At 43.8% G+C, this 284370-nt stretch overlaps 2 protein-coding genes and 1 pseudogene across 7 annotated transcripts; 2 read left to right on the forward strand and 1 right to left on the reverse strand.

The window, feature by feature from the left end:
- Positions 1-13304: 13304 nt before the first annotated feature.
- Positions 13305-14597, forward strand: LOC101024380 (annotated as a pseudogene). The gene has a single exon (XR_159828.5). The product of XR_159828.5 is annotated as a ubiquitin-like protein 7 pseudogene (transcript).
- A 20170-nt stretch (positions 14598-34767) lies between these two features.
- CCDC185 (coiled-coil domain containing 185) lies at positions 34768-36826 on the reverse strand. Its single transcript, XM_003893069.3, has one exon. The coding sequence runs from the start codon at positions 36760-36762 to the stop codon at positions 34891-34893; it is 1872 nt and encodes a 623-aa protein (XP_003893118.1). The 5' UTR covers positions 36763-36826; the 3' UTR covers positions 34768-34890.
- Positions 36827-60195: 23369 nt separating this feature from the next.
- On the forward strand, positions 60196-208000 carry SUSD4 (sushi domain containing 4). 5 transcript variants are annotated; one of them, XM_017949225.3, is made up of 10 exons: positions 60244-60391; positions 60510-60730; positions 60988-61173; positions 133441-133653; positions 160608-160781; positions 164495-164683; positions 199491-199688; positions 201146-201290; positions 205201-205583; positions 206611-208000. In XM_017949225.3, the coding sequence occupies exons 3-10, from the start codon at positions 61023-61025 to the stop codon at positions 206637-206639; spliced, it is 1482 nt and encodes a 493-aa protein (XP_017804714.2). In that variant the 5' UTR covers positions 60244-60391; positions 60510-60730; positions 60988-61022; the 3' UTR covers positions 206640-208000. The 5 variants fall into 5 exon arrangements, with proteins under 5 accessions (XP_009185034.3, XP_003893120.4, XP_017804715.2 ...); XM_017949224.3 differs by having other exon boundaries at positions 60245-60391; positions 60510-60601; XM_009186770.4 differs by lacking the exon at positions 60510-60730 and having other exon boundaries at positions 60196-60391.
- The last annotated feature ends 76370 nt before the right edge of the window (positions 208001-284370 follow it).

A 284370-nucleotide genomic window follows, 5' to 3' on the forward strand; every position in this document is an offset into this window, starting at 1 on the left:
ATTTTCTCTCTTCATCATCACCAAGTCCTGTCATTAAAATGTCATTTCTTCAAATTGTCATTCTTCTGTGGGTTGGAAGAAAAAGCACTACTTTAAGAGGCTGGCATAAAGCCCTTCTCAGGGAGAGAACAGTATTGTTTAGAAGTTCAATTTAAGGGTATGTCTGGGATACTCTGGGCACACTGCCTATGGGTAACCCTGCTCCACAAGAAGCAGTAAAAAAATAAATAAATTAAATTAATTAATTAATTAAAATTATTATTATTATTTTTAAAGGGGTGTGTCTGGTTGGAAAACAAGGCCCTCCGGGTACGGCTGGAGTAGGCTGGGGAGTGAAAGTCCTGAGAGGTGAGACAGCTGAAAGGAGGGGGCCTTATTCCCCAGTCCCCACTTCTCTTATTCCTCTATTTAAAAAAAAAAAAAAAAAAAAAAGAAGAAGAAAAGAAATTCCCAAATTTGGGCACAGAATTTCCCAGAAGAAAGACGGCAAATCCCAGTCCCCTTTGCAACTAAAGATGAATTTTTACCCCAGTTGTAGCCGGTGGTAGACATGTGGAAGTGGCCAAGGCAACTTCTGGATATGTTCCACTTGAGTCAGAGAGAAGAAACCAGCTCCAAGAAATAGGCCAGGTGCAGTGGCTCACGCCTGTAATCCCAGCACTTTGGGAAGCCAAGATGGGAAGATCACTTGAGGTCAGAATTTGAGAACAGCCTGGACAACATGGTGAAACCAAAAAATACAAAAAAAAAACACCTTAGCTAAGTGTGGTGGTGTGCACCTGTGATCCCAGCTACTTGGGAGGCTGAGGTGGGAGAATTACTTGAACCCAGGAGGCAGAGGTTGCAGTGAACAAAGACTGTGCCACTGCACTCCAGCCTGGGTGACGGAATGAGACTCCATCACAAACAAACAAACAAACAAACAAACAAACAAACAAGAAGTGAGACAGAGTGAGAGCATGAGTTCAAACAAACGGCATGAGAAATGGCTGTGCACACATAAGCCTTTGCAATCATAGAGATGCCAAGGAGGCCGTAGGGCTTCCTAGGGGATACAGGAGGGTTGAATGTATTTTTACTAAATCCCAAATGTGACTCCATTGCACGTTTGCATTAGAGTTAGATTTTTCCAGTTTCCATTCCCATGACTACCACTTCATGTCTAGATTAAGACAGAGTTTCCAAGCTTGTCTTTCTATTGTCTCTCTCTGCTGCAGTCCCTCTTGAATAAAGGCCAGATTTGCCTTTCTACAACACTAATGCAATCACAAACACGAATTCATCTGCTCAGGAGTCTAAATCCTTTCTGTTGCCTACAGGGCAAAATCCAGAGTCTTTACACTTGAAACCCCCCTTTCCTTGCCAAGTCCTCCCCCCACCCCACCATCCAACCACCTCCTTTAATGCAACCTCCTTTCTTCCAGCTATTTAGGCCGAAAATGCTGGAGTCTTCCTTGAGTGCTTTCTTTCTCTTACATCCCAGGCTGTATCCTAGGCAACTGTCAACCTGTTGAGACCATCTTAAAAACATGCTCAGCCTCCCCTACTTCTCAACTTCATAGCCACCCTGCTGGTCCTGCCATCATGTTCATTTACCTGGGTACTTAGATTCTCTCCTGACCTGACTTCCTGCTGCCTCCCTAGTGGCAGCCCAGTAGCCAGAGAGAGACTGCTGAAGCTCTCCTCATGTCACTCAGAGTAAAAGGCAAAAAAAGTCCTTTCTTTTTATTTTATTATTATTGTTATTATTTGAGATGGAGTCTCATTCTGTCACCCAGGCTGGAGTGCAGTGGTGTGACCTTGGCTCACTGCAACCTCTGCCTCCTGGGTTCAAGTGATTCTCCTGCCTCAGCCTCCCAAGTAGCCGGGATTACAGGCGTGCACCACCACGCCTGGCTAATTTCTGGATTTTTATTAGAGACAGGGTTTCACCAATTGGCCAGACTGGTCTTAAACTTCTGACCTTATGAGATCTGCCCCCCTCAGCCTCCCAAAGTGCTGGGATTATGGGAGTGAGCCACAGCACCCAGACAGAAAGTCCTTTCAGTGGCCTATCAGGCCATATACAGTGTCTCCCCATTACCTCATCAACTTGATCAACCAGTCTCTTCTTGCTTCTGAAGATATGCAGATTTAGCTCCTACCTCAGGGCCTTTGCCCTTGCTAGTTCATCTGCCTGGATCATTCCTCCTTTGGGTCTTCAGATAGCACACTCTGTCAACTCCTTCAAATCTTTGCTCAAATGCCACTTTCTCAGTTGGCCTGAGAAATATAACCATTATATTTCTCATGTAACCATAAATATTTCTATACATATAAACATCATATATATATGATAAAAGGTTGCCCTTTCATCTTCCTTGCTTTTTTCTCCTCCATAGCACTTATCAGGTTCTGAATAATGTACAGTTTACTTATTATTTTATTTATTACATGTCTCTGCCCACCAGAATATATGCTCCATTACATTTTGGTATAGTGGACAGAGAGGTTTGTCCATCTTGTCTCCTGCTGTGTTCTCAGGCCCCAGCTCAGTGCCTGCACATAGTAGATGCTCACTCGTATTAGCCAGGGCTCTCCAGAGAAACACAGCCAACAGGATATATATAGCTATCTATAAGAGTAGATACATTATGGGAATTGGCTCACATGATTATGGAAGTCAAATGCCATTTGCAAACTGAAGGCCCAGGAAAACCAGTGGTGTAATTGAGTCTGAGGACAAAGGCCTGAGAACCAGGGAAGGGAAGGGGTGTGGATGGGGTTGCTGGCATATATCCTGGAGTCCAAATGCCCCAGAACCAAGAGCTTTGATGTCTGGGGGCAGGAGAAGGTAGATGTCCCAGCTCAAGGACAGGGAGACACAATTTGCCCTTCCTCCACTATTTGCTCTATTCAGGCCCTCAATGGATGGGATGGTGCCCATTCACACTGGGGAAGGCAATCTCCTTTACAGGGCCCACTGGTTCTCTCCCAGAAAGACCTAGAAATAATGTCTATCATCTGTCTGAGCATCCCTTAGGCCAGTCAAGTTGACACACAAAAGTAACCATTCTATCACTCTTAGCTGCTGAATGGACTTTATTCACCTCCTCTGGTCACCCCATCCCTCTGGCCCAGTGTGTCACTCTCAGCTGGCCCCGCCTAGCCTGTGCAGGTCTGCATCAGTTCCTCACCCTCCTGGGGTCCTCATTCCTTCCATTAGCATTCATACCTCCTCCATGCCTCCCTCTCAACACATTTCATCCCACAGTGACTTCTCCCTCCTTTGGGTTCCTTTGCACTTGTAATGTTTTGGACAAACCTGGTGACTTGGCTTGATCCCATCACATGGGGCAGGAACTAGCCAAGTGTAAAATTTCTCAGAGAGGAATTGCTTCTAATTTTTTTTTCCCTAAAACTTGTGATTTGAGCAAAAAGAGAGGAAGAGGAAAATGGCATGTGGCCATTGCAAAGAGATGGCAATTCAGATGGACAAACCCAAAGGACATTCTCTGTAACACAGAGGACAAGGGTGTGAAGTTTACAAGATCCAGCTCCAGGAAACAAGTGGCAATCATGCCTGCTGAAGCCGCAACACACGGTTGTTTGGAGAGACCCAGAACCAGCACACTGGGAAGTCTTAAAGGAAAGAGTGAAAGTGGCCCAAGCTGGCATCTGGTAGGGGCATTGGCATCTTGGCTTTCCAGGGTCAAGTTATAAACTGTCACTGAGATGTTCTCCCAGTCCTCAGAGTTTATATACAGTGTCCATACTTGGTGTTTGCACTAAGGATTATAGAGTGTCACTTGTGGATGAAATTTATTCATATAACAATATGTTAGAGCATTTGGAAGGAATGCCATGTTTGGAAGAACAGTGCCTAGTTAACCTGCAAAAATATTCCAGGGGAGCCCTATCCCTTAGAAAGGAAGTCCCTCTCAGGGGTGGATGGCAGCCCATTAGTTATGCACAAAGAGTCAGGGCCACATACCATAGCATTGATTTTTTTCTCATTATTTCACATATATTAGTCATTTCAAGGAAGCTGATAAATCTGTGAAGGGCCAGGATCATGTCAGGCTATACATGCTATACTTTCTCCTCCAAAATTCTTAGTTCTGAGCACATGGTAGGTTCTGGATAATTTTTGGATTGATGAACTATAAATTAAAGGCAAATGTCTTCCTATTTCTATGTGAGGGCTTAATAAGTACAGATCTAATATCTAGCTGTTTTCTGAGAATCCAGCATTGGCACTATTTTATATTATCCTGTCCCCATTTACAGGGTGCCCCATGTAAAGTGAGAAAATAGATTCTGAAAAGGATTGAGGGGACTGGGAATTATTCCAAGAGAGACTGTTAATCAACTCATGGCACAGAATCAGAGAAGGATATTTTGGGCTGCAGAGGGCAAGCTCATGCAAAGCACAGTCACAGCCCTGGCAATTTCAGGCCCATTTGGATGAGTCAAGAGTGGGCTATGACAAGTCATTTCCAGGATTCTGTCCACCCACCTACCACCAGAATGCACCAGAGGCCTCGGCAACACCAGCTACCCTCTCTCAGCCCATTTCTGCTTACAGAGAGGGGTCCTTTGGAGAAAGACCAACTCTGCCCCACTTTCTGGGATCCATCATCTCCGGGACAGTGGCGTTTACAACTGTTCTCCTCCTCCCTCCCAGCAAAGGCCCAGAGTAAATCATATCTCCCAGGGACTTTGTAGCACTTGTTGGTATGAGTTGTGGGGCTCTGCAAGGACCCCTTTGTTCCATCAGCCTAGCATCCAATCCTGGAGTAATATAAGGTGGCCCAGCTATTGGGGGGCATTGGGAGGATATAAAGGGGGATTTGAGAACTCACTTTAAGCACCTCTCAGGACTGCTGAGAACCTTCTCTGCTTCCAACCAATCATATCAGTTCTGGAGGCTTGCATAAAACATTTCACCCCAGGACCAAGCAAATGCATTGTATTAGGTGATCTCCAATATCCCTTAATATCCCTTCCAGCTCCTGGAAGCTATGGTTCTAAATTCAGGGCTTAGCTAGCAGATGATGAAGGCCCTTTATTTATTTTCCTTTGCTGCCTGCATTTGGTATTTCACCTTGTTCCTGATCTCTTCTGCCTTATGGGACTAAGGGTAAGGAAAAACTCAAATCCATCATTTTTGCAGTTTGTTGGCAGCTCTAATTCACCAGTTTTGTAGTTTGTTTGCACCTGCTAGAAAAAGGTTTGCTGGGGAGGGGTGATGGAACTTGCTATGGTTTGAATGTATCTCCCAAAGTTCATGTGTTGGGAACTTAATCCTCAATGCAACAGTGTTGGGAGGTGGGACTTAATAAGAGGTGATTAGGTCATGAGGGCACAGCCCTCATGAATGGATGTTGTTATTGATGGAGTAGGTTAGTTATCAAGAGACTGGGCTTATTATAAGAACAAGTTCAACTCCGTCCTGCTCCCTTGCTCTCACACTGTCTTGCCCTTTCACCTTCTGCCACACAATGATGCACCACAAAGGTCCTCATGGGATGCTGTGCCATGCTCTTGGACTTCCCAGCCTCCAGAATCATAAGCCAAATCAATTTCTATTGCTTATAAATTACCCAGTCTCTGGTATTCTGTTACAGCGACACAAAACAGCTAAGATACAACCACAGCCTGGTAGAGGAGACAACAATGCGATGGAATAAATACAGATAAAGTTTCTTAGAAGCAAAGACAGAAAATGACAAACTGCTCAGGAAAGGGAGAGAAGACTTTGAAAAGTAATGTACTGGCATTGGCACTGGGTGTTAAGGAAAGCTTAGGAGTTGCCCAGCCCTTTATCTTTCCATCTGCCAAGAAACCACTGTTCCATTTACCAAGAAACACCCCTTTCAGCAGTTCCTGTGACTGGGTCTTCTCATCCTTTAAACTCATATTTCACATGTCACTTCCTCAAACCCAAGTGTCCATTGACAAACACTGGATGTTTTAAAATGTGGTATAAACATACAACGGAATATTGTTCTGCCTTAAAAAGGAAGGGAATTCTGACGCATGCTACAACATGGATGAACACTGAGGATGTTATGCTAAGTGAAGGAAGCCAGTGACAAAAAGACAAACACTGTGTAATTCCACTTATATGAGATATCTAAAGAAGTCAAATTCATAGAGAAAAAAAGTAGAATTGTGGTTTCAGAGTCTGGAAGGAAGGGGGAATGGGGAGTTAATATTTATTGATTTTCAGTTACTGATTTTCGGTTTGGGATGATAAAAAAGTTCTGGAAATGAATGGTGGTGATGGTTGCTCAATAAAGTGAGGGTACTTAATGGCACTGAGCTGTATGCTTAAAAATGGTTACAGTGATACATTTTATGTTATGTATACTTTGCAATAATAAAAAATGTTTAATTATAGCAGAAAAATACAAATTATTTTCTCAGAGAGGCTTTCCCTGGCCATCTAATTTAAAGAATTCACCCCACCGCAGTTCCTTATTTACTCTTTCTTTGTTCTATTTATTTCCTTCCTGTCATTCACCACAATCTTGTACTTGTTTCCTTATAAGCTTCATAAAGACAGTGACCTTGTCTGTTTTGTTCATTACTGCATCATTCTTACCTGTGCTTGGAGGATAGTAGATACTTAAGAACTGTTTATTGAAGGAAAGATTGAAAATTCTATAAAATGCAAAGTGCAATAGATACATCAAAATTGTTATTCATTGCACATGGCCTTTCTCTATCTGGAAGGATTCCATGTAGTGAGAACAGTTCAAGACCAAGGAAATCCAAATGCAGATCACCTTGTTGCTAAAGGCAGCAACAATTTGACTTGGAGCACCTTTTGAGATTGACTAATACAAGGCTGAAGCTAAGCCAAGAAGTGGATTGATGAAGCTTCAACAGGGCATGTCTCCTTGAGGCTGTTTTTGGCTGCAAGAACAGAAACTTCAGCTCAGAGTGGTTTGGACAAGAAACACAGTGTATTTTCTCACATTAAAAAAAAAAAAAAAAGAAAGCCTTGAGGTAGGGCTTCAGGGATTAGCTAACTCAGTGTCTTAGTATGCCAGCAAGGCTCCAGTTTCTTTTCTTTCTTCTGCTCTGCCCTCTTCCACAGGTGAGCTTTATTCTTAGGTCAAGATAACTGCCCTAGTTCCATTGTCACACCCAGACACGATGACGCACTATTTCTGCGGAAGAAGAGAAACTGTCCTTCCTTGTGTCTTTTTGTGGGCAAGTGAAGGGATTTTTCACATAAGCCCCACAGATTTCCCATGATGTGTCTTTGACCAGAGATGCAAGCCCTGGTCATGCCTAAACCAGACACAGTCAAGGGGAATGGGACCACTATGATTGGCTAAGACTCGTATGGACCTTTGGGATTGGGGATGTGCCTTCCACAAAGGACATGGCGAGCTGAAGAGGGGAGATAAATTTTATCCTTGGATAAAATTTGGCATCTTAGGAAGAAGGGAATACCTGTTGAGAAGGCAGACAGTAGCATCTACAGCAGGGTGAAATCGGGGGTTTGGATCCGTGCCGCAATATCCACCCTGCCATGGAAGCTTGGATCATTCGAGATGGGACTGACTGTGGAGCACTATAGCAGACCTTAGACCCTTGCTTATTCCCCACCATCCACCTTAGCTTACCTTGCCTGGGGTCGAACTGACTGCAAAGGGTGGAATAAAGCTATGTATCCCTAGGAACTTGCTATTAAGCCATGAAAGGACAAGGAGGACCCTTAAATGCATATTTCGAAGTGAAATAAGCTAATCCGAAAAGGCTACATACTGCATAATTTCAACTCTATGACATTCTGGAAAAGGCAAATTGATCTGATTGATCAGCTTTCAAAAAGATCAGCAGTTGCCAGGGGTTGGAAGGCAGAGGAGGGAGTGGTGCAGATGAGGCAGGAAATTCGGCAGGCCTTGGAGGCCATGGTGATGGGACGTCAGGGAGGGCTTTAAGCAGGAGCACGACATGACCTAATCTCTGCTGTCAACAGATCACTCACACTGCTGTGGGGAGGATGTGCTATGGAGTGGGAAGGTGGGTGGCAGGAGTGGAGGCAAGCAGGGTAGGAAGACCGCTGGAGTCAACTAGCCCAGAGACAGCAGGGGCTTGGTTTAGGGTTTTGACTGTGGAGATGGAGAGAGGTATTTGGACAAAAGGCCTACTTTGGAAATAAAGCCCAAAAGCCTTGCCAAACTATCTAAATGTGCATGAGGGAGGAAAGAGGCAAATGAAGGATGACTTCTAGGTTTTTGGCCCAAGCAATGATGATGTCACTGACTGGGTGGGAAATATGGGGAGAAGGAAGGACCTATTTCAGTGAGGAGGGAAAAACCAAGGCTTATGTTTTGGACATGTAAAGAGATCTGGGTGGATCAGCCCTCTAATTGGAGATGTGAGGAGGTGCTTTTGTGGAGTCTGGAACACAGAACTGTAGATCTGAATCTGAGCAGTTTATGGATGGGTTTTAAATCTGGAGGAAATCACTTAGGGAAAGACTGCATAAGGAGATGTGAACTTACTAGCTGTGTGAGTTGAGCATGTTATTTAGCTTCTCAAAATGAGCTTGATTTTGAACTTGTCTACAGCAAGCTTTTTACTACCTATCTTGCAAAGTTTTTATAAGAATTAAATTAGATAATGTGTATGAAAGATACTAGCACAAGGCTCAGCTCATGGTAGATTCTAAGGAAATATTATTTTTAAAAACTCTGAGTATCCTCCATCTCATTTTTTTGGAAATAAAAGTATCATATGAGCCATTAAAAATCAGATCTACACAGAGTGTCCAGGATTTGACCTTTTTGTTCTCTGATTCACCAACTTTCAAAATATTATTCTGGGCCAGTTTTGTAGCATGTGCCCTCAGGGATGGATAAAGAAGGATTTATATCATATTTCTCTGCTAAGAGAGCCCAAGTTTCCTTAGATAGATGTGTGGGCAGGTGGGGTAGGGTTGGGTGGTGGTAGAATGGGGAAGGCATGGAAAAGGAAGTAAAAGGATTTTAAAAAAAGCATATTAGGCAGCATATAATGGAACAGGAATGAAAAAACTCAAGATTTCAAACCTTAGTCCTTAGGAGAATGGTGTCATTGGGCCAGAAATAGAAACATCGAATGTGGGGTTCGTTTGGGAAGAAGAGAGAAATGACATGAGCTCAGTTTTGGCCAGGCTGAATGTGAGATCCAGACAGAGCTGCCTAGAGGAAAGGTCAGGCCCACAGCTAAAAATAAGGAGTTTATGTAGCTCAAGAGAGAGACTGGACCAAGAGCTAGAGATCTAAGGATCCCCTCATGGAAGAGATGTTTGGAGCCTTGAGATTGGATGAGGTCATTGATGAAAAGTCCATGAAGACAGCCTTTTCTAAGATGGCTCTTTCATTTCTATTTCATATTTCATGTGGTTATTTATACTTGACTTCCCTGTTTAATGGTAAACTTAGTTGCTCCTCCATTCTCTCAAAGGAGGCTTGATAAATTGCTTTACCTCTCTTAGCTTCAGTACCCTTGACTCTAAAATGAAACGAATAACACCTTCTGCATAGGATTAAATGAGATTGTCTATTAGGGTGGTTAACACAGTGATGGGCACACAATAAGTACTCAATGAATATTAAATATTGTCTTGATTTTATTTATTTGATTCACCAGTAACTAAGCAGGCTCAGAGAAAATGCATGGACATGGAACACTTGGCCCCTAACATGAAGTGGAAAAAGGAGCCTGTTCTTCCTGGGATCCAGCCTCCGGGAGACCACGTTGCAGGGTCTTCCCACTGCCCACGCTCTGTCACTGGGATTGGAGGCTGTCTCCGCCCCCCACCTTCAGGAGATACCCAAGCTGAATCAGACCATTGTCACTTACTCACCACTAGTCTGTGCTCTCAGAGAGAGGGTTGAATAAAAGTTTAATTAGATTTCTCAGAGTTTCCTAATGCCAGCAAGAGAGCCCTCAGGGTGTCTGATGAGTCAGTAGCTTCAGGCTACTTCTGAATTATTTTTAGGGCCATAACAAGTCAGCTCCTAAGGCCTGAGTCTCTGGCTCAGCCATCACTGAACAGGCTTAGAGACAGGAGCACATGGTTGTTGACTTTCTGATTTCTCCCTCTCAGAAGCCAAGACTATCCTATGGGGTGACTGGGCAGGGGTGTATAGGGCATGTGTTCTGTTAGAAATGCAGCCGCTCCTCGCCACCATTCCCCATCATCACCAATTTCTTCCTAAGCTATTTTGAAACAACCAGAAAAGGCTTAGAACTGGCTCAAATTCAGGTCACATGGTGATGTGGCTTACAAAGGTCTCAGAAGCCAGCAGTGTTCTCATGTCCAAGAAGACCAGACTTGGCCATTGCTTGAAAAGTAGCAAACATTCCCAGCCCCCAAACCTGGTTTGGAAATACATATACATGTCTTTAGATAACTCAAAGAATAGCCCAGATTATTTTTTTAAATTTAGTTTTGACATAAATTTTCAGTTTATAGAGAAGTTACAAAAATAGTAGAAAATATTTTACTCAAATGCCTCAAATGCTAACATTTTACTACATTTGTCTTATCCTTTTCCCTCTCACCATATCTATTGATTATTGATGTAATGACTGATAAGATTGCTGTAATGTTATTTTCCAATCTATAGACTTTATTCAAATTTCACCAATTTTTTCTGATAATTTCCTTTATAGCAAAAGAAAGCCTGGACTATGTATTCAATTGTTACATCTCTTTAGTCTTCTTTAATATGGAACTGTTCTTGAGTCTCTCTTCATATCAATGATGTTGACTTTTCTTCATAGTACTAGCCAGTTATTTTGTAGAATGTCCCTTAATTAGGGTTTGTCCAATGTTTCCTTGGATTGCATTTGGGTTGTGTGCTTTGGGTGGCAATGCTGTAGAAGTGGTGTTGAGTTCCTCTCAGTGCGGCTTATCAGGAGGCACCTGCTGAACCCTTGTCTCATTACTAGTAATGTGAATTTTGATCCTTTGGTTAAGGTGTGAGGACTAAGCTCTGATTTCTTATCTTGCCCAAATTCCTCTCTAAGGGATCTAGGGAGTCATGCCCTGCAAACCATGGATTCTCATCAGATGGGTTTTATTTGACCCTGTATATTGTGACTTGCTTTTCAATCTGACTCTGGCATAACATTATGAGACAAGGAAGAAAATATTTAACTCCAAAATATATCTCCTTGCCATGCCTTGAAATTGCCCTGCAAAGCCTCTTGTGGGAAAAATCCACATTCTATAGAGAATCCCCTCCACCCTTTGTTTTCCTTCCTTTCCTTCCTGATTCAGGAGATAATCAACTAAGAGCCAGGCACCCTTTTAGGTCTGAAAAGAAACATTTTACAACCTGCTCTCTCTGTCTCTGGAGTCTGCTGAGATATTCCTCTGCACAGTAAAACTTGGTTGCCACAATTCTTTATCTTAACCTGAACATTCTTTTCCATTAATCCCAGGTCTTCAGATAAACTCAACCGATTGTCAACCAGAAAATGTTTAAATTTACCAATAGCCTGGAAGCCCCCGGCTTTGAGTTGTCCCGCCTTTCTGAACCAAGCCAATGTATTTCTTAAATGTATTTGATTGATGTCTCATGCCTCCCTAAAATATGTAAAACCAAGCTGGACCCTGACCACCTTGGGCACATGTTCTCAGGACCTCCTGAGGATCATGTCACGGGCCATAGTAACTCATATTTGGCTCAGAATAAATCTCTTCAGATATTTTACAGAGTTCGACTCTTTTCATTGACAGGTAGTATCAGCCAAGTTTCTCCACGGTAATATTACTTTCTAAAATAATTATGTGATTTTACTTTGCAAAGTTACTTTATAATTAATAAGCATCTTGTGGGAAGGTACTGTGAGATTACATATGTGTTCCTTCAAATTTTACTCACTAGTTTTAGCATCCATTGATGGTTCCGGCCTGAATGTATGATAATGATGATGGTTGTCAAATGCTGGGTTTTTTTTTATATCATTCCTTTTACATCTATTTGTTGACTTTCTACTGTAAGGAAAAGCTATCTTGTTTATTCTTTTATTTATTTATGAATTTATTCCCTCATATTTAAAAAACAAAACTGTCAGCATAAAATTAGTCCTGGTGTGAGCATTTTTCCTTGATCCCTCAGTGAGAGTAAACTTGTCAAGGCCTGTCTGGTGAGCTGGTGGGCTGGTGAGAGGAGTCATTTTGCAAGATGTGAATTGCACTGGTGCCCTGAGTGTGGCTGAGGGAAATTTGAGTCGGGTTTCTGGACCAGGGGCAGGGTTGAGACGGCAGCAGGCAAAGGCTGAAGACACTGTCTGGCATGAAAGACTAGGAGTCTAAGAATATGATCAGCAGGCATGTGTGTCCCTATGACAAAGCAGGACTCACTGTGGGGGACAGCAATGTTCATTATACGTATTCTGGAAACACAGCACCTTGTACTGTAGAACATCTGAAACCAGTGGCTGTGGTAGTGCAGGGGAAGAGTGGCATTGGGGGCTCACTCCAGCCATGCCAGCCACTCTTACTTTCAGGAGAATGGGAGTAGGAGAGAGGCAGAACATGGCCCACATGTCAATCATGATGGCTGCACCCACTATCCAGTTCATGAAAACGGGGGCCTCCTCTGCGTACTTTCAGGGGCAACTTTGCAGGAGCCTAAGATCCTATGTGAGCAGGCTGAGACCAAAGCCAATTAAAGTTGAGGGGTATTTCATGCTAGAGGCTGGAGACACCATGGGACATAAATTCTGATCCATACTGTGCTTTGACCTGGCAAACAGTCCTTGAAAATTTTAACTAATCAAAATAGAGGCAGGGCTTGGGCTTGATTCAGAGCATGGTGCCAAGTTGGTAAGTGGCTCCATCTGCCAGCCTCCCATGCTTGTCAACACAATTTGGTTGTGTCCCGCTCATTCATGGGTCCTTCCTTGGATTTTGCATGGCACAGCAACAATCCTTCTCCTGCAGTACTACATATACCCCAAAGGAAGCAATTCTGAGCTAAGCACTTGCATAGAGTGACAAATGCACAAAAAGACTTGTGTCAAAGAAAATACCCAAGGAAGAGAGCATGAGGCTATATGGTTGCATGAGAAAAGCAGCTTCACCAAATCTACCAATTAGCTCCCCAGGGAATTATTTCATCCCATCCTTCATTTAATTGAAGACCCGAACATTATTATCTCTGGCATGTGAAGAAGGCATCCAAAATAAAATTAACAATAGTATTAATTTATCATTGATTCAAACGTAACTTGAGCTCCCTAAATTACAGTTTCATTGTATTTGGGCATCACATCAAATCAAGCCCAGTGCACCTGTCTTTAAGAATGAAGAGATATGGCAGTGCGGCCGGGTTCCTTCCGTGGGACGGGGAGAAAGAGAGAGCGCGAAAGAGAGAGGATGTCTCTCTCAGACTGGCACCTGGCGGTGAAGCTGGCTGACCAGCCACTTGCTCCAAAGTCTATTCTTCGGTTGCCAGAGACAGAACTGGGAGAATACTCACTCGGGGGCTATAGTATTTCATTTCTGAAGCAGCTTATTGCTGGCAAACTCCAGGAGTCTGTTCCAGACCCTGAGCTGATTGATCTGATCTACTGTGGTCGGAAGCTAAAAGATGACCAGACACTTGACTTCTATGGCATTCAACCTGGGTCCACTGTCCATGTTCTGCGAAAGTCCTGGCCCGAACCTGATCAGAAACCAGAACCTGTGGACAAAGTGGCTGCCATGAGAGAGTTCCGGGTGCTGCACACTGCCCTGCACAGCAGCTCCTTTTACAGGGAAGCGGTCTTTAAGATGCTCAGCAATAAGGAATCTCTGGATCAGATCATTGTGGCCACCCCAGGCCTCAGCAGTGACCCCATTGCTCTTGGGGTTCTCCAGGACAAGGACCTCTTCTCTGTCTTCGCTGATCCCAATATGCTTGATACGTTGGTGCCTGCTCACCCAGCCCTCGTCAATGCCATTGTCCTGGTTCTTCACTCAGTAGCAGGCAGTGCCCCGATGCCAGGGACTGACTCCTCTTCCCGGAGCATGCCCTCCAGCTCATACCGGGATATGACAGGTGGCTTCCTGTTTGAAGGGCTCTCGGATGATGAGGACGACTTTCACCCAAACACCAGGTCCACACCCTCTAGCAGTACCCCCAGCTCCCGCCCAGCCTCCCTGGGGTACAGTGGAGCTGCTGGGCCCCGGCCCATCACCCAGAGTGAGCTGGCCACCGCCCTGGCCCTGGCCAGCACTCCAGAGAGCAGCTCTCACACACCGACTCCTGGCACCCAGTCAGGGACACCCATCACCAGTGATCTCTTCAGCCAAGCCCTACAGCATACCCTTCAGGCCTCTGGGCAGCACAGCCTTCAGAGCCAGTGGCAGCCCCAGCTATAGCAGCTATGTGACATGGGCATCCAGGACAATGAGCTGAGACTGCGGGCCCTGCAGGCCAGTGGTGGGGACATCCAGGCAGCCCTGGAGCTCATCTTTGCTGGAGGAGCCCCATGAACTCCCTGCTTCCCCTAAACCCCCAGCAAGTTTCAGAGGCTGCTGCCCATGCGAGGCACTCATGAAGGTGCCTCCATCTCTCCCTCCCCTAATATACCTGCCTGATGGTCAACTCTCAAAAAAAAAAAAAAAAAAAAAAAAAAAAAAAGAATGAAGAGATATGATGTTCGGAAGCCTTAATTTGAAATGCTGGGTGCATTTTTCATTGTTTATGCTTTAGCCATTTTTGCCTGGAAGTTGCTAGTGGTACAGTGTTTTATATAATGTAGTCTTTACGTCAAGCTTTCGAAAACATGCCAAGATTTACAAAGCAGGATAGCCATGCTCTCAAATGTTACTTCTAAAGTTATTTTCTTGACACTTTGAGATAAGCTAAAACTGCACTCCTGTAGCAGGGCTGGATGGTGTCCCAGTATCTCAGACACTTGTCTGGCCACCTAGAGTGTACCAGAGGTGGTTCCCTCTTTACAGGTCAGCGATGGGCACAGTGAGCTGACCTGTTGCCCCTGGAAGTTGCATGTGCAAGGGCCTCCCAGGCCCCCTCATGCAGAAGTCATCCCACCTGGATCGGGGAGTCACGTGGAGCTCACCAAACAGCTGTCAGAGAGCCCTGGCCTGGCCAGCAGGGCCCTTCTCACAGAGCTGTAACATTTCAATTTCAGTAAATTGTACTGGCAGCCAGCACGGGAGCAGATGCTCTGCGATGAGGGTTCAGGAAGAACAAACAGTACCTGCCGTCAAAGGATGGATAACCTACTCGGGATTCAACCAATATTGAGGAAAACATGGTGGCGAGTGAACAGAGCCCGGGACTGGAATCACTGGATTTGTGTTGGGCTCTGAAATCCTGTCACTTAGGGCAGTCTGCCTGACCTCTTGGTACTTCCGTGTCTTCCTCGTAACTGGAAAACAGCAGTTCTTACCTGGTAGTTTCTTGTGAAGATTAGTGAGAGAATGGAGACACACTGCTGGCATGGTGTCTAGAGCAAAGTAAACAGAGCTCAGTAAACAGTAGCTGCTTTAAGTGCCTCCTGAGTACTGGACGCTTTCACCTCTGTGATGTTCCATCAGCCCTATGATTAGGCCCCATTTACAGAGATGGCATCGCAAGGCCAGAGAGCTGAGGCGCTTGCTGGTGGTTGGTGGTTCATCAGCGGCACAGCTGCGCTGGACTCTAGCCCTTCTGACTCCAGGCTCAATGCTCTCCTTGTCCTGACAGAATTGGCCCTTGTAATGTCAAGATCATTGATTGAGAAGAAATACTCCAGCATCTTCGAAGCAAACACAACACTAATAACAATGATCTCTTACCTTTGTATAACCCGTTTAACTTTCCGGAGCACCTTCACATCTGTTATCTTCGATCCCATCTGTTTCAAAGCATATTCTTTTTTGTTCAATGTGCAAAAATTACTTCTACCGGGACTTTTTCTGCTGCAAAGCTCTGGATGCACTAAAGTGTGTCAGGATTAATGTTCTGGATGGTGTCTTCTTCAGCCTGGGCAGGGAATAGGATGCCTTTTCTTCGGGGTTGATGAGGCGCTGTTTCTATTTTGGGCTTTGGGTGGCTGTCCTACCCAGTGCACCTCGCTGGAAGCTCCTTTCTTGCTTTATTTCCTGAACTACAGGAGCATTTCCTACTTTCCACACTACTTAAATTCATGTAGGGGTGAAGCAGAAGTCACGTTGGTAGGAGGCTTGGACTAATTGCTCATTCCTATGTCCCTTGTGTGTGTGTCCACATGCACCTGTGTGTATATTGGTTGTGCTCTCCAGTTGCCCTGTCTAATGAGGAAGGCTCAGTGAGCACTGATCACTAAAGTCTGGCTGATGATGTTTCTCAGGGCTCCCTTCCAAGAGCCCAAATGTTGATCCTCCTCGTGTTGCCTCTTTATCTCCTTTGCTTGGGGCTGCTCCCATTAATGTAGATTATATCAAACAGGTTCATTATATTTCTTCTCTTTGAGCAAGGTTATTTTTCAAACACTAAGCACAAATAATTATTCAGGAAACACTTTGCAGAAACGTTGGAGGAAAACGCTACAATCCAAAATCTATTTTGGAAGCTTTTAGAAAAAAACAGGAAATCTGACAGGGGTTGGGGGAAGCAGGTGCTACATTCTTTTCATGATAAATGCCTGTGTCCCCAGTGGGCAGGGGTGAGGGTGGGGTCAGGAGGCTATCTGACTAGTCCCTAATGGACTGAGAAGGCATTTCACAACCTCTTTCAGCTCCAAACCAAAATGCCCTAGACTCAAGCACCTCTTACTATAAAGATAAGAATGAAAGGTCACATGTGCTGGTTCTCAGATTTGCAGGAAACAGAGCAAAGTCAGCAGTTAACTTAACGTCTCTGGAGGCCTCTGCCCCTCCCCGTGCTGAACTTACCATTTGGCACTAGTGCATGTGACTTTGGCAGGAGTTTCAATGACAAGACAATATCAGTGCATGCTGAACAAGCCATGTATGGGGTGTGGAGTGTTCCCAAAACATCTTTGGAGGGGAGGCCGAGGCGGGCGGATCACAAGGTCAGGAGATCGAGACCACAGTGAAACCCCGTCTCTACTAAAAATACAAAAAATTAGCCGGGCGCGGTGGTGGGCGCCTGTAGTCCCAGCTACTCAGGAGGCTGAGGCAGGAGAATGGCGTGAACCCGGGAGGCGGAGCTTGCAGTGAGCCGAGATCGCGCCACTGCACTCCAGTCTGGGCGACAGCGCGAGACTCCGTCTCAAAAAAAAAAAAAAAAAAAAAAAAAAAAAAAAAAAAAAAAAAAAAAAATATATTGAAATGTAAAGCCATCTGCTGAGTTATTCTTTATTTGTTACCTTTGTTTTCTACTCACAAGTCACTAGATTTTTTTTTTTTTTTTTTTTTTTTTTTGAGAGAGGGTTTCATTCTGTTGCCCAGGTTGGAAAGTAATGGTGTGATCATATCTCACTGCAGCCTGAACCTCCCTGGCTCAGGTGATCCTCCCAACTCAGCCTCCTGAGTAGCCAAGACTACAGGCACACACCACCATACCCAGCTAATTTTTGTATTTTTTGTAGAGACGGGGTTTTGCTGTGTTGGCCAAGCTGGTCTCAAATTCCTGAGCTCAAGTGATCTACCCACCTTGGCTTCCCAAAGCACTGAGATTATAGGTGTGAGCCACCGTTCATGGCTACAAGTCTCTAGATTCTTAATGGAGAGGAACTTGAGGAATAATAAAACTGATAACAACAATAGCTGCCATTTTTCAGAACTTTCTGGGCCGAATGTTTCACATATGTTATCTCATTCACTTCATACCAATCCAGTGAGCTGAGCAGCATTACTACGTTCATTTTCTAGTTGAGAAAACCTACGTTCATTTTCTAGTTGAGAAAACTGAGTCCCCCAATGGTAATGTCCCTTGTAAAAAGTCGGTCAATTGGTAAACAGCAGAGCTAATATTTAAACCAAACACTGCTTGACTCCAAATTCCATACTTACTGCACACCACATTCCTGTGCCACTTCTGTCCACTAGTCCCTCATCCAAGAGTAACCACTAACCTGATTTCCATGCAGAGATTAGTTATGATTGAATATGGTTGTCAACCATCCTCTTTGCTGTATAGAATTTCAGTATGTGACTATGTCTCAATTTATTTATCCATTCTACCATTGATGGACATTGAATGGTTTCCAGTTCTTGGCTATCACAAAAAGTGCTCTTATGAATATAACATATAAACTTTTAAAATTGTGGATAAAATCACATCATCCATGTAGAAATCATATCATCTGTGAATGAGGTTTTAAGGGTTTTTCTCCTTTCCAAACCTTATACCTTTTATTTCCTCCCTCCCTCCCTCTCTCTCTCCTTCCTTCCTTCCTTCCTTCCTTCCTTCCTTCCTTCCTTCCTTCCTTCCTTCCTTCCTTCCTTCCTTCCTTCCTTTCCTTTCCTTTCCTTTCCTTTCCTTCCCTTCCCTCCTTCTTTCCTTCCTTCCTTCCTTCCCTCTCTCTCTCTCTCCCTCCCTCCCTCCCTTCCTTCCTTTCTCCCTTTCTCTTTTTTTTTTTTTTTTCTGACAGTCTTGCTCTCTCATCCAGGCTGGAGTGCCGTGATGGAATCTCAGCTCACTGCAACCTCCGTATCCCAGGTTCAAGTGATTCTCCTGCCTCAGCCTCCTGAATACCTGGGACTACAGGTGCATGCCAGCAAGCCCTGGTACTTTTTTTGTATTTTTAGTAAAGAGGGGGTGTTTCACCTTTTTGTCCAGTCTAGTCTCGAAGCCCTAGCCTCAAGTGATCCACCCACCTGGGCCTCCCAAAGTGCTGGGATCACAGGCGTGAGCCACTGCACCTGGCCTCCTTTCTTTCTTCTTCCTGATTTTAAAAGCCTTCCCTGTTTTATAATTAAAAATAATGTTTACTGTAGGTTTTTGGTAGATTCCCTTTATCAGATTAAGGAAATCTCTTTTTAATCTGAGCTAGTTAATTAAAAATAAATGAATAGATATTTTGAATTTTGTCAGATGTGTTTTCTCCATCTATTGAAAAACAATATTGTTTCATTCTTTTAAGATGCTAATGTGGTGAATGATAATTATAGTTTTCCTGAAGTTAAGCATTATATTCTTGGAATAAACCCAGCTTAGTCCTGATGTACAGTATTTTTTTTCATAAACTACAGGATGCATTTTGCATTTTGCTGATATTTGTGTAGGATTATTGCCTGTATATTCATGAATGAAGTTTTCCTATCACTTTCTTTGCTGGATTTTTTGAGTTTTTGTATCAAAACTCAATATACAGTGCACTCATATAAAAAGTTGCGGAGCATTCTTTTTCTTTTTTTTTTTAACTTTTTTAGCGGGTAGGGGACAGGTTCTGGCTCTGTCGCCCAGGCTGGAGTGCAGTGGGAGCAATCTCGGCTCATTGCAACCTATGCTGCCTGGGCCCAAGCAATCCTCCCACCTCAGCCTTCTGAGTAGCTAAGATTACAGGTGCCTACCATTACGCCTGGCTAAGTTTTGTATTTTTTGTAAAGACAGAGTCTCACTATGTTGCCCAGGCTGGTCTCAAGTTCCTGAGCTCAAGCAATCCACTTGTCTCGTCCTCCCAAAGTGCTGGGATTACAGGTGTGAGCCACTGTATTCTCAAAGAGTTTGCATAAGATTAGATGATATACTCTGTGAATGGTTGGTAGAACTTACCTGTAAAATCATCTGTGCCCAGTGATTCTCTTTGTGGGAGAATTAGACAATCAATTCACTTGTTTTAATGGTTATGAGCTATTTGGACTTCAAAATTTTTTTTTGAGTTGGTTATTTTTAAATGAATGTGTGTTTCTTCTAAGCTTCTGCTTCTTTATGCATTTTTTGGGATATAGTTTTTAATAGTACACTATTATCTTTATAGTCTCTGCTGGATCTCTCTGTATATCCCTCTTTTTATTTTTAACATTGTGAATCTCTTTTTTCTCCTTCCTTCCTTCCTTTTTTCTCTTTCTTCCTTCCTTCCTTTCTCTCTCGCTCTCTTTCTTTTCTTTCTCTCCCTCTTTCTTCCTTCCTTCCTTCCCTCCCTCCCTTTCCTCCCTCCCTCCCTCCCTCTCTCTCTCTCTTTCTTTCTTTCTTTTTCTTTCTTTCCTTCCTTCCTTCCTTCCTTCCTTCCTTCCTTCCTTCCTTCCTTCCTTCCTTCCTTCCTTCCTTCCTTCCTTCCTTCCTTCTTTATTTCTTTCTTTCCTTCTCTTGACAAGGCCTCACTCTGTCACCCAGGCTGGAATGCAGTGGGGCAAACATGGCTCACTGCAGCCACGACCTCACAAGCTCAAACAATCCTCCTGCTTCAGCCTTTTGTGTAGCTGAGATTACAGCCATGAGCCACCACACACGACTAATTTAAAAAAAAAATCTTTTTTTCAACTTTAAGTTCAGGGGTACATGTGCAAGATGTGCAGGTTTGTTACATAGGTAAACATGTGCCCAAACTCGTTTTGAACTCCTGGGCTCAAGCAGTCTGCCCACCTCAGCCTCCCAAAGTGCTGAGACTATAGGCATAAGACACCATGCCCAGCTACAAGCCACTAGATTCTTAATAGAGAACACCATGAAGAATAATATTGATAACACTGATTAAAAACCATAGCTGTCTAACAATCCTGTTAGAAGTTTAGTCATTTTATTTGTGTTTCCAAAGAACCAATTTTTGGTTTTGTTAATCATCTCTGTCATACCTTTGCTTTCTATTTTATGAATGCCTGTATTTATAGTTATCTTTCTTTTACTTTCTTGTATGTATTCTGTTGTTCTTTTTCTAATTTCTTAAGTCGGTTGCTTAGCTCGTTAATTTTTAGCTTTTCTTCTCTTATGTTAATAAGCATTTGAGTCTCTACATTTCTCTTGTATTAACTTTTTCGCTGCATGCTGTAAGCCTTGGTATATGGTATTTTTATTATTGTCCTGTTCTAAATACTTTAAAATTTCTATTAATGATGTTTTAATCCACAGAGCATTTTAAAATGAGATTTTAAAATTCTAAGCTTATGTTTTTGAGTTCCAATTTAACTGCATTGTCGTTAGATAACTATATCTATAGGATATTGAATATTTGAAAATCTTGATAGTTCTCTTATGGCCTATCCCATGGTCAATTTTTGTAAATATTTCATTTATTTTTTATTTTTTATGTTTGAGATGGAGTTTTGCTCTTTTTGCCCAGGCTGGAGTGCAATGGTGCAATCTCGGCTCACTGCAAACTCTGCCTCCCGGGTTCAAGCGATTCTCCTGCCTCAGCCTCCCGAGTAGCTGGGATTACAGGCATGTGCCACCATGCCTGGCTAATTTTGTATTTTTAGTAGAGACGGGGTTTCTCCATGTTGGTCAGGCTAGTCTTGAACTCGCGACCTCAGGTGATCCACCCACCTCAGCCTCCCAAAGTACTGGGATTACAGGCGTAAGCCACCACACCCGGCAAATATTTCATTGTTATATGGACTTTACATATGTCCAATAAACCGAGCTTGCTGATTTTTTATATTTTGACTTTTTTGTTTATCAATAAATAAAAGAGGTGTTTTTGAACATCTCTCAGTCTGATGATGAGTTTAATTCCTCTATGTGTTCTATTGATTTTGCTTTACATATATGTAAGATTTTCTAGAATTGCTTCATCTTCCAGATCAATCATTTTGTTATTATACAATGGTCCTCTCTGTCTATATAATGCTTTCTCTATTAAAGTCTTTATTCCCTGACAGCAGAAAGCTTTCTTTTGGTTATATTTGTTTCATGTATATTTTACTTCCAACATTTCCTTTTCCTTATGTTTAAATGTGTCCCTTGTGAATAGCATAACTGAATTTTAAAAATATCTAGTGTGACAATATTGGTCTATTATGTGATGAATTTAGTCTTTTTCATTCATTGTGGTGACTGATGCATCTGTATTTCTTTGTCTATTTGTTACTTTTTGCATCTTATTTATTCCATTTTTACTATGCCTATTTTCCTTTTCTTGACTATTAAAACTTTGAATTTTGATTGCTTTCTTATTTCATTTTTTCTTCTACTTGTCTGGAAGTTATACCATATTCTATTTCTGTTATTTTGTGGTTTCCCTCGAAATTTTACCATGCAAATCTACTAAACTCTAACATTAGAATCTCAACCCTCCTATCAAACCATTTAATAATTTCATTTTCTTTTTTTTATTTCAACTGCTTTAGGGGTACAAGAGGTTTTTGGTTACATGGATGAATTGTATAGTAGTGCCGTCTGGGGTTTTAGTGTGCCTGTCACTCAAGTAGTGTACATTGTACTTAGTGAGTAATTTTTTATCTCTCATGCCTCACCCACCCTCCTCACTTTTGAGTCTCCTGTGTCCATAATACCATTCTGAACGCCTCTGCATACCCATAGCTTAGCTCCCACTTATATGTGAGTAGAGGCCACTCAACCTTATTTCTTCTCCCAACTTTCATTCTATTGTTTGTATTTTGATTTTGTCCTTTAAACATTTTTATTTCCATAAATTAGATGTGGAAATTAGATGTCATTTTTATAGACAATGTTCGTTAGTATGTATGTGTGTATGTATGTATGTATTTATTTATTTATTTTGCAGGATCATTTTTCTTCTTTCCAGAGTGCATTTTACAAATGTTTCTTTGGTTTGGGTCTGCTAGTAGTAAATTCTGTTTCTGTTTCTCTGAAAATGTTTTTATTTTACTCTCATGAGTGAAGATATTTTTGCTGGGTGGATAATTCTAGGATGTTATTTTCTCTTGGCACTTAGAAGGTATTATTTCACTGTCTCTTGGCTTTGATTTTTGCTGTTGAGAAAGTTGCTGTCAGTCTAACTGTCATTCCTTTGTAGGTGATACATTTTCTTTTTAAAATGCCTTTAAGAGATTCTGTTTGTTTTTGGTGTTCAGCATGCTACTTTCAATGTGCCTACAGTTGGATTTACTGTCTTTGTATTTTCTGGAGACTGTCATGATGCTTACTGTGTCAATGTACTCATTTTTCATCAGTTCTAGAAAGAAATCTTTTAATTTGTTCTCTCTCCCATTTTCTCTATTCCTTCCTCCTGGACCCTGATTTGCTGTTGAAACTTCTTATTTTATCTTCTGCATCTCTTAACATCTCTTTCACATTTTATATATTGTTTCTCTGTGCTGTATTCTGGGAAATTTCTATGGACCTATCTTCAAGTTCTCTAATTCTCTCTTCAGCTGTGTTTAGTATGTTATTTACTGCCACCCTTTGCGGTTTTTGAAATAGCAAAAAAAAAAAAAAAACTATATTTTTTATTTCCAAGAGTTATATTTCTTTTTCAAATATGAATAGTCATATATGCCATTTCCTTCTGCTTGCCCATTTTTATGAATATATTTTTTCTTAAACAATTTATATGTGGTTTTTCTCTCTTCTGATTCTGATAATTCTAATATTTAAAGTCTGCATGGGTTTTAATTTTTTATTTCTGTTGATTATCACACATTACAATTTGTTTATTTGTGTGAATGATCTTTGTGAACTCATATTTGACTCATCTTAATCTGTGGAAAACTTGAGAGCTTAAATTGAGGATGCTTGCCTCAAGAGTGGATTTGTGTTGCTTCTGTCAGGAGCCAGAGACACAATTACCCTGGACAAATGTCATCTCCTTTCAGGGTCTCTAGTCTGAACTGGGAATCTCAGAGTGAGCTTACCCTTTTTGCTATATTGTTGTTTGTCCTCAGAGAAGGAATTCTGCCTTTATGTGTACAGACTCTGTATGTGTGTGTGTGTGTGTGTGTGTGTGTGTGTGTGTGTGTGTGAAGTCCCTGTGGAGATTTCCCTTACTTTCAAAATCCTAGCAATGCCAATAAATTGTATTTTAGGAAGCAGATAGCTGTTTGAAAGCAGGAGGGCCCTCAAGAGAGCGAATCCCTCACACTGTGGGAAGTAGAGGTTTGGGCCTGTTTTTGCATTAAATGGAGAGGGAGTATGAAAATCCAAGGAAACATGGAAACATTTCATTGCCATTAAAGCCACCCCAAATAAATGTTAGTTATTGTTTGTGGCACATAGTTTCCTACATCTCATCTTGTGATTGTTCTCATGTTCTCTTGTGGGTACAAAGCTGTCCAATAACACTCTTGCCAATTCTACCCCATTCTGGTAACAGTCCCCATGACCCAATTTGCACACTAGACCAAGTATAATGCTATATGTTATAATACTATAATGGACACAGGTACAAGGGAAGGGCTTGTGACCAAAGCTTGCCCCATTCAAGTCTTCTTCTGGAATTCTCCATATCAGAGGCAAAGAAGTCTGTCTTCTTGCATTGCAAATGGGATGCACGTAAGCCTGAGGCTTTTGGTGGCCATCTTCCATGCCACATGGAGAGTGTCCATCTTTAGCCTTGATTAACACATGGGTCTATTTCTGAGCTGAGACTGTAAGGAAGATATTTTAAGAATGATTATAAAGAAGGAGGGTTAGTCACTGACAGTACATACATTCAGAGGGCTACAGGAAGGCTCCCTTACTGTGCAACAACTGGGACCTAAACCTTCTGCCCCTTTGCCACCTTCAAGTCAGTAAAAGAGACATGACTTTTAGCAAGTGCCATCACCCACACAATGCAAGTGACAATTAGGCCAATGCAGAAAATAAGACTTAGAACCTTTTGGAGTGGCTCCCTCTTTTTTGAGAATTAGCTCACTTCTACTTAAACCACAAAAATATAAACTTGCCAGTGAATCTGACTTCCTCGTTCCTTTGAGTTAGAACATCTGCAACATCAAAGTGAAACAATAACTCCTTCTGAAGCACAGGAAAATTAGTTGGAAACAGAACTATTCTGGTTTCAAGTGCTATTAGAAGGGAAATGGGTCTAGTTATAACTAGACATAGAATTGGAAAATACCCAGAACTTTTTGACTTCTGAAAAAGGCAAGATCAATTGGCAAGTGTTTGATGTTTCAAAAATAATTTTTAAAAGCCTATTATTGAAAGACTCTTGGATTATGTCAGATATACAAAAAGGAGAAGAATGCAGCTCCAGATAATTTTAATGACATTCCAGACCTAGGAAGGAAGGATTAATGCCTGAGAACACTCAGTTGGGTCAGCATTTCCCCCCAACCAATGTAGAATTGCTGCTATAGGATTAGGATGGAGGGAGAACATTAACAAAGGCTGTTCCAATGTAGATTAATTCAGTTATACAGTCAGGGGAGAAGCACCTACATCCCCTAATGTCACAAGTAACTTCTTTTTGTTATTTTTTGTCATTTTATTTATTTATTTTTTTGAGAGAGAGTCTTGCTCTGTGACCCAGGCTGGAGTGCAGTGGTGCGATCTCGGCTCACCACAACCTCTGCCTCCTGGGTTCAAGCAATTCTACTGCCTCAGTCCCCTGAGTAGCTGGGATTACAGGCATGTGCCACCATGCCCAGCTAATTCAAGTAACTTCTTTAAAAATTCTGAGGTCTGTAAGTTTAAATGCAACCCAGATAACTGTCAGTCTTGAAATTTCTACCATAAAAAACATGTATATTTTAATATTTGACAAGAGTTAGGTTAATTTGCCATTCATTTCTCCCAAATTCTGAGTGCACTTGCAATTCAGATTTTTTAAAATAAAAATTTGTGTCCGGCACTAGACTCAAGAAAAAATTACATAATAAAAACCAACATGGAATTCTTATCACGTGTTAGGCACTGTTCTAAATTCCTTACATGTGTTAATTCGTTTAATCATCACAACCCTGTGAGTTATATACAGCACTTTCTGCCCTTTAGCTGGAAAAAGAAACTGATGCATGGATGGGTTAAGAACCTTGCCCAAAGTGACTGATTAGTTAAGGAATGAATCTTGGATTTTAACATGAGCAGTGTGGCTTCAGAGCTTGTGTTTTAACTATTGTGTCCTACTTCCTTTTAATTGTTGAAAGGCCACATAATGTATGAAGACTGCAATGGGAGTCAGGAAAACCTGAGGTTCAAATTCCAGCTCTGTCATTTACTAGCAGGAACATATCAGAAATCTTGCTCAACCTCACTGCTAAGCCTTAGTTCCTTATCTGTGAAATACTGTAGTATGTATGTCACAGAGAGGTTATGAAATTAAAGGAGATAAATGAATGTAAAAGAGCCTAGTATGTGTCAAGTGCCTGGCATATAGGAGACCTTTGATAAGGTTTGGCTATTAGAGGGTAGGATGTTTTGATCTCGTAGCTTTGATCTGATATGTACTTAAATACAAATGTTTAAGTCAGAAAACCAAGGCTATTACATTTTTATTGAGCATTGATAGAGTATTTTTCAACCACAAATCCCTTTAAGCCAATTCAATTCTGTGATCAGTTTTTTTAATGGTATAGTCTCTGCTTCCAATTTTTTAATTTTTGTTTTCAATTTACAAAGACTTCTTTGGGTTAAGATCAATTGCACTTCTTTATTAGTGTTTTTGGCAATATCAAATGTGACCCATTATAGCCTCTGTCATTGTGGGCTTTCCTTTGTGGCAATTATTTCTTCCAGGTTCAACTTTCCCAGGTTGAATTCCACATATGAAAGTGTTATAAAAACTTTGGTTCCATCATTCAATTTTAGTGTATCACAAATGTTACTATTTGCAGTTTTAGCCATCACTGAGTTTACTTTGTGCTAATAAATTTCTACCAAACCTAGTTTTTCTGGTGTCAACTTTTGAGGTTGTTATTGTTGACAACAAAATGTTATTTCTTTCTGCCATTTTCCCCCAGCAGTATACAATGTGCAGTTTTAGTAATGTCAGTTTTATTTGGTTTTCATAAACTTTTTATTTTGAGATAATTATGGTTTCACATGCAGTTTTAGGAAATAATACAGAGATCCTACATGCCTGTTAACCTGGTTTCTCCCAATGATAGCATCTTGTAAACTACAGTACAATATCACATCTAAGATATTGACATTGATAAAGTCAAGATACAAAACATTTCCAACACCAGAAGGATCCCTCATGTTTTGATTTTATAACCACACCCACTTTCCTCCATTTCCACTCACTTACAATCCCTGAAACCCACTAATCTGTTCTCTGCAATTTTGTTATTTCAATAATGCTATATAACTAGAATCACACATTATGTAACTTTTTGGGATTGACTTTTTTTCTTTTCCTCAGCATAATTCTCTGGAGATTTATCTAAGCTATTGGATGAATCAGTATTTGGGCCCAGGTGGGATGGCTCACGCCTCTAATCCCAGCACTTTAGGAGGCCGAGGTGGGCAGATCACCTGAGGTCAGGAGTTCCAGACCAGCCTGGCAAACATGGCAAAACCCCATCTCTACTAAAAATACAAAAATTAGCCTGGCATGGTGGTGGGAGTCTGTAATCCCAGCTACTTGGGAGGCTGAGGCAGGAGAATTGCTTGAACCTGGGAGGCAGAGGTTGCAGTGAGCCGAGCCCGCACCATTGCACTCCAGCCTTGGCAACAAGAGCGAAACTCTGTCTAAAAAAAAAAAAAAAAAAAGTTGTTTTCTTTTTATTGCTGAGTGGTATTCCATGGTCTGGATGTACTACAGTTTGTTTAACCTTCAGCAATTGAAGGACACCTAGGTTAACCCTGTTTTTGGCTATTACAAATAAAGCTGTTATATATATTTACGTACAGGTTTTTGTGAGAATGTAAGTCTTAATTTCTCTGGGATAAATGCTCACGAGTCCTATCACTGGGTTGTATGATAGTTAAATCTTTAGTTTTCGAAGAAACTGCTACACTGTTTCCCAGAGTGGCTGTACCACTTTACATTCCCATCAGCAATGTATGAGTGATCCAGTTTCTCTGCATTCTTGTCAGCAATTGGTGTTGTCACTATTTCTTATTTTAGCCATTCTGACAGGTGAATAGTGATATTACACCGTGGTTTTAATTTGCATTTTCCCACACTGCAGCTTGTCATTTTATCCTTTTAACAGAGTCTTTCACGGAGTAAACATTTTTAATTCTGATAAAGTCCGATTTATCAGGTTTTTTTAATTGATTGACCTTTCCGTGTCAAGTTTAAGAATTTTTTGCCTAACCTTGGATCCTGAAGATGTTCTCATATTTTTTTCTAAAAGTTTTGTGGTACTACAATTTACATTTAAGTCCATGATCTATTTTGAGTTCATTTTTGTATAAGATGTGAGACTTCCCCTGTGCTTCACCCCACCTCAGAGATATCCACTTGTTCCAGCATCATTTGTTGAACAGGTTATCTCTCTCCATCAAATTGCTTTTGCATCTTTGTTGAAAATTAATCAGACATATTTACATGGATCTATTTCTGGTTTCTCTTTTATGTTCCTCTGCTGTATGTGTCCCTTTACCAGTACCACACAGTCTTGATTATGGTAGCTATAGAAAAAGTCATAAAATTCCTCCCACTTTTCTTTTTCAAAATTGTTTTAACTATTCTAGTTCCTTTGCTTTTCCAGATATATTTTAGAAGAATCTTCTATATTTATAAAAATCTGGCTGGGATTTTGATAGAAATTGCAATAAATCTGTGTGTTAGTTTGGGGGGAATTGACATGTTTATTATGTTGATCTTCTATATGTAGTCTTCTGATCTACGAACAGTGTGTTTCTCCATTTATTAAGGTCTTTTATTTCTTTCAGCAGCATTTTATCATTTTCAGCAGACAAGACTTATATATATATATATATATATATTTTAGGTTTACATCTAGGTATTTCTTTTTTTTAGTGATTGTAAATGGTATTGTATTTTAAAATTTTGACAACATATGTTCATTGATAATATATACAAATACTATTGATTTTTTAAATGTTGATCTTGTATCTTTCTACCTTGCTGAACTCATTCTTTCTAGAAGGTTTATGTAGATGCCTTACCATTTTCTACATAAGCCATCCTATTATTTGCAAATGGGGTAGTTTTATTTCTTTCTTATTAATATGTATGGGTTTTATTTGCTTTTCTTGCCTTCCAGCCCTGTGTTGAACAAGAGTGGTGAGTATCAAAGTTGTTGCCTTATTTATAATTTTTTGGGGAAATCATTCAGGCTTTCACTATTAGGTATGATGTTTGCTGCAGGTTTTTGTTTTGTTTTCTTTTTCTTTTCTTTTCTTTTTTTCTTTTGTAGATACTCTTTATCAAGCTGAGAAAGTTTCCTTGTATTCTTACTTTTCTGAAAGTATTATCCATGAATCGGTGCTGAGTTTTATCATATGCTTTTTCTGCATCAATTGATATGTTCATGTGATTTTTCTTTTTTAGCTTGTTAATATCGTGGCTTATTAATATGATGATTGATTTTAGAATATTGAATTTGGAATCTAAATTGAATTCTTGGAATCAACTCCACTTGATTGTGGCACATAATTCTTTTTGTATATTGTTGAATGCAATTTGCTAATGTTTTACTAGGGATTTCATGTTTATATTCACGAAGGACATTAATTTGTAGTTTTTGTTTATTTCATCCATTCTTTGCCTGGCTTGGAATTAGGGTAATACTAGCTTCCTGAAATGAATTGGAAAGTGCCCTTGGGCTAGAGATTTTTGGAGGGAGTTTTTAAATTGTGAATTTAATTTTATTAATAGTTATGGGAATATTCAATGATCTATTTCATATTGGGTGAGTTGTGGTAATTTGTGTTTGGTCCATTCACATAAGTTGTCAAATTTATGTGTGTAAAGTTGTTCATAGTATTTCCTTATTATCCTTTTGATGTCTGCAGGGTCGGTAGTGATATACCTGTTTCGCTCATTGTATTGGTAATTTGTGTCATCCTTTTTTTCTTCATCAGTTTTTCTAGAAGGTTGTCAATTTTATTGAACTTTTCAAAGAACCAGATTTTTGTTTCACCAGTTTTCTCTATTGTTTTTTATTTTTGCTTTGTTTTCTGCTCTTTATTATTTTCTTTCTTCTGCTTGCCTTGGGTTTATTTTGCTCAAGGTTCTTAAGTGGAAGCCTAGATGATTGCTTTGAGACTTTTCCTCTTTTCTAAAGTATGCACTTAATGCTATAAATTTCCCTCACAACACTGCTTTACTTGTGTCTCACGAATTTGACATTTTATTTTTCATTCGGTTCAATGTGAATTTTTTATTTTCCTTGAGACTTCCAGTTTGATTTGTGGATTATTTAGAAGTGTTTAATTTCCAAGCACTAGATGTTTTCTTCTTTTGTTATTTATTTATAATTTTGATTCTATTGTGATTGGAGAACACATTTTGTATGATTTCAGTTTTTAAAAATGTGTTGAGCTTGTTTCATGCCCCAGGATACGTTCTATCTTTGTATATGCTCCATGGCCTGGGAAAAAAATGCATTTTCTACTGTTGTTTGAGTCTTCTGTAAATGTTGATTAGATCTTGTTAGTTGATAGTGGTTTGTATTCTTCTGCATCCTTGCTGATTTTCTGCTTATCGAAATCTTCAGCTATAATTGTGGACTTATCTATTTGTATTTCCAGTTCTATTAGTTATTTTTTCTTTTATTGATTTAATTTTTTTTGAGATGGGGTCTCACTCTGCCACCCAGGCTGGATTGCAGTGGCATGATCTTGCCTCATTTTGCGATCTCTGCCTCTCAGACTCAAGTGATCCTCCCACGTCAGCCTCCTGAGTAGCTGGAACCACAGGCACATGCCAGCATGCCCAGGTACAGTTCTATTAGTTTTTGCTTCACATGTTTTGTAGCTCTGTTGTTTGATACATGTCTAGAATTGCTGTGTCTTCTTGCTGGATTGACCCTATTATACATTTATAATGTTCCTCTCTGTTTCTGGTAATTTTCTTTGCTTTGAATTATACTTTATTTAATTTTAATATAATCACTCTTTTGCAAATATTCTCTCAGTTTATGGCTTATTTTCTCACTCTCTTGATCAATAATTTCTTTGTCTTTAGTTTTAGAAGTTTATGTTTTATCTTATGGATATCTATGGGTTTATCCTTTTAGAGTTTCATACTTTATCACATTTGAAAAGTTTTCAGCCATTGTTTCCTTGAGTACTTTTCCAGTCTTCTCCTTATTGTACCTTTCTCCTGGATTCCCATACCATGAATGTTAGATCTTTTGTTATAGTCACATAGGCCCATAAGATTCTACTCATTATTTTCCCCAATAAATTTTGTTTCTCTGTTTGGATAACTTTTATTGTTCTGTCTTCCAGTTCATGGATTCTCTCCTTTTTTCCTTTATTCAGTTGTTGAGTCCATCCACTGAGCTTTTGATTTTTGTTATTGTATTTGCCAGTTCTAAAATTTTCATTTCGTTCTTGTTTATACTTCTTTTTTATTTGCTGAGACTTTCTATCTATTTGCAGAAATTTTCTTTTTTGTTTGTTTCAATGTGTTCACAATTGCTCGTTGAGACATTTTTATTATGGTGGCTTTAAATTATTTTTAAGTAAGTCTAACATTTGTTCTCATGTTAGCATCTATTGATTATCTTTTCATTCAGTTTGAGATATCCTTGGTTCTTGGTATAAAGTGTGATTCTCAGTGGAAACCTAGACATTTTGAGTATTATAAGACTAGGACTTATTTAAACCTTCTGTTTTATCTGGCTTCCTTTGACACCACTCCAGAAGAGAAAGGGGGCCACTGCCTTATTGCTACAGGTTGGGACAGAAATCCAGGCCCCTACTCAACTTCCATTGTCACCTGAGGGGTGTGTGTGTGCACTTTTATTACTGCTGGTGAGGGTGGGAGTCCTGGCTTCCCTTCAGGCCTCTACTGATACCTCCCTGGCTGGGAGGTGTAGGAATACCTCATTACTTCTTCCTATGTGGCCTTTACAGGGTGGCAGGGGTTGGGGGCCAAAAAAGGGGTATTCAACCTTGTTCCTGCTGGATGCTGATAGAAGTCCTAATTCCACTCATCTTCCTTTGACACCATCTAGTGTGGAGGTGGGGAGAGATGCCTGAGGAGGCAGTGGTTGAAAGTCTGGGCTCCCCTGTGGTCTCTGCTGGCATTGCTAGGGCAGGAAGAGGGAGCTCCTTGTTTCAGTTTGTGAGGGTAAAAGTCTAGGTTCCTCCCTCAGTCTTTGCTGGCATGGGTAAGGGTGGAGTTTGTTGGAGTAAAGTGGTTATTGTCTGAATTATTTTTCTTGTTAGACTGCCCTTTGTTGGTCCTTTGACTGGAAAGAGCTGATTTGTGTTGGGGCTTTTTTGTCTGCACTTGGTGTCTTGGGGTTATTCCTTTTTTTGGCTCCTGGTCTGGGATATATGAGGCAAAAAAAAAAAAAAAAAAAAAAAAAAAAAAAAAACCCAGGAAATTTACCACTGTGTGGCTCCTTGGGTCCTGAGGTCCCTAGCTGGTCTGTCATCTCTCCACCTTTCAGTGTTCTCACGTTTGTTTTATATATGATGTTGAGGGCTTTTGGTTGTACTTAAGGGAAAAAAAAGAAAAAGTAAGTCTACTCCATTTCTGTTAAATTCATTTTGTATAGATTAGTTCTACCAGTAATATTCAGAATGAATTGGAAAAAATACAAGTCTGTATTTATTTCTTGGAGCAAAAAGCAAAGAACATTCGGGAAAAACGCATGGGTTATGGAGGTGAAGTCAAAACATCCTGTTTTATGGCCTTTATTTTGACTATGTATTGACCACCATGTTGAGTACAGTATAAAGAAGTCTAAGACAATGATCCTGGCTTCAAGTAGCATGTAGGTTAGTTAGGAAGCCAAGATGTGGATTGCAAAATAGGTATGCCATACAAGCAGTAACTACTAAGTACTCCATGGGCCATGCAGTTTGTCAGTGAAGAGTGATGTCAAGATGGCGCAGCCAGGGAAGAGACAGAATGTGAACTAAGCGGAGAAAACCCAGGCATGGATATGGTGGAAGGGGGCACCAAAGTAGGGAGAATGGGACTGACAAACGTGCAAGGTCAGGGTTATTAACCAAAAAACCCCACAGCATTTAACTATAGGGTATGTATCAGGTTCTGGGCACTGTGCTGAACACCTTACGTGGAGTAGTTTTTATCGTCCTTTGCAACCTGCCTTTGAAGTGCGAACTATTTTCCATTTTACAAACAAGAAAACAGGCTCAAAAAGGTAACTTCTCCAGCTTCATACAACTGTATCAAGAAGAAGAGCTAGGATTCATAACGAAGTCTGTCTGAAATGTCTTAAGCATTACTCTTGAATACTTGGGTTGCACATGGCATTTGGCTTGAACAGAGGATTAACTTGGGCAAGGGTAAGAGAATAAGGTTGGAAACTGAGGGAAGATATGTGAGCCCTTCCATTTTGAGCAAGGCGGCTGTCCCTGAACATTTTTGAGGAGAAGAATAAGGGTCCTACCGTAGGCCTCTTTGGGGATACCAGGCAGAAGGGACTGGGGCAAGGGAAGAAAATGGAATGGGGAAGAGGGCCTGGTTTCCATGATAAGAGCCAAGAAAGTGGACCTCAAACTGACCTTTGCACAAAATCCTTTGTCAGGTTACCTTTAATGTTGTTTTAGAATTACTAATAAGATATAAATCTCCCAATGGAGCTTATTCTATTTCTCTCTCTCTAATACAAATGTGACACTAGGGGCTTTTTAAAGAAAACATTTAGAGAGTTCAATAAAGACTCTGAGATATGATGGGTTAATTTCTATTTAACTTTTGGCTCCTTATTTTTAAAATGTCATATTACTGAGTCATGCTTAGTCATTGACTCAGGGCCTGGTTAGGTTAATTAGACACAATGTGGGTAGACAGAATGACATCACATACCTCCTTCAAAAGAGACAGAGGAGAAATAGAGGAGAAGAGAAGGATTCCAATAGAATTTTATTCTGTAAGACTGGATAGGACTGACCAAGAAAAGAAGCAGACCAAATAGATTCCAATGAGATCTTAGATAATGCATTAGTCTGCTTTCATGCTGCTGATAAACACATACCCAAGAGTGGGTAATTTATACAGAAAAAGAGATTTAATGGACTCATTCCATGTGGCTAGGGAGGCCTTACAATCATGGTGGAAGGTGAAAGACAAGAGAGAATGAGAATCAAGTGAAAAGAGTTTCCCCTATTGAAACAATCAGATCTCTTTAGACTTATTCACTACCATGAGAACAGTATGGGGGAAACCCCCACCCCCATGATTCAATTATCTCCCAAGGCCTCTCCTACAACACGTGGGAATTATGGGAGCTATATAGCTCAAGATGAGATTTGAGTGGGGACACAGCCAAACTATATCAGATGGTGTGGCTGTGGTGGAACAGTCAAGAAATAGTGCTGATGCAATTATAAATACTTCCTATCAATACAGGGAGGGAAGGCCAAAGAAGTTCACAATCAGATAAGAACTATAGAGTGCCGTTTTCAAAAATGTTTCACAGAACATCAATTCCATGAAATTATCTGAGGAAAAAAAGGGGTGAGGGGCATTAAACATTAAGTTTCTTTACTGCATGTCTTTAAAATTTTAAAGTGCATTATGAACTCCCAAGAGAGGATATAGTATGCAGGGTTCCCAAATCTACTCGTTCACAGGAATCCTCCCACTTCACTCTTTTTAAAATTTCTTTTTGTCTTGGAGATTTCTTATGATGCGTACTTTATACTTCACCCTTTCATAAGTTCTGGGACAGGAAAAGACTTAAGACATGTCACAGAACTGTATCCCTAACTATAGATTTTTCTCTGGTGTCTCCAAAATGTGCCTGTTGTGTGTTTCTCAGATTACTTGAGAGCTAAATGAATATTTTGTATTCAAGTCGAAATTCACAAAGCCAAGTCATTTTCATAGAAATTCCCAAAATTTTCTCCCCGACCCTCTAAACTATCCAAGTGAATCAATAAACCAGTTCATGAGAGCTATTTTTTGCAGCTATTTTATATGCTTTTTTAAAATCAATGTTCAATTATAATCAGATTACAAAAGGAATCACATTGCCACATCTCCTTCTGGCTGGCGCTGTAAGCCAGGCGTCCTTGGTTCTCAGTAATCCCTGTTCTGCTGACAGGCACGGAGCTGGGCCTCTAGTACTATCTGATCAAGGGAGCTGTTGGGAGGCGCTCTCTCCTCTCTCCTGGAGGCCTGAGGGAGCTTCTGGAACTCCTGGAAGTTTGGGTCTTTCCCTTGGGTAATGTGCCGCACCCTCTGCTCCTTTTTCTTAATGGCCTCCTTGATGCCCTCAATGTGGCACTTTTCCTCCTTCTCGGCTTTCAGTTTCAGGATGTGGTGGTTTTTCTCCCTCAGGTGGTTGAGCTCCCGGAGGTGCTGCACCTTGTCCCTAGTGGTCTTGTGCACGTGATTCCTGGCCTGTCGGATCTTCTCATCTGCCAGCTCCACCAGAATCCTTTTGCGCATCTTCCTCTGCTCCTCTGACTCCCCTGCACGCCACCTGGCCTGCTGCAACTGCTCTTCCTCCTTCTGGGCCTTCTCCCTCAGCTCGCGGTGCCGCTCCTTCATCAGGCCCTGGTGTATCTCTTGGGACCGCTGGAAACTTTGTTCCAGGGACAGCTGCCTAAGGAGCTCCTCAGCCTTGGCCTGGCAGTCCATGAGGACCTTCCGGGCCTGGTAATTGATGAGAGAGCTCAGGTTGGTGTCCTGGACCTTCTTCTGTCCCTCCACGGCATGCAGATGCCTCTTGCGACAGGCCTCCACCAGCCTCCTCTGTAGCTGCAGGGTGTGTTGCTCCCGGAGGTTCCGTTGCATCTTCTCCTGCTCCCGCAGGCGCCGCACCTGGCAGTGCTTTCGGTGCTCTGACTGGGCGCGCGCCTTCTCCAGTTTCTCCTGGCGCGGGCTCTCCTGGTCCTCAGTTTGTTCCTTCCACCGGCTTTCCCCCGGGGTCGCGTTCTTCCTCTGGCTGTCCCGCCGCCGGCAGCGCTGCTCAGGGCTTTGGAGGGTCTTGCGCTGCTCCTTCTCCTGCCACTGCTCCTGGCTCTGCTGCAGCAGCAGCCGGCGTTCCCGCTCCAAGGTCATCTGGACCTTCTGATCCGAGCGCTTCAACTCCTCCCAGGCCTCAGCCGCCTGCTGCTGCAGCTCCCGCATCCTCTGGGCCTTCTTGAGACGGGTCAACACGAGGGCCACAATCTGCTGGTCCTGGGAGGACACCACTGCCTCTTCCAGCTTGCTCTTCAGGACCTGGGTGTGGGGGCTCCGCATCTCTTTGCTAGAGGCCGAGGGCTGGGAGTCCCGGCTTGCTAATGACTCAACCTGGTCGCTGCTGTCTCTCTTCTGGGCGCACACGCAGGCTGAGTGCCTCCTGAACTTTTGGGAGGGCACAGAAGACCGCTCCGAGGGAACTGAGGAAGCGGACCAGCGACCTAGATGTCTGCCGAGCGGCACTGCCCACTGGTCTCCACCCTGTGCCTTTTCTACCCTGAATGTGCCACTCAGGGGAGTGCCAGCTCCTCCGGAGTAAGGCGGGGGCGAGTCTCCCTGGGCCAGTGGGTAATGCGGGCAGGGCTGCGGCCGCTGGGGTGGCAGCTGGGTCTGCGGCTGCCAAGCCGGACGGGGCTTGGTTCCTGTCTCTCCCCAGGCATCTTCCAGGCGCCTGCTGCGGAGCCCGTGCTTCCTGGAGCGGTCCAGGGGCCTGCGGACCACATCGCTCAGGCTTCGGCTGCCCCGCGGTGAGTCTGAGCACCCGCGCCTGCGAGGCCGCGGCGTGAACGAACAGTGCGGGTGCAGCCAGCACGCCCCAGCTTCGCTCTCCGCACCCGGAGTCTCGGCCCGGGAGCACGCGGGGGAGTCGGCTCCGGACCTCTGCCCGCCCAGCCGCTGCGTGGACTCTCGCTCTCCGCCGGGCCGCGGGGGTTCCCAGAGGTCCCGGTAGGGCGGCTGGGAGAAGTGGCTGAAGCCTGCCATCCCTCCCTCTGGGCACGCGCAGAGTCTGCGCAAGGGGTCTGAGACCTCCAGAGGACGCTGCAGACACCCGCCCCGCCCCCCGGTCCCGAAGTCGGGGTCGCCTGTGACGCTCCGGCCACTTCACAATGCGCCTGGCAGCTGGGTCCCCGCAGTCTTCAGCCCTTGCCCGGCGCCGCCCACCCCAGTTTTGCTAGCACTCGGAGCACCTGGAATGGGAGGGACAGGAGGATGGAGATGGGGGTGGTGGGGGTCGGGTGGGGGAGAAAGGGGTTGCAGGTTGGAGGAGGGAATATGTGGGAAATCAGGATGACATTTAAAGATGAGGGTGCATAGTGTCCCCCCACCAGTGTTTCAGGGAGAAATTTGAACTCGCATTTGCATACAAACAGCAGGATTTTAAGAGAGCCCGGGTGAAGGCGTCACCCTCAGAATAAAAAGGGTGGGGAGAAGGGCCAAGGTGCAGTTTCAGGGAGGAGATACCCTCAGCTGCAGAATCACCGTCCTGCACGTGTGTACCTTTGCAACGTGGTCAAATAGAGCGGCTGTGGACGCACATTAATATGCGACACCATCCATTTGCCGTTTTAAATTAGCAAGCCCAAAGCATGCTTTAATGTTAACTTTTAAAGATTTTTAGAAAAGGAAGACGACGACTCTATTTTCTAATATGGTAATTACTGCTTTTGTCAAAATATGAATGCTGCGTGCACATTTCTGAAATAGCATCAGTGAACACCATGTTGAAATCACATTTTTCCCCCTTTTCCTCGAATTTTGTGGGATTCTTGTTCCTTGTTGAGGCACCCTTGGCTAATGGGAAAAGCACTGGATCTGGTAGAGAAAAAGAATTTGAATCTCCTCTGCCACTCTTCACTCATGGGCTCTTGGGCAAATCCCTTAAGTTTCCACGACCTCCAGTTCCAGCAAGATGGAGTGGGAAGCCGGGCGTCATCTTACCAGCATTGCAGGACTGTTGTGAGGGTCAGACGAAATGATGCATCCAGAGGTTGGCACCAGAATACATTCAATAAATATCATTTTGGTGCCATGCTAAGCGTCAGTTAAAAGTTTTAAGAATTGGGTTGGGTGGTGGTTCATGCCTGTAATCCTAGCATGTGGGGAAGGCAAGGCAGGAGGATCCCTTGAGCCCAGGACTTAGACCAGTCTGGGCAACATAGAGAGACTCTGCCTCTATATAAACATTTTAAAAATTAGCTAAACATGTGTGTGCATTTGTAGTCCCAGCTATTCCGGAGGCTGAGGTGGAAGGATTGCTTGAGTCCAGGAATTTGAGGCTGCAGTGAGCCATGATTATGTCACTGCACCCCAGTCTGAGCAACAGAGTGAGACTTTGTCTCAAAAACAAAGTGTTAAGACTTAAAGTAATATATGAATTTACAAATATTTCTGCAGATTTCTAGCTTAAGGAAATAATGCAATTAATGTAATCTTAAAATAGTTTAAGTGAAGGATAGAGTGCTAGAAAGGGGTGACTCCAAGCTCTGTCATGTTCACATCATACTGTGGATCCTGGCTAAGTCACTTCCCATCTCTGAGGTTGCTATGGTCTGAAGGTTTGTGTTTCCCCCAAATTCTTAGTTAAAATTCTAACCCTTAAGGTGATGGTATTAGGAGGTGGGACCTTTGGGAGGTGATTAGGTCATACAGGTGGAGCCCTCATCAGTGGGATTAGTGCCCTTATAAAAGGAGTCCCAGAGAACTCCCTCATCCCTTCTGTCATGTGAGGACACAGTGAAAAGATGGCCTTCTCTGAACCAGGGAGAGGATCCTCACCAGACACCAAATCTGATGTCTTGATCTTGGGCTTCTTAGCCTTCAAAATGGTGAGAAATAAATTTCATTCATTTATATGACACCAAATCTGCGGTATTTTGTTAATAGCATCCGGAAGAGACTAAGGCAGGGTTGCAATGAGGAAACAGTTCTGGATAGCATTCTCCAAGTATGACCATTCCTTAAAGAAGAAAAATGAGTATTTATCCACACCAATCCTCTTCATTCACGTCTCCTTGAAGCATCACAGCAACCCCAGCTAGGAAGGACCAATAGCCTTGACAATATTTTCCACTGGACAAATCTCAGACTTGGCCATATTAACTGATTTCCCCAGAGTCACTTGGTCAATGGCAGGAGTTTTGACTTCAGATTTACTTCTCTTTCCATGATAGCGTGCTACCTGCCTCTTGGGGAATGCACTATAAATTGAGCCATGCTTTTAGGAAAATTATGATCTGATATACAGCAGAAGGTCATGGACACCATGTCCTTGAAGCCATGTGGTAGCAGCCTTAACTACAGTGGAAGGAGCCACTCTGACTGATTAGGATCTCACCAGCATGTCTATAGCTGGGGATAAGAAGTTTTCTACCCTAGATTTTATTGGCACCATTTGTATCCTGTTAAATAAATTATTTTATGTGAATATAGCCCTTACTAGATGGTAATTTCAAAAGTAAACCAAATTTGAATGGAATCATTTAACTTTTGAAGTTAGGAAATATTTTTACATGTATTGAGTTATGCTGATAGCTGAGTGTCATATCCTTCTGTTGAAGCTTTGTAAAACATTTTGCAGGGACAGGTGTGGCTCTGGTCAATACCCAGGCTACTCCCACAGAACAGTGTTATGTGGGTGAAAGTATACCCACCTGAAAACCAGGAGACCTGCCACCAGCCAGTTCTGCTACCAGCTGAGTCACCTGAGCAGTCATTTCACCTATGTCTTGGTTTCCCCATCCCTGTAAAGTCTCTTTCAGTCCCAAATGCAGCTGGAGAAAGGGTCCAATCTAGTAAATGCTTCAGCCTTTGTTCTGTAAAGCAAAAATGAGTTAATCCATGAAAAACGCTTACAGCAGTGTCTGTCTGCATGTGGTAGCTGCCTTATAAATATTAGCCATTAGAATAATCATTATCATTATGCCAAGAGCACTAAAACCATGGCAGTGTAGAGCTGAATTTAAAGACTTAGTTTGGGATGGAGCCAGAATGAGAACCCAAGGGCTCAGATTTCCAGTTTGGGGCTCTTTGACTTCTTGCTTCCTCTGAAGGTTCTCAGGATTCCTCAGGGAACTGTGTATGGCTCACTCACCTCTGCTGACACTGGAATAAAGGACAGAGTCTTCACTGCATAATGTCACACAAATTTATTGATAATCTGGGCCAGCATTAAAAAGATGATATTGCTAAGAGAAACAGTTCTAGGTAGCAGATGTTGTAAGTGGTTAAATAGTTCACCTCAACAGAATTCCCAGGGGAGAGTGGGGGTGTGCTCTGTCCGAATTGTTTATAAGAGAGGGCTCCATACGGATGATACTGGAGTGAAACCTGGAAGGACAACTAGGATTGTCGAGACAGGGATGAGCAGGAAGACACCAGGCCGAGGAAGCTGCTTGGGCTGCAGTGTGGAGCCTCAAGTGCCTGGCACATTGGGGTCATGTGTGATTTGTGTAGCAGGGGCATGGGGAGTGTGCGCGAGTGAAGTGGCAGGTGATAAAGCCAGAAAGGTGGGCTGGGGCAGATTCTGTAGGGCCTGCTATGCCAAGCCAGGAAGCATAGATGTCCTCCCACTGGGCTGCAGCATCCCAGCTGTGTCCAGAAGCGCTCCAGGATTCCCCCAGAGCTGCATTGGGCCCAGAGGGGCAGGGCTGGAGGACTTTAGGGCAGGCTCTGAGGCCTCTGTCCTTGCTTTACCCAGGGCAGCTTAGACTTTATCTGTTTTATATCTTGGGGCTCCTTGTAACACTTCACTGAAAAAATTTGGGGTTCTCCTATTCAATCCTTTTTTATGAGAGTTGAAATCCACTGTGTAGATCACAGCAAGGAGTTAAGAAAAGTCTTGAAACCAGGAAAGTAACCCAATGGGATCTAGATTTTAGAAAGTTCATCCTGGCAGCAGCGTGCATGATCAATTAGTAGGCTGGTTCAGCAGTCTGGGTGGGCAAAAAGGAAACGTAAACCAGGGCAATAGCCATGGGACAAGAAAGGATGGATTGGAGAAACAGGTCAGAGTTTGAGGGTTCCCGGCATTGGGATGCTTTGATATGGAGAAGGAGAGTTTCTAAACCAAGTGGTAGTGATAGCAGATCTCCAGTCTAGGTGATCTTGAAGACAACAATCTTGGAAATTTGGTAAAAGAAGTTGTAATAACAAGTGAACCCCACACAGAACAGCAAATAGAATGTCTGGAGTAAACCACCAAAACTTGAAAGAGAAACCTTTTCCTTTGAGGGGCCTGGTGGGGAAGCTCCAAGCCTTGGCACATTGTCACAAAGCCAAGAAAATCTTCCTCACCTGCATCTGTAGCATCTTAAGGAGACCCCTCAGAGGATCCTAGGCTGGAAGCTATAGTCAGCTCCTTCCTGGGGTAGATGAAAGAGATGTTTTGCAAATGCTACACTGCCAAGCATTCCCTTGATACTAAGAAAAATCATTTTTATTTGGCAGAAAAAAAAATCCTCAATGTATTTCGCTGGATGCCTTAGAATGGGAGCCTTCTGCCAAATGAAGACCTGGGCCTCCTAATTTGTTGGAGACTTAGAAAACATGGCAAAATGTGCTCTGACCCCACAATTCAAATTCATCTGTGGAATTGAAATGTGTTCCATGCCCTTCCTCAGAACAGATTGTTAGTTGTTGTGGTGACTTCAAATTTGATCTCTTAGCAGAGCGTCTAATTCTTGGATGGGTCAAATGGGAGAAAAAAGCTGTAGCTACTCTGTCTAATATGGCAGCCCATACTCACACATGGGATGTGCCCTTGAGCATGAATAATTTGAATTGATGTGTGCTGTAAGTATAAAATACACACTGGATCTCAAAAGCAGTATGAAAAAATGTAAAATATCTCAATACTTATTTTATATTGGTTACATGTTGAGATGATAGTATTTTGAACCCTAGACTAGATTAAATGTATTATTGAAATTAATTTCATATTTCTCGTTACTTATATTAAAGGGGCTACTAATAAAAATTGCACAGGTGCATATGCAATAGATATCACAGTATATGTCCTTTGGACAGAGCTGCTGTAGATTAATTGAGGTTCCCCAATATTCATGTAGTAAGCAAAAGCTATTAACATTTAGGTAATTTTTATTCTATATAAATGTATTGCTGGCCGGGCGCGGTGGCTCAAGCCTGTAATCCCAGCACTTTGGGAGGCCGAGATGGGCGGATCACGAGGTCAGGAGATCGAGACCATCCTGGCTAACACGGTGAAACCCCGTCTCTACTAAAAATACAAAAAAAACCTAGCCGGGCGAGGTGGCAGGCGCCTGTAGTCCCAGCTACTCGGGAGGCTGAGGCAGGAGAATGGCGTGAACCCGGGAGGCGGAGCTTGCAGTGAGCTGAGATCCGGCCACTGTACTCCAGCCTGGGCGGCAGAGCAAGACTCCGTCACAAAAAAAAAAAAAAAAAAAAAAAAATAAATAAATAAATAAATAAATGTATTGCTTTGAAACCACCTTTACTAACAGGATAATATTTATGTGGAAAGTTTTTTTTTCCTTAATGGCTGGATGATAGGGTAAATTATTAATTTCCTTTTTGTTTTGTTTTTGAGACAGTCTCACAGTGGCGCAATCTCAGCCCACTGCAACCTCCGCCTCCCGGGTTCAAGTGATTCTCCTGCCTCAGCCTCCCAAGAAGCTGGGACTATAGGCGTGCACCACCATGCCCAGGTAATTTTTGTATTTTTAGTAGAGATGGGTTTTCATCATGTTGGCCAGGCTGGTCTCGAACTCCTGACCTCGTGTGATCTGCCCACCTTGACCTTCCAAAGTGCTGGGATTATAGGCATGAGCCACCGTGTCTGGCCCGTTTTCTTTATCTCTCTCTCTCTCCCCCTCCTTTTTTTTTCAGACAGAGTCTCACTCTGTCACCAGGTGGGAGTGCAGTGGTGTGATCTCAGCTCACTGCAGCTTCGACCTCCCAGACTCAAGTGATCCTCCCACCTCAACCTCTTGAGTAGCTAGGACTACAGGCATGCAGCACCATGCCCGGCTAATTGTTGTATTTTTTGTAGAGATGGGGTTTCACCATGTTGTCCAGGCTGCTCTCAAACTCCCAGGCTCAAGTGATCCACCTGCCTCAGCCTCCCAAAGTGCTTGGATTACAAGCATGAGCTACCGCACCCAGCAATTATTAATTTTCAAAAATCAATTTTGCAGTACAATTTCACAGGATTTCTGTTATTTTATGCCCCACCTCCACTTTTTCCTCACTACACAGGAAAACATTCCCCTAAGTAACAGTATCTGAGAATACACTACAGGACCTCTCTCTACATGAGCCTACGAGATACGGACTCGTTAAAAATATCAGACCCGCAAAACTGTAAAAACAAAACAAAAAAAAGTATGCAAACACCCAGGGCAAGAAATGAAAAACTCATGCTAATGTAGTGCTAAGAGTGAAAATTGTAGCCTATAAACTTCTTTTTTAAAAAAAGAAAATAGTGGGATAAGGGCCTTGAAATAGGAAAGTTGTTACCATGGAAACAATCACTTACCCACAATGCAAATATTCCATGTGTATGAGAGGTTATATGTATAAAAATGATGGCAGATACATATTGAGCGGGTGTTAGAGCACTGCTCAAAGTGCTTTATGTGCAAACCCTACCACAACTATGCGAAGTAGGAACTGTTCTTTCTGAGCCAACTGTTCTTTCTAAGAGAGAACTGCTCAAGATCACGAAATTAGTCGGCAGTGGAGTCGGGATCGGATCCCTTACCCCAACCTCACACCGGATGGCCTTCTGTGCTAGGACTGCAGAATTATAGCCAGAGAAAATCACATGTAGCCTGGAGAGCAGAAGAGTATTCTAAATACTTCTAGTTTTGCTGCATCTTAGGATTTTAATATTTTTCACATTTGTAACCTTCATGCAATTAAAAGCAGGAGATGATAATTAACCAAATCTTATGAAGAAGGGAAGAACTCGAAATAAGTATGCTTAGAGTTGACAGTGAGTTCAATTCCACAGGGAGATAACAGGACTGAGCTACAGTTACTGGATCACTTAACACTGACACAGAAACACAAAACGGTGTGATAAAGTTGCTAATTTTTGAAATGTTATTACAAATAGTTTGTAGTGTTAAAACATAGGAAGACATTGACCCAGTGGAAACTTGAGGAAAGAGTCTCACTTAATAACGTATCCAATTTGGAGTTCTTTAATCCTCAGCATCACATAGGCATTACATTGAATAATTTCATTTTTTATTTTAAAGAATGTGTTTTGTTGAAACTTTAAAAAAAATGTGTGAGGGTTTTAAAGTTTCATTTTAAAAAAATTTTTCTGTTTTTGCTAAAATTGAGCATGAAGTTTTCAACCTTAAATGAAATTTGTTTTTCCGAAAGCTAGAAGTAAGGGAAGATAGCACTGCAATAGAAGTTTGGTGATGGATGGTTTGCTGTGATTGCTGACTGTGCATGTATTGTAATATGCCGTGCATTGTGAATCCTTGGCTGACGTTAGGTAAGGCAGGGCACCCTCCACCCACTTAAATTCCAACCTCTGCATCGACCAGTTTTATTATACTATGAAAGAATTTTCAGTGGGCAACTCATAGTGTTCTTTTCACTCAAAGCCACCCACACATGGGGCTGGAGTAGAATTCAGCAACTGTGGGTGGCCCTGTCTGTGCATTCAGGAACCACTTCTGTCCACAGGAACCTTTTGAAAGCACCTTCAGCCACCTACCTGGGTCTCTGCTCGGCCATACCTCTGGGGAGAGTCATTAACTGTTCTCCCCTTTGCATGGAATGAGGTTCCTTCTTGAAGTCTTGGTTCAGGGGAAGCCATCCCTGATCAGATTAAATCCTCTACTATACACTCTCACAGCTCCTTTAGAGTAGCAGCTTCTCGCCTTGGTGGGTGTGTTCATTGCAGGCCTACACTTGAGAGTTCTGTGAAGATTTGATTAACCAAGTCATCCTCCAGTAAGTTCCACGAGAGAAAGGATCTCACCTGCTTTTTTCACCCCCACCCAGGAACTTGATAAATATTTGTCGAATGAATGAAATAAATGATTGACTGCACTAAAAATTCACAGTCGCTCACGCCTGTAATCCCAGCACTTTGGGAGGCCAAGGCAGGTGGATCACGAGGTCAGGAGATTGAGACCATCTTGGCTAACACGGTGAAACCCTGTCTCTACTAAAAATACAAAAAATTAGCCGGGTGTGGTGGCACATGCCTGTAGTCCCAGGTACTCTGGAGGCTGAGGTAGGAGAATCGCTTGAACCCAGGAGGCAGAGGTTGCAGTGAGCCAAGATTGCACCACTGTACTCCAGCCTGGGTGACAGAGTGAGACTCTGCCTCAAAAAAAAAAAAAAAAAAAAAAAAAATCAGTGTCTAAACGTTGGGTGCGGTGGCTCACACCTGTAATCCTAGCACTTTGGGAGGCTGAGGTGGGAGGATCACTTGAGGTCAGGAGTTCGAGACCAGCTTGGCCAACATGCTGAAACCCCACCTCTACTAAAAATACAAAAATTACCTGGGGGCATGGTGGCAGGCACCTGTAATCCCAGCTCTTCGGGAGGCTGAGGCAGGAGAGTTGCTTGAACCCGGGAGGCAGAGGTTGCAGTGAGCAGAGATTGCACCACTGCACTCCAGCCTAAGTGACAGAATGAGACTCTGTCTCAAAAAAAAAAAAAAAAAAAAGAAAAAATAAATAAAAATTCCCAGTGTCTAACACTGCTAAGCCAGTCAGTGGTAGGTATCAGTGCCTCTATTTGTATATGTGCACCTAGTGCAGGGATGATTTCTAATCTTTTCTATCTGACTCAAGCCCCTGACCACACCTTTGCCCACTCACTCTTTGCTCCTGTTCTCAGCCCCTACATTTTAAACAAGTTCAAGGTCATAAAAGCAAACTTCCTCAACTTCCCCTTCCGCTGGGTCTTCATCCATTGTCTCCTTCTTTCTGACACAGGGTGGAAATTGACCCTGTCTCTTGCCAAAGCCCATTCCCCCTGCTCTGATTCTGTCCCTCTATCTTCCCTAGGCCCTTGCTGGCTCCTGCATCCCCTATTTTGACTCCTCTTCCTTCTTTTCTCTCTCTCCTTACAACTATGCTCAGGTGACTTCCATCTCCCATGACCCTTATAGTTTAGCTCTACGGCAGCGCCGTCCAACAGAACTTTCTGAGATAAGGGAAATGCTCTGCATCTGTGCTATCCAATATGGAGCCCACAGGAAGTTGCTGAGCACATGAAATATGGCTGACATGACTGAGGAAACATACTTTTAATTTTATTTGATTCTAACTTATTAAAATTAAAAGAGGCACATGTGGCTGGTGCCCTCCATATTGGACAGCAGAGTTCTAAAATGTGAACTCTGAAGTCATATTGCTTAGATTAAAATAAATTATAGTTTTGATCTCTGAATCATATGACCTTGGGCAACTTACTTAAGTTCTTTAAGTATTCAACTTTTTCATCTAAAGTTGTGATAGTAGTACTGAAGTATAGGGTTGTCATGAATGAGATAATTCGTATCATTACATTTAACAAATAGTGTATACTCCTAGCATAAACACTCAAAATGTGCTTCTTGTACTTGTCATCATCATCATCATCATCTTTGTTATTCAGACATGTTCACATTGTTTTTTCAAACTTCAGCTCAAGATGCATTAACAATCAACAACATCAATTTAGTGGACTTTGCCTAGCATTTTTTAAAAAGACATACTTTATAATACAATAAGAAATATGAGTGCTTCTCATGTAGTAGACATAGATATGAAGTTATGAAATGTTTGTTTCTATCTATGGGTGAACTATGTACCAGGTGTTGAAGTAAAATATATTTCTTACCATAGGTTGCATTTTCTAAAAATGTTATGTTTCTCTAGAAGTGTTGTTTTAGAGTTTAAAAGGTCAAGACTATGTTCTAGAGGCCAAATCCAGTCGTCTCTTCTCAGTCTCATCTTGATTTCTTGGTCCTATTTGGCACTGAGGTCCATCTTCCATTCGACTGAATTTCTTTCCTTCCTTGACTTACTTTGCTTACTTTTTCTTCTCTCCACCCAGTGTTTCTCCAGGGGTCACTTGGGTTCTTTTTTTTAAAAAGGAGTCTCACTTTGTTGCCCAGACTGGAGTGCAGTGGTTGGATTATGACTTACTGTAGCCTTGACCTCCCAGGCTCAAGCAATCCTCCTGCCTCAGCCTCCTGAGTAGCTTGGACTACAGGCACATGCCAATATGCCCAGCTAACTTTTAAAATGTTTGTAGAGACAGGGTCTCACTGTTTCCCAGGTTGGCCTCAAACTCCTGAGCTCAAGCCATCCTACTACCTTGGCCTCACAATCACCTGCTGGGATTACAGGCGTGAGCCACAGCACCCGGACCTCCAAGAACCATTGGTATCAAAATCAGTCTAGAGGTGTAAGAACATGTTTATTATTCAAGGTGGGCCTCCTGATTGTATCTCCTGTCACCCTTGTGACCTCTCCTCCCACACTGAATTCAACTCATCTATGTAAACAATAGGATTTTGCAGACATGACAAGTGTGACTTATGAGGCTTTGTCGTAAAAGATCTTGTGGTCTCTGCCTTACTTTCATGGATCACTTGCTCCTGGGGAGCCAGATGCCATGTTATGAGGACACTCATCTTCATTCAGATCCTTTACCCAAGTTAAGTCTTTAGATCACTGCAGCCCAGCCGACAACTTGACTGCAACCTCGCCAGAGGCCTAGGGCCTGGAGCCAGATTCCTGATTTATAGAAACCATGAGATCAAAAATGTTTCCTTGTTTTTTAAGATGCTGAATTTGGGGCTCAATAGAAAAGGAAGCAGGCATGTGCTTTAAGTTGCATGTCCCTAGACCCCATTCCAGGCCTACTGAATCTGGTTCCCCTGAGACAGCCTCAGGATGGCCTCACAGTCTGCATTAACATTTCTGGGTACTTTTTCTACTCTCTACAGTTTGAGACCCACTGCCCTTTTTTTGTTTTCACTGACTGTTCTCCCTCCCTCACTCCCTCCATTTCTTCTTTCTCCTATAGCACAGGTCCCAAAAGTTCTCTCCAGGGCCTCCTCCCTTTTCATCGTGCACTCCTTATGCAAGTGCATCTATTCTGTGGCTTTAGCCGACAGCCTTGGAGCAGCTCAGGGACCTGCTTCTCTTCCTTGGAGCCCTCTACAAAGTTCATGAGACTGAGTTTCCAACCGCTTACTGGGTATCTCCATATGGACTTTTTTCTGGCGACTCAAACCCAACATTTCCAACACTGAATTCATAACCATCCTCACAAAATCTCCCTTTTTGTTTGTATTCCCTGCTTTTGTTAGCAGGTTTATAGATCAGTCTCTTAAACTCTACGTCTTGATGTCATCTTTGCATTATCTTTTTCCCTCACCCTCAATACGCAGGGGTCCCTGAGATCTTACCATTGCCCCTCTTCAGAACCTCCCTTGGCTGCTGCTATTGCTCTTGTTCATACCTCATTATCCCTTACCTGGATGGTTGGTAAGCTTCTTCACTGTCTCCTTGTCCTATTCTTTTCCCATCCAGACTTCATGCTTCCTAAAAAACTAGTATCTGGTTCAACTGATCATGATACTTCCTCACTCAAAATCCTTTGATGCAGTCTATCATCAATGGGCATTTGGGTTAATTCCATGTTGCTATTGTGAATAGTGCTGCAATGAACATACGCGTGCATGTATCTTTGTAATAGAATGATTTATATTGCTTTGGGTTTACACCCAGTAATGAGATTGCTAGGTCAAATGGTATTTCTGGTTCTAGATCTTTGAGGAATCACCACACCATCTTCCACAATGGTTGAACTAATAGCATTCCTATTTATCTACAGCCTCACCAGCATCTATGTGATACATATACATCATGGAATACTATGTGGCTATAAAGAGGAACAAGATCATGTCCTTTGCAGTGGCATGGATGGAGCTGGAAGCCATTATCCTCAGCAAACTAACACAGGAATGAAAACCAAACACCACATGTTCTCACTTACACATGGGAGCTGAACAATGAGAACACATGGACACAGGGAAGGGAACAACACACACTGGGGCCTGTCAGGGGTGGGGTGCTGGGGAAGGGAGAGCATTAGGAAAAATAGCTAATGTATGCTGGGCTTAATAACTAGGTGATGGGTTGATAGGTGCAGCAAACTTGCCTATGTACCCTGGAACTTAAAAAAAATCACTTGATGGCTTCCCACTGTCTTTTGATAAAGTTCAATTTTTTGTGTGTGACCCCAATAAGACGTTCCATCTGTATTTCTAACAACCACCTTGCAATCCACCCCTAAACACACATGCTCCCTAGGCACAAAGGGTTGTCCACAATGTCCCAGGCATGCCTTGAAGTTTTCCAGATTTTTCTCATACTGTTATGATAACTATATAATTAAAATTCTCCCTTGAGAATAAAAAATCATGATATAAAGCCCAATGCAAAATTTACTTGCAACGCAATCTACAATGGTAGATGTAGTCTGCTCCTGTGCCCTTCCATCCCAGCCCCCAAACCAGGCTGGGAGAAGGCAGGGTAGGGGTGTGGAAGCAAATCCCATCCGGCTTCTGGCTACTTTGCTGCCTTCTGATATTGTTTGGTTCTGTGTCCCCACCCAAATCTCATCTTGAATTGTTGCTCCCATAATCCCCAAGTGTCATCGGAGGGACCCAGTGAGAGATAATTGAATCATGGAGGCGGGTTTTCCCATGCTTTTTTCATGATAGAAAATAAGTCTTGGCCAGGTGCGGTGGCTCACGTCTGTAATTCCAGCACTTTGGGAGGCTGAGGCGGGCAGATCACCTGAGGTTAGGAGTTTGAGACCAGCCTGGCCAATCTGGTGAAATCCCGCCTCTACTAAAAATATAAAAATTAGCCAGGTGTGGTGGTGGGCGCCTGTAATCCCCCTACTCAGGAGGCTGAGGCAGGAGAAAGGAGAATCGCTTGAATCTGGGAGGCGGAGGTTGCAGTGAGCCAAGATCACACCATTGCACTCCAGCCTGGGCGACAAGAGCAAAATTCTGTCTCAAAAACAAAAATGAAAAGAAAAAGAAAATAAGTCTCATGAGACCTTGTGGTTTTATAAAGGGCAGTTCCCCTGCACACGCCCTCTTGCCTGCCTCCATGTAAGACATGCCTTGCTCTTCCTTTGCCTTCCACCATGATTGTGAGGCCTCCCCAGTCATGTGGAACTGTAAGTCCATTAAACATATTTTTCTTTATAAATTACCCAGTCTTGGGTATTTCTTCATAGCAGTATGAAAATGGACTAGTATACCTTCAGATAATGGAAATTTAAAAAGCCCATTCAGCATCCTATGAGTCTTCATTTGCTTTGTCTACACTGGTTACGCTTTTGTGAAAAGACAAATTCATTCATTCATTGAGCCAATGAGCATTTATTAACCCTGTCCTAGCCATAGTGGTAGATATAAAGATTAAGATCCAGTCCTTGTTCTTTTTCAGCTTGGATACACCTTCTAGATAGTAGCAGTTGCCAAAGGAAAGATGCTAAAATATCAGAGAACTTCACAGGTTAAAAAAATCACTTCTGGATTGGAGATGTAGGGAGTGGAGATAAATTATTGCCTATCTCTCTCCACTTGTATATAAGCTCCAGGAAGACAGGAATCTTTGCTTTGTTTAGTTGTATATTTCTAGCATGCAAAGCAGTGCCTGGCACATAGTAGAACTCAATACATATTTGTTGAATGAATAGGTGCCTGAATTTAAAAAATGTATATAAAAGAAACATAGGCCTGGGTTTATGACTATGAGCTCTAAGGCTGAGATGATGTCTATTTGCATTTTTATGGATTTGCATTATGTTCAGCATATTTTAGGCACTCAATAAATTCTGGATGAAAGTCGAGTAAGTGATTTCATAGCTGAGGTTTGTTTTCTTCTCACCCCTTTTCTTGGTGTCATTAAGTATTAACCCTCCTGAAGAAAATGTCCATGACAGTGGTTTTAAAGGTAAGAGTCTTTAAGAAACCAAAAAAAAAAAAAAGAAAAAAAAAAAAAAAGGGGGCAGTATGGTAGAAAATGAAGGCAGTGTGATAGAAAATGAGATGAAAGAAAAAGGTCAGGAAAATAACATTTTAAAATGTAATTAACTACTGAAAGTATTTTTGAAAGCACTGATTTACCTTTACCTGGTAGTCAACTGAAATGGAAAACATGACAATAGGTGGTGATGATGTTGAACCATCTCATTAGCAATATTTGTTTAATTTAATCCAAGAACGAAATATTGCTATACAGAGTCCAAAGCTTAAAGTTATTGGAAGCATTTTATCCAACTCAGAATTAAATAAAAAGGTGAAAGGCCCAGAGAATATTTCTGTTGTTGTTTTTTTACCCCAGTGATATAAATTTAACTAGCTGAAATCATATTCTAAGTATCAGACATTTACACCGACTCTGAAGTGGCAGTTACCTTTGCATATTGAAATTACTTGGGGCTTGTTTAATGAGAAGCTTATCCATTAAGAACCCCACTGGATACAGAATTAATTGCTGGGGAAAGCATCCAAAGCAAGAGAACATCATAGTCCTTGCCCTAAAGGAGCTTACCATGTAAGCAGGTGAAACAAATATGAACAAAGCAAGAAAAAAAAAGCAAATAAATTATGGGTGTAGATTAATTTACAGCCCTTTGGTAGAGTCAGCTAGTTGCCCATTGAAATCTGAACTTCCTTTCAACCTTAGGAACAGTTGTCCCTGAGACTACACTTCCCAGGTCATTTTGCACTTACGTGAGACCATGTGACTAGTTGGCCATGTGACCTCATTATGGTCAATGGAATGAGGGCAGAATAGATGTGGGCCACTTTGGGGCCTGGCCCATATATGCCTTATCCTTTCTCCCCATGGGCTGATGTAAGAAAAATAATTACATGCATATAATAATACATTATATATAATGGTATGTATTATATCTAATTATATAAATATTTATGTATAATATATATTTGTATTATATAAGGTACAATATATATTTATATTATATAATATATAATACATTATATATCGCATGTTATATAATATATAATTATGTAAAATATATAATTTTAATTTTATGTAACATTATATAATATATAACATACAAAATTGTATATTGTTATATGTTAATTATATATTTTATATTAATTATAATTAATTGATCATACAATTTTATAATTATATATAATTAAACATATTATGTTGCATATTATAGAATAGGTAGTTATATAATATACATAATTATATATTATGCAATATATTACATATTATATAATAGATAATTATATATAGTGTAATATATGTAACACATATATAAATATGTATACTGTAATATAGATAACATATATTATATGTACACATATATATTTATATATTATATAAATATAATATTGTCTTGACCCAAGTTTTGAGGCCCTGGCTTAAGGCTGGTCAGTTCTGCTTCTTGATTAGCTGATTGAGTCCACAACCCCAATCACTCAACCAATTCCCTTTTTGGGCACTCATATGGGGCCACTGCCCTGGTTGCCCTGAGTACCAGACAACCAGAGGTAACCACTATGCTCCACAGCCCGCTGAAATTACTCAAATTACTCAAATCGGACAGTTCACAGGCAGTCCACAAAACCTATATAACCCCATTCCACTTGCCGTACATAAACAGGCCCAAACAGTCCTGGTGCAATCTCTGTGTGGCCCTGTGTGGCAGTCTTTTCTTGTTTGGAGCTGTAAGTAACAAAGAATTCTACCTTTCATCTATCCAAATGCCACTGTGGTGTGTCCAGCCATCTTTAAATCTTATAAAACAGCTGAAATGGCAAAGACCAGAAACTCTTGGAAACCATGTGTTGACTGGAACAAAGTTGCTTTCTGCCTGGGTTCCTGAAGGACTGCTGTGCCCCAGCTCCACTCATCCTCAACTCTCCAATTTGTGCCCCTCCCTCATCACCCTGGACTGTCCTATGAGAGAGAAAGAAACTTCTATTACATTGGAGTCATTACATGTTTTGCCTCATCTGTTATGGCAGTTTAACCCACCCTAATTATCACAGGAAACCAGCCAACTCGCAGCTAAGGATATAGTGTGGGATGAGGAAACTTCCAGGGAGGGACGGGGGGGCTCTTATCCCACCTCCTATGAGGAGGGGAAGCTCTGGAGGGGAGCTCAAGGTTGCTCTTTAACAAAATGGCAAACGAGTTTAGCAGTTAACATTATTGCACATCCCTCCCTTCTTCATCCAAGGGAAAGCCTTCAGTCAAAGAACCCCTTATGAGACAGATCTTATTATTTCTATTTTTCATGGTATTCTCAAAGTTAACTCCATCTCATTAAGCCCCAAGTTCATTCCCACTTTCTAACCGCTTTGTTTATCTTTTTTCTCGCATCCTGTGAATTTCAAATTAGTTCCTAATTACCCTAGTATTACATAATCTCCTCACCACCCCCGAAATAATAAAAGTCATAGCAATAAAACTAAAGTATTTTTGACCACCCTTCCCAAACAATTCAATCTGCTCACGCTAACCTGGATGTAACCCCACTGCGGTGAATCATTTCAGACTTTTTTCTTTTGTGTTCATATAAATCCATAGAAAATCTATGGTATTGCCTTTCCATAAATTGTATCTTGCTGTACATTGTGTTCTACAATTTGCTTCTTTTGCTCAGCAACAATGTTTCACAGAGCTCTCCTGTTCTTAGGTGGAAATCTAATTTATTCCTAATGGCTACATAGTGTTCCTTAGTATGACTAGACCACAATTTATTTAGTCATTCCATCATTCAGCTTATTTCCAATTTTCCACTTTTAGAAAAACATCTGCAGTGAATATCTTTGGATCTACTTTCCTGAGCACTTACTATGTGCTAGGTGCTCTTCAGGAATAATGCCATTCCCCTTAATGGTTGTGTGAAGTAAGTACTGGCACCATCTCTGTTTAGTAGACGAAGTATCCAAGTGAATGCATCAGGGTTTCTTTAGGGGTAGATGCTGAACAGTGCAATTGCAGGATCCCTTTCTCGTCTTTTTTTTCTTTCTTTTTTTTTTTTTTTGAGATGGAGTCTCACCCTTTTGCCAGGCTGGAGTGCAGTGGTGCGATCTCGGCTCACTGCAACCTCTGCCTCCTGGGTTCAAGCAATTCTCCTGCCTCAGCTTCCCGGGTAGCTGGGACTACAGGCGTGTGCTGCCACGCCCAGCTAATTTTTGTATTTTTAGTAGAGATGGGGTTTCACTATGTTGGCCAGGATGGTCTTGATCTCTTGACCTTGTGATCCACCCGCCTTGGCCTCCCAAAGTGCTGGGATTACAGGCGTGAGCCACTGTGCCCAGCCTCCCCTCCTTGCTAGTGGTGGCCTGTTCTAAAAGTGCCTGGGATTTGTTTTAATTAGGTATGTTAAGACACACAGACATAGAAATGACTGTCATGAAGGAAAAAGTTTTTAGAGTCAGAGGTGCCTAGAGGCAGGGGTATGGCACACCATGCAGGGCCACGTGGGGAAGCACCAGGTAGGTCTAGAGGCAGAAGGAGTGAGAGTGTGGTGGGGAACATGGACAAGAGCCTTTATTGTACTTTCACGGGAAGGAATAGGTGAGGCAGTGTAAACAGATTTAAGATGGGCTAGTTTGAATGGCTTCAGCGGACTAGTTTGAATGGCTTCAGCGGACTCTGGGGCATAGGGGCTGTGCCTAGTTGTCTGGTACCTGGACCTGGGGTGATAAGGGCCAGAGAATAGTGGTCCTGAGTGTGACAGCTCACAGAGGAGGGTGGGAGGGGGTGTAGTCTACCATCTCTAGGAATTGTCTAGTTCTGGGAAGGGCAGCCCCTTGAGGGTCACCAAGGTCCCAAATGTCAAAGCATCAAAATACAGAAAATAAAAGACGTGGTCAATACACAGAAATTTATAATCCTACCAGCAGAATATTGGAGCTCCCATTTCCCTGCATTATCACCAAACACCTGATATTATCAAACATAGTATTTGTAATCCATCTGATGGGTGAAAACAGTGTCTCTTGTCTTAATTGGCATTCCCCAATTAATTAATGATATTGAGCACCTTTCACATATCTATGGGCCAATGGGCAATAGTCCCTTTCTGGTTCACCTCTCCAGTTTCTTCCCACCCCTCTATGGTCTTCTCCCTTGGTCTGCAGACACAAGCTACACTTTTCTGTATGGCTTTCTAATACAGTCCGAGTGCTTCTCAGAAGTTTTATCTCTTGGCATTTTCCAACTTGCATTCTAAATTCTAACCTTGGTCTCTGTCCCCAACCCTTCCCTCCTGACCTTTGCACAAGCTATTCCTTCTGCTTAGAAAACTCACTGTATATCCTTTCCCCTTCATTTCTGACACACGCACACACACACAGACACCCTCATATGACATATGAGGTCACCTCCAGGACCCCTTTCCTACCACCTTCTCTTATGTACTTTCCAATTACAGCAATTACCCCATGACTGTATGACTGCAGGTTTGTCTTTCAACTCTCCCCATAGATTATAAACTTGTTAAAAGTAAGGATTGTGTTTTTGTTTTTGTATTCTCCATACCTGGCACAATGACTGAAATATGCTCAGTACACAGTAAGTGCACTTCGAATGGAAGGAAGAATGGATGGGAGTGTGACTGAATGAGCTTATTTATCCTGTTCCACACTCCAGCCCCTGAAGCTTGTCTCCTTGCTGAGTGTGTAGTCTCTCCAAGGCAGAGACAATGGGTGAATCAGATACTTTGAAAATTCTAGATTTACACCCAAACACAGCATTTGGTACCATGCCAGGCTCATGTTCTGGTATGTTCTGGGCTCATTAAAGGGTTTGTGGTTGATTGTGTGTATTCCTGGGTGTGCAGGATTGAGGAAAGCCAGAAGAGAAGAACAACTGGCTCCAGTTTGGTTTTCAATGTCAGTAAGAGATTGGTGCGAATGATTTATTTTCCTTTGAATAGTGATTAAGAAAAATAAGTCACCATCTCTATCTTCATACATAAGGTGCCATAGACTGCCAGTTTCCCATGTCCCCTCCAATCCATTCTCTTCTTTCTGGTCTCCAGGCTGTCCAATAAAGACTACATTTCCCAACTTCCCTTGCAGCTAGGTAAGGCCATGTGACTAGGTTCTCAGTAATGATATGTGAGAGAACTAATTTGTGTAACTTCTTCCTCATTTGCCTGAAAGAAAATTGTTACCTTATACTTTTCTTTTCTTTCTCTCCATACCACCCCCCAACGGCTTTCCTTTGGGCCAGACCCCAGAAATGCCAACGATCCAGCTTCAATGATGCAAATGAAGACCTCAGGGAACAACAGAGTAATGAGAGAAGGAACCTAGGTCCCTGAATGACTCTGGAGCAGATATGCCCCGGACATTTTACCATGCCCCGTACCTCCAACGGTAAGAAATTTACATATTTGAGAAATAAACTTCCATTTAATTTACTATATATTTGGAACACTTTGTTACAACTTAGCCCATACTGTAACCTACATTTTTCTTCTACCTCTTCCCAAATGTATTATTCTGCTTAGCGCTTAACACCATCTAGCATAGAAAATGTTTTCCTTCTTTTCTTCTCATCTGTCTTCCTTAACTAGAATAGTTCCTGGAAGGCAGGGTTTTTTTCAATTAGCAATAATCACCTCAGATAAACTTCATTGTATATGATACTGCTACTGCACAAAGCTGAAGGCAGGGGTTTTTGTCTTTGTTCACTGTTGAACTCCCAGCATCTAGAAGAGTGTCCAGTTCATAGTTAAGTGCTCAACTCTATATATAGAGTGAACTATTACTGGCCACCAAAAGTGAAATCATAATATATACCACGAGGAAAGAAGAGTGAAAACAGTGGGGAACTTCATGCATGGAGGGTAGACGGAAGGCATGTAATCAGACGAGGGGCACAGTCTCTAAGAAAAAAAGCCCCTGGTGCTCTCCTGTCTTTGGGAGGAGGACTCTGAGGTTTTGCTTTAGTTCCTGTCCCCAGTGGTATTGGTTTTGGAGTTGAGAGAGGAAGAGAGATAAAGTCAGGTTTCCGTACCTGCTCCCACTTAATAGGAAGTAAACCATATTCTCTTCTACATTCCATCTACCCTCATTTCCTTCCTCTTCTTCAGAAAAATATATAACAAAATAAATTCAAGATGACTCCTTTTGTAAACTCCCTTAGGTAGAAGGTATTCATAGAAATAGCTGTGGAATGGCAGAAAAACTATTAGGAAGAAGTTGAACTTTTTTTTTTTTTTTTTTTTGAGACGGAGTCTTTGCTTTGTCACCCAGGCTGGAGTGCAGTGACCCGATCTCAGCTCACTACAAGCTCCGCCTCCTGGGTTCATGCCATTCTCCTGCCTCAGCCTCTTGAGTAGCTGGGACTACAGGCGCCCGCTACCATGCCCGGCTAATTTTTTTGTATTTTTAGTAGAGACGGGGTTTCACCGTGTTAGGCAGGATGGTCTCAATCTCCTGACCTTGTGATCCGCCCTTGGCCTCCCAAAGTGCTGGGATTACAGGCGTAAGCCACCACGCCCGGCCTGAACTGTCTTAACTTCAAATCTGAGGCTTTCATTGGCTGGATGGTCTCCAAAAAAATGGATTGACCTCCTTTGTCTTCACCATCCTCACCCATGATGAGTATGTTTCTGTTTTATATTTTACACTTTAAAAAATATACTGTATTTTTGTTGTGGGATGTTACAGGCTCAATTGTGTCCCCCCCAAAATTTATAGGTTGAATCCCTAACCCCCAGTACTTCAGAGCATGAATATATTTGGAGACAGGGTCTTTAAAAGGGCAATGAAGTTAGAATGGGGTCGTTAGGGTGTTCCCTAATCGAATATGACTGGTGTCTTTATAAAAAGAGGCGAAGAGGACACAGACACAACAGAGGAAAGACCATGTGATCACACAGGGAGAAGATGGTAATCTGCAAGCAATGTACAGGGACCTCAGAAGGAACAACCCCTGCCGGCACCTTGATCTTGGACCTCCAGCCTCCAGGACTGTGAGAAAATAAATGTCTGTTGTTTACGCCACCCAGTCTGTGGTATTTTGTTTTGGCAGCCCTACAAAAATAATACATGGGATAATGTAGAAAATGATTAATAATAATAACATATGTAATAATAATAACAACAATATGTTATGCTGTAGTTGCCCTCCAAATGCTTGTCTTCTTCAGTTGAATTAATAGAAGCAAGTTGTTTAAAATACAGAAAGCAACACTACTGGCCTGTACTGGTCAGAACCCACAGAACGAAAGTAGGGCCTCTTTCTGGAAACAAACTTTGATTGTTGGGGATGGATGATCATTGAGAAACTGGGTTAGAGAAAGGCCACAGGCTGGTGAAAAGTCTGGGAACTGCTGCACTGAAGGAAATGGCTATGTGTGACCCAGAGAAGAGAAGACTCAAGGGAACATGAAGCCATTTCCAAAGCCATGAGATGCTCTCCTAAGAAAGAGGAATTCTATTTAGCTGCGTGGGCCCACAGGGGAGAGCCAGAATCAGTGGGTAAAGGTTTCAGGGAAGTAGATTTCAGTTCAATATAAGAAAGACTTTTCTAAGAGACCTGCTGGCAAATATAAACAGGCTACCTTGATAAGTATTCAATGAGGCTGAATGATCACTTATTAGAAATGTCAGAGAGGAGACTCAAGCATAGATCCCATGTTTGGATCAGATAAACTTGAATGTTCCTTTCAGTCCCAACATTCTCTGTAAAAATAGATTGTACTCCAGCCAAAGAACAGATTTCAACAGCACTTGGATATACCTCTTACAATTGTTAAGAACATGTGCATGGTCAACAAATATTTCTGACCGTCATTGATCTGGTGGATATTTAAAAAGATTTAGAAAGTTTACTAAGAAAGAAAAATGGAATAAATATTCAAACTGTAGAGGACAGTCACAGGACCTTGGGAAGGTGGAAGGTCCCCTACTAATATTTTGGGGTCCCAAAGTACAAGCTGTAGCAAAGCTGGACTTGTGCTAGTCAAAATCTTGTTTATTTTGTGTAAAGCTGCCATCTCAAGTTCACACACACGCAAAAACAAAAAAACAAAATAACGGAGCTTAACTTATCTACTAAAAGCTAATCTATCCTGAAAGAATGTGTTAAAATCACTCCCAGTAAGAGTTGACACAGTAAAAGCTGTAATTTCCCAACTACCATCAGTATGTGAGATTTTGGGAAAGTCGACAGAAGCAAGGGATGATTTGGTAGCTGTATCAGGCACATAGTTTTCATATCCATAAATTGCTACAGAGTCATGGAGTGTCACTGGTTCTAAAGTGCGGCGGGTGGACGCCACCTCATTACCTGACACCTCTTAATCAATGCGGCTGGAATGCGGGCTTCCCTGTCTTGAAACCGACCGCGGGCGGTCAGAGCCGGCAGGGAGTGAGAGCTGCAACCACTGCGGGCTGAGCTCCGACAAAAGAATCGGCGCAGAGAGAGGGGACCGACCAGGCCAACTCTCTCCACTTGGGGCTGGGAGGGCAATTACCACCGACCCCTTGGCTTCCGATCTAAGACCCCGGAAGCCTCCCCTCCTCCAGATACCCAACCTGCGTGTCACCGATCACCCGCCACCCCCGCCTCCCCGCCCAGGGGAGCGCCTCCCAGGCCGAGGCTCCGAGGGGCCCGCGCATCTCCAAGACCGGACAGGGGTCCTCACTCACAACGCCTGCGGCTGGCAGAGGGAAAATACCAAGGGTGCGGGGGAGGGAGAGAGTGTCTCTTAGCTGCCTCAGGTCGTCCTTCGGTCTCCCCGGGGACGCGCAGAGCCTCGGCGGAGGTGGGAGCGGGGAGGGGTTAAAGCGGGAAATTAAGAGACTTGAGCAACTGGCAGTGCTCAACTTAACCGAGTCCGTGGCGAGCGTTCTGGGGATGGGAGCGGCCGGCTGCGCACTCGTCCCGGGTCTGGAGCCACCGCCGCGGCGCCAGTTCTAGGGCGGAGCGCTCTCCTGCGCCGCGCCGCGGGCTGGGGGCACCAGAGGCAGCGCGGAGGCCGGGGCGGGCACCTGACCTGGCGCGCAGCCTGGGCAGGGGCCGCAGTCCAGCGCCGGGGAAGGGGCGACCCAACTGCGTGCTTGTGCGAGAGCGGCAGCCGGCGCCTCGCGCCCCGACAGGTGCAGGCGCGCGGGCTTCCTATTGGTCGCGGCGGCTGGCCCCTTACCCGTCCCCGCCCTCGCCGGTCGCCGGCCCAGCCGCGGCGCCGGCTGGGTTGGCAGTGGCGCGTGCTCGCGCGCCCGCGCACCCTTCGCCCCGTCCCCGCCCCCCACCTCACCCCGTCCCCGCCCCCTCCCTCTCTCCGCGCCGCCGCCGCAGCGCGCTCGCGAGTTCAGGTAGCGGGCGCGCGGGCGCCTCCGCGGGGGCGCGCGGCCGGGCTCCCGTCCTCCCCCCGCACCCGCCCGCTCGGGGGCGCCTGGGGAGGGAGCGCGCGGGCGGGGGAGCTGGAGCCGGGCGCCGCCGCCGCCGAAGCTTCCGTCTCGTTCGCTAGCGCAGCGGCGGCAGCAGAGGTCGCGCACAGATGCGGGTTAGACTGGCGGGGGGAGGAGGCGGAGGAGGGAAGGAAGCTGCATGCATGAGACCCACAGGTAAGACCGAAAGCCCCGGAAGGGGCTTCCGTCCCGGGGAGGCGCTCGCAGGCCGGGGAGGGGGAGTTGGTGCCTGGTGCTGCTCCCCAAGGGAGAAATTCTTTTTTTTTTTTGACAGCGCATTGAAATCTCAGTGGGGACTGGGGCAGTAGGATCCATCCCAATCCCGAGGAAAACCAGAGAAGTAGCTGGGGGAGACGGTGCCACGTTGTGAGATTCCCAGAGTGCAATGTATAGGCCCAGGGAAAAGTGTCCTCTCGGCCCCGAGACGCGGGGAGGCTTTAGACTTTCCTGTGGTGGGCACAGCTGCTGAATCCCGGGGACCGGCGCGGAGCCAATGTGCGCTAACCCCTGCCCTCCCTCCTGTCCTCCATCCCCCAGCACGCGCAGCATCCCACGGCGGCTGTTACTCAGTGCACCCGGCTCGGGGGAAGGCGGGGGACCTCGCCGTGGGAAAGGGGGCGGGGGCCGCGCGGGGGAGGAACCAGGATGGAGCCTGGGAAGCCGAGGCGCCGGGTCCCAGAGCGGAGGAGGGAGAGCGTGGCCTCCGAGCCCGGACAGACTGGCTTATTGTGGTGTTCCGCTTCTGGTTGCAGACCCTTGCAAGCTGGATGCCCTCTCTGGATGAAAGATGTATCATGGAATGAACCCGAGCATTGGAGATGGATTTCTAGAGCAGCAGCAGCAGCAGCAGCAGCAACCTCAGTCCCCCCAGAGACTCTTGGCCGTGATCCTGTGGTTTCAGCTGGCGCTGTGCTTCGGCCCTGCACAGCTAACGGGCGGTGAGTGACCCAGCTGTGTTGGGAGGGCCTAGGGATGGCCCAGAGGGGAGAGAGAGCCTAGCTGCCAGGACAGCCTTGCACCCCTCCCCCATACACCCAGACTTCAGGAAGATCTGACAACGCGAGGGTGCCTGCGTCCCAGCCTATGGCCGTCCTTCTCCGAAACCGCTGGAGTTCCCTGAAAATTCCCCTGTGGAGCCCGCACAGATTCACACACCCACATTCTGTCTGGAGCTTCCCACCAGCCTCCGGGCCTGGCTTCTCCCAAGGAAAGACAATAAAGCCTGGCCCATTATTACCACTTTGGCCAAGAAAGGGGGGGCGGGGGAGTGATGTATTTGTGGACCTCTGACCCTTGTCAATGCCTTCAGCAGATAGAAGTCAGATTTCAGCCTCTGGATTTAAGCAAGAGTTGTAAGAACCACCTTTGAGAATGTGAAGGGTCTGGAAACATGGTCAGACTGGCTGAGGGGCAGGTTTATTTGAAAGTTAACTTTCCCTTTCCCTGCGTGTGCAGCGTGTCTGTGTATGTTGGGGGCGGGGAGGAGATGCAGAGGTGTTCTTTCAGGTGTGCCTCTGACAGTTTGCTTTGCTCATCGAGGTCTGATTTCGGGGAATAAAGTGAATCGCTCTTCTATGGAGTAGAAGTTAGCTGAAATAAAATTGATAGCCTCAGCCTCCATGGGCGGCTAATCTATAACGTATTTGGTTCTGGGGGAGGGGTATCTTTTGATTGTGGTAGAGGAAGACAGATGGAGTTCCTGTCTGAATTTCAGAGCCTAGTCTCCCTGCCTCCACTGCTCCTTGCTGTCCGTCATTACTGTCCATTGCAAACGTTCTCTAGAGCTTGTTGATATGGACGTTAGAAGGAGCTGAGATACTGTTAATATATAAATAAATTATAATTGGTTGAAAAGCAAGTATTGATAGCTATAAATAAACCATTTTAGCGTTTTAAAATATTGCTGTTTCAGAGAATTCGAAGGTGAAAATGGAAAAAAAAATGAGTGAAAAGTTAGTAAAAGTGGAGGAGAGGTGTAACACGTTGGGCTTTAACACAGAGTGATCAATGACCCAGGCATTCCAACTTAGACTTCTGAAAGATGCCCAGAGTATAAAGGTGTTTATTGCAATATGCATATGTATCAAAATTAGTGAAAAAACTCTTGCTTTGGGTGGACATTGGTTTTTATTTTTATTTTTGTATATTTGTTTTAAGAAGGAATAACTTTTTGGGTGCTTGTAGTTTTTATAGAGATTTCTCTGAGGTAGGCTTCCTCTTCATGGAGGAAAAGGTCAAGTGTGAGGCCAGGCCTGCACCTGTGTGGCCTGCCAGGGCTCTGGTCACAGCCTCTGATCTGCCATGGACACCAGCTCTGCTTCACAGATGAGTGGGAATAGAGGGGCAGAACAGTATTTGGTGAATCTGGATCATTTCCTCCCCTCCTCTCTGCTTTTGCCTCCCAGTTCTAGCTTTCATTCTCTCAAACCAGGTCCACGTGATTTTCCATCTTCTTGGTCCATTTATCTTCTGCAGATGACAGACTAGTGAATCAAGGTTCATTTACATTTGTCTTGACTACTGTTATTGGATGGGTGAGGTCTGAGCACAGCCGAGATTTGTTTTGTGCTCTTGGTTCTGCTTGGTCGTGTTTACAGAGCATCCTCCTCAACATTTCAGAGCTCAGTGTATGTCATGGCCACCTCGGTCTTATGACAGTTACCTCTAAGGTTCCTATAGCATGTCTTTTTTCCCTGCCTTCCTCGGGGGAGGGGGGGATCATGCCAGGCAAAAATATCCAGAGCCTTGGAGAAGAGGATAGGCGTAAGGGTTTCCTGTCACCTGTCAGTCTCAGAGCTCTTTCTTTTTAGGCACTCATACGCTGCAGGAAGCTAGCCATCAGCTTCGTTTCACTTTGAACTCCTTCAGGCTGAGAGTGTGATTTCTGGAAGAATATTTATCACTTCACAGTTCTTCTATGAATAAACCTTTTGGGCAGGCAAGGGTGGTGGGGGATGTCCTATGGAGTTCACTATACAGAGATTTTTTTTCCTTAGGAAAGAAATGCACATGGAGGCTCCAGTAAGGCAATAAAAGGAAATACACCTTAGCTCTAGACCTGTGCTTCTAAAACTTTAATGTGCATACAGATCACCTGGGATCTTGTTAAAAGGCAGATTCTGATTCATTTGGTCTGGAGTGGGGCCTGAGATTCTGCATTTCTAATAAGCTCCCAGGTGAAGCAGTTACCGCTGATCCAAGGACCACACTTTGATTAGCAATGCTTGAGACCAAGGCATTCCTTAAAATAAGTTGCTTCTAGTCCAGACTTTCTGCCATCATTCTCGATTACTAAATGCAAATGGCCTGTGAGGAGCAGAAGTCTCACCCACTATCTAATCTTCAGGTGATACACAGAGCTGAAAGTCAGCCCTCAGAGAGTGCTTTTTTTCGTACACAAAATGGTATATATTTAATAGACACTGTTCTGAAATGTGGATTTTCATTTTTGATTGCTTTCAATGGAAAAGGCACACCACAATGGCAAGATATAATCGTCTCAGCTAGGAGGAAAAAAAACCATGTGCCCAGTACAAGTATTGAAGAAAAAGCCTGAGCTAGAAAGGCAGACATTGAGAAAATGATTAGACAAAGAAAAGTAGGAAGAAGAACTCCGTCAAAAATGAAATGCTTTGTCTTAGAATGCCAGAGCTCCAATTCAGTTCTTTGAACCCTAGGGAAACTTTTATAAGCCTGACTTGTCCTGAGATGATGTTTGGGTGGCTCTCTGCAGGTTGTCTTTTGTCATTAAGGAAGAGGGCCCTCTTTTGGGGCCACTGAGACCAAATGCTGTGCAAGAACTCATATTAGGTTGGTGGGGACATATAGGACCCTGCCGTGCGTGGAATCTGCATGGAGCATGGTTTCAGCCGTTTCTCTCCTTTCTGCCCCAGTACACTTGACCAGAGATCTGCTGGGCCTTGAAGGATGCCCAGAGTACCCCTCACCCCCAGGCTTCAAGGAAGAGAGCCAAGAGTTTGTTCAACAAGTGACTCCTTTAAGGTGAATTCTTTAGCACGTTTCTATATTATAAATAACTCAATACTTTAGCTATATTTCTATATTATAAATAACTTTCTATATTATAAATAACTTAAATAACTTTAGCACATTTCTATATAATAAATAACTCAATCAGGCTCTGCCACTTGATAGCTTTGGGGTCTCAGGACTTGGGAGCCTTAGCTTCCTCATCTATAAAATGAGGATGATGGTGCCTAATTTATGGGGTTGGTGTGAAGGATGGGAAACATGTAGGCACTTAGTAAATATAAGTAATAGTAGGGAGGAGGGGGCTGAGACAATGCCATAATTTTGGAGACCTTTGCTTTATTCATTCAATAAACATTGAGTGCCTATCCCCTGTCCTGAGCCAAGCACTATTGCATAAATGTTATTTTTACCTACAACTCTCTCTTACTCATTTTTTCCCTAAGTGAGCAAATTTTCTCCAATTTCTCTCTATCCCCAACTTTTAAATGCCATAACCTCTCTCCTATTTCCTTAGTCAGTAAGTTCTTCCCTTACCTGGGTTTCCATTGCACTAGCTGCAACCCTCTATAATAATATTGTCTCGTATACTAGACCACAAGCCCACTGAGGGCAAGAACCGCGACTTTATTCATTTTTGTGTCTCAGTCACCCAGCACAACATCTGACACATAGATGTTCAGCTAATTTTGATTGAGAGCAAGAAAAAAGACTCCCAAATTACTGCCATACCATTTAGAAAATAATTACCATGAGTGAGTTACTTTTTACAAAAGTGCAAAAGTTTCATGATAGCTGGGGCCACATCCAATTAATGGTAGTCTGTGAGGTTGGAAGGAAAATCAGGAAACGCTCTAGAGAAGAGGTGGCACTTAGAATAGGATGGTGGGGAGGCAGGATGCATCTCAGGTGGAGGGATAGCTCATGCAAAGGTGTGGAGGTGGTTATGTGATTGGACTCTTCAGGGAGCAGAAAATAGTCTTTTAATCTAGAATATACTATACCTGCAAGGAATCAGTAGGGTAGAAGGAAAAATAGGTTAGAACCTTATTGTAAAAGTCCTAGAAGCTCCAAGGGGGCTTCTGAAAGTCACAGCAGGCAGTGGGGAACCCACTGAAGGGTGGAGAGCAGGAGCAAAATATCATCTGAGCTTGGCTTGTCTTCCTTTCTCTGTTTCTAGGTCTCTGACTCATGCAAACCCCCGGTCTAGCTGCCCTTTCTGCATACCCAAGTCATGGTCCTAGTGCAGCTAAATTGAGCTCCTGGAACCCTCATTTGGTTCATGTCACTTTAGTGCTGTGCTGTGTGCCAGCAGGTAGAAACAGATGCTTTCTGACTGACTTACTGATTTGTAGGTGTTAAGTCCCTTGGTTTTATTGAGAAACATTTTCTTACATGGTAGACTGAAAGCTTTTCATTCAATGCTACATCTAAAATTCACAATTTCAAACTGCACTTAATCTGTACACAAAGTCCCAGCTCCTCTAACTCTAACGTATGTTTCTTCAACAAAAGTCTACCTTAATATAAGCAGCATGGAAACTCTTTTGATTTATCCAGTAGGTGAAATCTGAAAGCTTTTGGAGGCAGAAGGATTTTGTATAACAAGTAGCAAATCTCTTGTCTCAGAGGCCTGAAGAGGCAAATCAGAGAATCAGTGGTTCTTTAATTTTCGAATGTAATGAAGAATGTAGGTGAAGACCAGTCTCCAGTAAATACTGATTAGATACTTGAAGAAAAGTACCTGAATTATTCTGTTCCTGGTTTCAGAGACATATTTCCAAAGCTTGCAAAAAACCAAGGAGGCTTACCTTTAGATGGGAAGCTGTGGTATAAACAAGAGCTCTGCATTCTTTATAGGATGGATAGAACTCAAGTTCAGCCTCTGTCCTTAAATTGCCACCTAGCTTTGGTCAAGTGGTATGACTTACCCTTGACTCAGTTCCTTTCATACCACTAATATTCGATTCTGTGATTACAGGAATTTGATGGATTCTAAAATCTGGGTAAAGCCGGCTCTCTTTTTCCCACCCGTCCATCCATCTTTTTCCAGTGTCTGTTGTATATCCTGGGGATACACAGTTAAGGGGATACAGTTCTTGCTCCTGAGAAAACATACAAGTAAGGGTTGGTGTTTTCTCAAAAGTTTAAATGCAAAAAGCATGCATAAAATTATTTTTTCACACATATTTTAAATTTGATTTAAAATTTCATGTTAGTGTTTTCTATTGATTCTGATGAGAAAAGTGATTTTGCAGACTGCTCCTCTTTATCCTTGCCCTGCTTTGAAAGCTTATTTACTGTTTGACAATTGAAATAACCACACATGGTAACAGTATGTCTAAATAGATCATTGGGATTGTTGCCTCTGAATTGAGGGAAAGAAAGGGGCAAAAGGACAGGCTTTCAAATTTGTATACAAATATGGTCCTGCTTCACCAAAACCAATCACAGTATCTAGGACTGATGGATAGATGTATATTCTTACATATTTTATTGATTTATTGGTCCATTCTCATAAGAATGAGCTGTTCAACTATTGTTAACCATGGGAGATTGGGAAAAGGGACAAAATTTTAAATTGGCCAACATTTGGGTGATTGATAGAAGTTTCCGAATTGTTAATAATACTTCAATAATAATTGAAGAGTGCTTATTACATACCAACTCAGTTTTCCACACTTCGTGTATAGTAACTCATTTAATTCCTCACAGCTGTATAAAGTAGATTTCGTTATTTGTCCTTATTATATAGAAGAAGAAAAGAAGGCATGGAAAGATAAAGCAACTTGTCCAAGATCACCTAGCTTACAAGTGGGGCATGGTGACCCAGATTATTCTTTTAATGATAATCTTTCTTTTAGCATGCCAGGGCTTGGAAATCCCAATCCTAAATACATTTTTTCTTCATATTGTATTTGACTCAAACATTTTTCTTTAAGCTGAGTTATCAAATATTTTGGAACACCCCCTGCCCTGAGAGAAGGGAAATCTTTTGTGTTGTGAGCAAAATGCAGAAAGCATGTAAACAAATCATTAACAACAACAACAAGAAAAATCCCACAACTCAAAACAAAGTGAAGGCCAGAGTGCCTGAATCTTGGGCTCTGAATGTTGAATAGTAAGAGGACAGAAACCCATGTGCCTGTCCTTTTGTGCCTGTTGGAAGAAGGTAGTCAGAATGGGTTGTGCCTGACTCTTACCTGCTCTGCCAAAGGTGAGTAAACAAGTGGGTGGTTTCTGGGGCCTTCTGCTAGTGACTGTCACTGCCATCACCATTCCCTTCTGATGGTTCTCTGCGCTCTGTTGCTACCTTAGTGAGAGCCTTCCTAAGAGTGGTTCTTTTTCATGTAATTTGGATAAGCACTTGACAAGTATACAGTTTGCAAGATATTTTTAGTTGTATCGCCACCTTTAATTTTCTTAACAACCTAGTAAGATAAGGAAGAGATTTTGAGTATTTCTCTCTCTCTCTTTTTTGATTTCTGCCTTTTTTTGTTGTTGTTTGTTAAATTTCAAGAGATGTCCTCAGTGAGGTTGCTGTCCCAGGGTTCCACAGATATCAGACAAAGCCTGATTAGGAGTGATATCTTCTATTGGTCAAGACTTTCCTCTTTGTTTCCTCTTCGTCATTTTGGTCCAGACTTTGAACTTATCTTCTCAACTGTATGATGTAGATGAAAATCTAGTTAGTATATGTCAAAAGGTAAACAAAAAACAAAATCTGGCCAGGCGCGGTGGCTCATGCCTGTAATTCCAGCACTTTGGGAGGCTGAACTGGGAGAATCACTTGAGCCCAGGAATTTGAGGCTGCAGCGAGCTATGATTGTGCCAGTATACTCCAGTCTGGGCAACAGAGCAAGACCCTGTCACTGAAAAAAAAAGAAAAAGAAATCTGAGGTTTGTGAATGTGTGTAAAAGTTCCCCCTAAAAGGTTAAATTTGAAGTAAAAATAACGTTTGACAGTTTGTAAAATCTGAGAGTCACTTACTCAGAAAGTCATGTTAGATGGTATGAGCTTAAGATGCTGTGTTTTAGGAAAGAATTTGGCCCAATATTTCTTCTTCTCTCAGAAGAAGGATGTTGTACTGCCCTAAGAGAGAAGAAAGCTATCCATTCAAGAAAAAAAAAAAAATAGAAATAATTAAGTGAGTTGCTCAAATAGCTTCTTAATTGAGAGTATTGTAATTGCTTTATTAATCTTAAGGTAAACTGGGAACATCAGAGAAGGCAAAATAATTCTTGATATTATTTGGAAAGGACAATAAATTTGGGAGTGCCATTATAGATGAACCTCCCCTGTGTAACAGAGGCATGTGCAGGCGACAGCACGTCGGGGCCTGCAGGCAGACAGAAGCATGACCCTATCTGTGTACCCAAGAGTGCACACCGAGTCTCCAGGAATACCTTTTGGTTCTTAGGAGTAAGAAGAATTGCAGAACCTGGTAAACCTGATCAGTGATCATTTCGTTATCATCCCAATCCACTGAGTTTTCAAGAGAGAATGAGTAAGGGCAACGTTCTTTGCAAGTGAAGGTGTAGCCTGGTTATCTCATGTTTCTATTGGAAATTTGTGACTTTTGTCTCCCAGAATTACCAGCGTGGAAGTGGAAATGAGCAAGGAGGATCACCCATGCATTATATTCGTTTTTTTCTCAGAGTAACACAATATAAAAAGACCTTATTTTTTGGGTCTGATTGCATTTATAAAAGACATATGTTGTTGAATTGGGTGAATCAGTAAGAGGGAGGTTCTTTTTAAGAAAGAAAGAAAATGGGCACGGTGCGGTGGCTCACATCTGTTATTCCAGCACTTTGGGAGGCCGAGGTGGGTGGATCATTTGAGGTCAGGAGTTTGAGATCAGCCTGGCCAACGTGGCAAAACCCTATCTCTACTAAAAATACAAAAATTAACTGGGCATGGTGGCATGTACCTGTAATCCCAGCTACCCGGGAGGCTGAAACAGGAGAATCGCTTGAACCTGGGAGGTGGGGGTTACAGTGAGCCGAGATCCTGCCACTGAACTCCAGCCTGGGTGACAGAGCAAGACTCCATCTAAAAAAAAAAAAAAACCAAACAACAAAATAGCCGAGTGTGGTGGCACATGTCTGTAGTCCCAGCAGAAGTGCAGTGAGCTGAAATCAAGCCACTGCCCTCCAGCCTAGGGGACAGAGTAAGAGCTTGTCTCAAAAAAAAAAAAAAAAAAAAAAAAAAGCATTCTTATGGTGGATTCTTTAACATCTTTGTATCCACAGCATTGTTGCTGTTCTAACTAGTTTCAAATTCAGATTCTCAGTACGTAGAAGAATGCTTCAGACTTGCCTAAATACTTAAACCTAGATTCTGATTTTCTCCAGGCAAGAAACAATAGGATCTGCTTATTTTGTAAAAATTTAATAGGTTTAGAATTAATCTTGTGAAAGGCTCTCAACAGTCCTTTTAAGCTACCACTATTAACCAACTCTGAGTGTCAATGTTAGAATCTAACCCAAGGATGCATTTTCAGTTAACGTTTTGTGTGTGTGTTGGGGGGCTCATCTGTATGTTTCGGTCATAACATGACAGCATATACTCGGTGGCTGATGAAGGCTACCTCAGTGTTTAAATTATTATTATTATTATTAATTAATTAATTAATTTATTTATTTTTTGAGATGGAGTCTCGCTTTGTCGCCCAGGCTGGAGTGCAGTGGTGTGATCTCGGCTCACTGCAAGCTCCGCCTTCCGGGTTCTCGCCATTCTCCTGCCTCAGCCTCTGAGTAGCTGGGACTACAGGCACGCACCACCACTACCAGCTAATTTTTTGTATTTTTAGTAGAGATGGGGTTTCACCGTGTTAGCCAGGATGGTCTCGATCTGACCTCGTGATCTGGCCACCTTGGCCTCCCAAAGTGCTGGGATTATAGGCGTGAGCCACTGTGCCTGGCCTAAGTGTTTAAATTATACTTACACAAAAAGGGGGTGTAATATTTTAGAAATGTACAGTTCCTCTGATTTAGAACAATATGGTCTGAATTGCTCTGTGACATTTAAAAGGCTTGCCCAGATTATTCCCCTTAACTGTAAGTGGTGGACTAGGCTTTTTTCTATCATCCTTCTGTTTACAGCATTGTTTTGTAGATGGGAGGTGCTCATTTGCTTTTTTTTTTTTTTTTTTTTTGAGGCAGAGTCTTGCTCTGTTGCCCAGGCAGGAGTGCAATGGTGCAATCTTGGCTCACTGCAACCTCTGCCTCCTGGGTTCAAGCAATTCTCCTGCCTCAGCCTCCTGAGCATCTGGGATTACAGGTGTGTGCCATAACACCTGGCTACTTTTTTAATTTTTGGGGAGAGACAGGGTTTCACCATTTTGGCCAGGTGAACTCCTGACCACAAGTAATCGAACCACCTTGGCCTCCCAAAGTGCTGGGATTACAAGCATAATCATTTGCTTTTAATAATGACTTAAGTTTTTTTGAGGCAAAGACTTGAAAAAGTATAGGGTCTTGTAGAAAACACATAGGGCCAGTTTTCCATGCTATTGTCACCAACTGGCTGAGTGACAGTAACCTAATTACTGCCTCAATTTCATTATCTGTGAAAAGACAACAATACTTGGACCATCTGCCTTCCATGGTTGTGAGAATCAGGGGCATCATTGAGGGAAGTATCATAACTATTTGAGCTACCAACATCACCACCAATGAACTGGTAATGCACTCTTGCTACATTCACTGTGCTGGAGTTAGCCCTACCAAGAGCTTCCTTTGTCCTGAAGGGGTATAGCATAACAACGCATCCCAATACCCAATGGCACAGGCCAAAGTAGACCTGTGGAATAGATGAAGCAATTGTTGGCCTCAATAGTCCTATAGGACTAACTGTCATGATTTGGTATGGTATGTCGTGTAGTGGAGATTTATTTCAGAGACTCTGGGGAGAGGGAGGAGTAGGGGAAGGCTTACCAAGGAATATGACATTTGAGCTAAGCTTTGAACAATAAAATAATTTTCCAGGCAGAGAAGGTGTCAGAAGGTGATATTTTTCAGGAGAGAGGATTGGGAAAGCAGAGATTTGAATGAGAAGTAATATGGACTGGAGACAAGGAGTAGCTCAAGGCAGCTTCAGTAAAGGGCCAATAGATTGAGAAGAGAAGAGGCCAGAAAAGCAGGTTGGCCTCACATGCCCAGCTAACAATGTTTAGGAATTTGAACTTTATACAGTAGCAGCTGGGAGCCTACAAGATATGTCTTCAGGGGCATGGAGTGATCTGATCTGTTTTAGAAAATAATGCTTTAACAATGTGGGAGTGGAAAAGAAGTAGAGAGACCTTTGCTCATTGAGTGTTTATTGTGCATCTATTAGTGAACAGGTGGAGGATACACTGGGGGAACAAAACAAAGCGCTGCCCTCAGGAGATTTATATTCTAGTGTGGGCTACTTAGGAAACTCTCGCATTGACCTAGAAGGGACGTGATGAGAGCTTTCACTGGAGAACAATAAATGGAGGTAAAAGACGCAGAGAGGGAGAATTCACTGAGGCCGGACAGCTGGCTGGACATGAGGATGGAGGAGCAGGAGGAGCCACTAGCAGAGCTCCAGCAGTGGTCATTCAGAGGGAAAGCTAATGAGTTCATTCTGGATGAGGAAGCTTGCGTCACCTGCAAGACATCCATCTGGGCACCATTTATCAAACAGCTGAAAACTCACTTTGGTGTTCAGGAGAGGGATTGGGACTGATAATGAAAATTTGTTTGTCATCTACGTCGAGAGGGTCGCTAGAGCTGCAGGGGAAGCTGGGTTTCACAGGAAGTGAGGGTAGAATGAGCAGATAGGAGAGTTTGAAGATGAAGCCCAGGGGACACATTTTAAGTGTCAAGAGAAGCCAGTAAGGAGGCTGAGGAGTTATGCTGACCATCAGCATTGGTCATAATAAGAATTTGTAAGAAACCAACAACACTTTATCTGGCAGTTGATTGCGTCTCTTATTTGGGGGCAGGAGACTTGTTTGTATATTATTCGGTTACTGTTTAAGTAATCTGAATTCTGGATGCCCATATCAACTGGACAGAAAGTTGACAGAACCAGAAGGGTTCTAGGTTAATGCGACCCTTCGCATAGGTCAATTGACCTTCCTAGGTCAATGCGAGTCTCCTAAGTAGCCCAAACTAGAATATAAATTTCCTGAGGGCAGTGCTTTGTTTTGTCCCCCCAGCCTATGATGAGGGGGTGGAGAATCCACACAGAACTGTCCAAGGCTCAGCTGCAGAAGAGCCAGAACCTTTTCTTTTTCTTTCTTTTTTTTTTTCTTGAGACAGAGTTTCAGTCTTGTTGCCCAGGCTGGAGTGCAGTGCCATGATCTCGGCTTGCTGCAGCTTCTGCCTCCCCATCTCAAGCAATTCTCCTGCCTCAGCCTCCCAAGTAGCTTTCTAGCCTTCAATGGGAGGACAAAGCTAAGAGGAGGAGTACAGCAGGGTCAGTGTGGCCATGAGTGGCTTTGAGTGTTTCCCTTCCTGGGGACATTGAGCAGAGGGGTCTGTCACCCGAATACTGCAGTGATGGTGGCCAGGGGGCGTCATCCCTGCTGCTGCCCCTACCTCTGTCCTGGGGCACTGGGATTTTTAAAAATATGCTCAGCGTTCCGGATACAGATTCTCCCTGCACAAGTTTTTTAGCAGCCATGTCCTTGAGTTTTTCAAAGATTCAGTCTTCTCTGGCTGTCAGCTCATCTTCAAAATATTCAGTTGTTAGAGAGTGATCTCTCTGTCACCCCATCCCCTGTGACCAGCTCTGTCATCTCTGAAGCAAGTCCCTTAACCTTGCCACGCATTGGTTTCTTCATCTGTAAATCAGGGGCCATAAGGCTTGTTCCTCTGGACTTCACAGGGACATAGGGTATGCTGGTATACAGGAGGCATTTGATAAATACAAAACAGAGTAATTATTGCGCATCTGGAGGGAGACAGCTCTCCACTGCACCTAGGGCTATTTTTGCCTTTTGCCTCCCTGAGTACAAAGGGAGGGTAAGGAATGCTCTGCACAGCATGTAAATGCCTTCCCACGTGCAGGTCCTGACCCCCGTGAAAGCTCATTGTGTGTGGACATGATGTCAGGCAGCTGGAGGAGCTGTTTTGCTGCAAAATGGGATGTGCCAGTCTGTTCTCAGTGCCTGCTGCTGGCATGTTCAGTGAATGGTGACGTCTGGAGATGGAGAAGGTCCTTGTGGCGTTGAGAGGAACTTCTCAATAGCTGTTGGCCCAAGCCCAGTCGGCTCCTTTTGTGTGCGCACAGAAGCTTCAGGAAAAAGAAATTAAACATGTGAAGCAGGCAAGTGATTTGTTATAGGTGCTCCAGAGGTCCATGATGGAGAGAGGTGCTCCATGCATCCCTCACTCTGCCTCCCCCTTATCCAGCATGCTATTTCTGTTGCTGGAAGTGTGCGGGCATGGTGAGTTCGCCCCCCGGGCTCAGGTAGGACAGTGGGGTGAACCGGCACTTGCATTTAAATCCAGTGACTCACTAAGTGCCTATCCTTGTTGTTGACTGCCTCCTCTCACCTCCAGCTGCCTGCTTTCTCTAACTCTTGGGAATTCTCTTTATAGCTTTGCAGGTAGGATGCTGCTTCTGGGTGTCTGTGGGCTGGAGACCTTGGGATTCCTAGTCTTTTGCGAGAATGCCTGGAAATCCTCTGCAGTCCAGCCTCAGAGCCCTTCAGGAAGGCAACCTGGTAGCCTGCTGAGAGTCACTTGCTGCAGCCTCTTCTCGGCCCCAGACCTTCCTAGATCTTTGCCACGTGTGGGCCCCTGGAATGCCAGGGCCTGATTTGAGGAAGTGCTCCTTAAAGTGCAGTTTGTGCAGTGGGCTTTGAATTAATCAGGGAGGGTCTTGTATGGTTTAAGGAGGTAGAAGAGCATTTATCTGTCCCCTCGAGAGTGGCTTTGCTGAAAATCTGCTGCTGAAGTTTTCATTTACATGGAAATGAGCACACAGAGAGCTCTTGCCCCTTGTCATCTCCAGATGAAGGAAGACCCAGTTCTTTGGGAGCTCTTCAAACACACAGAGTATCTAAAGCTGGGAGAGAACCTACCCTATCTCTGTAGCAGTTGCCTTTGCATCTTGGGTGGAATACTGCAGCCACACTCAGGGGTAGACTCCTGTTACTCTGTCATTGCTGCTATCAAAATTGCTGTTTCTCATTTTCCTCCATGCAGTGTGGTTAACAGGGGCTTTAATCAAAAGCAGAGTTGGCTACTGGCCTCTACCTTCACTTTGCTGCATGGTTTGTGTGCATCTTGCTGCCTACGTGCCTTAGTCTTCTAATACTTGGTATTTTCTTATGTTGCCTGCTGTGTTGATGTTGTTGCTAAACCGGGTCATGTTCTCAGTGATGTAGCCTAAGCTAACGTCCATGGAAATGCAAAAGACTGTACCAGCCCATTGCTTCCTGGACCTTCAGTTTACATTGAAACTATTCTTTCAGTACCATTACTGGATTAAGTGACACACACTTTCATAAGGTTGAAGAGTGAGATGGCCATATGTTCACATGAGCGAATGCACCCAGGATGATGCGTGGACTTGGGAAAGCAAGGATGGAGCAAAATTCATGTCAGCCCTGCTGACCCCATTCATTGACTCTACCCTAAGCGTCTGTGCCCTCTCCTCCAACTGGCCTTTCCAACAACTGTTCCTGCGTCTGGGCACCCCTCTGTCAGCTTCCATCTCACTGCCACAACCTCCTGAGACTCTCAGATGGTCCTTGGCTTCCTCCCCAGCTCCAGGAAATCTCTGTGTTCTCAGAACTCCCAGAGCACTAGGATCATGGTGTGGGGTGCTGGAGAGAACCCAGGAGATGGTCTGGACTGGGATTTGCAAGGAGCCTCCTGCTCCCCTGCGGGGTCTTCCTGGACAGAGTGGGGACTGAGGCACCTGGCTGAGCAAGCTGCCGCTGGACCCACCTGCTCCCAACTGACTGTGCCCCTACTTTTGATGTTGTGCCCCCTCCTATCCTTTCACCAACATATGAACATTTTGCACATAGTGCAGCTGTATCATTCTAGAGATGAGGGAAAGAAGGGCCCTGTCACCATGTGGCAATCCTGGGTAGATTGGAATCCCTGCTCTACTGTTTTGGTAGCTTTATATATGGGGCAAGCAGCTTAATTGCCTCTGCCTCTGTTTCCTCTTCTGTAAGATGGGGGATAATAGTACCCATGTTATAGAACTGTTGTGGGAATTAAATAAGTTAAATCTATAGAAACATACAGAAGAATGCATATTATGTAGTAAGATTTCAATAAATATTGGTATCTTCATTGTTATTGTTATATTTTTAGTTATAAAAGCTCCTTAAAGCTAGGATCCACAGCCGATTCATCTTTTTTTCACCTGACTGTGGCCTGTGTGTTCTAGATACTCAGTAAACCTTTGTCTACCAACTTACAAATGTGGGAAGGACTGAGAGCAAACCCTAATATCAGACCTCTCCAGCTACATTACAGATTCCTCGAGGGCAGGCACTATACTTTTCCTCTTGTTTATCTCTCAAACCACAGCATACGTACATAATCCCAGTTGAGTACTCATAGCTTGATTAAGGGTTGAAAGACTCCACAGCCAAGTTGAACAGCTAAGACCTGCTACTGTGTGAATAAAGGACATCGATGAGCCAAAGGTTTTATTATTTCTGAATGCTCTGTCCTTTCCTCTTTACTTCTGACATCTGAGTCATGCGGCAACAACAGCTGCAGTGATGGGCAGGGAGGACAGTGAGAGGGTTGATGTCTGGCCTTGACTTGCGCCTTGCCCCTCTCTTGGGAGTGACAGCACCTGGAGTATTGAGGTTTTCACTGACAGTGATGAAGGTCCAACCATGGCTTTGCAGTCAGTCCTAAGGGTGGAAAAGGGAGGAAGTCTTTCTGGCTTCTTATCTTCATCCACTCTTACATTTGTTCAACAATAATGTATTCAGTGCTTAACTATGTTCAAGGGCTGCCTTAGGTGCTAAGACTAGAAATAAGAACACAGTACAGTCCTGGCCCTTAGGAGCTCGAGCCTATGTGGGATACTGTCTCCATCAGCTTGGGCTGCCTTAACAAAATACCATGTTGGATGACTTAAACAGTGGAAATTAATTTTGTCACTGTTCTGGAGGCTGGAAGTTCATGATCAAGGTGCCAGCAGGGCTGGGTTCTGGTGAAGGCTCTCTTCCTGGCTTGCAGACAGCTGCCTTCTTGCTGTGTTTTCACATGGCCTTTCCTTGGTGTGGGTGCAGGAGTGGGGACGGGAGAGTGCTCTCTGGCCATGTTGGATTAGGGCCCCACCTTATGACTTCGTTTAACCTTAATTACCTCTTAAAGGCCCTGTCTCCAAATAGAGTCATATTGGGGGTTAAGGCTTCAATGTGTGAATTTAGAGGGACACAATTCAGCTCTTAGCAGATACCAAAGGAAGACAAATGTTAATTCTGATGAAAAGGTGCTGTAAGGAACCCAGAGCTCTTATCCCAGCTAGGGGAAATCTGGGAAGGCTTCCAGGAGGAGATGATGCTGGAGCTCAGTTCTGAAGGAAGTGGCAATTAGGTGAAGAAGGGGAAAAGAACATGAGCAAAGGTGTAGCCACATGAAACTGCCAGTGTTTGTATATGGTGAAGGTGACAGGGGCGACAAACCATTAGCTTACCTATTCATGCATTTCATTAAGTCATTCATCAAACATTTCCTAAGTGTCTGCTATTCATGCGGGCACTGATGATGGAGTCCAGAGATGATCTGGAAACTCAAATTTGCAGAATTTCCCAAATTACAGGGCCATAACATTTGCTCTAATCTAATCAAACTACTGCTAGACACTCACATTATTCGATTACAGCTGCTGGCCACTAAAAATCAATTGCAAGTGGCGCCCCAGGCCATCCGTTGAGCCCACCCTGGTTTAGGTCAGGTAAATATTGAATTATTATGGGGAGTTATCCTGCAGAGAACTGATGAGTTAATATCCATAGTAATTGGAGACCATCACATATTTTTTTTAAGTCATTTTGAATTTATCTTTTAAGGGACATTTTCTTCTCTCCTACTCAAAACATTTTCTTTGTTCTTTTTTCTTTTTCTGATATTTAAAGTTAAAACCTCTGAATGATTCATGAGTCCAGGTTTGGTGCTGGTGCCGTTCTAACAGGCCCATGTTATGAGACCTGCAGGCCTTTTTGTTAGAGAAGGAGTCTTGTGCTCCCTGGCAGAGAGCATGGTGGCTGCGTCCATTGTGGTCTCAGTCTCTTTGCTTGCCCCTCTCTGCTTAGCACCTCCCAGAACTTCTTAGCTTCTTGCCCATGGACCAGCTCCTGGAGGTCTCTGAACCGTCCCCCAGCCCCACGTCTGAACATGTATGAAGACTTGTATGTGCATTTCTCTGAAGTGGGTTTGTAGCTTTCAGCAGAATCTCAGATGGGTTCATTAACCCAACAAGCTTTTAAAAAAAATCACAAGCTTAGAACAAACTGCTTAGAGTAAGTCTGTACCTAAACTGCTAATACATATCACAAAGAGAAGGAAACAGTTTTCAAGAGATTGAGGTTTTGGGCTTATGCACGTTTAGGCTAGGGTTGGTAGTGTACTGGGAAGGCCTAAAGAGAAAAAGTGGGCAGTGCTGGCCAGCAACTCTATTTGGACTGGTAGGCGTTAGAGCTGTCCCTTTAACTTAACCCTTCACCCACCAAGGTAATTGAAAGCATCCTGCAATTTAGAAAAGTTTCCTGCCACAACTGGCTTGGAAACTTGTTACAAAGTGGCTTCTGTCTACATGGCATAAGAATAAATAGATATGAAACAGGTAGACTGATTAGCAAATATATGTGGAGTCTGTTGTATGCAAGGCACTGTGCTAGGCAGGACGGGAGAGTCAGAGATGAATGATAGGTAAGATTCAAAAGCCTGAGTTATAGAAAATTATGAGTGGAAAAAAATCATATTTATTTTTTTCCCACTGAAAATATGGGCAGAATGAGAAATATTCCAATAAACAGGCAAAAATGACGCTTTTGTCTCAGTTATCTCTGTAATTCAGCATGTTGTTATGACATATTGAAGCATTATGGACTTTAGAACTGTGATTATGCTACTGTTTCTAGTGTTCTAAACGGATGGTTTAATTGCATATAAACAAAGTTTTTTCTTTTCCATTTGAATATTAGAAGCATAATGAATGTTCCTGTTGTTTAGATCTGTAGTCCACTCAGTCTGGGCTTGGGGTTTGTCATGTAAGAGCTGAAGGGGCCATAGAGGTTGCCTTATTTACTGATGAGGAAACGAAGGCCCAGAAAGTAGAGTGAAGTGCTGGTTTCACAACTGGCTAGTGGCAGAGCTGGGACGGGGACCCCAGTGTGTTCTCTCAGATGGGGCTTCTCTGTAACATCATTTGCTTTCCTCCAGACAACTGGGAATCATCACAACAGGGTCCACCTCTTGAGGCTTATGTGGATTAAATGAGATAATACAAGGAAAAGTTCTTACAGTAGGTATGACTCAGAACACAAGCTCAGTGAATGCTAGCCAACATGCTTGTATTATTCTTACTGCCTATGAATCTTGTTCTCCCTAAATTCATGTAAACCCTTGTTTACTTATTTGTATAAATGTATGGGGTACAAGTACAATTTTGATGCATGCAGAGTGGTCAAATCAGGGCTTTTAGGGTTTCCATCGCCCAAATAATGTACGTTGACCCCATTAAGTAATTTCTCCTCATGCACCCCCTTCCCACCCCCTCACCTTTCTGAGTCTCCAGAGTCTGTTATTCCACTCTCCAGGTCCATGTGTACACCTTTTTTGGCAACCACTTCTGAATGAGAACATGTAATATTTGTCTTTCTGTGCCTGGCTTATTTCACTTAAGATAAAGACCTTCAGTTTCATCCAAGTTGCTGCAAAAGACATGATTTTCTTCTTTTTTATGGCTGAGTAGTATTCTGCTGTGTATATATACCACATTTTCTTTATCCAGTCATTAGGTTATGGGCACTTAGGTTGATTCCACATCTTTGCTATTATGAATAGTACTGCCATAAACATACAAGTACAGGTGTCTTTTTAATGTAATGATTTCTTTTCCTTTGAGTAGATACCCAGTAGTGGGATTGCTGGATCCAAATGGTAGTTCTACTTTTAGTTCTTTGAGAAATCTCTATACTGTTTTCCATAGAGTTTGTACTGATTTACAATTCCACCAACAGTGTATGAGTTCTCTTTTCTCCACATCTTTGCTAACATCTGTTATGATCATTTAAAATCTTTTTCTTTATAGCCACTCTGACTGGGGTAAGATGAGATCTCATTGTATAAACCTTCCTGAATAGCCTCTTCCCCACCCCTGTGTTGTTGCTTGGTGAATGTATTTCATATATGTATGATCCACTAAGTACTTCTTTCTTTTTTTTTTTTTTTTTTTTTGAGACTGAGTTTCGCTCTGTCTCCCAAGCTGGAGTGCAGTGGCGCGATCTCGGCTCACCGCAAGCTCCGCCTCCTGGGTTAACGCCATTCTCCTGCCTCAGCCTCCCGAGTAGCTGGGACTACAGGCACCCGCCACTGCGCCCAGCTCATTTTTTGTATTTTTAGTAGAGACGGGGTTTCACCGTGGTCTCGATCTCCTGACCTTGTGATCCGCCTGCCTCGGCCTCCCAAAGTGCTGGGGTTACAGGCGTGAGCCACCGCGCCCAGCTAAGTACTTCTTTCAGTTCCCTCAAATGCATTTGCCTTTCTTCTGGCTTCAGATGGCGTCCCCTGGTTATAGGGAACACTCAGATACACCTTGTACTTTTTTGTGGAGTTTCAGTAAGCTATAGTCCTTCAGACTTACCTCCTTAGGAAGGTCACTCCCCGTCCTCTGTCACCTCATTTTTTCTGTATGTCTCAGTCTCCCTCAGCTGGGGCTCTACAGTTCCCCTGCGGCTTGGCTGAGGAGCGCTGGCAGACAGCTGCCCAGACATGTGGGCAGGCCCAAGGCCAGAGTGACAGGTTCCTTTCTGATGTTGTCCAGAACATTGTTGACAGCTGTTTCTGTGATCTCCAGAGGACAGAGGCCCAAACTCTCAGGACGTTTTCTGGGGTTCCCTGGTGGCCAGGAGCCCATTGTTTCATGAACACTGTGTAGTGTGAACTGTTTTTCCTGTGCCAGACTGTCTTGCAGGAACAGACATGACGAGGGACCTTCATGCTCAAAACCTCACATTCATGAGCATAAACTGTGAGGTTTTACAATGCCTTACTATGGTGAAATCATCAAAGCCAACTCAGAAGCAAAAGCAGGATGAAGCAGTTAATGATTTATATGAGAATATTAGTGCAACACTTACATACTTTTAAAAAGTGGAGAAATTGTATTTGTCATGTTTCAGACCTTTGACAAGTGGGAAAGTTTGAAAACTTTTCTGTTACATATATAGGTTAGCAAGAATATGCGGCTTAGTCCTGCAGAAGTTCAATATTCATATGCCTTAAAATGCTTGTCTTGGGCAAGAAATCACAATATTGTAAAATAGCGCCTTAGATTAATTATTTCATGGATGCATTTGAGCATTAAGTTACTAAGTACTTTGGAAGTACTTAGTAATTCTCACTTAAATGCATGCATGAAATAATTAATCTAAGGCATTCTTTGCCAGGTTCTGTAGGGGATCTACTGATCCCCGAATAGGGCTTCTACCGTAGGGGCTGGGATTTATTTAGTTGGGAAGTGATTCTGTCACCTACAATCATGACATAAGATGTTGGGCACATAATCAGAGGGTTGTGGGCTTCAGGAACAGGAAAGATTGTTCTCACTTGTTTGAAGAGGGGAGAGTTTGTGACAGAGATGACATTTAAGTTAGGCCTTGAAAGACGTGTACACTGGGAAGGACAGTAGAGGTGGAGTGGGAGGGGAGTGGAGGTGGGGTGGGAGGGAAGTGGGGATGGTTAATGGGTACAAACAAAATTTATTATTGGAAAGAATGAATGAGACCTAGTATTTTATAGCACAACAGGGTAACTATAGTCAAAAATAATTTAATTGTATATTTTAAAATAACTAAAAGAGTGTAATTGGATGGTTTATAACACCAAGGATAAATGCTTGAAGGGATGGATATACTATTTTCCATTATGTGATTATTGTTTATTGCATGCATGTATCAAAACATCTCATGTACCCCATAAATATATATACCTGCTAAGTACCCACAAAAATTACAAAGCATTTTTTTTACAAAGAAAAATCACATTCACGCAGAAAACAAAACAAAACAAAAAGGTAGGAGCTTAATAAACATTTGTTGAATGAAGAAAAAATATGCGTGCAATTTCAACAGGAGGAAGTGAACCGCAGAGGATTTTAGCAGAAAACATGAACATAGGCCTTGTTGGGGCAAGCATAAGGTAGGTTCATGGCCAGGGAAGGACTGACTTTGGCGTGTACCAAGAGCATGTTTTGGAGACAGACCGGCAATATAGCAGGAAATGTAGTAACAATATTATTAATATGAATGGGTAGCATTTATCAATTACTTGCTTCATGCCAGGCACTTTTGAGGGTTTTTACATAAATTAAGTCACTGAGCCTCACAACAACTCTATGAATTAGGTACCATTTTCATTCCTATTTTCATAGGAGGAAACTGGGGCAGAGACAGGCTAAAGGATAGGTTGAGGGTCCTAGAATTAGAAGTGGTGGGACTGGGTCCCAAATGCAAGCCATCTGGCCCTGGGGCCTGCCCAGATATTCACCTCTCCTTGCCTCACTGCTTCCAGGCTGGGGGGCACTCAGCCATGGGAGCCTGGAATGTAAGACCATGGATGGATTTGCCAGCTAATGCCATCTGCTTTTCCTCTTAGACCTTCGTTCTCCTGTATACCTGGAACCCTAGCCCAAATGTGGTTAAGCCCAGAACCTTGAGAGAAAGGGAATCATAAATAGGAAAATGAATTTCCTAATCTTTGAAAACTGTTTTCTTCTTATCGATTCCTCAGGAGGCCATTGATGAGTCACTGAGAGTTTCCGAATGGAGGAACATGTTTAAGTCATACTTTAGGGTTTTGGTTCTCAAATGGGGTGATTTTTGTCCCCCAGGGGACATTTGGCAATGTCTGGAGACAATTTTGGTTGTCATAACTGGGGTAAGCGGATGGAATAGAGGGTGTGTGCTACTGGTATCTAGAGGGTGGAGCCCAGGGATGCTGTGAAACATCTTATAATGCACAGGATAGCCTCTACAACAAAGAATGATCAGCCTCAAGTGTCCATAGGGCTGAGGCTGAGCAACCCTGCCCTAGGGTGATTGGCCTGGCGGCTGCAGTATGCAGGAGAGGCTAAGGGAAGACATGGAAGCTGGTAGCCAGGAGGAGGAGCTCCAGGTGAGAGGTGCTGAAGGCCCGGAGGAGGTACTGGCAGCAGAGAAAGCCAGGGTGCACGTTTCAAAGACAATTCTGGAGGGCAGAGGGCAGACCAAGGAAGATGTTGCAGCCAGGGGTTTCTAGTGTAGGCATGGGAGAGAAGCCTGGAGTCATTAACTGCAATGGAGATTTCAGGAAGAAAAGCTTATTTTAGAAAGATGATGAGTTTGGTCTTAAGATATTTAAATTTTGACATGCAGGTGGAATTGTCCGGCAGGCATTTGAGAATAAGTGATAGAAAGCCGGACGTTGGCGTTATAAATGTGATGTAGGAACCGTCTTATGGGCAGCGGTAATTATAATCAGTGTGCAGTAGTGGTCCTGGGAGAGGCCTGAGGGACACAGGGACTGTGAGGGATCCCCCTGAGGGATGCGGGAGAGGGAGCGGCAGAGCCTGGATCTGAACCCTGCTTCCATCTCTTAAATAAGCACATGATCAGAGGGAGTGTCAGGGCCTGGATCTGGATCCTGGCTGCATCTCTTAATAAGCACATGATCTTGGACATGTCCTTGAACCTCTCTTTGCCTCAGTTTCCTCACAAGATACCAAGAGAATATTCACAGAGATTGGTGGGGAGCCAAGATACAGCATTACCGAAGCCAGAGATGTGACAGTTTCTGAGAGGGGATCAGCGGTGTGGACCTCTGAAGGGGTTGGGGGGATCCATGAGAATGAAAGACTGCCTCGTGTTTTCAGTTCACGAGTGACTTTGGGGACAGCATTTTCATTGTCGGTTTGTGAGCACCACTTCAATGTAAGTTATCCTCACTGGTGTTACCACAATGTCCAGTTATCTATTTTCTTTACAGTGTGTGACAGGAATAGTGTATATGTACACTTAATAACAAATTACTCATATTAACTTTAGTTTTCCCTTAAGTAAGAGCAATGAGCTATAGAGAAGGAGAGGGTAAGAGAAGGGTAGATAAGTTATAAATGAAAGTGAGGAGAGGCCAGAGAGGAAGTTTTGATTATTTCTGCAGAATCTGTTTTTCTTTTAGTTTCCAAATACCTAGCCTTGAACGTAAGAAGGAGCGCTAAATGTTCTGAACTCAGGAAAATTGCCCAGATGGGCCCAAGGAAGCAATCTGCCTGCCCTCCACGTGTACACGTGTTAGGGAGGCCTGCTTGGATTTAGGAAGAGCACACTCAGTCCCCAGTGGGAAATGTCCATCCCGATTAAACAAGGGCCGCAGAGTGTGGAAAACATGGGAAGTGTTGGAGAGTTTTTCTGGGGTTGAAGTTTGAGTCTCACTCTGACCAGACTGAACCTACTGAACCCACACTGATAAGGAAAGTGAACATTGTCCTTGGCAGCTCTTCAAGGCTAAGCCTTTCTCGGGGGTGAGCAATCCTTGAGCAATTCTTTCAGTGCATTAAGTGCAAAGTGGCTCTTCCCTTAGCTACAAATAAGCAGACCAGTGTTAATCTCAGGAAAGGAGGCCCCCAGGAGAGTGCAACATCAGCACAGCCTTACCGTGTTCACTGCACCAGGCGGGTGGGTGTAATTGAACACTCACGAAATTTATTTTTGTGTGAGACACTCACCTGAGAGACTTGTTGCCATTTCCACTCTATCCCTAGCAGCTGACAATGTTGCCTCTCTAGGTCTTGCTTATCTTGTACACCATGTATGCCAAACACATCATATCACCCATCTCTTTGAAATACTGTCAGAATGATCTTTGCTGTGCAGTATTAAAACCTGCAAATGCCCTTGCTCCATTTTCTTAGGTGGTCAGGCTGTCTACGTATATTTATTGAGAAGACAGTTCTGAAGGCTAAGCATAGACAGGTTCCTGAAAAATTATGACTCACATTCCATTTTAACTGTTTTTGGGAATCTAGCTATTTAGTGGAAATCTCAGGATTTCCTAAAGTGCTGTGTGCTCATACATTTAGTTTTTATTTCCTGAAAATGGCTAACTTGGGACTTGGAGGTGGCTCAACAGAGGTTGACACGTTGGTTTGGATCTGGGCCATGTTCTCTTACTCTGTTGGTGGTGGAAATAAAGCTGGAAGGGTGGAGAAGGGTCAGGGAGAAGACAAGGAAAGGGAACCCACTGTGGTTCCTACAGCAGTTGCACAGGGACTCCACAGTTTACAGAGGGAAACCATAGCTAGTTTTAATCTTTTTCCCTTATTAAAAGCAGCTATATATATGGAGATGTATGTGTATTCATTGTTGAATTTTTTAGGAAATACAGATGAGCAACATTAACAAAGTAAATGTCACACTAACCCTCTGTTAGAAAAGTGATGTGTGTCTCTTTTCTGTATATCTTCATTCTCCCTGCAAATAGTATATAGACATTGTTTTGTAACCTACTTTTATTACTTAGCAATATATCATAATATTTTTATTAATCTTTTAAAAATAAATCTTTTAGAGCATCATTGTAACTCACTGTATTGTATTCTATTTTGTGCATACCCTATAATTTATTTCACCATCATGCTGCACATGCACTGGTCAGCAAAAACAGAGGCAGTTTGTTCAGTGGGGGAGATAAACAGTCCAATAACCACAAAAATAAGTACAAGCTGTAAAAAGTGCCATGAAGGAAAGCGACTTAGCGTTGAAAGAGCTTATAAGGGAGAAGAGGGAGCAGCTCACTTGGTCCAGCTGGGTGAGGTGCTCAAGGAAGGCTTCCTGCGAAAGGTAGCTTTGCATGGAGAAGTGATAGATTTGAACCAGGTGAAGATCAAGAGAGAGTGTGTTCTCAGTGGAGGGAACAGCTAGCACATAGGTCCTCTGTCGGGAGGTAGCATAAAATGTTCAAGAACCCGAAAGAAGGCCAGTGTGCCTGGAGTGTAGAGAGCCTTCCTCTTTTTAATTGGCTATTTGTGTTTATTGTTTTGAATTCCATTCGTGTTCTTTGTCCGTTTTTCTGCTAGTGTTTTTAATCTGTTTCTTATTAATTTGTAAAAACTCTTTTCAAATATTTGACCTTTCACATATCAACAATGATCATTCTTGCAGTTTTTACTGGCCTTTAATTGCATGGATGATAATGCAGTCAACTTTTTTCTCTACGGTTTCTGCCACTTGGTATTATGCTTAGAAAGCTTTTGCCAACCCAAGGTTGTTTAAATAGCCACCTGTGTTTTTCATATTTTATTTGTTATACTTAAACATTTAGTCAATTTGTGTCCTGGGAGATGTAAGGATATTGTTAATTTTTATCCAAATGGTCAGCCAGTTGTACCAACAGTATTTATTGAATAGTCTATCCTTTTCCCAATGTTTTGAAATAACACCCTCATAATATACTAACATTGTATAGATATTTGGGTCTGTTTCTTGGCCTTCTGTTATATTCCATTGATTTGATGTCTCTTCCTGTGCCAGAACCACACTGTTTTACTACTTGTACCTTTTAAAATCGGATAGAGCAAATCCCCACTCATTACTCTTCATTTTCAAAATGTTCTCAGCTAGTCCTATGAAATCACTCTTCCGGATAAATTGTGGAATCATTTTGTTAATTTTGTAGATTAATTTGGGGAGAAAGGACATCTATTCAATAACAGTAGTCTCAGAAAAATGGCAACCCTCTCTATTATTTTAAATCTCCTTTTGGGTTCCTCGGTAGAAAGAACGTTTTTAAAGACAACATCAGCCCTGAGGACATTGCAGTTTCATCTAGAAAATATCACTGACCCAGAGAACATGACCTCAGTGAACACTAGACAAACAGTAAGACACTGAGGGCCCTTTGCGGTTCTCTGTCTTGGGTACCCAGGCCCCCCGCCCATCCTCCCACCCCTGGTTTCACTGTGGCTGTGGTCCACCAGGGCAGACCTCAGCCATGATTAGGAAGGAAGTAGGAAAGGCAAGGGATGTTTATTTTTGGAGGCTCGTCTAGGCTGGGCACCCTCCTCAGTGCTTTATGTGTTGCCTCATTTACACTCAACATGACTAGCAAATGGGCAATCATTAGCTCTGTTTCATACCAGACTCTGAGGCCCCGAGAAGTTACTTAACTTGGCGAAGACAGAGGTGGTGATAGGCGAGCAGGAGGCATGGTGATCCCTGTTGGCAGACGGGTGAAATGGGTTTGTACCCAAGCCTCTCCGAGCACAAAGTCCGCCTCTTTCCATTCCCTTCTTGAGGCTGGGTGACACGCTCACTCACCCTCACCACTGGTCACTAACTGGGAAGGGAGAGTTGGGAACACCCTCTGTGGGTGTAGCTGCATGTGCAGTTGTATGGTGCCTGGGGCATAGGGGAGCCATGCTGATTGTCCCTCCATTTGTATATTTAAAACAAGACCTGAACCTGACAACACGTGGGTGCCCTGTCAGTGGATCTGGAGGCATTTCTGCATTGGGTGTTCTGAGTGGGGGCGCTTGATGAGAGCCGGCCCCTTCTGCTTCCCACTCAGCCTTCACAGCTGGAAGGTGGATCTGGGGAGGACAGAGAGGGGGTGGGTGGGAGGTGGGACCCTCTCCAGGCTCTGCTGGCGGCAGCTGCCCTGCCTCGTGTGGAGCCTGGGCTAGAGAGATGCAGCCGCGGCTTTGCTATTTTTAAGCTGTCCGCTATGCTCTGGTGGAGGCTGCCCGCGTCAGATGCTGAATCATGATCCAGCTTGCTAATTGCAGCAGTGCCTGTGGCCTGCCAAGTACCCAGACAGGCATCTGGTTCTGCATTTCGGGTTCCCATGTTATAGTAGGGGACAGATGGGCGCCCCATGACAGGAGTACCAGGCAGGCCCAGCACCATCACAGTTCTTGTTACCTTTGGGCTTTATAAAAAATTTACAACAGCAGCAACACAAAGAAAAATAAAAACACCTCCCCAGAGAACACCAGATTATTACAATATCTGTTTCGAGAGGAGGAAGAAAGCTTTAGGACTTTCCATATCAAACATGTATATTTTAGCAATCAAGGTTGCTTTTATTCTATTAGAACAATCGGCACATAACATGCAAACCGCATTAAACGAATATGTGTAACACACAGGGAATTAGGTGGATGAGGTCAAGTGTGTCTTTTTCTAGAGCTCAGTTTCAGCTAAGCGCTTACTAGATTTCTGAAACAATAGAGATTTAAGAGATGTTCCTCTGGGGAGTTCAGCAGCCTTTGACATACTCTCTATCAGTGAGGGCCTGTTTGCATGTGTTCTCTCTCTCTGACTACCTGTCTAACTAGGTCACAGGGCTGAGAAGGGACACATTTCCCCTCCTGTGGGGAAGAGCTCACCTGACCTCTACCTGGATCTTTTGCCCAGAGCCTCTAAACCCAGCTCCCCAGCCGTCAAAGCAGGCTGAATATCATGACTGCGGACAGAAGCTGCCTTTGGATTAGTGGGGACGGAAAGGACTGCGTGTTGACAGCTCCTTCCTTACCTTTGACCGCGGCACACTGCTCTCAAAGCCTTCCCTTCTCCAGGACAATTTTTCTGTCTCTTCTCTAACACAAAGGTGACGCATTTTTCATCACAGCTGCAGCACGGAGTGCTGGCCCAGCTCCGCACCCCCAGCAGAGGCCTCAATGGGTCAGTGCATCCCTTTGTATCTGTCAGATGCCCATCTGTGCCCTCTGCCCCCTCAGAAGGATGGGCAAGCCACTGCCTGAATTCTTGTCTGTTCCAGGAGATGGGACCAATTTCACAAGAGCTGAACTGTCTGAGCAAAGAAGTGATGGGCACACATGAGCTTCCCTAGTTCTCAGCCAATGGAGTGTTTAACTTCTGGGTGGTGTTCTGCTTTTTTCAGGGTGCTGGACCTAGACTAAAGCCCATGGCACCAGCCACAATGCTCCTGCAGGATTTGGCTGCGCATGGTCATAGTCAGGGAATGCAATTGGAGCAGCTGCTTCCAGGGCTCGATTCCCCACAATTCTTCCTGGCCTGTGGGGTAAAGGAGACGGCTTTAAGGAGATAAGGAGTTGAGTGTCGTGGTTCTGCCAGAGCGGAGCCGGTGGAATGAGAGCCCCCTTTTCTTCAACTTGGCAAATTAGTGTCTGCCTTTCAGACTGCTGGAAACAGCTGTGTGTGTAAGGGGAAAAGTTGTGGGCAGGCCTCAGGCCCGGCCAGTCCTGGGAGAGCAGGGGCCCAGCCTTCTGCTTCCTATGGGGCTTCAGGTGTGTACACATGAAGCTTGTTACGTTAGTGGTGTCTGAATGCCTCAGAAATCTCCAGAGAACTTCTGCAAAGACGATTCCTTGGCCTTGCCCCCATAGACACTGAGAAGGTAGATGTGGGAGGATCACAGAAATCGTGCCTTTAAAAAGTGTCGTGAGATTCTGATGGGTGACTCGCTAGGTTTGCTAACCCTGCTGCAGTGACTCCCTCAGTCTCACACCAGCTCCGACAGGGACCTGGCAGGGGGAGGGATTAGACCTGTGGGAGCATGGCAGGTGAGAAGGGAGATGGCGGGTTGGAGGGATGGGTCCCTCTGTCCTGCCCCTCCCCCCTTCCCCTGCTGACTCCTGCTCTGCAGGCAAATGTATACAACCTCTCCCCTCTCAAATGAACCTTCCTTTGATCTTGCCCTTGCCCTGACATTTTCCTCCCTCCACAGCTGAGCTCCTAGAGATAATAGTCCACATTTAGTCTCTTTCCTCATCTCCGACTCACTCTCTTCAACCCACAGCAATATGGTTCCACCCCCATCGTTCCTCTGAAATTATCCTGGTAAATGTCACCTTCAGAGACGTGCAAACACCAAACCCATGTATACAATGGGTCTTGTAGTTCTCCTCTTTCTCAGCCTCTTGGTAGCACTTGGCTACTTCGTTTTCTTGAAACAGTTTCCTCCTGTGACTGTCAGGATATTACTCCCTTCTGCTTTTTCTTCCTCTAACCAGTCCTTGCTGGTCTTTGCTTTTCCTCCTACGCTCTCCCCGGAGTTCTGTCTTGGCCTCTTCCCATCTCATCACACAGTCTTCCCACGTGACCTCATCTCCCCTTGTGATTTGAATTACCACCTGGAACTAGATGTATTTCTCCTGCTCAGATTTTTTCCTGGCTCTGATGAGGACATAGATGTAAGTGCTTACTGGACATCTCTGAGTTGTTCTCCACATACCTCAGCTTGTCTAAAACGGAGTTATATTCTTCCCTCAAATTGCCTTTCCCTCCAAGTTCCCCATCACAGTGAATGGCATTAAGATCTGCCTCATCCTACAAATCAGAGGCCTGGAGCCACCCTGCAGCTGCATGCTCAGCCTGTCCTGGCAGTTTCCTCCCGTAAATGCATTATCCCTTCTCCCGATGCTCTTATCCAGCCTCTCTTCCAGCCACTCCTGGCCCACTGGAAAAGCTTCCTGGTGAGTTATCTGCCCCTGGCATTGCCCTCTTCCAGCTCATCCTTCTTGTGGTGAACAGAGTTGCTCCAAAACACATATTTGATTGCATCCTTTTACTGCTAAGTGCCCCTTGATGCAGGGGGAGATAGAAACTCCAAAGCATGTCACACAAAGCCCTCTGTGACCCGCACGCTGCCTCTCTCCTGCCTCAGTCAGCCATTTCCCCCATTTTGTGTCTCTGATTTTTTCAGTTGTACTAAATGACTGAAAGTTCCCTGGGTACTTGTGCAGTCCTGGTGGATCTGATGACAAAGCAGAGGACCCAGAAATTCGGCTGAGAACAGCAGCTCATGGCCTCACTCCTCGGGGTCCCTCGTATTATTTCCAGTCCACTGACCTTCTGTTTTAAAACAGCCTGACTGCCTTTATGAAGCAATGGTTAATTTGTGTCTCTATTTTTGGTGAAACATGTACGTTTACATAAATATCACTGTGTTCAACATGGGGGAAGTTTTTTCAGTGCACTGTTTCCAATCCAATCAAAGAAACCTGAATTTTTACATTACCCTGTGCAGATCTGTCCTGGATAAATGTACTATTTCCATTCACCTTTTTAAAGAAATAAAAAATAGCTCAATTATTCCCTAGGAGTCCAGAGACCTTGAGTAGAACAGATTGAGCCTTGCTTGAGAAAGAGGCTCTGCCCAGAGGGCTGGGTGGCCTCCAGTCGTCAGACTCTGAGGGGCTCCTCATGTCTTTCTTAAGGAGTTTGGTGTGCTTTGGCCTCATTTTCTCCCTCTAAGTCTCCCTTGTTTTTGCCTCTGTTTGTACTAAAAACAACAGCCCTTCCTCTTGAGAACAAAAGCCACCCTGAGGGATGGCTCTGTAAACTGACCATGTAGTCAGTGACTATGCAGCGGACACAGGCAAGGGAGGGGACAATGTGTCCTGACGATTTGGTACACAGCTCACAGAAGCAGGCACTGGAGTCTGGGCTTCCAGGCTGCGGTGTCCTAATTGCCACCTTTTGAACAGATGGCTTACTCCCGTGGTGTTAGGTTGCAGTAGAGCTTCAGCTATTAACACCCAGTTGCAGCAAGAACTTCCATTACCTCCCCACCCCTATTTATAGGAGTTCATTACTTAGATATATTTCTCCCTCACACCTCAAGCTAAATTTAGACACCTGAGGTTTCATCCACAACACAGTCTGTGGATAGGCTCTATAAAGTGTCATTCATTCATTCATTCATTCATTCATTCATTCATGCATTGTCCTAACATTTGAGCTCTGTAAGGTGACGTTCATTCCTTCATGCATTCAGCTGACATTTGAGCAAAGTAAGACGTCATTCATTCCTTGACACATTCTACTGACATTTGAGCTCTGCGAGGTGGCATTCGTTTCTTCATGCATTCTACTAACATTTGAACTCTGTAAAGTGGCGTTCATTAATTTATTCAGCTAATACTTGATCTCTACAAAATGTCATTCATGCATTCTGCTAATATTTGAGAACTGAACAAATTATGGTGACTATGAGAGATACAGCTCCTACCCTTATCCAGCGTGCAGTAGGAGAAAACAAGTTAATGACAAAGCATGAAGAGTACTTACGAAGTACTTCCTGTGGGAAGGCTGGTGGTGGTGTCCTTTCCCACCATCTTAGTGGCCAGCTCTCAGCAGGCTCCATGCACTTCAAGTGAGAGTTTCTGGGCTGTTCAAGGTGGGCTGGAGTCACGAGTGTAGCATAATCATCACATCTCACCAGATACTCTTTGAACACCTCTAATGTGCCAGATGCTGTGATAGGACTCAGTGAGATAGAATTAGCGTTTGATTTGGTTCCAAGCATACTTGGAACATCAGCTTTGTGAATTTTGTTAAGTCCCTTAAAAAAAGAAAAAAAAAAAAAAGGACTAAAACTCTCTGTTACAGTCACCCAGATACTACTGCATAAATGAAACCAGTTCATACAAGTCCGTAGAGGAATTTACCAAAATTCTTACCTGTTAAATAAGACACAGGCATGAGAAACCATGACCTCTGGGCAAAGATTTCAGAAGAGAAAGAGCAGTCTCTCTGCTGCCCTTCCAGTCCTGAGTGCTAGTCACGCCTCAGAGGCAGCCACTTCCAATACTTCTGACTGGTCTGCGGCTACTTTCACATTTCTTGATAATTGCTTATACTGATATTTCTTGCTTTATAAAATTTAGATACTAAAAATTTTAGCTGTTACCTATTGATTTCTTAATATGGGTGATGACATCAGTTTCCTTCTCCATTTCCCGTTCTTCTTTCTCTCAAGGTAGTTGTCTCCCAATTGTTGTTTAAAATGATAGTCATTATTGGCCGGGTGCAGTGGCTCCTGCCTGTAATCCCAGCAATTTGGGAGGCCGAGGCGGGCAGATCATCTGAGGTCAGGAGTTCGAGACCAGCCTGACCAACATGGAGAAACCCCGTCTATACTAAAAATACAAAATTAGCCAGGTGTGGCGGTGCATGCCTGTAATCCCAGCTACTCAGGAAGGCTAAGACAGGAGAATCGCTTGATCCCAGGAGGCAGAGGTTGCGTTGAGCCAAGATCGTGCCACTGCACTCCAGCCTGGGCAACAAGAGTGAAACTCGGTCTCAAAAAAAAAAAAGAAAAAAATGATAGTCATTATTTACATCATGGCTTTGTACATACTTTTCACTGCTGGGCCAAAAAGTCTACTATAATGACATTTTCTTTTTTTTTTTAAACAACTTTTTGTTCTTTCAGGAGTTAACAATCACTTTGTTGTTGCTTTGCAATATTTTCTTTCTACAGTATAATGAATTCTTCCCTAAATTGACCAAAGAATTCAAAATTTTTCTTAACACCATTTTCTATTTGTCAAATGCAACCGGTAATCTAGCAAATCTCCATTTTCCCTGCAGACATTCTTCTCAGAGCCCTCCGATCACCATCTCAGTTGGGACTGACCCTTCTCTAAGTTTGCTGCCTCGTTATCTTGATGCTTAACTGCTCCGTGTTGGATTCCCTGTTTTCTGAATCTGTGTCTTCTCATTGCTTGGATTATGTCCTAAATCAATGGAGCACATCTTTTACTAGCTTTCTTGTGTCTCTGAGGATATTAATGACTGTTTGTTCTTTCTGTATTGTTTTATATTTCTTCATGGTTTGCCTTTCAAATTGGGGGCTTCCTTGACCATCATTGTTAAGACTGAGACAAGAAGAGAAGCTCTGTGTTCATGGATGGGTCTTGTCTATTCCTGGGTATTGCTGAAAATTGACTGAAAAGGAGATATGGGGTAAATATTTTGAGATTTGGCTGTTCGAAATGCCTTTTGTTTGCACTGAACTGATAACTTGGCAAAGCATAGCATTTTAGGTTAAAAATCATTTCCCTCAGGACACTTCTACACTGCTGGTGGGAATGTAAACTAGTACAACCACTATGGAAAACAGTGTGGAGATTCCTTAAAGAACTAAAAGTAGAACTACCATTTGATCCAGCAATCCCACTACTGGGTATCTACCCAGAGGAAAAGAAGTCATTATACCAAAAAAATACTTGCACACACGTGTTTTTAGCAGCACATTCACGATTGCAAAAATGTGGAACCAACCCAAATGCCCATCAGTCAACAAGTGGATAATAAACTGTGGTATGTATATATGATTGAGTACTAGTCAGCCATAAAAAGAAATGAATTAATGGCATTTGCAGCAACGTGGATGGGATTAAGACTGTAATTCTAAGTGAGGTAACTCAAGAATGGAAAACTAAATATTGTATGTTCTCACTCATAGGTGGGAGCTAAGTTATGAGGATGCAAAGGCATTAGAATGACACAAGAGACTTTGGGGACCCAGGGGGAAAGGGTAGGACTTTAGGGACTCAAGGGGAAGTCCCTTGAGGAAGGGGGTGAGGGATAAAAGACTACAAGTTGGGTTCAGTGTATATTGCTTGGGTGATGGGTGCACCAAAATCTCACAAATCACCACTAAATAACTTACTCATGTAACCAAATACTACCTGTTCTCCAAAAACCTATGGAAATAAAAAAATTTTAAAAAAATCATTTCCCTCATAATTTTGAAGGCATTACTCTGCAGCCTTCCAGCTTCTGGTTTTGCTAATAAGAAGTGTGATGTCACCCTGATTCTAGTCTTTTATATGTGACCGGGTCTCTCCCCAGATTTTCTCTTTATCTTTGGTTCTCTGAAATTCCCCAATAAGGTAGATGGTGTGGGGTCTCTTCATTTATTATAGCCTTGTCAGTTTGGAGACTCATGCCTTTGATTTCTGTGAATTTAAAAAATATTCTTTGATGATTTCCTTCTCTTCATTTTTCTCTTTTCGTTCTGGATTTTCTATAAGTAGGAGGCTGGAACTCCTTTCCTGATCCTTAAATGTTCTTATCTTTTCTCTCCAGTTTTCTTTCTCTGTGCTTTTCTGCTGTCTTTTCTGAGGGATTTCTCTAACTTTTCTTCCAGGTTTTTTCTGTTGAATCTTTTCAGCTATCATATTTCAATTATAAGGACCTATTCCTCTGTTTCCTTTTAAAACAGCATTCTGTTCTTGTTTCATAGATGCATTATATTCTCTTGTATCTCTGAGGATATTAATTATAGTGTTTTCTTTCTATATTGTTTTGTATCTTCTCATGGTTTGCCTTTCAAATTGGGGGCTTCCTTGACCATTACAGTTAAGACTGAGACAAGCAGAGAAGCTCTGTGTTCATGGATGGGTCTTGTCTATTCCTGGGCAATCCTGAAAATTGACTGAGCTGGGATTCGGCTCTTTTACTGGGGATAGGAGGTAGGGAAATGTGGGAGGTGGTTCCCTAATGTCCACATCTATAGGGCTTTTCTCTAAGGCTTTTCATTTTCTCTGAGTCTGAGGCTTCCACAGAGCGAACCTTTCCTCTCATGCTATAGTGGGGAAGAGGTGGTCATCTGGAGGCCCCAGCCAGGAGAGAGGACCTGGGGTGGAATGACCTCTTTATATATTGCAGCCAGTCCCTCTGCTTTCAGCCCTGCACCCCTTCCCACTTCTGCAGAACCTGGTGCTTCCAATTCCCCAGCCTTTCTGGGACTCCATGGCTCGGCAAGAGTGCCCCCTAGTTAACCTTTCTCTGTTCTGCTCACTCCTTTATCCACTTCCCATTTTCTAAAGAAGCAGAGACATCTTTTGCATTGTCGCTTCTCCTACTTTTTGTGTTGTTGGGGGTTTATGCCATTTAATTATTTCTTCTTATGTCAGTGGAGCTTTGAAGAGGAAAATGATCAGATATTCAATCTACCATGTTCAACGGGAAGTCCTAGTTTTAATTTGTTTCAGAAAATTTTTTTTAATTGAGTAATAGGACTAGGCGCTCTTCTTGGTGGTTTGTGTATAATCTCATAGAATCCTCACTGTTGCTCTCAGGAGGTGCTGAAAGCCCCAGTTTGCAGGTGTAGAAACGTAGCCAGAGAGAGGTTGAGTAACTTCCCATGCAGAGTAGTGAGTGGTGGAGTGTGGATTGAAATGCACATAGATCTAAGCTGCACCCCCTGCTCCCCGCACTGCCTCTCAGGAAGGAGGGTGTGCACCTGTGGGTGTGTGCACCATTATGTCATCACTGTAACGGGAGGTTACAGTCAGTGCCTAGGGTGGGCGGGTTTCTTTTAGGAAGAAAGGCCATGCTGGGCTGTGGATGGAGAAGCCTAAGGAAAGAGTTTGGCCAAGAGGGTCTGAGGGTCCTGCACTTGGTGCTGACATGATTTCCCCGGGACAACTGTGTGGGAGAGGAGGGTGTGGTGTGCAGTTACGGCAGGGTCCACGCAGAGTGTCAGGAGCAGGTGGCCATTTCTTCCGCCAGAAAGAACATGGCAGAAGATGGAAAGATGGCCATTGCGAGCCACTCCCAGGATGGTCCCCACCCTCCCCAGTACCCCCTTAGCTGGAGGGAGTCATAAAGGACAGGGGCAGGACAGAGAAGGAACAAGCCTTAGACCTCCAAGCCTCAGCAGGAATTTTACCCCTGGTTCAATTTCCCTGTGACACATGCCCTGAAGGAGACACTTGTCCGAGGAGGTGCCTGTTTCCCCACAGCTACCCCCAGTCACTGAGAATTGCAGAATTACTTGCTACAGTGTGGTCAGGCCATGTTTCAGTGCCTGAGATGTATTTTTTAAATCTCGAATCCAAATTACAGCATTAAAAATAACTAACGACTTCTAGTTTAAATGGACAGATCCTAAGAAACTTTATATATCTCTGTGCAATGAACTAGGAAAGCTGGTGTTAGGTAATGCTAGTGCCTGAAAATTGTTACAGATACCAGCAGCAGTAAATATCCAATTTTTGTAAGAGACCTCACCAATGCAATTTAATCCTTTTGATGCTTGTTGGAAATTCAGGTACTGTGTCTGAATATAGATATGCCATTTATACATACACTATGATATTTTCTGTAGATATGTGTGTATATGAGCATGTATAAAACAAGTTGCTTTGAGGTAGCCTAGCCATGCTTCCTAATAGTACCCTCCAAATATTTTATGAACCACATCTTAGGTATTTTATGGCTACACAGAGTGTTCCTGACACACCACCCTGAGTGCTGTTTCACTTAGCAATTGGCATTTGCCCAAGAGGACTAGAAATCAGCAACTGGAGAATAGGGGGCTTTGTAACCAGGCTCACACTGTGCCCCATCACTCGGCTTTCTCTGCACGGGTTCAAGGAAGCCCTCCAGAAATACTACCTTGGGATTTCATGAAGCAGAACACAGGTGAGAGGTCAGCATGGTGTGGAGGATGGGAAACTGGGATTTCAAACCATCCCTTTAGGATTAAAGTTTTCTCTTGCTGTTGTTTCCAATACAACCTGGACATTTCATCATTGGCCTTCAGTGGGTTTGCAGGGTGATTTCTAGGGGAGGCAGAGGAGAACACACGTCTTCCTTAGCATCTCTCAGTTGACACCACCAGACTGGGGCGCAGCCTTGAGCCCTGCTTTTGGGAACAGATGGCTTGATCAGATGGAGTCACTCTCTTCTGGTTAGGAAGGGGACAAAAGGTCCTGTGAGTTGAGGCCTCGAAAAATGTGTGAGTTTGTCAGGCAAGTTGCTGTTTAAAAGTCTCAGGCCCTGAACACCTCCTTTTCTGATTTATGCAGATAGCATCAGAGGCCTTGGAGATCAACCGAGGGCTTTTAAGTAGGTGGAGTGGAAAGACTATGATTGCCAGGCTGTGCTTGCATTTGGCTTTTGGAGGCCCTTTTAGTTGTGCTCAACCCCAACCACGTGGGGACACAGGTTCAGCTGTGTTTTTGCTGGAAATGACAGAGCTTTGTTGGCACACAAGGTTTCACAGCTGGCTGGGAATGAGAAGAATAAAGAAAAAAGGAAAGGCTTGCAGTTGTAACCTCAGTGGCCCAGGGCAATGTTCTGTGCTAAGGAGCAGGTCTCTCTGTGATGCTGGAATGTGAAAACACCTTGTGAACTCCAAAGCGCCCCCAAATTGAATCTAAGTTGTGATTATTACTCTTCTGAGTCTTAGCAGTCATCACCACCCTGAGCAGTTATGATTGCTAATTCCATCAGTGAATCTAGTAGGAATCTGCTGTTAAGGCATAAACAAACAAGTTTAGTAGGTGACCTTTGAGTGGATGCACTGAAGGGCTTGGTAGGCCTGCCATAGAGAAATGCCCTCACCCATGAGACAGCTAGTGTACCTCTGCCAGTGATTATGACAGTTTGAGGGGGGTGGGGAGGGTGCAGCAAAAGGAGTTTGTAAGTACAAGGCATTTTTATTAGGACAGACGTCCCAAATCACCATTTGACAGCACTCCTCATTCTGTTCCCTTCTCTCTGCCATCCTTCCATCTTCTAGTTCTGATGGGTGAATATTTCTGTGATGTGGAGGCCCTAGCTGGCTACATGGGGCCGTCTCACCATGGGACTCGCTTGTTTTTACATGAAACCCACCAGCTATGGTGAATAGTGCCATGGCACTAAATGATGCAATCAATTGTGTCTACAATCTGTTTACTTGAATTCATCTCCACTGTACTTGAACTCTGTGGCTCCTGTTGCCTGGGGTGCTAACTGTACATTAGCTGCATGAGGCTGGAGACATGCAGTTTTATTTCTATTAATGCCATGAGAGAGAGCAAGTTAAAAGCAGTAACTAAGACAAATGATGTTGTTATTGGCAGATATTCCTTTCGCCATCGACTAACCTATTTTATTTTTCTTCGTGTGGACTTTTCTCATTTGTTGTTTTCTGAATCTCCTTACTTATGACTTAAAATGTGATGAAAGTAGGCAATGAGAGTTTTAGGAAAGAATAAAGCTCTTCCAGCAGAACTTGGAAGGCATATTAAGCAGGTGAGAGAAGGAAGGCCTGGGGAATTTTCCAAACAGAAAACTTTTATTTCCTAAATATGAGTGAGAACAGTGATATGTGTATTGTGGTTTAGCTGGAAATCTAGCCCTTTAAGTTTTGGACCTTTTATAGCTTTCTCTTGCTACAGTATGCCAGTGTGCTTTTAATTTAGTGGTGGCAGTAGAGAAATCGCAAAACCTCCCTAGCTGAGAACGTGCTTAGGAATCAAATGAATGTGATAATGAGAATGAATGTGAGTTGCTTTTCCAAAGAAATACAAAAGGAGAGGAGGTTGTAGTAGCATGCATGAGGGAATGTCCCCTCTTTCCTCCTTCCATCTATCCACCTGTCATCAATCCGTCTATACTGCCATTCATCCACCTGTCCATGCATATATTCGTCTGTCCATTCATCCGTCTTTCCATTTGTTCATCTATTCATGCATTTATCCATCCATCTGTCCATCTGTTCATCCATCCATTCATCTACACTGCCATTCAGCCATGCACCCATCCATCCATCCATCCATCCATCCATCCATCCATCCATCCATCCATTCATTTATCTATTCATCTATCTGTTCATCCATCCATCCTTCTGTTCATCTGTCCATTCACTAAATCATTTTCACTGAACTCCAGTGCTGTCATTCATCCATCCATCTGTCGATATGTTCATCCATCCATTGTTTGGTCCATCTGTCCATTCACTAAATTATCTTTCACTGAGCTCCATGCCTGTGAAAGGCCCAGAAGTGAGAACTTTAGGGATGCGGAGCCAAATCAGGAGTGTGTGCCTTTCAGGAGCTTAGAGGAAGAGATGAACAGAACACAAATGACTATAAAATAGAGAAAGCAAAAAGGAATATGTAGGTGTAATGCTGGGAAAAGCTAGAGGAGGGAAAGTTAGAACTTTGGGAAAAGGGACATTGGGCTTGCACTTAGAGGGTGCACATATGGGGGAAGGCAGGGCAATTTCAGGCAAAAGTGTTTTTGGAATGAGATGATAAAGTATCAAGTCAGAGCAGACAACCTACAGCTATATATATCCTTGTTCATTATTGATCAAGAATAGGACAACTTGAGTAAAAATGAAGGCCATTGATAATCCCATATTTTGTCTGCATGTGAGTTTCAGCCTTCTCCATGATGATAAATACAATACTGGACTTCAAAACCCCCATTCTCCCTCTTCTCTATGCCCATTGATAAAGCTGTAAATTGAAGTGTAAGTTACCCCCAGAGAGTTCAGGGAGCTGGAGAGGAAGGGAAGATGCTGGTGGAGGGAGGCACTAGGACATCCAAGTCTTAGGACGGGATCATCAGCTTTGCACAACTGTAAGTCACTGGGCAGGACTGAACACAGTGACTAATTTTTGCTTTCTTGGACCTAAGCTGTCCAGTGACAGAGAGATTTGGAAATCTTGTGGATGGCGGATGGTGCTAATGGTCATAAAACTCCAGGCCAAAATTAAAGTTTCTGGAGTCATGGTAGGGGCAGATACAGCCAGGACTTGCCTCCACCGGGGAACCAACTTTGACCCTTAGTGGCAGAAACCCTGACTGATTCTGAGGCGCCTGCTGGTCTACCAGCCAAGGAAGCAGAGCCTGCCCCTGAGCTGTAGCTGCTGACACATGGGTCTGGTAGCACTGGCTGCATCAGGTCGACATAAGCCAGCGAGCTTTGCAGACACTCCTAAAATCAGAACTTGGGGAAATAATGAGAGGCTTCAGAGGCGCTTGATGAGCAACAGAGGCAACAGTGAGCATTGTCTTTCTTCACCTGGATGGTAATACTGTGTCCTTGAATGGTGTGTGCAGGCAGGTGGAAAAATAAACACAGAGGTACCTTTTGACAGGGAGAAGTCACTGGTAAGTCTCACCAGAGGAATCGGGAACTTCTCAGGAACAGAATAGGTGTATTCTCTCTTCAGAGCAATTCAGGCAAACCTGCCCTGAGTATTGGATGGCCAGAGAGGAGGAAGGGGACTGGTAGGGCTTAGTCCTGGCTCTGCCACCTACTGTGAGACCTTAAGCAAGCCACTTAACATCTCAGAGCCCCGGCTTCCTTATCTTTAAAATAGAGTTTGTAAGGACCGAATAGGAAGGATTAAGTGAGATGCTATACCGGAGAGCCCTTTATAAAACACGAGTCCAACAACTGTAAGATGTTGTTACTAATAGTCACACTTGGACATCTTGATATTGTGATTATTATGTCTAGTAACAGAGTTGAAAAATGCCAATAGTCTTTTAAAAACTTTTTTGTTTTTTTTAGAGAACACTAATTAGGAATGACAGATGACATTACCCCTGTAGTGCTCTTTCTGCACTCTTGAGTATGGAAGAAAAGGTTGCCTTTGTGGCTAAAGAGATTGGAGACAGGTGTTGGGAACTCTTGTCTCCCTACTGTACTCTTTCTTGGGGATCAGAGCCAAACAAGACATCATCCCTCAAGAAGATATATTTTCTGCACACTGCTGCTTTCCAGATGATTAGAGGGTTTGATCAAGGAGATTTTGTACGTAAATGCAACCTCTTAGCGAATTTCTGAGGCAGGTGACAACTGCCTGTGACAGGGTTATGCAGTTGGCACCTGGCCCAAGGTGCCGGGTAAGGAGAGGCTTTGCTCATTATGCCTGGGCCATTCCTGGGCCCTGACCTGGAATTGTGTCTGCCTTTTTCTAAATGCTTGAAGGCTCCCTATGGGCCGGAAGTGGCCTTGTGCCCATTGCTGGGTTATCAGAACCATGGAGTCCACAGAATCTGGGGCCTTTCTCCAGCAGCTCCTTCAGCCTTGTGGCCCCAAGCATGGCAGGGTCACACAGTCAGGTTTGAATCATATGATAGGAAGGTCATTTTCTCTGTTTTTAAAACATTTTTATTTCAATAGCTTTTGTGTTACAAGTGGGTCTTTTGTTGCATGGATGAGTTTTATAGTGGTGAATTCTGTTATTTTAGTGCACCCATCAGCTGAGTCATGTACATTGTACCTAATATGTAGCTTTTTATCCCTTTTCCCTACTCCCAGTCTCCCCCTTCTGAGTCTCCAAAGTCCATTATGTCAATGTATGCCTTTGAGTACTCATAGCTTAGTTCCTACTTATAAGTGAGAACATACTGTTTTTGGTCTTTCACTGCTGTGTTACTTCAGTTAGAATAATGGCCTCCAGCGCCATCCAAGTTGCTGCAGACATTATTTTGTTCCTTTTTATGGTGGAGTAGTATTCCATGGTGTATATATGCAACATTTTCTTTATCTAATCAGTGGACACTTAGGTTGGTGCCATATTTTTGCAATTGTGAGTTGTGCTGCTATAAACATATATGTACAAGTGTCTTTTTCATATAATGACTCCTTTTCCTTTGGGTAGATGCCCAGTAGTGGGATTGCTGGATCGAATGGTAGATCTACTTTTAGCTCTTTAAGGCATCTTCAGTCTGTTTTCCATAGAGATTGTATTAATTTACATTTTCACCAGCAGTATGTCATTACCTTTTCCCCACATCCACACCAACATCAATTGTTTTTTGACTTTTTAGTAATGGCCATTCTTGCTGGAGTAAGGTGGTATCTCATAGTGATTTTAATTTGCATTTCCCTGATGATTGGTGATGTTTAGCATTTTTTCATGTTTGTTGACCATTTGTATATCTTCTTTTGAGAAATATCTATTCATGTCCTTTGCCCACTTTTTAATAGGATTATTTGTTTTTTTCTTGTGGATTTGTTTGAGTTTCTTGTAGATTCTAGCTACTAGTCCTTTGTCAGAGGCATAATTTACAAATATTTTCTTTCATTCTATGGGTTGTCTGTTTACTCTGGTTATTATTTCTTTTGCTGTACAGAAGCTTTTTAGTTTAATTAAGTCCCATTTATTTAATTTTGTTTTTGTTGCATTTGCTTTTGGGGTCTTAGTCATGAATTCGTTGCGTAGGCTGATGTTTAGAAAAGTTTTTCCTGTGTTGTTTTCTAGAATTTTTATAATTTCAGGTCTTTAAATCTTTAATCCATTTTGAGTTGGTTTTTGTATAAGGTAAGAGGTAAGTGTCCAGTTTCATTTTTCCACATGTGGCTTGCCAGTTTTTCCAGCATCATTTACTAAATATGGTGTGCATTCCCCAGTTTATGTTTTTGTTGTTGAAGATCAGTTGTACGTATTTGGCTTTATTTCCGGGTTCTCTATTCTGTTCCACTGGTCTATGTGCCTATTTTTATACCAGTACCATGCTGTTTTGGTAACTACACCCCTGTAGTATAATTTGAAGTCCGGTAATGTTATGCCTCCAGATTTGTTCTTTATGCTAGGATTGTTTTGGCTATACGGACTCTTTTTTTGGTACCATATGAATTTTAGGGTTGTTTTTTCCAATTCTGTGAAAAATGATTTTGGTATTTTGGTGGGAATTGCATAGAATCTGTTGATTGCTTTGGGCAGTGTAGTCATTTTCACAGTATTGATTCCTCCCATCCATGAGCATGGGATATGTTTCTATTTGTTTATGTTATCTATGATTTCTTTCAGCAGTGTTTTATAGTTCTCCTTGGAGAGATCTTTCACCTCCTTGGTTAAGTATATTTGTAGGTTTTGTTGTTGTTTGCAGCTGTTGTAAAAAGGATTGAGTTCTTGATTTGATTCTCAGCTTGGTCATTGTTGGTGTATAGCAGTGCTACTGATTTTTGTACATCGATTTTGTAACCTGAGACTTTACTGAATTTGTTTATCAAATCTAGGAGTCTTTTGGAAGAGTCTTTAGGGTTTTCTAGATATATGATCGTATCATCTGCAAATGGGGATAGTTTGACTTTCTCTTTTCCAGTTTAGATGCCCTTTCTTTCTCTTGCCTAATTGCTGTCTCTGGGGAAAGTCATTTTCTCTTGTTCTTTGTGGTGAATGAGTGAAACCATAGGATGAATTAAACCTGGTTTACAGAACATTGTGTGTGTTGAAGAAACTTGGTATGAATTATAAATTTTCTTTCCTTGGAATTTGGTAGAATTACCATAACTTCCAAAATTAATCTCCCTATCACTCTTGATATATTTCTGTTAGAATCATGTCTTTTCTGAATTTCATCTCATGGCTCATGGGAAAAAAATGATGGTATTATTTGGAATTTTTTATTTTTTAATTTACTTGGAGTTATTTTTTGTTTGCTTTTTGTTTAAATAAAGACCTCAGCACGTTGGAAAGTTTTTCTTTTCTTCTGGGGAAGACAGGAGAGAAGGGATACTGATGCCAAGCTACATAATGAGAACTGGCTTTCATTCCAGTCCTGGCTGGATATGACATAACCAAATCATAAGAATTTCCAAATGCCTTGGTTTCTTCCCCTTGGCAAAATGAAGGCGGAAGATTCGTAGGCCCATCTCAACTCCTTTGTGGAGTGGGTATCAGAGACAAACACAAGTAAAGTACCCCTTCCTGGAGTACGGTGCATTGATATTAGGGAGGAGGTGGGGGGAATGTGAGTACGTGTTTACAGATAAAGACCCTGCTAGTGAGAACAGCAGATGCAGTTAGAGTTAGGCTCTGCTTGCTGCTTCTACCCATGAGTGTCCATTGCCTCCTCTTTCCTCGTTCATGAAGGGACCTGGTTCAGCCTTTACCCTCCCAAGTGCTGTTGTAGGTGGTATCTCGTCCATCTAAAGGAAGTCTGCAGGTCCCTCTAAAGAAAGTTTGCTGCCCTACTAGATAGAGCTGGGTATCCATGAAGGGTCACATGGAAATAGATCCTGGAAATGGAGATAACTGCATTTCTGGACTGATCTTGAGAGAGGAGAAGCAAAGTGCGTTTGTGTCTTATTGATCCAGCATCTTTGGAGGAGTGGTAGGTTCTATGGAAATTAATATTATTATCAGCTATGTTTTAAGCCTTTAAGATACCTTTTTAAAAATAACCATTTTGGATGGGAATCTTTGTAAATATGTATTTTCCTACCTTCTTTAATATAGAAATCTTGATGTCTTGGGTCTTCATTGTGAACAGTCACTATGAGGTGATTCTGTCAGCCAATGGATGACAGTCTCAGCAGCCATTTGCCCATACACCCAATGGCCCCAAGAAACTCTGCCTTTGTCACAGCCCTTATGTCTTTGATTCTGCGTTTTGTTTTCCTTTCTCTTTGTGACCCTCTGTTAGCTGTCACTTGTCATTGCTTCCTATGTACCTAGGCTGAGCTCATCTTCATAAGCATTTACTGCATGCCCACTGTGTGCCTGATGCCATACTATGTACTGGAATTACAATGGGATGTGGAGGGATGGAGGAAAGTTGAAACGTATGCATTGCGCTCAGTTGGATGTGCCAAAAAGTAAAGATAAGAAATAGATGTGCTCTTTACTTCCTGTGGCTTTCATGTGACAATGAAGCCTCACATCCACAGATGGTGAAAGACCCCTTAAATGTATTTCCCGTAAGCTAAATTAGCTGCTTCAGTTAAGGTCTCTTTTTGGTAAATATTTGGGCAGATTGATTCCGGGTTCAAACTTTCTGTCTGGGTTGTTTCTGCTTCTCAGATGTTCTCCCTTTGCCTTCCTCCTTAAATGGCATCTGGAGTAGAGGAAGCCTCGATGTCCTCATAGCAGTGGGCCGGGGCATGCTGATCTTGAGTGCTTCTCCTGAGTCCTTGCCCTTTTGTCATCATGCATCCTGCTAGCACTCAGGGCTGGAGTTCACAGCTGCTGTGACTCTCAGTCTTGAGGTCTCTTGGCACAGTCACCGGCGGATTGGTCTCTACCCTCTGAGTCTCGGCCCCATCCTGCATCCTGTCCCTGGCCTGGGTGGCCTACCCTGCCATTTAGCTATGAAGCCCCCATGCCTCTCTCCATGGCAGCTTTATGGCTGGACCCCCCGCCCTCAGTCTTCAGCTGCATTACATGTCTCTCATTGGATCCTTTCATGCCACGTGGAAGCAAGTAACTCCTGTGAGTTAACTCTCTGGGGTCCCTGTTGACCAGAACTCTACACAGCACCATTTTCTGTCTACTGGGGGCATCTCATGTTGATGTGGAGGCAGTTGCATGGTGGTTTCATGCACCCATAGTCTCAAAGGGATGCAGAAAACAGATTTTAGCTTCTTCACTTAACCTCTCTTCTTCCTTTTTTCCTTTTTTTCCTCCTTCTTTTCCTGTTTCCCTCCATCCCTCCCTCTCTCCCTTTCTTCTTTTCTTCCTTCCTTCCACCCTCCCTTCCTTCCTCCTTCCTTTTTGTAACTCTCCCTCACTCCCTTCATCCTCCCTCATTGTGAGATCAGCCCCTAGGAGAGGAGGAGCAGGAACATGCTCCCCAGCACTGCTCTTCAGCTCCTCCTTTCTCTCTTCTTTCAGTCTCTACCTAAAGGCGAAACCAGAAGGGCCGTCTACTTCCTCTGCCTGTGGAGGCAGGTGCCACCCTTTCTCCGTCATATCCTGCTTTTCTCTGTGGCCCTCCTCGGTGCTCTGCTCTTCTTCCTCGGGGAAGGTCTTAGCTGTAATTGTGTAAAGGCTACAGGGAGCATGATTGTAAGGGAGTGAAAAACATATCAGTTAAATATTTTCAAAATACCATGCCTGTTGCCTAAGCATAAATAAAATATAGTCTCTGTCCACGAAAAGCTTACCCTAGTCAAGGGGATAGATTCATGACGAATAATTTCAAGATAATTTGGTGACTGCACCATTTCCAGTGCAGTCTTCTACTCGCCACCTCACATGCATATGCACACACACACACGTACCTACATGTCAACAGACACACATGCACATGCCACACACTCACCATACATGCACACACATCCTGGGGCTGCCTACCTTCCTCATCTCCTACATCATGGCATTTGCCACCTCTTATCTTATATCACAATTATTTGTGTACAGATTTTAGCTTCTAGAGGGCAGGATCCTTGTCTGTTTTGTAGCACCTGGCACAATGTCGTAAATTCATTAATTAAAAAATCGATGTGTTAGGTCTTTCCTGTGTACCATGCTCTGTGCTTGGCCCTGAAGTTGGATAAATAGGACATGAATGCTTAGAAACTCACAGTCTACATCAAGATTCTCAACAGAATTCAAGAGGTCTGTGATCTTAGATGAGAAAACAATTTACCTTTTAATTTTACTAATCTCTAATCGAAGTTTAACATTTCCTTTTCTTCTGGAAGTAGGAAATTGACCAGAGTAACCTGAGCAGCACCTGTGACTTTGTCACCTCTAGGAGTCACGGATATTTTTGTATCACCTACAGTTGTTATAAATATCTCACAATCTCATTTATATTATCAATTAGTGTTATTACAGGCTAAGTATCTCCAGTCTGGAAATCCTAAATCCAAAATGCACTGAAATCCAAAACTTTTTGAGTGCTGACCTGATGCTCAAAGGAAATGCTCATTGGAGCGTTTTGGATTTTGGATTTTGGGATTTGGGATGCTCAGTTGGTAACTATATGGTAAATATTACAAAATCTGAAAACATTTGAAGTCTGAAACACTTCTGGTCCCAGGAGTTTTAGATAAGGGATATTCTACCCATATTAGACCCAAAGTAAACATTGTTATTTGATGTTTTAATAAAGAAGCACACATACTGCTATATCACAGATCTGTTTAAAAAATATTTTGATAACTATATTTCAGTATAATCAGTTTCCTTCATAATACTATGCTTTTTATTTTATGCATTTAAAAACATTATTTTGAAAGGGTCCATGTGCTTTACCAGATTGCCAAAGGCAGCCATGGTTCAAAAAGGTTTAGAATACCTGGTTTCATTGAATCAACAAACACATGATTCCAGCAACAAGGTAAGTTCTAGGCCAGTGATAGAAACATGGCATTAGAAAGAGGCAAAGGAAGAAACACATGCTGCCCAGAGAAGTCAGCAAATTCTCCCCAGAAGAGATGAAGGGCACTGGATGATGGTAAAGTTGATAACAGATGCTGATTACTTACCATGTGCCAGGCAGAGTTCTCTGTGAGCTACATAGAATATCTCCTTTAAACCTCATAACAGCCCCGGCCAGTAAGTAGTTTCTTATCTCCATTTTATAGATGAGAAAACTGAGACCTAAAGAGGTTTCTTGACTTGCCCTAAGTCACACAGCTAGAAAGGGACTGAGTCAGGATTGCATGCAGGTCCCTGCATCTGTCTTTGCCGTGTCCTACCTCCCAAAATGCTGAAGAAAAGCAGGAAGGAGCCCTCGGGGCTGGTACCTGAGCCTGGAGCAGGTCTGTCTCTGCTTTTCACTAGCTGTGCAGTGTCAGCGTTTCTTTCAGAGAGTGGGCGTGTCTTGTGGAGTAGATGAGATGATCAGATGAGAAGCGGGCTGTCACTGAAAAGACACCTGCGAACACTCGAACTCTTTGGTCTGGACAGGTGAGGCATGAGAGAGGTCAGGATCGAAATTGAGAAGATCATGCCACATGTGGAATGAGAGGCTATTAGAATGAGGTTAGTACCTTTGAAACTTGGAAGAAGTAAATCTAGAAAAAAATTAAAGGAAATACCACTTCACACAGGAGTCCAGGTGCAATTTGACTGGTTTCAAAAAGGATCAGGGTAAATTTATGAATGACAGAGTTGTTAGTGGAGCCAGGTCCTCATCTTGGGGCTTGTGGAGATGAGGCACTGTCCTGGGACAGCTCTTCCCGAGCTCAGGGCATTGAGCAAGAAAACATACTTTTGTAACAGTAGTGCTCTGAGAGTCTCAGACTAAAGAGAGATGTCACTCTCCCTGTGTGAGCTGCAGGGTACTGGATCCCACAGCTTCCTTTATTTTCTTTTGTAGGAACCCTTTCTGTGTGTCTGCTGCCCCCTTGCTTTGTTCCACTCAAGGAAGATGTTGCTATTAGCAGACAAACCCATTGCCCCCATTCCTGCTACTCGTGTTTAGCCAGATGTCCTTGGGGGCCTCTGTGCAACACCCTGAGAAGCAGAGGGACACAACCACCCAGGGTATGCCTGTGTGGAAGGAGAGCAGCCAGCTCAGGCCCAGAGGGAGCGCCTGGTGTCCTGGTCTTGTTCTACGTGCTGAGTGCATTTCAGCTCACAGGCACAGTGCTTCTTAAAGACCACTCCATTCCCACCTTCCCTCCCCTGATGATGTCGTCACATTACAAACAGAACAGGGCAGATACTGCATGAGGCACTGCTGTCTCTTTTAGGTGTGCGATATTTATTGAGATGTTGGGGACAGAGAGAGAGAAGATAAAATTGCTTTTTCTACATTCACCTACTTTTTTTTTAAAGGACAAAAGTGTAACTCCCAGAAGAAATCATTTAACAAAGAAATCTCTCCTGGATGAGCAAGAACAAAGGGAAGCTTCGGGAGGGCTTAGGAGGTATCCCTGCATCAGGCATTGTGCTAGCTCTTAGGAGCACTTCTTTTAATCCTCATCACAATGCAGTGGGTGTTCACCTGGCTTCGCTGAATAGAAAATAAAGTCATAGGAGGAAAGTAACTTGTCCAGTCAAGACCACCTTCCTAATAAGTGATACGGCTGGATTTGAACCCAGATCTAATTGGCTTCAAGCCCTTGCCTTTTCCACCATCCACCCCTCCCACCAATACTTGTGCCATGAAAAAGGTAAGGGAGGGGGAGCATGCTCCTAAGCTTTACTTTCTTTGTTAGTTGGAAGTGACAGTGTGAAACTTTTTATTTCATTGACAAACATAAAGAAACCATGGATTAAAATTCAGCAAGAAGAAACATGCCCCTAGAAAAGAAGCTGATCCTATTGAAAGAGCAGCTGTATTCCCTCCTACCTGTGAAAACCAGTCTGTCTTGTGTTTCCTGTTGTCTCATGTTGGTGTGTTGGTGAATTTTCAGTGTATGCTTTGGGTAGATGCAGGTGACCCAGGAGTGGATTAAGGGGGTGTATTGTGAGCAGGTTATTAACCCAGTCTGCTGAGAGGGGCAGAGCCTGCTGGGCTCGTTCATCTTGCATTAAGAAGGGCAAGCATTGACGAGCTCCCTGTGAAGTCAGAGCAACTCAGGGCAGCAAATCTGGGGCAAATGGGCTTCCTGGCCTCATGAGAGACATTGATTTGAGTTTAATAATAATAACAAATATAATAATAAATTTCCTTTTGGGAGTAAAGGAGAAATATGAACTGTTGGCAAAGACCATTTACCCAAGTTTCTTGAGGACTTTCTGAAAGACTAAATGCAATTTCAAAACAAAGTACCTCCAGGACCAGGTGGAGATACAAGAATGTCCAAAGACTCTGCTGCCTGACCTGAAGGCCTTTGTCTGTTACAGGAAAGGGGTCCCAATCCAGACCCCAAGAGAGGGTTCTTGGGTCTCATGCAAGAAAGAATTCAGGGAGAGTAGTCCATAGAGTAAAGTGAAAGCAAGAGGAAAAAAGAATGGCTACTCCATAGACAGAGCAGCCCAGAGGGGCTGGTTGCCCATTTTTATGGTTATTTCTTGATTTTATGCTAAACAAGGGGTGGATTATTCATGCTTCCCCTTTTAAGACCATATAGGACAACTTTCTGATGTTGCCATGGCATTTGTAAACTGTCATGGCGCTGGTCGGAGTGTAGCAGTGAGGACGACCGGAGGCCACTCTCGTCGTCATCTTGGTTTTGGTGGGTTTTAGCTGGCTTCTTTACTGCCACCTGTTTTATCAGCAGGGTCTTTATGACCTATATCTTGGGCTGACCTCTTATCTCATCCTGTGGCTTACAATGCCTTAACTATCTGGGAATGCAGCCCAGTAGATTTCAGCCTCATTTTATCCAGCTCCTGTTCAAGATGGAGTTGCTCTGGTTCACATACCTCTGACACTTCCATCAGCCTAACCTCTGGTTGATGATGCCTTTACAAGGTCCGTGCTGCCTGTCTCATTGTCGTCTCCAAGGTCCCCCTCCTCTCCTAGGTGCATCTCCCTGCCTCAGACACCCTCTCTTGCCTTCTTTGGCCAACCAGATCCTACAGCCTCTAGGGATGGTTGTATAGGGAGGCGGAGGGGGCCAGACAGACCTGCATTCGGATCCTGCCCTGTGACCTACTAACTCGGGGACCTTGGGCAAGTTACTCGACTTCCCTGAGCCTCTGACTCCTTGGTTATAAAATGGGCGTGTGAATGTGAGCCCCAGCTCAGTCTGCCTTTTGCCCTCCACTGGGCATGGTTCTGACCTAGTAGTTCCATCCTAGACCTGGAAGAAGCCCTTTTGAATGGGGCAGCATTCTGTCACAGACTCATCTTCAGAGAAGGAGGAGGCAGATTGATGGGCTTCTCCAGGGGCAGTTGTCAGGGGTGAGAAGAGACATCCAGTCCTGCCTGGTGTCTGTCCCGGCTTTGCTCCAACCCCCTTCTTCCAGGTTCCCATGTGGCCAGGAGTGTGGAGGAGAGTGGGGAGGAGCTTGAAGACTGAAGGAGCCATTCCTAGCGATAACCCTGCAAGCCATGGGATGCAGCAAGGCAGTATTATTTCAGCACCCCCATCAGAATGCTATAAAAAGGAGAGATATGCTCCCTTACTTCTCCCCAGAAGTGGCTGGCCTTGTGCCGGGTACTGATTTCTGGATAAATGCACCAGTGAAGTTTCTCTCCATCCCCATCCCCCTACCTTTTTTGGGTGCTTAAGATTTTTCCAAGTCATTTTGGGTTGCAGCCTCTCTTCTGCCCTGTTATTCTCCTTGCAAGCCCCTGCTGCACCTCTCTGCATCCTTGGTCACCTTGGTGCCCTTCCTTGCCGGCTTCGTACGGAGATCTTACATCTGAGCCACTTTCCCTGGGTGGCAGAGCTTCTCAACACTTGTGCGTCCCCTTTTCTTCTAGAGTCACACTATAGAATCAGCCCTGTTTTTCTTTGACCTTTTGAAACCCTGCCATTGTTAAGTGTAGGCTTTTAAGACAGACTGTATACGTCTAGCATCCCCTTCCCTTGCAATCAAGACTTCTAATCAGCAGTCTCTTCCTCCCAAGGGCTTGTCACTTTAACTTTAATGTCTAATTCTTGAAACTCAGGCTCAGGTATTGAGGAGCAGCTGCCGTAGTAATCAGATCTGTTCTCTGAGACCAACTTAAAGAGAAATAGCAGAAAATTTTTTTTTTCAGATGAATTTTACCTGGAATTGTAGCCATCTGATGGATTCTTCCTGCCCCCTGCATAGACAAAATCAGACTATGGCAATGCAATAAAGAAAGCGTTTAATAGACAGAAGGCCAGCTGTGCTACATGGAAGATGGAGTGATTACTCAAATCAATCTCTCTGAAAATGCAGACGCTAGGGTTTTTCAAGGATAGTTTGGCAGGCCAGGGAGTCCACTTGTGGGTGGGGCCACAGGACCAGTTGGTGGAGTCCGCAGGTCCAGGTGGAGCCGTTGGTAGTCAGAAATGCAAAAACCTGAAAAAACATCTCAAAAGGCCAATCTTAGGTTCTGCAATAGTGACGTTATCTGCAGGAGTAATTAGAGAAGTTGTGTATCTTCTGACCTCCAAAATAATTGCTGGTAATGATTTACGTCTACACCTTAGCAGAATTCAACCTTCTAACATCCTCCTAACCTGATGGCCCTTCATTAGCTCTGCAAAGGCAGTTGAGCTTTGGGGGAAGACCCGCTATCATTTAAACTATAAACTAAATGTCTCCCAAACGTAGCTTGGCTTACACCCAGGAATGAGCAAAGACAGCCAGCCTGTAAGGCTAGAAGCAAGATGGGGTCAGCCATGACAGATTTATTCTACTGTCATCATTTTGCGAAGGTGGTTATAGAACTCTAGTATAGAAAACGTAAATTAAGTGGTGGTCTCAGAGTTCCACTCCCTCAGCCTCCTCTTTCCCATCTGAGGCAGAGCCTGAAAGAAACAACCTTTGTTCTAGGGGAGAAAGTTCTCAGCAGGTAGAGAACTCATCAAATACTCTCAGATAAGATTTCTGGAGTGTATTATTTCATTTTCATGCTTCTGTTAAAGACATACCTGAGACTGGGCAATTTACAAAAGAAAGACATTTAATGGACTCACAGTGCCACGTGGCTGGGGAGGCCTCACAATCATGGCAGAAGGTGAAAGGGACATCTCACATGGCGGCAGACAGGAGAAGAGAGCTTGTTCAGGAAAACTCCCTTTATAAACCATCAGATCTCTCTTGAGATCTCTTATGCACTATCATGAGAATAGCATGGGAAAGACCCGCCCCCGTGATTCAGTGACCTCCCACCAGGTCCCTCCCACAACGTGGGAATTATGGGAGCTACAATCCAAGATGAAATTTGTGTGGGGACACAGCCAAACCCTATCATGGAGCATTTTCAGCTCATCTTCCTATTTTTGAAATCTTTCTATCCCACTCATGTCTCCCTCGGTCTGTGGGTCATGACATCATCACTGCTCACCAACGAGCACCGTACCCTGAGTCTTAGATGTGATGCAAGTTGTAGATCTACATAACTTTCAGCTCTGCTCCACCCACGCCGCTGAGGTCAGATTTCTGCTCACTGAATGTTTATCCGGGACTTGGTGTGGTGTTTCCTTCAGTGCTCATTACTCCATGGGTCAGGCATTGTTTTCCCCTTTTGCCAGAGTGAGTTTGGGGAGATGAAAAGGTTTAGTAACAGGCGTAAAGTCACAAAACTAAATGATGGTAAAGCTGTTACTGATCTGGACCCCAAGAGAGGGTTCTTGGATCTTAAGCAAGAGAGAATTCGAGGCAAATCCATACAGTAAAGTGAGAGCAAGTTTATTAAGAAAGTAAAGGAATAAAGAATGGCTACTCCATAGGCAGAGCAGTTCTGAGGGCTGCTGTTTTGCTATTTTTTAAGGTTATTTCTCAATTATATGCTAAATAAGGGGTGGATTATTTGTGAGTTTTCCCGGAAAGAGGTGGGCAATTCCTGGAACTGAGGGTTCCTCCCCTTTTTAGACCATATAGGGTAACTTGCTGATGTTGCCATGGCATTTGTAAGTTGCCATGGCGCTGGCAGGAGTGCCTTTTAGCATGCTAATTAATGTCTTATAATTAGTGTGTAATGAGCAGTGAGGATGACTAGAGGTCACCTTCATGGCTATCTTGGTTTTGGTGGGTTTTGGTCAGCTTCTTTACTGACCTTTTATCAGCAAGGTTTTTGTGACCTTACCTTGTGCTGATCTCCTTTCTTCTCCGGTGACTTAGAATGTGTAACCTTCTGGGAATACTATAGTCCAGTAGGTCTCAGCCTTATTTACCCAGCTCCTATTCAAGATGGAGTCACCCTAGTTCAAATGCCTCTGACACTACTACCCCCTCAGGTTTGATAATTTACTAGAACAACTCGCAGAACTCAGGAAGATAAAGGATATATAGGATATAAAGGATACAAATCAGAACCAGCCCAGAGAAGACACACATAGGGTAAGGTCTGGGAGGGTCCCACATGCAAATCTTTCATGTCCTCTGAATGCATCACCCTGCTGGTACATCCATGTATATCACTAGGCTCACCCAAGCTTTGGTGTCCAGAGTTTCTACCAAGGCTCCATTACATAGGCATGATTGATTAAGTCATCAGCCACGTGGTTGGACTCAATCCGCATGCCCCCTCTCCTTGTCAGAGGTCAGGCTGATATCACATGACTCAAAGCCCCAACCCTCTAATCACATGGTTGATCTTTCTGGCATGGCCAGCCCCCATCCTGAGTCACCTCTGTAGCATAAACTATCTGGAGATTGCCATCAGTCGCCTTGTGAGCATAAACTATCAAGGCTCACCATGAATAATAAGATACTTCTATAAGGAAATTCCAAGGGTTGGACAAAACTCAGGAAGCAGGGACAAGGCCAGCCAAATTCTTTGTTACGTAGTGGAGCTATATTTACTCTTTTCCACTTGCCTGTTTCCCCAGACTTGCTCTGCTTGGTGTCTTGACTTCTATCAGCAAGTTGCCATGACTTGTTACCAGGTAACATCACTGTGTTCCTACGCTGGAAATGGCCTAGGAAACATAATGGGTTTTAGCCTCCCTTTCCTCACCTGCCTCCCTGGCTGATGGGTGACACCGTCAGTAGAGAGAGAGGAAAATGTAGGGATTTTCCTTGAATTCGGAATGAGGGAGCCCAACCTCACGGCTGTACCTCCATAATTGCAGTCAAATCTGCTGCCCTTGGGCCTCAGTTTAACAATCCAGGTATCCAGGCCATTCTCAAATTGCATTTGAACAGCCTTTTGGAGTTTTCAAAGCACCAGGGATTCTTGCCTCCCAGGTGCTCCACAACTCTGAGAGATGGACAGGCTAATTCCACATTCCTCTGTTTTTAGATGTGGTCATGAGGCTCTGGAAGCTTCTCTAATTTGCCAAAGGTCATGTATCAGTGAGGTGATGGAACCTGCCTAGCAGCCAGGATTTAGAGCCAGGCGCCCTTTCCCCAGCACCAGCCAGTCTAACCCTATCCCCAGAGAGCCCAATTGAGTGATTTAATACAGATCACTTTTTTCTGTCCTGCAGAGTTGAGGCCTAGACAGCTTTTAGTTCCTAGCCTATCCTATTTGCCCACTAATGAGACAAATTGTAGGCTCCATAAAAAATTAAACAGCAGCTGCTTCATTTTCTTCCTATTGAACTTTGAAATGATGATGCTCTCATTTGCATGGCTGCTCAAGGTATGAATATCTGGGCCTGCAGGATCCAAGAGTCCTTAAATTTAACCAGAATCATATGTTTTTTTCAGATTGGCTGGTGTAAAATATTTTGAGAACCATTCATGAACCGAACCATTAGCTGTACAAATGGAGCACGTGATTTCTGCTTACCCTGTTGGCTGCTAATTAATAATACCTTCCTGGTGGAGGTACTACCTGCAGGCTTCTCACTGGAATAACATCAAAGAGATGAAATTAGAAAATGAATTGAGTTTAGAGCAAATCAGCAAACAGCTGAATCCTAGAGCATAAAGTTCTATACTGCTCTCAGCAATGAAAGGACACAGACAGATACAATGCAAGCCCCTGTTGTGCCTAAGTTCTCAGTACAGATTTTTCTGTTTTGTTTTCTGCCCTGTAATGATAGTACAGCCTGCATTTTGACACTAGAGAAAGGAAGACTTATTTGCTTCTATGTTGTAGAGGTTTGAGGATTTATAATGTTTTGCAAGAAAAACAAACAACAAGAAATCTGAGCCTGTTTCTGAATAAACAAGAATCTGTTTGCAATTTGTTCCTTGCACTCATCTTACATGAGTTGCTTCCCATATCTGACTATTCACACACACCGTCTACCTCCATCACTACTGTAACATGCCACTTAAACCATAAATTAGGGTAGAAATCTGCAGATAAAAAGGGCCAGTGCCTCCATGCCCTTTAGTGACTGTGATTATCATCATTAGTATTATTATCATTATTTGGAAGCAAAGCTGTTCAGCAGCAGCACAGGCTGCCTGGAGAGCACTAATGTCATATGTAGCATTTCCTTTTATCCTCCAGGTAGTGTTTAGGCTAAAACCAGAGAGAAACATATTTGTTTTGGGAACTGGTGGTATTTCATCAACCCATTTCTGATTCACTTCCTTTCTTTACAAACCGACTAACTCCATTGACAGCATATTTATAGAACAGTGTTTCGGAAATTAAGTAGCTTCAGATAGGATGTAACGATTCATTATCAATCCTGAACAGACGGCTGCTTTTTCCTCGGCATCCATCTGTGTTATTTCTCTCCTCGTCTCATGGTACCTGCCTAGTGTGAACACCATTTATTTGCAGCATGCAGGCTACCCTCTTGGGGAGGAGAGCTATAAAGCACACCCACACATTCTACATGTCAGCACTGCAGACCTTCAGAGTCTTGGGAAACTCAGACTGAACGCCACTCCTCAGGCAGGGAGATGATTTAGGGGGGCCACTAAAGGGACATTATGTTATTTGCAGGCACCTCTGTGGAATTTAATACCCACCAAAACACAGCTAGTCCTCTGTGCCACATGCCTGTAGAGGCACCTCATTGCTTTGTTTTGAATCTTTGAGACTGTGTCTGTTGAGGGCCACGTGGGCCATTTCTGACCCACCCTCAATTTAACATTCTGTGCCATTAGAGTTCATTTTTTAAAATAGCATTTTTTTTCTTGATTATGAATGTTCATTGTAGAAAATTGGAAGAAACAGAAATGTGTAAGGAAAAATAGAAAAATCACCCATCAACATTCAATCTTAAATAGCATGGTTAATATTTAGGTATATTTCTTTTCATTTTTTTCCATGTGCACGCATCGTTTTTGTGTATTCACTCAAAAAAGAATCATGCTATATACACTTTTGCATTGTGTTTCTTTTGTTGTTGTTGTTGTTTTGTTAACATGTATATGGGAATTGTCCCATAATCATTAACACTAATAATTAGCGAATCTTCAAAAATATAGTTTCAGTGGTTTCTGAATAGATGGTTAGCAATTGTTTTGGCTCAGGTGCCTCGTAAAGAGGTGCTCCTGAGAAAGTCTGACCCTGCTTGGGAATCGGGGTGCTATGAGATTTTATAAAAGCCTTTCCAGTGGAGGGATAGCAGGGGGCCCACATCCTTGCTGCAGCCCAAGGTCATAGCATCACAGCTGTGCTTATGTAAATATCACAGCACTGGGTTCAGAGGCTGGTTCTTCCACACAGAGCAGCATCCAGGTCACTGACCTCTCTGTCTGGTTAAAGGCACTGTCCCAGGGCTGTCCAGCTTGGGGAGAGAAATGGCCCTCCAGGACCTTGGGACTCAGTAAGATAAAATGAGCAGCCCTTTCAGGCCTGCACCTGAAAGTGTCCAGGTCCAACTTATCACCAATGGGCCATCAGTGAAGCCCACCTGTCAGTCCCAGGCACACCCTGGTCCTCTCCAGCCACGGTGCTGGAGTTCTTGAGTAAACCAGATGTTAGAATTCAGAGACACAACTCCAGTGGAGTTGATGTGGAACTCTCTAAGGACAGAGGTCACACAGGAGAAACCAAATTATCCATGATTTATGAGTGGTAAAATAGGATCAGAAAAGTCTCTGCCAGTCGAATATATGTCAGGATGTTATTCAAAAAGACTAGTCTTTTGGTAGAATGCATCTTGTCCTCAGGAATTCCTTTCATCCAGGCCTCAGGCATTCTAGAATAGCTGCCACCAGGATTCATACCTGTTCACACCAAACTTACACACCAGGATTGATGCTTAGTGTGGAGAATGAGACAAGAAATGTTACCGTCCTGTATTTCTCTAAATTAAATATGATCCAGCCAGCATCTTGGGCACTCCTATTCTGAGAGGGCTCAGGTTGCCCCTTAGGCACTCAGTCCTACTCACGGTAGCCCCTCCCCAGTCCTGAGCACCACTTCAAACCTGGTGCTATGACCTGCGAGTAGAACCTAGAGAGGTCCTGTTGCTCCCCTCTTATCCCTGGAGAAGCTCTCCAGGGTCTCTGTCCTCTATTCTGCTTCTCCCACAAGAAGCTTTCTTCTGCTAACAAAGATAACCAATAATGAATAGGTAGACAGCAGAGTGCAGGTGTAAGTGCACTCCTTTTATCCTCAGCCATTCAAAAGAAGGAGGCTGATCCATGTGTAGTGGTGTGCAGATATCTCCAAGATAGTTGGGGTGTGTACTGGGTTGCCTCTTTATATTTAATTATGCTACCTCTGTAATTTTACTTTGAATCCCTGTGGTTTGTTACAGCAAGGTGTTTTTGTTTGTGTTGTATGTCTTATCCTGTTAAGCTTGGAGATGGTTGATTAGAAGAGGGAGAAAAACGACAACTCTCTTTCTGCATCACAAGAAGAATGTTTCCCCAATTTTTTATAGTCAGAGAATGACATACTCTATACAAGTCTTTTTGGATGAGTTCATATAATCATCCTTATAAGTAAATCCTTTATGTTTCATCCTTGTTTAGAGGGAATTCTTTATATTTCATGGTCTTTGTGATTTTCTGGGAGATAACTTTTGGTAGTGGTCTGAAGTACATGTGCCATCAGGTCAAGATGCCATTCCAGTAGGGGGCAAAGTATTGTAGGCCCACCTCAGAGGATTGTTTTGCTGCCCTCAGAATAGAAGGAAACCCAGATTAGGGATCTGGCTCCCAGGTTCTAGTCCCTCTTCTCAGAGCTGTGGGAGCTGGCACAGTTGTTTACATTTTTTGGTCTCAAATTTCTCAACTATAAAATGAGGGAAGTTATTTAAGTAAATTCTAAGATTTTTATCCAGCAATAACATTCTGTAATTTCATTATTCCTGAACACTTTCAGCTTATATATGCTTATATATTATTTCTTAATGTATTAGGCCATTCTCGCATTATTATAAAGAAATACCTGAGACTGGGTAATTTATAAGGAAAGAGGTTTTATTAGCTTACAGGTCTGCAGGCTGTGTAGGAAACATGATGCTAGCATCTGCTGGGCTTCTGGGGAGGCCTCAGGGAACTTACAATCATGGAGGAAAGTGAAGTTGGGGAGCAGGTGTCTCCCATGGTAGGAGCAGGAACAAGAGGGTGGGGGAGGTGCCATACACTTTAAAACAACCAGATCTCAAGAGAACTCACTCACTATCACAAGAACAGCACTAAGGGGATGTGCTGAACCATTCATGAGAAATCCAACCCCATGATCCAATCACCTCCCACCAGGCCCCACCTCCAACACTGAGGATTACAGTTCAACATGAGACTTGGGTGGGGATACAGATCCAAACCATATCACATAGTTTTCAGAAGTTTCCTATAAAAATCCCATTTGACTTAAATAGCCTTGAAAAAAAGATGAAAACACTTTATATTTAAAATATATTACTATTTAAATAAGTTATCCCACTGTATTCAGATAAAGGATCTGCTTTATCTGCTTTATTGGGATCTGATCCCAATAACTGATCAATAAGTAGCTGCTGTTGTCCAAGGACAGCATGGGGGGAAAGAACAGAACTAGTGGCTACCAAAACATCTGGGAAAGTTTTTTATGATAAACTTATAAAGGTGATAGAAGCAAGATTTTCCTCAAGCTAATCTTTAAAACAAACAAAGTAACGACAACAACAACAAAACCCAGAGCCCTGATCTTGTTACTTGACTAAGTGTGTATTGAGGTTCACCTGTCACAAGCACTGCAGATAAGCCGGGTAATGAAAGAACATAGTCTTCCTGCACACACCCTCTGAAGTCAGCCAGCGCTTTCTATTTCCCATAGTATCTTCTATTTCACATAGTGTCTTGTTCTTCCTCCCCATCTCCAGTCCCCCCGCAAAAGTCCCAGTGGCACTTGAGAATCTGCATAGAGATTGAAAACCTCACATGCGATCTGGACTCTAGTTTACGAATGAGCCATGTAGAGGAGGGAATATTCAGTATCACTAAAAAAAGAGTGTTTGAAAGTTGTTACTATTAACAGTTGGATTTTCATAAAGCAACTGTGAGAACTAATCCTATCAAACTGTCATTGATCTCATGGGGTTGTTGCATGGATGAAATGAGATTGTGTATGTAAAACCCATTGTAAACTGTGAAGCTGTATCCATGTGGAAAACATATTTTAGTATTGCACTAAAGCTGTTGCTCACAGAAAAGAAAGGAAATTTGATTTCATAAAAAAAAAAAAAGGAAACAAAACAAAAAAAGACAAATAGCCATAGGCATGTTGAGATTGCCCCATGCATTGTCTTCTGGGCTGCTTCAGTCTAAGTGCTTGTGCTTTGGGAGGTTTTTACCAATTTTTGTCAAGAAGAGGCTGGCTGGATGTGGTGGCTTATGCCTGTAATCCCAGCACTTTGGGAGGCCAAGGAGGGAGCCACCTTCTGGAGTTAGAGACCAGCCTAGGCAACATGTTGAGATCCTGTCTCTATAAAAATAAAATAAAAATAATTAAAATAATTTTAAAAAGAAAAGACTATAAACAGTAGAATTTAGAAGTGGAAGGGACCCCCCCCCCAAAAAAAACTCATCCATATGCTTCATTTAGTGATAAGATATTAACACCCAGAAAGATCAAGTTACTTGTCTAGCATCACAGGGCTAGCTAGACAGGCAGCTTTCATTATACTCAATAAGGTTGTGCTTTAGAAAAGAGCCACATCTTTGACTATATTAATCAGTTAAAAAAATTATCTGTTGGCTTATGCCTGTAATCCCAGCACTTTGGGAGGCCAAGATGGGCAGATTGCTTGAGCTCAGGAATTCAAGACCAGCCTGGGCAATATGACAAAATTCTGTCTCTACCAAAAATATAAAAAAATATCCAGGCATGGTGGCACACACCTGTAGTCCCAGCTACTCAAGAGGATGAGGTGTGAGGATAGCTTGAGCCTAGAAGGTGGAGGCTGCAGTGAGCTGAGATTGTGCCACTGCACTCCAGCCTGGGTGACACAGTGAGACCCTATCCCCCCAAAAAATTATCCATGCCTTCTTCAAATGTTTTGACAATTGATAATCTTAAAACTTACAAATGCAAGACTTTCCTGCCGCCATCTTCCTGTTGATGAAGTGAATCCTCAGATCTTCCTGATGAGTGGTTTTCTGTGCTTGCTTGATTTTGAATAGATGAAGGTTTATTCTGTTTTCCCATGATATAATACCACAATCTGGAAGAATTTTGTGATGTTGCTGGGCATGCTTTTATAGAGCAGTTTCATGAGACTGGAGTGAAAATCACATTATGAGTTATCATTGTTATCAGTTTTATTGGAGCTGAAACTGAGTGAAAGGATTTAGGAATAATTGGGTAATCAAAGTGAATTAAATCAAGAGGGGGAAAATATCAGTTCTGGCATCAAATGGGGACTGCAATGACTTCCACATCTGTGGTCTTTATCCATTTTAATCAAGTCTAAATTATGCTATTAAGACTTATTTTTGTGACGTTTACTTGTTCAGACATAGCCGACTTTATATTCATCTCTGAATATTTCTTGAAACATTAAAGCATTCTCACTATTTCTAGGCAAGAGTTACCTAATTTGATTAGCATCCAAATATTCAGAGTTGCAACTGTGTTTACAATCATGAGTGCAGTGTTCAATGTGGTTTCTGTGTAATAGAATCTGGATACTAAGCCTTCAGCCCACATAGATGAATTCTGCATCCCCCAACTCATTCCCATGTCTTCAGAAAACTAAGTTTAAGTATGCCTTGTTGGTATAAATTTGCTATAATAAATAGTATATCGTGCTATATGGCAGAAGTATCACTATACTAACTAGCCCAGTCTTGCTTTCTGGTTTTCTTTTGTTGTATTTCCCAAGGGGTACTGATTTTGCAGTGAAAAATCTATTTAGCCTAATAAATGGTAACAGTAATCAATTTCCCCTCCCATATCCTAAATATGTAACTGACAATACACTGAATTAAGGAATGACATAGCACTAAATTCACAAACAAGACAATTTTGGGAACCTTTGATTTCTTTGTTGAATTTTTTGTATTGTCTCTTATTAGAAAATTTGTCTTCAGCCTCTTTTTTTGCTCCAAGCTCTTTCCGCATAAATCTTAGAATCCTTGGTGTTCCCATTTGGTGGTTGGGTTTTGCTCTTGCTTAGACTCATGGGTGCCCAGGAACATCATGATGTGCTTCCCCCTGCAGAGAGCCTATGAATGGACGTGCAGTCAGGGAGGTTTCACATCATCAGGATTCCTATCCCAGAAAAGCAGATGTTCATAGCTCTGGGAATGGAATGAGACCCTTGTGGAGAGCCTATAAATGGATACATGAGGGGCACCTGTTCATATGGATAAGATAGGGATATAAACGCCCTCATCTTGCCACAGCTCTTCTAGGCCTCTTTAGGGTTAAGACATACTCCCTTCTGAGAATTTCTGGTCTAACTGGTTGTCTAGCTTCACATCCTGTTTCTGTGGATTGTTTGTAACCAGCCTTTGCTGCAACTGTTACTGCTGATTAAAATATCTTGCTAATCATAGGTTATGGAAAGACCGTGTTTCTGTTTTAAGGCTCTGTTAGAAATTACTGATGCACACACTATATTGTAAATTCCTATCTCTGTATACTGTACTTCTGCATACAGATGTTATGTTAAAGAATTACTTCATCCCCATGTGACCATCTCACCTCATAATCAGACGACCCTAAATCCCTCACAAACCTACCCCCATCCTCACTAAACTTAGTAATAAATGCTGGTGTATCCCGTGCATTGGTGGTACCGTGGGACCAGAAGGAGGTGACCCCCCTGGACCCAGCTTTCACTAACTTGTGTGTGTCTATTATTTCTCGACCTGTTGATCCACCTGGGAACAAGGAAAGAGCCCCGTTGCATTGCGGGCTGCTGGCCAGATCCCTCAATACTACTATAAGGTCACAATTTGCAGATAAAAAACTATTGAATGTCCTAGATGTAAGCTCACTCTTTGGAAGCCTCAGGTTCCCATTGTTGGTTCAATGAATGCCTCTCCGCTCCTTCCCCCAGTGCCCAGCACTGTTTGTTGATGGAGTGAATATATAAACAGATTATAATTTTTCTTTCTTCATCTCTATTTTTTAAAATTCTTTTCTCTCCTTCCCTTTTCTTTTTAAAAACCAAGAGCTGAAGTTTTCCTAAACAGAGATTGTTTAGACTGGAACAGCTGTCAAGGAACACTAAATAATGATCTTGTTATGGACATATGTGTTATCAATGATTTTGGGGGTGTTTTTGAGATAGGGTCTTGCTCTGCTGCCCAGGCTGGGGTGTAGTGGCAAAATCAGACCATAGCTCACGATAGCCTCGAACTACTGGGCTCAAGTGATCTTCCCACTTCAGCCTCCTGAGTAGCTAGGACTATGGGAGCATACCACCAGGCCCAGATAATTTTAATTTTATTTATTTACTTATTTAGAGATGTGGTCTTGTTATGTTGCCGAGGCTGATCTGAAACTCCTAGACTTAAGCAAAGCGATGAATTTTTATAAAGCAATCGCATTTCCTTATTGATGTTAGTTGTAATTTTCACAGTGTGTCTGTATCTCCTGCTGTTTCTAGTGCCTGCTGGTTCTGGGACATTCTCTTATTCTCCTGGCCCACACGGGCGTCTCCTTCATAGGCAGGTTAGTTTGGATGTGCTTTTCTTCTGCTCCATCTCTTTGACAGTTGAGGTATTCCCAGGCAGCCCTGGGGTCTGGGTTAGTCCGTCTTTCTAACATTTTCTGGAAAATGTTTGGCAGCCCCTGAGCTACCTGTCATTGGGGCAGGGGGCCCTCAGAATCTTTGAGCCTGACCTTGGCTCAGGGTGAATCTCCAGAACATGTAAAACTTCTCTAGACTTAGGCTCAGGAGGAGTCCTCCATCTATTGTTGGTGCAGACACACACCTGGAAGCAACGTCAGGATGGACATTGGTGGCAAGAGCATGGACCAGCCTGAAGTACAGTTGACTGCAAAGTGGCTGGAAATTTCTGGCATGCCAGACAGTTCTTTGTTGTCAGACCACTAACAGCCAGGAGCACTGTGTTTTGAAATATTAGTGTTAGAGACTTGGTTTATTTGTTTAATAGGTTTTGCTTAATATGATTTCCTTATTGTTGCCTCTTTCCTCGTCTTCTTTTCATTGCTGATGCCTTGGTCTAGATACAATATTAGCTCAAATAGTTGCTGGGCATTTGTCTTACTCTGGATAAGTCAGACTATCGTTGGATATGTTCATTTATGAGTTAAGGTCTGTATTAGTCCGTTCTCACACTGCTATAAAGACATATTTGAGACTGGGTAATTTATAAAGAAAAGAGGTTTAATTGTGCTCATGGTTCTGCAGGCTGTATAGGCTTCTGCTTCTGGGTAGGCCTCAGGATACTTACAATCATGGTGGAAGGCAAAGGGGAAGCAGGTGCATCTTACGTGGCTGGAGCAGCAGGAAGAGAAAGCAAAGGGGAAGGTGCCACACACTTTTAAACAACTTGTGAGAACTCTATCAGGAGACAGCACTTGGGGATGGTGCTAAACCATTAGAAACCACCCCTGTGTTCCAATCACCTCCCACCAGGCCCCACCTCCAACACTGGGGATTATAGTTCAACGTGAGATTTGGGTGGCCACATGGAGCCAAACCATATCAGGTCATTCTAAGAGCAAGGGATTTTGAGATGATGGGAAACTCAAGGTGGTGTAAGGTGAGGTGTGTGTTGGCAGTAAGGAGATGGTTAAAAGGCCCCTCATCAACAGATCCTCCAGAACCGACACGATTCATTTTAGTTTGTGTCCTTTACTAACATGCCCAGATGACTAAACTTTGTCTTTAAAAATAGGCAAGATTTTTTGAAGTTTTTCCTCTCATGGGACAGAAAGATTCCTTCCTCAGCATAAAGGGTTATTGATGCACAGAGATATTTTACCAGTTGGGTGATTTACCTGCTTTGCTGGTGATGAGAAAAAGGCAGATCTTAGTCTATGGGAAGCTAGATGAGAATTTTTAGAAGTAAGGAGGGGAAAGCCCTTAAGTGGGTCAAGAAGGGACTTCTTCAAGTTTACCACGTCCTTCTCTCTTTATTTTACTGCTGAGGGCAATACGTACTCCAGTCTCTAGAACTAACTCTATTTCATGAAACCAATATCTGACTTAGGTTGTGTTCTCCCCAAGAACACCATTCATCCCCAGGAATATGGTACAGACTATGCTGTGGTCAATAGATGTTTGAGAACTGATTGCCTGGATTCTGGGATGTTTTAAGTGACAAGTCAGGATCCCGGGCCCCATCACACTGAGACTGTGTGCTAGGAGGTGTGGGCTTTGGGGGAAGCATGAGGGTTGTATTGTATAGAATCATTAAATATTACAGCATTGCTATTTGCTCAGCCCTGTTTTAACAGATACAAAGACTCAAAAACATTTTAAACTGTTCTTTCCCTAAAGAGTTTATATAATATCATGAAGATCTGAGTCATTCACAAACTGAGATATGATAGGAAAAGGCTAAGTAGAGACAACATTGTTAGCAGCAAGAACGTTGGACTGCAAGTCAGAAGCCTCAGAGTTTAGTCCCAGCCCCATGCTTAGCTGTTAGAGTGATTTTTCAGTTAGAATAACCCAAAAGATTGCTTTTCACACCTTTCATTTTTATGATTCTTTTAAAAGACTTCTTATGTTGTTCACAGCCTCAGTGTCCTCCTCTGGGGGGGTCAAACTAGATGACCACTAAAGTGACTTTAATGGAAACCGTGTGAGACTGATAGTGCAATTCGGGATGGGGGATGGGCATGCTTTGGGGTTGGTCTTGATTCCAGTGAGCATTTGCAAGCCCATCTGTTTAAACTTTCACAGGGATGCCCTTTTTCGCTAGCCCCAGGACCCTCTCACTAAGTCAGTGCATACAAAATCAATTTTTGTGTGTATATCCTGTTTCTTCCTCCAAAGCCTCATATAGCAGTTTACAGAGAAATGGAAACCCAGCCTTAGTTCTAAATTGATTTGGCTACATTTGATACACTCTTCCTCTCTAGAATATGACTTTTCAGTTATAATAACCCAAAAGATTGCTTTTCACACCTCTTTCATTTTTATGATTATTTTTAAAGACTTCTTATGTAGCTCACAGTAAAGGTGGTGGGTTTCAGCAGGGTCAAAAGTAATCCAACCAGAAGTGTCAAGACTTTATAAAGAAACTGAGGGTTTCTTTGCATGAGAAGAGAGGGGCACTCTCAATCCCTGTTATTCACACAGTTTTTGGTTAGGAGAAAAGAAAGAGGGGATTTCAGCCTTCATTGAAAAGCAGAGTCCAAATTACAATACTGCCCCTGATTTGTTCCAGAGGTCACAAATGCTGGGCAGGGAAATGGGTGCCAGTGACGGTGATGCCAGTAATGGAGAGGGTGTGTCAGCCCCAGGGAGTACTGCAGTCCAGGAGCCTGCCCCTGGGCTGCTCTGACCCCAGGACCCAGGTGCTTTCCCCACTAGATGACTGCTTACCAGAACTCAGGGATCCAGAGAGAGAGAGCATCCTCTAGGTGAGGGACATTCAGCATATGTGTCATTCACATTTGTAAAGTACTCTAGTATTTTAGGGAAACTGTATGAGTCTGGGTTCTCCAGAGAAACAGAACCAGTAGGAGGACAGATAGATGTCTCCTTGGAGACCCAGGAGAGCCAGTAGTATAGTTCCAGCTTAAGTCCAAAGGCCTGAGACCCAGGAGAGCCAGTGATGTAAGTTCCTGTCTGAGCTCAAGTCCAAAGACAGAAGAAGATCCATGTCCTTGAAGACAGTCAGGCAGAGAGAAGAGAATTCTCCCTTACTCAGCCACTTGTTCTATTGAGGCGTTGGACAAATTGGATGAGGCCCACCCACCTTAGGGAGGATAATCTGCCTATCTCCGTCTACTAATTCAAATGTTCATCTCATCCAGAAACACCCTCACACATACATCCAGAATCATGTTTGACTAATGTCTGGGCACCCTGTGGCCCAGTCAAACTGACATATAAAATGAACCATCACAAAGGCTATCTCTTATATATATAAGTGCTCTACTCTGAATTAAATTTAGGAAGAACTGCTAAAGGATGCCACTTCTAAGGGCTGATTAAAATGGAATGTTTTCTTCTCCTCCCACTCCCCTCAAAAACAAACATATTGGAATCATTCTGTGAACTCTTTTCTCTTCTCCAAGCTGTGACTACTTAGTTCTCATGCGTGAGCAGAATATGAAGAATGGGAAGGAAATAGGTTGGGACTTTGAGAATACTGGTTCCTAGGATAAGATGATTTGAATGGGCCTGCATACAAATGATTTTCTACTCTGCTTCCCTAACACCTACACCAGCCCACTCCTTAATGGATATGTTATTTGAGGGGGCTGATCATCGTCATTATGGAAGGACACTAGCAGAACAGCTCTTCAGAAAAATGACCCAGGCTGGGAATTGATCTGCTAGGGGATAATTTGAAAAGTAGAATTTGAAGCTCTGGCAGGCCCTAGAAAATTACTATCTTGCTCAATGGAATTAGTTGACCAAGATGAAGAGTATTTTCTTGTACCATCTTATCTTCTGATGGCTCTCTTTTCACCACTTATTCTTAATTCCCTGTTCTGTGCTAATGGTTGGAGCCCATGGCCGGCAGCATTCCTGATCCTCAGTGCTGTCAGGAACAGAAACAGTCAGAGGTTAACTATGCTTACTTGAAAACAGAGGAAGTGCTTGGGAATGTTCTTTTAAAGGGAAAGGAATAAGCATAGAAAGAGTACAGAATTAAATTCATGAGGAAATTGTGCAGCTCTCACATTGTAACTTCCATGAAACTCTCATCATCTATTTATCAGTGCAGGAGTCGTTTTTCTGATGGATTCAGGGCTGGATCTTTAGTTCTCCCTTGAATTGTCTGTCCTTCTCTGAGAGACAACAGCTTTATGGCAAAGAGTGGGGGATACGACCAGCTGAGGGGTCTGTACCTAGCACTCAGCTTTCAGCATGCCTTGTTTGTTAGCAGAGGGTGACTGGTCAAAAAGTGTGTGTTGGGGAACTTAGATGTCTCAGTCAAATCCCTCACATAGACCCACCTCTGGCCCCCCATACTGGAGAGGAAGGAAGAGGCCTGAAGTGTTTGGAGCTGTGGATTGGGAGAAGTTTATAAAAAGTAATTAACGAATATAATCTACTCAGGTTGGGAGAAGAGAGAAAGGTGAAAGGGTATTAGGAGAGAGTGTGTCTGTGCTATAGGAGGGCATTTCACATCTCCCTTGTCTGTGAAATTCATAAGCTCCTGGGACTGTCAGTGCCATTGGTGTTACTGTTTGGTGGGTGGAGGTGGTTCCAGATGGGTCCAACAGGGTAGTTGGCATGAGGCCCCATCCATCCATCTATCCATCCATCCATCCATCCATCCATCCATCCATCCATCCATCCATCCATCCGTTTATCCACCCATCCAGTCCAACCCATCCATCCATCCATTCCTCCATCCATCCATCTAGCGATGCATCCATTCATCTATCTATCCATTTATCTATTCACCCATCCAGCCAGCCATTCATCTATTCATCCATCCATCCATCCACCCATTTATCCACCCGTATATCCACCCATTCATCCATCCATCCATTTATCCATCTATTCATCTACCCATTTATCCATTCACCTAGCCAACCAGCCAACCATTCATCTATTCATCTATCCATTCACCCATGTATCCACCCATTCATCCATCTGTCCATCCATCCATCCGTCTATCCATCCATCCCTGGCTTTATCCTTCATTAGCAACACTTGTAGAATGTCTGCTTTATACCACACAAACATGCCAGATGCTCAGTGTTCACAGCCCAGTGGGGGAGACCACTAAGTAGAGCAGTGATGATGGTCAGAGTGAGGAACACTGAGAGAGGTGAGCCCAGGGTGCGTTGATGAGAAGAGAGGCCTCCTATTCAGACTCTGCAGGGGAGCTTGGAAGGCTCTCTGGAAGAGACACTATTTCAGCTGTGTCCTGGATGATGAGTACATTATTGGGAAAACTTTCCCTTGGTAGAGGTTCTGGCATGACTTCCCTTCCTGCTTCAGTAGGAGACAAGTCCTTTATTCAGGGCCTGGGTCACCTTCCAGCCCACATTCAGGTGGGGACAACTTACCCCACCTGGCTCCCCCTCACTTGTCTTCATCCACAGCCTTTTATTTTACAGTGTTTTACTTCCTGCTGTGTAGAGAACACATTCAGATCTCTTTCATCTTAAAATTTTAATACAACAATAATAAAAACCCTCCCTTGACCCTAGTCCGTGAGCAGCTGCCTCCCTATGTTCTTCTCTTCACACTAAGTATCCTGAAAGAGCAGTTCGTACATACTGTGTCACCATTCCCTCTCCACATGTTGGCAGACAGGCTTCCTCCCCAGGGACAGTCCTTTCCTGTCCCTGCAGCTGCCTGGGCAGTGGTCCCAGTGTTCTCTGTCTTCAGTTAGTGGATGCTTTCAGGTCTTTACTTAGTTGACCAATGGGTCACATTGATGTGGCTGTGTCCATTTCTTCCTTCCTGAAACGGTTTTCCTTGCTTTGGGAACACTGGTTAGGTCTTTCTTCTTGATGGTCCTGGATTTTCCATGCCCTTTATATTAGTCCGTTCTCACACTGCTATAAGGACGTACCTGAGATTTGATAAATTATAAAGGAAAGAGGTTTCATTGATTCATAGTTCCACAGGACCAGGGTGGCCTCAGGAAACTCACAACCATGGCAGAAGGGAAAGCAAACACGTCCTTCTTCACATGGCGGCAGGAAGAAGAAATGCAGAGCAAGGAGGGGAAAGTCCCTTATAAAACCATCAGATCTCATGAGAACTCACTCACTATCACAAGAACAGCATGGAGGTAACCACCCCATAATTCAATTACTTCCTACCTGGTCCCTCCCATCACATGTGGAGATTATGAGAACTACAGTTCAAGATGAGATTTGGGTGGGGACACAGCCAAACTATATCGTGCTTTCTGGGTGTCCCTTATTTGTGTGTCCTCAGCTGCTCCTCCCTTCACACTATGCTAGTTCCAGGAGGGCATGCCCACCCATGCCTTGGACTGCTGCCTGGACGTGGATGCACAGCACAGGGCATGCAGAACTTCTGGCTCGTGCTCCAGCTGATGGCTAGACATCTATACCTGGCATCCTCAAGAACTCAGACTCACCACACTCCACACTGAACTCTTCCCCCTTCTCCCTGGGCCCACTCTTCATCTTGTTCTGTTAATCTGAGCACATGGCACCACTGTCTACCCTGACATTGATGCCAGAACCAGGAAGGTATCCTGGATGCCTCTCTTCTCTCTCACTCCCACTATCACTCCCCTATCCAGGAGGTCACCAGGTTTTGTGACTCTGTGTCCTTAATGTCTCTGTAATCCTCTCGGTTCCACTGTCTCTGCCTTGTTTCTGACTCACCTGGAGTACTGCAGGAGCCTTGAAATTCCGCAGTTCCCAAATGTCTGCCCTCAGACAAGTGCTAGACTGGCTGTCCAAGAGTAGCCCCACCCCACCCCATGCAGAGAGATCCAGGCTCAATTGATCAAACTGCCTTTGATAAAGCTGCCCAATGACCCTGAGGCGCAACTGGTGTCCTGGAAGCCATTTCAGATTATCTTCCCACCCTTTTCCTGGTCTGTAGCCATCAGTCCTTCACATGGGCACCAGAGAGATCATTCTAAAATGCGAATCTGATCCTAATCACTTCCCTGCTCAAAACTCTCAGTCTTGACCCCGGTGCCTCTCTCTCCCACATCAAATCCAAACACTGAGCTAACACAGAGCTTCCACAGTCTGCCTCCATCTCTTTCCCTTCCTTTATCCCCACAGCCCCACCCCTAGCAGGCACCCTGTCCCCAGCTGGCAGAACCACCTCTTTACTGACAGGTGCTGGGCAGCTTCCCACCTCCATACCTTCCAACCTGCACCCACAAGCACCCTTCCTCCCTTCTGGCTACTCTTCACAAAGATCCCACTCAATGCTTTGCAGAGGTTCCCATCCTCTGTTATGGCACACTCATTTTGCCCTTCTGTTGCCACCCATTGACTGATACATGTGCCCCACCCCAACATTATGAGAGCTGACACTGGTTCTATTTGACTAGGTGTGAGAGAGAATGACTTTCACCTATGGACAGCCAGAAACATCCAGATTACCCAGGTTTCAGGGCTCTGGATAGCTGTGCTTCTAGGCCTTCTAAACTACATAATACCATGAATTCCACTGCTGCTAATTTTTCCACCTCAATAGCATCGTGAATATATGTTTCAATATATGTACACAGCAGGCCCTCCCTTATTCTTGGCCCTAGCTATGGCCCATGACACCCATGTTTGCTTATCTGCCTTCATCCCAGCTATCTGGGCACAAAATGTCTTAGACCTCTTCCTCACCCCAACATCCAGTCAGTTGATAAGGGGAGCCTGAAACCCATGGCTCAGTACCATCATGAATATATGTTTCAATATTCATGATATTCATAAATACATGTGTCAATATTCATGATGGTACTGAGGTAGAAAACCTAGCAGCAATAAAATGGGCATGAGATTGCCCTTCCTTCCAGATGGAAGGAAATGATTGACATCCGTCATTTAGGAACCACTTGATAATCTAGAATACTTTCCCCCAAATTAAAAACATGCAGCCATCATTTAATGACTTTCAAATACCCCTCTGCGGGGCTACAACACAACTCTTGCTACCGGAGTATTCAATCCCAACAGAGCAGCAGCAGGGGGGCTGAGAAGGCTGGATGCTGTCTCCTTTGTAAAAGCATCATCAGTTTGGTAAAATATCAGACCTGATCCTACTTAATAAGTACAAGTGTCAGATGTGGATGCTGTGCCCTCCTCCTGCCTGTCTTCGAACGGCTTTTCCCTCCCCCCAATTCTTTGTCACCTCTGCACAAAGTGAGCACTGTAACAATGACTTCTGGGCATCCTGCCAGTGCCATGCCCCCTGTGCTGTGTGGCTTTCAGCACAGCAACACTGGTAGACAGTCTAGCATCATAAGCCAGGTGGGGAGGGAAGCCAGTGAATCCTACACAAGCACATAAAAGCTGGGGTGGGGGAATTCACCTGCTGCTGAGGAACTTTTGCAAGTGCAGTATGTTAGAGAAAACCAGATATCTTATGCGTTCAATATCTGGGCATCACCTGGAAACCAGGTAAACCTTGCAAGAGCCCCAATGATACTTACTGTCTCCAAGGTCTGGGTTGAGACTTCCCCATCACATCTTGACGGTGTCCAGGCTGACCTGGCACTAGCAGGCTGTGCTGAGGGTGGGGACGGATGGGCACACCAATCCCCATCTACATAGAGTTATGTATATTTGTTCTTGGTACCCATTCAGTAAGGATTTGTCTATTGATTTTGTGAGTAAGAGAATGGAGTAGAATGCCTCTGTAGGGCTCAGGAGTTTCTTGTTCTGGAGTTTGCATTCCTCCCATTGAGGACACGGTTAGAGCATTATGCACACAGCAGACTCTCCCTTATCGCTGGCCCTCACTGTGGCTCATGACATCCGTGTTTGTTTCAGGGATCTGCCTTCATCTAAGCTGTCTGGGCACAAGATCTCTTAGATCCCTCACTCAGCCCAACATCTGGTCAGTTGAAAAAGGGAGCCTGGAACCCAAGTGTCCCAAGTTTGGAGCATTTAGAGTGAGGACACATTAGGAGCATTATGCACACAGCAGACCCTCCCTTTTCCTTGGCCCTAGCCGTGGCTCATGACATCCATATTTGCTTATCTGCATTCATCCCAGCTGTCTGGGCACAAAATTTCCTGGGTCTCCTCCTCACTCCAACATCCAGTCAGTTGACAAAGGGAACCTAGAACCCAGGTGTCCCAGACACCAGCATCCTCCTTGTGTCTCCACTGCTCTCAGCCCATCACCCCTTACCCATACCCTTGCTTGCTCTCCTGCCTGAGCTTCTGGGCTCTCTCTCTTTCAATCAGTCCCTCAAGCTGCTGCCCTCCAACCTCATTTATTCATTCAGCAAATTCGTATGGAGCACTGAATAGAGAGGACACAGTGGTAGATTCTGGGGATGTCAAGATGGAGTCACAGGACTTGTTCTTGGAGGACTTACAGCCTGGGATGAGAGGCAGCTGTTCTGCAGGTAATTCAGCACAGAGCTGTGTTCACGCTACAGCAGTGGAACAAAGTAGGGATGAGGCAGGCGGAGAGTGGAATTAATAAAGGCAGCCGGGTGGAGGAGAAACTTGAATAGGTCTTGAGGAGTGAGTATTCCCCTGGCAGATAGGAGTAGGGGTAAGAGAAAGAGGAAGGGCATTCCCAGCCACCCCTACCATATACCCTGGGTTATAACTACATTCCACTTGTTGCTCCCTAAACACACCCTGCCATCTTCCAGTCCCCAACCATTCATTGTTCATGCCATTTCCACCATTAGAAAACCACCCATGCCTCCCTGCATAGAGTTCTGTCTTGAAATTTCACCCCTTCCTCAAGGCTAGGCTCAGATGCCATCTCCTTGAATCTCTCCCACCCACTTTTCCCTCCTCGACTCTCTTCAGCATTTTGTACATCTTTTATGGCACTTGTCATGTGAAATCCTTTTTGTCTGTTTCCTTCTCCCTCCTACTGTAACTTCCTTGAAAGGCTAACTTGGCCATTGAACAGAAAACTCTACTCAGTGCTTTTCTGAGCAAAGAGCTAACAGCAGAGTGGAATGTGCACTAAAACGGCCTTGGCTTTGTTGGTGGGGTAACTGGAGTGTCCAAGGCGTATAACATCATGCAGGGTCTGCCATTTATGTAGTAAGGCCCTTGGCATTGGGAGAACATATTCACAGGCACCTTTTCCTCTCTTTGTTGATGTAGGGTTCGATGACCTTCAAGTGTGTGCTGACCCCGGCGTTCCCGAGAATGGCTTCAGGACCCCCAGTGCAGGGGTTTTCTTTGAAGGCTCTGTAACGCGATTTCACTGCCAAGACGGATTCAAGCTGAAAGGCGCTACAAAGAGACTGTGTATGAAGTATTTTAATGGAACCCTAGGCTGGATCCCAAGTGATAAGTCCATCTGTGTGCAAGAAGGTAAAGTGCCTACCTCTCCATGGAAGCCGCTTACCTGGCTCAAGTTGCACGGCCACAGGGGTGCCGGGCTGTGTGACAGCTCAGTACCCTGGGCTCTTCTCTCTGATGCAGGGCTGCATCTGCATGCTGACCAGAAAGCAGGAGTGTGTAATGAGGGCTGAGATAGAGGGTTAATTTATCTCTGCATTAGAAGTAATACTCTTTTTTCCTCTATCTCAGTTACAATCTAATTTATCACCATTTTTGTCAATGCAAGAGAGCAACTCAGATAACATTAGGGGTATTTATTATTAGGCTGCCAACTCAGCACTCATTTTCATGTTACTCAATAAAATGTGCAGTAAATATACTGTGCAAAAACCGTATTTAGTCATACAGAAGATGTGCGTTGCTCAGAGGATTAAATCAATGACTACTTATCAGTTCTGTGTTAGATGTGATTCATTTAGGAAAAGAAAGAACTGTGACAAGCAGTGACAGATTGACAAGGTAGACATTTATTTCTAGCAATTATCCCTAAATGAATTGGTAGTGACAAGATATTCATTTACTTCTGGCAATTACCCCACATCTGTTGGTTGAAACAACTTTATATACTTTTTTTTGTTTTTACTTTATGTGGATACATTCAAACTTTTTAAAAATGCATGGAGTTTAATTAGAATGTCAGATTGTTGATGAAAAATCTCAGAAGACCAGCAGGGCTGAAGTTGGAATTGGCATGAATCAATAATTAATTCTGGTCCCAAATTTCCATGAAGCACAGAACTTATATTTCATTGAGTTCATTAGAAATTAGTTTCAGTTTCTTTTAACGCTGATTTTATTTTGGAGTGGAGTTTTTATAATAATATGGAAACGATTGTCATGATTTAGTGTATATTTCCTTTATGAAACTTTTTACTTTTTAAATAATTTAATAAGCTTTTTTTTTTTTTTTTTTTTGAGATAGGGTCTCCCTCTGTCATCCAAGCTAGAGTGCAGTGGCACGATCTCAGCTCACTGCAACCTCCACCGGGCTCAAGTGATCCTCCCACCTCAGTCTCCCAAGTAGTTGGGACTACAGGCATGCGCCACTATGCCCAGCTAATTTTTGTATTTTTTGTAGAGATGAGGTTTCACCATGTTGCCCAGGTTAGTCTCAAACTCCTGAGCTCATGCAATCCACCTGCCTCGCTTCCCAAAGTGCTGGGATTACAGGCATGAGCCATGGCACCCAGCCATGATAAGCATTTTATAAGTGCCTATTTTGCTCCTCCTTCTGGAAATTGTAAAGGATGGATAAGATGGTGTCTTGCCCTTAAAGTACTTGCTATCTTTGCTTTTATTTTCAAGGTATAAGAAAAAGCCATAATAAATATAATAAAGACTTAAGGTTTTTAAAAATAAGTTCATTTTTTCCTCTTTCATGCAGCCTGTGCAAGCTGTGGTTTCCCTGAGATTCTATTTAAAGTTTACTTGGTTCATATATATATAGACTTCCCTGCCAAAACCTCTGGCCTACGTTACCCAGTGCTTTAAAAACAGTCAAGCTTAGGAACATCAGACAACAGAGAAAACCAAAATAGGCTTCTTAAATATTGCCCAGAGATGAAGGCCTTCTGTTAAGCTTCTTTCCAACCCTATACATAACTAGGTACCATGTAGTCATTCCAAGGAAGGGAATGAGAAATCACCTTAGAGTAGGGGGCTTCTATTGTACTGGTCTGCATGTATCATTCTTTTTTCTTTTTTTCTCTACTTATTTAATGGAATTCATTTACAGTTCTTAACACTCAGCCCCAGATGTGCAGGGAGGGTCTTCTACATAGGCATGGCAGCAGGGAGTTAGCTTTTTTATTAGGCAACCGCAAATAAGACCACGTGTGTCCAAAGGACAGTTCAGGTCCTTGGATTCCAGTCATGATGTGCTCCAATCATTTTTGGAAGTTTGGAAGAGCAGATATTGCCTTTCTAAGTACAGTGATGTATTTATTTTTAATCTGAATGGTAATTTTGTTGGTCTTTTAAAGATCTGTATAAAGAGATTGTTTGTGTTGCCTTGATGGTAGAGAGAGTCATGATTGTTAACACTCTAGGCTTTCTTTATTCTATGTGGTTTATAGGGGGCTGGAGGGAGACCTAGAAGTCTATACCACTGATGTCATATAGCAGTGAAAAAGCTAAACTTTCAGAATGTCTTTTTACTGCTTTGTAAATAGCCATGCTCCCTGCTCAGGATTTATTCTGGGCAAATAGTAAGGGCTGCTGAATTCATTTGTTATCCTTGCCAAGTAATTCTTAGAAGGCTAATGAATTTCTGAAATGGTGTTAATAATAGTAACAATAATAATTTATCACATTGTTATAGGTCATTAAAGTTTAAAAGTGCTTTCAGATTCACTATTTCATTTAACATGCACAACAATTCTACAAATGAGTCTTACTGTTTCCTGATTAGGAAACTGAGGCTCAGAGAGGCTCACTCACTTTGTTAAGGTCACACAGTTGTTGAGTAAGCAGTCTGGCTAGAATTAATCCCAAACCAGCATTGTTTTTCCTCTACAAGGCTGAGTCTAAGCTTCTTTATGTCACAACAGCCCCACTCTAATCCATTACACAAGAGCACCTTGTTACAACAAATGACATCATCCAGGTTTGAAGTTGAAGGAACTCAGAGAAATCATATAATTCAAGCCCTCATTCCAATTTAGTTTTTATTTGACCTATAGAGAAACTGAGTCTCAGATAAGGTAAGAGCCTTCCCAGAGTTAAACGACAATTTAGGGAAAGACCTTTTGCAGCCCCCAGGCTTGTCACTGTTACCTGTACTCCTTTCATGCCATGGGTCAGTACTGTCTGAGATGCAGATTTTTTAAAAACTAAGTTCATATCCATTAAAATGCTTTATGACAGTAAAGTGCTCTACAGAAGCAAGGTGGTATTGGGCAACTGTTCTCTTGGGTGCGCACAGATCCCTCTCTTTTATTCCCACCTCATCCTGCTACATGTACAGCCATTCCCCCTTTTTCACATGGCCCCCTTCTTCCAATTCAAATTGCTTCTTCCAAGTGAACTCAATTTATAGAGGTCTGAATTTACAGAACTGAATGAATTCACTTTATGGCCCCCAAAGTCTCCAACCTGAGAGATGGCTGTGCTTCTTCAAGCTGCTTCTGCAAGACTGGAGCCTGCATGACCCCAAGCATGGTTGAAAATGTCTATGGCCCAGGGAACAGAGGAGGTGACATATATGGTGGAGAGGAGACCCTAGAATTGGCAAAGGACTGAAAATACACCTTGTGGGTGCAGGGCTGCTGATCTAGTAAGTACAGTGACTAAAGGCCAGGGTGCTGGCCACCATTTGGGCCGCTTCCTTTCTAAAACCAACTCAATTATGTCTACTTGGGGATACTTTTCCAGAGTAAATATACCCCTTTCCTACATTTCATAAGAAAAGACAGAGGTGAAGCAAGATTGCCTTTCCTGAATTCACTTTACAAGCACTTACTCAACACATACATCCTCAGGAGATAAAAAATGCTGCATCCTCACTGAAGCCCTTGCTGCAAGGAGTAGCAGTCAGACTTTGTGTGGTGATGAACTTCGGTTTGTACATCATAAATAATTAGCACGTTTAAAAAGTAAACATCTTAAAGAGACTAAAATGGAATCAATTCAGGATTCATTTATATTGTGAACAACTACTATATGAGAGAAAGGAGAGAAGAATCAACCTATGTCTTGCCAAAATCCGTTGTCATCATTGATGAAAGTATTTCCTTACTGAACCATCTTTTGGGCTACAGAGTTCATCTCAGCCCTTATGGCATTGGCTATACTGGCTAGATAGGAGTTTTTGGTTTTGTTTCTTAAATAGAGAACCAAGTAACTGATTGCACTCAGCTCCTGGTTCGGGTGAGAGTCTTATGTAGGCTCTGAGATTATGTTGTACAGCACCCAAATTCCTCCTCCCTTAGGATTCAGTTCCTGGGAAGGGTGGTGTATTAGTCCATTTTCACACTGCTATAAAGATACTACCTGAGACTGGGTAATTTATCAAGAAAAGAGGTTTAATTGACTCACAGTTCTTCATGGCTGGGGAGGCCTCAGGAAACTTACACTCATGGCAGAAGGCAAAGGGGAAGCAAAGTACGTCTTACATGGTGGCAGGAGAGAGAGAGCACACAGGGAAAACCCCCACTTTTAAAACCATCAGATCTCATGAACACTCCCTCACTACTACGAGAACAGCATGGGGGAAACCACTCCCTTGATCCCATCACCTCCCACCAGGTCCCTCCCTCAACACATGGGGATTACAATTCTATATGAAATTTGGGTGAGTACACAGAGCCAAACCACATCAGGCAGTTATGACGTTTTTAAAATCAAATCCCTCTAGCAGGGCTTCAGCACCTGGGTAGATTCAGGGTGTTCCTTGAACACCTTTGGGTATAGACAATATGTTCCTTGTGCAGAAAGACAACTCTCTTTTCTTCTTTGAGTTTCCTCTTTGCAGGGGGAGTGTGCTTTTGGAGACTAAACTGGAGCCTGCTGCAGACTTAAATTTTTATGAAATGAGATTTTAATGTTGAAGGACTTTTTAATAGAGCTTTTCTCTGTAAGGTGGAAGAAGACCCTTTCTCTTTTTATCTAACCATTCTCCTTGAGCAGCTTTGAGAATAGTCACTGGTTGCATTGGTCACTTGGTTTTAAGTAAACTTCAGATAAATCCATATTAAGCGAATAAAGTATTTTCATGAAGCTGGAGTCCCATAGGTCTGTCAGACAGCTTGTTTAAGTGAGAGTCTTAAACAAATAGGTTCCCAGAATACCTTAAAACCGCTGCAGGGCTCTTCTTAATCCCAGCATAAGGTCCTTAAGAGAACTTATGGGGCCTCCACAGAGCAGCAGTTGCTTTTAAAATGAACTGCCTAAGCAGAAGACTTTCTCAGGAAATTCCTCCTCTGTAGTTGGCCAGTCAATTCCTTTGAGTAGGAGAGGAGCAGGGGGGTCAAATAGAAGGATTGTTGAAACTGCACATTTAATGTACCTTCAAAAGCTACCTCTGGGCTGGGTACAGTGGCTCATGCCTGTAATCCCAGCTCTTTGACAGGCTGAGGCGGGCAGATCACTGGAGGCCAAGAGTTCGAGACCAGCCTGGCCAACATGGCGAAACCTCATCTTTACTAAAAATACAAAAATTAGCCAGGTATGGTGGCTCATGCCCATGATCCCAGCTACTCTGAGAGGCCAAGGCATGAGAATTGCTTGAACCCAGGAGGCAGAGGTTGCAGTGAACCAATATTGTGCCTCTGTACTCCAGCCTGAGCTACAGAACAAGACTCTGCCTCAAAATAAAAACAAACAAACACTCTGTAAGTCAAGCCCATCCCTGGGATGGTTTTCCTTGTTTTGAGAGCAGACACCCACCAATGTAGCCACAGGCTCTGGCTCGAAATCCTGGATCCAACCTACACAACCAGAAGAGCAAAGCTTCAAGATGTGGCCACGGAGTGGAGGGAAACATGGCTTGTCTTCGTGAGATTCACCTAATAACGCAAAGAACAAGCTCATCCAACCTTGCAGTGCTTCCCTAGGGAGAGGTTCCTTGATCTGAAAGGGAGATGTAGGCACAAATGACACGCTTGAGACAGTCTACATATGATGGCCAGCCCCAGGCACTTGCTCAATGTTATTATTTATTACCTGCATATCCAAGCAGGCAATTCCCATCCATGAAAGGGAGGCCCGATGGCAGCTCCATTTTCCTTGCCTGTCTTCTTTAGTCACTTGGCCATGAGTGTGTTGGAGCCCATTGCCTCTGTCTTTGCCTGATGCTCCCCACAACCTTTAGATAGGTGGTCCGGTTAAGATTTGCATTTCTCAGGCCAGCTGCAGTGGCTCATGCCTATAATCCCAGCACTTTGGGAGGCCAAGGCAGGTGGATCAACTTGAAGCCAGAAGTTCTAGACCAGCCTGGCCAACATGGCGAAACCCTGTCTCTACTGAAAATAGAAAAAATTAGCCGGGCATGGTGGTGTATACCTGTAGTCCCATCTTCTCCCAGGTGGGCCTTTGCCCATGGATATTCACACTGAGTTCCTTCAGCTGATTTTTTTCTTCAGACTTTTTGTTTTTAACTTTTATTTTAGGTTCAAGGATACCTGTGCAGGTTTGTTATATAGATAAACTGTGTGTCTTGGAGGTTTGGTGTACAGATTATTTTGTTACATAACAAGCCTAGTACCCCATAGGTAGTTTTTGATCCTCTCCTCTCTCCCACTCTTCACCCTCAAGTAATTCCTGGTGTGTGTTATTCCCCACTTTGTGTCCACATGTTATTGTTTAGCTCTCACTTGTAAGTGAGAACATGAGGTATTTGTTTTTCTGTTCCTGTGTTAGTTTGCTTGGGATAATGGCCTCCAGCTCCATCCATACTGCAGCAAAGAACATGATCTTGTTCTTTTTTATGGCTGCATAGTATTTCATGGTGTATGTGAACCATGTTTTCTGGCCTTTTACTGCTTTTGCTGACATTTGGGTTCCATTGTTAATCATTTACACACAAGGAAAGCAAATGGGTACTCTTTCCTTCCACATTTCTGATTGGCTTAGTGCATACCTTATCATTGCTTTGGCCACAATTAACATTGTCAGTACAGTTGAATCTGAGTTCTCTATGAGGCATTGTGAATTGAGTTGCCTGTTCAAAGTCATGTATTTTGGGGATGCTGACAAAGATGGACAGGGATTCAGAGAGGCAGCAGTTGAAGGAGAGGGAGGAACATCCGTAGACATCTGTCTAGAACCTGGTCCCATCCCCAGTCACTGAAGGCAAAGCCTCCCTTGGTGTTCCTGCCCACCCCAGCATGTATCCCTCTTCCTGGTCTGCATGTTGCCCTTGTTTTCCTTTCCCCAACGAGACTGCAGTGTTTTAAGGAGATGTCTGTCATACGGATTGGGTACCTATGTTTTATTTTTAATTTTATTTTTTAAATTGACATATAATTATACATATTTATGGCATACATAGTGATGTTTTAATACATATATGTGTAATGGTCAGATCAGGGCAATTCACATGTCCATCATCATGAATATTTATTATTTCCTTGTGTTGGGAACATTCAATATCTTCCTTCTTGTGATTTGAAACTATGTAATACGTTATTGTTGACCATAGTTATTCTACAGAGGTATAGAACTCTAGAACTTATTCCCCCAATCTGGCTGTGACTTTATATTCCTTAAGAAATCTCTCCCACCCTTTCCCCTATCCTTCCCAGCCTCTAATATCCTCTTTTCTATTTTTTACTTCTATGAGATCAATCTGTATTAGCTTCCACATATGAGTGAGAACATGCAGTGTTTAACTTTCTATTCCTGGCTTATTAAAATAAGCCTTAAAATAATGTCCCCCAGTTCCATCCATGTTGCCGTGAATGACAAAATTTTATCCTTTTTTATGGATGAATAGTATTCCATGGCATTTATGTACCGCATTTTCTTTATCCATTCATCTACTGTTGAATACGTAGGTTGATTCCATATCTTGGCTATTGTGAATAGTGCTGCGATAAACATGCTTATGCTCTATATACATCATCATCTTTAATTACTACAGCAACCCTGCAAAGTAGGTTCTACAACCTTATTTTACAGATGAGAAAGTGAAGGCTCTGAGAGGGTGAAGTGCCCATAGTCTCCTTGGTAGTGACAGAGTTGGAATTCAAATTTGAGTTTTCTTTCCAGTGTGGTCATCTCACCTGACCTAACATGATTTTTCCCAGGTGAGGGGAAGGGAGGGAAGGCAGGTGACACATTATAATGGCCCCAGGCCCATACCCCATTAGGGAGGGATCTCGTTACCAACACACTTGGTAAGAATCTGTTCATGCAGGGGACTGGTTCTTAAAGTATGTGCCAAGGACTACCTGCATCAGAACTTAGGAAAAGTACATATTCAGACCTCCTGCATTAGAATGCTAAGGGTGGGACCAAGGAATCTGCATTAAAAAAAAAAAAACTCCCAGCTGATTCTTACACATAAAAATGTTTGAGACTCACTGATTCAGGGATATGGTCTGATACTGCTTTGTAAGAAGGGAGAATAACATAATTTTCTCAGTGTTCAACAAAGATCCTTAGAGATGATTAATTCTTAGAATCAGAAATGTCAGGGTTGTCATTTTTCAGATGGAGACACTGAAGCCTATAAGAGCTTTAGTGACTTATAGAAGTCACACAGCAGGAAAGCTGGGAACTGGACCAGTGTCTTGAGTCCTTGTCCAGTGCTCTTTCTATATCCTGGTGGTCTGCAACCCAGGCTGCCTGTCAGGATCACTTGCAGAACCTTTAAAAATAAAAGTGCCTGAGATCCACTTCAAGTGACTCTATTTTAGTTGTTCTGGGTAGTGGGAGCCCCGGCATAGGTATTTCAACCTGTGCCTGGGCACAACCAGGGATCTCTTTTCAAGGGATCCAAGGTAATTTCAGTGTGCAACCAGGGATCCCTTCCACCTGTGCTTTTTGTCCCAGGCTCCCTGGTTACCTGATTGTGGCTAATGGTGGCATAGAGCACAGAGGAGGAGCTGTTCCTGCCACAGCTCCAGTTTGCACTGTTTCCATGCTTAACCCTTCTTTGTCTCGGTTTCTTGCAGAGTGCAAAAAGGAAAAAAAATATCATTCATTCATCAAGCATTATTTTTTAAGTACTCGCTAAAATATTTTGGCTCCCATAGACCTGACCAGGATTGCTATAAAAGATGAATAATTTGATGTTAAGAAGTTTCTTTGAGCTTCCTGGGAAAAAAGGTGCAATATGAGTTTAAGTATTATTATTACATTATACATTTTTAATTAAAAGATTCAGCTCGACTCATAAGCTAAAGCTGGCAGTAAAATTGGCAGATAACTCCTTTATTCATTGAAACTGTGGGGGTGCAGACATTTTTCAAAAGTGGGGTGGTCATACTCATGTTTTGCAGTTACTCATATATTAAGTGAGCTGTCTTCCAGCTCCAGAGGCTTCATCAAAACAGGTAGACGCTTTAAAAATATTTTATTTGGAATTTTTTTTTCTCATGTACATTCTCTATCATCTAATATTTCTTTCTTGTTGCCTTAGATGTGAATTATCAGAAATGACAGCCTATGCCCACAAGGGCAAGTATTTGCATGTCTTCCCCCAAGATATTCTGTCCTCATTTTCCACCTCCTAAGAAGGGAAGGAGCAGAGGGATGCTTCTACTTGTCCCCAGGACCACTGTCATTTCTTATTTATGCTGCTGTTAACAGAAGCCACTGCTCTCCTGTACTCACTCCCTTGTGACTTCCGTGTGAGTTTAGTTTTTGTTTTCTAAAAGATTTATTTAACTTAAATGTGGCCAGACTTGAAAGGGAAAAAAAATCCATAGGAAATAATATCAAGTCAGGTCAAGACAGATCCCACAAATATAAGTGACAGAAATGAACAGTTATCATGGTTGCAAGATGACAGGTGGACCGCCACAGACAAGGGTTCTCAAGCCTGTGCAACCAAGCCCCCAATAAGTACAGAAGGAATGTCCAAATCTTGGCAGTGTTACTCCCGAACCAGCTGCCTCAGGCAGTCTTGCATACATGAGTGCTGAGACCTCACCCTTTCTGTACAAGGGCTGTGGAGGTAAGGAGTTGCTCGGAATCCCAGAATTGTCAGGCAAATGGAGAACAACAACATCATCAGCACATACACAGATCCTTGTCCGATCCTGTAGGAAGGTCATGCAGTGACTGTTAGCAACCTTGAACACCAAACTGACGGGGGATTTCCCCAGAAAGCAGTTTTTCACAAGCTTGCAACTGAAACTATCCAGAATTATGTTGGCTAGTTATGAAAAATGCAGACCTACCCCCACTGGGGTCCTTCCAAACCCACTGCAGATGAAATTCATCTTCTCTCATACCAGTCTTTGAGCAGTTTGGGGGCCGACCGAGGCTTCCAGGCAGCATCTTGTGAGTCCTATTTACTGATTCAGATCTCCGTGGAACCCCATGTTGGGTCTGCAAGAGTGTGAGGCCTCGGTGTGCCTTGGTGTCCCAGCTTGCTCGGATTAGATTCTGTTCTTTATTACATTTGTTGGAGACAGCTGCTAAGAGATGGGCCAGGGCTTGTTAAATTCCGAGCCAGTCTTTGAGTTTTGATTGCTATTCTTCAGTCTATTCGGTCACCCAGACTGAGTTTGCATATCCCATCACATGGTGGTTCTCAATGTTTGACTTCATGGTAATTGCCGGCGGAGGGGTGGAGCCATAAAAAAAGGCACATTTCCAGGTCCCAAGCTCAGATGCTTGTATGCAACAAAGAATCAGAATTTACCAGGCATTTCCAGGTGATTCTCATGTTGTCGAGCCTCAGAGGATTCCTTGAGATGCTTACCATGTGCACTCTATGAGCAGAGCATGAAGACACGGGGTAGAACCTCTGGAAGTCATCAGCCCATGAGAAGGGCATTTGACATGCCTTCTTTTATTTTTCTTGTGAGTTCGCCTCTGGCCTCCAAGTGCTTTCTGTCACTTCCTTGTTGTTGAACTTTCCAGAAGGTGGAAAGTGACCTTAAAGTTTCTTTAAAGATAAAATAATTAAAATTGGGTTTATTAAGAGAAAAGCAAGAAATCAGGTTAGATTTGCCTTCTAGGACAAAACTCTGATTCAAACCCAGTTTCTCCAACAACCTACATAACCTACATTCAGAGGTCAAATTGTCTTCTGAAAATTTTCTGGCAAATATTTGAGGTTTTATGCTTTTGAGAATTTCAGTACCACCCCCAATATGTTTAGTCGTTCATTCCCCAAAATTCTGTTAAGCACTCTCTACTTGCCAGGCCCAGAGGCTCCAGATGAGGTGGAAAGACAGCTGCATAGGCAGTGATGTCCTTGTTCTTCTTTCTCGATAAATTTTATTGTTGTTTTAACTTTTAAAAAATGTATGAAATAAAACACATATAGAAGTGTACACAGCACTGAACAGTCCAATGAACTGTCACAAAGCAACACCACTGTCACTATTATTCAGATGAAGACATAGGACATTGCTAGTACCCCAGAAGCCCCCACTGGATCACTGCCTCTTCTCCCTCTCAGAGGGAGAGAGTAGCAAGAATCACTTCCTATGATAATTACTTAGCCCGGAAGGATGTGTTTCTAAACATGATACTGTTTTAAGTTTAATGTGCTTTTGCCTTATTTTTGAGTTTATATACATGAAATTATAGGGGAAAGATTATTTGACATTTATGAAATCCATGCATATTAATGCATGTAACTGTGATTTTATCATTTTCATTGCTGCATTGTGTTCTACTACATGAATATACCATAATTGGAACATTCTGATGTTAATGGAAATTTGTATTTTTTTTTCAATTGGCTTTTGTTACAAATAATGCTGTTATGAGCATGTTTGAACACACCTCTTGGTGAATACACACTTACATTTCTATTGGCTGTTCATCTAAGAGTGGAGTTGCTGAGGCATAGGAGATGCATTTGTTCCTTGTTAATAGCTACTATCCTCTTTCCAAAGTGGTTGTACCAATTTACCCTCACCAGCAGAATACACTGCTTGCCAACACTTGGTATTATCAATATTTTAGCCATCTGGTAAGTATGTAGTAGTATCTCCTGGTTTTAATGTACATTTCCATGGTGAATAATGAGGTTGAGCATCTTTTTGTGTTTTTCGGCCAGCTTGTTACTCTCTCTGTCTTCCAAAGTGCCTGTTTAATTCACTTACCCATTTATCTGTTATCTGTCTTTTCCTTATTGATTTTTAGGAGTTTTTACCTACACTCCTAGGTGACAGGTGCTGATCTTCTGTTTTTATGTTTTTACTTGCATCTTCAGTGTCTTTGATTGGGCAGAAGACCTTAATTTTTTTTTTTTTTTTTTTTTGAGATGCTGTCTCACTTTGTCACCCAGGCTGGAGTGCAGTGGCACCATCTCGGCTCACTGCAAGCTCCGCCTCCTGGGTTCATGCCATTCTCCTGCCTCAGCCTCCGAGTAGCTGGAACTACAGGCACGCACCACCACGCCCAGCTAATTTTTTGTATTTTTAGTAGAGACGGGGCTTCACCGTGTTAGCCAGGATGGTCTCGATCTCCTGACCTCGTGATCCGCCCGCCTCGGCCTCCCAAAGTGCTGGGATTACAGGCGTGAGCCATCGCGCCCGGCAGAAGACCTTAATTTTAATGTAGTCAAATTTATTAATCTTTTTCTCTATGTTGGTCTTTTTATTGTCTTCTTTAAACAATGTTTTCCAATACTGACCTCATGAAGGCATTCTCCTATACAGTCTTCTCAGAACATCATTATTATGACTTTCACGTTTAGATCTGCAGTCCATCTGGACTTGATTTGTGTGTATAATATAATCTAGCACCATTTATTAAAAAGTCTGTCTTCTCCCACTGCTCTCAGTCATAAGACAGATTTCCTCTTTCAGGACTCTGTTCTGGTCCATTGATCTTTATCTATCTTTGCATCAGTTCCATACCGTTTTAATTACTGTAGCTTTATCATAAGTCTTGAATTCTGGTGGAGCAAGTTTTCTTCCAGACTGTCTTGGTTCTTCCTGGCCTTTTGTATTTCCATACAAATTTTAGAATTAGCATGTCAATTGTCAAAACAAATCTGAATTTTAAATATAACTCATCGAGTTTATGGCCGAATTAGGGGAAATAATGCTTTTACAATATGGAGTTTTTCAATCAGGGAACATGGAATATTCCCCCATTTATTTAGGCTTTACAATTTTTCTCAATAATGTTTCCAGTTTTCTGGACAAATGTCTTACATGCCTTTTGTTAGATTTATGTCTTAGGAATTCAAATTTGTTTATGTCATTGATAAATATTTTAAATTTTGTTTTTAAATTAACATGTAGAAATTCATACATGCTAAACTATTTTACTGTTTATCTGTGTAAATACTTTTGGGTTTTACTCCATACCCATTCATGTGATGTGTGAATAATACAAGTTTAATTTCTTTGTGATCCTGATACCTTATGTTTCCTTTCATTACACTTCTGCTTTGGTTAAGAACTCCAGTGTGATGCTGGATGCAAGCAGGAAGAATGAACTTCGTCGTCGTCTTTTCAATCTCAAATGGAATGCTTTCAATATTTTTGTTATAGTCTTTAAAACTACATTCTTTGTTATGTTAAGGGTGTTTTCTTCAATTTCTAGCTCACTTTGATTTTTTTAAATATGAATGAATGTTAAATTTTATCAAATACTTTTTCACATCTATTAAGATACTTTTTTTATTCCGTTAATGTAGCAAGTCGTATTGGTTGTCAAACGTTAACCCAATTTAGCATTCTTGAAATAAATCCAACTTGTGATGTATTTTCTTTTTTATTTGTTGTAGGATTTTGTTTGTGAATATTTTAAGTTTTGCTTCTATGTTAAGATGGATTGGCCTAAATTTTTCTTTCTTTGTAGTGTTCTTGTCAGGCTTTACAATCAAGGTTAGGCTGCACTCATAAAATAAGTTGGTGTTGTCCTTCAGAATAGAACACTGAAAGAGTTTGTATCAGACTGGTGCTATTTCTTCCTTAAGTATTTAGTAAAATTCATTCAGAAGCCTCCTAGACCTGGAGTTTTCTTTGTGGGAAGGCTTTTCATTTTGAATTCGGTTTATTTAACATTTTATAGCAGTGTAACTATTTTCTGTTTCTTCTTGTGTCCATGTTGGTAAATTATACAGTTTTTGTTTATTTGTTTTAGGAATTTAACTCCATTTAAATTTTCTTATTTCTTGGTGCAAAGTTTTTGTAACATTCTCTCATTTTTTTTTTTTTTTTTTTTAATTTATTTATTATTATTATACTGTAAGTTGTAGGGTACATGTGCATAACGTGCAGGTTTTTTACATATGTATACTTGTGCCTTGTTGGTGTGCTGCACCCATCAACTCGTCATTTACATCAGGTATAACTCCCAATGCAATCCCTCCCCCCTCCCCCCTCCCCATGATAGGCCCCGGTGTGTGATGTTCCCCTTCCCGAGTCCAAGTGATCTCATTGTTCAGTTCCCACCTATGAGTGAGAACATGCGGTGTTTGGTTTTCTGTTCTTGTGATAGTTTGCTAAGAATGATGGATTCCAGCTGCATCCATGTCCCTACAAAGGACACAAACTCATCCTTTTTTATGGCTGCATAGTATTCCATGGTGTATATGTGCCACATTTTCTTAATCCAATCTGTCACTGATGGACATTTGGGTTGATTCCAAGTCTTTGCTATTGTGAATAGTGCTGCAATAAACATACGTGTGCATGTGTCTTTAGAGCAGCATAATTTATAATCCTTTGGGTATATACCCAGTAATGGGATGGCTGGGTCATATGGTACATCTAGTTCTAGATCCTTGAGGAATCGCCATACTGTTTTCCATAATGGTTGAACTAGTTTACAATCCCACCAACAGTGTAAAAGTGTTCCTATTTCTCCACATCCTCTCCAGCACCTGTTGTTTCCTGACTTTTTAATGATCGCCATTCTAACTGGTGTGAGATGGTATCTCATTGTGGTTTTGATTTGCATTTCTCTGATGGCCAGTGATGATGAGCATTTTTTCATGTGTTTGTTGGCTGTATGAATGTCTTCTTTTGAGAAATGTCTATTCATATCCTTTGCCCACTTTTTGATGGGGTTGTTTGTTTTTTTCTTGTAAATTTGTTTGAGTTCTTTGTAGGTTCTGGATATTAGCCCTTTGTCAGATGAGTAGATTGCAAAAATTTTCTCCCATTCTGTAGGTTGCCTGTTCACTCTGATGGTAGTTTCTTTTGCTGTGCAGAAGCTCTTTAGTTTAATGAGATCCCATTTGTCAATTTTGGCTTTTGCTGCCGTTGCTTTTGGTGTTTTAGACATGAAGTCTTTGCCCATGCCTATGTCCTGAATGGTACTACCTTGGTTTTCCTCTAGGGTTTTTATGGTATTAGGTCTAACATTTAAGTCTCTAATCCATCTTGAATTAATTTTCGTATAAGGAGTAAGGAAAGGATCCAGTTTCAGCTTTCTACTTATGGCTAGCCAATTTTCCCAGCACCATTTATTAAATAGGGAATCCTTTCCCCATTTCTTGTTTCTCTCAGGTTTGTCAAAGATCAGATGGCTGTAGATGTGTGGTATTATTTCTGAGGACTCTGTTCTGTTCCATTGGTCTATATCTCTGTTTTGGTACCAGTACCATGCTGTTTTGGTTACTGTAGCCTTGTAGTATAGTTTGAAGTCAGGTAGCGTGATGCCTCCAGCTTTGTCCTTTTGACTTAGGATTGTCTTGGAGATGCGGGCTCTTTTTTGGTTCCATATGAACTTTAAAGCAGTTTTTTCCAATTCTGTGAAGAAACTCATTGGTAGCTTGATGGGGATGGCATTGAATCTATAAATTACCTTGGGCAGTATGGCCATTTTCACGATATTGATTCTTCCTATCCATGAGCATGGTATGTTCTTCCATTTGTTTGTGTCCTCTTTTATTTCAGTGAGCAGTGGTTTGTAGTTCTCCTTGAAGAGGTCCTTTACATCCCTTGTAAGTTGGATTCCTAGGTATTTGATTCTCTTTGAAGCAATTGTGAATGGAAGTTCATTCATGATTTGGCTCTGTGTTTGTCTGTTATTGGTGTATAAGAATGCTTGTGATTTTTGCACATTAATTTTGTATCCTGAGACTTTGCTGAAGTTGCTTATCAGCTTAAGGAGATTTTGGGCTGAGACAATGGGGTTTTCTAAATATACAATCATGTCATCTGCAAACAGGGACAATTTGACTTCTTCTTTTCCTAACTGAATACCCCTGATTTCTTTCTCTTGCCTAATTGCCCTAGCCAGAACTTCCAACACTATGTTGAATAGGAGTGGTGAGAGAGGGCATCCCTGTCTTGTGCCAGTGTTCAAAGGGAATTTTTCCAGTTTTTGCCCATTCAGTATGATATTGGCTGTGGGTTTGTCATAAATAGCTCTTATTATTTTGAGGTACGTTCCATCAATACCGAATTTATTGAGCGTTTTTAGCATGAAGGGCTGTTGAATTTTGTCAAAAGCCTTTTCTGCATCTATTGAGATAACCATGTGGTTCTTGTCTTTGGTTCTGTTTATATGCTGGATTATGTTTATTGATTTGTGAATGTTGAACCAGCCTTGCATCCCAGGGATGAAGCCCACTTGATCATGGTGGATAAGCTTTTTGATGTGTTGCTGAATCCGGTTTGCCAGTATTTTATTGAGGATTTTTGCATCGATGTTCATCAGGGATATTGGTCTAAAATTCTCTTTTTTTGTTGTATCTCTGCCAGGCTTTGGTATCAGGATGATGTTGGCCTCATAAAATGAGTTAGGGAGGATTCCCTCTTTTTCTATTGATTGGAATAGTTTCAGAAGGAATGGTACCAACTCCTCCTTGTACCTCTGGTAGAATTCAGCTGTGAATCCATCTGGTCCTGGACTTTTTTTGGTTGGTAGGCTATTAATTGTTGCCTCAATTTCAGAGCCTGCTATTGGTCTATTCAGGGATTCAACTTCTTCCTGGTTTAGTCTTGGAAGAGTGTAAGTGTCCAGGAAATTATCCATTTCTTCTAGATTTTCCAGTTTATTTGCGTAGAGGTGTTTATAGTATTCTCTGATGGTAGTTTGTATTTCTGTGGGGTCGGTGGTGATATCCCCTTTATCATTTTTAATTGCGTCGATTTGATTCTTCTCTCTTTTCTTCTTTATTAGTCTTGCTAGTGGTCTGTCAATTTTGTTGATCTTTTCAAAAAACCAACTCCTGGATTCATTGATTTTTTGGAGGGTTTTTTGTGTCTCTATCTCCTTCAGTTCTGCTCTGATCTTAGTTATTTCTAGCCTTCTGCTAGCTTTGGAATGTGTTTGCTCTTGCTTCTCTAATTCTTTTAATTGCGATGTTAGAGTGTCAATTTTAGATCTTTCCTGCTTTCTCTTGTGGGCATTTAGTGCTATAAATTTCCCTCTACACACTGCTTTAAATGTGTCCCAGAGATTCTGGTATGTTGTATCTTTGTTCTCATTGGTTTCAAAGAACATCTTTATTTCTGCCTTCATTTCGTTATGTACCCAGTAGTCATTCAGGAGCAGGTTGTTCAGTTTCCATGTAGTTGAGCGGTTTTGATTGAGTTTCTTAGTCCTGAGTTCTAGTTTGATTGCACTGTGGTCTGAGAGACAGTTTGTAATAATTTCTGTTCTTGTACATTTGCTGAGGAGTGCTTTACTTCCAATTACGTGGTCAATTTTGGAATAAGTACGATGTGGTGCTGAGAAGAATGTATATTCTGTTGATTTGGGGTGGAGAGTTCTATAGATGTCTATTAGGTCTGCTTGCTGCAGAGATGAGTTCAATTCCTGGATATCCTTGTTAACTTTCTGTCTCGTTGATCTGTCTAATGTTGACAGTGGAGTGTTGAAGTCTCCCATTATTATTGTATGGGAGTCTAAGTCTCTTTGTAAGTCTCTAAGGACTTGCTTTATGAATCTGGGTGCTCCTGTATTGCGTGCATATATATTTAGGATAGTTAGCTCTTCCTGTTGAATTGATCCCTTGACCATTATGTAATGGCCTTCTTTGTCTCTTTTGATCTTTGATGGTTTAAAGTCTGTTTTATCAGAGACTAGTATTGCAACCCCTGCTTTTTTTTTGTTCTCCATTTGCTTGGTGGATCTTCCTCCATCCCTTTATTTTGAGCCTATGTATGTCTCTGCATGTGAGATGGGTCTCCTGAATATAGCAGACTGATGGGTCTTGACTCTTTATCCAGTTTGCCAGTCTGTGTCTTTTAATTGGAGCATTTAGTCCATTTACATTTAAGGTTAATATTGCTATGTGTGAACTTGATCCTGCCATTATCATATTAACTGGTTACTTTGCTCATTAGTTGATGCAGTTTCTTCCTAGCCTAAATGGTCTTTACATTTTGGCATGTTTTTACAATGGCTGGTACCGGTTGTTCCTTTCCATGTTTAGTGCTTCCTTCAGGGTCTCTTGTAAGGCAGGCCTGGTGGTGACAAAATCTCTAAGCATTTGCTTATCTGTAAAGGATTTTATTTCTCCTTCACTTATGAAACTTAGTTTGGCTGGATATGAAATTCTGGGTTGAAAATTCTTTTCTTTAAGAATGTTGAATATTGGCCCCCACTCTCTTCTGGCTTGTAGAGTTTCTGCCGAGAGATCTGCTGTTAGTCTGATGGGCTTCCCTTTGTGGGTAACCCGACCTTTCTCTCTGGCTGCCCTTAAGATTTTTTCCTTCATTTCAACTTCGGTGAATCTGACAATTATGTGTCTTGGAGTTGCTCTTCTCGAGGAGTATCTTTGTGGCGTTCTCTGTATTTCCTGGATTTGAATGTTGACCTGCCCTACTAGGTTGGGGAAGTTCTCCTGGATGATATCCTGAAGAGTGTTTTCCAAGTTGGTTCCATTTTCCCCCTCACTTTCAGGCACCCCAATCAGACGTAGATTTGGTCTTTTTACATAATCCCATACTTCTTGCAGGCTTTGTTCATTTCTTTTTCTTCTTTTTTCTTTTGGTTTCTCTTCTCGCTTCATTTCATTCATTTGATCCTCAATCGCTGATACTCTTTCTTCCAGTTGATCGAGTCGGTTACTGAAGCTTGTGCATTTGTCACGTATTTCTCGTGTCATGGTTTTCATCTCTTTCATTTCGTTTATGACCTTCTCTGCATTAATTAGTCTAGCCGTCAATTCTTCCACTTTTTTTTCAAGATTTTTAGTTTCTTTGCGCTGGGTACGTAATTCCTCCTTTAGCTCTGAGAAATTTGATGGACTGAAGCCTTCTTCTCTCATCTCGTCAAAGTCATTCTCCGTCCAGCTTTGATCCGTTGCTGGCGATGAGCTGCGCTCCTTTGCTGGGGGAGATGCGCTCTTGTTTTTTGAATTTCCAGCTTTTCTGCCCTGCTTTTTCCCCATCTTTGTGGTTTTATCTGCCTCTGGTCTTTGATGATGATGGTGATGTACTGACGGGGTTTTGGTGTAGGTGTCCTTCCTGTTTGATAGTTTTCCTTCTAACAGTCAGGACCCTCAGCTGTAGGTCTGTTGGAGATTGCTTGAGGTCCACTCCAGACCCTGTTTGCCTGGGTATCAGCAGCAGAGACTGCAGAAGATATAATATTTCTGAACAGCAAGTGTACCTGTCTGATTCTTGCTTTGGAAGCTTCCTCTCAGGGGTGTACTCCACCCTGTGAGGTGTGGGGTGTCAGACTGCCCCTAGTGGGGGATGTCTCCCAGTTAGGCTACTCAGGGGTCAGGGACCCGCTTGAGCAGGGAGTCTGTCCCTTCTCAGATCTCAACCTCCGTGTTGGGAGATCCACTGCTCTCTTCAAAGCTGTCAGACAGAGTCGTTTGGGTCTGCAGAGGTATCTGCTGCTTTGTTATTGTTTACTGTGCCCTGCCCCCAGAGGTGGAGTCTACAGAGACAGGCAGGTTTCCTTGAGCTGCTGTGAGCTCCACCCAGTTCGAGCTTCCCAGCAGCTTTGTTTACCTACTTAAGCCTGAGCAATGGCGGGCGCCCCTCCCCCAGCCTCGCTGCTGCCTTGCCGGTAGATCACAGACTGCTGTGATAGCAATGAGGGAGGTTCCGTGGGTGTGGGACCCTCCCAGCCAGGTGTGGGATATGATCTCCTGGTGTTCCTGTTTGCTCAAAGCGCAGTATTGGGGTGGGAGTTACCCGATTCTCCAGGTGTTGTGTGTCTCAGTTCCCCTGGCTAGGAAAAGGGATTCCCTTCCCCCTTGCGCTTCCCAGGTGAGGCAATGCCTCGCCCTGCTTCAGCTCTCGCTGGTCGGGCTGCAGCAGCTGACCAGTACCGATCTTCCGGCACTCCCCAGTGAGATGAACCCAGTACCTCAGTTGAAAATGCCGAAATCACCGGTCTTCTGTGTCGCTGGCGCTGGGAGTTGAAGACTGGAGCTGCTCCTATTCGGCCATCTTGCTCCGCCCCTCTCTCATTTTTTTAAATATAGAATTTGTAATGGTGTCCTTTTTTTATTCTTACGTGGTTATGTGTGCTTATCTCTCTTTGTTTCTTGATCAGTTTCACCAGTGATTTATCAATTTTTTTTTATTTCAAAGAACTAACTTTTGGTTTTGTTGATCCTGTCTTGTCTATGTTTCTTCTCTGTTTCATTAATGCTCACTGTTGTTTTTGTGATTTATTTCCATGTGTTTTCTTTGAGTTTAATTGTCCTTTCTCTAACTTTCTAGCAGGATTCTTGATTTTTGATACTTAATAATAATTCTAAATTTGTATACATCTAATAATATACTTCAAAATATATAAAGCAAAAGTTAATAAACTTTAAGGACAAATCCATAATCACAGTGAGAACTTTAACCCCTCCTCTCTTAGAAATTTATGGAACAAGCAGGAAAAATTTAAAAAACGAAATAAGAATCTAGAAAATTTGAACAATGTGGTTTCCAAACTGGACCTAAGCAACTGCAATATACTCTTGATTTTTAGATATTTCTTTTTCTAATATGTACATTTATGCTTATAGGGAAATATAGCTATAGTTTTATCTGCATAGCCTATATTTCAGTATGTAGTATTGTTACTCAGTTCAACATATTTTCCATTTTTATTATTTATTTTTGGACTCATAGGTTGTTTAGAAAGGTATTACTCAGTTTTCCAACATATGGAGATTTTCTAACTATTCATTTCTATCTTAATTTCATTGTGACCAGAAAAATAAAGCTCTATAATTTCGTTCTTTTGAAATTTTTTTGAGACTTTCTTTATTGCCCAGGTATGGTCATTTTTTGTAAATGTTCTACGTGTGCTTAGAAGTATGTGTAGCAGTCTCAGTCCCTCTAAGTGAACAGCTAAGAACCACAAATAATTGCCCTCAATGTGTTAAATATAGAAATGAATGCTTTAAATAATAAAATACAAATCTACTAATTGCCTTTGTCAACCACAAATAAATAAAATATTCCAATCTATGCACCAGACAAAGACAGTAAGTACAAGAAGCATGCTTATTATCATAACTTTTCTTTGACCAAGTGTCTTTAATGGGGCTTTTTCTCAGTGGGTTTAAACCAGGGCCTAACTACCTTCAGCTGCAAGCCACAAGGTCTTGAGTGTCTGGTTCCAATGCTTCTTCAGGTTTCAAAGAGTCAATATGCTTTAAATATAAAAGAAACAACCTGGACCAGCCCTGCTCCCAAAGCAAAACTATCCCACATGGTGGTGCCTCCTATTCTATGAAGCATTCTCTCTCTCCAGTCATCTCTGAAGAGCATCCATTCTTGCCCCTCATTCTCTCTGCCTTTCGTTAATTGCTGATGGTCAAATCATTTGTCTCAGTTGGTTTCATTCAGCTTCTTCAGCCTGATCCTGAGTACACTGTGGTGGTTGGGACAGTGTTCTCTGAGCTGTGCTGGAATGACAGTTCTTTAGAACAGCAGAAGTGTGGAACGGCACTGATATGGAACAGTGCTCCTGAGGGATGTTAGTGGATAGTAAGTGGAAAAAGCATTCTATGGTACTAAGTTCAGAGTCCCCAAGATCACCCTCACTTCTGATACCAGCTATAAGTCTGGGCTCCCCAAGACCACCATCAGGTTCAAAAATTCACTAGGACTCAGGAACTCAGACTCACAGAACTCAGGAAAACTAATTCTACTTGTGGCTAAGGCTTTTTACAATGAAAGGACATAGATTAAATCAGCCAAGGGAAGAGGTGCATAGGGCAGGGTCCAGGAGTCACCAAACATGAGCTTTCAGTTGTTCTCTTCCAGTGGGGCTATATGGATAGCACCTCTTTTTTCCAGCAACAGTGTATGACAATATACACGAAGTGTTGACAACCAGGGAAACTCACCAAGCTTCAGTGTCCAGAGTTTTAATCAGGGCTTAGTCATGTGGGCATGGTTGACCACAGCGTGGCTGATCTTAGTTCCCTGTTCCTCCAGAAGTTGAGCTGATACTGTGTGGTCCACGGCCTAAAGCTTAAATCACATGTTAGCATGGACTAAAATCCGTGTTAGCATGGACCAGATGGCATGGCCAAGGCCCCTGCCATACGGCATACTGTTGGCGTAATCTGTCTAGCGTGGCCCAGAGCCTCCAGGCAAACAAAGATACTCATCTCAGGCCAGACATTCCAGGGGCTAAAGGTTACCTCTCAGGAGCTGAGGGCACATGCCTAAACCTCTCCTTGGGTAAGTTAATCCTTTACTGTACATATGGCAAACCCTTTGAGGATATAAATCAGATCATGCCTTGGCCCATGCTTAACAAACCCCAGTAACTCCCTATCACACTAAAATAATTATCTGCCCTAGTCTACAAGGTCTTGCATGATCTGGACTGTCCTTCCCCTTCTTGGTCACTGTATTCCAAATACACAGGTCTTCTTTAGTGTTTTTAAGGACACAGAGCTCTTTCCTGGCCTTTGCACTAGCTGTTCCCACTGCCTAACATGTTCTTCTCCAAGAGCCACACATAATTGAATTATTCTTGTCATTCAGATCTCAGCTTAATAAATGTCATTTCCTCAGGGGCCCCTTTCCTATCTACCCAAATTAAAGGAGTCCCTGAGTCAGTCCCTATTATGTCACCTTGCTACGTGTTCATCGTGGCAGTGAGTGTTGCCTGCTACTTTCTAGCACCTTTAGCTGTTAATTTGCCCATTTGCAGTCTTCTTCCATGCAAGTGCTGTAAGAGTAAGGCCCTTGACTCTTTATCCCCAGCACCCAGGACACCCTGAACCTAGAGTGAATGCTCTGTAATTCACAAAATGGATGAATGAACAGCTGGATGAATAAACAAGCTTGACAAATGCTGGTTTAAGCAAAATTAAGTAGAATTCTTTACAGTAAGATCTTCCAAGCCTTTAATCTACTCTGTGGATTGTGAATCTCTTGAGTGTGTATTATGTATTCATGTTCTTGGGAACAGTTTTGGGGGAGTATTAATGTCAGAACTTGGTGTGTTGAAGGAATTGGATTCATTTTCAAGTATAACTAATTTTTAAAGAGTAGTAAATCCTATGTATGGCACATTTTCTTTAAAATTTCTTTTACTGTTACTATTTCTGCTCCATCCCTTAGGCACTGCTCTCTGCTAACTAATCTGATAAATTAATTTGTACTTGGGTATAAATATGCAATGCTGCCTTAGGATCTTTTACTCCTTCTTTTATTTATTCACTATCTTGAATTCCCATTGTTACGGGAAGCAGGATATAGAAATAATGACAGTGTTGGGCTGGTGAAAGATGATTTCCAGAATGGAAGGCTTTGATATCCCTCAAGTTACACCCTGAAAGGCTTATTTATGCCTCATATACATAAGTTCTAATTGTTGACCAGATTCAATAGGACAGAACCAGATATTGATAAATATTTTTATAGAGTGCAGTGGCGTGATCTTGGCTCACTGCAACCTCCATCTCCCAGGTTCAAGTGATTCTCCTGCCTCAGCCTCCCAAGTAGCTGGGATTACAGGCATGTGCCACCACGCCTAGCTAAGTTTTATATTTTTAGTAGAGATGGGGTTTCACCATGTTGGCCAGGCTGGTCTCAAACTCCTGACCTCAGGTGATCCACCCGCCTTGGCCTCCCAAAGTGTTGGGATTACAGGCGTGAGCCACTTGCCTTCAAAATTCTTTCTATTGACTAGATTAGTTTATACTATAGAAAATTGTGTTATTTCTGTTTGAGACTTCAGAATTGATGGATAATAGAAATTTACTGTCAGATACTAAAGATCCTAGATTCTTTTTTTCTATAGAAAGAAGGTCCATGGTTTTTCACTACCACAGAGAATTCACTGGACACATACTTTTTTCTGGATTCCTTCTTCTTCCTACTTCACCCTTCTTCAGGGGAAGGATCAGATGCCAGACTTTGTGGGTAAAGAAATAAAAAAGGCTCTGGATAATGTTTTCTCTGTCAAGGTTAAGTTTTTTGATACAGCTGATCTGTGTTTGTTTTGTACTCATTCCTAGGGCACTGCCCCTCCTGGTCTCTTCCCCTTGCTGGGATTTGAACCCTACCTCTTACTCCCTAGTTGATATGTGGCTCCTCCCACATAGTAAATTGGCCTGGCATCACTCCCTGTGGTGACTCTTCTTTCAGCAGGGCACATCATCACTGGGATTCGGGAGGCTGTGAATTCCCTCTAACCCTGTGTCTTATATTCTGCAATAGTCCCCATGCCATGTTTGGGGGAAACTTTAGCTCTAACTAGAAGTTGAAAGCATTCTACAATACACAACACTATGAGAAATCACTCTTAGAAACCAGGCTTGGGTGCTTCTGCTCCCAGCCAGCCAATGTCCACGTGTCCATAATGCCCAACGGAACACTTCTATCCATTGACTGTATTCTCTATAGCTGGCCACCTCCTGAATGTACCAGCTAATTGTTGAACAAGTTTTAAATCAATCATGAAAATAGTTGTTTAGATGTGTAAATTACTGCCGCAGTACCTATTTACAGCCAAGATTTTACAGACGGATGCCTTGATAAATGTGTTTTTATTTGCTGTGAGTAATTTCTGTACAGTGCCATTGAAAAAACATAATTCACATTTTCTATTAAGAAGGCAGCAGCAGTGTGCGAAGAGTTGTCAGTGATTTTGTGACCCCAGTTAGGATTATTCTGGGATTGGGGATGATTCAGGGGAAATTCAACTACACTAGCAGGAAAACTGTTGGTTAAACATGAAGTTAGAAAACCCCTTTTCAGGCTGGGTGTGGTGGCTCATGCCTGTAATCCCAGCACCTTGGGATGCAAGGAGGGCAGATCATGAGGTCAGGAGTTTCAGAACATCCTGGCCAATATGGTGAAACTCCGTCTCTACTAAAAATACAAAATTAGCCAGGCGTGGTGGCATGCACCTGTAGTCCCAGCTGCTCGGGAGGCTGAGGCAGAATAATCACTTGAACCCTGGGAGGTGGAGGTTGCAGTGAGCCAAGATTGTGCCACTGCACTCCAGCCTGGGTGACAGAGTGAGACTCCGTCTCAAAAAGGAAAAGAAAACCCCTTTTCATGGCCTGAAACACAAATATGAAAGGTAAAACCAAAACCAGAACACAGTTCTTCAGCCCAGACTCTCTTTGTTGAAATCATGGACAAAGAGAAGGCCTGATGACAGGTGTCCTCAGGGAAGGCTGAGCTGCAGGGCTGTGCCCCAAGCCTGTTAGCCGGGCTTCAGAGGGCTGTGCACTCACAGCGAGCTTGGGCAGAGGTTCAGACAGCTCCTTTCAGCACTCTTTCACCAGGCGTGTGCACAGGTCAGAAGCATGGCAGGAGGGTCAGAGGAAGTGAGCAACACAGTCCCTGCTCTCAAGCTAGTGGTGGTGACAAAGGCTGAGATAAGGGCAGACCTGGACTTACAAGCATCTGACTTCAGATGACCCATGCAGGCAGTGAACAGTCACCACCCCTGCATCCCTAGCTGCCAGGCTCTCCCCTAACTTGGAAGCCCCTGTCTGCCTGAGTCTTTCCCATCATTGACATCCTATTTTCTGAAGTCTGTTGTGTCATACTTCCCATTTCTCCCAGTAAACCCAGCCCCAACCCCACCTCGTAGCTCCCGGATGTGCCCTTTTTCAAGCCACCAAAGTTCCCAGCCACCAGAGCCACCCACTCACCCACTAGCCACAGCTGTTCCCTTCTCTTCCACTCACATCAGGGCTCCCAGGGCCCAGTGCCTCAGATCTGACAGTTCAAAGCTTAGAGCAACTTAAAGGTGAGGGTTCCTGTTAGTACTATTCTGGCCATATTGTGGATTTCGTAGGATTTGGGGAATGGATAAGAGACCTACAATCTTTTAAAGAGTTGAGAAATTTCTGGAGGAAATTTCTGTGATGCACAAAGTGCTGTTCTTGGTTTTTGTCTTGTTTTAAAAAGTTAAGAATCAACACATTTGGAACATAACCCATCTGTAGGTCATGCTCACAAACACGTATGCATATAAAACCAGAAACATTAAACAGAGATGTGCTCATAAGAGATGGAGAGAGATACATCGCGATCAATGTGCCTTAAACCAGATGGGATGACTTAGGCAGTGTTTAGGGTGGAAGTGGAATCCCAACTAGGCAGCAAGGGGTGGAGTGGCCTGGACAGTAAACTGGAAGTAGCTGCAGTCGGAAGTGGGTAATGATCACTTGTTCGTTTTATTTGATCTTTTTATCATTTGCTGCATAGCATGGGCTCCTCGTTCCTCCACTGGCGTTCTCCTCCCCCAGCCCCCAGCCCCCAGCCTTGCCTCTTCTCCTCCTGTACATGTACCTTTAGCTCTTACTCCATTTTTAGGAGGCAGTACAGTGGCTTGCTCTGAGCCTTTGTGAGATTGGCAATAGCATGTGCTGCTCTATTTGTTATCTCTTTTAAAACAGATAAGGTGGACAGGAAATGCTAATGGCAAACACAGCTGCAGCTCAACCCCTGTGCTGTTTTGCAAAGCACATTTTCTTATCAGGCTCAGGGCCAGGACCCATAGACAGAGGTGGCATGGCTGGGCAGCTGTGAGACTAGCCCATCAGGCCACACTGTGTTCTGTTCTGTTCACAAACACAGTAAGTATGTAACCAGATAGTTCCGGCTAATCCTCAACACTTCTCTTTCTTCACTTATTTCCAAAATTGTTCATAAGATCAGCTGTACGGTTTGAAGTGTCACAGGCAGGAAGTAAAGTTCTTTTTGTGGTTGGATTCCCACACCCTGGGTCCCTCTTTTTGAGCCACCTTTTCATTACTCCCGTGAAGCCAGCTCTTCTGCTTGTCATTGGCACCTGAACCCAGTGACAAATGAGGTACCTTTTATCAGATTGCTGTGTAGGTTGAGACCAAGTCTGAAAATAAGAGCTTTCTCGTGAAGCTGTGAACCACAACCGTTTTAAACTTCCAAAAATAATGTGTACCTTTTACAAAATTGCAGAGTGCCGTATCCCTCAAATTGAAGATGCTGAGATTCATAACAAGACGTATAGATATGGAGAGAAGCTAATCATCACTTGTCATGAAGGATTCAAGATCCGGTACCCCGATCTATACAATATGTTTTCATTATGTCGCGATGATGGAACGTGGAATAATCTGCCCGTCTGTCAAGGTACAGAACTGATGCTCCAGTTCTCAGCTGGGCTGTTCTTCTCTTGGACTGTATTGTAGACCATGTACATGTTTATCTAATAAAGTGATAGCGATGATGGGGGAAATAAACAAAGCCATCTACCCACATGGATCCAGTTGCATCTTTACTACAATTGCCAAAGCTCTGTTCTTCGACTCTCCGTCACCACTCCTTGTAGCTTGCTCAGCTCCATACACCCAGTTTTAAAGGATAAACAGGAAACACCTTGTTCCTTGGAATGTTGGATGTCTCCTTTACTCCAAAATATCAAAAGTAGTTTAAGAATCAGGAGACTTGTAACTGGGCTGCTAACACAATGAGGAACTATTATATATTTAATGGAAATAACAGAGCATTTATGCTTATGTCAATAGTCATGAAAATATAGTTAAAGCCAATCTTAAACAGAGGCTGTTTCCTCTTAATAGTGTTTTTATTTATATATAATGCATGAAGAGCAGAAAAATTATCAAATTCAAATTTCATCCAAACAACCTGGTGATATTTATTCCCTTGCATTTTTTAGATTTGCCTGGGCCATCATAGAGGGCCCTGTTTGTGAAAATAAGCCCTCAAGTTCAGAATAATTCTGATTTTATTTTTTGACGTGTGACTTCAACCAAAGAACCAAGAAGGCAATGCATAATTCATAATTTGAGGGAGAAGGAGAGCAATCTCATTTGCTCCAAAAGCACCGGCGTGCTCAAGCTGAGATGAATGTTAACTTTGTGCTTGGAAATCACAACTGGCAGACTCTGATATTGCTTTGGGTGCCCTGTTCTTGGAAATCAATAGTTTCCTTACATGAGAGCTTCAGAGTCATGACCCCTTGAAGGAAGAGAGGCTTGAGCCTCAGAAGGACGAAAGCAGCCCAGACCATCACACTCCCCTGGTCTCTCCCAAGAACTGCCAGTGTTGCTGAGCATGTTCTGTGCTGCATTTTTAAAGGAGACATGATTTATTTACATTTTCAGATGTCTACAAAACAAGCAGCTGGCTGTTTAGTTGGGCTACTTATTCAAACAAACTTTATTACCTGCTGATCCGCTTCATTCCTCCGACACGATCAGAGTGATAGCCAGGAAAACCACCCCAGACTGCAGCCGCTTCTTCCCTTCCTGTTTTCCATGTAACCTTTTGCTGTCCCATCCTTTCTGTTTCCTTTTCTGTCACTTAAATATAGGATGCTCCTTTAGGAGTTATTTTTTCCCCAGTGATTAAAAAAAAGAAATACCCTGTGTTGGTGTGCCTCTCAAAGTGTCATTTCGAGGCTTTAGACCCAGGCTTTCCTATTGCTCTTTCTGGCCACTGTTGCCCCCACTCCACCTCCCCTTCCTCAAATCCCAGTCAAGACATAGCTTTTTTAGGTCTGCAACAACAGAGCCAGTCAGTTACCCTGAAGAGGTATGCTTCTTCAAACGATGCAAGCCCTGCCCACCTCTCCCTCCTCCTCAGAGGTCTCTGTCCCACAGAGGGTGGTGGGTGCCCTGGCCTGTGCCCTACCCTCTAGTGCACCCCATGCCTTGCTGCACAGAAAGATAGGTCCTGCCTGCTGGAGCTGCCACTGCCCCAGTGTTGCTCACTGGCTGCTTGCCTGGCACACCATAGGAAATGAGGAACTGAAGTTGCTTTGGACAGCCTGACACCCCTCTGAGCCCCCAGGGGGAATATAATTGGTCCTAAGAGTGACATTTCATTCTCTAACTTTTATTTGCACCTATAGATCCAGGAGCTAAAGCCTGAGGAGGCCTCTCTCTGTTATCTAGAAGTGCAAATGGAAATTACATTGAACTATTGAGTTGAAGCCAGTTTTCGACTGTTATATTTAGGACAGGCTGTCTCTAACCAAGAGTGAGCATATCTTTCCTTCTCCTCTGATTAACTGCACGAATTATAACCCCAGTCTGAGTCAGAGTTAGTTTTTATTTGAGAGAAACCAGCTATCTGTGTGGGTAGTTTAGAACTACAATTCCTTCCTAGGAAGAAGAGCAAGCACAATCATTTGTGCCAACTCGTTTGAACTACACTTGAGGGTTCTAAGGTGCTCACTTGTTCACGTTAATGTGCTTCTCTTTTTTTCCTCAATTATTGAGTCTGTTTATTCCTGATCCCCAACTTCCTCCCCACTGCATAAACACACATACACTTCACTTTTACTATGAACATTGTCAGTTTTCAGCTCAAAAAAACAATAATAATCTAAGGTTATGGGACTGTCTACAAAGATGGCTGAGCTCCATACCTTTTAGGGTATGGTGCATCCCAAATGTTGGCCAGTTCAAAGCTATGATCTCCTTGGTCTGCAGAGCCCCATGGCCCCAGGACGCAGCAGTGCAGGATTAGCACTGCCCAGCCCTGACAGTGAGTGCCTCAAATTCTGCACCCGCCTCACCCTCACCTACTCTGATGCACAGACACCATATACTGGGGTTTCAACCAAAGCAATCTGCTGAGAGATCCCTTCAAGATACTTACAATGTCCAACAAAGTCAGCTTAGGAGAAGGGTTCAGTCATCTGCTGCTGTGCATGGGACACATACATTCTGTATCTGGTGACTTGGAAGGGAAAGTGGGTATTTTCATTGTACATTATTTACTTCACACACAATTAGTTCTCTCCTGGATAAACACCAGCTCTGCAGTGTCATTATTTCCTCCAGTGAAATTGCTGAAGCAATAAGAAATGCCCTGATCACAGGGGATGCCACACACAATAGAATTCTCTGCCACCAGGAGTGTTCTACTGGGCTGCACAGACTTCAGGGCAAACAGGCTGCTTAGTGTTCCACAGAAGGAGTGTGGGATCCAGGTCCCACTTGCACGCTGATTGCACACAGCATGCTGTGCTCGATGCATAGACTCAGGACAGCAGTGGTTCTGAGTGTGGTCCCGAGACTGGCAGTGGCAGCAGCAGCAGCAGTGCCTGGATGTTGGTAGTGCAGTTGTCAGGCTCCCTCTGCCCCAGACCTGCTAAAACAGAAGCTCTGCAGGTGGGCCCAGCAACCTGTGTCTAACAAGCCCTCTGGATCATTCTTGAGTTTGAGAACTACTACACTGTGGGATTCCTCATCTATTTTATATAAAACACAACTGGATTTTCAGAAATTTAAGGCCACCATCTCAGGCATATTTCTGTCCCCAAATCCACTCTAGTGGAATTGAGTTTGGAACCTCAGCTTCCCAAGCCGCTCTCACCACCACTGAAACCACTCGTGGTGTCTGTGTCTCTTTCCTCTTACAGCACCTCGGTGGTTCTCAACCTGGCCGGCACATCAGGGTTACTTGGGGAGCTTTAAAAAAAGATAATGATCCCCAGGCTCTCCTCAGAGCCTGGGCATGGGGCCCGGGCACTGGTGTTTTGTAAAAGCTTCTTAGGTGATGCTGAAATGTAGTCAGAGCCGGAACATGCAGCCTGAGGGTGTACAACCCACAGTCAGACACTCACCACCTTCCCTCCATCCATCTTAGCTACTCCTCTGACCCTCTCGGTGCCATTTGCAAATAGCAGAGCAAATATCTACATGATAATTAGAATAAGGAACCTGAGTATTTGAGACCAAGGTGCTTCATTCTTCAGAGGTGGTGCCATTTTAACAGTGGGGGAATCCTAAAAAGTTCCGGCATTCCGTGTGACTTTTCGATGTACAGAGATGACAGAGTGGAATCTTTCCCATTTTCTTTCACTTGCACAGGCTGCCTGAGACCTCTAGCCGCTACTAATGGCTATGTGAACATCTCTGAGTTCCAGACCTCCTTCCCAGTGGGGACTGTGATCTCCTATCGCTGCTTTCCCGGATTTAAACTCGATGGATCTGCGTTTCTTGAGTGCTTACAAAACCTTATCTGGTCGTCCAGCCCACCCCGGTGCCTTGCTCTGGAAGGTAACACATCTTATTCTTTCCGAAGTTGTATTTTGTATTATTAAAGTGAGGAAGAAGATCAATAGCAGGAAGAGCTGTGAATTATGATCAGCAATAACTTTTCTTCTCTGTGTACATCTTTCTCACCTTTGTCCAGAGCAGAGATCAGCTGCCATGAAGCCATACTTACAATTAGACATAAAACTTGCTTCCCTCATCCTTAGGCTTAAAGAGGAGAGCAGATAAAAGAAAAAGTTGTGAGCATCAAAGGTTAAATTACAAAATATTGCAAAGTTAAATGAAATGTCTTCAAAAATTAATTTTCTCTACACCAAGTGAAAACAGATTGTATCATGTCATTAATCTCACCCCTCATTTTATTGTTGTGTCGATGTTTCTTCCATATTTCCATGCACTTTATAGCTTAGCTGTAAATGTTTGGCTGCAAGCACACCCTTGGATGCCTGAAAGCAAGAGCTCTTTTCCTCCCTGTTTTTGTTAAATCTGTATGACTATAGATTGTGATTCACTAAAGACCACTAATCAGTAGTATGAAGTAGTAAGGAAAACGGGGCTTCCATTGGCAGAGTCAAGGCAGTGTCTGTAGGGGAAAAGTCCATAAACATTTCTGTTAGGCAAATTGGATATGCTGGTTCAACTCTTGCTTTAACTCAGATCTTGAAAGTATGCCTGAAGAGAACAAACACCAATGTGTTTCTTGGCATCTGAGTATAGCGGGTAGGAGGGCTCTATATGGGGAAAGAAAAAAAGTGAAGAAACCTCAAATCAGGAGCCCCTTCAAAGCCTATTTGCAGCCTTGTTTGGGAAACAAAGCAAAACAATGGAATATGGAAGCAAATGAGTTCTTACAAGTTTATAGCATCTCTACAAGTGTGCACCTCTGTGTGGGAGGAAGTCAGGGCAGGACGTGTGTCATGGAGGATGACTATTGCTCAGAAGGATCAGAGACGGCCTCTCTAGGGATGTGGAGTGGGGCTGGCTGGAGCCATGGCATCTCTTTGGAGAAGAGTGGGGGAAGGAGGGCAGGGAGCGAGAAGGCCAGCCCTTCCCATTGGTTTTGTCATACTCCGAGACTGGTCATTAGAACTCCCCTCACTCCACTTCCTACCCATCCCAAATCCCCCAGGGAATTGGAGCCTAGCCTAGAGATGCCAGATAAAATGTAGGATACACAGGTAAATTTGAATTTCAGATAAACAAATAATGTTTTAATATGAGCATGTCACAAATATTACATGGGACATACTTAGTATAAAAATTATTCTTTGCTTATCTGAAATTCAAATATATTTGTAACTGAGTGTCTTGAATTTTGTTTCCTAAATCTGGTCACCCTAGCCTCAAGGGACAAGGTCATCCCTTTTGCTTCCAGTGGGAATAGCCTTCCTGTTATCTGGATGCTGCTGGTAGGCCGTGGACCTCTGATGGAAGGGGCTCTTCCCTAGTTCTGGAGGCTTCTCCCTGCTCAGATAACCAGACAGAGAGGGCCCTTTAAAGGTACCGTCATTATGATTTTATCAATTTGAAATGCCTGTTTTCAAATCTTTTCAAATTTGGTTTAAATGTGTTCTAAGCAGTCAGGTTCTGATAAGCTTTATTTTGAGATTTGAAAAGCAGTCTTTATGGAGCCTAGAGAATATGATTGGATAGGCATAAAACAAAATCTAAGGTTATAAACAGGGAGCTGAGAATGGCTTCGGGTTGAAAATTAGTCTTCTAGTCTAACATGTCCCCTTTCCTCTGCCATCCTCCACTATGGATAGATGGGAAAACCCTGGCTGACAGCTGCCTGTGCCAGGAAGGCCACTTAGTGCCTTTTTCCCTAGGGTTTTTGTTTTTTTAATAAGGTTTACATCTCCATTTTCAATAGACATCCCTTTAAATTATCTGATGGCATTTGTTGGTGAGCGCTTTCAATGCAACACTGGCTAAAGGTACAAAGCGGTGATTCTAAACTGAGAGGCACAGAGGTGACTAAAGGATTATTTTTTTCAAGACTTGATAGCAACTGGGTTAAATTAAGCAGTGGGTTAAACTAATAGGTAAGGATTCGTGAGCAAGTTATCCAGATGTACCTGGGGGTTGGCATTTCTCTCATTCTCACTTTAATTGTGTATCATCTTTTTAAAAGATGGCACCTTATTTATGCAATATTGTCATAGGGTATTGAACATAGATGAACTGTCACAAGGGGATCGACCCTTTTCATAGATCACCCACACTTTTAACTCCTCATCTTTCTGTCTTCCTAAGCACACGATTTGCACAATTTGATTTTTCTTGATGACAGAGTGAAAATTATTGCACTGGGCTGTGGAATTATGATGTCTAAGGGGCTTTTGAATATATTAGAACTCTCTGACCCCTGCAGTAATGGTGTGGACAGTTCTGCTGTGGAAGTCTTTCTCTTTGAGTTTTCTGTCCCTTTCCCATTCCTCTTTCACTATCAATCCATCAGCTGTCAGTGTGCCTGTCACACTCAGGGTACCTGTCGCTGCAGCTGTCCCTCACCCCCAATTTCTTTTCTAACTTGCTGTAAGCCAGGAGAAAGGTTCACCAGGCTCATCATGGAGGGAGCGTAGCATATCAATTACCAGTGCAGACTGACCTCGGATGGACTGGCTTCACATCCTGGCATCCTACTTAATCACTTCACCTGGGGCAAGTCACATAGCCTCTGTCAGCCTCTATTTCTTCCTCTGTAAAATGGGGGTGATGAATCCCACTTGCCTTGTGGGACTGGGAAGAGTCAGTGAGATAACAAATCTACCCATTTAATGAAGCGCCCAGCCCATAGTATGTGGTCAATCACTTATCTATTGTTATTAATGCACTTAGAGTTTTATATAAAGTCACAATAAATAAGAGAGAATCTAGCATGACTCTCTGTGGATACGATGTCCAGGCTTTTAGACATGTACATTGTCACACAATTTTGGTTGTTCACGTGCTATTTTGGTTACTTGCATATTCTTAGCTGTGTCTATGTAAGATGACTCTCAGACACCAAGAGAAAATACTGAACAATAAGAACGGCCACCATTATTTTTGAGAGCTTACTACATAGGTGTCAGGCTACTGCTCAAAGTGTGTGACACCGTGTCTCCTTTAATCCTCTTAATGCCATTTGGAAGCAGGTACTACTAACCCTCTTTAGCCGCTGAGTAAACCCAGCCTTGTAAAGGTTCAGTAACTTGCTCAAAGTCACACAGCTAGGAAGAGAGGGAGCTGGGACTGTAGCATGGATCTTTGTCACTTCAAAGCTCATGTTCTTAATCACCAAGGTACATTGTCTATTTAACATGTTCTGATTACAATCTAACAGGGGGAAAGCAATTTGATACTTTTATAGGCATTTTCTTAAAGCAAAAAAATACAATAATTATTGCATAGGAAAGAATTTGTCTTTCTAGTTTAGTTATCATCTCAGAAATCCCAGCAGCAGGGGGAGGCTCTGTGCCCCCTGGGTAGCCGCAGGCTCTTACTGCTGCTGCCCCACAGTGCCTGTTAGTCTCCCACATGGCCATGGAACCCCCCTGCAGCCAGTGAACCAGGCAGATGTTGTTGGCCTCCTTTTACAGATGAGGAGACGACCCCTTGGAGAATGCCATGACTTGTCCCGACCCTCCGACTGTTGGTGTGTGCTGTCTGCCACACGGCACCTCCTCTCCCTATGGGAGTGGAGAGCACTTTGTCAGGGTCAATGTTTGAGTGACACCTGTCAGGCTCACATGTCAACAATCTCATAGTTGCTACCTGGCGTCATGAGAGTTGATAATTTGGAAGGAAACGCTTTGGCAGCCTCACCAAAGGTGACAGGAGTTCCGAAGCCCAGTACGAAGGTGTGGGTTGCATGTTTTAAGGCCTGTGCTATTGCACTCATGGATAGTGGGAAGATTCTGGAGCATATATGGGTCCCTATTGCTGTGTTGTCAGATAAAACACACAAAATTTCAAAGCGTTGAACCAGAATGATGGCCATAATGTTTTAAAATCAATGACTGTATAAAATTGGAGCTGGAAGGAGCTTTGTGCGTCCCTGTGTGCCCCTGTGGGCCCCGTCTTGCTGTGGGCATGTGCGCTTTGCGTCGTCTATGTGTATCTTAGTGCTTTCCACTCTCGGGTTCTCTTCCTCCCTGAGGCCCTCACCTCCGTCTTTCTTTTTCATGTGCATGCACAGACACACACACACTGAATGCAAGAAATCTTTAAAAAGCAAAAAGGCTCTGACAATAAATGTGGGGAATTTCTCATTGTTAAGTGCTAAGAACTCCGTTTGTGTTGTCACCAGTGATCGTTGAATACCTGCTAGGCTCAGAGCAACACCGAATTGGGCACTGGGGAATTACAAAGAAAGGAAAGGACATAATTCCTTACTTTGAAGAGTTTACAGTCTAGAGCGAGAAGAAGATGACTAAGTCCATTTCCTAGAGAATAACATCATTACAGATGGCAGCCACGTACACACACAGCTACTTTTACCAAGGGGCACGTGGGGGCTTCTGCATTTGGAAAGGGTAGAAGGGCAGTTTCAGGGGGTGACATCACAATTGTAAAATGAAATTTTCTACCCAGGGATTTATGGCATTTTTGTTTATTTTCCCCAGAGACCAAATAATAGCATGTTTCTGTCTTTTCTGTCTCCACTTGAGCCTTGGGGAAAGAGAAAGGTCTGAACATCTCACTCCTAGGGAAGGACTGTGCATTTTGAAGCACGGCGGAGCTCATCGGTGTAGACGCAGCCTGCCCTAGCATGTGTGAGAGGCTCCAGCCCAGTGGTTTGAAGGGTGGGAATATGGAAGGATATTGAGGAGCATAACAATAAGTAAGTGAACCAACCATGTAGCACATAGTTGCAGGGACGGACACAGACACACACGGGAAGTCTAGGAAGAAGAGTCACTAACTGCCCAGAATCCCCTGGACACTGTGTGCTTGGGGTTGTGAGGGCTGCTGGTTATGAGCGGTTGCAAGAAAGGGCTCTTCTCTACAGGGGATAGGACCACCCACAACCCATTAGTATCTGGAACATTCTCTTCACATTCAGGTTTTCAAACAGCCTGGAAACAGCACGGAGGTGCTGGGTATCCAGTTATAGAAATCTCTGGGGGCAGCTCTTTCAACAGCAGAGATCACAGCACTGTGCCTCTTTGAGGCAGGTTGCAAGGGTCAGAAGAACAGATGATGGAAGCAAAAACTTAGAATTTGGGGTCCTTAATTGTAGCTGCCACCCACTTAAAGATTCCTGTTTCTCTAAGTGCTAAATTAGAGGACTTAGGATCCTGGATCCTTTATCCAGAAGTCCTCCCTTCAACAACTCTCTAGATAAAAAGATAGAATCAAATTTAGAAAGGACCAATCAAACATTTAGGGATATTAGTTTAAAAAGAAAGAAACCAAAATCAGTGGTGTATACCATTTCACGTAAGTGCCTCTGAGGTGTATGGATTCATTCACCTCAGAGGCAAATGTTTTTATGCCTATATGCTGAGTATTTTGCAAGGTCCAGTGCAAACAGTGGCAAACGAGTTGTGCAAAGTCTCTGCCCCCCTGGGGCTCAGACAGCATGTGTTGCTATTCCTGAAATTGCAGTCTCCACGCAGGCAGAGCTAGGTTCTAAATATTCCATTTGTAAGTTATCCAGGGCCTCCCGTGGTAGAGAAGACTGTTACCTACACTGAAGGCCACCTAGAAGGAGTTCTAAAGCAAGGTCTCCATGGTTTCGAAAGAACTGGGAGGGTCAGGCTGCTGAGTCACTCTTTGCTGTGTGGGGTTGGCTCTGAGACGTGATGCCTGGTCTGCTTTCAGAAGGCAGCCGGGTTTTCAGAGAAAGCAGTGAGCATGGTCCCAGAGGCCCCAGGGAGTCTGGTCTGCTTGCTTGTTTGCTTTTCTCCAAATAGGGGAAAAAATCACTTTAGGATCTGCCGGTACCTAAGGTTTCATTTGTAATGACTTGGGCGGTGGCTTCCCTCATGCTGACATTTTCAAAAGACTCTTTCAGCCTCGTGTCTGGCATTTCTCCCAGGAACAAGTAAACCTGACCCCATTGGAAGCTGAACATCTGAAAGTTTGGGTTTTCAAATCTGCCCAGTCCCCAAACCCAGAATGCTCCAAGTGATTCCCCCCAGCCCCATTCATCTCAGAGCCCAGATAGACAGAGATGGAGTTTTCATCAGACAGCGTCCAATTCAATCACAGGGAATGCGGCAGTGTGATTTCCTAAGAACCTACAAATGCCCAGGAGTCCTTTTAGCTCTGTATCCTTTTGTAAGAAAAGGAGGAAAAATAAGAAACTGAAGAACCTTGTTTGGCCAAATGTGAAATGACTTGAAAGGTTCCAATTTGGGATCAAAACTCAAAGCCAGCTTGGATGTGGAGGGCTCCCCAGCTCTCAAACTACATTTGCAGTGTACTTTGTTCCTGAGTCAAAACACGTTCAGGTACAAGAGGCGCCTGGTATAAGAGGCGCCTGAAGTGATTTCTCCCTCCAGGAATCTGCCTTCACTCAGAAGTGCCTCAGAACTTCAAAGTGAATCCTGTGTAGGGAAGAGGAAAGACACAGCAGAGAATCTGGGCCTCCTTGGATGACAGAGCCTACCCTGCTCCTGGAGGCAGGCTGCAGGGGACACTCAAAGGGGGTGTGATGAGGGCCCACCCTGGGACAGGCCACTCCCATTTTACAAATGGAAACTTCAGACATAAAGAGGAATCCACACCGTTCCCAATAAGGTCGTCAATTACTGTTCGTGATGAGGCCCAGTGTCACCTTGGTCACTTCCCTAGACCCGAGTCAGGGACACTCTGTTCTCCCTATGGAGTTCCTATCGTCCTCCTGCCACCTGTCCCCAAGCAAGTGGGGGAGATGCAGGGTCTCCCAGCTCCCTGCCTGGTGATCCACAATAAGAAAGCGTGGGCTCGGGTCCATCCTTTGATGAACTTGAAACTATTCTGCATTGGATTTGAAGTAGCACATGGGAAATGACAGAAGAAAAGTCATATTGGGGATTTCATGCCACTGATTTTGAATTATTGGTCATAGGATATAGAGCTTAGACATCACCAATTTCCCTTTCTCCTAAGCCAACCTGCCATACCCCAGTGTATCCTTGTAGAGATGAATGGAAAGTGCCAGAGAGTGGCAGGCTTGGCCACAGTGGTAGCCTAGGAGAACCAGTCAAGGTCCCGCATCCACCCTGGGCTCTGGCACCATCAGGCTGCCTTGAGGAGGGAAGGCCCATGCCACTTGATCTTCACTCCCTTCCTTTCCTATGGTTTTTTTTTTTTTTTTTAATTGTAAAAATGTTTTTGTAGAGACTTGGTCTCACTTTGTTGCCCAGGCTGGTCTCAAACTCCTGGCCTCAAGCAATCCTCCCACCTTGGCCTCCCAATGTTCTGGGACTACAGGCATGAACCACTGCACCCAGCCCCTCATCTGCATCCTTGAACAGGTAGAAATAATATTTCAAATTTCTTCCTCCTGTGAACAGCTGACTCCAGGGCAGAAAGCACCTTGTTGCTCCCTGCACTCGTAGCCCCGGCACATGCTTTATATTCTACAAATTGCAACTGTTACAACTAAAACTTCTTTTGATTAATTTGACATTTTTGGATGCCTACTGTATGCCAAGCACCCTATGGGTAGTTTATTTGACGATCTCTCCTCTAACAACAGTCACGAGAAGCAAGTGTGGCGCCAGCCTATAAATGAGGAAACTGAGGTTCAGACAGCTCTGCTGCTCCTTCCCCAAGGTCACTCTGTCCACAGCAACCTGGCCCCTGTGCCTCCTGAGCCTACACCTTCTACTGACACTACTCTTCTAGCCCTTCTAAGACCCAGACTACCTGCTGGCAGTTTTGATCTGGGTTCTAATCCTAGTTCTGTCCATTTCCTCAGATAGAATGGAAAGGCGTTGGAAGGGTTGATCGCAGAGGCTCCTTCCTGGTGGTCACATTCTTTGATTCTGCTCTTAACCAGAACTCACACTGTTCCCAGAGAGGCTGCCCCATCCCTGGCTGGCTCTGGAAGGCAGGTGGGAAAATGAAGGGGAGAGGTGCTAGGAGAGCTTCTCCCCGCGACGCTAGCTAACAGAGTTTCCCTGAAACTCACGTTTATATAGTCAGCCTGTGAGCCTGGAGCCATCTGCAGGAGGGGAGTGGCAGGAAAGGAAGAGATGTGTGTTGAGGATCATCTTGGTAGCAGGCGCTTCACCTGCTATCTTTAGTCGGCCTCTAGACAACTCCAGGTATTACTGTCCTCTCTTTTCAGATAGGAAGCAGGCCTGGTCACACCCCCCTGGCCTTAGGGAGTAGGCTGCAGAGCCCAGATTCTAAACCAGCCCTGACCTGCCTCCCGGGCTGTGCTTTCTCCTGTGCTGCACTGCCTTCCGTGGGAGGGACCAGCCTGGCCGCCTGAGTAATCTGCGCAGCCACCCATTGATGATTTCTTTTCCATTCGTGTTCTCAGGAACCTAATTTTTATCATGTAAAAGGTTTTGGAGGAGGGAGAGGGAAATACCATGTGATCTGCCCCAAGCTACACTGTATACAATGGTGAGCGATGGGGAAATTTTCCTTTCTTCCTTCCCTCCCTCCCTCCTTCCCAGGTAAGGCTCTGGTGCCAACCAGGGATGTACAGTATGCCAAGTGGCCATTGCTGTTAGAGGTTCAAGTCTTGTGCACCTCTCTGTAAACGATAACAGCAGTGACCACCTGGACACTGAATACCCACTCAGCCTCCCACGGTTCTGAATAAACCCGCTGGCCAGAGGCGTGGTCTCGATTAGCCTCTCCTGGGCCCTCAAGCTCCCTGCAGACTTATCCGTGATCCTGCCAGCAGCTGGACCCAGCATAAAATGTAATTGGCAAAAAAGGAAGAAAAGGGCAGCAAATGCCTTTTTTACTTGATATAGCAGGGGGGCTTCTTTCCATGGGACAGTAGAGGGAGGGCTTCTGACTTATCTGCTTGTCCTAGGCTCTGCCCTTCCCTCACCTCCTCTAGCTAATACAAGGTTAGGTAATGCTTGGCCAGGAGTTCTGGAATATAAGGCTCTAAGGCCCTGGGAGTTCCCTGGGAAGCCCCAGGTAACTTTGATCCAGGCTCCCCCAGCCCCAGTGGCTCTGTTTTATATATTTACATATTATGTTCTCACTCAAGATTTATTTGAAGGAAGAGTTTGCTGGCATGATATATGAAAATCATACATCAGGTTCTGCCTCCTTAGGAACTTGAGACCAGAGCAATGAAATGATTGGCTTGGGTCACACAAACCTCCCACCGCCCATCTCTTTAGACTCCCAGCCTTCAAGGATGTAAGTAGATGGCTAATTTATAATCCTAATTAGGAATCCAGCTTACATCAGTCAAAGTCTTATGAGATTTTTAGATCTTATTCTCAAAAACAAAAGAATCTTCAGTTCTCTTTGAAGATAAATATGCGTTCCCTGGGCCTAGGAAAGAGAAAATCTCAGGCCCTTTCCCTCATGTGTTTCTCCCTGTCTGAAACAAACAGAGGTCCCTTTGTGAAATGAAACTGAATTCTGCAACCTGGGCACATACATTAGTACATACTATCCCCTTTTGCCATTTTCTTCCCTGGCGGTGAAAATCCCTGTGTCTGGTGCTGTTTGTATTACCATCACCTTGCCTGTGACCCTGGTGGTTGTTTTATTAGAGGGAAATGCAAAATAGCAAGCAATCCTGTTAATTTATTGTTCACCAGCAATAGTAAATTATTCTAATATCATTCCCATGTACTGTTCGTATATTACAGCAGAGTGATTACCAGAAAATAGCTGCTTGCATGCCATACAGCATTCTCAAGGATCACTGTGCTTAATTTTCTCTCCTTCTTTTACAATAAGCAATTGCCACCGTAGCTTCTTCCTCTTCTTGGTCACACATCTCTCCTGTACTCAAGATAGATTGTGCCATGGCATAAGAAGCTTCATTATTCTTTTTTTTTTTTTTTTTTTTCTATATCAAATCCAGAAACACTGATCTTTTTGTCTTAAGAAAACCAAGAGACCTTATTCCTTTTTTTCAAGTAGATCCAAGTTCTCAGGCATTCCTGCTGTTACTTTTTAGGCTCTTTTTCTCTTGCATTTTCTGATTCCCAACATGATCGATGGTCCTCATCCTCTCTCTCCGAATCTGCTGTTCACTAGCTTAAGCCCCTTGGCAGGCTCCTGCCTCAGCACCTTGCTTTCCTTTTAGCTTTGGTGGAAACACAACCATGAACCCTTTGTCTCTCCTGGACTCCTTAAATTATCTCTCTCTCTTTTTTTTAATCTCATGTAAGTGCAGAGATCTAGACTGAGGTCAAAGGAAGAAGAGAGGTGATTCTTCTCCCACCAAAGGGGAAAGAAAGCTGAAAGCTTCGTTGGTTTGAACTACTTCTCCCGCAAAGTCAAGAAATGAAGAGAACACCCAAGGGAGGACTCAGATAATCCCCTCTCCCCACCATTCAGAGATGGGATCTCACCAGGCTCAAGCCCAGCTGCACCCAAGCCCCCATCCCTTAGTTCTCACCTGGGCAGGTAACCTGTTCCGGGACCTGCATGAGCTTGGAAGGCTTCCCTGTTTGGAGCAGGGGATGGGGAACATGTCCCTTTCTTTCACTGGGTTCACAGTTCTCACCAAAATATAATCCTCCTTTGCCCTGTAATCCCCTCCTATTTTTGCACACTCACAGACGTGCAAGCTGAGGTTTTTATTTTGTGATGCTTAAATGTCAGGTCACTGAAGGAAGTGCAGAGCTAAGCAACAGCAAAGCTGTGACCAGGGGTATGAGCCTCTAGCTTGTGCCACGAGCGTGACTTCATTATGCTCAGAAAATAGATGACTGGTACAAATGGGAGATTCTGTGTTTGTCCTTAAACTCTAGAGTATCTTCTCCATTCCTGCTCCAGGCAGGATTTATTTCTTTCTTTCCTCTCTGGGAAGTAAGATGACTTGTATTTCATAGTAATAAAACCTCTTGCAATCAGGTGGGACACAGAAGGTAATAAATCCCTTCAGTCACTTCAGGGGCCTTTTTCAGGCTGGGAGTCACTCGGCAATGTTCGGCGGGTTGTTTGGAGTCATTCCTCTCTGTTGTTCCTTTCTTCCTTCTCCACCCCAGTTCCCACCCCCATCTCCACTTTCCTTCATAAACCATTGCTGTAATTCCCTGCCTTTTCTCCCAAATTAATTAGACATTTGGAGTGATGGGTGGGTAAGATAGTCATACCTTTCTATTCCCATCTTTTTGTCTCATGTCATTCATTTTTTTCATAGAAACGGTAACCATCACGCCTATGTTCACGATCATTTTCTTTTTTGTACTGAAGGGAGTTTTTGTTGTTTTTGGCTTAGGTTCTGTAAAAAGATAATGCCTGACTCTAAACTGTGCCCACATTCCTCTAAAGTTAGAGTGTGCGGAGAGGACAGTGCCTTCATCCCATGGCACATCTTTTGTGGCTTCTGAAGAAAAGTCTGGGACTTTGTTTACATTCTGGCTGGTTTGTTCTTTGGTGGATGAGAACCTAATGCATTTTCTTTTTCTTTTTTTTTTCTTTTTTTTTTGGAAATGGAGCCTCACTCTGTCTCACCCAGGCTGGAGTGCAATGGTGTGATCTCAGCTCGCTGTAACCTCCGCCTCCCGGGTTCAAGTGATTCTCCTGTCTCAGCCTCCCAAGTAGCTGGTACTACAGGCTGCACTGCCATACCTGGCTAATTTTGTATTTTTAATAGAGATGGGGTTTTTTACCATGTTGGCCAGGCTGGTCTCAAATTCCTGACCTCAGATGATCCACCCACCTTGGCCTCCCAAAGTGCTGGAATTACAGGCATGAGCCTCTGCACCCGGCCCCTAATGTATTTTCTAACCCCGTCTTCTCCATTCCTGGGAAGGGATTTCACTGGTCCAGGCCTTAAGAAGGGGAAGCATGACTGGAGTTAAAATAAAAAATAAAAATTTTAAAAAGCCAATTATATTGAAATTCAGATTTTAAAACTAGTCCTTAGTTCAAGCTATCACAAGTAAACACCTGTGCTTACGTCAGTCTGTATTTTCATACTGTAAGTATATTATTCTGGTGGAAATTATTTTGAATTGGGAAGAAAAGTTCATTTGTAGGAAATTGGGAAGCCAAGAATTCTGTAGCCAACCATGACTAAAGCAGCATGCGAGAGGGACCTTTGCCTACCATTCTACTTGACATTTTTAAAGACTCTGTGGCCCTTGGAGTTAGCTGTGGGGGACTCTACTGTCCCCGGAGCGTAAGGATCCCCAGTCTGGTTTCTGCCGCTGCCTTATTCCTTGGCATTCAGTGGCTTGTCGCCGCTTCACTCCAGCCTCTGCCTCGGTCATCACATGGAGTTCTCCCCTGGTGTCTGTGTCTTCACATGGCCGTGTGTCTCGCCTCTTCGTCTTATAAGGACACAAGTTGATATGTTTTGGATGTTGCTTCCTCCACATCTCATGTTGAAATTTGATTCTGGAGTTGGAGATGTGGCCTGGTGAGAGGTGACTGGATCATGGGGGTGGATCCCTCATGAAGGGCTTAGTGCCATCCCCTTGGTGATGAGTGAGTTCTTGCTCTGAGTTCACATGAAATCTGGTTGTTTAAAATCATGTGGCATTCCCCGCCATGTCTGGAACCCACTCTTGCCGTGTGACACGCCTGTTCTTCTTTGCCTTCCGCCATGATTATAAGCTTCCTGAAGCCTGTGCCAGAAACACATGATAGAGCCATGCTGCTACAGCCTGCAGAACCATGAGCCAATTACACCTCTTTTCTTTATAAATTACCCAGTCTTGGGTATTATATTATCGCAACACAATTAGCAGAATAACCTAACAGTCATATTGGATTAAGGGCCCTCCCTACTGTAATGTAACCTCATCTTAATTTAATTACATCTGCAGTTACCCTATTTCCAAATAAGCCCACATTCACAGGTACCAGGATTTCAACATAAGAATCTGGGGGGTACCCAATTCGATCCACTGCAAATGCTCTCCCTGCCTTAGCTTTGGAAGAAGCAAACTCCCTTCCATCTTCCCTCTAGCTCTTGCTCCCAGGTTTAAAGGACTAACTTTGAATCTTCCCAAACCCCAGTTGGCCAGCATCCTTTGGCCTGCCCACAGCCCTTTCCTGAGCTAACCTTACCTCTTGCCCAGTACACCGCACCCTGCTTATTATACCAGCTGAGCCAAACAGAGGCTTCCCTGTTATCTGTCAGGGTTCCTCCAGCTCTCTTTTCCTCTAGCTCTGGAGGCCTCAGGCTTTTCCGAACTCTAATCCCATTGTGCATAATACATGTCTTAGCAGATAATGAAATCATTGCTCTTCCACTTGGCTCTTGGGAGGCACTATGCTCCCTTTCTCCTGTGCTCACTTAAAACCCCATGGCATGACTCAGTGAGAGATGGCAGCTTTGGAGTCAGCAGCACATAAGGTCCAGTCCCAGCTCGCTATTAGTTTACTAGATGACCTTGGGGAAATAACTTCACCTTTCTCAGCCTCAATTCCCTTATCTTTGCAAATGAGGCAATAGTAACACCTGCTCTGCAAAATTGTTGTTAGGATTGAGTGAAATAGTGTGCATATGTTGCCTCACAGTAGGTTCTTGTGAAATGTCATTACTGCTCGCATTTCATCTCACTGGCCCGTAATGTAGCTAGTAATAGCTGTCTCTTTTTATTGAGCATTTACTTTTGTGCCAGGCACTTTGTGCTTGCTGATTTACAGATATTACTTCTAATTCTTATAAATTTCCTGCAATGTAGATATTACTATTTCTGTTGACAGATGATGGAAACCAAAGCTCAGAAAGAACATGAAAATAAAATGAATGAAAATGAAAATAAGGTGAAAAAGTAAAATGCCCAAGGTCATGGCCACTAAGTGTTTGAGCCAGGATTTAAACCCAGGAAGGTGCACCTTTGCACTCTTGCACCTTTGCACTAGAGGCAGTGCAAAGCTGCCTCTCTAGAGTCTCTCATTAATCCACTGATTTTCTTATGTCTTCTTAGCCTGTCCTTTCTCACATTCTCACCCTCACACTTTCTCCTATTCTGTTCTCCTAGCTGACTTTTCCTTTTCTTCCTCTCTTTTCACTGGCCATGTCTTCTAAGCCAGTGTTTCTTAAATTTGTTCAGATGTCAGAAAAGCATGGTGCATTTCACAGAATAGCATGCGTTTTTTGCAGAACACTAAGAAATACTGATAAAATTCTATCATGTAAACCTTAGAATTACCTTTGCTAGTGGAAAATGTGGCTATTTTCTATGGATAATATAGAACTTATAGAACTAACTATAATATAGAACCCATAAGTGCATACACACATACACTCAAGCACAGCTAGGAACAAAGCATGACCAATTGCTTCCTACTCTTCTTAACTCACTACTCAATTATGTATTTCCTCATCTATTAGGACTTGCTAATAGACAAGAATGAGAAGGCACTAAGGATTTTCCTAAAAATCTATGGGAGGAAAACTGGAGGCTCAGAAAATTGAATACATGAATGTATGTGTGTCTGTGTGGCACTTTGGTCCAGTTTGTGGATACACTAGCACATTTAACTTCAGTGTCATCTCTGATAATAGAAGGGTTTGCTGATTGCAGATAGGGTCAGAAATGATCCACTCTAAATGCTCCCTTACCTGTGGGCTTCCTAGGTTACATGGTGGGACACACACTCCATTTTAATCTTGTTCCCCTGATTTCCTTTCCTTACAAAAAATTCAGTTGCCCCAATTACCTTTAGGAGTCCTGACTGTAGGGGGTTCATGTATTGGAAAGGTTCACAGACATCAAAACACTCTGACGCCACAGACGTCTTGTGATTTATTTTCACCTTGTGGTGGTGAAGACTGACCTCAGTGTAGCCATCGGGGCTCCCATTAATGCAAAGAAAGCAAGCAACCTCATCAGAACACAGAAACGTGTGTCAGCTTTTGATTTTGGCACCAGCCATTCCCCGCTGCTGCCAGAAGAAATCACGGGTTTACACCTGCTCCCTCACCTGTGTGCTCCTCTGTGGCTTCCTTGTGGCTTCGAAACCAGGCACGCTTCAGATTTTTTCACTGAAGTTTCACAGTTGTCATCACATGCATTTTGTATTCCTTCAGGGACATCCTAACGTAGTGACTCAGAGATGGAAAGCAGGTGAGAGCCCCTCCCTCAGCACTGCTGGGTACTATTGATCTTAAATTTGATCTGTCAGCACATCTCTGAACGGGTAAACACCATGCTCCATCCTGCTCGGAAACAAGCAAAGCCCTAGCCTCATCATCATTGGCTTCCTTCAGTAGACACATGTATTGGCCTTCTGTGTTGTACAACAAAACAAAAGTGGAAAATGTAATGTGCTGTATAATGTTTATTGATTTTCCCTGAGCTAAAAGCAAAGTTTCAGACGTAGCCTTGGAGACGGCCAGGACTTTGGTACGGAGGGTTCCATGCAACTTCCTGGAATCATTATCCAGATTTAGATCGGACTGGGAACGGCTGGTGCAGTGACAGTTTTGTTGATTAGAATTCAGCAGAACTCCTGAAGAGAGAGGTTGGGTGGTTCTGTACAATATGGGAGCAGAGTCCCTGTCCTCCTGTTACCTCTCAGAGCCACATAGACAACATGCTGGGCTGTCTTGAGACAATGCCTTTGCACTCAGTATACAGGATCGCTGGCTTTCCTGCCACTTCTCCACGCTCTTCAAGGCCAACTTGAGACTTGAGACTGTAGCATTAAGAGTCAGCTTTACTACTGAGCTCAGCTACAGAGTTTCCTCATGATCTGGAACAGCACTTTCCAAACTGCACTGTGCATGTGAATCACCTGCGAATCTTGCTGAAACAAAGTTTCTGATTCAGTAGGTGTTGCTAGAGAGTACCAATTTCTAATAAGCACTTAGCTGATCCCAAAATGGACAGTCCCTGGACTGCAATTCATATAGCAAGAGTCCCGTGAAAGGTGAAGACCCAGACCAGATACCATGACAATTTAATTTGCATACTGGCTCCACCATCCATCCTCAGCACGTAGGGGATGGAGGACGTCCCCTGACCATTGCAACTGTGGGGGCAGTGCTTCTCAACTTTGTCTACCCGTTAGAATCACCCTGGGGCTTTAAGACCTATCCAAGCCCAGGACTCACTCCAGACCAATTAGGCAAAGTTCCCCAGGTAATTCTGTGTAGCCAGGGTTGAGGAAGCAGTGGCTTAAGTCATTATTACACTCTTCAAATGCAGCACTAACATGGCAGAAGAAGGTGAGTGTGGCAGTAATAATAGCAACAGACATCTGTAGCTTGCATGTTTTGCTGTTTCACAAAGCAGATTCACATCTGTTATTTCTTCCTTATACCAACTGTATATGGTAGACTGCTGCTGTAAGAAGGTTACCAAAAAGGGGTGATGGCTCACAAAATGGAAGTTTATTTTCACGTAGTGGCATTGAGTGAATATTGATCCGCCAGTGCCTCTTCATCCAGTCATTCAGGGGACAGTGGAAGCTCTGCTGGCTTCAAGGTGGGCTTCTGAGGTCCCCTAGGAGGGATCATCTCTATTCTAGGCAGGCAGAAGCATGGAAGGGCTTCATGGATCAAGCCTGAAAGTAGTAGCTATCATTTCTCCTCATATTCCATTGGCTAGAACTTAGAGAAACAAGGCACAGTGGGCAACATGGGCCAGCTGGGTGCCCGTGGAACATGGATTATGGTGAGCAGCTGGCAGCCTCTCCGCCAGCTGTGTGGGGTAGATGTGAATGCACAGACTAACAGGGCAAGTCTTTCCTACATGAAGAACATCCAGGGGGCTGTATGGACCTTTGGAAGAAGAAAGAATGAAAATACCCAGTCAAAGCACCTGGGTTCAGTGGCTCAGAAGGATTTAGTAGGTTAAAATATTCTACAATACTACATTAGTATTCATTCATTGTACATTCTAAATATCCATTTAGTAGGTTAAAATATTCTACATTCATCTGCCTCACCCCGACCCCTGCCCTGGAATTATTTGTATGGATAGTTACAAGGCACACAGACTGGTTTTAAGCCTCATTTTATTATTTTGCATGCAGTGAAACATATACATGGGTTTAGGACTGTGATAAGTGATACACAGTTCTCAACTCAGCCTCCCTCCCACTTCTGAGTGGTGGCCTTGCCTCACACTTCATTGGGAAAAGGGGAGAGGGCAGCTTATTCATGTCTCCACCACCCCGGCCACCGATCTGCTGGGGCCTGTGTCCAGCACTCATGCTTCCCTCCAGCCCCTCCTACGCCTGTCAAAGGCCAGCCCCTCCTTCCACTCATGTGGAAGATCACATCTTTCTCCTCCTGAAAGACTGCCCTCCTGCCTGGATTACCAACCTTGTACCCTGTACTGAACCACTCCTGCCAACGTCTTAACAAGATCAAGAGCTCTGGGGTGGGGGCGGGGCTCTCACTGGGCCCTCTGGCCTCTGCTTTACCGCTTCCCTGTGGCAGACTTCTCTAAAGAGTCACCTAAGGTTGCCCTCCTCTTTTACTCCCCAGCTCACTGCAGAATGGCTTCCCCTCTGCCACTCTATCGAAGCTGCTTTTCTTAGGGTCTCTACTGACTCCCCTATGGCCAAATCCAATGGCCACTCTTCGTTTTCCATCCTTCTCAGCTTGTGAGGATCCGCTCCCTCTTCCTTGAGACAGTCTTCCCTCGCGGCTTCTGTGATGCACCCCAGTCTCCTCTGCCATCTCTTTCATCCCTGTAGGATGTCTCCGCGTTTGGACTGGGTCCCGTTCCCCTTTCTGTCTGCCCTCTCCCACATGTGAGTGCATGCAGTCCCATGGCTGTAAAGATTATTTCTATGCTCATGATTTCTGAGTTCTGCATTTATCCCAGACTCTCTGGCTGCCTAACTGAACTGGATGACTTTCCCACTGGAAGCTCAAACACGACCAGTGCAAAACCAAGCTCTGTACCACTCCCTTGCCGTGAAACAAATAAACCCAACAGAAACCTAGCATAGTCAATAGTACCACAATCGAGCCAGGTCAGAAATCGGGAGTTATCCTTGATTCTTTTTCTCCTAGCCCCCTAATCACCAAGCCCTATTGTAGAAACAGAGGAAGGACATTTGAATCACTCTTCTTCCCACCACATTGGCTGTCACTGTCCTGGTCTGGGCCACCATCATCTCTCCAGGCATGGCAGCTGTGTCCTGGCAGTCCTGCCATGTCTATCCCTGCTCTCCAACAGCCTGTTTTCCACCCAGCTAGCTTTTAAAAAATATACTAGTCCCCACTCTTTGCAGTGTCCCTTCACACTATGATAAAATCCCGACTGCTTGCTGTGGTGCCATGCAGCTGCACACACACTGTGTGTGCCTGCCTCCCCTCCCTCATGCTGTGCAGCCCTCTGTCTCCTGCAAACTCAGCCACCATCCAGGCCTCTCTACAGTGCCTCCAGCCCACCTTTACATGTGCCATCCCCTCTGCCAGGCACGTCCTCCTCCTCCAGCACTTCCTGGACCAAGTCCTTCCTAGTCTTTATGCATCGTGCATTCCTGTATGCATTTATGATTGGAGGAGGGCCTCTCATCTCTGTAGTGAAGGGACCAGTGGTTTGGTTATTGTTTTCCAATACATTACAGACCAATAATACACAATAAAAACAGATTCTAGATAAAATGAAAAGACAAACACATAATACAAGTCCCATTTTTAACTATCAGATTCAACTGTAGTCAAATTGCATTATTTAAATGTAATTTAGTTATTGAAAATATCTATCAAAATAGAAATTGAAAACACATGGATGTTGTGACAAGGTCAAATTGATTTCTCTATTTATTTGTCATGGATTTGTAGCCAACAGTTGGTGTACCAGTAGGGTGCACCAGTGGTCTATGGACCCCACTGTGAATAGGGCTGTTCTAGATTTCAGTTTAAAAGTCATCTATTTAGGGGCTTTCCTGGACAGCTCATCTAAAGCAGAGTCTTGCACGCACACCTAATGCTGTTAGTCTCTCTTCTGTACCTCCTATTGGTCTCCAGTGTGGCACAGAGAATTTGTGATTAGATGTAACGTGAGCAGTTTCTTATCTTGAAATCAGTCTGTTGCTTAGCTGATAAGTAATTTCTTCCACCTCTCTGACCACCCATATTCCCTGTTGAAGGTACTTTGGGCACCTGCCTATGATTGCGGGGAAAGAGCAATTCCCTACCACCCTCCATCAGAAAACAACACCCAAGTCTACACCAAGACTCAAGCAGATTTTAGTCACCAGTTCTCAGTGGTAGAATCCAATCTGTAGCATCAGGGTGGGGTTGGAGACTCAGCAGGGTCCCTGCATTATCTACAACCAAGACCATGAGACATCCCCACATGACCTGCCCTCTCTTGATAGAGACTGTTCCACCCACAGACTCTCCTTCTTTCTGTTTATTTTCTCTTTTCCATTGCTCCCCAGCTGCACTGGCCCCTTGAAGTCTCACCTCTCACCTTCCCTAGGCCCGGGCCCTTTTCCTGGCCTCCTCTTGTGTCTGGAGACTCCCACATGGGGTGCACATGGCAGCTGTTCTCTCTGGCCCATCTCCACTGCAGAGGAAGCAAGGTGGGCTGGCCTTTAGTTTTTTAAACCTACTGACTCCTGGTTATCTAGTCTGCTAGTAGCAGCATATACTTTGGATCTTACTGTGCATAAAAGAACATCTACCTCCTTTTGGTCCAGGTGCCTTCCAAACCCCGATGGGAGATGTGGTGCCCGAGAGCTCCATCCCAACTCCTGTGTGTGTGAGATTGTGCTATTAATGTTTTTCTCAGCAGATAGAGGAGAAGGCCTATCCAGCCACGTAAATATCTATGTGTTTAGTTATTTGTCATCTGAGGATGGGACTGAGGTAGTATCTGTGGTTGTCCAAAAAATATTTGTTAAATAAGTGAATTTTAAAACGAGTGAAAGAACATAATTACTATACTTAGATAAGCGAATAAAGAGGATCTTATTTCAGAAAGTCCAAAATGCAAATTGTCCAAGCATAACAGTCTCCCTTATCTATGCTGGAGGAGGTGCCATAGTGCTGATAACACAAAGCAGGAAGAGACAATGGAGGAATTCTTTCTTTCTTTCTACGTAGTGCATCAGCCTTGCTTTCTAGCTTCATTGTGCTTTGGGCAATAGGATTAGTTGCCCTTCCCTGAGCTCAGACAGTGTCGATGGGGGCCTGGATGTACCTAAAGACAGGAGAGAAGTGTTTGAGATTTATTTGCCTGTAAGCAAATGAAAATGCTCCAGCCACATGCTGGTAGTGGAGACAGCATGGGCTTCTGCAGCTGACACCCCCAAATCACAAGGTGGCCTTTGCCGCCTGGCCCTGTAGGCCCTCTGAGCCACCCACCTTCAGTGTTGTGAACAGCACTCACCAAAAGGGGCCAGGAGTCACCTGCAGAAAAAAATCAGAGCTGGACAGATAGAAGGGTGACTTCAGTGGGAGAAAGTGGCTCTGAGTCCCCTGCCAGTGCACAGGGAGGCTGGGTGACTCTGTCCCCAGGAAGCCCCATCTCTCCAAAGGATGGTGTAGTTCACCTCCCAGAAGAAGCCAGCCAGGGTCATCCAGGGCAAGGCAGGCAGCCCAGCCCTGCTTCCTTAAACCCGTGGGGCTGATGTGCCTCACAGGCCTCCTTGGAGCAAGGCAGCTTCTGTCTCGCTGAGAAGATCCTGTGGCGTCTCCATGTGGGAATGGTCACGGAGCTGGCCATTGTGCTCCAGGGAGGAGCCCGTTGCAGGGTTCCCTGTGGCCACTGTCACCAGGCTGCCCATGATGGGGAGCATCTGGCCAGGGGGACACTTTTCTAGCTCACACACTTAATTGGACCACACCATGGGACGAGGAGAGGATCTGCCTTCGGTCGCATCTCTATTGAGACAGAGAAGCAGCAGGGTCAGACACTTTTGCCTAGGCTAAAAGTGGGATGTGAGGAATTTGGGGACTCAGACAACTGGAAGATGCTTTCTTTTCCCCACACTTTCCAGCGGCTTCACCATGTGGCAGGGTCGGGGTCATGGATCCCCTTCCCAGAAAACAAACCAATGTTGGTACCTGATGTGAGCCTCCCTTAGCAAGCCACTGGCTCAGGCTCTTAGCTCATGCAGCCCTCACAACAGCTCTAGTGAGTGGGTATTATTTTCTTCATCAGACAGATGGGGAAACTGAGTGAGAGGAGGTAACTAACATGCCTGTGATTATTCAGCCAATGAGTGGCAGAGCTGGGCTTCAAACCCTGACTCATCTGCCTCCCAGTCACTACCAGGCATCCTGCCAGGTGGACAGGGATGGGCCTGGGCCAGGTTTGAAAGTGAGGAACAAGTAGAAATTCCAAGGGGTGATTCCAGGGACATTGGGAGCATAGCAAGGGTGGGGCAGTAGAGGATTTGGGGTTGTTCCAATGGCTTGGAGATGCTGCTATTATTTCCTGGGCAGGCAGAGGTGTTGTTAAACCCCCACAGCATGCTGGACACTGGACAGTCCCACACAAGAAATGAGTGCCTGGCCCAAATGCCACCATACCACCAGAGAAGCTCTGCAGGCTAAAACACTTATGTTTACTTTTTCTGGGTTCATTGAGATGCTGCGTAATATTAAGAAAGAAGTCGGCCGGACGCGGTGGCTCATGCCTGTAATCCCAGCACTTTGGGAGGCCGAGGCGGGTGGACCACGAGGTCAGGAGATTGAGACCATCCTGGCTAACACCGTGAAACCCTGTCTCTGCTAAAAATACAAAAAATTAGCCAGGCGTGGTGGCGGGCGCCTCTGGTCCCAGCTACTCAGGAGGCTGAGACAGGAGAATGGCATGAACCTAGGAGGTGGAACTTGCAGTGAGCCGAGATGGCGCCACTGCAGTCCAGCCTGGGCGACGAGCAAGACTCCATCTCAAAAAAAAAAAAAAGAAGTCTAATTTTGGCTGGATTCAGTGGCTTGTGCCTGTAATCCCAGCATTTTGGGAGGCCAAGGTGGGTGGATCTCTTGAGTCTAGGAGTTCAAGACCAGGCTGAGCATCATGGTGAAACCCTGTCTCTACAAAAAATACAAAAATTAGCTGGGCATAATGGTGTGTGCTTGTAATCCCAGCTACTTGGGAGGCTGAGCTGGGAGGATCACTTGAGCCCAGGAGGTTGAGGCTGCAGTGAGCCGTGGTCATACCACTGTGTTCCAGCCTGAGTGACAGAGCAAGGTCCTGTCTCATACTTACATACATACATACATACTCTAATTATTACTAGCTTCCCAGGCCCTGTAAAAGGGAGGTGGTAGGATTGTCTTCCCCAAGAAGACTAAGGAACAAGTTTCCAGGACTCTGAAAGGCATTCCTTTCTTTGATAGTGGATGGCAGTCACTTCTCAATTGCTGCTCAGACACAGAGCAGCCAGGCAAGCACTTAGCTCTTAAGTCAGAGATTGACTCAGGCCCCGTCCAGAGAGGACTGCTTGTCCACAACCATCGCTGGTCTAAAAACTTCAGTAACCCCTTGAAAAGCCTTTGGGGGGAATTTCAGTTTCTGGTTCTGCATGTAAGGAGTTCGGAAGTCACCAGTCTGTCCTAACAATGAGTAAAAAACTGAAGAGACTGAAAAATCAAGAACTCTTCAGGGATCCATAGGAGAAGTAAGGTCACAGGGCAAACTGCTGCTCTCAGTATGGAGAGACAGAAAAGCACAGAGAGTCACGGCTTACCTGAGCAGAGATTCATAGGTGAAAACCACCAAGGGAAACTAGACAGTGATTGGGGAAGGTGTAAGAAACCTGACTGTAATTTATGAATTGTTGCAGCCTCAGTGTGGCCAACTCTAGAAGTAAAAGCTCTAGGGGGACCCAGTCATGGGGGGTCCCCATACTATGTGAGTTTTACCTCCAGGAGCTCTACCAGGTTCTCACAGTAAACATTTTTCTCACACAGAAATCCCCTTGTGCTTCTGGCAGGGGGAGGAGAACGAGCCATTTTGAATTACGCTGGAGCAGTCTGTTCTTAACATGGTCTGTCCCGCAGAGAAACTTGCTAACTGCAGCCAAAACTGCTGCGGTGTTATCAGAGCCTAACTGACCTGGAGGAAGGGAATACCCAACTCCTGCCCCCTCTAGCCATCCTGTACCACCTAAGGCAGTGAAGAGAAACAAAACAAAACTGAGAAGCACTTGTGAAGCTCACGGTGCAGAGGCTCCAGCTCACTGAAAGACTGAGACCCACTCTTATGACTACAGAGTGGTTCTCCTTCTCCTGCGTGGCACCACCACATTACCAAAAGCCTCCTTACAGCAGTCCCCTTTACCTGGTACACCTTGTCCAGTTATCAAGAAGAAACTATAAGAGATATTAAAAGGCAAAAAACACAATTTGAAGAGACAGAAAGCATCAGAAGCAGACATGACAGGAATGTTGGGATTCGCAAACGGTGGATTTAAAACAACTATAATTAATATGCTAAGGGCTCTAATGGAGGAAATATTCAGCGTGTACGAAAAAATGGGCAATGTAAACAGAAAGATGGAAATCCTAAGAAAGAGTCAAAAAGAAATGCTAGATATCAAAAACACTGTAATGGAAACAAAGAATGCCTTTGATGGGCTTATTAGTAGACTGGACATGGCTGAGTAAAGAATCTCTGAGCTTGAGGATATGTTAGTAGAATCCTCCCAAACTGAAAAGCAAAGAGAACAAAGACTGAAAAAAAAAAACAAAAAACAAAAAAAACAAAACAAAAAAAAACCAGAATATCCAAGGACAGTGGGACAACTACCAAAGGTGAAACATATGTGTAATGGGGATACCAGAAAGAGAGAAAGAAAAGGAAGAAATAGGTGAAACAATGACTGAGGATTTCCTCAAATTGATGTCAGACACCAAACCACAAATCAAGGAAGCTCTGAAAACCAGACAGGATACATGCAAAACAAACAAACAAAAAGCAAAAAAAAAAAAACTAAACTGCAACCAGAAATATCATTTTCAAACTACAGAAAACTCAAAATTAAAAAATTCTGAAAGAAGCCAAAGGAAAAACACCTTACTTATAGAGGAACAAAGGTAAGAATTATATCTGACTTCTCAGAAACCATGCAAGCAAGAAAAGAGAGGAATGAAACATTTAAAGTGTTGAGAGAAAAAAACCCACCAACCTAGAATTCTATAGCCCGCAAAAATGAACGTTCAGAAGCGAAGGAGAAAGGAAGACTTTTTTAGGCCAACAAAAGTGTAGAAAGTTTGTTGCCAGTAGGCCTTGCAAGAAATGTTAAAAGAAGTTCTTTAGAGATAAAGAAAGTAATATAGGTCAGAAAGTTGGGTCTACGTAAAGAAAGGAAGAACACTGAAGAAGGAATGAGTGAAGGTAAAATTAAAACTTTTTCTTTTTCTTGATTGATCTAGTAGATAACAGTTTATTCAAAATAATAATATCAAAACAATAGTAACAATGTAATTGATTACATATACTTAGGTATATTACACACACACACACCACACACACACATATATATATGCTTATATATAAGTGACATGAATGACAGCAATGATACAAGGGATGGAAAAGAGGACAAATTAGGATCACTTTGTAATTATAAGGTACTCATACTACCTGCAAAGTGGCATTGTGATATTTGAAAGTGGACTTGGATTCATTGTAAATGTTAATTGCAAACTGTGGTTGTTAAAGGCAACCACTAAAAAAAGTTTAAAAAGAAGTATAACTGATATGCTAAGACAGGAGAGAAAATGTAATCAGATAAAATGCTCAATTAAAACCAAAAAGAAATGCTGGAAGTGGAAGAAAAAGTGGAAGATAACAATAGCAACAAAGAACAAAGGCATCAAACAAAAAAAACAATTAAAAATATGGCAGATAACTCAACTATATCAATAACCACTTTGAATGTCAATGGTCTAAATACACCAATTAAAAGACAGAGATGGTCAGAGTCGATTTTTTTAAATGATCCAACTATCTGTTTTTTACAAGAAACCCATTTTAAATATGAAGACAAATTAATATAAAATAAAAGAAAGTATATGGAAAAAATGTACCCTGCTAACAGTAATTAGAAGAAAGGAAGAGTAACTACTGTATATTTATTCCAAACAGAACAGATTTTATAGCAAGGAAAGTTATCAATGATAAAGAAGAGCATTACATAAAAACAAAGGGGTCAATTCCCCAAGAATACCTAACAATCTTTAATGTGTATGCATTTAACAGGGCATCCAACTACATGAGGCAAAAATTGATAGAACTGCAGGGAGAAGTAGATAAATCCACTATTAGAGATTAACACACCTTTATTGGAAATGGACATATCCAGCAGACAGAAAATCAGTAAGGACATAATTGATTTCAGCACCATCAATCATTAAACAATAATTGACATACATAGACTACTTCATTTAACAACAGCAGAAAACACATTCTTCTAAGTCCATATGGAACACTCACCAAGATAGCCCACATTCTGAGCATAAAACATACCTTAACAAATTTAAAAGAATGGAAATAATACAATGTCTGCTTGTAGACCACAGTAGAATTAAACAGAAATCAACACCAGAAAGATGATAGGAAAATCTCAAAATGCAAACAGTGTACTTCTGAATAACATGAGTCAAAGAAGAAATCTCAGAGAAATTTTAAAAATATTTTTAACTAAATGAAATGAAAACACAACTTACCAACATTTGTGGGATGCAGTGAAAGTAGTGCCTAAATGAAAATTTCTAGCATTGAATGCGTATGTTAGAAAAGAAGAAAGATCTAAAATGAATAATCTAACTTTTTACCTTAGGAAACTAGTAAAAGAAGAGAAAATTAGATACAAAGTAAGCAGAAAAAAGAAATAAGAATTAGAGCAGGAATCAATGAAGTTGAAAACAGGAACTCAATAGAGAGAATCAACAAAACTAAAAGCTGGTTATTTGAAAAGATTAATAAAATCAGTAAACCACTAACCAGGCTAACTAAGTAAAAAGAGAAAGAACATAAATTACTAATATCAGAAATGAAAGAGTGGACATCACTACAGATCTCATGGTCATTAGAAGGATAATAAAGGAATGCTGTGAACAACTGTATGCTCACATATTTGATAACCTAGATGAAATGGGCCAAGTCCTTGAAAGACACAATCTGCCAAAACTCACACAAGAAGAAATAGACAATCTGAATAGGCCTATATCTATTTTAAAAGTTGAATCAATAATTAATAACTTTTCCAAACGGAAAGCACTAGGCCTAGATGTATTTACTGGTGAATTCTACCAAACATATAAGGAAGACATTATACCAATTCTCTATAATCTCTTTTGGAGGATAGAAGCAGAAGGAGCACTTCCTGACTCATTCTGTGAGGCCAGCATTACTCTAATACCAAAACCAGACAAAGGCATTACAAGAAAACTACAGATCAATATCTTTCATGAACATAGATGCAAAAATCCTCAACAAAATGTTAGCAAATCCAATCCAATAAAGTATTAAAAAATTATACACCATGACCAAGTGGAATTTATCCCAGATATGCAAGGCTGGTTCAGCATTTAAAAATCAATTAATGCAATTCATCACAACAACTGACTAAAAAAGAAAAATCATTTCAATAGATACAGAAAAGGCATTTGACAAAATCCCAAACCAATTTATGATTTTAAAAAAACTCTCAGTAAACTAGAAATAAAGGGCAACATCCTCAACTGTATAAAAAATATCTACAAAAAACCTACAGCTAACACCATACTTAATGAAGAGAAACTAGAAGCTTTCCCATAAGATCAGGGACAAGGCAAGGATGTTCTCTCTCACCACTCCTTTTCAACATCATACTGGAAGTTCCAGTTAATGCAATAAGTCAAGAGAGGGAAATTAAAGGTATGCAGATTGGAAAGAAAGAAGTAAAACTATCTTTTTCACAGGTGACATGATCATCTATGTAAGAAATCCAAAATAATTAATCAAAAAACCCTCCAATAACTAATAAACAATTATAGCAAGGTTGCAGGATACAAAGTTAGTATACAAAGATTAATCACATTCCTATATACTAGCAATGAACAAGTGGAATTTGAAATTAAAAACACGATACCATTTACATTAGCTGCCCCTAAAATGAAATGCTTAGACACAAATCTAACAAAATATGTACAAGATCTATCTGAGGAAATCTACAAAACTCTTATGGAAGAAATCAAAGAACTAAATAAATGGAGAGATAGTCCATGTTCATGGATAGGAATGCTCAATATTGTCCAGATGTTCGTTCTTCCCAACTTGCTCTATAGATTCAATGTACTCCTAATCAGAATTCCAGCAAGTTATTTTTTGGTATTATTAAACTAATTCTAAAGTTTATATGGGGAAGCAAAAAACTGAGAATAGCCAACACAATATTGGAGGAGAACAAAGTGGGAGGACTGACATTGCCTGACCTCAAGACATACCATAATGCTTCAGTAATCAAGACAGTGTGGTATTAGTGAAATAATCGACAAATAGATCAATGGAACAGAATAGAGAGCCCAGAAGTAGACTTACATAAATATGGTCAACTGATATTTGGCACAGGATCAAAGGCAATATAATGTAACAAGATAGACTTTTCAACAAATAATGCTGGAACTATTGGGCACCCATATACAAAAAAAAAAAAAAAAAAAGCTAAACACAGACCTTACACTCTTCCATAAAATTAACTCACAATAGCTCATATACCTAAATGTAAAATGCAAAACTGTAAAACTCTTAGAGTATAACATGGGAGAAAATCCAGATGACCTTGTGTATGGCGATGTCTTTTTAGATACAACACCAATGGCATGATGTGTGAAAGAAATAATTGATAAGTTGGACTTCGTTAAAATTAACAACTTCTGTTCTGCAAAAGACAATGTTAACAGAATGAGAAGACAAGCCACATACTTGTAGAAAATATTTGCAAAAGGCACATCTGATAAAGGACTGTTATCCAAATATACAAGGAACTATTAAAAGTCTACAACAAGAGCACAAACAACCTGATTTAAAAATGTTTCAAAGACCTTAACACCGTAGAAGATATACAGATGACAAACAGCATATGAAAAGATGCTTCATGTCATATGTCATCAGGAAATGCAAATTAAACAAGAGAGATCACTACTTACCTATTAAAGTGACCAAAATCTGGAACACGTACAAACCAAATGCTAAAGAGGATGTGGAGCAACAGGAACTGTCATTTGTTGCTGGCAGGAATGCAAAGGGATATAACCACTTTGGAAGACAGTTTGGTGGCTTCTTACAAAACGAAACATACTCTTGTATGATCTGGCAATCTTTCTCCTTGATATTTACGCAAAGAAACTGAAAACTTATGTCCACAGCAAAACCTGCACACAAACGTTATAGCAGCTTTATTCATAATTGCCAAAACTTAGAAGCAACCAAGATGTCCTTCAGTAGGTGAATGGATAAATCAACTATGATACATCCAGACAATGGAATATTATTTAGCACTAAAAAGAAATTAACATTCAAACCATGAAAAGATATGAAGGAACTTTAAATGCCTATTACTAAGTGAAAGATACCAATCTGAAAAGCCTATATACTGTCCTATTCCAACTATATGACATTTTGGAAAAGGCAAAACTGTGATGACAGCAAAACGATCAGTGATTGCCAGGATTTGGGGGTGGGTGGGGCAACGAACAGGCAGGGCACAGAGGATTGGGGTGGGGGCAGTGCAACTACTTTGCATGATACTTGAATGGTGGATACATGTCACTACACATTTATCCAAACCCATAGAATGTATGACACCAAGAGTGAACCCTGATGTAAACTCTGGACTCTAAGTGATAATGATGTGTCAATGTGGGTTCATCAGCAGTAACAAATGCACCACTCTGGTGGGGATGTGGATAATGGGGAAGGCTGTACTTGAGTGGGAGCAGGGAGTATACGGGAACTTCCTGTACCTTCTGCTCAATATTGCTGTGAACCTAAAACTGCTCTTAAAAATAAAGTCTTTATTTTTTTAGAAAGAAAAGGGCTGTAAGGTTTTTTTTTTTTTCAATCAAGAGAAATAGTCTTCTTATGTTTTCATATTTACACTTCTTTTTTTCAGGAGGAAGACCTGAACATCTTTTCCCTGTCCTTTATTTCCCACACATCAGGTTGGCAGCTGCTATGCTTTATTTTTGCCCTGTGTTAAAGTCCTCTCCCACCCCAGCACCTACCTGTTCCTCAACTAGCACCACCACATCTCTGTTCTAAATGTTGTTCTCCTGCAATAAAGGACGTTTGAATTAAACATTCCATTTTTATCGTATACCGTATTTCACCATCGTCTGCACACCTGTTAGTACATCAAGGGAAGAACCAACTGGCATTGTTTTGAAGGTGTTAGAAACGTTGACCTCTTTATTTTAGTGTGTATCTCAGAGGTAGGACTGGCAAAGCTCTATTTCACATCACTAAGACATCCCTAAAATGTACACAGATTCTTGCGTGTGGTGTCCGTCGGGTGAAGCTATGAGGCTATGAAAAAACTATTATCACGTCTCACCTTTTTTCCCCCACTGAAAAATGAGACCAGACACAGCATGAAAATTGCACCTCATTGACTACAGGAGAGAAGCGAACAGGGAACCGCCTCTGGTTTATTGTGAAAACTTTGACATTTCCATTCACTCAAATAGCAAATGTTTATCAAGAATCATGCTGGATACTACAGGAGTTAGAAAAACTCTAGAGACACGGCCCCCGTTCTCAAAGAGTTTACGAATCTGTACAAGTATTAGGCATATAAAATGCACAAAATGCCCGGAAACTGCAAGATCACTGCCTGTGCGCTCAGGGAAGGCTTCCCAAAGTGGCTGGTGTTTGTGTTGGAATTAAATCTGCATAGGAGGAAATAGCCAGAGGGAGGGTGAGGAAGGGACACTAAATTGAGAGGAGGCTGGACCAGGAGGGAAGGCTTATCTGGGTAAATTGCAGTCTTATAGCAGCTCCATCCAGCCCAACTCAGGCCATTCTTGGCCAACACAGGGAAGACTTCAGGTCCCATGCCTCAGCACCCCATCCTTTGGTCCTGCCTCCCCCTATCTAGCCCACCTCTGGGAAGCTCCATAAGAGACTAAATATGGTAAAAACTGGACTCTGCTGCCATTTGTGTAGGTAGGAATTTTCCACCTAGTCTGAAAAGAGCCGTTACCCTCTGTCATGAAACAAGGAGCAGAGACTTCACACTGGGACAGGAATCATCCGTTTCTGGCTGAGTGTCTGCAGAGCCTTGCTTGGATTCTGCCTGTAACTGAATGTCCAGACTCCAAGCCTCACAAAAGCCCTAACTGTTGCTAATAATGTCTAAAGTAAGAAACATTAAGAAAAATGGAGTTGCAGAAGGATCTTTTTTCATGCCACCCACAGGTTTCCCCCGGGTGTATTTTCCTTAGAACTAGCAACTGACGGGATATGAGTCACAGGCTGAGCCTAAAGGAGTTCTAAGATAAGAACGGAAAAAGTGCCATAGCCCGGTCCACTTTTACACACTGGAATTTCTAGGAACGCACAGGTTATTTGAAATGCCAGCCACGTGGCCATTGTTCACGGGGCTGTTTGCCACGTGTCTGAGGCCTCTGGGTGTGGGAGTGTGTCCGTCCGTCTGTCTGTCTGTGTGGAACTGTCTGTCTGTTAGGGAAGGTGTGGAGAGGAGGTGGTAGCAGAACTCAGTTGAGCCCCATAGTGAGAGGCTGTGTTGGGTGAGAGGTGGAAGTCCCCTAAGCCATGGGTATTTTTATATTGGGATTTTAAAATAAACCTCCCTAAAGTTTAAAATTAATAATACTTTTGTTGTTGTTTCCTTCCAAGTTAAAAGAAACGCTCCCACCCTCTACCCTCACCACACCTTTCCTTTACAACAAAGCTAATGGTCTGCCGGGTGCAATCATTATAAACACTACAAGGTGTGAAGATAAATGTTTCTACTTGGGGGGAAAATGCATCTCCATTACCGGCCGATTATGACAGTCTCAGAGTTAAAGCCTCTACAATGGATGGTTTTTATCTGGCCTCTGAGAAAATGTGGTGATGAGATAGATGCGTTCACATTCTCTGAATGTTTGGGGCCTCCCTGGTGCAATCCCAGGTATCCTAATTGCATAAGGAGCCTGGTGGTGCCCCAGTATGGGAAGGGCAGCATGGGAACCCCAGCAAGTTTGGACCAGTGATACTAATAGCTATTATTTCTTAAGTGCCTACTGTGTCCCTGGCATTTGTGTTATGCGGTTTTCATACATCTTCAAATCCTCGCAACAACTGGAGGAGTTGGGAATTGTTTCACTCATTAGACAGACGGGAAAGCTAAGACCCCACGAAGTCAAACAAGCTGCCTAACACCCTGAAGCTCATCAGTGGTAGAGCTGAGGTTTGAACACAAATTTGGGTAACTCCACAGCCCACGCCCCTATATGCCACTCTGTGCTGCCTGCCTTTGCTCATTAAATGATTGATCAAATGGTTGATCTGTACGGTACAGAAATTCTTGAGCACACCATGGGACCATTTGCCTCGGAGTGAATGCAGTGATTTGAACAGTCGTTCATTCTTTAGGCCCAGTGAGAAAAAAATGCTGCTGATAACAAACTTGCATACATTTATGTGGGCTCTTTTATGACGTTTTCTGTGCTTTGAGAACAGTTTTGGTAATTTTCTAATCCTACAGTGGCCTTCAGGGGCTTGTTTAGAGAGCCTTTGAGGAGAAGTGCCTTCCTGCTCTGTGTACGTTTTTCTGTTTCATAAAAATGTTAGATATTTAAGGTGTACAACATGATGTTTTGAGATACATCTACACAGTGAAATGATTAATACAGTCAAGTAACTTAACATAATCCATTTCCTGAAATCTACTCTGTTAGTGAATTTCCAGTGTATAATACAGTATTATTAACTGGAGTCTGGATACTATACATCAGAGCTCTGGACTTCATCCTATGGAACTGCACCCTTTTACCCTTTGACCTACATCTTCTGATTTCCTCCACCTCCCCAACCCTGGTAACCACTGTTCTGCTCCCCATTTTTATGTATTCAACTTTTTTAGATTTCACATATAAGTGAAATCGTGCAGTATCTGTCTTTCTGTGCTTGGTTCATTTCACTTAGCAGAATGTCCTCCAGGTTTATCCATTGTGTCCTAAATGGCAGGATTTCCTTCTTTTTTAAGGCTGAATAATATTCTGTGGTGTATATTGCCCATATTTTCTTTATCCATTCATCAGTCAATGGACACTTGCCATACCCTTGACTACAGAAAGGGGCTCCTGTCCCAGAGAAGATGCCGCTCCTGAGCGTACAGCAGTGCTGGGGAACCCTTCAGCAGTGCAGGGAAGGGGGTCCCCAGGCAGTCCTGGGGCCACTGGAGACCCCTTCCTTGTGTTCTCCCAATTATTGAGTAGAGGAGAAGCAGCATGGAGGAGGGCCTCCGAGGAGAGAAGAGCCCTTACTGCCACATCCCTGGATCTCCCAGAACCAGTTCAACAACACTGCCAGTGCCTTTTTCTCTCTTCCTCTTCCTAATCAGCTGTCCTTCCCTTTGCTTCCTTCTGCTTTATTTCCTGGGGATGCTCCCAGAGCACCCTGGTGGCAGCAAGTTTGAAAAGAGCCCCTGTTTGTGGAAATGCAAGTGGTTATGTGACTACATTTGCCAGCCCAGGAGATACCCTGGGGCCGGGCAACAGAAAGCTCCTGGGCCTCAGAGTTAGAGTTCAAAGCCTATCTCTGCCAGTGTCCACCTGTGGGATCCGCACAGCAGCCACCTGACAACCACCATTTACTGAGCACACCCTGGGCCTGCCAGCCTCAGATCTCCCCTGGACCTTCCCTGCACTGCACCAGATTTAGACAGGCTGTCCGCCACAGACCCGTTTCCCAGATCCGCTTGGCACCTGGCTCCCCACTGGCTTTGTCCAGAGGGAGCCTGGACGGTGGGCAGGTGGAGGACCAGGCTACTTCTCCCTCACTGTTCCTACCCTGGGGGCATCTCCAGCAGGGTCTGAGCATCCCCAGGCTCCAGTTCCCACGTGACAGACCTCCATGGTTCCACCTTCCACTAGGGACCCCAGCAACAAGACCCCGTCATCCCACCAGCCCAGGAGTGGTAGTGTCTTCCTACTCTTACTAATCTCAGGGTGTACCTGCTGGCTTCTCCACTTTGCCATCACCTTGTTAAATTCCATCTTTTTAGATACTCGAGTCCTGGTTTTCCCTGAACAATCACAGTTTATCAGCCCTGAACTAAGCCCTCACCAGCATTTCTCAAAATAGCCCTCAGAGACTCTTGTACAGCTGAGGACCCTGAAGCTCAGAGATGAGCAGGGATTGGTTTAGGGTCACTCAGCTGGTGAGTAGTTCAGCTGGAATTCAGACCTAGGGCTGTCTAGAGCATGTCTGGACTTCTACTCACTACTCTAGTTGCTTCTCTGAGTTTCTGTTTCCCCTTCTCTGAAAGAACCAACAAGATCTACACTGCAGTGTTTTGTTTGCAGGACTAGAGATAGTGCCTGTAGCGTGCCTCTGACCCTGCTTCACACACCTCGGGACACCCCCAGCAGGGTGGCCTGCTCTGCAGGGAGGGCCATCTTGTTATCCAGCCTCAGTGGGCACCCACTGCTGCCAGTGAGTAGTTTCAGTGGCCAGTGTGGAGAGGGCACCTATTCTAGCCTGTATGGTGGGCAGTGCCTGTTCTGCACTGGCCAGGGTGTTTGGTTACCCCAAGGAAGGGAATCAAAAGTTAACTCTTTTTGGTTTTGGTTGGTTTTTTGTTTGTTTGTTTGTTTGTTTGTTTTTGGCCAAAGTTCTTACTGGTTTCCATGAGCGTGGGTTTGAAGCTGGCATTGGTAGAATCTGTGGTTTGACTGTTTTTTTAAGAATGTTTAAGCGGCAGCACTGTTTATTTCTCAGTCCTCATCCAAGAAAGAGCTCCTTGTGGCATAAAAGGCACCCAACTCCCACTGAAGCCGTCTTTCTGGGACAGAGATGGAACCATTCTTACCTTGCAACCTAGAATGCAGTACCAAGATTGGACACTAAAAACAACTTTTTCTTCCCCTAACGTGATGGAATATTCGAGTCAGAACCCTAAGGCATCATCCTAGAATAGAATAAGCTTCCATTTGACAGAGGAGAAAAATCAAGGCTCAAAGAGGTTAAGGGATCTGCTTAAGGTCATGCAGTGTGGTGTGGTGGCAGAACCAAGCCTCATGCCTAAAGCACCTAACTCTGGTTACCATGGCTCTGCAGGCAGAGCTAGAAGAACTGCTGCATGTTCGTCATTGGCCAAGTCTCAGCAGGGCTGTAGGGGATCAGGTTAGGGACACTGCCCTGGATTTTAATAGACCCAAATTACTACTGTCGTCACAGAAACAGGCTTGGGATAACTTTGCCTTTCAGTAAAGATTTTGTCCAGAAATATCTTAATTTTATTTACTAGGTTATCTGGCACATAATAGCATGCATTATTAATAGAGTAGCTTAATACTCTCTATTGAATAGGCATACTCTTTGCATTGTAAAATGAACCTCTCTTTTATGATGTACTTCACAATGCCATGTCACAAAAGCACGTGCTCAGAATATTACAGCAGGCTTCCATTCCACCTTCCATGAAATACTAAAAAAGAGATCATCTCTAGTGCAACTCAGTAGCCTCGTGATTAATCCATAAGCACATCTTTAACTGAGTTCTCCTAGGCCATTCTTTGTCTTAAGGGCTTCAGACAAAGGTGAGCATGTGGTTCTCAAACTCTTATTCTCCCCTACTGCCCAAGTTTGTCCACTGCCTCCAATGGTGAGTCACGGAGATTTCGTCTGCCATCCGCGGCCTTGTGAACGCTACAACCACGGAACCGTGGTGGAGTTTTACTGTGATCCTGGCTACAGCCTCACCAGCGACTACAAGTATATCACCTGCCAGTATGGAGAGTGGTTTCCTTCCTATCAAGTCTACTGCATCAAATCAGGTAAGTCTGAAGGTCTCGCCCTGGATGATGATGGACCCTCCTTGGACCATCTGCACATAGTGGGCGGTGGTTATGTACCAAGCTGTATCTCTCCTCCCACGCCCAGTGTCAGGAACAGAATATTGAAACATATCATTGCGGGTCGATGGGGCTGCTGTTGGGCTCTGTGCCAGATGCTTATAGGTCCTGTTCAGAGGGTCGGGGTCAAGAGTATTAACCTGTCTGCTGGAGGTCCTTCCATGGAGGCTAGGGGTCTAGGGACCCTGTTCAGAGGGTCAGGAGTATTAACCTGCCATTCCCAGGTTAAAATGCTGACCCTCTGAACAGGGTCCCTAGACCCCTAGCCTCCATGGAAGGACCTCCAGCCTCTGCACTCTTTTTTCTCCCAGCCTTATCCCTTTCCACTGGTAAGGACACAGGCCTATGGGTGTGACCAGAATTACATGCATTGCCCTGGACCGAAGCGATGCATAACTTTACCTTTCTCTTCCATTCAAGGATGCATATCAGAATACAAATGATACTGTGGGTAACACCTGATCTCACTTATAAAACTATAGGCCATTTGCAAGCTTTAGGACTTCATAGTTAAAAGCAAATGACTTACTTGCAAACCACCTTCCCCACTAGCCTCAGTGCACCCGGGTAGTGACCACAGGATAGAGATTGGGGCACCAGCATACACCCACTGTCTCCTTCCCACTCTCCCCAGCCCTTTCCAGGCTGGGGATGCTGCCCTGAGCAGTGTTGATGACTGCATGCGTCTCCCCTGGACACAAGGAAGCGTTTGTTAATGCCGGGTCTCTGGAGGTGCACACATGATCCTGTGAGCTAGCGAGGGGAGAAGTGCAGAGAGAGTGTCTAAGAGGGTGGGCATGACAAGGCAGGGAGGTGTCTAGGAGACAGACAGGGTGGACTGTGCCCAAAGGATAAGAATCTCTTCTGGAAGGGTCTGCTTCTGCTGCCCCTGACCTGGCAGGCAGTTGATAGGGCATCAGAGCTGTGGAACAGGGGTCCCCTTTACCCTCTGTTTCTTGCTTTACCCAACCCCACAGCATATCCCAGAACACTCACAAAGGGCCCAGCTTCCCACTCCCCTAGCCCTTGGTCCATTTCGGAGCAACTTCTCCAGGCAAGAGGGATGCCCACCTTTGTTCTCAAGAGGCAGATGCGTTATTTGAGCCTGTGCCAGGCCTGCGCCTGGGACTAGAATGTGAGCCTGCAGGTCTGCAACCTGGCAGAGCCCATGCCGGAGACAGGTTTTTAGTGTTGGGTGGATCCTGGTGCAATTTCCATGAGCTGCAGGGGCACATGGTATCTCCGGGGAGCCCTGGGGATCAGAGGCACCTTGCGTACATCTCTTGTGCCAAATAAATCCAGCAAATGAGCCCACGGGGAACCTTGGCACCTCTCATGGTCTGGGAGCCTCACATACAGCTTTGTTCTCCCTCACGCAGAGCAAACATGGCCCAGCACCCACGAGACCCTCCTGACCACGTGGAAGATTGTGGCGTTCACAGCAACCAGTGTGCTGCTGGTGCTGCTGCTCGTCATCCTGGCCAGGATGTTCCAGACCAAGTTCAAGGCCCACTTTCCCCCCAGGTCAGTTTCATGTCTTGGCAGCTATGGCTCAAGGTCTGACTCAATGCAGCCACCCTTAGCAGCAGAGAGAATGTGATGAGTGAAAAGCTGGAGCTCCTAAGGGAAACAGGGGAGAGCAAAAACCGTGTTCTGGGATGTTTTGAGCACCAAGGTGGAGACAGACCTCATTTTCCTCTTTCTTTCCTACCTCTCCCCCTCCTTCTTGCAGTAGACCCTTCGCAGGTGGGCATCATGGGGGGCAAGCGATGGGATCACAGGGTTAGGACTGCGGGCTGTGGACTGCTCCACCCAGGGGCACCATTCCCACCATGGTCACCCTGCATGTGGCCCTGGAGTGAGGCACCACGCAGCTCAGTTCATAGGGAGGGTAAGACGCGCACACAGCTGACTGGGACACAGGTCACAGGTGTGTGAACAAAGGTATTAGGCATTGAGAAGCCTCAGGAAGGAAAAAAGACTTTCCTGATTCCAGGGAGAATCAGGAAAGGGCTAGTGAGAGTCTTCCATGAAGTCTGATCTGAACCCCTGAAGTGGGACCTGTGGAAGGCACTTCTCCATCCTTCTCAGCTGCACCAATCAGCTCGGGTTGGTATCTTCAGCCTCAAGTCGTCATCACCAACGAGAACTGCACCAGCACCCGTAGGAACAAAGAAGAGCCACCCAGCACTACTGCTGGCCAGTCATCATTCCTGGAGGGAGAAGTAGTTTAGAAAGCAAAAGGATAAGTTTATGAGCATTAAGAAGAGGAGGTAAGGATAGCAAAACACCGCAGAACACTAGCCAGGGGCCACTGATACAAGCTGTCTTTTCCTTGCCTTCTGTGGCCATGTCAGAGTCTTCTCATTTTAGAACCTAATGCTTCAGAAAAGGGCATTTGTTTTTTTGCCCACAGGGACAACCTAGTCCCTAGAGTCATATGTACCTGAAAAAGGGACTATTGCTCGTGGAGGAGAAGGCTCCTGGAATTAACCACTTCTCTCTTCCCTCCAGGAAAATGCAGTGTGCCTCTCACACCTTCCAGCTGTGAGAGGAGTGAAGGAAGCGGGCAGAGCTGCTGGAGACAGGACCTGCCCGCCTTCGACCTTAACCTCACACCCCACAGGGCGGCCTTCCTCACATAGCAATTCTTCCCTGCCTGGCAGCAGACACCCCCCATGGTCACAACCTGACAGGCACATCCCTCTCTCCCTAGCCACAAATGTGTGCTAGATGTGGGTGTCACCTGCATCCCTCCCCAGGCCCAGAGGTGTGTTAGTGCCATCCTGGTGCCACAGCAAGCTCTTGCTACGATGCTGAAACCTTCCTTCCTCTCCAACCTGCTATCCACTCTCTGTCTTCCACGTTATTATATATTCATCAAGGGACCGTATCCTATCATTGAGCAATTATAGTATCTCAAGAAGGCCTAAGGATTACAAAGAGAAAGCCAACCCACAGGGCTGTGATTGATAGTGCATTCGAGTACTTTAAAAGGGCCCTCAGAGCTATTTTTCTCCATATTCTTGGAAGAAAAGTTTCCAGGATATCCACTAGGTATTAAGGTTTTTTTTAAATGTTCTCAAAACCCTTTCACATGATGTTCTTCAGCCCTTGAGTCTTTTGTCTTATATTATTCTTGAGTTGTTTTGGGAAGATTGGCTTCAAATACATGACATGAATCCAAATACATGACCAGAATCTCAAGGGCAAACCAAGAATGGACTTTTTTTCTCCAGGTTCCACAAGAGTAGAGCCTGCAGGGATGTTGATGAGGGGTGTATGAGAGCTAAGTTGCATGGTGGGGACATGTGGAGGGGAAGCTGCCAGATCGTGGGAGCTGTAGCCTGGGTGTGGAATGTTAGGGTGAGGAATGGAGAAGAGAGGCGTCTGTTCACCCGGGCCTAGACAACATGGAGGTGCCAGGGACAGTGAGGAGGCAGGGAGTCCCAAGTGAGAAGGAGGCCAGCACAAGACAGCGAAGTGGCCAGAGAGGAAGGGAGCATCATTGTCAAGGATGCAGTAACTAGTGGTGGCTGTGGAGGGAGATCAGTCTGGCTCAGAGCAAGCTCCTCCTTTCCTCCCACCTCCTGCCTTCTACCCGCTGAAGAGCACGATCTTGGTGGTCTCCTGCCCTCTCTGGGCAGCTTTTAAGAGCTTCGGGACAAGGAGTCCACCACCATAATCTCCAAGCCTTTGCAAGATGTTTCAAAAAGTCAGTGGACTTGAGCATTAGAGAGACACACAGCCTTTGCTTCCCCTCCACCCCCAGACATTTCATTTTCTTGGGTTTAGAGCCCCTGCCGCCAGCACTCAGAGATTCAGGGTCTGCCCACCCAGCTGGGTCTTCTCTTCCTGATATTTTACCTTTGGCCTCCTCCCTCAGCACCAGTTCCCAGCAGAGACAATAAGAAACCAAGTTCCAACCGGGCACGGTGGCTCATGTCTATAATCCCAGCACTCCAGGAGTCCAAGGCAGGTGGATCACCTGAGGTCAGGAGTTCGAGACCAGCCTAGCCAACATAGTGAAACCTTGTCTCTCCTAAAAATACAAAAATTAGCTGGGGGTGGTGGCGCATGCCTGTAATCCCAGCTACTCAGGAGGCTGAGGCAGGAGAATCGCATGAGCCCGGGAGGCAGAGGTTTCAATGAGCTGAGATCGTGCCATTGCACTCCGGCCTGGGTGACAGAGCAAGACTGCATCTCAAAAAAAAAAAAAAAGAAACCAAGTTCCATTGGCTACTTCTTAGCCACCCTGGGTTCCTCTTGATGCCAGGAGCAGAGTGTGGGGGTCACACAGAACCCAGGCTGTGACGTCAGATGCCCCAGGCTCCAATCGGACAGTGTTGAATGTGCAGAGTACTGAGAAGCAAAGGGAGCAGGCCAGGAGCTGCGTGCGCGCCCACGCAAGGGAGCCCTGCAGATACGCAGACTCAATTTGCCGCAGCTCCTGGAGCCCTCACAGCAGCAGCCCAGGCCTTGCTTAGATGAGTGGTGGGAGGAAGGAGGTGGAGGTGAGCCTGTGCAGCTCGAACAGGGTAGTGACATGGTGCTTACAGCTTTCCTTTTTTTTCCTTCTTTCCTGAGTTTTTTGTTTGTTTGTTTGTTTCTATCTAGACTAAGATGTAGTGATTTTTATACTATAGCAGAAAACAACAAAGAAACATGATGAGCATAGGGCCAGCTAGTCCCTCTGGGCACTCAGAGTCCACAGTTACAGTTTTTTGTTTGTTTGTTTGTTTGTTTGTTTGTTTTTTAAGAGATAAGATCTCGTTCTGTTACCCAGGCTGGAGTGCAGTGGTACGATCATGGCTCACTGCAGCCTCAAACTCCTTGGCACCAGGGATCCTCCTGCCTCAGCCTCCTGAATAGCTGGGGCTACAGGCACATGCCACCACATGTGGCTAACATTTTTATTTTTTGTATAAACAGGGTTTGACTATGTTGCCCAGGCTTCTCAAACTCCTGGGCTCAAGCAAAACCTCCCAAAATTCTGGGATTGCAGGTGTGAGTCACCACACCTGGCCTATTTTCTATACTTTTAACAGTGCTATCCCACTTTCAATCCCATCCTACAGGACACTGCGGAGGAGCGCTGGCATGCTCTGTTAGAAAGGGTTATGTTGTCCCCTGCCCCATGAGCTTATGGCCAGAAGGCCATCAAAGGAGCAAGGGAAAAGCATGAGGAGATAGGAGGACGTGAGAGAGTGACAAGAAGAAGACCTCCTCTCTCCAGAGCGTCGGCAGCCGGGATGGCAGCATCGTCTTCCAGAGGAGCCCCTGAAAGGAGGCTGGTGCTTCCATATTATCCTCCATACCAGGCTCTGCTGCCCACCGTGGGCCCTGAGGACCCCGAGTGCAGGAAAGAGCGTGGGTGGCCTCATCCCCAGGGTGGCATGGCTCTGACATGTTGGCACTTCTTTCCTTTACACAGGGGTCCTCCCCGGAGTTCCAGCAGTGACCCTGACTTTGTGGTAGTAGACGGCGTGCCTGTCATGCTCCCGTCCTATGACGAGGCTGTGAGTGGCGGCTTGAGTGCCTTAGGCCCCGGGTACCTGGCCTCTGTAGGCCAGGGCTGCCCCTTACCCGTGGACGACCAGAGCCCCCCGGCATACCCCGGCTCAGGGGACACGGACACAGGCCCAGGGGAGCCAGAAGCCTGTGACAGCGTCTCAGGCTCTTCCGAGCTACTCCAGAGTCTGTATTCACCTCCCAGGTGCCAAGAGAGTACCCATCCTGCTTCAGACAACCCTGACACAATTGCCAGCACGGTGGAGGAGGTGGCATCCACCAGCCCAGGCATCGACATTGCAGATGGTAAGTGCTTGCCCCAAGGTCCAAGCCACACCTGCAAACACCTCCGCACCAGCATCTTCAAGCCAGCTCCTTGCTCCACACGCTCTACCCCCCAGCACAGAGTCGAATCAATCTGTTTACCTCTCACTCAGCTTAAATTGCTTCATGCTCTCTCTACATGTAGAGGCCTTGGGCAAGGCCAATTATTGTAAGGAATGATCATCATCTTGCAAGTAATGAGCCCATTAATGGAAATTTCAAGAGGCACCAAAAGGCAGTGAGCCATTCAGAGTAGAAAGGCAACAGTGGCCGGTGCTTTGTTTATGTAGTGTCCTTATGATCCGGAATGTTTTTCTTCTTTATTCCTTAATTAGGTAGGACTTCTGGAAGTGGGGTTTAGGGACAGGATGGTACATGCATGCCAGGAAGAAGGATCCAGAGGCACGCACTAGGGCCCAGCAGTGTGTTCTAGCCCCAGAGTTCTGTGTACATAGAAGTTATTTTTACCAGATGTGAAGTAAAAGATGTGTGTGTACCTGTCATAAGGAAGGGTAGATTCGTGGTAAAATAGGGAAAATGTGTCAGATTGATTAGGTCTCTGTTTCCTACAGAAGGGGAGCCCCAGTGCCACTTTGCAAATGAGAGCACTAATTTGGCTTATATTGAGAGTAAATGGCAGTAACAACATGGAAACAGAGGTCTCCTGGGCCACCACAGTGTTCCTTTTCTGTAAACCACACTGCCTTCTGTACTTGAATTTGCAACTTTCTGGCTTGTAGGACCATTAGGGCCTATGGTTAAAATCTAACATTTTATTTTTTATGAACTGGAAATAAGATCATAATTGTTTTCTGGCAAAAAACAATTGTTACAGAAAGATGTTGTATAGGAGGTTGATTTCTTTGGTTATTAACTGGTATGTGAAACTTAACATTTTCTTCTCCTCACTGATTTGAGAAACTGTAGATATTTTAATGAGGCATATAATTCCAGATTGTCATGGTGTTTTCTGGTTATGTTAAGCTAATAACCGTCTCTTCTTTTACAGAGATTCCTCTAATGGAAGAAGATCCCTAATATGGGGCAGGATCCAGATGACTTTCCTGCTCCTTTGGGGAAAGGACCTTGTATCTTGGAGTGAGATCACAGAAGGATAGAGCTTGGGGGCAAAATGTCTAACTTACCTACATGGGGACCACAGTTCACATTGTGCATCTCAGGCTCCACAGTGAGGCTGACAAACTGCAATGGCAGTGCTTTTAAATGAGATTTGAGGATTCGCCAAGACCCATGGGGAACCGGGGCAGCGGAGAAGCCCTCGCGCGGTCTTGGATGGAGGTGTTAAATGTGTATCGTGCTGTGGAACATGAGACAATTCCACACACATCCCACCGAATCATCATGCATCCCATTGGCTGACAAGTCCTCCCCGCCCCCTCTGAAAGCATGTCACATTATGTAAATTTGCTTCTAAAACCTGCTTCCAACTGGCTCTGGACTCCAAATTTGGATGGGCGAGCCTCTGCAGAAAGTTTGTGTTGAGCTGCTGGAGGAACAGCAGAGCCTCCTGCACCCTCAGCAAGGGGCCAGCTCCCAAAGGAAAGGTCCTTGTGTGACATTTGGAGAATCTTCCTTCATCCAGACAACTCTACTCGAAGCAAGATGAAAGCAGGATGTGGCAGTTCCAGTGAGAAAGGAAAGGAAAAAGACGGGCAGACTCTGCTTTCTGGAAATTTTTTCATGAAGTAGAGCTCGTGAACTCTGTGCTGTCTTCTGGTAACATATCATCAGTGTTTGTATTCATGAGTGGCACATGGATCCATGGCATTGGGTAAATCTGGGGGGTTTTACACATGGTCAGAATGTATTTAAATACATCTCATGATGGAGACAGTAACCAAGGTAATGTTTTGTTTCAGCATTTTGAAAAGACCTAACATTCATCTCAGAATCATGAGCCTCTCTCTAGTTGACAATTGTCATTATTCCCCCCAGCCCCAAATTCAACCGTACATTTATTTTCCAAAACAGAAATTGTTTCTGTAAACATATCTCACCTTCAAAAGAAGTGTGAGGTTGGATTTTTCCCCCTTTTATTTGTCCTAAGATTCCAGAAGGCTGGCCTCCCAGCCCAGATAGCTCAGCCACCTCACCTGCCTATCATTCCTGCATTCCTACTTTGAGGGTCTCATGGTGCCCACTGGGTGTTGTTCCTAAGAAATTGATTGATTAAAAAATTTCCCAAAGTATCCTGAAGTGTCTCTTCAAATACATGCCGATCTGTGGAGTTGATTCCTTTCCTTCTCTTGGTTTTAGACAAATGTAAACAAAACTCTGATCCATAAAATTGCTATGCTGATAGAGTGGTGAGGGCTGGAAGCTTGATCAAGTCCTGTTTCTTCTTGACACAGACTGATTAAAAATTAAAAAGAAAATGACAGTTTGAAGTGTGACTTTAATAGTGCAGTAGAGTCGGGTGGGCAGGGGCAGGGTGGTGACAGTGATCATGGATGATGGGATTCAGTGTAAGATTAAGAACAAGAGATGGAAGGAGATAACACACAGACAGTGCTCACCACCTAAATAGAGGTTGTCTCAGAGACCACTGGGCAAGTGCCTCATTTTCTACCAGGCGATTCAGAAGCAGCATGAGGGGCTATCTCTGATAGTCTCCCCTACAAAGTAGACAGCAGCAACATCAAGCTGCCTGACTGGCAGACCAAGTACAGGGATGCCTCTCCAGCCCACAGCACTTGGGGAGACAGGTACTAGAGTATCTTAGTCCACTTGTGTTGCTATAAAGAATATCTGAGGCTGGGTAATGCATAAAGAAAAAAAGTGTATTTGGCTCACAGCTCTGCAGGCTGTATAGGAAGCATGGCACCAGCATCTGCTTCTCATGAAGGCTTCAGGGTGCTTCCACTCATGGCAGAAAGGAAAGAGAGAGTTGGCATGTACAGAGATCACATGGCAGGAGGAGGCCAGAGAAAGGGGAGGGGGCCAGGCTTTTTTTAACAGCCAGCTCTTGTGGGAACTAATAGAGCAAGAATTCACTCATTACTGCAAGGCTGGCACCAAGCCATTCATGAGGGATCCTTCCCATGACCCAAACACCTCCCATTAGGCCTCACTTTCAACACTAGGGATCAAATTTCAACATGAGATTTGGAGGGATCAAACAAACCAAACTATAGAATTCTACCCCCTAGGCTTCCAAATCTCATGTGATTTTCTCAGTGCAAAATACAATCATTCGTCCCCCAAGTCTTAACTTGTTCCAGCATCAACTCAGAAGTCCATAATCTCATCTGAGACTCAAGGGAACTTCCTTATACTGTGAGCCTATAAAATCAAAATCAAGTTGTTTACTTCCAAGATACAATAGTGGGACAGACATTGGGTAAACATCCCCATTCCAAAAGGGAGAAATCAGCCAAAACAAAGGGGTAAGAGGACTCACAGAAGTTCAAAACTCAGCAAGGCAGACACTAAATCTTAAAGGTCCGAAATAATCTCCCTTGACTCCATGTCCAGCATCCTAGATGAGGGGTGAGCTCTCAAGGCTTCAGGTAGCACTGACCCCATGGCTTTGCTGGGCACAGCCCATGTGGCCATTTTTGCAGATTGGAGTCTAGTGCCTGCAGCTTTTCCAGCCTGAGGTTGCATGCTGCTGGTGGCTCTGTAATTCTGAGGTATCCATGGCAGCCTCATTCCACAGCTCCACTAGGCACTGCTCTAGCAGAGTCTCCCTGCAGGGGTTCTGCCCCTGAGGAGGGTTTCTTCCTGGGCACCCACGCTTTCCAAAACCCTCTGAAAGCTAGGAGGAAGGTGCCAAGTCTCCACCCCTCTTGCATTCTGTGCAGTTGCAGATTTAGCACCACATGGAGGCTGCCAAGGCTTACTGCTTCTATCTCTATAGTAGAACCAAGCAGTACCAGGGACCCTTTGAGCCCTGGCTAGAGCCAGAATGCAGAGATGCAGGGAGAAGCAACCCAAGGTGGTGAAAGGCAGCAACATCAGGGCCCCTGTCCCCTGAAACCATTCTGTCCTCCTACGCCCCTGGGCCTGTGATGGGAAGGGCAGCCTTGAAGATTTCTGAATGCATTTGGGGCCTTTTTTCCAATTGTTTTGACTGTTAGCCCCCAGCTCCCTTTCTCCTTGCTAATCTCTCTAGCCTTGGATTATTTTCCTGAAAATGCTCTTTCCTTTTCTACCATAGCCAGGCTGCAAACTTTTCAAGTTTTAATGCTCTGCTTCTCTTTTAACTACAAATTTCAACTTTAGGTCATTCCTTTGCTCTCATACCTGACCATAAACTGTTAAAAGCAGCCATGTCACTTGTTGAATGCTTTGCTGCTTAGAAATTTCTTCTGCCAGATACCCTAGGTCATCACTCTTTTTTTTTCCCCCAGACAGAATCTTACTCATTGCCCAGGCTCACTGTGTGATCTCGGACCACTGTAACCTCCACCTCCTGGATTCAAGTGATACTCAGTGATTCTCAGCCTCCTAAGTAGCTGGTATTACAGGTGTGTGCACCACCATGCCTGGCTAATTTTTGTATTTTTGGTAGAGACAGAGTTTCACCATGTTGACCAGGCTGGTCTGGAACTCCTGACCTCATGATCTGCCCACCTCAACCTCCCAAAGTGCTGAGATTACAGGTGTGAGCCACCGCGCCCAGCCAGGTCATCACTCAAATTCAGCCTTCCACAAAGCCCTAAGGCATGGACACAAGGCAGCCAAGTTATTTGCCAATTTATGACAATGCTGGCCTTTGCTCCAATTCCCAATAAGTTCCTCATTTCCATCTGAAACCTTGTCAGTATGGCCTTTACTGCCTATATTTCTAACAGCATTTTGGTCACAACAACTTAACCAATCCTTAAGAAATTTCAAACTTTCTCTTATCTTTTTCTCTTCTTCTGAGCCCTCCAAACTCTTCCAGCCTTCACCCATAACTGGGTGAAGTTCCAAAGCCGCTTCTACATTTTCAGATATCTTTATAGCGATGCCCTACTCCTTGGCACCAGTTTTCTATCTTTGTCCATTTGTGTTACTATAAAGAAACATCTGAGGCTGGGTAATTTATAAAGAAAAGAGGTTTATTTGTCTCAAGTTTCTGTAGGCTGTATAGGAAGCATGGTACTGGCATCTACATCTGGTGAGGGCCTCAGGCTGCTTCCACTCATGGCAGAAGGTGAAGGGGAGCCTGCATGTGCACAGATTACATGGCGAGAGGAGGCAAGAGAGAGGGAGGGAGGTGCCAGGTTCTTTTTAACAACCAGCTCTTGGCCAGGCACAATGGCTCATGCCTGTAATCCCAACACTTTGGGAGGCCAAGACCAGCGGATCACCTGATGTTGGGAGTTTGAGAACAGCCTGACCAACATGGAGAAACCCCATCTCTACTAAAAATACAAAATTAGTAGGGCGTGGTGATGCATGCCTGTAATCCCAGCTACTCAGGAGGCTGAAGCAGGAGAATCGCTTGAACCCAGGAGGTGGAAGTTGCAGCGAGCTGAGATTGTGCCATTGCACTCCAGCCTGGGCAACAAGAGTGAAACTCCTTCTCAAAAAAAAAAAAAAAAAAACAGCTCTCATGGAAACTAACAGAGCAAGAACTCACTCATTGCAAGACTGGCAGCAGGCCATTTATGAGGGATCCACCATGTGACCCAAACACCTCCCATTAGGCCCCATTTCCAACATTGGGGATCACATTTCAACATGAGACTCAGAGAGGACCAACATCCAAACTACAGCACACTGGTGCCACATACATCAAGTTATTAGTGTCCACATTGTCCTAAAACAGAGGCTGATAGGAGGGCAGAGCCTGCTTACTTGCAGCATCAGACAGTGTCTAACCAAGTCACTGGGCCTCTGCCCAAGAACCATCTACTTTGGGGTCACATCAGAGTCTCACCCACAAATATTGTTTACAGTGGTTGTTTTTTCTCATTATAGTGCACTTACATGGCAGGAAAAAATCCTCGTGATATTCCAAACATGTCATGATCCCAATTTTCTTTTCTTTTAAAAATCCCCCGAGGCCTCCTGGATACGACTGAACAGAGCCAGCCTCTCTCACAGCGCTCAGGAATGAGGAGGTTTGGAACAGGTGGGGCTGTATTGTGTATTGTACCTTATCAGTGTGTTGTGAGAGAACCATGCCCAGCACGGTGCTTTCTACTTTGGGAGAGGGCAAGAAGGCTGCCCCTCAGCAGTGCGTTCAAGTGGGTGCAGTGGCAAAGCCAAGGGTGTGCCATCAAGTCAGCCTGAGAGGTTCAGCTCAGTGTTGGATCCAAGGAACTGCAGAGCAGCAGTTTTCTGGCTGACTTGCTCCCCATGACAAGCACAGCAGAAGTCACAGGTGCCTTCACACTCCACTTCCATGTAGCTTTTTTTAATCGCAAGGTTGTGATTTGCCCGTGTGGAACATTTAGAGCCTTTCCCACCTAATTACAGCCTACCCAGCAGCTGGCGCACAGCCAAAGCTGCCTGTCCTGTCCCTGCAGAAGTGTTTGCCCCCTGGCCGCACAGCAGGCCTAGGACTGTCAAATGCAAAGGCTGGTGGGCTACAGCCCTGCCAGCTCCAGGTGCCTCTCCCACTTCTTTGTTCTCTCTATGCCTGGCAGGCAGACCCCATCCCTCTCCCCTAATATGGTCCTAATCTCTAGGAATTCCTGCAGAGGCAGTGCAAAATCATGAGAGAGCATGGGCTTTAGAACGGGCTCATTGCCTGGCTTCAAAACTTACCTCTGCTACCAGCTGGCCGTGTATCTCAATGTCTTCATGTAGAAATTAGAGAAAGTTTACTTCTGCCTTCCTCACTGGGCTTTGGCAAAGATGACAGCTAATGTAAGTCAAGCACCCAGTGCAAAGCGGGCATTTGATAAATGACAGCCGCTGCCCCGTGTGAGAGGGTGGGAGCGTTTATGTGGGTGATGAACTCCATATGCATACCAGTCACCTGTGGCCTGCCTTGGTTCCTTCCCCCTCGAATGTGTTTGCAGGTGAAGCTTATTTGGGTCTGCCCAAAGCAGACAGACTGACATGTGCTACCCCCATTCCTCTGGGTTCCTCTTCCCAGAGCCCATCCCTGGCTTCTATGTGCTGAGTTTGCCATGCAAAGGGAAGTTTTCACTCCTTGGCTCATGGGGCATTTGACCTCCTTCCAACCACAGCCCTTCTCTGCATGCTACAGAAAGTTTTGCTCAGGGAGGGGAGGACAACCTCAGAAATTCCCTCAAGGACTCTGAAGGACTGAGATTATTTCCACAGGCAACCCTGTAGATTAACACTAACCTGCTTCCCTAATTTTATCGTTTATTTTAGATTTAAAGCATAAAAGTTAATGCCCATACATTCCCAAGGCAATAAAGGGGAAAGACCACAGTAAAGACGACTGGTCTAGCAGGCAGAGCAGAGCCCCGGAGAGCAGCAGTCACTTGTCAGGGAGGGCAGACACTGAGCATGGGTGGTGTTGAAAGCATAAAACTTAATGCAGAGTGTGTGTGCATCCACCAGCCGTGCTCAGCTGCTGTAGCAGCCTTTGTACCATCTCCACATAGGGATAAAAACCAGTCATGCCTTGTTTTAAATGGCCAAGGAAGTAGTCCAGCTACCTGAATAGGGGCCATGAACCTGCCGTACTTAGAGCCTCATCCTATCCACGTGTTCAGAGCCACTGCGGCTGCCCCTGGTGCCCTGTCCCACTGGTTCTCCAGGGCCATGGGGAAAAGGAACCTAAACCACCTCTCTATGCATCTATGCAGATGCATAGAGAGGTGGGGGAAGGGGATGAGAGGGAGACTGAGGGAATTGAGACTAATATTTTCTGCTTGTAGCCTATAAGAAGTATTTATAGACCCTGTTTCAGTCAATAAATATTTATGAAGCACCTCCTCTGCCCCAGGCTCTATCTGTGCTCTCCGGCCCAGTGGGAAATAAGGGCTGGTAGGCCGACAGCTACAATCGAGGGACTACAGGGCACTTGACCTAGACCTGGACTCTCAGGGAAGGCTGTCCTGGAAATGGCAGCCCTGCTGGTAGCAGGCAGAGTGGGAGATGAACTGGGGGTGGAAGAGCACACATCCTGTCCCAGAGACAAAGGACAGCTGGGTGGGTGGGAAACATAGGGGTGTTCAGTGCTTCCAGGGCCTCGGGGTTGGGGATGGAGAGGAGGCTGGGTGGGGGTGGGGAGGTAGGTAGAAGGGGAGAGAGATGGGACTGGAGAGATGAGAAGGACAGCCTGTCAAGGCCTGAGATACCATGGGAGGGGAGGTAAGTGGTTCCTCTCAGAATGAGAAGCCATTAAAAGGCTCAGGGCAGAGGAGTTACTTGGGTGAGATGGGAGAAGTGCTCAGGCTTGAGAGCTGTTTTGCAGGCCCATTCAGTCTGCAAAGCATGAGCCTAGGAGTCAGGGACAGCCCAGCCTAGCATGGGACTGCCACTGGGTCCCTGGGGGATCCCTCCAGGCCCTGTTTTCTCAGCTATGGAGTGAGAGGATGGAAGAGATGGTCTCAAAAGTCTCCCAGCTCTGGCAGGGTGGAAATTCTCTTTGCTTGCTTAAAAAATTTTTGTAATCCAGGGTCAAATATCACCCAGCTCCACTCCTGCCAGCTCTCTTAGCAGCTGCTCACTCCTTCTCCTCCACCCCTCAGCAACTGCCTTCTCCCAGCTCAGGAGCAGCCCTGTCCCAGTGCCCCCTTAGGATGGGGTCCACACTCTCAAAACTCTGAAGCCGCCCTCACCCTCTGATCAGGACAAGAGACACCAGTTACAGCCATTCTGGCCTCCTGTGGCTGTGCTCGGACCCCAATCCATTTGGTCCTTGGCCAGAAGGAGCAGATGCCAAGGCTACCCCTCCTGGAGTCCACTTGAGTATAATGACTTGAAGCAACTAAAAGCCCAAATAAATCTCTTAGATTGATTTAGCCCACAAGTTTTTAATAATTGTGTACCATTTCCCATTCTATGAAGCATGTTCACCTACGGCATACTTATTGGAGGGAAGTGGAAGAAAGTGAGCACCTTACATTTGATGTTGGCTGAGCCTGTTTCTACATCTGTCTACCTCAAGGACTGAGGAGGGCGCCCTTCTCTGTATAGTTCTCTGATTCCCATGAGTGCATCAGCAGCATTTCCCGGGTATGCTCTAGGTGCAATCACAGAGATCTCTGTATTAATATATTTTACTTTTTAGAACAATTTTAGGTTTATGGAACAATTGCTCAAAAAAATAGAGATGCCATACACCTCATCTGTCTCTTTCACTTTCTCTCTCTGTCTCACACACACACGCACCTTTGTTAAATTTAACATCTTGTGGGGCGGAGCAGGATGGCCGAATAGGAAAAGCTCCAGTCTCCAGCTCCCAGGCGACACAGAAGACCAGGTGATTTCTGCGTATCATCTGAGGTACTGGGTTCATCTCACTCTCGCGGAGTGCGGACAATTGGTGCTGGTCAGCTGTCGCAGCCTGACCAGCGAGAGCCTGAAGCAGAGGCGAGGCATCGCCTCAGCTGAGGCGCCAAGGGAAAGAGATCCCTTTTTCCTAGCCAGGGGAACTGAGACACACAGCACCTGGAAAATCGGTAACTCCCACCCCAATACTGCCCTTTAAGTAGCGGGCACACCAGGAGACCCATACACCTGCCTGGTGGGAGGGTCCCACACCCACGGAGCCTTCCTCATTGCTGCTTACAGCAGTCTCTGCAATCTGCAGAGCAGGAGCAGCTTAGCGAGGCGGCTGGGGGAGGCCTGCCATTGCTGAAGGGCTTAAGTAGGTAAACAAAGCCCTGGGAAGATCCAGCTGGGTGGAGCTCACAGCAGTTCAGGAGGCCTGCCAGTCTCTGTAGACTCCACCTCTGGGGATTGAGGCACAGCTAAGCAACAACAACAACAACAAAAAAGCAGCAAGAAACCTCTGCGAACACAAGGGACTCTGTCTGACAGCTTTGAAGGCGGTGGATCTCCCAACATGGAGGTTGAGATCTGAGAGCGGACAGACTGCCTGCTCAAGTGAGTCCCCTGACCCCTGGTAGCTAACTGGGAGAGATATCCTCCCACTGGTAGACCGTGCCCCACACCTCACAGGGGTGGAGTACACCCCTGAGAGAGCTTCCAAAGCAAGAATCCAGACAGGTACACAAGCTGTTCAGCGGTATTCTATCTTCTGCAGCCTCTGCTGACACCAGGCAAACAGGGGTCTGGAGTGGACCTCAGGCAATCTCCAACAGACCTACAGCTGAGGGGTCCTGACTGTCAGAAGGAAAACTAACAAACAGGAAGGACACCCACCAAAACCCATCAGTACGTCACCATCATCGAAGACCAGGCAGATGTTGAAACCACAAGATATAGAACAAGATGGCCGAATAGGAACAGCTCCAGTCTCAACTCCCAGCCCTTGGCGAAACAGAAGACTGGTGATTTCTGCATTTTCAGCTGAGGTACTGGGTTAATCTCACTGAAGTGCGGACAATCCGTGCTGGTCAGCTGCTGCAGCCCGACCAGCGAGGCGAAACAGAGGCGAGGCATGGCCCCTCACCTGGGAAAGCGCCAGGGAAAAGGAATCACTTTTCCTACCAGAGGGAACTGAGACACACAACACCTGGAAAATCCAGGTAACTCCCACCCCAATACTGCGCTTTAATCAAACAGGCACACCGGAGATTATATCTCACACCTGTCAGGAGGGTCCCGCAGCCCGCAGACCTTCCTCATTGCTAGCACAGCAGTCTGCGATCACAACATGAGGCAGCAGCAAGGCTGGGAGGCGCCCGCCATGGCTGAGGCAAGTGGGTAAACAAAGCAGCTGGGAGGCTTCGAGACTGGGCCAGCGAAAGCTCACAGCAGCTCAAAAGGAAACCTGCCTGTCTCTATAGACTCCACCTCTGGGGACAGGGGCACGACCAGCAACAACAAAAGCCAAAAGCAGCAGAAACCTCTGCAGGCGCGAAACTCATGACAGCTTTGAAGAGAGCAGTGGATCTCCCAACACGAAGGTTGAGATCTGAGGAAAGGACGAACTGCCTGCTCAGGTGGGTCCCCTGACCCCTAGGTAGCTAACTGGGGGCGCTCCTGGGGGCAGTCTGACTACACCTGCACAGGTGGAGTACACCCTGAGGAGGAAGCTTCAAAGCAAAGAATCAGACAGGAATTTTCGCTGTTCCAGCAGTATTCTATCTTCTGCAGCCTCTGCTGCCTGACACCCAGACAAACAGGGTCTGGGTGGACCTCAGGCAATCTCCAACAGACCTACAGCTGGGGGTCCTGACTGTTAGAGGAAAACTATCAAACATAAGGAAGGACACCTACCTAAAACCCGTCAGTACATCACCATCATCATCAAAGACCAAGAAGCAGATAAAACCACAAAGATGGGGGAAAAGCAGGGCAGAAAAGCTGGAAATTCAAAAAATAAAACTATCTCCCGGCAAGGAGGGCCGCAGCTCATTGCAACAATGGATCAAAAGCTTGGCGGGAGAATGACGGCGAGATAGAGAGAAAGTCTTCAGTCCATCAAACTTCTCAGAGCTAAGGAGGAATTATGCCAAAGCGCCAAAGAAACTAAAAATGAGTGGGAAAAAGTGGAAAGAATTGATGAAGCTAGAGTAATTGTGCAGAAGGTCATAAAGCGAATGAAGAGATGAAAACCATGACCGCGAGAAATCACGGTGACAAATGCAAGCTTCAGTAACCGACTTCGATCAGCTGGAAGAAAATTATCAGCGATTGAGGATAAAATAGACGAAATAGCGAGGAAGAGAAACAAAAGAAAAAAGAAAATGAACAAAGCCTGCAAGAGTATGGGATTATGTAAAAAGACCAAATCTCACGTCTGATTAAGGGCGCCAGAAAGTGAGGGAAAATGGAAACAAGTTAAGGAAAAACACTCTTCAGGATATGAAATCCAGGAGAACTTCCCAACCTAGTAGGGCAGGCCAACATTCAAATCCAGGAAATACAGAGAACACCACAAAAGATACTCCACCGAGGAAAGAGCAACTCAAGACACATAATTGTCAGATTCACGAGAAGTTGAAAGAAATGAAGAGAAAAAATCTTAAGGAGCAGCCAGAGAGAAAGGTCGGGTTACCCACAAGGGAAGCCATCAGACTAACGGCAGTCTCTACGGCAGAAGCTCTGAAACCAGAGAGTGGGGGCCATTCAACATTCCTTAAAGAAAAGAATTTTGCTTAGAATTTCCTGTCCATGAAATAAGTTTCATGGCAGTGAAGGAGAAACCGTCGCTACAGATGAAAGCAAATGCTTAGAGATTTTTGTCACCACCAGGCCTGCCAAGAGACCCTGAGAGGAAGCACTAAACATGGGGAAAGGAACAACCCGGTACCAGCCATTGTAAAACATGCCAAAATGTAAAGACCATTTAGGCTAGGAAGAAATGCATCAACTATTGAGCAAAATAACCAGTTAATATGATAATGGCAAGGATCAAGTTCACACATAGCAATGTGTATAAATGTAAATGGACTAAATGCTCAATTAAAGGAGCACGGGCAGCAAAAGCGGATAAAAGTCAAGACCATCAGTCTGCTATATTCAGAACCCATCTCACGTATGCAGAGACATACATAGGCTCCATAAAAGGGATGGAGGAAGATCCACCAAGCAAATGGAGACAAAAAAGCAGAGGTTGCAATACTAGTCTCTGATAAAAGTAGACTTTAAACCATCAAAGATCAAAAGAGACAAAAGAAGCCATTACATAATGGTCCGGGGACCAATTCAACAGGAAAGACTATCACAAATATATATGCCGCAATACAGAACGCAGATTCATAAAGCAAGTCCTTAGAGACTTACAAAGAGACTTGAACTCCCATACAATAGCAATGGAGACTTCAACCTCCACTGTCAACATTAGACAGATCAGCGAGAGACAGAAAGTGAACAAGGATATCAGGAATTGAACTCAGCTCTGCAACAGAAGCAGACCTAAAAGACATCTATAGAACCCTCCACCCAAATCAACAGAATATACATTCTTCTCAACACCACATAGCACTTATTCCAAAATTGACCACATAATTGAGTAAAGCCTCCTCAACAAATGTACAAGAACAGAAATTACTAAACTGTCTCTCAGACCACAGTGCAATCAAAACTAGAACTCAGGACTAAGAAATTCAATCAAAACATCGCTACATGGAAACTGAACAACCTGCTCCTATGAATGACTACTGCATTTCTATGAAATGAAGGCAGAAATAAAGATGTTCTTTGAAACCAATGAGAACAAAAAGATACAACATACCAGAATCTCTGGGACACATTTAAAGCGATTGTTGTAGAGAAGTTTATAGCACTAAATGCCCACAAGAGAAGCTGGAAGATCTAGAGTGACACTCATCGATTAAAAGAACTTCAGAGAAGCAAAAACAAACACATTCAAAAGAGCTAGCAGAGAGGCAAGATAACTAAGATCAGAAGCAGAACTGAAGGAATGCAGAGAGGAACTGAAAACCCTCAAAATCAATAGATCCAGGAGTTGGTTTTAGAAAAAAAAGTCAACAAAATTGACAGACCGTAACAAGACTAATAAAGAAGAAAGAGAGAAAGAAGAATCAAATACATAATAAAAAAATGACCAAAGGGGATATCACCACCGACCACACAAAATACAAACTACCATCAGAGAATGCTATGAAACACCTCTGTGTTCAAATAAACTGGAAAATCTAGAAATGGATAATTTCTGGACACTTACCTCTTCAAGACTAAACCAGGAAAGAAGTTGAATCCCTGAATAGACCAATAATAGCAGGCTCTGAAATTGAGGCAATAATTAATAACCTACCAGCCAAAAATCCAGAACCAGTTTACATGGTCACCAGAGGGGCACAGGAGGAGCTGGTACCATTCCTTCTGAAACTATTCAATCAATAGAAAAAGAGGAATCCTCTAACTCATTTTATGAGACCAACATCATCTGATACCAAAGCCTAGCAGAACCCACAACAAAGAAATTTTAGACCAATATCGGTGTTCACATTTAAAATCCTCAATAAAATACTGTGAGCTAGATCCAGCACATCAAAGCTTATCCACCATGATCAAATTGAGCTTCAACCCTGGGATGCAGGCTGATTTCAACATTAGCAAATCAAGCCATGCCAATGCGCTTATCTCATAGAACCAAGCAAAAAAACACGCGTTCTCAAAAATGCAGAAAGGCTTTGATAAAATTCAACAACCCTTCATACGCTGGCATCAATAAAATTGGTATTCCCGGTGGGCGTATCTCAAAATCCATAAGAGCTATTGCCAGGCAACCCACAGTAATATCGCACTGAATGGGCAAGCTGGAAAAATTCCTTTGAAAGTGGCACAAGACGAAAGGATGCCCTCTCTCACCACTCCTATTCAACGCGTGGAAGTTCTGGCTAGGAGCAATCAGGCAAGAGAAAGAAATCAAAGGGTATTCAGTTAGGAAAAGAAAGAAGTGTCCTCTTTGCAGATGACATGATTGTATATTTAAGCCCCATTGTCTCAGCCAAAAATCTCATAAGCTGATAAGCAACTGGCAAAGTCTCAAATACAAAATTAATGTGCAAAAATCACAAGCATTCTTACACCAGTAACAGACAAACAGAGAGCCAAATCATGAATGAACTTCCATTTTGTGAGAAGCTTAAAGGAAAGATACATAGATCAGCACAAGGAGATGTAAGGACCTGCTGAGGGAACTACAAAACCCTGCTCAATTGATAAAGGGACATAAACAAATGGAAGAACATATCATGCTCATGGATAGGGAAGAATCAATATCATTGAAAATGGCCATACTGCCCAAGGTAATTTATAGATTCAATGCCATCCCATCAAGCTACCAACGAGTTTCTTCACAGTGGAAAAACTGCTTTAAAATTCATGAGACCAGGGGGAGGAGGCACCCATCTCAAGAGAAATCCTAAGTCAAAGAACTTAAAACAGGAGGCATCCGCTACCTGACTTTAGAAACTATACTACAAGGCTACAGTAACCAAAACAGCATGGTACTGGTACCAAAACAGAGATCTGAACCAAGGGAACAGAACAGGAGTCCTCAGAAATAATACACACATCTACGTAAATGATCTTTGACAAACCTGGGGAAAACAAGAAATGGGGAAACCCTATTTAATAAATGGTGCTGGGAGAATTGTGGCTACAGCCTTAAGTAGAAAGCGCAGAAGCGGATCTTTCCTTACTCCTTGCTCACGAAAAGGTAATTCAAGATGGATAGAGACTTAAAAATGGTAGACCTAATATAAAACCTAGAGAGGAAAACCAAGGTGGTATTTCAGGACATAGGCATAGACAGAACTTCATGTCTAAAACACAAAAAGCAACGGCAGCAAAAGCCAAAATTAGAGCAAATGGGATCTCATTAAACTAAAACTCTACTGTAAAACTACCATCAGAGTGAACAGGCAACCTACAGAATGGGAGAAGAAATTTTTGCAATCTACTCATCTGACAAAGAGACTAATATCCGGAGCACCTGCAAAGAACTCAAACAAATTTACAAAGAAAAAAACAAACAACCCCATAAAAAAAGTGGGCAGGGATATGAACAGACATTTCTCAAAGAGACATTTATTGCAATACATGAAAAATGCTCATCATCACTGGCCATCAGAGAAATGCAAATCAAAACGCAATGAGATACCATCTCACACCAGGTTAGGGGCATGAGTAATTTAAAGTCAAGGAAACATGCTGGAGAAAGGATGTGGAGAAATAGGAACACTTTTACACTGTTGGTGGGATGTAAACTAGTTCAACTATTATGCTGGAAAACAGTATGGCGATTCCTCAAGAGGATCTGGAACTAGATGTACCATATGACTGGCAATACATTACACAGGTATATAACCAAAGGATTATAAATCAGGCTGCTATAAGGAACACATGCACCGCATTATGTTTATTTGTGGCACTATTCACAATAGCAAGACTTGGAATCAACCCAAATGTCCATCAGTGACAGTTAGATTAAGAAAATGTGGCACATATACCATGGGAGCTATACATCCATAAAGGATGAGTTTGTGTCTTTTGGCAAGGACATGGATGCAGCTGGAAACCATCATTAACCAACAAATAATCACAAGAACGAAAACCAAACACGCGTATTCTCACTCGCAGGTGCGAACTGAACAATGAATCCGCTTGGACCGGGAAGAGAACATCACCGGGGCCCTATCATGTAAGAATAAGGTAAAGAAGTTTGGTTCAAATATACATATGTAACAAACCTGCAGTGCACATGTACCCTAGAACAAAGTATAATAATAAAAATAATTAAAAATATATGTAGCTCCGCTCGCTCTAAAGATAGAGAGCAGAACAGAAAAGCAATTCAAAAGCAGAGCTATCTCCCTCAAAGACACAGCTCCGCCATGGATCAAAACTGAATAAGAATAACTTGTGAGATAGAGAAAGAAGTCTTCATCAAACCTATCAAGACTAAAGGAGGAATTGCAACACAAAGAAACTAAAATCTTGAAAAAGTGGAAGAATTGATAACCAGAATAATTAGTACTAGAAAGGCCATAAGCAGTGGAACAGAGATGAAAATCATGACGCGCTTGAGAAATAGGTGACGATGCACAAGCTTCAGTAACTTGCCGACTCGATCAACTGGAAAGAAGAGTATGTAGATTGAGAGAGGATCAAATGAATGAGGAAATGAGTAGGAAAATCTAAAGAAAAAAGAAAGAAAAAAGGAAATGAACAAAGCCTGCAAGAGTATGGGATATGTAAAAGACCAAATCTCACAAATCTGATTGGTTGGAAAGTGAGGGAAAATGGAAACAAGTTGGAAAACACTCTTTGGGATATCAGCCAGGAGGCACAATAGTAGGGCAGGCCAACATTCAAATCCAGGAAATATGAAAACGCCACAAGAATATATACTCCTCGAGAAAGAGCAACTCAAGACACATAATTGTCAAAGTTGCAGGGGTGGAAATGAGAGAAAAAATCTTAAGGGCAGCCAAGAGAAAGGTCGGGTTACCCACAAAGGGAAGCCCATCAGACTCACAGCAGATCTCTCGGCAAACTCTACAAACCAGAAGAGAGTGGGGAGCCAATATTCAGCATTCTTAAAGAAAGAATTTCAACCCAAAGAATTGCATATCAAAGCCAAACTAAGTTTCATGAAGTGAAGGAGAAATAAAATCCTTTACAGATAAGCAAATGCTTAAATTTTGTCACCACCAGGCCTGCCCACAAAGAGACCCTAGAGGAAGCACTAAACATGGAAAGAACAACTTGGTACCAGCCATTGTAAAAACATGCAAATGTAAAGACCAGGCTAGGAAGAAACTGCATCAACTAATGGTAGAAGTAACCAGTTAATATGATAATGGCAGGATCAAGTTCACACATGTAATATTAACCTTAAATGTAAATGGACTAAATGCTGAATTAAAAGGCACAGACAGCAAACTGGATAAAGGAGAGTCAAGACCCATCAATTTGCTGTATTCAGGAGACCCATCTCATATGCAGAGACATACATAGGCTCAAAATAAAGGGATGGAGGAAGATCTACAAACAAATGGAGAACAAAAAAAAGCAGGGGTTTCAATACTAGTCTCTGATAAAACAGACTTTAAACCATCAAAAATCAAAAGAAGAGACAAGAGACATTTGCATAATGGTCAGGGATCAATTCAACAGGAAGAGCTAACTATCCTAAATATATATGCATAATACAGAGACGCAGATTCATAAAGCAGTCCTTAGAGACTTACAAAGAGACTTAGACCCCATACAATACTAATGGGAGACTTCAACACTCCACTGTCAACATTAGACAGATCAGCGAGACAGAAAGTGAACAAGGATATCAGGAATTGAACTCATATCTGCAGCAAGCAAACCTAATGAACATCTACAGAACTCTCCACCCCAAATCAACAGAATATACATTCTTCTCAACTTCACATGTACTTATTCCAAAATTGACTGCATAATTTGAGTAAACACTCCTCAACAAATGTACAGAACAGAAATTATAACAAACTGTCTCTCAGACCACAGTGCAATCAAGCTGAACTCGGACTAAAACTCAATCAAAACAACTCAGCTACATGAAACTGAATAACCTGCTCTGAATGACTACTGGGTACCTAGCGAAATGAGGCAGAAATAAGATGATGTTCTTTGGAAACCAATGAGAATAAGATACAACATACCAGAATCTCTGGGACACATTTAAAGCAGTGTGTAGAGGAAATTTATGGCACTAAATGCCACAAAGAAAGCTGGAAAAGATCTAAAATTGACACTCTAATACAATTAAAAAGAACTAAGAGAAGCAAGAACAAAACACATTCAAAAGCTAGCAGGAAGGCCAAGAAATAACTAGGAATCAGGCAAGACTGAAGGAGATAGAGAGACACAAAAACCCTCAAAAAATCAATGAATCAGGTGTTGGTTTTTGAAAAGGTCAACAAATTGATAGACCACTAAGAGGGTAATAAAGAAGAAAAGAGAGAAAGAATCAAATAAGTAATAAAAATGATAAAGGATATTATTACACCAGCAAGCTCCACAGAAATACAAACTACCATCAGAGAATACTATAAACATCTCTATGCAAATAAACTAGAAATCTAGAAGAAATGGATAATTTCTGGACACTTACACTCTCCCAAGACTAAAACCAGGAAAGTTGAATCCTATGAATAGACCAACCTTGGGCTCTGAGAGTGAGGCAATAATTAATAGCCACCAACCAAAAAGTCCAGGACCAGATGGATTCACAGCTGAATTCTACCAGAGAGTACAAGGAGAACTGGTACGAATTTCATACAAACTATTCAATCAATAGAAAAGAGGGAATCCTCCTAACTCATTTGCCGAGACCAACATCATCCGATGCAAAGCCTGGCAAGACACAACAAAAAAGAGAATTTTGAACCCAATATCCACGGTGTTTTGTGATGCAAAATCCTCAATAAAATGCTGTGAAGCCGGATCCAGCGAAGCACATCAAAAGCTTATCACCATGATCAAGTGGGCTTCATCTCTCTAGGGATGCAAGGCTGGTTCAACATCATATCAATAAACATAATCCAGCATATAAACAGGGCAAAGACCATACATGATTATCTCCAATAGATGCAGAAAAGGCCTTTTACAAATTCAACAGCCTTCATGCTAAAAACTCTCAATAAATTTGGTATTGATGGGCATTATCTCAAAATCATAGGAAGCTATTTATGACAAACCCACAGCCAATATCATACTGAATGGGTAAAGCGGAAAATTCCCTTTGAAAACTGGCACAAGACAGGGATGCCCTCTCTCACCACTCCTATTCAACATAGTGTTGGAAGTTCTGGCTAGGGCAATCAGGCAGAGAAAGAAATCAGGGTATTCAGTTAGGAAAAGAAGTCCATTGTCCCTCTTTGCCCAGATGACATGATTGTATATTTAGAAAACCCCACATTGTCTCCAGCCCAAAATCTCCTTAAGCTGATAAGCAACCAGCAAAGTCTCAGAATACAAAATTAATGTACAAAATGCAAGCATTCTTACACACCAGTAACAGACAAACAGAGAGCCAAATCATGAATGAACTGCATTTGCAATGGCTGAGAGAATAAAATACCTAGGAATCAACTTACAAGGGATGCCGGGACTCTTCAGGAGAACGCTACAAACCACTGCTCAGAGTGGAAAAAGAGGACATAAACAGAACATACCATACTCTGCTTGGACGGAAAGGAATCAATATCGTAATGGCCATACTGCCCCAAGGTAGTCACAGGTCAATGCCATCCCCATCAATACCAATGAGTTTCTTCACAGAATTGGAAAAAGCTGCTTTTAAGACCATATAGAACCAAAAAATTTTTTCTCCAAGACAATCTAAGTCAAAGAACACAAAGCTGGAGGCATCCACACTACTGACACCAAACTATATACTACAAAGGCTACAGTAACCAAAACAGCATGAAGTACTGGTACCAAAACAGAATACTCAGAGCCAATGGAACAGAACAGAGTCCTCAAATAATACCATCTGCAGCCATCTGATCCTTTGATAAAATCTGAAAAACTTAGAAATGGGAAAGGATTTTATTTAATAAATGGTGCTGGGAGAATTGGCTAAGCCATAAGTAGAAAGCTGAAACTGGATCCTTTCCTTACTCCTTATCAAATTAATTCAAGATGGATTAGAGACTTAAATGTTAGACCCTAATACATAAAACCTAGAAGAAAACCTGGGTACTACCATTCAAGGACATAGGCATGGGCAAGGACTTCATGTCTAAAACACCAAAAGCAGCGGCAGCAAAGCCAAAATTGACATAAATGGGATCTCATTAAACTAAAAGAGCTTCTGCACAGCAAAAGAAACACCATCCAAATTGAACAAGGCAACCTACAGAATGGGAGAAAATTTTTGCAATCTACTCACATCTGACAAGAGGCTATCAGAACACAAAGAACTCAAACAAATTTACAAGAAAAAACAAACAACCCACATAAAAAAGTGGGCAAGGATATGAACAGACATTTCTCAAAAGAGGACATTCATACAGTCAACAGACACATGAAAAAAATGTTCATCATCACTGGCCATCAGAGAAATACAATCAAAAACCAATGAGATACAAAATCTCACACCGAAGTTAGAATGGCAATCATTAAAAAGTCAGAAACAAGGTGCTGGAGAGGGATGTGTGGAGAGAAATAGGAACATTTTACACTGTTGGTGGGATTATGAGCGGACAAGCCATTATGGAGAAGCTCTGATATGGCGATTCCTCCACAGGATCTAGAACTAAGTACCATATGACCCAGCCATCCATTACTGGTTATACACCCAAAGTTATAAATCATGCTGCTATAAAGACAGATGCACACCTATGTTTATTCTTGACACTATTCACAATAGCAAAGACTTGGAATCAACCCAAATGTCCATCAGTGACCCAGACTGGATTGAAAATGTGGCACATATACACCATGGAATACTATGCAGCCATAAAAAGGATGAGTTTGTATCCTTTGTAGGACGCATGGATACAGCTGGAAACCATCATTCTCAGCAAACTATGGCAGAACAGAAAAACCAAGCACGCATGTGGTCTCACTCTTAGAGTGCGAGGAACTGAACAATGAGAATCACTTGGACTGGGAAGGGAACATCACACACGGAAGGGCCTATCATGAAGGATGGGGGAGGGGAGGGATTGCATTGGAGATTATACCTGATGTAAATGGCGAGTTGATGGGTGCTGGCGAATTGATGGGTGCAGCATGGCATGGCACAAGTATATGTAACAAACCTGCACGTTATGCACATGTACCCTAGAACTTAAAGTATAATAAAAAAAAAATGAAAAAATAAATTCAACATCTTGCATTAGTGTGGTACAACTGTTACAACTGACTAACCAATATGTGGTATATAATATTAACTAAAGTCAAGAGCCAAACCTAATGTAAACTATTGACTTTAGTCAATATACCACATACTTTCCAATATATGTTTACATTTCCTCCCTGTCTTCTTGATCTCTTTACTTTAAAAGGAAAAGGAGAGTGACCCAGTGTGCAAAACTTGAAACTCCATGGATTTCATAGGCTTCTTGGCTTGTGCAGCTGGAGAAGCTTATGAGAGGCCAGTGGGTCTATACCATGGTCTCTCCCCGCAAGGCCATCGAGGACTTGGGGAAAGACCATCCCACAGGTTCCCTCAATACCATGTTCCAGGGGATGACAACTTCTTCCTTCTATCCTCCCATCTCCTGTGGCGTTTGGTTAAGATTTTGTCGCACATGCATGCCCCCTGACTCCAGGGCCTTCTATCTTTTCTTCATACTCTACAATCTTTACATTCATTTCAATCCCCTTACCAACACTTATGGAAACCCCAGCATTGCCACTCTGCTCAAAGCTGAGAGTCCCATGTGGATGAAATGAATCTAAAGGGGAGGCAGACATGCACATAGGAAATTATAGACCTCGGGGAGGGGCAGGGACAGCACCATGTACGGGGTGCCTTGCGAGTACACAGGAGAGGCCGCTAACTCCACCTGGAAGGTAGAGAAAATCTCCCAGAGAAAGGGACAGCTGAGCCCCTTGGCACACCATGACTATCTTCTTTTTGTGCACATCCAAGCCACTCTTTCCCCACCTTCCAATACAATCTCAGAACTGAATGGGACTCTAAATCTCAGGCATCTGGTAGCTATGAAATCATTCTCTGCTTCAGTTTCCTCAACTGTAAAATGTGGAAAATAATATAACCTTCTTCGTAGGGTTGTTGGGAGGTGCTAAAGGAACTAATTTGTGTAAAGTGCTTAGAACCACACCTGGCACAGAGTACATACTTAAAGGTGTTAGCTATTATCATCATCATTAAATCCAGACAATTTTGTAATACTGGCTCCCCTCCCTGGTATCTCAGCTATAGTGAAAACCTACTTGCTTCGTGCCATTTGCTTTTCTCCGCAAGTATGTCACGGTGACATTTTTCATTCTGATTGTTGAATCATCTCCAGTTTGCCACTGAGAATTCCTCTAAGCCCATATTGGCTAATCAGTTCCCTTGGAGCACAGGTCTTTAACCCACCAGAAAGCAGCCTGCCCTGGTATTGTCTAGCTCATGTTTCCAAATCTATCCTCACGGATTTCACGAGAGCTGGGAGCAGATGCTCTATGGAAAGCCATCTGCAGATTCCCCTCCACCCCCACCTCCCACCCAAGCCATCAGGAGAGCAGAGCCATAAAGAAGAACAAAGTTGGTCTGGCATGATTTGTTCTTTGTTAACTTACGATCTTACAGTGATTCTTTTGTTGTTGTTATAAAAAGAATATTTGTTTAGAATAAAAATACAGAACAATCGCACACCAGTCACAATGGCTATTATTAAAAAGTCAAAAAATTACAATGATTCTTATCAAGCATGCATTTGGCATCTAAGGGCTGACAAGACATAGGTTTAGTAATTGATCCAGGTGCTTGTCTAACATCAGCATGGAATTCACAAGACAAGGAATTCACAAGTCCATAGGTCACAGGAGGTCCACAGAAGGCCCACCTTCTCCTCCATTTTTATCAAACACTGTCCCAGATGAGCCCCTCCGGTCTCGTAGGAGTGCTCTGACCTCTGTAGTTTCTCCCGGGCCCTTAACCTTTGTTTAGTAATATCAGCTTTGGGTTTTCTGGGTATCTGGAATGGCACTTGGGCAGTGCTACCTACTGGTTTAACTCATGGGCACTGAAATTAGACACACCTGGGCTTAAATTTCAGTTCTGTCGTTTACAGAAGCAAAGTCAGGCAAGACAGTGGACATTTAAGCCTCAGAGCCTTGCCAAATGAGGACATTGACAGCATCTACCTCCTAGTTAGCTGTAAGAATTAAGTACCATGATGACATAGACTCCTTAGAATGGCACCTGGCATGGTGTCAGCACTCAAAACCAGGAGCTGCTCTCACCATTCTGTTACTTCCCCTTCAGTACTCCAAAGGAATTTAAACATGCCCCTTTCTCTTCATCTCCTGCAGCACTGCACCATCCTTTAGGGCAGACTGCGGCCCTACCATCCTCATTCTTCTGGCTCTGAAAGAACCAAGAGTCCCCTGAGGTTGGAGAAGGCATCTTCTACACGCCTGCCTATCTGGGGTTAGCCCCTGCTCTCTATCTTTCAGATCTGGGGCACCCATAGGCACCCATGAGTCACTGTTCTTCTCCATCCCATCGTCAGCTCGCCAGGACTGGGCTCCCCTGGACTCCCAGTTGAAATCACCATGGTGCAGGCTGCCAACACTCCAGAGGGACTTTCTTGTGGACTCTCAGGCTGAGAGACCAGTCCCTCTTGACCCTGACCTTACTGAAATCTGCTGTCCTGACAAAAACAGGATAGAGCACCTCATTGAGCACGCAGGCATGGAGGCATGACCGCAGTGAACTCCCAAGAATCCTCTAATATCACATTGCACATCTAGCACAGCAGTTCTCAACTGGGCCATCTTGCCCACAGGGGCATGTGACAACGTCTGGGGGAGACATTTTGGGTTGTCACAACTGGGGGATGGGGTGCTATTGCATCTTGTGGGTCAAGGCCAGGAATATCACACATCCCACAGTGCACAGGCTAGCCCCAACCACCCCCATACCATCCCCAGCAAAGAACTATGCAGCCCTAACATGAACAGGGCCAAGGCTGAGGAACCCTGATTTAGGAGAGACATCCCACAAGGCTACAGAACTTGATGTCCTCCAGCTGGTAAATCATACAGTCAGGATTTGGCTCAGCCACTCTTGCTGAGTCAGGGCATCGAAACCGTTCTGTAGCTGGAGTCCTCTGACAATCTGGTGGGGCGTATGGAGGCTTTCCCAGAAGAATATTTTTAAGTGCATAAAATAAGACCAATGAATTATGTTAAACCACAGTTATCAAAACACTTTTGAAAACTAATACATAACATAATTATATATATATATGTATATTATGAGTAACAAATAACAAAGTCTACGGCAGGTCTAATAACCATTATAAATGCAAAGTCATGACAAATTGCATAAACAGTATTTTGAGATACTGGTAAACACTGTAATGTGAAATGCAGATATCTGTAGTTTCTTTCAATGGCAAAGTTACAGGTCTGGCCAACACTGATTTATTGCCTATGTGATAGGTGAGGGAGGTGCTAAATTCAGTGAAAGGTTAGTGAAAATGACACGGAAGTGTTTCTCATCCAAGTTCATAGACCCCATGAATTCCATCTGCTGACCTGGGTTAAAACTGTTTGCTCTAAAGGCTGTATTCCTAAGGCTTAAGTTGGCTTCCAAACAGACTCAATTTCTCTGCCCTGACAGGCATGCATGGGTTCTGGGTCTTATGAGCTGTCATTGGCCCCAGAGTAGCCCTTGTCATTTAGCCTGTGGTCAGGTGATACAAGAAAACCTGAATTCACAGCCCATTCCATCATCCACTACCCATTTGGCTTGCATTAGTTACTTAACCTCTGCAAACCTCAGTTTGTTCATCTGTGAAATGGAAAGAATACCACTGCTTTGTAGGTTTGTTGTGAGAATTAAATAAGGCAGCAAACATGAGATACCTAGTACAACATTTAGTACAAAAATAAGCATTCAAACTATGAGAAACAAACTTAACTGTTCAAACCCAAAGAATGGACTTAGAGACCCAGAGAACAGCAAAGTGAGACTTTTAATGACAGCTTTGCAAGATTGTGTGTTTGGCACACAGGCACACCCAGCACAGTTTTAACAAGCAACTTATCCCCTAGCTTGCAGGTCCTTCCCCGCCATTCTTCATAGGCTGAGTACTATAGGGTTGCAATTTTCCCGGACAGACGTCACCTATTGATTGTTAGGCAGGGGCTTTAGGTGTTTTCTTTAGGGTTGTCTTGCTACATTTTGTTGCAGCCCACAATGCATTGCAATCCTAGTTAGCTCAGGGGCTCTTCAAGTATTTGATTTATGACCTAAGTAGCTGGGCAGACTGATAAGAACAGACAAAGTGAGCTATTTTGCAGACTAGTAAACTTTTATTTTAGACCAAACTATTTTGGTTCTGGTGATGGAACCTAATTAAGTGGGGTGGTAGGGGGAAGGGGAGGCTGATAAGCAGGCATTGGCTATTCAAGCAGGGACCTAGTATATTCAGTTTCTTTTGTAGTTTGCTATCCTTAGCCCATTTAAGGCACTTTGTTTTGGAAATGGACGGCTGTATACATTATTTCCTTCAATTCCCTCCTCTTTTTCTTTTTACCTCTACTGGTCCCATTTCCACATTTATTTTTGTGTCCTTTGGTCCTGAAATTCATTAGGTACTCCTTTAGTGGCTCTTATTGAGTTAATATAAATGTTGGGATTAAAGGAATTTGTTAGATCTCTCCAACTTTGGTGGCCATGTGGATTTTTGGGAGTTTCATGGAATGCCAAGGTGAATGGAATGACCAGTTAAACTAAGGCACAAGTCTAGGTTCAATTGGACAGTAACAGGTCGCAGAGGTTCCTTTTCCCACAATACCACCAGACATTAGTGGGGGTATATGAAGAGCCAAGTAGTTGCCTTTGTTTGACTTACCAGTAACGTTTAGGATGTGGGTACAAGTTAAGAGTTGAACTCTACACCCTGCCTAGAGAGACAAGAGGAGTGGTTTATATTTCCTATGGAGAACGAGGGGATTGCTTTAGGAACTGACCTCCGCAATGCAGGAAAGAGCAGTGATAGACTTTTGCAGATCTTATTACCCCATGCATCCCTGTCCTGGTATAGAGCGAACATACAACGCATTCCTTTGGGACTGGTATCCTTTCCTAGTGGAAACGGAACTACCTGTGCCTGAAGCTGCCCAGCAGAGCATGCGTAACAGTCACCTTTATTAAGAGCTAGTACCGAAAATTTGACCCATTCGACCCAGGCATTTACATCCCATATCCAGTCTTAATTTCTGAAGTTTGCCACCTTAATTATTTTTACGTTTTTAGGGTTATTGTTTGGTGAATTAAAGGAAGTAGTGTGATAGGGGGTTATAGTAATCCTGAGTGGGCTCGGAGTGGAATTGGTGACTAGCCTAAAAGCTAGCTGTCCCACGGGATCCCTTCCTGAGATATTTATTCCTAATCCATACCTCCAAAGTTCCTGGTCTAGAGTAGCTGGGTTGTTTATGGTAATTAATATAGGATTGCATTTTAATTTTCTACAGTTAGGTGGTGTAGGGCCCTTATACAAATGTATTTTATTTTTTAAGAGTTTGTTTTTGGAAGAATGACTTACCCAGCCTTGACACTGGGTGGTCCATCAGACCTCACTCCAGCTAGCACAGGGCTTTCCCTAATAGCGACCTGTTTCAGGACATAGATATTTGTTTGCTTTTGACAGCTGCCTTTGGTTTCCTAAATTCCCTCAATGTAAGACTTGGTAGGCATTGAACTTTATTGTCTGGTCTTAGGGGTGGAGGTTCTAATCATGTTGACTATTAGTTTGATTGGATATTCCCTATTTTTCATCCCAAGTACTGGGCCCTATTTAATTTTTAGGTCTCCTTTTACCCCTTGTGTTAGGACTAATCCTAAACATTTTCGCCCCCAATGATGGCGCCGGCTTATAGCTTCCTTCTAGGTTTTCCTTAGAGTTAGCTTTAAGCGTTCCTTAGCTGATTTATACACTTCCCATCTACCCTTTCCCCTTCCTTCCGGGAGTTTTTTATCAGTGTTTTGACCGAGCGTCATGTGTTTACCCCCATTCGGCTGTTCCTATGGCTGTCTTAGTGATCAGGAGCATTTGACACAGCCTTCCCAGCTTGGGTGGAGCTGGTCTTCTTTCCAAGTCTTAATTAGCAGCGAGATGCCAGGCTGGAAGTGGTGAGTTGTGAACTTAAGAGGCGGGGTTTGAGTTAGAAGTTCTTTTAACCTAAGGGATGACAGGGTGGAGGATATGGCCAGTACATAATTTCTTAAAAATTGGTTCTTATTTCCACAATAGGAAGGTTAGTAGTCCTGCCTAAATATGGGAATGCTTTGAAATGGCCTTAACCCAGCAGGTCTTCTTCCGGTAGTCTGTTTTTTAACTACCTTTTTGTTCATTCTCTGGCAGTTTACACAACCCCCACACACTTGTTTAGCAAGGGTATAAATCCCTATACACCCCTAATTCTTGAGTATTGCATCACACATGGTCTGGGGACCCCAGTGACTCCCTTATGCAGTATAGACATTGATTCTCTTATGGGTTTGCTTATTATTTCTCTCCCATCAGGGAGCATCCACCTCCTATCCTTAGTTTGAGTGACCCCTATTTTGCCCAGTTTTTCCTCCTCCTCCTCCTTAGAAAATTGAGGTTTTAATGCCACCTGAGGGATACCTGGGTTTAGGCTAAACAGTTTAACTTCTTCCTTCATAGAGCCTTGCTTAGCAGCTTTATCTGCAAGCCTGCTCCCTACAGCTTCTATCGTGTTTCCTTTCTGATGGCCACTTATATGAACTACGGCTATCTCTGCTGGAAGCAGGAGGCTTTTTAGAACTTGTTTAACCAGTTCCCTATGTACCAACTTTATCCACCTGCCATTTATTAGGCCCTTTTTGTTCAGATCTTTCCAAATGTGCAAATGCACCATGGGTAATTGTTATTCTTAAGGGAAGTCAGGAGCTGAATAACACTTTCTACAAGATTCCAGAGAGTTAAAATAACGACCTGTGGTGTCTGCTTGATGTCCATCACATCATCCATTTCTCACACCAGGTCAAGCGGCTTTTCATGAATTCTGCACCAATCCTTCCTTTCCCCTCTCCTGTTATCCACATATAAATCCCTAGAGGGCCTTTTACCCCCAAAGCTACAGGTTAACCTGTGTGTGTCTCCTATACCTGCACATCTTTCCTCTGGGAAGGTCTAGTCTTTATGACTGGAGCTCAGCCACTCAAAGCATGGCTCGTCCGGATTCTCAGTGGTAAGTCTGAGGCTGTATGGACTGCCCTGTGCTTGAAGCAGTTTGGTTTTTAGGCAGTGATTTCTGATTTTTTTTTTTTTTTTTTTTTTTTTTTTTTTGAGACAGAGTCTCCTTCCGTCACCCAGACTGGAATGCAGTGGTGCAATCTTGGCTCGTTGCAACCTCGGCCACCTGGGTTCAAGCAATTCTCCCACCTCAGCCTCCCAAGCAGTGGGGATTACAAGTATGCACCACTGTGCCCAGCTAATTTTGTATTTTTTAGTAGAGATGAGGTTTTGCCATGTTGGCCAGGCTGTTCTTGAACTCTTGGCCTCAAGTGATATGCCCACCTCAGTCTCCCAAAGTGCTGAGATTACAAGTGTGAACCACCTCACCCAGCTCAAGTTCTGATTTTCTGTCTTCAATTTTTCTAAACTCTGAACAGTATCCCTGTCCTCCATGCTTGGATGCCCCTCTTGCCCCAGTTTACCCAAGCTCCCTCCACTCCTAGTATGGGCCTAGCTAGGTTTTCTTTAACTAACTTGAAAAGTTATGTTAAATTATTTTCTTTTTTTTTTTTTTTTTTTGTTTTTTTGACAGAGTCTCGCTCTGTCACCAGGCTGGAGTGCAGTGGTGTGATCTCGGCTCACTACAACTACCACCTCCTGGGTTTAAGCAGTTCTCCTGCCTTAGCCTCCTGAGTAGCTGGAACTACAGGCATGTACCAACACGCCCAACTAATTTTCGTATTTTCAGTAGAGACAGAGTTTCACCATGCTGGCCAGGATGGTCTCCATCTCTTGACCTCACGATCCGCCCACCTCAGCCTCCCAAAGTGCTGGGATTACAGGCATGAGCCACCGTGCCTGGCCTTCTTCTTCTTCTTTTTTTCTTCTTCTAATTGACATGGGGTCTCACTGTATTGCCCAGGCTGGTCTTGAACTCTTGAGCTCAAGCAATCCTCCCACCTTGGCCTTCTAAAGTGCTGAGATTACAGGCGTGAACCACCATGCCCGGCCTGGTTATGTTAAATTAAATCCAATTCAAGCCTGTGTCCAGTGAGTGTCAGTCTCCTTCTAGCCCGAGTTGAATGTAACATCACTGAGAAAGATGTGCCACAAAAGTGTCTTATATCCCGAGGAGGAAACCAGTTGTGGGGTCTCCTATGAGGTCTGGGACCTTCATTACCCTTACTTCTCTCTCAGGAAGTCTCTATGTGACGGTGTTTTCTTAAATGCGAGATGTTAATACATGTTGGATGAAAGAAGGGTTCTGTGGGAAACTTTGGGGGAAAGTTTCATTCACCCAATCAGGTTTCTTTACCGAAGGGCTTCTCAGAGTATTTAACATGGTAATGGTAACATAGAGTCTCCCACATGTTATGGACTGAATGTGTATCGCGCCCCCCACTACCCAATTTATATGTTGAGATTTAATCCCCCAAATGAGGGCATTAGGCGGTGAGGCCTCTGAGAGGTGATTAGGTCATGAGGGTGGAGCCCTTGTGAATGGGATTAGCAACCTTTTAAGAAGAGACCAGAGAGCCTGTTGCCCTCTTTCCACCATGCAAGGATAGAAGAAGTTGGCTGTCTGCAGCCCAGAAGAGGGCCCTCACCAGAACTCAATGGTGTTGGCATTCCAGCTCAGACTTCCAGCCGCCAAAGCTGTGAGAAATCAATGACTGTTGTTTATAAGCCACCCAGTCTAAGGTACTTTGTAGCCTGAACTAAGACAACCAGGGAGCCTCTTCTTACAGGGCATCCCAGGCCCGTCTGGGAAATGCTAACCCAGGACCAGAGGGGGATTGACCATGAGGCCACCACAGCCCGCACCTCATGGCCCTACACCCAAAACTGGCCTTTATGTGCCTCAATACAGTGTATTTGAGAGCTGGCTGGGAGGCCACAGTGGCCCCAGCAGGGCATATTGTCCCAGCAAAGGTCACACACTACTCCCCAGCAGGGTCCTGGACTACAGGTGCACCCCACCTTCAATGGCAGGGCTCCTACGTGTTTCTGGGGGGCCTCACTCACCAAAGCTCCGCACACTTCAACTCCACGAAGAAAGAGCCAATAAGACCCTGCTCAGCCTCCCACTCAGAGGTCACTCTATCCCCTACCCCAGGACTGGAGCAGCAGAGGCAGGCGAGGGGCAGGTGCCCATGTGGGCAAGGCTGTGACTGAGCTGCTGCAGCTGAGGGGGAATTGAGGGACAAAGGCCTGGGAGGCTGATCAGGAGCTCACACAGCTGGACAGAGAATGGCTGAGGTGTGACATTACCAACGCCAAGCAAAGAAGCTGAAAGATGCACGTTTTCAAACTACTGAGGATGAAAAACCAAACTTGGACCAACCATGTTTATAGGAAAGACGGAATTACCTTTTCTTCTCCCTATAGAAAATGATAACACAAAATTATTGTCCTGTGAAGAAATCAGAGAACATACAGCCAAAACATGCAAGGTAAAAATATTATAGATGAGTGCCAGCAGAGGATCAATAATTGTTTATAAAATATATTTTTATTCTTTTCTGGGTTTTTGTGATGTCTATATATCAACTTTCAGCTTTTTGAAATGTATAATTTGTTGTGATTTCTCATTCTGAATAAATCTTCATTTCTGTATTCATGTTACTTGTAGTTTTTGTTCTTTTTCTTAAAGAGGACCTCCCTCCAAGACGCCGTTCTCACCCCACCCAACCCTGGCTGAGAGGCAGCGGATGGTCTGGGTGACCTGTGGGATCCCTTCCAGTGCTGTCATTTTATCAGCCTCGATAATACCCAGGTGTGAGGATAATAAGCCTGATAATAAGGTGATAATAAGGACTAACATTTGTAGAGTCTATCACGTTTTCACAGCATTTTCATTCCATTATCTCCTTCAACTCTCCTAACAACTCCGGGGTACGTCTGTAAATATGCCACGGGCCTGAATAATACATTTTTTTAAAAAAAAAGGAAGGGAGAGGGTAATAAAATCAACATGCTGCATTTTCTCCATGGCCTGACCTGTCCCTCTGGCCTTTGCTAGTGCCGTCCCCACTCTCCCCTTTCAGCCTGGGCTCCTCTGGGCCCCCACGATGGCCTCAAGGGCACCAGGTGCTCAGTTAGCTGTTGCCAGTATTTACCTAGTTGGTTTATTTACTAGACAAAGGGCATTCTGTGGTGAGGCCAGGAGGCCTGGTTTCCGGGCCTGGGTCTGTCACGAAATGCAGGTTTCTCCCTCTCTGGTCCTAAGTCCTCTCTCACTCCTCTCCCCGACCCCCACCCTCACCTCCCTCACTCTCCCAGGCCCACCGGATGAGCAAGTTTGATGAGACTGGATAACTTCCAGCTGAAACAGCCCCTAGAGTGAGGACCCCTAACTCCCTCTCTGCAGATGTTTCAGGGCATGAGCTCACTCTGCCCTCAGAAGGCGCCTTGCACCAGCTCACTGGGAGCAGCACCTGCCTGCCAGGCCTGCTGTGTGCTCAGTGTGGTGAGACATACCCCAGAGAGAAAGCATCCAGAGCCAGACTGAACTGGGCACGGGGCCACAGTTAGTGCTGAGGTTGCACCGGGTGGCTCTCTACCCTCCCTCAGCAGAGACAGCGGAGTCATGAACTGACTCCAGGGGACACAGACACCTGCACGGCTTGCTCCGGAAATGCCAACAGCAGCATGAACAAACTGACCAAGCTCTCTCCTCCCTCTCCCAGGCAGGGGGCTGATAAGGCGCTATAGGACAGTTCCAAAGATGAAGGGCCAGGCGGATCTGCACCATGGAGCCAGCCCTGGGGAGCCCAGAGCTGGTGGAAATGGACAGAGCCCTGAGCCAGGAGCCTGGCTTCTGACCACCTGTGGGAGTCTGCCTCCTACTCCTCCCCCCACACACAAGCACAGAGTGCCCACTCTGCCCAGGAGCTACATTACCCAGTGCCTCCATTCTTTACACCTGCCTGCTGGCCAGGGCCTGGCCACGGTCCCATCTGGCCCACTTCCCTCCCAAATCGCCGCATTGCCCCACTCCTACTCCTTCCGTTAGCTTCAACTCCTGAAGGCTCCCTGTCACCCTCCCCTCCCCATCCCTGCCTCTGCCCAGGGACTCGGAGAGCCCCCATGGTGCTGGGGAATGGAGTACAGCCTGCCGCACCTGGAGCTCCTCATTCAGACAGCAGAGGAGGCAAAGGCCAGTGCACAACCTGCACCCAGGAGAAAGGAGCAGATGCTCGATGAAGAGCATCAGAGGAATCCCCAAAGGACAGCGGCTCCTAAATGCAATTCCATATGACCTGGACAGCCCAGGCTGGGAGCGGTAGGAAAGGAGAGTGAGGGATCAGAGCGGGAGGGGAGAGGGCAAAGCTGGAGGAGGAGGGAAAAAGCAAGGGGAGGTGGTATACGGAGAAGAGGTGGAACCTGGCAGGAGAAAGAGCCCCCACCACCCCAGGGCGGCCTGCAGCCTGGCAGTCTCACAGCGGACAGACAGGTACCCTGCCCCCACCTCGCCACCTGCACACCTGCTCAACATGCTGGTCAATCCCTGCTCTCAAGCATGATCACCAAGGCAGCACCATGCTTCGTGACTCAGGCGGCATGGCTGCGAGGCTGATTCCCTGCCACGTTCCCTCTGAATGCTGATTTGGCTGGAGGGAGAGACACAGCCCTCTCCTGCTGGACTCCTCAGAGGTCAGAAAGAGCCTGGCCCATTATTGTCTCTATTGATTTTCCTTCTCCCCAACCCCACAGGGCAGGGCAGTCTGGTGCTTCATAAAGGAGCCGGGAAGGCAGCCCGGGTGCAGGAAGAGCAAGAGAGGGGGAGTCAGGAAAAGGACTCCCACCCTCGTTCAGCTATCTGGGCCTCAGTTTCCCCATCAGGAGAGAAGAGGAGTGAACACTGATGGCTCCTAGGGTCCCTCTGACTGATATTCTCTGCTTCTACTTCCTTCAGTGTGTGGTCCATATGAGCACAAGGAACATAACATGGCCGAAGTAGCTCAAAGTATAATTTCTGAGCCTCTGAACACCTGTGTGCCACTAGCAGCAAGCTGTTAGGTCTGGGAGTTCTGGGTGATGATGAAGAAACATGAAGGATGAGCATGGAGAAAGAGTCACGTGTCGGCTGAGCTGGGGTGGCCAGGCATAGTGTAGGACCAGCCCGGTGCCCATCACACTGGGTCCTCCCATGGCCGAGGGAAAATCCAGGGTTACTCTGGGAGGAGGCATCCCACTTGGATGTTGGCAAAAAAAAAGGTTTGCCTCCAGCCCTCCCATGTAAGCTAGTTTCCTCATTGGTAAAATGGTCAAAGCAAACCATTTTGAAAGTGCAGTATTTTATTTATTTTTAATTTATTATTTAATTTTTGTATTTTTAGTAGAGATAGGCTTTCACCATGTTGGCCAGGCTGGTCTCAATCTCCTGACCTCAAGTGATCCACCTGCCTCAGCCTCCCACAGTGCTGGGATTACGGGCATGAGCCACCGCACCCGGCCGAAAGTGCAGTATTTTAACAGTGTGAACAAGATACTATGTCTGCAAAGAGCTGAGAAAGAGAAAGTGAGAGGAGGAATTAACTGTGGGTTGGCTCCTCATGGTGCCACTGTGGGACTCCCTGACATTCACTATCTTGCAAAATCCATTGATCCAATTATGTCACTGGAGGTCCTGTGACTTGGTCAAGCCCACCCTGCTGTACTTGAATTCAACTTTTCCTGATTCTAGACCCATCTCTGTCAGCATCAAATCGGCTAAAAGTGGCAAAAGTTCCTGTGAATTGGCAAGTCTGGGCTGTCCTATCTTCCTCATAAAGCTGAACTCAGGCTGGGTTCCCAGGGCGCCTAGAGGAAGGCATGTCATGCCCACCTGGCACCAGGGCACGGGAGGTGATGCAGAGGGCTCCTGTGTTAGCTCTCCTTGATCATGTATTTATTTGACAATATTTTTGGTGTGCCAGGCATTGTGAGAGATCCAGGGATTCGGAGTGAACAAGAGTGACAAGGACAGCCCTTAGATCACTTCGAGAGCAGAGGAGACAAGCACAGGGCAAATGCAGCCATACACCAAGCATGATGGTAGGGGACAAACGGTTTGCCCTGGGAGGCTCCAACAGGGTCCCCAAGCCTTCTGCTGGCTGCCGGGGGCCTTGTGGCCATGTTGAGGAGGGTGGGCTTCATCTCTGGGGCAGCACAGAACCATGGGAGGGTTTTGGGAGCTTCCCCAATGCACAGTGTGGCATGAAGCAAGACTGAGGAAGGGGAGCCTCAAGGGATCTGTGCTGAGAGGCAGCGTGGCTGGGCAAGGCGCGTGGGAAAGGGACTGGACTGAAAAGATAATCTTCAGGCAGCGCTGATGGGCTGTTTTGCTTGATGCCTTGGGGCACGGAGGAGCAGGCCAAGAGTTTTTCCCAGTGCACGGCTGGAGCAGTGGGTGGTGGGCACCAGTCACGGTGATTGGGAGCAGCAAGTCTTGGGGTGGCCACTTTGCATTTTGAGTTTGAAGAACCTGAAAGGCTTAGCAATGAGAATAAGAAGAGGCCATGGGTGTGAAGCACAAGAGCAAGACAGGCTGGAGATGGACATGGGACCCTCTCCATCTCCCACCCTCTCCATCCCCCGCCCTCTCCATTCCCCCACACTCTCCATCTCCCACACTCTCCATCCCCCCGCCCTCTCCATCCCCCCGCCCTCTCCATCTCCCACTCTCTCCATCCCCCACACTCTCCATCTCCCACCCTCTCGATCTCCATGGCCTATAAGTAGACCATCTGCTGCATGGAAAACTGGAGTCACTTAGCCCTTAGAGCATGTCATCGGTGAGCAAATCTCGGTCTGATGAAGGGCAGGAGGACCCAGCCATGGTGTGGGGATTGAGAGGAGCAGACAGTGGGGCTGAACTCTGAGGAAGAGCATCCAGTCCACGGCCGGGAGAGAGTGCTCAGAGGGTGGAGAGGAACCAGGCAGTCGCCTGGCAGAGGCAGAGATAGGTAGAGGAGCATCCTGTAGTGCAGAAGGCCACAGAGGAGGAGCCACAGCTTGTCATTGTATCTGGTACGGGAGAGGTCATTTCTACAAAGTTTCTGAAATTGCAGTGTAACTTTTTCCTGCAGGCACTGCCCGCATAAAGGGCTCCCCTCCACCCTGCCCTTCTCATCTCTGCTTTCATGAGTGGCCTCTCACAGCCCTAGCATCCCTCCCTCTTGGACCACTTACTCATGGTGGGTCCTGTAACCCCCATCTTCACCCTGTCGGCCCTCAGCTGGGTCTGCACTAGAGTGATCATCTCCCCTGATCCCCATCCCCTCATCAGAATCATCCTTCCAAGAGGCAAACACACCAAACTCAAACCCATGCTAGACTTTCCATCCCCTGGGACCAAGGTCAGACCCCAGGGTTCCCAGGTCCCTTGTTCCTTGTGGCCCTTTTGCCAGCTTCTCCAGATGCCCACCAGTCCCCCTGGCACCAGGCCCCTCAGTTCCCACCTCAGCAAGGCGTATTCTCAGCTCTGCATAACCGCATTGTCCTTAGGTGCCGCTGGAGCCCCACTCCCTGGATGTCTTCCCAGACCAGTTCACCTGCTGGTTGGCTGCCCTCTTTAGGGCCCACCACCCCAGGCCACAACCATGGACTCCTGCAGCTTCAGGGCAGCATCAGCCCTGCTGTGTATGGGAATGTGGGTGTGGCTCTGATTCCCCCATGTAGTGTCAGGGACTTCACCCAAGTGCTCTTGGATCCAAACAAAAGCCCAAAGCGGGCTTCCTGCTGGTGGAACACGAGATAATGTTATGAGGTGTGTGGGCAACCTTAATATTTGGGCTTTTTTTTTTTACTTCCATTGATGAAAAGTGAAAATATTTTTCATTGCATATAATAATACAATATATTTTTTGAATTAGTACATTTAATTTAACATTTTTAAAACTGACACATAATTGTACACATTTTATGGGGTACATGATGATGTTTTGATCCATATAATATATAGTGATCAGATCAGAGTTATTAACATATCCATCATCTCAAACGATTTTAAGTGAATCAAGAAAAGAAAAAAATCAGCAAAATAGCATATTCAAAGATGTGAGCATGGTAAATGAGTGACATCTGGGAACCACTGGAGTAGACAGATGAGCTCTGTTGCCCCTCCTGGCCCCAGCACTCCCCTCTCTAAGCCATGTCTGCAAGTCCCATCAAACGACCATCTGCTGTTTACAAAAGCAGAACCTCTTAGTCCTTAGAGCATGGCAGCCATGCCCACCTTCTGAGGTGGACCAGACCTTAGGTGTATATGTCGGGGAGGATGGTGGGCTGCGGAGTGATTCCAGCATAATTACACTGACCTCACGTTCTCATCAGCCCTGGGTCTTAGTCAAAAGCATAAAGGAACACTGTCCTGGGGAACGCTTTGCCACACCAGGTCACAGAGATGCTGCTCCAGGTGGACTTGCTCAAAGCAATCAGATGTCAGCTAAGTCAGAATCCCTTGGAATTCCACATGCTTCCATACAGCAGGTGCTGAGGTCACCATCTGGCTCTGGGCTCAGAGGCCCCTGGATGATGAAGCAATTCAAACAGCCTCCTCCTCCCCAGACTGGCTGGACAGGGGAGCGAGCCAGCACAGGGAGGCAGCAAGGCTGGACAGCTGCCCGTTAGGTGATACTGAGAACCCAGGCTGCCAACCTGCTGAATGCCAACCAGCTGTGGCTGCGTCCCCTCACTGGATGGAACGTCCAAGCCAGTTGCATAGCAGCCTTACCTCAGACCCTGCAGGGCCTTCCTGTCACCCAAGGAACACACCGAACTTCACACAACAGGCCCTCCCCAGCCAGGCCCAGCTCTCACCCCTCCTCCCTCACACTCCACACTCCGCCCAAACTCTACATCTCTCTCTGGGCTCCTCAAATGCTCCCTGCCCTGGAGACCCCTAGGCATTGCACATGCTGTCCCTCTGCCTGGAATCCTTTTGCCCCACTTCCCCGTTTGCCTAGCCAACTTTGTTTAATCTTTAGGTCTCAATTTATGCATCACTAAATGTCTCTCTTGCCCTCTGTCCCTGGAGCCCTCCCTGCTGTGTGTCACTGCTTGTCCCATGTTGGTTTCCCCCTCTGGACTGGAAGCTGTGGAAGGCAACACCAGGTCAGTTTCCACCAGATCTATACTTGTGGGGTCCCATTTATGCTCTTTGAATGAATGAGTAATTGTGTGCTTCCAGGGATCTATTACAAATAACAAGACACTTGTGGAAATTGTCATAGATGGTGACAATTTCCTGAGTCCCCAGACTCAATTTCCTTCTGGGGACTCACTGGGGACTGAGTCAGATATCACATAACCACATCAAACAATTCCAGGATCTGTCTGTCCTCTCCAGAAAGGGGTTACCTTCCCACTCTGCCTTGAGTGAGGAGTCTGCACCAGTCATCCAGGATCTCTGGAGCCTGCATGACTTAGGCCCATGTAGCCGAGCCTTTCTGCTTCTCCCCTGACAGACATGAAAAGGATGGGCTGTTGAGTGTTGAGCCAGGGAGTACACAGCAAGCAGGTGAAAAGAAGGAGTAAAGCAAGGTGGCCTGGACCTCCTGCCTATCCTGGAAAGGCAGGGCTACACTTTCCTGTCTAGGCGGGTCCTCTTCTCACCGACTACCAGGAAGGGCCTGGGAAGACACACACATTCCTCCTCCTGCAGGGCCATCCAGACCCACAGGTGAAGTGGGCTATATGATGTACTCTCTTGCCCAGAAATATCTCCCAGCTGCTGCCTAACCTTTTGCACAGTGAGAGCGTCATTTAGATCAGCAACTGGGTGTCAGCAGTGTGAAAGCTGATCACAGGAAGTGGGTCATTCTTGTCATACCCAACTAAAACAGTCAAGAAATCCGGGGTGGAGGGGAGGCTGGGCACCGTGGCTCACACCTGTAATCCAAGCTCTTTGGGAGGCTAAGGCAGGCAAATCACTTGAGGCCAGGAGTTCAAGACCAGCCCGGCCAACATGGTGAAACCCCATCTCTACTAAAAATACAAAAATTAGCCAGGTGTGCTGGCACATGCTATAGTCCCAGCTACTTGAGAGGCTGAGGCAGGAGAATCACTTGAACCTGGAAGTAGAGGCTACAGTGAGCCAAGATCGCACCATTGCACTCCAGCCTGGGTGACAGCAAGACTCTGTCAAAAAAAAGAAAAGAAGAAGAAGAAGAAGAGGAAGAGGCAGAGGAAGAGGCAGAGGGAGGAGGAGGAGGAAGAGGAGGAGGAAGAGGAGGAGAAACAACCAGTGGAGGAAAGCACTCAGGACACATAACATTGCTCCAAGAATGTACACCTCTGCAAGTCTGGCTGCTGAAGCTGCTGGTTGTAACCTGAGGCCAGTTGTATACATAGCTGCTGAGCTAACTTGCTGCAACTCAGGGACTACGTTCACGGCTTTTGCCCACCTTCATGGCTCACCAGTCAGAGCCTGCAGTTCCCAGGGCTTTGCTAATACCAGTGAACTTTCTCCCAAGAACACATGTCACGTTTCCCTTTTTTATAAAACCCCCAACCTTCTCTTGGTTCTTCAGGCGTACCGTCTTCGGAAGACCACTCTGTCTGTGTGTATGCCATGAATTTCAATTCTTTCTTCCCAAATAAAATGCTGTATTTAGAGATTCATCTCTCTATTTTTATTTTGGTTCATGTCTACTTTTTTTTATTTTGACTTCAATAGTAGACAAGGAAACAATTCACACAGACAATTTTTTTCCAATTTTAAAATTTTCTAAAAGTATTAACTTTTTTAAAATTTTGATATGTATTTTGTAACATAATACTATCTTAACCATTTTTAAGTGTATGTTTCATCAGCATTAGGTACTCTCACATTGTTGTACAACCATCACCACCATCCATTTCCAGAACTGTTCATCTGGTAAAAGTGAAACCCTATACCCATGAAACCATATTTCCCCATTACCTGCTACCCCTAGTCCCTAGTAACCACCATATTCTACTTCCTGTCCCTATGACTTTGACTATTCCACGTACCTCAAAGAAATGGAAGCATATGGTGCTTGTCTTTTTGTGTCTAGCTAATTTCACTTAGCGTACTGTCCTCAGGTTTCATCCAGCAAGTTGTAGCTTGACGTAAGTTGTAGTTTGTGTCATAATGTCCTTGCCTTTTATGGTCAAATAATATTCCTTTATATGAATAGACCACATTTTGCTTATTTATTCATCCATCAATGGACACTTGGGTTGCTTCCAGCTTTCAGCCATTGTGAATAATGCTGCTATAAACATGGTGTACAAGTATATCAAGACGCTGCTTTCAATTCTTTTGGATATACACCCAGAAGAGGTATTACTGGATCTGGCAACTTTAGTTTTAATTTTTTGAGAAATAGCCATACTGTTTTCCATAGCTAAAACTTCATTAAGAAAGAATGAGATTAATGAGCTGAAATGAAATAGAGTCTTAATAGGGAGAAGTGGAATGTTCATGCAATGAGATACACTGAAAACGAAAAGATGGTGGAGGAGGAGGAGGAGGAGGAGGAAGGAGGGAAGGAAGGAAGGAGGGGAGGGAAGGAAAGAAGAAAGAAAGAAAGAAAGAAAGAAAGAAAGAAAGAAAGAAAGAAAGAAAGAAAGAAAGGAAGGAAGGAAGGAAGGAAGGAAGGAAGGAAGGAAGGAAGGAAGGAAGGAGGAAAGAAAGAAAGAAAGAAAGAAAGGAAAGAAAGAAAGAAAGAAAGAAAGAAAGAAAGAAAGAAAGAAAGAGAAAAAGAGGGGAAGGAGGAGGGAGGGAGGAAGGAGGAAAGATGGATAGCCCCTGTGCACCTCGTTGCTGATGTGAAGTGGTGCAGCCGCGGTGGAGAAGGATATGGCAGTTCCTCATAGAGAGGAGGGCATGACAAGGCAAGATGCTGACAGGTACACCTGCTGGAACCTGATGGCCTCACCGATGGCCACAGGAAAAGAAGGATCTATCCAGGGGTTGGGAGGTGTGGACAAGGGGGGCCCGATACAATACCTTAATCATCCTTGTATACTTACCACGTGGATGTGGCCTGGAGATAGTGCTCAAGAGATAATTGTCAAATATCTCACATTCATATGGCGCTTACCATACGCCTGGCACAGTCACTGGGCTTTCATATATTAATTCATTATTTAATCCTCACAACAACCCTATGAATGCTGTTATCTCCCCGTTTTACAGATTAGGAAGCAGAGACAGAAGCAAGTTGAGTCACGTGCCCAGGGTCACACGGCTGGTAAATGGTGAAGCAGGGACTCAAAGCCACTCTGCGGACTGCCTGACTATACTGCAAATCAGTCAGCTGAAGGTAAAATACATATCCCATGGTCTCCGTTACTTCCCAAGCCACCCTACACCAGGGAAATCAAACATATCACAGAGGAATTCAAAAGAAAACGCTTTAGGCTCTGGCATCTGACAGATCTGACTGAGTTCAAATCTTGGTTCTGCCCCTCATGACCTATGACCTTCAACAAGCCACTTAACCTTCCTGAGCATCACTTCCTTATCCCTAGAATGGAGATGCAAATACATTATTATTCCTAGTAGCTGAGAGCTGAAAACAGCCCAGAGGCTCATCAGGAGAAGTGTGGCACGTCCATACAATGAGATACTGCTCAGCAATAGGAAGGAATGAATTACAGATACCCGATGTGACATTCATTCAACATGGATGAAGCTTGACAACATGATGCTCAGTGGAAGAAGCCTTAAATGAACAAGTGTATTGCATCTGATTCCATTTTTTATGAAGTTCTAGAACAGGCAAAACTAAGCTACAGTGGAAAAATCAGAGTGGTGGTGCCTCTGCGGGGTGGAGGCAGAGATTGAGAAAGGACACAAATTTCCGTGGTGATGGTAATGTTCTATATCTTGTTAGGCATTTGGATTACACAGCTGTTTGCTTTTCTTAAAAGTCAGTAAATGTACACTTAAGATTTGAGCATTTCATTGTACCTCAAAAGAAAAATCTGTAAGGAAAATATTGAACTCTAGTTAATGATTGACTGCTGAATTTAGGGAAAAACGTATTGATGTTTGCAATTTACTCTGAAATGCACCAGAAAATAAGGTGGATTAATGGGTGGACTGAGGATGAATAGATGGATAGATTATGTGACAAAGCAAATACGGTAAAATGTCAATAGCAGAATGTAGCTAGTGGGCATTTGGGAAGGGTGCTCGCTGTAAAATTCTTTCAGCTTTGCTGTATGTTTTTAAAATTTTATAATAAAGAATTAGAAAAAAATATATAGTATTTTTTATCACAGAGTTGTTGAGAGCATTACCTGAGATAAAGAAGTCAAGTATAGAACTAGGTGCCTGGTTGACATTATCATCTCCTGTTATGGGGTGGATTGTGTCCCTCCAAAAGCCATACACTGGAGTCCTAACCAGTACCTCAGAATGTGACTTCACTTGGGGAAGAGATAAGATGCAGTAATACTGGAGAAAGGTGAGCCCTAATCCAATATGACTGATGTCCTTATAAAAAGGGGAAATTTAGACACAAACATGCAGACAGGGAGAACATCACCTGAAGACCAAGGCAGAAATCAGGTGATGCTTTTACAAACCAAGAAATGGCAAAGATTGCTGGCAACCACCAGAAACCAGGGGAGAGGCCTAGAGCAGATTCTCCCTTCTAACCCTCAGGGGGAACAACCCTGCTGACCTTGACCTTGGACTTCTGGTCTGCAGAACTATGAGACAATACATTTCTGTTGTGTAAGCCACCCTGTTTCTGGTGCTTTATTATGGCAGCTGTACCTGACTACTACGTCCCTCCATGCCTCATAGACTCCAAGCCCCAGCAATGAACCTGAGACCCTCCCATCCTTGCAAGCCCACCCCGGCCCCTGGGGTGGTGAGGTGGCAGCTCACTTCCTAGGCCTCCTCACAGCAGCCAATCACCACTCCCACAGCTCCTCCATCAACTGCCAGGAGCAGGTCCTTGCACCTGGGGAAGAGGTTTCCCTTTATACCTTACAGCTCCCCAGGCCAACCCCGTAGAAGGTGGCACTCAGTGAGTTACTGCTGTATTTTTAACAACTCTGAAACATGACCCAGCCTCCTCGCCTATGAGCTTCTCTGGAGAAAGAACCAAAGGCCACCTGAGAGACACCACCCTGAGTGACCCCCTTCGCGCCCCAACAATGCCAACCACCAGCACAGACCCTCCTCCTGTCTTTCAAATCTCCCTATCCTAGATTAGGTTCCTGTTTTCTGGACGTCTCCCTGTACTCCATCCTGCCTCTCAGTTTGGGGAGGCTTTGTCTCCCTTTTGGTTCAAGCCCGTTCATCTGATTTTATCCCTCAAGGGCCCTTTCTTCAGTTCTCACAGGAAGCCAATAATAATGTCCAGAATTCAGTCACTGGAGTGACAGGTGCTAGGACACTGCCAGGCCCAAACTGGCTGCAGGGAAAGGAAGAGGGAAGAAGCCAGGTGGGACCAGATCCCCTTCACCCCATGTGATAAGGAGAATGAGGGTCTCCCCAGTAACAGATGTCACTTCTCTGAATGCCAGCACCAAGTCTGTTTGTTCACCCCTCACTGGGCCCTCAGTGTGACACAGAGCCTGGCATGAGGTGAATGCTCACCCAGTGCAAATTGAACAAATGACTGATCACCCAGGCAAGTGGTAGGGGTTGAATTATCAGAGCAGAAGCTTACAACAGGGTTTTGGTCTTAGTGCTCTGCTGCCAGAATTGTGGCATCAGTTATCTATTGCTGTTTACAAATCATCCCAAAACACAGTGGCTTAAAACATGAGCAATATTTTTATTATCACCTCTCACAGTTCTGGCAGTTGAATGGGTTCAGCTAGGTGGTTCTTACACAATCCAGGTTAACTGGGGCTGGCCAACTCAGAAGTTTCCATAACCAATCTGGTTGTCAGTTCAGTCAGAAGAGCCATACATGGCCTCTCCAGGAGGCTTGGGCTTCCTCACAGCATGGTGGCTGCATTCCAAGACCAGGTGTCCCAAGAGAACCAAGCAGAAGGTGTATTGCCTTTTAGAAATGAGCCTCACATAATGTCACTGTTCGAGTTTGAATGTTTGACCTCTGCTAAGCTCTGTTGAGATTTAATTGATATTGTAACAGTATTAAGATAGGGAGCCTGTAAGAGGTGAGTAAATCACAGGGACACCATTCAGGAATGCATTCCGGCCATTATTGTGGGAGCAGGTTAGTTATCATGGGAGTGGATTCCTGATAAAAAGCCTAAGTTTAGCCTCCATTCTCTCTCTGTCTGGCATGTTCACTTGTCCTTCCACCATGCGCTGCTGCAGCAAGAAAGCCCTCACCAGATGCCAGTGCCATGCTCTTGGGTTTTCCAGCCTCTGTGAGCCAAAAAAACACCCTTATTTTCTTTATAAATCACCCAGTCTGGGGTAGGCGCAGTGGTGGCTCATGTCTGTAATCCTAGCACTTTGAGATGCTGAGGTGGGTGGATCACTTGAGCCCAGGAGTTCAAGAACAGCCTGGACAACATGGTGAAACCCCACCTCTACAAAAAATACACAAATTAGCTGGGTGTGGTGCTGTGCACGTAGTAGTCCCAGCGACTCCAGAGGCTAAAGTGGGAGGATCACTTGAACCCAGGAGGTGGAGGTTGCAGTGAGTCGAGATCAAACCACTGAACTCCAGGCTGGGCAACAGAGCAAGACCCTGTCTCAAAAAAAAAAAAAAAAAAAATCACCTAGTCTGTGTTATTCTGTTATAACAACAGAAAACAGATGAAGACAGTCACTTTTGTCATTGTCGTATGACACAGTCCCTCTCAGTCTCAAAGGCAGGGAACCTAGACCCCCACATCTCAATGGGAGGAAAGTCAACAACACATTGTAAGAAGAGCTTATGGAATGGGAGGTCTCAAGGTGGCCACCTTAGAAAGCACATTCTGGGCCGGGCGCGGTGGCTCAAGCCTGTAATCCCAGCACTTTGGGAGGCCGAGGCGGGTGGATCACGAGGTCAGGAGATCAAGACCATCCTGGCTAACATGGTGAAACCCCGTCTCTACTAAAAATACAAAAAAAAACTAGCCGGGCGTGGTGGCGGGCGCCTGTAGTCCCAGCTACTCGGAGGCTGAGGCAGGAGAATGGCGTGAACCTGGGAGGCGGAGCTTGCAGTGAGCCGAGATCGCGCCACTGCACTCCAGCCTGGGTGACACAGCGCGAGACTCCGTCTCAAAAAAAAAAAAAAAAAAAAAAAGAAAGCACATTCTGAGACCTGAAACTCAGCCCCTGAGCCCTCATCTAGAGTCACAAAGTCCCCATTCTGCAGTCAGGGCAGGTTCTCAGAGCCCAGGCAAGGGAGGCTACAGGGAGGAGGGGCCAGGGGCCTGGCCATGGGGAAGAAGAGCTGCTGAGCTCAGAATGTAAAAACGTCTCTGTGGAGCTGGCTGAGTGAAGAGCAAGAGGCTGTAGGCTGAGAGGGGGGCAGTGGGGGCACAGCCAGTCAGACAACCAGGAGGACTGGCACTCCCTCAGTACAATCTCTGGAGAGGTCAGGGCCTGCAGGACAACCTCACAGACACCTCCAAGCCCTCCAGCCCACCAGTCTCCACACAGACAGATTCTTCCCTGAAACACTGCCTTGGACCATGCAGGAGTGTGTCCTCTGAGTGTCACCATGCTTTGGGCCTGGGCTTTACGCAGCCCAGATGGCGGGACGGACATCACCAGCGTCCCTCTAACCCATGCACACCTGTGTGCAGAGTCAAGGGCACCCCTTGGTCCAGATGGGCTCAGCCCCACAGCAGGCCACAGCTCTACAAGCAGAGCATGAGCTGGGTTTCAGCCCCCATGTGACCCTAAACCACCTTTGTATACAAACTTTCCAGCCATGTCAGTAACTTTCTTTACTGCCTATAATTGCTGCCACCTTGTCCTGGAGCCCCTAATCCCTTAATGGTAAGAAAACACAAAGCTGCTCACTGAAGGCCACTTAGTCCCTCTCTGGGGTTTAAGTCTTTTGGCATTAACTCAATCTCATTGAGTACATTCTTGGTCCATTTGAAGTTCAAATTCCTGATTCAGGCTTTTCCTTCTTCTCTCAAGGGCAGCAATCTCCGTTTGCCCAGGACCAAGGAGTTTCAAAACCAGGAGACTCCTGGGCAAACAAGGACAAGTTGGTCACCCTAAAACCTTAGGTGGCCCTATTGCCTCATTGGTTGAATTCGTGTTCTCTGAGTCTCCTTTCATGTGTTTTCTGGGTGCTTGGATTGCCTCTTTGGCAAATTAGCAGCTCATAGTCCTTTATCATTTTCTTACTACATTTTAAATTTATCTTTTTTTTTTTTTTTTTTTGAGACGGAGTCTTTGCTCTGTAGCCCGGGCTGGAGTGCAGTGGCCGGATCTCAGCTCACTGCAAGCTCCGCCTCCCGGGTTTGTGCCATTCTCCTGCCTCAGCCTCCCGAGTAGCTGGGACTACAGGCGCCCGCCACCTCGCCCGGCTAGTTTTTTGTATTTTTAGTAGAGACGGGGTTTCACCCTGTTAGCCAGGATGGTCTCGATCTCCTGACCTTGTGATCCGCCCGTCTCGGCCTCCCAAAGTGCTGGGATTACAGGCTTGAGCCACCGCGCCCGGCCTAAATTTATCTTTTAAAAGTATAATTCATTCACAGTTTTTCAATGCTTTAAGAGATCGATTGTGTGGTGGAAATATATTTCCTAGTCTGTTGTTTGCTCTTTGATTTTGCTCATGGATTTCTTCTCTTATAAAATGTTTAATTTTCATGTAGTCAACATATATCTCCCCCTTTGCTGATGGCTTCTGGGATTTCTAGCTTGTTTAGAAAGTGCTCCCTCTGGCCGGGTGCGGTGGCTCACGCCTGTAATCCCAGCACTTTGGGAGGCCGAGGCAGGTGGATCACTAGAGGTCGGGAGTTCAAGACCAGCCTGACCAACATGGAGAAACCCTGCCTCTACTAAAAATACAAAATTAGCCAGGCATGGTGGCGGATGCCTGTAATCCCAGCTACTCGGGAGCCTGAGGCACAAGAATCGCTTGAACCCGGGAGGCAGAGGTTGCGGTGAGCCAAAATCGTGCTATTACACTCTAACCTGGGCAGCAAGAGTGAAACTATCTGAAAAACAGAAAAAAAAAAAAGAAAAGAAAATAAAGAAAGTACTCCCTCCCTCTATGATTATAGAAATAGGCCCCTAAATTCTATCCTAATATCTTATTTTGACACGTAAATATTTAATTCACCTAGAATTTGTTTCTATATATGGTTAAAGTAGAATCTCTTTTTGTTTTTCTTAAAGTTGGATAAACATTTGTACCTGAACAATTGATGGAACCACCCTTTCTCTCTGACTGAAAATGCCACCACCATATTTTAGATTTCTCTACTCATCTATTTCTGGGCTCTCAGATCTGTTTCCTTAATGCATTGGCCAGATCCAGTGCCAGCAACATACTGTTTTGGTATTGGTTGCTTGAGTCTGAGTTTTATTGTCTGCTAGAACTGGTCCCCATGCATTTGCATTTTCTTCACTACTTTTCTCTGAACATTTGAAATGTACAGTTACTTTACATTTACTTTACAATTATTTTATCTACATAGAATCTAAAATTACTTTATCCAGTTCTTAGAAGTAAAATTCTAACTGCAATTGCATTAAATTTATATACTAATGTCTTAAATTTAATATATTAGTTTTTTAAGAACTGGCATTTTTTTAATTTATTTATTATTATTAAACTGTAAGTTGTAGGTACATGTGCATAACGCAAGTAGGTTTGTTATATGTATACTTGTGCCTTGTTGGTGTGCTGCACCCATCAACTCGTCATTTACATCAGGTATAACTCCCAATGCAATCCCTCCCCTCCCCCTCCCCATGATAGGCCCCGGTGTGATGTTCCCTTCCTGATCTCATTGTTCAGTTCCCACCTATGAGTGAGAACATGCGGTGTTTGGTTTTCTGTTCTTGTGATAGTTTGCTAAGAATGATGGATTCCAGCTGCATCCATGTCCCTACAAAGGACACAAACTCATCCTTTTTTATGGCTGCATAGTATTCCATGGTGTATATGTGAAGAACTGGCATTTTTTTTATGTTAAATCTTTCCACCAGAAACATGGCTTGTATATATCCATTTGCTGAGGGTTTTTTAAAATGTCCCTCAATACAATTTTATCATTTTACTTCTGTAAATAGTTTACCTTTTCTTGTTAAATGCATCCTTAGGAACTGTATAGTGCCTGCTGTTATTATGAATGGGCTATTTTTTTCATTTCCCTTCTCAAATGTTTACTGCTACCATAGATCAAAGCTTTATATTTATATATTTATCTACCTATCTACCTTACTAAATTCCCTTAATAATTTTAATATTTTATTAAGCTCTATAGGTTGCCTAGGTATACTCTCAATCATCTGCAAATAAAGACATTTCTGTCTTTATTTCCAATGCTTATTCCAATCAATTCATTTTCGTCTTATTGTTATTAGTTAAACCCACCAATGCTGTGTAGTCAATAGTGATGACAGCAGGCACTCTGTCTTGTTCTTGAATTAATAGAAATGACTTCAGCATTTTTCCATGTAGTAAACTGTTTGCTCTTGGTCTGTAATAAACAGACTTTATTGTCTTTAAGTAGTTTCTATCTATTTACACGGAACAATCTCTTAGAGGAAAAAAATATATGTACCTGTCAGATACATAATAGAACTACCAAATATCTATGATATTGGCTACCTAAATTGTGAAGCATGAATCATATTTCTATTTGATCTGCCATGGTGAGAAACTCATAACATTTTTGTGGTTAGAAAACTTAAAACAATAGAAAACTAGGGTCATTTTAGAAATACCCAATGCCACTTTCTCATGGAAAAAGCCAACCAAGGTGTGTCATCTGCACTCCCACATCACGCATTTGCTGACCACAGGGGCCCTGCTGAGAGCTCAGCAGCCAAGAGAAAACCCCCATGGTAGGCTTCCAATCTGGGTGGGTGGCGGCAGAAGGCAAAGGGATGAGAGACCTGAGGCAAAGGTGGAGTATAGCAGAGGGCACTTATGAACCAGGCCTACATCCCAGCTGGACAGGGTTGGTGGGTTAGAAAGGAGAGGCCAGAGCACAATGAGACAGAGATGGGACAACTTCTGGCACCTCTGCAGCTGTCACTCTTGCCATCCCGTGATATCATGTTGCTAAATAGATTCTCTTACTCATAGGTAGAGCTGTGGAAATGAGTCCGAAACCCACATAAGCGGGAACCTTGCAAATCCTTTAGTGTTTTCACAGCTGCTAGGAGGCACACCCCTGAGTCGTCCTGGGTAGAGAGAGGTGGGTGTCTCCTTATCCTGTTCCTCTTCCTCCTCCTCAGGCCCCAGCGCAGTGTTTCAGTGTCCATTGTCTGATTTGACACATGGAAAGAGAGGATCATGGCCCTGTCTCCAGGGAACACAAGTCCAGCACTGAAAGGTGACACAAAGGTGATGCACACAATCAAACGTTTGGTCTTGGGGTTTCTGACTCACCTGCAAATTGGCGTCCCAGCTCCCAGCCAGGACAGCTCTTGCCCTTCCCCCTCGCTTGGCTGTGGCTGACACCTAGTCCCGGTTGGCAGGTCCACCTGCACCAGCCCCCACCTGCACCAGCCCCTAACCGTCACAGTGCCCACCTGTATCAGCCTCCACCTGCACCAGCATCCACCTACACCACCCCCCACCGGCCCCCCCACATGCACCAACACCCACATGCACCAGCCCCCACCTGCACCACCCCCCACCTGCACCACCCCCCACCTGCACCACCCCCCACCTGCACCACCCCGCACCTGCACCACTCCCCACCTGCACCAGCCCCCACCTGCACCAGTCCCCACCTGCACCAGTGCCCTCCTGCACCAGTGCCCTCCTGCACCAGTCCCCACCTGCACCAGTGCCCTCCTGTACCAGCGCCTTTCCAGGAACCCCTTCCCAAGGACAAGGGGATGACAAAAGAGGCCTGCAGAGCACCCCATATCAGGGAGATTCTTGGAAAGCAATTCCTCTTCCCCTTGCCTCTCTCATGTCCAGTTTTTCCAGGACGAGCAAGGTCTCACTGGCTTAAGTCAACAGGAAAATTCCATCAACACATTCTGAGTGTCTGTGACCATGGCCTGGTGCTGGAGCTGTGCAGGTACAAGGTGAGAAGGAAAGGGCTCAGAGAGCTGGAATACCTCACCCATACAGGAGCCACCCAACAGGGGACAAAGGAAGTGCCCAGCATGGAGGGAGGGAGCAGTTCCACCCAACAAAGGGCAACCAAGCCAGGGTGTCTGCGGGCGCCATGCACCCTGGGAGGTTCTTTCTCCACACAAGGGCTGCTCAGAAAAATCCACAGCCTTGTCCACTGTCAACAAGCCACAAAGCACCATGCTTCTCATCTCCCCTGACTTCTCTTTCTCTTCCTCTTCCTTCCTCCCCTTCTTCCTCTTCCTCCTCTTCCTCTTCCTCTCCTTTCTCTCTTCTGCTTTCTCTTCTTCTGCTCTTTTTCCTCCTTCCTCCTCCTTCTTTTTCTCTTTGTCTTTTCTTTTTCCTTCATCCTCTGCCCCTACACTGCCTGCTGACAGGATTTGCAGCTATTTGCTTTCCATCCATCCACCCCCACCCCCATCTGTCCAACAAATATTTATTAAGCATATGTGTAGTGCTGGGCATGTAAAATCACATTTTCTATTTACAATGGGAAATCAAATAATTCTACTTTGTTTATGAGTAGAATTTTTAAATTGTTGTTTGGTAACTTCTAGCCTTTTCAAACACTTCTGCCTCTCTCCTCCCCACATTCATGGTTTTAAACTTCTTATTTTGAGATCATCATGGATTCACATGCAGTTGTAAGAAATAATGCAGAGATCCCATGTACACTTTACCTAATTTCCCCTGATAGTAACATCTTGCAAAACTACAGTACGGTATCACAGCCAAGACCCTGGCATTGATACAGCTAAGAAACAGAACCTTTCCATCATCACAAGGGGTCCTGGAGTTGCCTTTTTATAGACATACCCATTTCCTTCCCTTGGCAATGCCCTCTCCTCCTCCTTAACTCCTGCCAACCACCAACCTGTTCACCATCTCTATAATTTTGACATGCTAAGAATGTTAAACTAATGGAATCACAGACTATGTAACAGCCTTTGGGGATTGACTTATTCTTTTTCTTTTCTTTTTTTTTTTTTTTTTTTGAGACGAAGTCTCGCTCTGTCGCCCAGGCTGGAGTGCAGTGGCGCGATCTCAGCTCACTGCAAGCTCCGCCTTCCGGGTTTACGCCATTCTCCTGCCTCAGTCTCCAGAGTAGCTGGGACTACAGGCGCCCGCCACCAGGCCCAGCTAGTTTTTTGTATTTTTAGTAGAGACGGGGTTTCACCGTGTTAGCCAGGATGGTCTCAATCTCCTGACCTCGTGATCCGCCCGTCTCGGCCTCCCAAAGTGCTGGGATTACAGGCGTGAGCCACCGCGCCCGGCGGGGATTGGCTTTTTCTACTCAGGATAATTCTCTGGAGATTTATCCAGGTTGCTTTGTGTATCAAGGCTGTTTCTTCTCATGGCTGAGTAGTATTTCACGGTATGGATGAACCAGTGTGCTTAATCATTTACCGACTTGTTGAAGGACACGGGGATTGTTTCCAGTTCTTGGGCTATTATGAAGGAAGTTGCTATAAACATTCTTGTGCAGGCTTTTGCAGGAACATAAGATAAGTCTTCATTTCTCTAGGACAAATGTCCCAGAGTGCAGTTTCTGGATCATATGGTAGTTGCACGTTTAGTTTTTTAAAGAAACTGCCCAAGTTTTCTAGAATGGCTGCACCGTTACTTTCCAATGTGTGAGTGATCTGGTTTCTCTACATTCTAATTGGCATTTGATGCTGTCACTACTTTTTATTTTAGCCATGTTGATGGGTGTGTGGTGAGATCCCATTGTGGTTTTTATTTTTCATTTCCCTAACGGCTAATGAAAATGTACATGTTTTCGGCCAGGCACGGTGGCTCACGCCTATAATCCCAGCACTTTGGGAGGCCAAGGCGGGCGGATCACCTGAGGTCGGGAGCTCAAGACCAACCTGACCAACATGGAGAAACCCCGTCCCCACTAAGAATACAAAATTAGTGGTGGCGCATGCCTGGAATCCCAGCTACTCGGAAGGCTGAGGCAGGAGAATTGCTTGAGCCCGAGAGGCGGAGGTTGCCATTAGCTGAGATCATGCACTTCGGCCTGGGCAACAAGAGTGAAATTCTGTCTCAAAAAAGAAAGAAAAGAAAAGAAAAAGAAAATGTACATATTTTCATGTGCTGATTTCTGCCTGTACACCTTCTTCAGCAAAACATCTCTGTGTCTCTTGCCCATTCTATTAGTTTCCCATTGCTGCAGTAGCAAATTTCTGTGAACTTGGTAGCTTAAACACAACACATGTTTGGCCTGGCATGATGGCTCATGCCTATAATCTCAACACTTTGGGAGGCCAATCAAGGACAGAGGACCATTTGTGCCCAGGAGTTTGAGACCAGACTGGGCAACATAGTGAGACCCTATCTCTAAATAAATAAATAAATAAAAATAAGAAAATTTGCTGGGCATGGTGGCAGGCACCTGTAGTCCCGGCTACTCAGGAGATGGGAGAATTGCTTGAGCTCTGGAGGTCCAGGTTGCAGTGAGCCGTGATTGGACTACTGCACTCCAGCCTGGATGACAGAGCAAGACCCTGTTTCAAAAAACAAAAGAAATGAACACACACATATTCATTCGCTTATAGTTCTTGAGGCTAGAGTCCAAAGACAGCTTCACTGGGCTCAAATCAAGTTGTTGCCAGGGCTGCACTCCCTCTAGAGGCTCTAGGGGAGAATCCACTTCATTTTTCCAGCCTCTAGAGCTGCGTTCCTTGGCCTGTACCGCTTTTCCTCCATCTTTCATACTGCCATCATAGCATCCTCCAATTTCTCTGTGCTTTCATCATCACATTGCTTTCTGCCTTCCGAGTCAAATCTCCCTCTTCCTTTGTTTTATTAGAACACTTAGGATTACATTTAGGGGCCACGTGGATAATCCAAGATAATCTCTCCGTCTCAAGATCTTTAACTGAATCACATATGGAAAGTTTATTCTGTTATATAAGGTAACATTCCCAGGTCCCATGGGTTAGTATCTGACTAGCTTTCAGGCCACGATGTAGCCTACTACACCCACGTTCTAATTGAATTGTTTGCTTTTTAATGTTAAGTGTTGAGAGTTCTTTATATATTCTAGCTACTAGTCTTTTGTTGGACATGTGGTTTGCCACTATTTTCCCTTACTCTCTAGCTTGTCTTTTTATTATCTTAATGGGTCTTTCATAGAGCAAAAGTTTCTAATCTTGATGAAGTCCAATTTATCAGTTTTTCCTTCTTTGGGTCATGTTTTTCATCTTAGGTCTAACTGCTTGACTAGCCCTAGAGCCCAAAGATTTTCTCTATGGTTTTTTTTTTTTTCTGTTTTATAATTTTACATTTAAGTCTGTGATCCATTTTATGTTAATTTTTGTATGAGGTGTGAGAATTAGGTTGAGGTGCATGCATTTTGCCTATGGAAGTCCAATGGCTCCAGCACCATTTGTTGAAAGGCTGTCTTTCCTCCGCTGAATTACTTTTGTACCTTTGTTGCAAATTAATTGCCACATTTGTGGGGATCTATTTTTGGCTTCTCTGCCTGTTCTGTGTGACTCTTCCTCCACCAAGACCACAACAATCTTGATTGTTTTATGTTTTCAATTTTATTAATTTCTGCTATTGTCTTTTTCTTTCTTTTTAAGAATCAAGGTCTCTCCTTGTCGCCTAGGCTAGAATACAGTGATGTGATCATAGCTCACTGTAACCTTGAACTTCTGGGTTCTAGTGATCTTCCTGCCTCAGCCTCCTAAGTAGCTGGGACTACAGGTGTGCACCACCATACCTAATTCTTCTTTTTTTTTTTTTTTTTAATTTTTAGTAGCGACAGGGTGTCCCTATGTTGCCCAGGCTTGTCTCGAACTCCTGGCTTCAAGTGATCCTCCAGCCTCAGCCTACCAAACTGCTGGTTTGACAGGTGTAAGCCATCGTGCCCAGACTACTCTTATCTTTGTTATTTCTTTACTTCTGCTTCTTTGGGGATTATTTTGCTTTTCTTTTCCTAGGTTCTTGAGGTGGGGCTTAAATTATTGATTTGAGACTTTTCCTCTTTTCTAATGCGTGCACTTAGTGCTATAAATTTTCGTCTCAGCACTGCTTAGATGTGTCCCACAATTGATTTGTTGTATTTTCATTTTCATTCAGTTTAATGTATTTTTTATTTCCCTTGAGATTTCCTCTTTGATGCATGGATTATTTCAAAATATGTCATGTTGTTTTCAAGTATTTGGGAATCTTCCTCTTATCTTTCTGTTCTTGATTTCTACTTTGATTTCACTGTGGTCAGAGATCACACTGTATGTGATATCAATTTCATTTTAATTTGCTGAGGGTCAGGCGCAGTGGCACCCACCTGTAGTCCCAGCTACTCAGGATCCTTGAGCCCGAGAGTTTGAGGTTATAGTGTGCTGTGATCATGCCTGTCAATGGTCACTGCACTCCAGCGTGGGAAACATAGCAAGATCCTATCCCTGGAAAAAAAATTCTAACAAAAAACTAATTTGCTGAGGTTTATTTTATGGCCTATCTTGAAAAGAATGTGCACTCTGTTGTTGTAGGGTGGAATGTTCTACCGTGTCCATTAAATCTTGTTGCTTGGCAGTATCGTTAGTTCTTCTATAGTCCTGTTGATTTCTGTCTAATCGTTCTATCAATGGATGAGAAAGGTATGTTACATCTCCAACTATTATTGTTGATTTATCTCTTTTTCTTTTCAATTCTTTCCGTTTTTATATTACACATTTGCAGGTCTGATGTTTGGTGCATATACATCTAGGATTGCTATGTCTTCTTGGAGGGTTTACCCTATTGACATTAAATAGTCCTTCTGTCTCTGGTAATTTTCTTTCCTCTGAAGTTTACTTTATCTGAAATTTATATAACCACTCCTGCTTCCTTGTAATTAAAATTTGCATTATACATTTTTCCATCCTTTTACTTTCAACTTGCCTGTATTATTGTATTTGACATGAGTTTCTCATAGAAGCATGGAGTTGGGTAGCAGGTCATATTTTTTAATTCGTTGTACCAACCTCTGTCTTTAATTGTGTGTTTAGACCTTAAATATCTAATGTATTTATTGATGTCTTAGGGCTTAAATCTGCCATTTTATTTTTTGTTTTCTGTTTGGTCTGTTTCTCATTTCTTTTTTCCTTTTCCAGCCTTTCTGTGGGTTACATAAACTTTTTTTTTTTTTGAGACAGAGTCTCGCTGTGTCGCCCAGGCTGCAGTGCAGTGGCACGATCTCAGCTCACCGCAACCTCCACCACCTGGGTTCAAGCAATTCTTATGCCTCAGCCTCCTAAGTAGCTAGGACTACAGGTACATAAACATTTTTTTAGAATTCCATTTTGGTTTATCTATAGTGCTTTTGGATGTATCTCTTTTTATAGCATTTTTAGTGATTGCTCTGGGTATTATATTAGATATTCATAACTTATCAGCCTAGTGATATCTTTATTTTACCAATTCAAATCACATATAGAAAGCTTACATCCTTTTGTATCCCTTCCCCCTCTCCTCCTATTTATAATATAATTGTCTTAAATATTCCCTTACATAAATTTAGAACCACATCAAGCAATTTTATAATTTTGCTTCAACTGTCAAACATAATTTTTAAAACTCAGTAAGAGAAGGAAGGTCTATGGTATTTACCCATATTTTTGCCTTCTTCTGAAGGTTCTAAGGTTTCTTTTATCACTTTCTTTATGTTTAAAAAATTTTCTTTGGGTAGAACTTCCATATGATCCAGCAATCCACTAGTGGGTATATATCCAAAAGAAAGGAAATGGGTGGGGTGCAGTGGCTCATGCCTGTAATCCCAGCACTTTGGGAGACCAAAGCAGGAGGACTGCTTGAGCCTCCCTCCTGGGAGTTTGAGACCAGCCTGGGCAACATAGCAAGACCCCATATCTACAAAAAAATAGAAAAATTCACTGGGCATTGTGGTGTGTGCCTGCCTATAGTCCTAGCTACTCAGGAGACTGAGGCGGGAGAATCACTTGAGCCCAGGAATTTGAGGTTGTAGTAAGCTAGGATCATGGCCCTGCCTTCCAGCCTAGGCAAAATAGTGAGACCCTGTCTCAAAAAAAAAAAGAAAGAAAGAAAGAAAGAAAGAAAAGAAATTAATATATCAAAAAGATAGCTTCACTCTCACGTTTATTGAAGCACTATTCACATTCGTGAAAATATGGAATCAACCTAAGTACCCTTCAAATGTGGTACATATACACAGTGAAATATTATTTGGCCATAAAAAGAATGAAATCCTGTCATTTGCAGCAATTGGAAGCCATTATGTTAAGTGAAATAAACCAAGCACCAAAAGACAAATATTGCATATTCTCACTTACATGCAGGAGATTAAAACATGTATTTCATGAATAGAGAGTAGAATGGTGGTTAGCAGAGGCCAGGAAGTTGGGAGATGAAGGGGAAAAAAATAATATAAATGTATTTATTAGCACTAAACTACATACTGGTAAAGATGGTAAATTATATATGTATATTTTATCTCAATAAGAAATGTTTTAATGGAACACAACTAGTTGAAAGGAGAAAAGGTCTTTACAAGAATTCAGCTAAAAGCAGTAAGCTGGTGAGAGTGTGACTTTGTCTCAAAAAAAAAAAAAAAAAGAAGAAGAAGAATTTAGCTAATAAGTACATAGATGAAAGATTGATGATAGAATCCCAAAATCACATTTTGCAACTCTGAATAAAACAGTAGGTCTAGGCAACAATCAACAATGCATCCTAAAATCATTAGGGGAAAGTGTGATTGGACATTTTATAATGAGGATCAGGCTAACATCACCTGGATCCACTGACAAATCTTATACTTAAATATGAGGCAACCGGATATCATGACATCTCTTTGGTGGGAAGCAGTAGGAAGTGAGAAACATCACATATGAAGTGGATTTGTCAAATACTTGAGCCTGACTCTAGTTTGTCCTCCAAACCTGCCAGTTTGTAGGACATATAGGGAATAGAGGAAAGTTCATATGTACACTATGAGGGAGTAATCAATCAAGCACAGACTGTGGGACATTTGATTGTACGTGTTAATGGAATAAATAAGACAAGGAGCAACAGTTGTAAAACAAAGGAGACTTAGAAGACATAACTTAATGCGGTACGTAGACTGTGAGGGATGCAGAATCAAATCAATTAAGTGAACAAAATATTTATATCATATTAAGAAATTATTGACTTTTAAAGTGTGATGATTATTTTAAAAGTCTTCTCAGAGAAGCACACTCAAGTATTTACAGTGAAAATACCCTGATCTATGAGTTTTGTTTGAAATGCTCTGGCTAAAATGTGTGGGTCAACAAGTATTAGGTGAATGCAAAAGTAATTGCGGTTTTTGCCTTGTTGGAATTTGCTGTCTGATATTGGAATACATTCTTAAATAAATGTGGTTATGTGGGCATTTCTCGCTTTATAATTTTTGCTAATGAATTATTACTTGCTATTTATTGTATTGTATTTATTTTAGACTATGGAAACAATGTTAGACCAAAAGCAAATTCAACCAATTTTCTTATTCAAGTTTAAAATGAGTCATAAAGCAGCAGAGACAACTCGCAACATCAAGAAGGCACTTGGCCCAGGAGTTGTAATGAACATATAGTGCAGTGGTAGTTCAAGGAGTTTTGCAAAGGAGACGAGAGCCTTGAAGATGAGAAGCATAGTGGCTGGCCATAGGAAATTGACAATGACCAATTGAGAGCAATCATCGAAGCAGATCCTCTTACAACTATATGAGAAGTTGCCTAAGAACTCAACATCAACCATTCTACAGTGGTTCAGCATTTGAAGCAAATTGGAAGGTGAAAAAGCTCGATAAGTGGGTGCCTCATGCGTTGACCAAAAATAAAATTTTTTAAAAAGTCATTTTGAAGTATCCTCTTCTTTTATTCTGTGCAACAACAATGAACCATTTCTCAATCGGATTGTGACGTGAGATGAAAAGTAGACAACCAGCACCGACCAGCTCAATGTTTGGACAGAGAAAAAGCTCCAAAGCACTTCCCAAAGCCAAACTTGCACCAAAAAAAAAGGTCATGGTCATTGTTTGGTGGTCTGCTGCCATTCTGATCCACTACAGCTTTCCGAATCCTGGTGAAACCATTACATCTAAGAAGTATGCCCAGCAAATCGGTGAGATGCACCAAAAACTGCAGTGCTTGCAGCTGGCATTGGTCAATAGAAAGGGCCCAATTCTTCTCCATGAGAATCCCCAACCTCATGTCGCACAACCAATGCTTCAAAAGTTGAAAGAATTGAGCTATGAAGTTTTGCCTCATCCGCAATATTCACCTGACCTCTCGCCAACTGACTACTACTTCTTCAAGCATCTCAACAACTTTTTGCAGGGAAAATTCTTCCACAACAAGCAGAATGCAGAAACTGCTTTCCAAGAGTTTGTTGAATCCTGAAGAATAGATTTTTTATGCTACAAGAAGAAACAAACTTACTTCTCGTTGGCGAAAATGTGTTGATTATAATGGTTGCTATTTTGATTAATAAAGATGTGTTTGAGCCTAGTTATAATGATTTAAAATTCACAGTCAAAAACCACAATTACTTTTGCACCAACCTAATAAATTGAGATTGGTTATATGTTGCTGCATATACAAGTCGGGTGATGGGTACATGAGGGCTGATTAGAGTGTTCTCTGTACTTCTGGTTATGTTTAAAATTTTGCATAACAGAAAGTGAATCATATTCACTGATAAAGGATGAGATCACAAATGAAGAAGATACATTTCCTATGACTAAGGACTTGATGACACAGTGGCACAACTGGATCAAATCTAGGCATGATTTAGAGCTGATTTGAAATTAATAGACATTGTTCTGATGTCACCAAAAAAAGGAGTGTTTCAATGTCCTATTAATTACCGTTTTTATAAATTGATTTCAAGTCAAAATCAAAATTTCCTTTTGTTGTTCTTTTAAGTTACATCTGCCAGTGACAAATTCTCCTAGTTTTTCTTCATCTGAGAATGTCTTGATTTCTCCTTCAATCTTAAATAATATTTTTTCTGGGTATAGAATTCTGGACTGACAATTGTTTTTTTCCAGCACTTTAAAAATATTGTCCTGCTTCTTTCTGGCCTCTGTGGTTTTTTAGAAGGAATCTGCTGTCATTTGAATTTTTCCTCCCCTACAGGTAAATTTGCTGTCTTCACGAGCTGCTTTCAAGGCTTTTTCTTTGTTGTTAGTTTTCTGAAAGTGAATTATAATGCTATTGGGTGTAAATTTTTTGGTTTTATCTTGTTTGGGGTTTTCTCAGCTTATTGAATCTATAGGTTTATGTTGCTTTCCAAATGTGGAAAGTTTTAAGTCATTATTTTTTTGATGACATTTTCAGTCCCATCCTCTTTCTAGTACTCCTGTGACATAAATTGAGGTGTTTGAGGGTCTGTTTTTTTGTTTTTTGTTTTTCCTCAGTCTGTTTTCTCTCTGCTATTTGGATTGTATAATTTCTCATGTCTTATTTTCCAGTTCACTTTCCTCTGTCCCCTCCATTCTGCTAGACCATCCACTGAGTTCTGTGGTCTTTTTGTTCTTGTTTTGTTTTGTTTTGTTTATAGTTATGGTATTTTTCAGTTCTAAAATTTTTATTTGTTTCTTCTCTATATCTACTATTTCTTTGCTGAGGCTTTCCATGTTTTCATTTGTTTAAAATGTGTTCCTAATTGTTGACTAAAGTACTTTTATTGTGCCTGCATTAAAATCTTCATCAGATGATCCTAACATCTCTGTCATCTCGGTGTTGGCCTCTGTTGAATGTCTTTGTTCATTCAGTTTGAGATCTTCCTGGTTCTTGGCATCATGGTTGATTTTTTATTGAAACCGGATGTTTCTGTATTACTTTATGCGACTGAATTTTTCTTAAGCCTTCTGCTTTAGCTGGCTTTCTGTGTCAGCACCCTGGAGCAGGAGAGGGCAGGCACCCCCTTGATGCTGCCTCGTGGGGTAGAGACGTCAAGGTTCTACAATCATCATCTATTGACACCCAAGCTGCGGGGCTCCTTGTTACTACTGAGTGAAAGTTAGGGTTCCAAGTTTCCATATGGTCTCAACTCACACCGCAGTAGGAGAATCTTTGTTACCAGCTACTGGAGACGAAAGCCTTGGCTCACTACTTGGTCTTTTCTGACACCGCTCTGGCAGGCGTTGTTGAAATACCCCATCATATCCTCATGAGGGTGGAAGCCTCTGATCCCCACCAGGCCTTTGCTAGCATGGATTGAGATGGGGCCACAGTTTATACTGTAGTGCTTGGAGCATAATGGTTATTGTCTAAAAGTCTTCTGCCTTGCTAGGCTGCCTCTTTCCTTATCCTTTAGCTAGAGAGAACAGTATTTCGTTGATTGTTTCTCTCTTTCTCTGCACCTGTTTCTGGCTTCTGCAGCTTCACGCCCAGGGCATATGAGCCAAAAACAAAAACGAAAACAAAAAGAAACAGGAAGCTCATCACTGTGTCATTCCTCAGGTCCCAGAATTCCCGGCTAGTTTACCTCCTCTCTGCCTTTCAGAATCTTCTTATTTTTATTTATACAAACCAACCCAGAGTTTCTAGTTGTCTTTAGCATGGGGAAAGGGGAACAGTACATCTATCCCATCATTCTGGAAACATTTTTATACACACACCTCCATACACACACTACATTTATGTTAGTATAAACTGTCAGGCCCTAATGCTCATTCTCTCTTCACTGTCTCCTTTGTACTCCCCATTATGTGCCATTTTCCTCTCCCTCCCTCTGTCCCACACTCTTAGATTTCCTGTGCTCCCTTTTCTAGCCTCCCCCTTTGTTTTCTTCTAAGACTGAGGAAAGTCTGTTGGACATAGCAGAATCATTTGGCAACTATTTCAAACCCATCAATCCTTTCATTCCACCTAATTCAGTCTCACCTCCCACATGGTCTCACCCCACACCTGTGCACATGGGGTCCGGCCAGGCTTGCTGAGCACTACAGGAATCCACCTGCGCCTTATAGCTCACAGACATCCAGGGATCCCTCTAGGCATCCTCAGCTCATATGATCCCACAATTGCACTTTCCTCATGATTATTTCCGTGACTAATTCTTCTCCTTGTCTCCTAGTGTGTGGTGCTTTATGCCTTCCACGTTTCATTCTCTGAAGTTTTAATTGATTTCTTATACTTCCTCCTCGTGTGTGTGGATTCTTTACTTGTTACAAAATCACGATTGCAAAAGCCTTGATTATAAAAGTCTCTGGCACAAGCTTAGCATCTGCTAAACTGACTGCCCACACCCTTTCTCTGGACTTGTTTTAATCTTTTTCGGTTCCACTCCAAGTGCTCTATGGTGTGGTTGTTTCGTAGACCTGGTGCTTAAAGACTAATGTCTCACCCTGTTGTGCCTGCTGGGTTTCTAAAGAGGAAACCAAGTAGCTAATAGTCTATTTATTTTTCCAACAGTCTCAGGAAACAAATTCATGCAGGGCATCTATCTGCGTAAAAGAAGTAGTAGCTCCATTGCCCTAGCTAAAGGGTAAAAGCCACATTGGTATGCACTGCACAAAAGTAGAGGCTGACTTTAAGTCATAATTTGCATTTTCTCTTTGCAGAGCTATTTATCTGGGGATGTTAGAGTTCCCTGTATGTGGGAAACTCTCATTTAGCATTATATAAATGGACTCTGGCTGAATCTGTGTAGCTCAGGCAGATATCTAAAAGTGGGCAACATGTTCTCTGGAATAGCTTTCCATAATTCTGTAACAACTGGTGTCTGGTCCTGATATGAAGGAACAGTTGAACTTAATTCTCTCCCCGTGAGAGAACTCCAGAAGAGATGGCTTAAACCCCAATCTCAGGGGTTTTAAGGAAATTCACATCTCTAGAAGGGACTGTGAAGGACAATGACGCTCAACTATCTTAAGTTAGCAAAATGTCTCCCTTAGTCAGAGTAGGGAAAATATAAGGTAAATATTTAAACAAGTGAAAGGGGGCAGTAAGCAAGAAGACAAAACCAACTCTACCTTCAAAATCATACAAAGAAAGAGGCTGGATTCAATTGGAATTAAATTGATGGAAAGGTCCTGGGGCAGGCTGTGTCCTCCCCATGTGGCTGCAGTGGACACTGGGCAAGATCCACTGGTTTATTTTGTGACTTTCACTCATGTGATGCCATTTATCAAGGTCACATGGCAAGCTTTTGGGAAAATCCACCCGGACTGCAGGTCTTTACTTCATCCCACTGTGGTCACACAGCTTAGCCACCAAAGGATTGGAGTAAGAAAAGTGTGTGGTGGGAGGCTGGGGTTGATGGTGCATTTATTTGGTAATAGAGGTCCTTGGGCTGGATGTGCTCTGAATACAGTGATCTCACACAGACTTGCTCCCATTCAGGGACCTTATTACATATATGTCTCTCTTTGCCTCATGGTCATTCTTGTGTCACCAACCAGACTCCAAGTTTCTTGAAGACAGGGACGGTGTCTCAGACTTAAACATTCCCTGGTATCTAACACAGTGCTGGGCTCAATAAATGCTACATCGACTTGAGAGGGCTTGACAAAGGCTGAGCACAGTGGCTCACACCTGCAACCCCAGCGCTTCGGGAGGCTGAGGCGGGAAGATCACTGGAGTCCAGGAGGTGGAGACCAGCCTGGGCCACATGGCAACACCCCATCTTTAAAAAAAAAAAAAAGGAAAAGAAAGAAAGACATTGAGACACAGAAGCCAAAAATAACAAAAACAATGTTGGATAGAAAACCCATTTGGGGTAATTTATAAGTAAGAGAAAAAAAAATTAAAAATAAAAGGGCCTGACAAACATGCATAGTAGTTCCTATGGTCAGCCTGAGCCACGGAGGGGCTGAAGGAAGAAGGAGCAGGAAGATCTGAGATGCTTCAGCAGAGAAGGGGACCTCTGAGGAGGCTGGATAGAAGAACCAGCTACAGAGTCAAACTAGTGAAGGAAATACTTAAACTCATTGAAAGAAAAAGTACGCCTCCCTCAAAGAGGGCTCCCTACCCCAGACAATGCCTGGAGTTGTCTCCTCCCTCACAGCCACAACTCGGAAGGGGTGGATTTGCATTGTATCTTCTTGACTTACTGAGGCAGATCAGAGAGGGGCTCCTCGGCTCTGCAGAGCTCAGAGACTTTGCCCTCCCTAGAAGAGCTGGTCTAGTCATTGCTGGTGCCCCTTCTTTAGGATCAGGCTGTCTAATCATCCTTCCATACCTGGCCAGTGGGGTGCAGGGGCTTAAAGGTAAAGAAATATTTCCTATAAAGTAGTTTAGATAAATTTTCAGGATGAGGGGATTGATCCTCAAAGGAGAGTTGGGGATGGGGCATGTAAACCTCTATGTAGGAGAGGAGAATCAATTTGATTAGGTTTTAAAAAAAAGAATGGGGTCAAAATACAAATGGATATCATGGGTCTCTCCCTCTCTCTCTCTCTCTTTCCCCCTTTCCCCCAGGCACACACTCACACACACACTCACACACAAACACAGTCACACACAAACTCACCCACCCCAGGGCTTCTGCTCTTCTCCTGGGGCTACCTATGTGCCAGCATCATCATTAACCTGCATCTCCCCCTTATCACCTGCTGCACTCCCTGTTCCCACTGATGCTTTAGCTTCTCCAGGGCCCTGCCTGCTCTTCATTTAATCTCACAGCCTCTCATGGTGCTGTGACTCCAAGACAGGGGGAGAACAGCACTATATATAAATCTCTCCAGCCACTCTCCCTCCTCCCCAGTCTCCCCTTGGCTTGCAGGCTCCCTGTGACCCCAGAGACTCTGAGATGAGATGGATGGAGATTCCTTCCTGGTCCACTGGGCTGTCAGAGTTCCCAAGACTTGCTGTGCAATTTTACACTCTTCCCTAGATTAAAAACAAAGTCTTTATGAAAAATCTACCTGTCCTGAGTGAAAGCCTACATACATATAGCAAAGGCTGCTTTCCCACGCTTCTGCTAGGCTAGGGCTAGGGAATTGGCATTACTGGGGGCACAGTAAAGGTTAGCCTTTTTGTCTTCTTTCTTGGAAAAGCTGTTTTTACACATTGCTATTTTGAAAATAATAAAGCACTTTCTTTGGGAACTTGGGGTCTTGGTCGTGTTGTGGGAGTTGGCTTCCCAGCCTCTGCTTTATTTCATTTGTCTGCATTTCTCTTTTCTTATTGGGCCTCCCTGAAAGAGTTCAGAATGTCCCCAGACTCGAGCATCGTCTTCTCTCTGCCACTTCCTTATTCCTTGTTCCTCAAATTACCAGAATACAGTGGTTGACAGCACTGGCGGGTTTAGGGACAAGCCAAGCTCAAGTTCCAGCTGTGCTGTTTGGTCACTGTGACCTTGGGTGAGTTCTCTCACCTCTTGCACTGCAGGCGTGATGACAGTACCTTCCTCAAGGGGTTGAGGCAGTGCATGCATAAAGCCTTACTGGGGATCCGGGGTGCTCTCTAAATGTTAGTGATTGTCCTTATTATAATTTTGGAAAGCATACTTCCAATGCCAGAGTAAGACCTTCACATACAAAACATTTAGAGAGTTGTGGGACCTCCAGGGCCCAGAGTGAGAGCACCACAAGGACACCTGTACTAAAACTCACCCCTAAATATCCTGGGCCTGGCCTTTGGACGCTGAGGGGCTACATAGTGGAGGCAGGTGTGGGCAGGGGAGTTGGAATAAAAAGCAGACAGATGGGGCTCTGTCTCACTCTTGTGACCACAGGCAAGTAGCCCCCCTCTCTGAGTTTCTGTTTCCTCACCCATACAATAAAGATAATAATTTCCAGCTAAGAATATTTTAGTGAAGTTTAAAGACCATGCATCTAAACATGTAACACCACTTGGCTAAGAATGCATGCTCAGAACTTTTAAAATTATTTATGTGGTGACATCAACTTGCCTACTTTGTGATAAGCATCACCTGCAGTGGGTGCCAGACCTCTGCGAAAAGGGGCACTGGGGAGACAAGCAAAAACAGGGACACAGTCTCTTTCCCTTAAATAGCACATAACCATTCCCAATATCCTTTCAAATACATGGTCTTACCCCCAAAGGCACCAAGCCGCTCTAAGTCTGAGCAAGTTTGTCAGCCCCTCCAAGGAGTGGGCAAAGGGGCTGTCTTAGTTCTTTTGAGATGCTATCACTAACTACCATAGACTGGATGCCTTGTAAATAACAAACACTTATTGTTCACAGTTCTGGAAGCGGGGAAGTCCAAGATCAAGCTGCCAGCAGGTTTGGTATCTAGTAAGGGTCTACTTCCTGATTCATCGATGGCATTTTCTTGTTCTGTCCTCCCATGGAGGAAGCAGGGAGGCTGTTTTCTGGGGCCTCTTTTATAAAGGCATGAATCCCATTGATCAGGGCTCCACCCTCATAGTTTAATCACTTCCCAAAGGCCCTACCTCCTAACACCATCACCCTGGGGATTAGGTGTCAGCTTATTAATTTGGAGAAGGACATACGCATTTGGCCTATAGCAGGGGTCAGAGGTCAGAGATGATGAGCTACGCCTGAGGCCACGTAACCTGAAAGACAGAGCCTGTCCCCACACCTGCTCTCCCACCTCATCCCAGGCTCTCTGCCACACCCATGGCCATGCCTCTGCAGAACTGGGAGTGTCCCAGGCTTCTGGAGGGGGGGACCATATTAGGACAGGGAATATATTTAGTCAACTATGACTAGCATTATTTAGAAAAGAAATAGAATAGAACATAACAGAATAGAACACAGCAGAATGAAATAGAACATTTCAGATGCACTGCACATAAGAAGAGGAAATACTGTCTCATGAAATTTTTTCACATGTATGTACGTGTTTTTCTGCATGTGTACTGAGTACTGATATAAAATGTACTTTTTGATTGGGTCACTGTCAAGAAAAGTTTGAAAAACACTTTATTGTTTTACTGTTTATTCCTATATCCAGAGCTAATATCCTTTTTTCTAACCACTCCAATTATTCTCCATTAGAGAAAAGCAGATTTTGTCTCAAATTTTTTTCAGTCTGGTACAATGATATAAAACAAATTCATCCAAACCTATTTTTGTCATAGGGAAACCCCCTGCCAGCTCTGAACACTCTGGGGTTTCACATGCCCTGCAGCGTAAATCCAAATTTCCATTAGCTTCCAATGTTCCACCTTTCCAGCCATACCTTCCATAACTCCTCAATGCCCGTGCTCCTGCCAGGCTTGTCTTCCCAAGGTAGCTTCTGTCTTCCTAAGAAAAAAGCGCCCCCTTCACCTCCCCATCTCTGTCTCTCAGGCCCTGAGCAAGTTTCACTTCCCTCTGACACTCTTCTGCTTTACAGGCCACGGTGATTCCAGTTTCCTATGAAAACAGTATTTCTTGTGCAATGAGTGCACGGGGTCTCTTGTCACATGTTGCTGAGTTCCTGCATTAAAAATCAGACTCCCTCAGCACAATGCTTTTTGAGATTCGTCTCTGTGTCATATGCATCAGTAGCCTGTTCCTCTGTTCTCAATCTCTAAGTAATAACCCATGGTATTCCATGGATAAACCAAAATTTGCTTAGCCATTTGCAATGAGCTTGCCAAACTGCAAAGTCTGGGTGAGCAGCCCCCATAAGACCGTCCTCTCCTCAGATACTGAGTGTGGGGGTCCCCAGGGTTACCCTCACTTCAGATCAGTTGGCTACAAATTCAGAGGTCTCCACAACCACTCTCAGGCTTGAAAATTTGCTAGAACAACTAACAGAACTTGGGAAAGCCCTATACTTACAATTACAGTTTTATTACAGTGAAAGAATACAAATTAGAAATAGCCAAAGCTTCTACTGCATAGGGCAGAATCTGGGAGAGTTTCAAATATGAAGCTTCCACACCCGCAGGAACATGTTATCTTCCCATCATCAATATGTGGCAATGCGCACAGAGTACTGTGGATCTTGGAAGTTCGGCTGAGCTTTGGTGCCCAGAGCTTTTACTGGGGCTCAATCGCATACTGCCCAAGCAACTGACCTTTAGTCTCTAGCTCCTCCCAGAGGCCAGAGCGTACTGTGTGTTCCAAAGGCCTATCATAAATCACATCATTATGCTTTTGCTGGCCAAAGCCCCCAGGCAAACAATGACACTCCTATTTCAGGACACTTCAGGGGCCTAGAGATCACCTGCCAGTGCCCCAAGACAAAGACCAGACCTCTGTTTGGTTAATTCTGCACTACATGCCATTCACCTGCTGATGGACATTTGGAGTGTTGCCAGGTTTTGACTGTTAGGAATAAAGCTGATGGTAAATGCAACAACCTAGGTGAATCTCAAAACTATTAGGCCAAGTGAAAGAAGTACATACATATGATCCCATTTATAGAAACTATAGAAAAGTCAAATCTAACCTAAGGTGATGGTAGAACCAACTACAGCTACATAATTTGTGGGGCCCAGTACATTTTACTGTGTGTACCCCTCGGTACCTCAATGAAGTAGATTTTTTATTTAAAAAATACCATTTACTGAGCTCTTTCTATAAGACCCCTGTTTGTGGAGGTCCCCGAATTTGTACCCAGCTGATCTGAAGCACTTTACTAAGCACTTCACAATATTAATACATTTGTGCTCAGATGATACTTACAGATGAAGAAATTTAAGCTGAGAGAAGTAACCTGCCCAAGGTTTCATCTGGTGAGTGACAGTATCTGGATTTGAACCTGGGACTGTTAGGCATTGAAAGCAGTGTGCCTAACCACCAAATACCAGTACTCCTGTCCTCTGTTTAACTCCTCCCTACGTCATGGTGTGGCTTTTCATATGTGTTTTTCTGGTCTTTCCATCCACTATAAGTCCCCAATAACAGAGATGTCATCAACAGTTGGGTGCACTGTGGAATACACACAGGAATTTCTTTTCAGACAGTTTTTGCATACGCATATATCTTCATACACAGCGATATAGTTTTTGTTTTTTAAATAAAATTGAGATCTCACTATGCAAACTGTAACATGCCTTTTTTTCATATAATGTTTCTTGAGTTCATTTTTCCTCAAATCTTGGTGTTCACTACATTACTAGTTGGTTGATTTTTTAAAGCAAGAAGGAAGATAAAGTTTTTAGGTTTTTAAAAGTGTCTGTGACGTGCTGTTTTGCTGTAGATGATAATCCTGCAGTCATACCTGCACAAGATCCTATTATTACAATTGAGGGTGGTTGTTCCTGTATATATTGACACTAAAGAAGATCAATAACTTACAGGAAAAAAGTCCTTCTGTCAAGAACATTTCACTCTGTTTTTAGAACAGTTACATTTCTCTAAGGGCAGCTCTAAAGCGTAAAATATAAAATGTTTGCAAATATGTATATTATATATACCTTAAATGTGCATCAAAAACATTATATTTAATGACTGCATGTATTCCAAGAAGTAAATGTATCATAATTTATTTAGCCAATTCCCCATTATTAGATAACTCACCTTCCCCCATTTCTTTGAAATTATAAACAATGCTGCAATATTGAGACATCTTTGTGAAGTATAAATTTTACTTAAAAGTTTCTGGGGCAAAGAGTTAATTACTTTAAATGATACGTAATTTGAAACATTGGTTTTATTTTAAAACAAGCAGATATGAAATTGAATGTAAATTTTGAATTTGTTTTTAAAATTAAAAATCTAATTGTGGGCCAGGTGCAGTGTCTCACTGCACTAATCCCAGCACTTTGGGAAGTCAAGGCAGGAGGATCGCTTGAGCCCAGCAGTTCAAGACCGGCCTGGGCAGCACGATGAGACCCACTTCTACAAATAATTAAAAAAACTAAAATTAGCCAGGCATGGTGGCATGTGCCTATGGTCCCAGCTATGTGGGAGGCTGTGGTGGGAGGATCACTTGAACCTGAGAAGTCAAGGCTACACTGAGTTCTGACCATGCCACTACATTCCAAGCTGGGCAATAGAGTGAGACCCTGTCTCAAAAAACAAATCTAATGTATAGACCACTTGAGACTATATTCACTTTCTTCTTTACTAACAGAATCCAATTTTGTTGGAGGTCCCAGTTGAAAAATAAAATTACCTTTCCCAGCTCCCTTTGAAGACGGAGTGGCCACGTGTCTGCTCTGGCCAGTGAGCTCTAAGTGGAAATCACCAGGCAGGACTTCACAGAGTGCTCCTTAGAGGTGGGTGGATTTAGCTGGAGCCTCCTTTTGGCCTTGACCGTTCTTCCTGCTTGGAAGTGACCACAGGACAACCATGAAGAAAATGCCAAGAACGACCTGGGACTTGGCCCTGACATCTGTGAGTCTTTGAATCATACCTTCATGTGGCCATCTCTGAAATTCTTGTACCAAGAGAAAAATAAAACTCCTAATTCATCTAAAGCACAATTTGTTTTTTGTTTTTTGTTTTGTTTTGTTTGTTGTTGTTTTGGGTTTGTTTTGTTTGTTTTTGGTTTTTGTTTGTTTTTTGAGATGGCGTCTTGCTCTGTCGCCCAGGCTGGAGTGCAGTGGCGCGATCTCGACTCACTGCAAGCTCAGCCTCCTGAGTAGCTGGGACCACAAGCGCCCGCCACCACACCCGGCTAATTTTTTGTATTTTTAGTAGAGACGGGGTTTCACCGTGTTAGCCAGGATGGTCTCGATCTCCTGACCTCGTGATCCACCAGCCTCAGCCTCCCAAAGTGCTGGGATTACAGGCGTGAGCTACGGCGCCCAGCCTAAACCGGTTTTTTAGGTTTCTGTTACACCTGATTGTAGTTCTTCTATTTTCAGTATCTCTCCATTTTCTACGAACTTTTACCTCCTTTCTATTTTTTACCTTCTCCAAAATGTCACTGCCAAATTCTGAGTCTTCCAGTCTCATCCTATCATGCTCCCCAACGGAGTCCCTGGTTCAGGGTGCTGAAGGGAGGAGAACATGCTGAGGGCTGGGAAGCAGAAAGAACCCACCCGGATGGAGCTAAGAACAAAGACCTGGGTCCCCCTGTCCGTGAGAAAGCTCAAATGTGTGTGACTACTTTTATTATTTATTTATTTATTTATTGAGACAGGGTCTCACTCAGGCTGGCAGGTCACCCAGGCTGGCATGCAGTGGCGTAATCTCAGCTCACTGCAACCTCCACCTCCCAGGCTCCAGTGATCCTCCCCCTCAGCCTCCCGAGTAGCTGAGACTACAGGCACCACCATCACACTCAGCTAATTTTTGTATTTTTTGTAAAGAAGCAGGCAGTGGGGATGTCTCACCATATTACCCAGGTTGGTCTTGAACTCTGAGCTCTAGCGATCCACCCACTTCAGCCTCCCAAAGTGCTAGGATTAGAGGCATGAGCCATCCCACCCAGCCAACATGTGACTCCTCTTGATCCCTCTTCTCAACTCCTCCAGCTGCCGTTGTGAAGTCTGCTAGGAAGCTGTGAGCCTTGGGGTGCCATAGATGCAAGTCCTGCTTTTCTTTCTACCCTTTACAAGCCATGTGTTCCCCCTTATTGCTCATTCATAATGACACCTTCTCCACAATTCTATGGGGCTGATGACACAGAAGAATGTACACACAGCACCTGGCTCAGAGTCTTGCACATCAGGTAGTCTTGACATATTGAATTATCCTTCTGCCTTTGAGGTCCTGAATGTTCATTTTATCCTCCTATCACCTGGATGAAAATGTTGGCCTGTGGTAAAGCAAGCTTCCCCACAGCATGGCTTTTCCTCCCAGCTCTGTGACCCCAAGAACAGCTCTGGCGAATGGAAGAGTTCGGGAGTTTAAGTTTACGGCAACTCCCAAAGATTGGAAAGGTCGACTCAGAGACTCGCTGTCCTGGGAGAGGAGAGCGAAGACCGCACTTAACTGAAGCTCAGAGGAATGAAGTGAGGTGATACTAGAGAGAAGCAAATGGGGATGGCACACTGCAAATTATCTGCCACTGGGATTTTGGGGAGGGTGTCCATGCGTCCCTGATGGCTCTTGGCTCTGCCATCTTCTCAATCTGTGCTCATTTCTCTTTATGTTATTTAGCTTTTAGATTTTTCAGAGAAAATAGTTGGTCTTTAATTCACTGATTCTTAGAGTTGTTTATTTAAGAGGGGTTAAGAGCGCAATCCTCTTAGTGGAAAGAGTCAAGCAAAGAAACAGAGTTCGAATCCCAGCTGTACCAGCAACTAGCTGAGTAACTGGAAAACTCAGTTCATCTCTATGGGCCCAATGAAGGGAGAGGATATGAATATTCAGAACTTCTTATTAAGATACATTTTAAACCATACAGCTTTGTAGAGGATAATAAGGCTAGGCGCAGTGGCTCATGCCTATAATCTCAGCACTTTGAGAGACTGAAGTGAGTGAATCACTTGAGGTCAGGAGTTCAAGACCATCCTGGCCAACATGTCAAAACCCCATCTCTACTAAAAATACAAAAATTTGCCAGGTGTGGTGGCAGGTGCCTATAATCTCAGCTACTCCGGGGCCTGAGGCACGAAAATCACTTGAACCAGGAGTGAGAGGTTGCAGTGAGCCGAGACTGGACCACTGCACTCCAGCCTGGGCAACAGAGCAAGACTCGGTCTCAGAAAAAAAAAGAAAAAAGAGAATAATATGTACTCATGTGCTCACATGAGGCTTTATCCAATCTCAGCATCTTTTGCCATATTTGCTTCCTTAAAAAAGGACATTACAAATGTATTTCATAATGTCAGTCACTGTGTGGACGTTATTCTGAGTCATCAGCCCCAGAATACTATGGAGTAGGTCATTACGGATGAACAACTAATCCCTGTCCCCTCCTTCCCTTCCTGAAGGCAAGCATAACCTGAATTAGTTGTTTTTTATTCCCAGGAATGTTTTCATACTCAGATCTAGCCTCCCTTATCCACAATTCTGAACTCTGAAAAGCTGCAAGAAACAGTTTTTTTATAAATTTGTGACAAACTCATTTGGCAGTAAAACTTGAACTGACGTGTAGTTATTTACGGACTTTATATGGCTCATTTTAAGTGGTTGCACATAGATTTCACTGAAGAAATACTGATGTATTTGAACCTAGGTAGCTGCCTCCTATCCTGTTAGCGATGTTCTCTTCTCTGCAGCCCCACGTGACTGTGAACAACTCCAAATATCAAAACATGCCTGGCCCCCAGGGCTTAGGATGAGGATTATGACTCTTCAGTACACATACAAACCACATAGCACCACTCTCACTGTGTGTCTTTATACAGTGTGGACCTATATGATTTTCAACTTTTATTTAAATGTTTATACAAAATGCTTCCTTTGGCAACTTGTTTTTATTCACTCAATATTTCCTTAAATTTTTTCCTATCAATAAATGTAACTGTGTGGCACTCCACTGTCTGACTTTATCGTGAATTATTCATTCATATTGCCTGTTGATGGACATCTAGGATGTTTTCAATTTTCCATTTTTGCAAACAGTGCTGACTGAACACTCGAGTTTATGTGGGTGAGGGTATCTTCCTAAAAGAGGAAATGCCAGACCCTAGGGAATCCACATCTTCAAGTTCAGTAGTGCTCAGTTACTCTCCAAAATAGTAAACTGGTTTACTCTTGCATCAGCAGCACTAAAAGGACTTTTTGCTCTAATTTCTTGAGAACACTTGGCATTATTTGATTTTTTTTCCATTTTTGTCCATTGGTGAGTATGCTTTGGGGAAACCCAACCAACAGGATACCTTTCCTTGCCCAAGTTTTGAGCCAATTGGGAAATAGACAGAAGACTTAAGAGATGGAGAACCAAGCATCATCTTTACCAGCGATAAAGTTGGGTTAATGCGAGAGCCAGAAAGGCCTTGCTCGACCTTGGAACAGCCCACTCATGGGAAGACTGAATCTGGAGCAAAATCACACTTGCCTGGGTGGCTGGATCATGCTGGTCGAGGTGGAGAGGGAGAAACAGACCAAACCCCTTTCATGCAGGATCTTTTTCAGATAAGTTCCACCCAGGAGAAAAATGTAAGTCAAAAGCCCCCCAACCAGGGATTTGTCCCATCTCCATGAGGAGGAGAAAGGGTAAGACGAGAAGTCATGAGTCAGGGGAAATCTCCTTTCCTGAGGAAAACATCAGGAGTAGGGAAGAAACAGTTTTCTTCTAGCCACTATGAAATGGCAGCTCATTGTTTTTAGTTGCATTTCTCTGATTACTACTGAGGTTGAGCAAGTTTTCATGAGTTAATGGCCATTGATGCTTTCTCTCCATTGAATATTCATATTATTTGCCTGTTTTTCTATTGCATTATTTGTCTTTATCTTACAGGTTTGTGGGCATTATTTATATATTGTGAATGCCATGCTTGTGTCAGCAATATATATTGCTAATATATTCTTCCAGTCTTTGAGTTGTGTTTTCACTTATTTACAATGAAATAGAAATATAAGAAACTGAAGATTTTTAATGTCATCAAATCCTTTATTGATTCTCCCCTTTAAAGTTCATGGTTTTTGCATCTTATTTGAGAAATTCTTTGCTATCTTGTACTCTGGGAGTAGCAAGAGTTTCAGGATATGTATGTACCAAACGACCTGGGTTATATCCCAAGGAGAGATATGAAAGTTTAGAGCACCAACCTAATGACAAGGTGGGGGCATGGAAGGAAAGGAAGACAGAGAGCTGGAGGACTGCCAGCCTCCACAGCTCAGCTAGTCCTGACCAGCAAAGCCTTCTAGGGTTCCACTAGGCTCAGAACCTGCATGCAACTTCTGAGACTCTCAGGTGGCAGCCCTGGGCCCTGGGAAAACGGAGCTCCTCGTCGCAACAACCAACAGGCCAGGGAACACTTCTGGACTTCGGCAGAGAGGAACCTCCCAAGACAGAAAGTCCAAGGATTCCAGTGGAGCATGGTGAGGACTGCCCACAAAAGAAGGTCTGGACATGTTAGGGGGACACTCTGAATCTTAACTCAAGATGGCTCTTTTTTTGTTTTTCAGACTGCTATAACAAAACAAACTGGGTAATTTATAAACAAATGAAATTTATTGCTCACAGTTCTCGAGGCTGGGAAGTCCAAGATAGAGGTGCCAAAAGATTCTGTTTGGTGAGGAGCTGTTCCCCATCAACAGTGCCTTTTTGCTGAGCTGTCACATGGTGAAAAGGCCAAAAAAAAAAAAAAAGAGTCTCCCTCAAGCCTCTTTTATAAGGCAATAATCTCATTCATTAGGGCAGATCCCTTATGAGCTAATCATCTACCAAAGGCACCACCTCTTAATACTAATGCTAATACTATTACTTTGTTGATTCCAACATATGGATTTGGGGCTACATTCAGATCATAGCACATCCACACTGGGGATTGTCTTCCCGTGGCCTACATCTGAGAGGTTTGGGGAGTGGGACAGCTGAGACTGGACAGGTCCTGGGTCCATCCAGGTAAGAAGGGACCCAAGGAGACCCAGGTGGGTTTGTGGATGCAGAGCTGATGAGCCGTGATGGCTGCAGGGATAAGCTGTCCCTAGAACAGGGTGCAATAAAGAATGATGCGCTGAGTTTACATCTGGAGGGCAATTTTCTTCAAATCATCACCTCTGCTCACTCATTCTCTGAGGTGCCTCCAGTGAGATTATCTTTCTTTCTCTTATGTGCAGCTTCTGTCCTGAAGTCACCTGGCACCTACAGCTCCGGGGCTGTGTCACCTCCCTGTCTCCACCACCAGGGCAAGCTCGATCAGCAGCTTAGCAGACTGGAATCTTGGGCTGTGTGAAGACAGTCTTTGGGTGCCTTTTGCCCCTAGCATGGGCTCGCCACCCCCGTCCAAGGACAGTTCTCTACTGCTTTCCGGTCTCTCCTAACAGTCTCACCTTCTGTATGTAAACCACAACAGCTTTAGACTTCCTCCTCCTAGGCTTTCTCTCCCACCAAACTTTTTCTAATTTACGTCACAACTCAAATGGTTATTTGCTGCATTTAGCAGACTGCTGGTGTCATTATTTCCCCAGGGATGCAACAGTCTCACCTCTCATCTGCTCCTACCTGGCAACACCCCACCTTCCCCAGAACTAAGAACACAGTTTAATATAATAAGAGTGTATTTTTGTAATGTGTAACTGTGTCTGTTGTTTTCACGTGGGAGTGCCCATGGCAGCCCTGGCTTCCCTTCCTCATCCTTCTTTTCCCATCTTTATCCTGTAGTTTGTCATAGTAACCAGTGGGTGGCTATAGTACTTATATGTACACATACATGTGTGTATGCGCATACACACACACACACACACACACACACACACACTCCAAGCTATTCATTTTCATTTATAAAGTTGCTAAAAATAAGTGAATGAGTGTTCGGAAGGATGAATGTGTGAGTAAATGACCAAATAAATGAATTAGTAAATGCTCAAATGATTGAATGAATGAGGACGAAGGAGAAGACTGTCGACAGGAAGGCACTCAGCAGCAGTAAATACCAAAACACTAGAATTATTTTATAGACTCCAACTGTTCAGAATGTCAAAGAAGCAGTCCATGGGAGCCAAAATATATGCCATTTCAGTTCCGCAATATAGAATATCTGAAATAACAAAAAAAAAAAAAAGAGGAAGAAAGTATAAGAATAGGAGCATAAAGGTGGAAAAAAGACAGGATACAAAAATAAGAGAAAGCAAAGGGCAGTTTATGTAGCTAATTCCAGGACAGACAATACATTAGTTGATATTAATGTCAATTTAGATTCAAATATTTCCAAGAGCCTCGTATGTGTGAGGCACTGAGTAAAACATCCACATGCCTTACTCATTTAATGCTCCCATCAACTTTGGGCGGGGAGGCATCGTTCTTTTTGCTTTTCAGATAATTAAATCAAAACTTTAATAAATAGAGCCTTCGGACACAGTGGATCACACTTGTAAGCCCAGCACTTTGGGACGCCAATGTGGGAGGATCACTTGAGGCCAGGAGTTTGAGACCAGCCTGGGCAACATAGTGAGACCTCCTTTCTACCAACAAAAAAAAAAAAAAAGAGAGAGAAACCCCACTATTTTTGACTAGTTGGGCATGCTGGCATGTGCCTGTAGTCCCAGGTATTCAGGAGGCTGAGGTGGGAGGATTGCTTGAGCCTAGGAGTTGGAGCCTGAAAAAGAAAAGAAAGAAAGAAGGAGAGAAAGGGAGAAGGAGAGAAAGAAAGAAGAAAACAGAGCCTTGCCTGGCTCTCAGCTGTGTGCCTGAGGAGGGTGTTTTGGGCAGCTGGGGAGGAGAGCAGGAACACAATGTAAGTGGCGGCTGTAGGGGACAGCATGTGGGTCACAGAAAGAGCATCATTAGCATGCAGGACCCACCCTGTCCTAAGTTCAGTGAATCATTGCTGTTTCCCCCTCCCAGGCACTCAGGCACAAACACTCCATCCTTCTGGCTTTGCAGCCTCCTTCCTGCTCCAGAGGTTCCAGGAGGACTTGAAGAGAAGAGCCCAGTCCTTGCCCTCAAGGAGTTTCAGGCTAATTTAGGCGACAGAGCTGACACCATGAAGCAAAAAGGCAAAGTGGGCCTAGAACAGGGGCTGAAATGTGTGGCTCAGACAAAACGTGTTCCACGAATTCAGAAGAAAGAGAGACCCGTGAGAGAGTAAACACCAAGGAAACATTCTGGAGAAGGGGAGGGATTTCTTAAGGATTAAATCTGTGGAGGAAAAAGGATTCTGGAGGAGAGGCACCAACAACAGGAATGAGGGATGAGCCTGGTGTTTGTAATGCAATGACAATCTTACCCTGACTGGCATGGAAGGGCCTAGGTGTAGTGGAAATAAAGCAGATGAGAAACAGGGCTGGAATCCCAGGGGCCTTCAGAGTCAGATGGAGGTAATCTGTGCACTCTGATGCCAGTTACTGGCTGCCACGTTTGTAGAACTGGATAGAGAAACCCAATCAGAGCAGACATGAAGAAGTCTACTTCAACACAGATAGGACCCTCATCCCTTCCCCCGCTGCCTGACCTTGATTCCAAAACACAAAATCTGTATGGACCAGAAAACCAGGCAGTCAGACCACAGAGCAGCTTCTTACAGAAGGAAACAAGGACTGTGCCTTCTCCTCCCTCCCTCCTTCTCTTGCCCCTCACTGGCACCTCTCTTTATGCATCCATTTCCAAATCCAGTGAGGCAGACAGTGAGAGGAGGGAGAAAGAGGGGGCACCTCCAGGAAGGGCCCTGGTGCCAGTGAACTTAGAAGACTGACTTTGGTATATCAGAGAACAAGGTAAGAGGGGCTGGAGAAGAGGCCATTGGTCCAGTTGCCTCTGGTGGGGAGATGAGGGGATTGGGCTGGAAGCTCTGCTCCCTGGCTTATCCAGAGATGGATCTGGATGGGGAATTTGGCAAGTAGCTAAGTGGACAAAGAGAGAATTGCCACAGTGAGCCACATGCCCATCTGTGGATGTACACCAGGCCTGGGGAGTCCCTACTGCAGGGAAGAGGGGTAACCAAAACCCAAGACAGGACCCATGAAGGCCTCCTATCAAATATGGGAGGGGAACCATCATCACGAAGACCTAGATGGCATCCCCAGCTCTGGAAGTGATTTTTTTACAGAAACCGAAGGGGAAATTGAGTACAGGACTTGGCAGTCTCTAAAGGATACTAAAAGATAGGGTTTTCATGATCTGTGATGAAAAGACAGCAAGTATTATTGTAGGAAGAGGAAGATAAGAAAATATTACAGGGAAGCGAAACTTGCACTAACAGATTTAAAATCCACATTGGTGCCAAATATCACCCCACAGATCACCTACCTGCTAATTTCCAAAAGGAAATTAGAGCTTGACAACAGAAAGCCCTGATCACTACTACCTTAACCACACAATCAAACTGAGCAGCCTTAATGATAGGACACGGGATGACTGATAAAAAATAAAGTAGCACTATGAACTATTCTTGCTAAAAATGTTAAGCAGAATCTAATCACACCTTCAAACCTAGCTTCTACTTTATAGCACATACAGGGATGGAGCAACAAAATAAATATACCAAATGGAAACAATCAGACTAATCCAGAATGTGGGAGAGTCTAAAATTAATAAATGAATAAACAGGGGTGAGGAAGATCATTCTAGGTTAACAGACTAAAGAGGCAAAACAACAAAAAGCAACAGATTAACCTTGATGGTATACAGACTCGGGGGCAGGAAGACATTTTGAGGACAGTTGAGGCAACCTGAGTATAGTCTGGATTTAATATCAAGGAATTAAGTTTCTTAGGTGTGATCATGGTATTGAGGTTATAAAACAAGAGTGTCCTTACTTTTAAGAGATACATACTGAAGTACTTAAAAGAGACATGTTATAATATTTGAAACTTATTTTTAAATGGCTTAGCCCTTAAACAAGTCCGTATATATAAATGAATAACAGATGGTGAAATACTCTCAGTTATTGAAATTATGTGATGATCCTTATTCTCTCAACTTTTTTGCTTGACAATTTTTCACAGTGAAAAGTTGGGGTAAAATCACAGGGCATTAGTAAAGAGGAGAACGAACTGTGCTCTACTACAGCGGTCCCCAACCCTCTGGCCACGGACCCCTACCATGGCCTGTTAGGAATCGGGCCACACAGCAGGTGAGCAGCAGGTGAGGGAAGCTTCACCTGTATTTACAGCCACTGTCTTATCAGTGGTGGCTTTAGATTCTTATAGGAGCACGCACCCTGTTGGAACAGCACATGCGAGGGATTTAGCTTGCATGCTCCTAACGAGAATCCTGATGAACAGTTTCATCCCAAAATCACTCCACCCCGGGCCCCCTCGTCCATGGAAAAATTTTCTCCCATGAAACCGGTCCCTGGTACCCAAAAGTCTGGGGACCCACTGCTGTTAGTAGAGCAGTCTGTCTGTCATGTAGAAAACAAACTCAAGAAGCACTCCCAGGAAGCAGAAGAAAAGAACAAAGAGGTAAAAACGATGAGAAAGAAGGTGACAGATACATAGACAAACATCAAGAAAGCTTGGGAGAGTGTGAATGAGCAAGGGAGACAAAAATGAATCTTATTTTCCAAGCAACAGAAATGGAAGAGAAGGAATTATGAATGTTCCTAAAGGATGCATTAGAACAGACAGAGGAAATAATTTGACATAATTAAAGAACATGTTGTAGAAATGATAATAGGCCTGAGTAAGAATAAAAACATGGTCTGGATTTCAGGCAAAATCAATTATTTGACTCATTTCTAGAAACCTTTTGAAAATAGCTTCTAATTATAAGGAATGCAAGAAAGTACTATAAGCATTCATGCAAGGAAAATTTTTTTATTTGCATTACAAGCAAAGGAACAGATTTTATGTTGCAGACTTCTCA

Source organism: Papio anubis, chromosome 1, assembly GCF_008728515.1.
Source record: "Papio anubis isolate 15944 chromosome 1, Panubis1.0, whole genome shotgun sequence".
NCBI classification, from domain to species: domain Eukaryota; kingdom Metazoa; phylum Chordata; class Mammalia; order Primates; family Cercopithecidae; genus Papio; species Papio anubis.

Excerpts from the sequence above, each read along its gene's own strand:
- CCDC185 (XM_003893069.3), bottom strand. The coding sequence starts at position 36,762 with ATGGCAGGCTTCAGCCACTTCTCCCAGCCGCCCTACCGGGACCTCTGG.
- SUSD4 (XM_009186770.4), top strand. The coding sequence starts at position 61,023 with ATGTATCATGGAATGAACCCGAGCATTGGAGATGGATTTCTAGAGCAG. Across the intron at positions 160,782-164,494 it reads TAATCTGCCCGTCTGTCAAG|GCTGCCTGAGACCTCTAGCC; the intron begins GTACAGAACTGA and ends TCACTTGCACAG. Across the intron at positions 201,291-205,200 it reads AAGGCCCACTTTCCCCCCAG|GGGTCCTCCCCGGAGTTCCA; the intron begins GTCAGTTTCATG and ends TCCTTTACACAG.